This window comes from Gambusia affinis, linkage group LG11 (genome assembly GCF_019740435.1).
Source record: "Gambusia affinis linkage group LG11, SWU_Gaff_1.0, whole genome shotgun sequence".
Classification (NCBI taxonomy): domain Eukaryota; kingdom Metazoa; phylum Chordata; class Actinopteri; order Cyprinodontiformes; family Poeciliidae; genus Gambusia; species Gambusia affinis.
The window spans coordinates 17,067,592-17,355,949 of record NC_057878.1 but is presented as its reverse complement, the minus strand read 5'-3'; the positions used below and the strand labels follow the sequence as shown (position 1 = coordinate 17,355,949).

Sequence of the window (288,358 nt, the reverse complement as noted above, 5' to 3'; positions counted from 1 at the left end):
AATAGAAATATGTTAAAGGACTACTTGGATACAGTGTTTGGTAGATTAAATAAATTCAAATCAATGCATAAAAACTTTTCTTTACAGTATTGCCACTTGCATCTTCTTCATTGCCCATGACTGATATAGAGCTTAGTGAGCAAGATCAGGAAGGTCAGAGAGAGAGGTTGAGGCATTGGAATGACACATTCTTTGTATTTTTTCATAAACAGAAATATATATTTTTAAAATTAAATATCATAGTAGAAAATTCATGGTGTGATACATTACATTAATGAAAGGGGAAAAAAATCACGGAATTAACATAGAAACTCTCCCCCAAAGGTATTGTGTTTTAAAGAATGAGTATTAATAACTATTAACAGAAATATTTCATTTTATTCTTGTGAATGGAGAAAAAGGGAGGCTTTCAATCAACCTACTGACCAGCAGCAACAGGTGAGAGAGGGGTGGCAAGTGTGCTATTTTAATGCATGCAACTGTTCTATAACTACTTTATTTATTTGTTTAAATAAAAAATGGACTTGACAAACACATGTCCACCCAAATTCAAAATGGAATTGATTTGATTTAGTTTGCAATATAGGGCACTGTCTAATGCAGCACAAAATACACTATTGAGTCTCTACTTCATTCTGTAGCTTACATAAACCGTACATAAATCCTGGTGTGTAGGATGGTTTGTCTGAAGTTCTTGGGGTTTTCTGCTAAAGTAAAACAACCCTTAAAGCAATTCATTTATTTTCAGAATTGACATTCACTTATTTAATGACAACTTCCCACAAAAATATGGTACCATTTTTTTCAGCTAAGTGCAGTAACTTTGCATAGTCATTAGTGATGCTTAATTTGCATAAAAGCAATCAAAAGAGAAAACAAAAATGTCATTTTCTAATTGCCATAAATATTCCCACACAATTTTTTCCTTGTTTTGAGCTTCAGCTGGTTTTCCCTGTTTTTTGTTTTTTTTTGTGTGTTTTTCCTTTTTTAGTCAATCACATATTTTTACTTCAGAGCTTTAAACAACTGCTTTTCTATGGACATATATTTTTTAAATTTAAAAGACGGTATTACAGCTGTGGGCATCTCTTCTTTCTAAAGCCAAATTGGAAATGTAAGCTCATTAAAAGAGGCACTTTCTTGCTTGTTTTTTCTTCCAACAAATGGTGAAAGTCAGCCTAATAAATGAAGATTGAACAGTTTATTGAAACATCTGGAATAGCACTGCAGTCCCACTTCGAAGGCTTTAAATGGTTTGAAAACCATTATCATCTAATTGTTTGTGGGTAATGAAGGTTCCACATTTTGGTAATGATAATAGTCCTTGTCTTCTCCTGCCTCTGAAAAGGAGCATTCTTTCAGCTTTCATCATGCAGATGTGGACAGGTTATCTGCTTGCCATTGTGGAAGTGAGTTTTATTCTGGAACACTAGAAGTTCAGATGCTTCGCTGTCTCTTGCAGTCATCCTCCCTTTTTCTCACACCGTCAGACCTAAGCAAAGATACTCAGTGAAACCCTCCCCTCGTGATTCACATTACTGCACTGCTTATACACAGCCTCACAGCTGACAACCATCAGGGGTGGTTTTCTTTGGAATCGAGAGAGCAAGACGGAGCCAGACTTTTCCACTATCTTTTGTTGCTACTTTGCAGTTTTTAGCTTATACCTAAAGTACAAGACTTTGTTTGGCTCATTGGATGTTCATTTTTAATTTTCAGAGGACTTCTTGAACAGCTTAATCTAATTATTTCATCATGGTACCTCTTGTTCATTGTTCTTCTTTGAGAAAAGTGTGATTTGTTTAAAGAGCAATTCCCTCATGTATGCTAACACTATTATGTTTTGGGGGAAGGCATTCTTTATATAGAAGAAACAACCTCATCCTAGAGCAGACAAAACCGCAGCCATAGCAAAGGTCGCTGGTGTGATTATTTGACCCAGACTTCATGGTGAGTTCTTTTTAATGGAAACTGACAAGAGCTGAATAGCTTGGCAGTCTTTGGCAGGTCTGTTCTCCTTATGCTTTTTCACCCCCTAAATTCTGGCTAACATCAAGGCTTAATCCTTTACCCCCACATTGCGTGCCAGATTTTCTTTTTTTAAGCTACAGTCAAGAAGAAGCCCCCTCCCACACTATTCCCCACCAATTTTTTGGAAAGAGAAAGTATTTTTCCAGTCCCTTACTTCATAGGCTGTAAGCTTGGAAACAAAGTGGTGAGCTTTCTTTGTGTCTGTGCTAAAGAGCTCCCCCAAGCACCCTCTACAGCCTTCCAGCTCGTCAAGACAAATTCAGTGTCCATTGTGTGCAACTCAGTCAGTTATACTCCCTGAAAATTCAAGTTTTTACTGCATCTTTTGTTCAATTAGTGTTTCACCAAAAATATGGACACACCACACAGACATAATGTACAAGCGCACTTAAGTAAATAAAAATATAATCTTTTGGTTGAATAGAGAAAAATCTTAATACCCATCAAGTGATGTATTTAATTTATTTCATTTCATTTTGCTGATAGTGGCTCATAAAAACCCAAACTTCAATTTATCAGTTTAAAATAGTAAACTGATACTATTTTAAAATCTTTAAATTATATTTTAAAGTAAGAAAAGGAAATTAAAAATTATTTGGATGTAGAAATGTCAGCCTTCATGAATTATTGCATCATTGTTATAATTGGGCTGTGTGACTGCTGGAGCTCAAGGGAAACGCAGGTTGCTTTAATAGCAGCCATTAGCTTGTGTGCATTGTTGGGTTTGTTGACCCACATGTTCCCCTTGCAATACAGAATAAACTTGTGTTTAGGTCAGACAAGTTTTCTGACTAACCAAACACAGTAACATTATAGTCAAGTGGCTTTTGGTACCTTTGGCAGGGTGGACAGGTGGCAAGACCTACTGGAAATTAAAATCAGCATCTCCATCAAGCTCGTCAGTAGAAGGAGGCAGGAAGTGGTCTAAAATTTCCGTGTGGACTGCTGTGCTGCCTTTGGACCTAATAAAACACATTGGATTAACACCATCAAATGATGTTGTTCTTCAAATTATGAATAACTGTTGACACTTCATACTGGACCTAAAGCAACTTGGATTATGTGCTTTTTCACTATTCGTCTAAACTTCAAGACCTTGATTTCTAAATGAAATGCAAAATTTGCATTCATCTGAAAAGGGCTTTGGAGCACTAAGCAACAGTCCAGTCCTTTTTTCTGCTTGGCTTAACACAAGGAATGTGAAAATGTTCTGGATAGATCTGTGTGTGTGTGTGTGTGTGCGTGTGTGTGTGTGTGTTGTCGTTTGAAACACTGACTCCAGCTGTAGTCTTCATTAATCTCCTCCTGACTCTTGAATGGGTTTTTCTTCCCATCATGGCTGTGGTTATATTTTTACTTTTTAACCTTTTTCTATCACAGTTTTTCCTTCCACTCAACCTTCAGATAATAAGCCTGGATCCAACACAATGTGAACATCTAGCTCGTGTTGCAATGACTTTTTAACCTTACATTTCTGGTGGATGGTGTTAGTGGCCGTCTGCTGGATAACTGTCAAGTCAGCAGTCATCCTTATTATTGTATTGGCCATAACAACAACTAGGTTTTAGGTTTTCAATAGCTGTAACATTTACAGATATAGATCCTTAAAATAAATCTATGTATGAAATGAATCTGTATACTAAATTAATTAAAATTTTTAAATTTATGCAATTCTCTTATTGAGTTGCATCTGTATATTGATAAACAAAAAGTATGAAAAACTCTGCATAGCAGCAATGGCAAGAGGACATTTGCTTTATAGTTTGAAGAATAATGAAGATATGTCTGAGTGATGTTTGTGTGCATCTGTCTTGTCTAAGAAGTTGCCTGAGTAACTTTGGTATATAGCTTTTGTGGGATGAAGATGACTGATCACAAAACAGTAGCAGAAGCAATCAACCCAGTGAACACGTACGTTCATCATAAGTAATATAAATCACTTTGACATGAAAGCCAACAAACATAGGTTCTTTCTATTCCACATTATGGCTTGGTTTGAAAGCAACCATCTTGTCTCCACTGAGCAAAAACCACATGTAGTAAAGTGGGGAATTTCCATAGTTTCCCACTTTGTTCACATGATGCCAGATATAGATCATGTGAACAAATTCTTTCTTAAGTATTAAAAAACTGAACTTTAGATTTGGCAATGTGATATTAATTAAAACTGTTCCAAGCAATTATCATCTGTTTTTAGAACATTTTCTGATTGTATCTGGAAAAAAAACAAAAAAAAAACAGAATTTACTTGAATAAATTAAACAGCCATAAATCATCAATATGTCACTGTTAGACCTGCTTTGGCATGTGCATGTGAATAGGCCTTAACATGCGTGGCTGGTGGCTAAATGTTGATTTAACTGGTTTTGTAGATGGGAAGAGTCCCAGATTTCATGCTGTGGTTGGGTTCCTGATAGCTGAAGATAATACGGACCACAGAGCATGTCAGCATTTTTAGAGATTAGAGGCACAATAGAATTTTGTCCAGTAAAACAGCCACCCATTGATCTGACTTGCTGAGTCTGTAACATGGACATTCGTCTCTGTTGATGTGGACAGTAGAAGGACAGAGCTCCTTCCTTAGCAAAGAGCTAACTGTTTAAACAATTCAGTCAGTTACCTCAGCAGTCTACCTTGCTGAATGTAAAGTTCTCCTCACATTATCACCCCAGGGAAAAATGATCTTTTTACTAGTGGTGGGGTGAAACACTTTTCAAGGAGGAAAGACAGAGCTAAAAGAGATTTTTTTAATTTTGTTCTCCTTTAGACTCAGTTGGTGTCATGTACAGATACAGCAAAAAATCACATTACTTCAGTAGCTAGTGAATATTCGCTTACTTTAAGTGATAAAGTTTGAAAATGCCAAGTTGATTTTAGGGTTCTAAGGAACAGCTTCCTGAATTATCTGACTAAATAACCGTTTTAATCTTATTTACAATTCTGCACTAATAAAACTGGCAATATGAACGGGACCATCATTGTATTTGTCTTTTCGGTTTTGAAAATAATCAAAGGAAATGTAGTCATTTTTAGACATTTGACTTAAAGTACTTGACTTTTTCTTTTTAGCGCTACGCTTGGTTTTGTCTGTCTTTCTAGATTTCTTTGTGTAAGTTTGGTGGTGTTGGTGTTAGTGTTTGAGTCACAATACAAAAATATCACACTGCCTATTGAACCTAAGAAAATTACTCAGTACCAGATATCACCTTCAACAACCTTTTTCGTAGATAGAGTTGTTTCGAGCAGTAAATATTACCGGTTGCAATCAAAATTTTTATTTTTGTTATTTTTTGCTTTAGTTATCATACGTAGTAGGCAAGTAGCTCTCACTTAGAAACATCTCCAGTTTGAGGGTTGGTTATGGGGCCTGACCAGTTTCTGGTACAAATGTCATATTCAGCCCGGATTCAGTGTAATTCGTGTTTTCTCAACTTAAGAGCTACATTAGTGGCTAATTCCTTTACAGCTAACTAAATGAGTAAATGGAGGGGTGGTGGGGGCATGCTAGTCATTTTATCACTTCACTGTTTGGTCAAGGATTGAGCTGCATGCTGAGGGATATTCTTCTATGTTAATTTGTACCCACAGAAGAATAGAGTGACCCAATAGCATAGGCCGCTTTCTACTTTAGTATTATAAATACATGAAGAACGTCATTGATCTTTTTAAAGTGCTGTTAAACACTTTAACACTTGGTTATAACATTAGCTCTATAGCATCTGAAATCCTTTAGCTTTTTCTTCATCCTACTGTCTCATAAACAAAACACCTTCAAAACACACTTGTATCTTTACCTTTTTGACCAAAGGTGAATTGTAAAGACTTTTTTTTGGATGTTCTTTCCATTTTAGTTGCAAACTTCGAAGTTTTATGATTTACCTTCAAGATTGATTTTTTTCTGTTTTTTTTTTTGTTTTTGTTTTTTTCATGAAGGTTCAGGTGAATCGCTGCAGAAAAGCATAAGGCTGAGTCTCTGTTACTGCTATCTGAAGAAGGAAAATTGCATTGAGTTTGCATTGATTTTTTTTGCCACTGCGTATCATTTGAATAAATATTATCTAAATATTGATGATTATGACAATCCTAGTCAGAACATGATGACATCTCCCCATGTCATTCCAGTGACCACACTTCTTGTGCTAATTATTTAATCCATAGCTGAAAACTAAACAATGTGCAGGATTTACATGCCTCGCCTGTTTGCATAACATATTTCCTTTTTAAATGTCAAGGCATTTAGATGAGTGCAACAAAGTCAAATTACCTTAGAAAGTGGATTTCTTGACTTTGAAAATGAGCAAATGAATGCAGTTCAAACCCATGGCATTTAAAGTGACATTTTATAGACTTCTAAGCTTTATATTTTGCTGTAAAGTTAAAATGTGAATGTGGTCTGTATTATATCAAGACTTATACTGTATCTAAAGCTGTGAGAAATCATGGTTAGAGAACTAGTTTTCTGTCACCATGTAGTTTAGTCCATGTAGAAAATAAATCTGTTAATTTAACCTGCACAAGTACAATAGTACATCCTGCAAAGATCCAGTTGACCAAAAGACTTTTTATTTGTGCAATCAGATTCACTAAAATGTTTTTCACCACTTCATATTGTTCATTCACATCACTGCAAAAACCTCAATATTATACAGTAAAGCTCACATCCTCTATGTGCTTTTCTAGCCTTGAGTAATCGGTCTCATAATCAGTTTCACAATGTATCAAAGATCAGTCTGGAGATCTTTTAATGATCTTTTTCACAAATTTAAAGAAGAATCTGGAGATTGTTGAATTTCTTCACATTAACAGTTTAAGATTAATCAATAATCAAACTTTGCGTGAGAATTATAATCAAAATCAATGGGAACTAAGTCAACATAATCAAGAATTATATTTGTCATTAATACAGCTGTGTATTTAGTTGATGCTACTCTTTATTTTTATTTTTTTAACTAACTTGTATTTCTGCTCAGGTTCCGACACCTTGGTCCCTTTCTACTAATATTACATTTAACATTAGAATGTTAAATTCTACTAATGTAAAATTCATTTAACTCCCTTAACCCTTTAAGGGAGGGTTAATTAAATATATTTAATTATTGAATATGCATTTAACTTTACCAATGACTCATGTAATGGAGTTAATGTTTTTTTCTCTGTCTCTGTTCAGAATGGGTGTTATAAATCTTCAGAGCTATTTGTAGCTAACTGTCCTCTTGCACTTTTATTCAATTGTTTTGGCAACACATCGGTCTTTCAAAGGTTTATTCCTTATGCAACTGTTGAATATTTCTGATAAATAAACATTTTACAAAAAATGAAGTGCATTTATCTAGCTTGTGTAATAATAGATTAACATTTTCCTTTGCATAAAAAAAAGTTGTTCTTAAACTCTAATATTCAGTGATTTGAGGTCAGTCCTTTTACTTGGAAAGTTTCAAGGACTTGCATGATGAAAATGCAAAAGTCAAGGCAGAGAACAGGCAGCAGAATACCGAGGAAGATAGTCTTTTTTTTCTCTTAGGTTAAGTAGCTGTAATTTCAGACATCTTTAGAAAAGCACCACTAATTAGAAAGTATGTGAGATTTCTGCTTATTCTGTTGTCACTAAGCATCACATTTAGCTAATTTATAAAACAATTAAATTAAGTGTGATAAAGTATAGGCAAACCTGATCTTTTGTTGTAAAATTATAATTATAACTCTATGGCAATATTATAGTTACTCTTCCTATACATAAACGTCACCACACAGTTGGTGATTCAGAGGTGTCAGAAAGATAATTGCACACCACTGGTTGTCTTTAAAAAAAAAAAAAAAATGTTTTCATGGTGGATTTATGAGCTGCTGCCACAAATGAACAGCAGCACAGCTAGAGCCCCAGCTTGTCTACCCTGAAGATCTGGGCATTGAGGAGGCAGTGCCAAGGAAAATTAGTTTTCAGACAGAACATCTTGAGCCCTCCATTTTCTTGCTTCTCTTGTTTTCTGCATCAGATACATTGCACATCAATGCTGGACACCACCTAGAATGTGCAAGTTGTTTGTCAAATGTCAAATATCTGTCACTGTGCCAGATATAATTAAGCATTAAAATCATAAAGTCGCATTTAGGGCTTGCAGTAAATATCTGCAAATTTGTGCTTTTCAATTGCCAAGAGATGCCACAAGAACAAGGAGTTCTCTTTCTCTTGTTTTCCCAGTTCACAGAAGTTCAGAAGGACATGTCTCTTCACAAAAGAATTCAGTCTCGCAATCTTGGTCATTTTTCACTATTGTCTTAAATATCTATCTCAGTGCACCAAACAGGACTTAGTGTCAGAAGACTGGAATTGTGCAGCTATTCTGTCTAGTGATTGTCATGAATGAAAAGGCATCTCTATTTCAAGAATTATTGTTTTAGTGTCCTAATATAAAATAACTATCATGACTTCCCCAAAATGTCCCTGTCTCTTACATTCCCAGCCTTTATCCCACATATGCATAAATCAGTATTTTACACATGGGTGTGCCCCACTGGTGAAATAATAACAGACCTATTCAAAACTTTGTTTTGGATTGTTTTCATTACTTCTCAGTAAATCCAGCTCTTATATAGAGCTTTAGTTTTTGGATTGAGAGGAGTTTTTTGTTTACCTCCTAAACACTGTTGCCCCTGTTTAAAGACAGAAACATACATTTAAAAGTTTTAGACTTTCCTAGGCTTTTGTGGTTTTAATGCAAATTCAGTATTTTCAAAATAAACATACATTGAAACAAATAGTTTATATATTAAGCTCTTGTCTTTAACTATGGACAGATAGAGGAAGCCATTTTTTTTTTTACCAGTTTATTGACTTAAAGAACAAATAATAATGAATGTTAGTCACAAGGAGGAAATTAAGGCATTCATTTAGTTATTAAGTACAAGAACAAAATTATTATTTACCCTCCTCTTATAACTGTTACAATTATAATTAGTTTCTGTGGGAAACACTAATTATTTAGGGTGGCCATATCTTTGAATTTCTCTAACTGTAATGTTTAATTTTCATGGTCTCATAATCTAATAATTCTACATTTAGATGTTTCTTTGTTTATTTAACTCATGCAAGTAAAATAGGAAAGAGGGGTTACAGCTTTCATGTTTAGTGGACTGTGGTGCATCTGTTTGAAATATTGGAGTGAACAAGTGTCACCAGTAGGAGTGTGAAAACAGTAGAGGATGTTATATCTATTGAGAATATAGACTTAGACTGACTTACATGACAGACTGCTTTGAGACAGTCAAGGTAATGTAACTATGTGAAGCTATGCCACAGTTTCAAGGTATTAAAACAGACCTAATTAGTTTTACTTGAAAATGAAAAACAACCTTTTTTCATACTGTTGCAGAATAAATAATAATCATTTAATCAACATTTATCTCGACTAATATAAGGTTAATTTGAACACTTATTCATTGTTTTTAAGACTTAAACATAACTATTTAATGAACACACTATATTTAGTAGTGGTTTTTCAACTGCTAATTTAACAAGATATTGCATATTTATGCTATTTCTGCTGGGAGTACACCAAGTTGATAGTTGATAAATGATTTGGGCTTTACAGCTTTTCTAGCGTTCCAACTATAGTTTTAACAGTGTTGTACTTGGTGGTACTTGTTTGGTTCATAGACCATGTAAAGTAATTTCAAACAACCAAATTAGTTTTTCTTTAGGGCAAGGGAAATGCTGATGTGTCCTTCTTTTAGGCAGCAGGTTGTCAGTATTCAGCAGTGAGATGGGGAGGGGCTCCAGTCACACTTTGTATCTAAAACCGTGAGATATCTTTGCTAAAAAATTAAATGGCAAGCTTACTGTGTGAATGGATAGAGATGTATCCATTTATTTCATGTTATGCTCTTATTTTTATGATTTTGGTGTTTCTGTCCATTGGGACATAAAAATGTAACTTAACATTTGTCATCATCAGTAACTTATTATTATTATGGTATGTCAAATAATTTTGTCTGGAGAGAAAATGGTTGTCACAGCAAATGGAGTGCACAGGTTTAGTAAAATGCTCCACTGATTTACCCAGACACTTGCTGAACTTATAAAAGAGGTTAAATAATGAACAACTCAAACCATGATCAAATCATGTTCAGCAACAATCTTCTACTACAAGTGGTACAAAATGAATTAGTTTCTTTTAATGACTTCTGTGAAATCACACAACCCAATCTAATACTATAATTCCCTATTAGGCGGCCTTACTACAATTGTCGCTGTATTTGCATTGTAACGGTATGCAGAAATACATGAGGGTATTAAATGTATTTAACTAACAATGTGTGACAGGATAAAGCATGTCTGCCTAGCTCAATCTGTGATTCTATTTAAGGGATTTGCATCCAATCAGAATAATTCATGTCCTGCTCTGCCACAACATATTGCTGTGGGTGCCATGTTGGAAACAGCTGATGAGACTTAAGTTGAGCCTCTCTGCTCCCCATTAGGTGACCTAGTGTAGTGAAGAAATTATTTTAGAGGTGACTCATCTCTGTTGGGATTTGTTTGTTGAAAGATCTATTGCTTCCCACTGTAAGCATAGATTGCTTGGGAGCGCTGTCATCTTTTTAACACATCTTCCTTTGAGTAAACATTTCTTGTGAGATTTAGTTTAACAGAGGACACATTAATAATGTGTACATTAGTGCAGTGGTCCCCAACCTTTTTAGTACAGCAGACCGGTCAACCATTCGTAAATTTTCTGCGGACCAGGGGGGGCATTGTCAGGATCGAGACCGATGCCGTTGTTTCTTGGGGGTGGGGTGGGTGGGGTGCGCGTGGTGAGTATCAATGCAGTTGTTTCTTACTCATTCTGCTGCATGTTGACGCGCAACACGTAACCGACAGCATCCGGTTCAGGATTTTCAAAATAAAAGTCCTCCAGAATAAATACATAGAACGGACATATTTAATTATTTCTTGCGCGGCCCAGTACCAATTGGTCCGTGGGTGGTTGAGGACCACTGCATTAGTGCATTCTGATGTAGGTGCTGTGAAAAAGTATTTGCCTCTACAGATTTATTCAGTTTTATTTATTATTTATTAATTATTATTATTATTATTATTATTATTATTATTATTATTATTATTATTTATTTTTTTCTTTTTTGTCTCTTGTAGATGAACTTTAACATTAGACAAAGATAACTTGAGTAAAAAGAAAAAAAAATCCCATTTATTACAGGGAAAAGCTACATCAACTAACATGATGTAAAATGTAATATAATAATTCACAATTTAATATGCCACAACATTAAATAACAAATCAACCACTATTTATAATTTGAGAAGGCTTTGAAGAATATATGTATGGTAATCTTTAATTTAGAAAATGATGTTTATTTTTGATTTTTGTTTAGAGTTTTCTGTTTCTTTTTTGTGTTTCCTGGTTGAATTTGTTTTTTTTTTTAAATTTACTTTTGTTTATTTTGGGGACTCTATTGTTTAATGTGAATCCTATCCCGCTATTGCTTGTTTGCTTAGATATATTAAAATTCAGTAACTATTTTGCTAATAAAAATACTTCAAATAGTTGTACCAGTCATGAGTTACTAGATTTAGGGTTGCAATTACTTTTTTAAACAGGAGAAAGCCAGAATGCTTTGGATAGCTGTTTTCTGTAATAAAATCGAATCATTATTAAAAAAAACTGCATTTCATATTTACTCAGGTTATTTGACAATAATTAGACACAGAAACAGTAAAATCTTTAAGGATGTAAATACTCTTTTAGAGCACTCTAATAGCGTGTGAGTGACTGTATTTCCTGCTAGTCAGGGGCAGGCCCTGCCCTGTGGACACATGCTCAAATAGACCTCAGGTTATTGCAACACTCGTGGGCGTAAGGCTCAATGTGTAGGGTAGGCTTTGGTGCAGCATCTTGTAGAATCATTTTGCCTCCTCTGTTTATTGAGAAAGAGGTGAAGATGTTGTTGGAACGTTGTCGCTCGTCCACACAGGTTCGTGTGTCTCGCCATTGGTAGACCAACAGAATGACAGGTATGTTTCTGTTTAAAGGAGACTTTTATCATCCTCATTGGCTTATGGGGCTTTCACCGGGTAATCATTGATGGAGTGATTGTGTGTACAGTTGAAACTGTTTCAAGTCTCAGCATTCCTTTTGTTTTCGGGCGTGTCAAACAACCTGTCAGGCATAGGTTGTTTTTTGCTTGTTTGCTTGTATTTTTTGCTAGTAATTCCATCATGTGCTTTGAGAAATTATCATCGTCCTGAGAGGAATTTTGTGTAGGTTTGTTGCTCACAAAAAACTACAGTAATCTGTGGCTTGTTTCTTTTTTCAGGCCTTCCTTGCTTTCTATTTGGAAGTGCTCAGCATAGGATTGCCAAAGTTGTTTCTGTTTTTTTGTGTTTTGCCTGAAAACGATACTCCTTGGAATGTTCCTTTTGTGAATTTGTTTGGTTTTGCTGGTTAAAACAAGCTAAAGTTCAACCTGGTGAATTTGTTTGGGACTAAAGTTGTTAGTTTTATCAGGGAAATCAATACACTGTTTTGCAAGGAGTGATTATGTGCTGTAGGCTGTAGGTCTCTAGGGAGTCTGTTGTAGCTGTAAGTACTATTTTTCTCCCAACTATTCTTTTGATTGCATAAAGCTTAAAGGTCAGTCTTAAAAGCATAGTGTGTTACTTAAAGACAGTCAAATTCTTTTTTTTTCTCAATTTAACTACATTCCTTAATACACCCCTATAGTTTAGGGTGTTTAAGGTTTGAGGCTATAGATTTCATCTTCTCATTTAAGGTTAGAGTAAACTCAGTCAGCCAAAGAGACTGGTACAAGGAAATATACCACAACTAAATGCCCAAAATCTTTCTCAAAATTTCAAAAAATTTTCCAAAAATGGGATATATTACATCTTATATCATCATCAAGATATTTACCGTATTATCTCTATTGCAAGATTTTTTGATGTTGTTCAGCCTTAGTCCATTTGCCTTTTTAGAAAACTAATCAGAGTAGAAGTTTCTAACCAACCCGTTCAGAAGTGACAGAGCTAAAAATCATTCTGATCCACAGCCAATTTCTCAGAGTGCCTTTATATTTTGCAGTGATATTTTGGCTTTTATGTTTGAAATGCTGTGTATTTTTCTTTTGTAGTAATCAGTAACAAATTTAACCGGTTAGATAGACCTCACTTTAATTTGATTAATTGTGGAAAAAAACGCTTAAACTTTTGGAAATTTAATTTAAGACATTACATTTTTTTTTATTTCTGGGATTACTTGAAAGTGTCACATTTCCAACAATAATTTAAAAAAATCCACTTGACTCGCTGAATATTAACTGCCCAGATCTTTTGCCACCTCCACTTCAGATACATCACAATTGATTTGTTGTAGAATCTAAAATTTTGTTGTAGAGAAGCTACTTTTTAGCAGTACTGGTAGAAATATTAACTTTTTATATTTGAAAATGATATAATGTAAGAATCACTTTAACAACAAGTATATTTAGATAGAAAAATATATTTAGGCAGTTTTCCTCTTCAAGTTGCAATTTTAAAATTGATTCCTAGCATGGATTTCTCAATTAACTTTTCAGTTGTACTTGTGAAATTTGTTTTGAACAGGCATGTTTTTATCTGTGCTGAAAGTCGGTTTTTCAGTGTCAGTCACGTTCTTTAAGACAAATCTTCCATGTTGAAAGATAATAGGAGTAATTGATTTAATTTGGGGAACTGTACGTCTTCAGCTGACAGAGCCTTATTTCTTTGACAGAGACATACAGAAAACAAAAAGTGAGAGTTTATAAATTGACAGTTTAAAAATCCAGCTAGTTTTCTTTTTCGGACTTTTAAAAGTAACGTCTTCTAAGAATTGGGAGTATTTCTGCCATTAACATCATTGTCTAACCACTCTATGTTTGTAAACTGTACTTGCAACAGTCTTCAGTCTGCAAATCAGTATGAGCTACGTTGCTTTGCAGTAAAAACCCTGAACTAAATGTTTCTCCTCACAGAAGTGACCCATATTTCTGTGCTATCTAGAAACCCCTGTAATAGATACGACTTGGAGCCCTCTTGGTACCTTCCCACAGGCTTTGCACACCTGAGTGTGAGCAGTTTATCCCGTACTTTGCAGATTACTCAGTCTGAATTACAAGTGTCAGTGGGCCGCCATCTTCACTTCTCCCACATATACTCTTTGATGCAAAAGTGTGGATTTTGGTTAAACCAAAATGAAACTGGTATAGCCTAATCTCACTGTGGTTTTCGCTTCTTGCTGTCGGAAAGGTTATAATTGGTAGGACTATATTTGACAAAAACTGCATGCAAATTGTATTGTTGCTCTTAGTTTGCAGACCTACCAAAAAGAATTTCATATATATATATATGAAAAAATCCATAGGGATATAATTATGTATGTACAGTAGCTGCTTCTTACAGGTTCTTACTTTTTATTGTTTTGGGATAAGGAGTCTTATTGGAGTCTTCGTGTTCAACAAGTACACATAAGCAGAACGGATATAAATATTTATTTACAGGTGTACAAGACTAAATATAAATATAAATATGGGAACTATATGCACAGATTATAGAGATTATACAGAATATACAAGAATGTTAGGAAATGGATTATATATGAATTAGTGGGTTTATAATACAAGATAAATAATGTCAGATAAGATTTACAGATTGTATATGTGTGTGAGGAAAACAGTCCATGCAATATAACTCTTCCTGTAAAGCATGGTGCCTGCTGGACAGGATGCAGGCATGTGAATTAAATACATCATCAAGTTATTGCTTCTTGCATTGAGTCATTATTTTTTTTTTTACCTTTATGTAGAACCATAATGTCTTACAGTAATTGAGTCAACCTTGATCTCTTCTGTGTAAATGTTTTCCAGCAACAGTAATTGATTTTTGGTCATTTTCATACATTTTTTTAATACACAGATTTGGTGATGTAAATGACCAAAAATGGTCATTTACATCACCAAAAATGGTCATTTACATCACCAAAAATGGTCATTTACATCCATCATCATTTTTGGCATGAGAATGGTCATGGATGTAAGTTTGAAAATCTGAGCCAAAATCTAAACTAGAATGACTTAAAATATGCTGCAATGCAAATGATCTTTTCCCCAAACTGCACACCTCCACCTGATTAATATGGTGTGTACAGATTTTTAAAGCGTTCTGCTTATAAAAAAGACTCATGAACCTCAATGAAATTAAGCAACATTGAAAAACGAAGAGTCAGCTAGACTTCCTCAATACAGGCCTGATTAGGTCATTCAGAGGGTTTCTCATCTTATTGCTGGCAATGAGGGTTTTTCATGCTGTCACATGATAAGGTATTCAGATTTTTCACTGCTGCTTATGCAGTTAGGCTATGATTTTATAAATGACACTGTTATAATTGTTTAGATGCTTCTGATGATATAACTTCAACATTTTTAAACCCAAAATGTTTTGGGTTGTTACACAGTGTACTTTCAGTTAACCTTGTCCGTACTTTCACCTTGAAAGAGAGCAGTTTTTCACGCTTTGGAACAATAAATCTGTCATTCACCTAAGTGTTCGGTGCTGGCCGAGATTTGCCTGAGGTGAAATGTGCACACTGACCTGCTTCGTGTTGCAATAGCTCTGTTTTGGTATTGCATCTAAACTCGTTCCTTCCTTTTCTCCTTAAAGGTAATGTTTCATGTTTGCATATGTGCATGCAAACATGACTTGTAGTACAATTTATGTTTTATGTCAAAGTGCTCTGTGAAAACATTGATGCAAAACACAGTTGGGACATAATGATTGTCAGATTTGTTGTGAAATATCAGTCTTTGTGGGTGTCATGATTTGCGGTGGTGGAGGTGAGGCAAAAACGCTGATGGACCGGATTGAATGTAAAATAATGAATTTAATGACAAACCAGGATACAACAAGGGAACAGGACGACGAGGAGTGACATGTGACCAAACGTAGACGTGACGTGACGTGACGTGACGAGGATCCGACAAGACACAGAGACACAGGTGACACTAAATACACATAAGGTAATCAGGGAACGAGACACACCTGGGAACTAATCAAGGGGAGACAGGACAACACAGAGACTCAGACACACAGGAAACTAGAAATAAATACACCAAAAAACATAGAACCTGACAGTACCCCCCCCTTAAAGGGCGGCTCCAAGACGCCCAAAAACAGTCCAAAACACAACGAGGGTGGGCGGAGGGGCGCTGGACGGAGGGCCAGAGTTCATAACAAAAAACACACCCAACCAAGTGGGCGGAGGCCAAGAGTCCAAAACACACACACAAAAAAAAAAACTACCCACAGGGTGGGCGGAGGCTCAGGAGGCAGAAACCACTGAGGAGGTCCGGGGGGCATCCGCGGCGCCGGAGGCGGGAACCACGGAGGCGGTCCGGGGGGCGTCCGCGGCGCCGGAGGCGGGAACCACGGAGGCCGGAGGCGGGATCCACGGAGGCGGTCCGGGGGGCGTCCGCGGCGCCGGAGGCGGGAACCACGGAGGCGGTCCGGGGGGCGTCCGCGGCGCCGGAGGCGGGAACCACGGAGGCGGTCCGGGGGGCGTCCGCGGTGACGAGGAGCATAGGGGGGCTCGTGACTAGGAGGCTCATGATAGGCACTAACAGGGGGCTCTGGACTGGCACTAACAGGGGGCTCTGGACTGGCACTAACAGGGGGCTCTGGACTGGCACTAACAGGGGGCTCTGGACTGGCACTAACAGGGGGCTCTGGACTGGCACTAACAGGGGGCTCTGGACTGGCACTAACAGGGGGCTCTGGACTGGCACTAACAGGGGGCTCTGGACTGGCACTAACAGGGGGCTCTGGACTGGGAAACTCTGGACTGGGAAACTCTGGACTGGGAAACTCTGGACTGGGAAACTCTGGACTGGGAAACTCTGGACTGGGAAACTCTGGACTGGGAAACTCTGGACTGGGAAACTCTGGACTGGGAAACTCTGGACTGGGAAACTCTGGACTGGGAAACTCTGGACTGGGAAACTCTGGACTGGGAAACTCTGGACTGGGAAACTCCTCCCTTACTGGGGCCGGCAGCGGAGGAGTGCCGGCGAAGCGCCTCGGGGCCGGCAGCGGAGGAGTGCCGGCGAAGCGCCTCGGGGCCGGCAGCGGAGGAGTGCCGGCGAAGCGCCTCGGGGCCGGCAGCGGAGGAGTGCCGGCGAAGCGCCTCGGGGCCGGCAGCGGAGGAGTGCCGGCGAAGCGCCTCGGGGCCGGCAGCGGAGGAGTGCCGGCGAAGCGCCTCGGGGCCGGCAGCGGAGGAGTGCCGGCGAAGCGCCTCGGGCCGGCAGCGGAGGAGTGCCGGCGAAGCGCCTCGGGGCCGGCAGCGGAGGAGTGCCGGCGAAGCGCCTCGGGGCCGGCAGCGGAGGAGTGCCGGCGAAGCGCCTCGGGGCCGGCAGCGGAGGTGGCGTTCCCGGAGGGCGACGAGGGGCCAGATCCACCGGCGGCTCACGTCGTTGTCTCCGGGTGGACTGTGGAGGTGGTTGATCCGGGAAGCGACGAGGGGCCGAGTTCATCGGCGGCTCACGCCGCTTTCTCCGGAATGACTGCGGATGTGGTGGTTCCGGGAAGCAACGAGGGGCCGAGTTCATCGGCGGCTCACGCTGCTTTCTCCGGGCGAACTGTTGACCTGGTGTCCGCAGAGGGTAACGAGGGGCCGGATCCACCGGCGGCTCACGTCTCTTCCTCTGGGCTGGCTGCGGAGATTGTGCTCCCAGGCGGGAAAAACGGCCGGGAGCGAATCCGGGGGGTGCCAAGGCCAGTCTCGTCCCCCGGAAAGCCTCTCTCTGCAAGTCGTAGTCCGACTTCAGACCCATCTCCTCCAGCAACAGCGGAGAAGGCAGGATCTCTACATCCTTGTAGAGATCCCTCTGTGCCAACTCCAACTGCTGCTGGATCCAGTCCTCGCGGTTCTTCTGCCCCCAAAGGGGAGCGCCCTCACCTCGGTTGTGGTCGGATCCTACTGTCATGATTTGCGGTGGTGGAGGTGAGGCAAAAACGCTGATGGACCGGATTGAATGTAAAATAATGAATTTAATGACAAACCAGGATACAACAAGGGAACAGGACGACGAGGAGTGACATGTGACCAAACGTAGACGTGACGTGACGTGACGTGACGAGGATCCGACAAGACACAGAGACACAGGTGACACTAAATACACATAAGGTAATCAGGGAACGAGACACACCTGGGAACTAATCAAGGGGAGACAGGACAACACAGAGACTCAGACACACAGGAAACTAGAAATAAATACACCAAAAAACATAGAACCTGACAGTGGGAGTATTTAGACTTTCAGAGCTCCATCTTTTACACTGATTTTAGCAAGACTTGATATGTTCTAGAAATGGTTTTGTACTGCTATACTTCTTTTTCTCTTGCTAACATTTGCTACATTTCTTCTAGATTGAAAGACAGTTTTGTAGAAAAAGTGGTTGTATAAGGAGCTCCTGGGAGTGGCCAAGTCTGAGGTCAGCACATTAGATCATGTGATTCAGCTAGTTAGGGTGGGGTCAGACAGACTTTTCTTAGGAGACTTGAGAGACAGAGGATTATTTTACTATAAAAGGGGAGATTTAAATCTGACTACAAATAGTATCTGTGAAGTTGATGCTTATTATACCTCATTGACTGAAGATACAAATATGTCACTGAATAAAAATTAGCTCATCATTTTCAGTTGTCTTCGCCCTTAGTGTTAGTTTGTTACTTTGTTAGAAGAAGTAGCTGTGATGTTTTGACCAGAATGAGGTGATGTTTACTCTGAGAAATGCACACGGTGATCCCGAGACATTAATTTAATGACATCCTTGAAACCTGAACAGACTGGATTCACTTCCACAGTTCCTTACCTACTTCTGTCTCATGTTTACTGTGTGAACTGTGGAAGTGTTTTCAGTAAGGTTTTGTCCCCTCTGTGTTAGAGGTGAACTACGTAGAAAAATGTTGCAGAACAAGTGTGCTGGGTCTGTCAGACTCTGGTAATCTGGCAGTCGTATTTTTGTTTTCATTTCCATTTTGAAGAAACCAAGAGGCTGAAACTAAGGGGCCACCACTATTGAAATTCTGATAAAACTGGAAATATTAGAGGTAGGCTTAGTCACACTTTCTTTTTCTTTGCTTAATAGTGCCTTCTGGATATAGGCACTCCTCATTCTTTTTGTTTTTTTTCTATTTGTAGTTAGTCTTCTTGTATTTACAGAGTGTCCCCATTTTTAAGTCCAACTTCAGACTAAATATTTGGATAAGTGTATATCTTTTCCTTTTTTGTTGCAGCGTTTTGTTTGGTATTTATGTCATGTCACAGAAAGGTCATGGCTGGTAGTAGTTATTATTTCTGGTGATATAAATAGCATTAGCCATGACTGCTTATCCACCATTAACCATGGGCGCTAAGGATATGTTAACAGTATTATTATGAAGATTTAAAACAAGAACACACAACCTAATTCAAGTGATTCCATGTAAAGCTACACTTTCACTGTAAGCATCAACTACTCAGTCGCCCGCCGTGTTCAGTCTATGTGCTTACCTGTGTAAATACTCCCGCAGCACTCTTCCCACTGTTCGCTTTGAACCAGCAGGAGGAGAAAGGCTGCTGTACTCCAGGCATCACGCCAGTCATTTTAAGGATGCCTATTGGTCCCCCACAAATGATGAAAACCCGGGCATTATCATAAATCAATAAAATTCCCATGGGCCGAACTTGAAAATTGGACATTATGTTGCTAACACTTAGCTTTCATCAACAACTCAGAGGCGAAAGTGAGAGCTCCGCGCAACGCAAAAATGTTCCGGCTGGAATAATAAAACATGAATCAACGAAGCTTTGAGGTAGGTAAATTTTACTCAAGGAATTTTTATATTTGAGGTGCTCGAATCATTCGAGTAATCGTTTTAGCCCTATGAGATACAGACATATTCTCCATGGACTAAACCACTCAGCACAACATCAGTCTGTCACTCTAGAGACAGCTGGCACCTGACCCCGGACACCCCACACACCTTGAATAACCCAGGCTGTTTTAGGTGACAGGCTGCCAGAATACCTAAGGAGTCATTTCTTCTGAGTGTCTGGACATCTTTTATGTGCTAAATTGCTTGTCAATAAGAGTAATTGAACATGCTACAGTAGCTTCTGTGTTGTTAGTTTCATCTCATTTGATTTTTGTCTGTCTTGGTGCTTCTAATAAATCTGGATTTACCTGGAGCAGAGATTCCTGGACTGTCTCTTTCAGCAGTTGATGGTGGACTAATGAGACCATCACTATTCATTCTGCTTCCCTCAACTGGAAGATAGAGAGCCAAGAAAAGAACATCTGATCTCCTTGCTTTTGCTGTTTTTACTCTTGCTTATCTTCTGCAAACTCTCCACTGCATCAATGTGCAAACATGCACATCATTACCTCTACCATCCACATGCTAGAATAGCCTCAGCTAAGCTCATTTTCCATCATTTGTGTTGCATTTGTTGTGTGATTCTTTTTCCCTATCAATCCGTGTTTAAGTTGTAGGCTGTTTGATAGCCATATGGCACTGATTTGCAATGTCAGAGACATAAAACACTGACAGTCCTCTTCTCGTCAGGCCATATGGCATGCGTGGGTGTATGTTTGTGTATGCATTGGTATGGTGTGTGACCACTAATGGTCAACTCGCAGCATCACTTGCCAGTGTATAACAGGAATGGGTTGGTTTTAAGTCAAATTTATGAGGGAAGTGTGTTTGCACAGGCTTGCACACATTCTGTTCTGTGTAGAAGCTTTGGAGCGGAGTGTCTATGTTGACCACAGCGTTGTGTGTTTATGTATGTCTGTTCAGGAGGAATGCCAGCTCCTGAGCAGAGCGCAGTGACGGAGGAGGGGCTTCTGCTGACCATCCGTGACAGTTCAGCTGGCCGCAAAATGGAGACCAACAACACGGCCAATAACATCCTGGCCTCTGTCAAAGAACAGGTGGGTTTTTTCTCTTTAAGCTATCCTTAGTCTGTTTGAGTCATGTTTTATGCCTTATGATGAGAAAGTATCTCACACTATGAATCATTAGTGTACGGTGGCATTTATTGGCTGTTATTCTGTCTAGTGACTCACACATTTTATGATGTGCATTTTCTTCTGCTAATTTATAGGTAATGTTTCATTATGACTTACAGCAACTACATGATGTTTATAGGAAAACTTGCTTACACACCCATTTTAAGTTTTTATGGGAGTGAGATTGGGACTGTTTGATGGACATTCCAAACTCTGACTTGATTGTCCTTTAGCTTTCTAGCTAAATTTGTGATAATGTCCATTTGTGCCAAAACTTTAACAAGAATGATTTATTGAAGTGCTACTTTAATATTTCCTCATAATATAATGCCATTTATTTTCTGAACTGCTGTATTCCCCCTGCACATGATTCTGCCACCCTCCTAGTTTACACCACACAGATTATTTAAATTCCTACAATAGCACTCATCTAAGACTAATTTGTTTCTCCTAAAAATCTGAAGTGGACCCAGCTTGACTCAGGATATTGTTTGTTTACGCCCTGCAGCTGAGGTCTGGCTTGTATCAGTGGATGACCAGGAAGCTCAGCTGTAGCAGCATTTCAGGGCTTGAGGAGGGACGTGACCTCTGATTCGCTCCATTTCTGCCTCACTCTTTGTGATTCATGTACACTCCCCCTGGTCTTGCACACACATGCACACATGACACACACACTTTTCTTTCCTTTCTAGAATTAAGACAGTCTTCTATGTTCCTGAAACTTCCTCTCTGGAAATTGTCCATAAAAAAACTTCTATTCATTGTTTTACATTTTAATTCTATTGTTTCATGCTTATTTAAATTAACTTTTTGAAAGTCATCTAAATTATACTGTATAATAAGTTTTATGTAATCAATAATCTATTTTCAGATTTAAGATCCATGTAGACTTACTGATGGAAAGTTGGTATTGTTTCCACAAGCAAGGAAGGGGAAGGGGGGAGCGCCTGTCCGTGCTCACGTCCTTCCTTAGAGTATTTGAGTATTTCTCAGTTGCTCGTCCGGTTCGAGCAGATATCCATGCAGGCAAGCAGGAAGAGCAAGTACTCTGCCTGAACTTTTGCTTTTCTGAATGACTGTCTGACTTACTAGTTGAAGCTATGCTTTAAGAGAATTGCTATCGGAACAGTTGAGACAGTAAGATGATCGTTCTTGTGTGTTTGGACAGAGCGGAGTTGGACAGGAAAATAAAAGGGTGAGTAGAAAGAAAAACTTGTGAGAGGTCACGCTTGGCAAATGTGAGAATGTTTTTTCCTCTCTGCCTTAATGGTTTTCCTGTGAGACCTTCCAGGGATGGCTCTGTTGATGTAAACATGTAGGACGGCTCTGCCAAAGGCCATGTGTGTTTTAAGAGCACAAGCTTAAAATGACTAGCTTTTTAGTTCAGTTGTTTCTTTTTCTTTTCTTTCTTTTTGCCTGTAAAATTCCTTCCCTGCAGTTTCCTTACCAATCCCTTCTTTTGGTCTGCTTTTCTTTCTTTTTGTTTCCAAGTCCTGTTTCAATAACTGTTGTAGTAACAGTTGCTCAAGGCTTGCCAAGATGCCCATACAAGGATAGATTCACCTGCATTCTATGATTTCCTTCTCACAGAGTACTCCTTTGCTTGGACATGTCTTCCCTGTCTCATTTCCTCCTTATGGGAGACACATTCACAATGATTTCCAGCAAGCCTATTTTAAATGTTTAATATTCAGGGCATTTCTTGCTGAACACTGCACTTTTTTCCCTTGCAGTACCTCATATTTTTCCATCATAATCATTAATCATTATGTTTCAGAATTAGCTTTGAAAACTCATTCTTCAGTACTTAATGTCCTAATAAACCTCCTGTTTAGTCTTATGGATAGTCAAGGAGCTGGTAGTTTATATCTCTTTGATCTTAAGTGTAATTAGAGCTGTGTAGAGAAAGTTGTGGCTGTAAAGACTCTAATTTTGAATGACTATTTAATGTGGATTTAGTCTTTATGACTGAATCCATGGTAATATAGTGTGCATCTCAATAAACCAGTTATTTCAGTAGTTCAATTCAAATATATTGTATTTGTATTGTATTCTCATACCATGTGTACAAATGTACATTATTTTTCAAAGACGTTAGATCATATTAAAGTTGTGCTTTAGGTCAGTTTGGTTTACTAGAATTATTTGTGTTAGCTACATGCAAGAATCGTGAGAGTGAGATTCTTCTTTGGAAACATTTGCGATCTGTTAAAAATTCTCTAAATTTGAATAGTTTACAAAAAATCTTTTAATTTGGTCAAATTGTCTTTGTTTTTCTACATTGAATGACCTGGGTCAAATGTTTTTGGTCTTCTTTTACAATTTTGTGACAAATATTTGCTGGGAATTTGGCCCATTCCTTCTGACATAATTGATGTAATTAAGTCAGGTTTGTTGGCTTCTAGAGTTTTTTGGTTGCCAGTCCAAAACATTGACTTCATTGTCCTTAAGCCTTTTTGTAGCTTATTTGGTGATATGCTTAGGGCCGTTGTATATCTGTAAGATCCATATGTGTATCTTTTCAGAACACAAATGTTTCTACAAAGATATTCTTTATTTGTGTTTGATTTACACCATTATAGATGCCAAATGGTTCCTTAACACAGGTCCTCTGCAACTCCGTTGTAACATTATATGTAACACACTTTTGTTATCTAGTTATTAGAAAATGTTATCGTTACACTAATTTAAGGGAAAATGTCATTACACCTACAGAGCCACTTCTTCTTTTCAACTAGCGATAACACAATGTTATTACATTTTCTGAAAAGACTAATTTCTTGTAACAAAATAAACTTTGGACATTTATCTTCTCCAACCAAATGATGTTAGTTAAATTTCAGAGTAATGGTTCTACTAAATGTTTATTATGATTAGAGTCAGTGCGGGTTAAAGGTACACAATTTACTGAACTGCAGTCATCATTGCTGTTTGAAGCTCAAAGGACTGTTTTCATGCAGTATCTGAGAAAATAGACAGTTTGCAGGGAAATATTATTAGTACCTGGTTTGTAAATTTTCTTTATTGGCTGTTTGATTTAGGACGGCAACAATTAATTATTAAAATTCATTAAGGCAAATTATCTGCCTCGAAGCTTTGTCAAATTTAGTTTTACTAGTTAGCGCATCATGTTCCATCCGGCTGATTATTTGTTTTGCACAACACTCTCACTTCTGCCTATGAGTTGTTAATAAATGCTGAGGGCTAGCAACAGTCTGTTTTATACAGAGCGTGTTACACGGGCCGTGTTTTGTCATTCACTGTGGCTACTGCTACGCCATGCTTCAAATACACATTGTGCATGTATATCCATCTAGTAATCATTGACAATTATTTGTTGCCATTTGCATAACACACACTGCTGCCTGGTGACTGGCAGCAGTGTGTTGTATCTTGTTGCGTATGCTGAACTGACAGCTTCTCTAAATGTCGCAAATGTCTTTACGCGCATGTGCATGCATGCATACTTACTGGATGTAGGCTATTCTGACAGCATATGCTGATCCAGCAGAACAACGGCACACAGCTGGCTGCTGTTGTGACTGATCCATAGCCATATGGATGAACCGGAAAATAAATTTCATACTGTTGCGGTCTATGTACCGCCACCTGGTACATAGTTGGCATATATGTTTTTCTGTGTGTGCCAAATCTGGTCACTCAAAAATGGGAAACATGGACAAAAAAGCTATAAATGGCTGGGCAAAGTGAGCCTTCATTTATTAAATTGACTGAATATGAATACATAAACAAAAAACTGGAGTATAGACTTTAAAAAAAAATTTTTTTCTTTGATGATCTGCTGCTTCATTATTAAATAGAATGTAATTTTGGATTTTTGTATAATTATTGCCCAGGTTAACTTAAAAAGTGAGCTTTTGTGACGGGTTCTCTTTCTAAACTACAGAGAAGAATTGTTAGAGATGCACAAATCTGAAAATTTGGACTGATGTTGAAATCAAATGTTAATACACTAAAAGTATTATCTGAACATTATGAAACTATGTAGACATAGTTAGGAAAATTTGGTAATGGGGAATTAGGGAAAGTTGGTAGAGCTATCAACCCATGAAGTATCACCATTCCTGTCCAAGCGCATATCTACATAAAAGTAACATGGCGTAACTTCATACACAGCGCTGCAATGAGGGGCATGGTATACGGTGGCTCCGCTGCAGTTTGGTTTGGTTCATCTGTGGTGTTGCCAATATGCTTAATATTCATTTTTCAAACCCTGTACACGTCACGGTAATGCTCATGATATTGCGCAAATTAAAGTAAAAGCCTTTGCTATTTAACTTGCCTGGAATTTGATGGCCCTAATCTTTCTCAAAAAGCACCTTTCTCTGACAGCCAAAAGTCTGGAAACTGAGTGGACAGGTTGCCACTAAGTGATATCAAAATGTTTTTCCTTCTTCTTTGAAATAAAATTTTACCCAGTCAGAGTCAAAGAGTTGTCTTCATCATGTTTTGCTGTGGAAGTTATTTTCAGACTGCAGTCAGACCCTCTTGTGCCCTTATTCCTCTACTGTAAAGCCATACTACTATAATATATGCAGCCACTGTTTTCTTGACCTTCCTCAAAAAACGAAAAAAATATGTCATATGGATTTTTTGGGGTCTAAAACCCAGTGATGCACTGTAGCTTTCATGGTACCGTTCTGTAAGTTTCACATTCCATTGAGAGTCAAGTACCCCGCATAATCAGAGATGCAGGCTTTTGAATCGAAAGCTCACAGCCAGCTATATAGTCCATTTTCTTTTTCAGCTTACAGGACATGGTGTCCACAAAATCAAAATATTTCCAATCATTTGAACACCTTTTGTCTTAAATCAATATCATCCCAGAAAAGATGCTAATGATCAGCATGTTAGCAGGTGGATTCTTTCGTGTGTGATATGGTTTTAAAAAGTATCTTGCTGATGGAACAATAAACTGTATGCACTGAGAGTGATTGAGTGATATGAGAGCTTTATTGTTTATTACATTGTACGCAACAATTCAACTGTTTTGGGATTGAGACTGTTTATACTTGTTTTGTTCTTCAGTTCATGTAATTATATATTGGATCATGTATTTGCATACATTAATGCAGTTACTATTTCTATTTACCATTCATAAATGAGGCACCTTTAGTGCCACAGTCCATCAGCAGCTGCCAATTAACACTCACATTAGTGTAGGAAAAAATGGTTCAACGTTGGACCTCAAAGGGGCTTTTAATCTATTCAGTAGTTTTGGCTCTTGAGCCAATCCTTTTAAATCCACCATGCAGGCATCAGTGCCTAGGAGGTCATTTAATTTAAGAGCATTTCAGTGATAACTTTGACCTATTAACTGCTTTCAAATGCATTTTGCACAAGAAAATTAGCTTCAGGAATCAAAGGCCCTTCAGTTTTTCCAGCTTTTATATTGTCCACAAAAAGCCCTACTTAATGTGCACTTAGTCTCTATAGTAGTCCTCCAGGATTTCTTTTTTACATAGGTTAATATGCACATCCTTATTATGCTGGGAAAACTTAGAGAAACAGGAGCTGGTGAAGAAGCTTTTGTCCTTTTGAAAATCAACATACTAATTGAGCGTTAACTATGTCCTTCAAAATTTTCTTATTCTCATGTTACAATCAAAGGTTAATAAATTTTTATTGGGTTTATATGTGGTAGTTTTATGGCTTTCACATTTTTTACAAGCACATAAACTTGTATTCAAGCCTCTATACTTTCAAATTTCTAAATAAAATCCAATTTTAATAAATTACTGAGTATAAATACTAGGAATGCTCCGATCAGGTTTTTTTGCTGCCGATTCTGATACCGATCATTTTTTGGTTTAGGTATATGATTCTATGTTATCTGGCAAAATAGAAAAATTGTCTGCCAGTAGATTCACCTAATTTAGACATAATAGACATATTTTAATACATATCAAAAATCTTTTTATTTGTTTTTAAGTTACATGATGCAGCTTTAAGCAGATGTTCGGTGTGAGAGTTCACTGTCTGGTGGAGGTTGTGAAATATTACTGCCAGTAGAGCGTAGTGGCAGTCCAAGAGGGAGAGCAGAACCAGCATCTAACACTGCCAGACTTGAATTATTTTTCAGGTTATTTGTTTAACTTTCTGATCGTGTTGTTAATCTGGGTGAATGTTGGTAGTTGTGCGCTGCTTTACCTGCTATCTGGATGCTCCGGATGTCCTTTTTTTCCTGCAGTGAGTCTCGATGCATCCACATTCCGTCAGGTGCTTGTTTTTTAAATGCCACATTAGATTTGTGTGTTGTTGAATTTTGACGTGCTTGAAGGAAATTTTCCACGCAAACGTCCCCATTCACTCTCAGAGCATTATGGTTCTACATGACAGGAATTGTTGCGCAGTGTGAAGGAAAGAGGAGAAAAGCTACACCCGCAGGCTGCGAAGTGAGATAAATGTGACCAGTTTTGGTGATCAGCAACAAGAGACCATGCTTGGCTATCACCGATCATGCACTTTTTTTTACGGAAATTGGCCGATTAATTTTCAGTGGCAGATCAATAAATACTAATAAATACAACATTTCTGTGGAGGCCTCAGACATTTGTAGATTAGCCAACAAACAGCATAATGAAGACCAAAGAACAAGCTAGACAGACGAGAGCTAAAGCTGTGGAGAATTTTAAAGTAGTTCTAGGTTCTTAAATATATCTAATAGTATGAAGTTCTCAGAGGGATTTTAAGAACATGACAAGGAGTGAAAACCTACTAAGAAAATAACCGGCCTGGAAATAAGAGAGTTAATCAGAAAAGCAGCAAAGAGGCTCATAGTACGTAACTCTGGAGGAGCTGCAAATATCCAAAGCTCAGATGGGAGGATCTGTGAACAGGACGACTTTTAATTGCAACACAAATAGGCATAAGAAGGTGTTCTTGCCAGATGGGACTAAAAAATAAATCATTGAGCTTTCACCTAAAATTACATATATATTGAGGCTTGACAAAATATGAAAAAACTCAAGGGGCGTGAGCATCTTTGGGGGCCTCTGTAAGGCTGCTTGCTACACACACAAAAGCAGTTTGCAGTTTCTTTTTTGTTTGTGCCAGTGCCACATCATCTGTTATCTACAGTTTTTTGTCAATATTTTCTGAGCTCAGTTTTCCTATATGTTTATACCTGCAAAAATTGCTTTATTTTCAAAAATGGTATCACCTTACCTGCTAAGTTAAACAGTTGTTTGAAAAAGAATAACCCACGTAATATTTTATGCAGACCTTTTAGGCCATTGACTTCAGAAACATGTGTTTTGTCTGTTTCTATCTGCCGAGAGAGCTGTGGCTGTAGACACATCTACACATTTGGCCCAGCTGGCAAAAAGGCCTCTCACTAAGGACTCACTCTGGTGTCTCAGCGCACTGCCTCACAACAAAGCACACCACACTGGAAATTTCCTCTTTTGTTTGAGTCAATTGCACATGAACAGTTTGTGTACCTCTTGCCATTCCCTGACAAACTGGAGCTAGACTTTTTGACCCTGTTTTTTCCTAGGTTAGGCATAGACAAATACAGAATGTTCTGTATACACTCAAGAACTGCTGGAACTGTTGCTTTCATTGTTGCATCTTCAAGTTCTTTTTAAAGCTTGTTTGTGCTGGCTGAAATATGACACATTTGAGATAACCACACGAGCTTTCATCTTGTTTTAATGAAGCCAAGTTCACCTTTGTCTGAATGACCTAGGAGTTATTAGTTTGGGTCAAGTTAAAACTCGAGGCAGTTATGTTGCTACTTTGCATTTCCATGCTATAAGAGCTGCAGACGGGGTGAGTTCTCTCTACAGGCAATGGTGCCTGTTCCACTTCCATAGGTGAAATAAGAACTCTAATTACAATCGACTAGTGATTTTCTCCAGTCCTGAGGGTTTTATCTCCTTTCCTCTGCGTGCTGCTGCCGCTGTGACACAGGCAAGGAGAAATCTAGAGGCATACAAATTCTGGCCTCGATTATAGTCATAAAAATGGAAGCCTGGCTCTGAGCAATTACCCCATGGGGGAGCAGAGTATTAGAGGGAGGGGGTGAGGCATATTCATAGGTGAGAGATGCAGGTGAAGGCGAGTGCTCAGATACACAAAGAAAAGACAAAAATGCTCAGATATGTGAAAAGGACACACTTAGGCTGTAACTATGATGGAGAAAGTCACAGAGTGAATAGTTTGCGAGAAGAGGCTTTCAATGCAGCTGAAAACAGAAAATAGAAGAAGAGAGCAGAGGAGGATCTCCTTTCAATGTAACAAAGTCAAAGGAGCGGCGCTCTAGCCTGACATGATGTGCTGTCGATTTAAACACAGCCATGGGAGCACTCCCCTCAACTAGCCTGCTAATACTCATCAGCGTCACTGTCATTATCATCATCATTATAACTGTAATCATTGGCACTGTCAACACCAGGCACAGAGGATGCAGTCTTTGGGGAGCAAGAGTTGTCTTCTTCATACAGATGTGTGGAGTTTAGTTAAACCTCCTGTTTTGAATCACTACCAAGGGTTAGTGATTCAAAACCCACTACCAAGGATTCTGTCTCCACATCACCTTTTACCCACTATAAATGTCTTTCAAATGATTTTCTCTAAATGACTGATCTTTAGGTAATCACACAAGTTAGTGCAATCTCTGTTCACTACATTGGTCTCTTGATTGACAGTTCCTACATTGTTCACTCTTCTCATTATTGCCCACAGCAACGTTTGTTTTGTCTGACACAACACCATTGACCTTTCAGTGGATTTGTATGTTCACTGGTGTACAAGATTTGCTCTGGCTGTGTGGATTCACTTTATATTAAAGCTAACAATAAGCTACATACAAGAAAGTTCGTGTTCCTCATCTCCAGACGTCACGATCTATCAATAATGGTGCACCTTTAGGGGTCTAGTAGTACGGCCCACTGAGGCAGTTCACGCCTCCGTGGGCCAGGTCTGTTTTTGCAGCATATACATGAAGGACACATTATTTCCTGGTCATTACCTTATGCCTGATCTTCTGTAAATTTGTGAGGCCTTCACAGATGATCTAAATTCATCAACATCATAATTTGTAAACGACTCTCTGAGAAAGTGATTTGTTAATGAGGCTAAGTGCAAATAAAATTATGTTGAAATTTAGAAAGTGGCCTGAAATGTCCTATTGTTTTGCCATTTTGCCAACCCAGTCAGATCTAATTGAAATCACTATTTTGTAAATGAGTGAAGAATGTCATCCTGGAGGAGGGAATGGAAAAAAAATTACACAGCATCAATGTCTTTAGAAAAATTTGAAGTTTTTGTTGAATGTGTTCATAAAAACATGGTTTTTCTTCACCCTCCCGCTCAGGCAGTCTTTGTTATTGACAGTCTTTCACAGCGTTGTCATTCTCTTTTGTGCTATGAACTACGTTGGAGATGACAGCTCCTTTAATAGCATCCACCACATATGTCATTCCTGAATGACATTTTAATTGTTAATCTAAAATGAAATTGGAAACCTCCCTTTTACACCTCATTTTAGTGGGTCATTTTTTGAAGATCCATGTTGAGTTTTCTCAGTTCGAGTAATAACAGGTCTGAAATGTTTTTAACTATCCAACATCAATGGAGAATAAAACAAACACATTTTTGGGTAAAGTGGTTCTCTTTTAAAGCAACAAAAGACCTCTTAGAAATGTAGAGAAATTAGGTGATTTGAACTATTACTTTTTAATAAGGCTGTTTAGAGCCTATTGATCATAAATTTCATTACAAAAAGTTTAAATATTGATCTAATGAACAGATTTTTGTAAAAAAAAAAAAAAAAGATACTAAGTATGTATCACACTCAAATACCTTTCACAAATAGATTGATCATAAGTCATCCTCCTTTTAGTTACTGAGAGTCTACATTGGTTGACGTCCCATCATCATCAAAAAAAAAAAAAAAAAAAAAAAAGGTGAATAAAACTCTGGACTGAAAAGTAGGTGTGACTGTATGCAGCTTTCCTAAATAATTACAATGCCTGGTTCCTCCAACACCCTGCTTCAAGGCTTGTTGTCTGCTTTCACCCCTAAGGCCAGCTTTTCTGTGTCTCTGCTGCTGCAGACATCCTTTAACCTCTGCTGTTATTCTCCTACTGTGCAGCAGTTTCTGTCTCTGGCTGGAATTTTCTTTCATCACTGCAGTGAGGGTGCAGAGCTGTCAGGCCTCATTGCCACTTAATGAACAAACAAATTTCTGTTAGATTCTTCGGTTAAGTGGGAAAGCCATCTGCACCAGTTATGCTAAATGGATTCGTATATCACAAATGAGCTCCTATCTTGAGTTTGTTCCAGTTGATGATCAGGTCAGGTTTAGACATTGTTTATATTTTTATCATTTTGTCATGTTGTTGATCATGCTACTCTCACAATCCATTTCTGCACACCTTACAATATTATTGACAAACCTAACAGTAATAATTCCGTATTAAAGTAAGAACCTGCCACTTTCAGGAGAGGAAAGCTGAACAAACATAGAGAAATTAGGCAATCTATCTACCTATTGCTTTAAAGTGGGTGTCTAAGCAGTAGTTCTTATGCTGTAGTTCAGTTCCTATAGTGAGCAGCAAAGATCTCAGGGGACACAAGAGGCTTTTCCTGCATGCTAGAACTATAACTAAACTAAAACATAATTGAGAAAAGAGAATTAAAAAGAAAATAGGTGACACAATAATGTGGTTTTGTTTGCCTGAAGACGAGATCATTCTCTACAGTGAGACCAACAAGTAAATGAGACCACAAGTTAGTTTCTGCTTTAATATCTGCAACACAGAGCTATTTCCCAGTTTTTATGGAGGTTGCACTTCTTTTGATCACCCTCTAAAGCAAAATTTTAATTTTAATTTTACTTCTAATTGTGAAAACGTCAAAGTAAGCCTTTTAATACCTTTTTAGCATTAGAATCACATTTTGAAATAAGTTTTAAGAACAACAAGTCCACCTGATAAACCTGCACTTTTATATTCTAAATTATTCTTTTAGCCAAAAAATATTGTTAAATAATTATATACATAGTATTGAATATTGGCCACGAAAGAGTAATATTTAGTGGGCTGTGGGGGGAGGACTGAATGCATTTAGCTTACTTATAACACCTAAGTTGTTATATAGGCCAGAACCTTTTTTTAACTTCTGTTCATGGTTTCGAATAAAAATTTATGCCATCTTATTTAAAATGGCAGTAAGTGTTATGTCAAATATGTATTAAAATAACTACAACTGTAAATTGGAAAAGTCCACTCATGTGATGAAAAGAAACGGTCTACACAAATTCTTAATAAATTATGCTTTGAGGTTGTCTTTAGGTCTATGAGTAGTTTTCTACATATCAGTAATTCTCAATGTTTATTTTGAGTGTGCATTTCAACTGATTTATGTTCTGAAACAATATTTCCAATTTGAATCATTTTTTGGTGTTTGACAATCTTGTTGCATAATGGAAATATATTGCCTGTATATAGGATGACATTGGTCTTCCTGAATTAATGTAAAGTAGATGTACATCATTTTGGACGAGTGCATGTTGAGCTTCTCTTGTGAATGCTGAAGCAGCAGTGGGCAGAAACCACTTCAGGCGCTGCAGATGGGTCATGTGTTGTCAGCAGCGCCCATAGAAAAGACAGGGGGAGTGTACGTGTTTCTAGTTTGATCTACTGCCATGTGTCATCTTTCTTTAGGCCCTGTCAAAGGACACATGAGGACAGAATCTGATTCAGCTATGGAACTGCTGGCAAATAATGCCTAACAGTCTTATTGTAATGGCAAATAAAGGTATTTGGGGCCCAGTTCCTGCAGGAAAGCCTCTAACCTACTGCCACTGTTGTCTTTCTCTCTGCCGATGCTAAGACTGGACTTTACAACGGTTGGATCAGCATTTTGCTGATTACTCCTAAGCTTGCCCTGAACTAGTGGTGAGTTATGCTTAAAACTTTTAGTCTTTTGTGTGTTGAAGTTTGGAAAGTCCATGAGTTAATGAAAAAATTATGAAAATGTATATATTTGTCACGTTAGTCTTATTTATTTTTCAATATGCATATTAGTTTTGACGTTTGGGTCAGGGAGAAGCTAAGGGTGTGAGGCATGAATATAATCCTTTATGGCATAGATGTTACAAACACACATACTATACTCAGCATGAAAGAAAACATGTACTCTTGTTCGGTGTTGATTGAGTCTTGTTCCTTTTTCGTCCTAACGTCAGCAGTACTCCTAAATGCTGCAACTGTAGAGAAAATGCTTACATCGGTCAAGTACATCTACAGTTTAGAGCTGTAGCTCGAAGAACCATAGCCAATACATCAAGCAAGACAAAAGGTGTGGAAAATCCAGCTCAGTGCAGAAAATTCTGGAACATTCTCCTTTCCTCTTGTTACTACAGAAATAAGCAGCTTTGGGTTTTAGAAGTTTGCTTTAGGCTAGAAGGAAATCTAAATATAAAAAATTAAACTTCCAACACTTCCCTGCTAGTCTGAAAGCCAGTAAGTGTCCCATGGTGTACAGATATTTTTTGCTATAACGCCTGAGAAGATGCAACAGTTGCAATTTCTTTTACTTGCACACACCACAAGTCTGTGTTGAAGTCGCTGGATGTGAGCAGGTTTTGCCAAACCGCCAATTGGATTATAAGCTTAGAAGAAAGAAGGCATAGAGGTGGCAGGCCTAAGAATAGTGACATTTGCGGGAACAGCCAATCTCTGAGATCTCACTGTTTAGCTAGGCAGTGTGGCTTTCATTTTGGTGTCTTTTTCCACCGTACACTTGATCTGTTCTCTGTAGTATCTAGTACACATGATTGTTGTTACCTTGTGCACTTAATACCATGCTTCAAAACTAACTTGCTCTCATTGCTTGCCCTTTTGCATGATATATGCATTATTTGCGCTGGTCTGTCATATAAAATTCAACTAATAGAAGGTTGCAGTTGTAGTGGGATGAAATATGGGAATATCTAAGTGGCATGAACATTTTGGTAAGACGCTGAATCCAAGCAATAGTAGCAGTCCCTTTACATTAAGGAAACAGGGTGTAGCAGTTTTTCTTCCTGTAAGCTCCCTCTCACTGCAGTCAAGGTTCACATATCTTCAGCTGAAGCAGAGCAAAGGAGAGGTGAGCAGTGGAGAGTATGATGTGGTATTTTGGGGGAGGGGTGAGGAGTCTGCGATGTGGAGGGGAAGTTTTGGTGCACCCCCCGGGGAACACAGCAGAGGTGTGAAATGTAGGATAGTCTTAGTGATGTAGGGTGACTAAATGTCCTCAGACAGGTCACAAAAGCTGCAGATAGCTGCAGAGTGTGGATGTCTGTTTGTGTATGCTGTCGGCTGTGAATGTAATTGACCGCGGTAATGGTCATTACATGGGACAGCTAAGGATAGCAAGCAGAGGAGCCTTCCATCTGTGCAGTGAGATATGGTGAGTGAGGTCTTTTTCGCTAGAATATCGGGGAAAAAAATGTATTCTGCCAAATTAGATCCGAGGTGGAATAAAAATGTGCTTCAGAAATATGCAAATAAGAAAGTGTGTGTGTGTGGCATAATTTTTATGTGAACAGAGAACCTTGTGGGTCTTATGAGTGTCATGATGCAGTGCTTGAAGCTAGAGAGCTATGCAAGTAATGGCCTTGCTCATGGTAGGTAATTAGTCAATGCTGATTCCTCCCCAACTCCCGTAGGAGCAGCACCACGAAGGCTAAATATCACCCACTAAAGTGGTGCTTATCCCTCTGTGTGGGGTGTAAAAATGACATTATCATATAAGCCACATGAAGGTCTGCTTAAATTTCTAAACATTAGATTGTGTATGGATACACACATACTTTTTAAAGTTGTTGGTGAAGACACTGTTTTATTTGATGCTGGGTTACCTAAGTCTCTCACTTAAGGCTCATTGCATCATGTACCTATAAACTACTAGAACACTGTGGGAACAAGCTGTTACCTGCCAATTTGTTGCCTTTACTTTCATTCCCCATTTGTTGTATTTGTCGATGCAACTGCAGAAAGCCCTCTGTTCACATTAATTCAGCCTTGAGTCACATGTTTGTGTTTGTCGTGTTCATGTGCAGGAGCTTCAATTTGAGCGGCTAACCAGGGAGCTGGAAGTGGAGAGGCAGATTGTGGCCAATCAGCTGGAAAGATGCAGACTTGGGGCCGAGTCACCAGGCGCTGGTAGCAGCAGGTAATGAGAAGCTGTGCACACACGACACATGACTTTTCCTTCCTTCACAGCAGACACCACACTCTATAGTGTGTGAAACCTTCTGGTATTATAGAATCGTAATCAGATTCTATAATTCTATGATTTTTCTTTTAACTTTATACAGGTATATGAATTGGTATTCAGTTGAAGTAAATGTAAATTTGTTTATTTGCCTATTCCATCCTAACTGATAGTAAATGTCTATATTCCCACTTTATCAGGTACTGCATAATCATCGTACCTACTCTGCCTTGCAAAGACATTCATATTGCTTAAACCTTTTCACATTTTGTTACATCATAATAAACTTAAATGTATTTTATTAAAAATGTATGTGACATGTATTGCATCATTTTAATGTGGAAGAAAAAATGATGCATGATTTTGAGAGATGTAGACAATTAGTTGCACATCATTTAATTTAATTATGGAGGCTGAATAAGTATTTAGGCTAAACATCTTGAAAACCCTGTCTGTCTCTCCTGACTAATTATTACCACCCTATTGTTCTGTCAGAATTATAATGAAGTACATTGATGTTTGTGGTTGTAATGTGATGAAATTTACAAAAACCTCCTGTGGTGTGAATACCTTTGCAAGGCACTCTATGTGGCAGTCTGTTCTTTTAGCTCAAGTATGTGAGGTTCATTTGTTAAACTCAGTGTCATATGTGATATCGTATTAGGCAAAATCAATTTCTGCATTTTCAAAGATTTACTCTAAGTTTGCTTCTAATCAGAAATAAGCTACTGATTCGAAGTATAATTTCTAATCAGTGTAATCTTTACTGAATTTATTTTAACAAAGATTCACTCAATGAAAAAATCTTTTTTATTGCACTCTTAGACATCTTATCACTTTTAAATTCATACTTCTAATACATGTTTTAAATCAAATTATAGCTGAATAGTTTGGTTCTACCATATTGCCATTTAGTCTGTTTACACTTTACTGAAGTGAACATTTAGATTTGGCATTTTGTTTGCATGATATTCTCATATTTTGAAGAAACATGTTCTTTATAGAGTAACACAATTATAATAAGCTAATATTAGCTGATAATTAGTAAGGTTCTCTGTACCAGTAGCCAGTCTGCAGTCTGTTGCTTAAGATGTGTTCTGCTTGTAACTAGCAAAACTGTAGTTTAAAAACTGTTGCCTTTTATAAGTTTGATGGTTGATGCTTAGTTTACCCGTTTTGTGTTTGTCTCACTGCTAAATATTTCCAAACAATAAAATCTGTCTCTTTTGTTAGTGAGAAAAAACTTCCTTACCTGTCAGAATGGAATGGTGTGAAGAGATTTTATACTCTATATTTTACATTTTGAGAAAACTTAACCATACGTTTTTCTGGCTTCTCAATAAAAGGCATTTAAAATGTAGGAACAATATGACAGACAGTTTTTGTGCTTTTGAAAGTAAAACCTTTTAATTGTGTGAAGAGAAGCCAAGCCAGTTCAAGGCCTTTCGATGTCCTTACAGACCTGTGCATTCGATGAAGCGTCTGAGCTGAATTTATTGTATAATGGACTATGATACTGTAGGGCTAACGCTAGATACGTGGCGTAATGGCTTTGTGTGATATTTTCTATCTTTGTGATAATAACCCTAAAGCCCTGAGGCAGTCCATACTCTCCAGCCTGCATACCTGCAGTCTGCACCACTGAGTGTCCATTTCCCCCTTTTTCTTGTTTGAAGAGGGACTGCTTTAAAGGTGTGTACTTAAATTCTTTGAAAACAGCTTTCAGGCCTTTTATTTGGACTGTAAAAATTTTCCTTTTAGGGGTGAAGTCTAGAACATTGATCCACATCACTGTTGATAGTTCTTTTTAGTGTCAATTTTGGGCATCATTTTGGAGTTATATGAAGATTTGAAAGGGAAAGCTACAATATCCAATTTGGATTCATGCTGTCTTGTTTGTTTGCATGTGTTTTATTTTTTCTGCTCAACAGCTTTAATTAAAAATTGCATGCCTGTCAAAGAGACAGAACCACAAGGTGCATGTGATATTTGCCGGTCATCTGAAGTTAGACAGTTAATTAAGAGGCAAATGACTAAAGTCCATGTCGTCACAGTTTTCTCATATCATCATAAGCATGCTACCGTTGCTTTGACACATCCTAATTGTGGAGGTAAGCAGCTTAAAATGTCCTCATCAGCAGAACATTAACTTTTAATAAGTTGCTTTTTGCTTTTAAACAGTGTAAGCAAAACAATGCCTGAAATGTTTTTGTATATTTGCAAGATGTGTGTCTTTCTAAATAGGCACAAATGTTCCTTTTTTTTTCTTCAGATAAATAGCAAAGTAAATAGCTGTTTGATAATTATGTTTACCTAGGAAAAAATATTTTCTATTTGTATCTAATATTCTATCCATAGAGACAATGGATAGAATACTATCCATAGTTTTATACTAGAGTGCTCTAGTGGCAGCACTATGTTCTATAGTACACTTTAGAGCTAAGCTTTTGAAATCAGTTAGGCTACCCACATGTAAATGCTCTTACTTATTCATCTGGGCAAAAGGACCACCTGTAAATCTTATAAAAATACATTTCACACCAGTTACCCATCTTTTGTTGAAGCTAGAGAAGGACAAATTAAATGTTCTTCACAGGATATTTGTGTTTGAATAGAGGTCAGCTTTAAAGCTAGAAATCACATTGACTGGCTTTAAAAGCACAGCAGGACTGCAGCTGAGGTGAGAGGACACTTAAAGGTTCTGATGAGAGTCACTTCATAAAACCTGTAGTTCTGGTAACTAACTTCATTTCTGCAAGAATAAACCCCATGGTCATCAAATATGTCCTCTGTCAAAAAGCTTGAAAATGTTAGAATCCCACTTGGCTAGTTGCTCACTGGCAGAGATGCTTCATGGGAAATTAAGTGTTTATAAGACAGAGGCTTATTGTGAGTCTTGACACTTTTACTTTTAACAGCAGCACCTTTTCCAAGTCTGTGGTCAGCTTTCAGCATATAGACACATTGCAATCATGATGATGATGATTATCAGCGATTCTTTTTCTCCATCCGCTATGGTTCAGTGGTCCACAACTCTCCCAACTTCCTTTCTTTAATTGGCAACATCCTCATTAAAATTCTGAGAGCTTCTCTTACTAAAGCTCATGTAGTGTCACCTTGCAGAAAATATACCAGTACTAGCAACGGCTAATGCTTGATATTAATGGTCAGCAAACAGAGGCTATTATTGTTACACTGCTTCGAGGTCTTCTGCTTGTCATAATGACTGGCAGGTGACACTCGTCTTGGTTAGAAAGGGTTTCATTGATGTTTAGCGTCATTAGGTGTTTTTACACAGTAACGCAGCTAACTAGCATCGTGGCATTTACAAGTTTTATTTCCAGACCACAAAAGGAAAATGTGTGGTGTTACGTTGCACTCATACAGTGCTTTTCATTAGTATTACTAATCAATAACTTTAGCACATGTTGCTACATTGCAACATGTAGCACTGTAGCAAAGAAAAACAAATTCTGTCAAATTTTGTTGATGTTCAAAGCTGGTAGAGACAAAAAAGACTTGCAGCTGTAATTGCAGATGAAGGCAGTTCTACAAAGTACTGAATCGGAAGAGCAGACAAGTGTAAATGGTAAATGTATAAGAAAGTTTCCAGATGTTTTATTTCCTGTGTTTTGAAGTAATGAACTCAACCTTTCAGCACTTCTGGCTAAGTCATTATTCTCATGCATTACTTCATTGTGAATGGCTACCCTGATAAATGATCTCTGCATTGGAGTAAATTCGGATGCGCCTATCAGGTTTGTGTCAGTAGGTTTAAATTACAGACTAGATACCTGCATGTGCTGTACAGTATGATCTCTTCTAATTTGTTCGGAAATATGATGAAATAAAACTGTGATTACTTTCTGTTCCCTTGGTTTCAACGTGATTAGTGAAATAGGTGTCTCTCTTCTGTCTGTTTTATTTGGAGCAATGTATTGATTCACTTTTGCAATTTCTGTTTCCCCTTGCAGCTCATCTGAGAAATCCCTGCCATGGCGAACTGCAGGTATGTTGGCTAGACCTACAAAATGAACTGTTTAAATTGTGACTGTAGTTTTAACTCAAATGGTTGAAAAGTACAATTGCCACAGCACAATTTGGGAAATAGCAACAATAAGACTGAGGGAAAATAAGTTCTGTCTGTTAGTGTTTTTAATGTATTGATATTATTACACATCTGTGCTTTCAGAATAACTCTATTCTAAATATTAACTACACACCAGGCATTGTTTATATTGTCAATATTATATGTGGATTGCATTTCTGCCATGTTTTACATTTCCTCTGCAATCTTTACGTAAGCTAATTTTTTTTTCAACAAAGCAGTTGACAGCCCCAGATTTGTTTTTGCTTTTATTTTCAGTTATTGAAACTGCTTCTGCTCCCTACAAACAAAACAATCAGTGACATGTCATAAAAGGATTTTCCTCTGGACCCTGTGGTATCTTTTTGTTTAGCCCCCATCTTTATCAGATCTTTAGAGGAGAACTGATATTGAAAAAAACGTTTAATAATATCTCTAATCGCTTTTTAATTAGATAGAGCAAAGCAGAATCTTTGCTCTGGTCATTAATCTTTTATTGTCGATTCTGTCAGAGGAGCCTATGGGGGTTAGAATTGAACATATGCATTGGGAATATTAATAATACTCCCCTTTTTACTTGCTGTCTGCTCCTCAGTTCCTTGCTAAAAGCGTTTCATTAGTGGCATACCAGCATGTGGGATTAATGACAATTACTGAGTTTTTAGCAATGAGTTGATTGACAATCATAATAGAGATAATAAATCACAGTCATGTTTGATCGTGTACATTTAAGATTTTAGATCAGTTTAACTCTGGATTATGGGTTTAGAGGTTTTTTTCTCTGGACTTTTTTTGTGAATTCATGGGCCTTCTATTCTCCTCCTGTGACAGACGAGATACTGCAGAAAGTCTTCTTGCCTCTGGAAATGTCAATGCAGTCACACCTAATGTCCACCGAGAGCAGAGCACAACAAGTGCAGAGTCCAGCTTTGTCAGTCTCAGCACCGGTCATTGCACTGACATCTGAATAAATTATAAGGGACTCATTTCTGTCCCTTGTAAACAACAAAAAACAACATTACCCAATTGGGATATTCACAGTTTGATAAAGTACTAGATATTAAGAAACAAATGCATCAGTATAAAGTTTTAATAAACATAACCTTCTCACAATATTAGGGGTTTAATTAATATTTTTGAGGAATTTGTCTTTCAACAGCAAATGGTTTGAAGTCTGAATTTAAATGTAGGAATTCATACTTTCACTCCCACATTCCACTGCACTTGCTCAAAACTTTCTTTTCACAATCAAAATTTTTTTTTCCTTGCTTAAACATATTTTCTCAATCCTAAAAATCCAAATAGGTGAAAGAAACAAACAAGAGCAGAAGATGTTTGTGCAAGAGATGTTAAATCTAACATGAGTAACAGATTTAAGGAGACAGAGTATACTGTAAGCAAGCAAGGGTTTTTGAGGAAAGAACGAACATTTAAGAGTAAACAAAGTAATCTTATCCTCAAATTGAAAATGCATGCCCTTAGATTCTAGAAAGAAAAATTTACCCCTAAAAACATTGAGTTTATATAATTTATTCTACAATAAGTGTTTAAATAATGAAATAGTTGTGGTTGTTTTTTTTGTTTTGGTACATCTGTTTTTTTGTTAAATTATTATTATTTTCACTTTTTCATTTTATTTACATGTCTTGCAATTTTGAAATTGCATATTTTATTATTTCTTAAAAATGAAATTAAAAAAACATTTATAATCAGTGCTATTATTTTGAGCTTATGCAACACGTTTAGGGATGACGTCTATTCAGTAAATTCAATTTAATGACAATATATGCCACATATGCTTTTTTTTCAACCTGGAAAAAGTGTGCTTGCTGATGCCATTGGTACATGCAACTGGACCTTAGAATAATTATAATTAGAATAAAACTTCTACATTATTTTAAAATGCTGTTTGAATATGACTATTTTGCATTTCACTGGCAAACTCTTTCCTGCTTTCAGGAATGCAATCTGTAACCAGGAAGCTGCTACATTTGGCAGTCCTGAATTGGAAACCTAAATCTGCTGCCATACATTAACATGAGATCCTGACGATGCTTTAAAGCTCCCTCTGTGCATACCGTCTGTCTCTCTTCCTGTTTCTCTTCTGCTCTGTATGGCTTCTACTATAATGAATAATATCAAGACACGGTATGAACGCATTGTTGGCTATATATATTAGTACCTCTGGTAAGGACATATAAGAAGCCTTAAAATTATTTTTTTTTCTTCCTTTTAACTGTAGTAGCCTATTCTTTCATTTTCTTAACGCAACCTTTAATCAAGTATATTTATTTGGTGGGTGCACAATCTTGTGCCACTTACCACTAGGTTTGACAAAAATCCACATTTACCTTGCCAGCATGCACAGTGAGGAACATGGGAAGTGACAGATTTCTGCAGCTCACTGTTATTGCCAGGAGTGGGCTCTTGTGGACACAAAGTCTTCGTAGAGACCTAGAAACCACTATGTGGTATCTTGGCATGACAAAATAAAACTTTGTGTTCTGCCGTCACAAGCATAGACATATGGACTTGGGTTAGGGCTAGGTCAGTGTTGCACCTCTTTTAGAGCAGCTGGATAGCCATTTTTCTCTATTCTTATCTATGACTATATTCGTACATTAATTGTACAGTGGATGTGAGGAATGCAATGTTTCTAGAAAGGTCTTAAATTTGGTTATACAGCTTTCTCTCTCCCCTGCTTTGATTCCTTTCTACTTCCTTCCTTGTGTCTGGCCTCCCTTCCTTCTTTTCTTCCTTCTGTCATTTCTTTGTTTTAACTAGACAGTACTGCTATATTTTTTATTAACCTTTATTAATTTAGATTTGAAATTAATGGAAATTTAAGCTCGGGAAAGTCAAAATGTTCACTTTTAGGAACCCTGTTACAAAATCGGAACTATAACTTGTTCTGAATTGGGTTGAAAATGAATTGACCTTCTATCATAGGAACGTCCAATGTGTATTCTGACATTTTACCTGAAGAGTTTCCATAGCCTGATTTGAATTCCCTTCTGTCAATAGGCTGGCTCTCTTAGATGTCTGGGTGTGAAAGTGCAAAGTTTCAAGTTGTTAACCAGTCTTTGTCTGGTGTTAACAGCTTTATTCAACAGGTCATCTTTAGCAACAGTCACAACTTGTTCATGGGATTCAGATTTCATTTACACGCACTGCAAGATTTAACACAACCAGACACACAGTGTTTGTTTGACTGATTGTTCTCTTCTTTTTTCTTGATAACTTGATCCTTTCCCTGCTTACATGGGTTATGGGAAAACATTGTGCACATGGACACTGGTTTCCAGTTTTTGACTTAAAGTAGTTGATTTAATAAACATACGGAGATGGTGACAACTTTTAGAGGGGTCTGACTGTTTCTACCTAATCTAATATTTCAAAAAAAATAAGACTGTAAAGTTTAATGAGTGTAGCTGTACACAATGATGAAACTAATGTTGCAGAAATCACTGTTTGCATTGTTTCCTCTCAGCTGAAAAATATTAACTTTGATGACTGTAATAAATTAGCAAATTCATTCTGTGGGATGTATCTGTCTCTGTCTGACTGTCCGCTCTGCTGTGTTCTCTCAGATACCTCTGCGTCGGGGGATACCAAGTCTCGAATGACTGACAGCTCTCAGTCGCCCAGCTACCGAATCAGGGCAGAGTCAGAGCAGGTGTCTCTGTACTCCCCGGAGCAGTCCTCCCTTCATGAAAGTGAGGGTCTGTTATTATATTCTGTCTATACTTTTGCAGCTTTCTATTACATGGTTAGTTCTTTTTTTTGTGCTCAGCATTGGCCTAATGTCTAACTATCTGTAATAGTTATTTATTTCTCTTTTTACACTTTGCAAGTGTAAAAAGAGAAGTTTCAATATTTAAATCATATGTTTCAATATTTCAATCATATTGAAACATGGCGTCTTTGAAACATGACAGTTATCCCTTTGTTGTTTTTTTTGTACTTTTCTTTTGAACTCTGCAGATTCAGAAAGATGGCAAATTTTATTTGTTACACGGGTAGTTAGCATAGAGGCACACACCCCACCAGACGCAGAGTGTTCTCCACATAATCTTATTGTAGCACATAATCATCCATCCCACTTACAAGGGATGAGCAATATAGACTTAACAGTCTATCATGAAAAGACAATAAAAGTGATGATAAAAGGGTATTCATTGTAGTCGTTAGGCATAGGTTAATAGCTGGGATCAGTTCTGCTCCTGATAAAAAAACAAATACAACAATTAATATAAAACAACTTACCAGTTATTGAACAGGTTGATTTGAGATGTCAGTTACATAAGGTAGTGCAGTTTTATTGATATATGTGGACACCATGTACAGATTATTTTCATCATGATATATGATATAGTAAAATTTCTATGTCAAAAAAAGATTTAGAGATTATAATAAACTAGTAATTGCACATCACTAGCACTCACTTTATCCTCAAAGCAAGCTGCAAGATTTCATGGCTTCTCTTATGAATCATTGCACCTATAAATTGCTGTTTTCACACATGCTTTGCTTTTGGTAGAGAGGTGAAAATGCTCCCAAGAGGCAGAAATTTCAGTCCCATTTTTTGTATTTATTGGGATCCCATTTGATACTTTTGCAGAAAGTAGGCATTTTAAAGTGGAAAAAAGGTTTATAAGTGTTTTGGCATTAAAAATCTGAAAATAGTGAAATGCATTTGTGTCATGCCCCGTTTATTGTACGCAGTGAGAGTCCAACTGTTGCCCAGTAGTGTGGACCATACTACTTGTCGAACGTAGAAACATGTATCAACAGGAATATGGAAAATAGCAAGAATGATAAAACATACGTTTTTTGCAGTTTGTCATAAGCCAAAACTGAACTCTGTGCCCTACATGCAAAACCCTCTTTGTAGTTGGAAAATTACCATTGCACATCACCATGAATCTCTATGGTGAAACATGGTGATGGCAGTAAGTTGGCAGCTGTTCAAAGTCTATTAGAATCTGGATAGAGTCAAATACGGGACAATCCAGAAAGAAAACCTATGAAATTCTCCAACGTGTGATGGGAAGGAGTTATACATTCCAACAGGACAGCAATCGCAAATATTCAGCAAAGGATAAAATATAGTGGTTTAAATCTAAGCATATTTATGCATGAAATGGCCCAGTCAAAGCCATGATCTAAATTCAATCGAAAAGTTGGAGAAAGACTGAAAATAACTGTTCACATGTACTTCATTTGTTCTGAATGAGATATTATGTAAGAGACAATGAGCATAAACTTGTTTCTAGATGTGCAAATACAGCAGAGACAAACTCCCAAATAACCTGCGGCTATAATAGCAGCAGAATGTGGTTCTACCAGTATTGCCTGTAGGGAACTGAAAGCAACTGGATGCAACATGTTCAGATTCTAAATTTTATTGTGTCTTCCTCTTTCCACTTCTTTCTAATGCACTAGTTGGTCTTAAATTAAACCCTAATAAATTAGATCACTTTTTTTGGTTGTTGCTAGATAAAATCTAGAAAGCTTCAAGAGTTATGAAAACAGTAGATACACAAATATCCTCAACAATACTAGAGTTTTTTTCCCCCGGGATTGGAAAAAAAACCAACTTCAATTTCTACAGAATATCAAGCTGGACCATTAGTGTGATATTGGCTTTAATTAATGAAAGATTCACTCCATAAATTCAGTTAATATCTTGTAGAGCATCTACTGCACAAGGTTATTCTGGTGTTATTACTTCAAACTATCGGTACTTGTTCAATGGTATTGTACATGAGTCATAATGAATTTAGATTTTTGAATCAGTCACCAAGAAACTTGGTTTGCTATCAACCATAACGAGAAGTAAATGTTAGTTTCCTCTGCGTGTTTTGTTCCTAATGAACAGTGATGTTTGATTTCTACTGAAGTTACTTCCAGAGTCTGTTCTTTTTTTTTTCCCTCCAGGGGGTCTTTTTGGGCTCCAGTGTCCCTTATACAAAAGTAGGCAGACAGGAAGGGGGGAAGGGGAGGAGGAAAGACATGCAGCAAATGTCGCAAGGTCCGGGATTCAAACCCGCGCCAGCTGCGTCAAGGACCCAAGGCCTCCAAATATGGGTTGCGCTATCCCCTACGCCACGCCCCCAGAGTCTGTTCTAAACACATTTTAGATCATTAAATGACTTAAAATATCTCTACAGTAAATATTTGGTCCTCCCTGTTATATGTTGGTTTTCTTTGGAGATTTTAACCACACAAATCACAATATTTATCTCCCCAAACATAATATTCCTGTTTTAATTTATTAATGTTGCTTTAACAACTACCGTATCTGTTTAGGAGCGCTTCACAGTCCTGACCAGCTGCTCTCTGATCTTCTAAAGGAAAATACAGCTTTTCAAACAGGATTGGTTTAAAAGACCTGATAATATTAAAATACTGACACTATTTTTATGAATGAATTTGGAAGCAACAGTTGCCAGTTTAGCTGGATTTGTGGAATTAACCCACATAAACACCTGTGACACACCTGAAAGATGAGACTATGAAGTTATATTAGTTTTATTTATTGAAATTAGTGTATATAATTCTATATTACAAAAAATGTCAGCTCAGTCTACCTTTCAAAGCGGTCCAATTCAAGTGGAGTTCTATTGGAAAGGGCTTTCCATTGCCAAACAGCTGATCACGCCATGATCACCAGGGTGATCTGAATTTGATTCAGATATTTTCCCAGGTTGAAAAAAAATGGGAAGACTGCAGAAATATATTTATATTTCCAGAATTTCCAGTCAGTATTATTTTCCAGAAATTCAGAGTGAACCTTAGTACATATATTGATACTGAAAAATATGTGCGAACTGTATTGTCATTCTAGGGTATTTTATTTATATGGACTTTATAACAAGGGCTGTACCGAAGTGCTTTACAGCAAGCATACAAGATATAATAGTAGATAGTTTAAAATCTTAAAAACAGACTCAGATTAACATTTATATCAAGAGCCAGTGAGTTGAATTAAGATAATTAAAATAAATGTTTTTATTGTGAGTGCTTGTTGATCTTTAGTAAGCCTGCTACTGGTTCCTGAGGCATTTTTTCATCTAGCCAAGTAGTACTTAGTGTTGACATTGCACCAGTTTTTCTGTTGTAGAGTTTGTGCTTGCTCTATTTCAAAAAGAGATGCTAGCAATACTGTTTTAGTCCTGGAGATGGTTTGGTGAAAAAAACCTCCTCACAACCACATGTGAGCAGAGGGTACAGATTTTCCACATTCTCCTCCTAATCTAAAGTATTGATGTTTTTGTACTGTTTTCTTTAAAGTGAGAGATGATAACACTTGATCATTTATTAAACCTTATATGGGTTAAATGATGGCAAATTAACTCATGGGTTGCTAAAGGTGTTTTCTTCCTTCCGTTTCATTAGAAAGGCGATGCTGGTAAAGGTCATAGCTGTGATGAAACCTCTTATGATATCTATCTGTGAGTTTCTCACCCGTATGTAGCTCCTTCTTCTACATTTCATTTATGTCTGTTTCTGTCACCCTCTCTCTCAGGGTCTGCAGGGAATTCATGTGGCTCAGCTCAGATGAACTCCTACTCTGACAGCGGCTATCAGGATGCCAGCAGTGGCTACCTCAACAGGCAGAACCAGGGCAAGGCTGAACTCAAGATGCAGCACTCCTTCCCTGGAGCTGGCACCGGCACATTAATGAGGAACGCCAGGGCTGAGGGGCAAGCTTCAGCCCAGGTAATGACAGCCTGTGTATTTAAAGCATATCGCTGTGTGTTATCCTACTATACACACTGTTATTTACAGGAGATAGAAAATGATAATGCTATTGAATAGGCATGGACGAGGTACTAGTATTAAGTTTGTTGAGATGTCAGCAAAAGTGTCTAGATCTCTGTCTAACTAGAGGACCGAAAAACAGTGAACCATCCTCCCCACTTGTTGCTGTGCACTGCCAATCAGTTGACTGATGAAAATTTCAAGAAAAACTCACTTATATTAATCTATTGCAAACCAATCTCATACCAGCTTATGTCTGCTACCAAAACTGTTGTTTTTTTTCTGAGTGGCTATAGAAATGCAAAGGCTTTACGGCACAGAAGGTGCATATTGAACTGAGCAGCTCAATCTAATCACGATTCACACAATTTAGTACACAAAGGCTGCTGAGAAACCAAATGGTGCCGTCACACTCTGGAGGGGGGAGATAAAGTAAACATGGCCTTCAGTAAAGTCATGACCTGTGATGAAGCGGCTTATATAATCCCCTGTTACTTAAAATGTCATTTTCATTGTAGAAGTTAGTGTGTGTCAGGCAGTTCAACCCAGTGTGTTAATATTCTTTATACCATCTTTTAAGCTGAGGAGACATGTTGCCAATTATGTTTGTTTGTTATTATTGCAGGTTCCTGGAGTGACAGTAGCTCTGCCTGGCCGTGCAATGCGAAGGGTTAGCTCAGTGCCTTCTCGCTCTCACTCGCCAGCCTATGCCAGCAGTATCTCCCCTTCCCGTGGCTCCCTGCGTACCTCAGTTGGCAGTGCCTACGGCTCCCCTGTCGTAACAGAACCTAAGCCTCTCTCCAACATCCACTTCACAACCTTGCCCTCTGTGCAGCGCACTGGTAGCATTGGCAGTGGCTCGCCATACTCCCCCCAGAAAACCTCCCCCGCAGGTTTGAGGCGCATCAGCTCCACAAACTCACGGCCTGGCTCCACTAGCCGCACCACCTCGCCCTATCAGACCTCGGCTGGGTCAGCGTCGGGTCGCATGGGATCTCCCCTGACACTGGTGGACCCTCCGCTGATTAAGCAACCAACTCACTCTTCTTCTCCAGTCAGGGCTAGCATGACCGCCGTGCCCCAGCACTACAGCTCCACTCTGCCTCGCTCCATGCTCCACAACACTGACCCCTATGGACCTCATAGTTACGACATTTATGAGAGGATGACTCGACCTGACAGCCTCACAGGTGTGCTGCTAATAATACACACATTCACACACTGCTTTCTTATCTGCTTCTGTGGTTTTCTACATTTTAGGGAAATGTAATGAGTTTAGGAGTAAGTAGCATGTAGCTAACTGATTGGGGTAAGAGAGATGAGACTTTACGAATAACTCCGTGTGTCTAGTTATGGGTTTTTACCTTATTAGGACCTTATTAGGAGAAAACCACTTCCCTTGTTGGCACCAATGCAGTCAATTGGGTCTAGTAGCCTGATCCTAATGAGAGTAAAATAAATATTATTTTGTTTAGAGTTAGTTTTTGAGTTATTAGTTGATGTCCATTTAAGGCTAACACCATAAACTACAAATCAATTTTGTGTCGCAAACAGAATGAATGTTCTTGTTTTTTAGCATTTGCGTAATTTATTCCCAGAAGCAGATCAGGATATTTTTGGAAAAACATGCCTGCCCAAACTGGTTTGTACGTGTCATTCTTGTAGATTAGAGCAAAAATGAGAGCTGGCAGATGAACCTTGATTCATATCTGGTCTTTTTCTGGAGTAAAACCAACCGGAAAATACCTGCCTGTGTTCATGCTTTGCTTTCACACTCGAATTAATTTCATGCTCCCAAAGCAGGCTGTATTAAAAAAATGTGTTGCATAACATTTTCTGATAATCAAAACTTTGTTTTCATTACAATTACTAGTGTAGGTGCTTGCCTTGAAAAGAACAATAAACTATGTTTCTCATACAGATAATTGCCACACTCACATAATACTGATTCTGATTTAATTACAATTTTCTCTTAGGAGGATAAGTCAAGCTCCTTCTCAGAAAATATTCTGTTTAGCGAATAATTCATTGTTTTCCTTCTCAACCTCATGCTGCCTGGGATTTCCTAAGATGCCCTAATTGATGGTGATATTAAAGGTGAAACTTTGATTGTAACGTCTGTTTCTCATCTTCATGTGTCTTTTGTGTAGATGTTAGTGCCGCTCCACTGGTGTCTTTCATTCATGATCGGTCTATATGCCGTCTTTAACAGGTTTACAGGATATCAGTAAATGTGTGAGTGTCACACATATCATTATTAGGCTGAGATGCACTTCATATGCATTCAGTGTTTAATCTGTACTGCAAGGCTGTGCAAAACTAGCGTAGGTGATATTAAATAAATTCTACATGAGTGTTTATATTATTTTAGTTGACTATGTCTTGTTGACAACGCAGTAAATACTGGAGAGTGTGTTGCAATCAATTTTTAACAAACTGTCATTGATTTGAGGACAAACAGTGAAGGTCAGATTCATTTCTCACAGAGTGATATGTTTCAGGTGTTTATTTCTCTTAATTTCAGTTTTTCTTAGAAAGACTGCTATATCAATCAGCTAATCTTAATGTATGGCTCAGGAAACCAGCTTTGCCTCTGTATGAGTTTACATGGACTATTGTTTTCAAGTAGGACTTGGAGCCTGTGAATAAATATTTCTTTTATAGGGTTTTAATTTTATTAACTTGTTCTCTCCTTTCATTTTTATGTTAACATTAAAATAAGCTTTTTGGCCTTTTTGAGGTCTTGAAAAAGTATTCTAAGCTTTTGTTTCTCCTTCCACTTTTCCTTTTACTAGCTTGATCATTTCAAAAAGTTTAGCTTATTCTACAAAAATATTAGTTTAAATTTTTTTCTCCAAATCTAGTTGGTTTAAAAAAAAAATTTAAATGAAGTGGCCACAGTGATTGTGCTCAGCAGAGAAATTTTGTGAAGCTCCTTCCCAGCTTTTTTTGATCAGACATTTCTTCTGTGCTTTCCTTCTTCTCCTCCTTATCATCTTTCTTCATCTTACTCAACTCCTATCCTATTCCCATCGTCTCTTTTTTTTAAATTTAAATTTCTACAAAAGCACCCTCTGCACATTGCCTTTATTACAGTAATTTGTCAGCCGTGTCTGATGGGCCATATTAATCGGAAGTGGAATGATCACATCATCCAAATTGCAAGTATTTGCAAAAGGCCACCAAACGACCCAAAACTAGATATTTTTACTCTGAAATTAGTCCTTCAGTTTTTTTTATTTATTTTATCTCTCATTTCTTCATTTCCTAAATTCTATCTGTTAAAAGTTCTTTTTTCTTTTTTGCTTTATGTTTCTTTTTTAACTCTTTGTGTTGCTTCTCTCCTTTCATTTTTCTTTCTCCACCACCCACCTGGTCCCACCGCTTGCACAGTAACCTGTAGAATGTCATAGCTTCCCTTTCCTGCTGAAGAATGGAAAATGAAGACAAATTGTCCCTAATAATGTGCTCATTACATTCTGTCCATCGGAGAGAAGAGTGGGACAGGGGGGAAGAGGAAATAGCATATCTCCTCTCTCATTCTGACAAGAGAAGCTGCCTTTGAAGTTTTGACCATCCTGCAGCCTATTATTGCTACTTTTTACTTTCTTGTGTAGTGAGATTTTGGTAATCCTTCCCCTTTATATTTGCTGAGCATTTGCTGGTCTGACCGGATTTGTGAATAATATATTTGAGAAATGGATTCAGCTGTATCTGTTTCTCCAAAGCTAGCATGCGCCAAGCCACCAGCGCCTTTCATCCAGTCTCTGCCAAGTGTAATCTGTTAACGCCACGGTGAGAGGGCTGAGGGGGGAGAATTAAATGACTATAACACAGAAGGAATGTGGGCCATTCATCCTCAACAGACACCAGAAAGTTATTTCTCCCTGAGAATTTGCAGATGCTTTTAGAAGTGACTGCAGCCTTTCCATCAGGGGAATAGAGTAAATAAGGCACATAGACTAGTTTCATGATGGGCTATTTTAATATGGCTACTTTATAGACAGCAAAACAGATACGGAAAGAGATCAAGAAAATTGTAGTCCTGCAAATAATGGCTCTAACAAACTTCCTTGGTTCTTTTAAAATTTCTTTGTGTCCAAACATACCAACGTTGCCCATAGAGTAGGTCAAATTGTGCTTCCTGTTTTTTTTGTTGTGGCTTAATTCTCACTATGATATGGTAATAATTGACTAGTAAGTTGAATAATTTTGATAAGCTATTCAACTGTTGATGTTTGAATAAATTAATGTCACGTCACAATCATTTCAACAAGAGGGGTAAAAATGCAGACTTTTTTATTATATGGACATGAACAGATTTTATATTCATCTTAGTTGGATTTGTTTTGCCTACATTCTAGGAAGATGGGTTATGTAACAGGAGCAATATGAGGGAAGAAAAAAAGAAAATTTGTGTACATTAAGAGCTGCATGTTGCCAGAGCTTGAAAGACACACACTAAAGCATTTCTTTATTCTCATGTTGCATCAGTTCACCATTGGCTGTTTTCAATGCAACTTCCTTGTCTACACAAATATTTTGTCACACCAGTAAAGATCAAGACAACACAGTTGGTGCTGTGTTGAAGATACTAATTTGCAGTATAGCAGTACCAGTGTGTCCAGTTATTAGTTAGATAATATGTAAAAATTCTGATTATGGTTATTACCATAACTTAAAAAAGTCCTGTAAAGACATTGGTTTCATTTTAACCTGGCTCAAATGGTTTAAAATGTTGAGTTTATTGTACAGAAAGAGTGATGACATTTCAGTGCTGAGATGCCCTAATTGATGCCCTAATTGTCCTTGCTTCTTTTGTTAGGCCAGGAAGTGGTATTTTATTGACACCCGGAACAGATTTCCAGATCTTATCACAGCTGTCCTGAAATGTGTTAAATCACCTTAACGGCCTGAGGGGTTGTCCAGGTCTGCATTTGAACACATCTTCAGTCGATCCTATTCATTCTTCTTTAGATCACCCAGGTTGTATATTGCCACCAAGTCTTAAAAGCCATCTTTTTAAACAGGCTTTTACAATGAATGAGAACGTTTTGGTGGTCCAAAACAGCCTTATTAACACTCTTCTTTTTATTATTGTGTCTTCCTCACACCCCCGGCTTTCCACCACCTTTTATATTCTTCTCTGCTTTGCTTTTTGATTCATCTGCCTTTTCTTATGTCTTTCAATACCTCCACCCACTGCTCCCCTAAAAACCTTTGAACAACAGAGCTGCTGATTTCCTGCCAACCTGCAACTACTCTGCACTGTGAGCAGTGCCACACAGTGAAAGACTTCTCTATTTATTTTGTCACAGCACTTTGCAGAGGAAAAATATAAATTACTCCATAAAGCAGTTCCTAACTGTCCCAAACAGTAAAAGTGAAGAAAGTTTTGCCTTGGGAAGCTATAAAACCTTTAAAATTAAAATTTTGATTGCATTCAAACATTTTTAATTCAATTTAAGGCAGCATCTATTTAAACATGAAATGGACAGCAAAAAAGCAGTTCGGTAAGCTGCAATGTTTAGTCCATTATCATAATCACAGGAATCCAAATACTTATTGCAGTAAGTTTTATTCTTAGTGTAAGTTAAGAATTACAGTGTTGTCTAACATTTCTAAGATCTAATTGCAATGTTTGTGACCTTGATGCTGTTGTAGAAGATAGAAATGTAACAGTAGTTCAAGTAGCCACTCATTTCAAGCAAGGAATGTGGAAAGATATCTCTGAACCCAGAACCTGTCAAACGTTGCCTGGTCCATTGCGTATCGTTTTACGGAACATTAGGTTGGTAGGGTCAGAATCTGGTCATAGTGACATTTTTTCCATAATTTCCTACTTCAGAATTATTGCAGACCATGTACATCTCCTTTTGTCCGCACTGTACTCATCTTCCACGCGCTGCCTTTCAAGTCTTTTTTTGTCAAAGTTGAATTACTTGCATTAGACTGTTAAAATATAAGCACAAAACTTTCCACTCACAGCTGGTAGTTCACAGCCAGCTCAATATTTATCATTTTAATCATTATTAGTATATTTAAGTGATTCTTTGTTCTTTTGTTGCTGAGACAGGATTATCTTTGGAGTCAGTTTTCCTAAGCTCCCTGTAGAGCTATTGTTTTTTTAGAAGACCTCATAGGTCACCAACAAAACGGTCCACTACTTTCATCTAAAAGCTTTGTTCTCCTTCCCCCAAGAGTTCCCAGTCCACAAGGAGACAAACATCCATATTTATTAATTCTTTAGTTTCATGTTGTGACAGGACTCCCTCATTTAGCTGGTTCTGCATGGTAGCCTTGGTGTTTAGTTACAGTCTGCAGCTGAGTTTATGCTGCTGGAGAGGACCCAAGTGATGTCTGCGGCTCTCGATATGTGCAATGAGCAGTAAGTTGCCAACTGTATAGTGATCCAGGGGGTTTCACGGTTTTATGAGCTCCATTGATGTGAGGCTTAACACAAACAAACATAGGCGCCGAGATCACTTGCATTGGGTGGGCTTACTTGGATTTAAATGAAGAAAGAAGCAAAGAAACCATCTTTATAGCCACTTTTATATTTCACATCAGGCATGTGGTTTTCATTTTTCCTCTGCTCAAATTAGCAGCCCTAAAGCTTTACACATTTATTACATCATCATTAACAGTATGAATTTACTTTGTGTCTCTAAAGAAAAACAAAGTTTTGTGTAAACTGCATTTTAGTACATTTCAGTGTAATATAATCAACTGATTGCTCCACAGTAACACGGTACATCGGTACACACTAATGCATGTACCGATGCATTAGTGTTTTTATGTTGTGACAATAAGATCTGAAGAAGATTTTTCTTTTGAACTGGTTTATTGTAGTTTATTCAAAACTGAAATAAAAATGCCGTATTTTTGGTATGAAGAGCCAGACAAGTTGGCAGTAAAACCTATAAATAATCCATTGATTACCCATCTTGGACTTTCTCATTTAATTTCTCTGAAGATCACTGACACATTTGACAAGGATTTCAGAAACATTGCCAGTCAGTCCACACTAACGTCACAACAAGATCTTGTGAAATCTTTGGCTTGTTGGACTTTGATCTGTCTGATGTGGCTGTAGTGCTCTTCTCAGATACAGGTTAACATGTTTTTTACATCTGTTTCTTTTCTAGCCCTAATTTACATTACATTCATTTGGTTGTCCTATCATCACATCAAATTCTTATGAATCGTATTTTTCACAAAGTAAATGTTCACTTCACAGCGGTCAATAAAAAGTTGTCAAGTATATTAAAAGTTAAAAAGAAACATTTCTGGGTTTTGATACTCTTGATATTTTCCCCAAGGTTGCATTATTGCTGTGTGGTGATCAATGTCAACTTTGTCATTCAGTAAATAGCACAGCTTTTTAGCAATGACATTACCTGTAAATACAGGAAAAGGAGGCGGACTGTGTCCTGCAAATTATTCGGTGTTTATCTTGTAACACATGAAAGGGCAGGGCAACAAGTGGCAGGAATTAATTTATAGTATTTTTATGTCATTAAGTATCGTAGTTTTATTCTTTTTTGTTTCTTCACTTTTACCTGCTTTAAAAGCAGATGGATGAAATGAAAGAAATTTATAGTTAGTAACTGTTGCTCATTAACACACAGGAGGAAAATTTTGTCACTTCACACTGCCTCTTTAAGAACTGTGCTACTTGCAAACTGATCATGCCAGCTATCTACCTGCTAACGGTTCTCCTCCTTCTGCAGGAATACGGAGTTCCTATGCCAGTCAGCACAGCCACCATGGACAGGACATGAGGTCAACCATCTCCCCAGACCGCCACATTGCACCCATATATGAAGACAGGACTTTCCGGGGTCCGTTGTACCGCAGCCCCAGCCACACCCAGCAGGGGACCCTTTACAGGAGCGGCTCAGGTTGGTCAAACTGTCTTCTTCAGAGAATCTCTTAAGGATAGTAGCAGACAATCCATGAAGTGTAAATACCCTAAACCTACTAAATTGGTAAATAATCTTGTTAAATGAGAAGAATGGCTTGCTTACAGTTTGTCGAGTCCCTGCACAACACTCTGAATGAGACTGGAAAAGATGAGTTTGTGTTTTTAGAAAGCTAAGAAAATGATTTTGTTTTGTTTTTGTTTTTTCCCAAAGTCACAAATAGTGGTGAAGAATTAGAATCAGTGTTAAATAAATTAGTCAGGATTTTTTAATACTTTTCTCTGCAATGCCAAATGTGACATTAAAACTTTTTTTTTTTGTTTTTGCGATTTTACAAATTGAGAAAATGATTCATTATTCTCCAACTAATATATAAAATCCATTTTCCTTATAGAATGATCCTCTTGTGGTCTGATTAGTTAATCTATTTTACTTCTTGAACCGGAATTGACTAATCTCTATAAACAGTGACATGGATCTTTTTAATCTTTTTTAATCCACAATAGAAGGAATGAATCATAGGCTAACTTTGTTGTCATCATCTACAGCTGTATTCTTGTAATGTCCCTAGACTGTCCACAAAATAATAGTGTATAATAGGAATGCACAATATTTATGGTACACAGGAGAAATCACAGACCTTTGGCCTACAATAGAAATCTGTATACTTCCAGCTACCCGCAGTAATGCTTGTAGGTGATTACATCACCATTTCTTGTTTGCAGTATTGCACCCATTGGTGTTGTGGTTACAGCTGCAATTTTATATATCATGCTACTCTGCAATAAAACACCTAAACTCACAAATTAGGGTAAGTTAGCTCTTTCTGCTGCATTATAAATAAACCAGGGGAGGAATTTTAAACTTTTTCCAATCATGCTTATGTGGTAAAACCACATAAGCATAACCACATCGTGGTTATTTTCAGATCTACTGAAAGCTCTATTTGTTCTTTTGTGGGGTTTTTTTGTGCTCCTCTGTTTTCTCTCTCGTTTACTGTCTTGAGATTCATCATGCCGGTCATGGGAAATTTTGATTATCTTTTGACTTATAGCATTTTGTTTAAACCAAACACACCTTTTTCTTATCAGGTGTTGATGCTCTCTTTGGCTTCCAATATCTTGGCAGTATTAGCCATTTAATGAGAGTGGCCTTGACTCTACTGTTTTGTCTCCGTTTTTGGGAAAGCAGTCTGTCTGTGTAGCAGTTATTTAATGCAGTTAAAGGACTAGATGGCATATAATACCAGAAGGTTAGGTTCATCTACTGGAGCTGTTGTCAGTAATCAATAAAAACAATACAAAAGAATAACTGCTTTCAATATTATGTATTTTAAAGAAGGAAAAATAAGTGAACACCACAAGACACAAACATACATGAAAAACAAAAAAATAAAGACAATAAATATATACATACACAATACTGCAGTAAATCTTGTATATAAATGTGCACAAAGAGTCCTATCTTTCCCCAGTAGTCAGCACATTGTCTGACTGACACACAGTTAAAAGTCCATAATTTAATTGTCCAATTGTTTGAGATGAAAATGTCCAAGCGCAATTTGTTTCCACCAGAGAAGGGTTGAATAATGAATTGTGTGTCTTTATAATGAGATGGAGGGGGAAATGTTGTGGACCATCAGACTCCTACCAGACCAGTATAGAGTGAGTTTTAAGGTTCTCCTGGCTCCAGCCAGTTGTCAGAAGCTCGCCATCCTTTGACCCTACCAAGGGATCACCTGGCCTGTATTAAAATAAACAGGACCAATAAATTACCAGCCTGCTAGTTAACTAGACTTTTCCAGATAAATAAATGCATTTATATCCACAAGCTAATCGTTAAGACAAAATAAAGATATCAGCATTTACCTCATTATCTTAAACACATATTGAATTTAAGAAGTTAAAATTGATGATCAAACAATTAGCATTGGCTACCACCACCAACATGCCAACCAAACAACATTTGTGTTCATTACTCACCAATTCCATATATAGTTCAGTACATGACAACTTCACGACTCCAAGCTCACTGGATGTTCAGATCTACATGATTTTTATATTGTGAGTATTAAAAGTGCATAGTAAACAAAGAGATAACCTAATTGTTTGGGAGAACAAACCTGTAGCTCTTTGTCTCCAGCTCTCCCCCTCACACCTGACAGGGAAAGCTGGAGCAGGCCTGATTAACCACTCAAAATGCAGTGATTGGCTGAATGCACTGTGTGACTGACTGTCACTCTAACCAATGGAGCAGGAAAGGCGGGATTAGGGGCAGTCTTTTACCCTGGGTTACAGCCTCCCCCCCTTAAATCATGTACGTCCCGTGACATGTAAACATTAGACAATGTGAACAGTGCTGGAAGTGGTGGGTGTCGCAATTAAAGCATCAGACAAATTGTGCAATAATGCCTGAACGACTGAAATAAGCGGATTGCCTAAAGTGGTATATTGAAGCCGTTCAGGTGCCACTCTATGTCGTATTGAACGTTTTGGAGGATTGTCATTAATTTGATTTATACCATCAAAGTTTGGGGATCTGTTCAAAGTAATTCCAAAATCAGGAGCGGGAACGGTTTCACCAATTGGGCTTCCAGGATCAGGTAAGTCTTCAGTATAAGGTGGAACTTGTTCTGCAATCACATCAGGTTGCTCTCCAACACAGGATTCTGGTTCAATTGATTCCACTTCAACAGCTGACTTCACACTCTCAGAATCTGAAAGTATTTCAACAGATTGTTTCTTCACTGGAGAAACTGTTGGAACAACAGAGTTTTCTACATCATCAGGAGGTGATGACTTTCTGAGTGTTTTCTCCACTTTGAACTTTACTGGAGGTGGAGCTAGATGGAACGGAATCTCTTCTTGTTCACAGTCCTCACCTTCTGCAGAGTCATCAGGAAATTCTTGCCATTTCTTGGTTTGTTGACGTGTCTGGGGTTTTGTGACTGGAACTGTCTCAGTTGATCTTTCAGTATCTGTCACAGGAAGAAAACCACATGGAAGGAGAAGGTCTCTGTGTAGTGTGCGTATTGGGCCATCTTTGTACTCTGGTTTTACTGTATAAACTGGAAGATCGCCAGCACACTTCACCACTACAAAGACATCTTGTTCCCATTTATCACAGAGTTTGTGTTTACCTCTGAGTCTGACATTCCGCACAAGTACTCGATCTCCGACTTCCAACTTGGATGGTAGAACCCGCTGATCAAACCGAGTTTTGTTTCTTTCAGCACTGCTGGCAGAGTTCTTTGATGCCATTTGATAACTTTCTTTCAACCGTGACTTCAGGTTCTGTACATACTGAGAATGTGATGGACATTTCTTTTCACAAACAGGAAGACCAAAAGCAAGATCAATTGGGAGTCGAGGACAGCGTCCAAACATAAGCTCATAAGGAGTATATCCTGTCACTTCATTTCTGGTACAGTTGTACGCATGAACAAGAGGTTTAACATATTCTTTCCATTTTGACTTCTGTTTTGGGTCAAGAGTTCCTAACATTGCTAACAGCGTACGATTAAACCTTTCTACAGGGTTTCCTCTAGGGTGGTATGGTGTTGTATGACTCTTTTGGATTCCTGTCATAGCACACAACTCTTTTATCAATTTGGACTCAAAATCCGAGCCTTGATCTGTATGTAGTCTTTCTGGTATTCCAAAATAGATGATGAAATTGTCCAAAAGACATTTGGCGACCGTCTTTGCCTTTTGATTTGGCGTTGGAATGGCAATGGCAAACTTGGTGAAATGATCGGTCAGCACAAGAATGTCTTTGGTATTGCTAGCATCAGGTTCAAGACTCAGGAAATCCATACAAACGAGTTCCAATGGACGTGAGGTTTGAATGTTGACCAGTGGAGCAGCTCTCTCTGGCAGACTCTTCCGACGAACACAACGTCCACATGTTTTTATTTTCTGCTCCACATCCATAGCCATTTTAGGCCAATAGAATCGAGCTCTAACAAGGTATAGAGTTCTCTCTATTCCCAGGTGGCCCATATCATTATGAAGACTATGAAGAACAGATTCACGAAGGTCTGCTGGAAGGACCAGTTGGTATACATGTTGCTCATTCTCTTGTCGCTTTCTGTAAAGAATGCCATCAATCATCTCCAATTTAGTTAATTCTCTAAGGAGAAGAGGAAGTTCTGGAAGTTCACCCCTGACTGTTGGAGGAATCTTTTCACCAGTCTCCAACTGATGGATAACTTCCCTGATACTAGGATCAGTTCCTTGATGGTCTTTTAGATCAGCATGAGACATTGCAGGAACAACAGGAAGTCCATGTGAATCTTCAGAGTAGTCCACAGGAATTATATCTGCCCTGACTGAGAGTGATTCAACCAAAAGGCTTTCAACTCGAGTTCGAACCAGACGACTTTGGCAAATTGCATTAATCACTTCAGGTGATATCTCATTATTGCTACTATCTGAAAGATGTTGTTGAGCAAACTGAGAGATAAGTTCCTGATCTTTGTGGGCAACTTCATCTGTGACAGATTTTCCACAAGGCCGACGAGAGAGTGCATCAGCATCCAGATTGTGTTTCCCTGCTCGATACTGCAGCTTAAAGGAAAAAGTAGAAAGTGCGGCCAGCCAACGATGACTGGTAGCATCCAGCTTAGCTGATGTCAAGATATAAGTAAGTGGGTTACTGTCAGTGACAACTGTAAAATCCGCTCCATACAAATAATCTTGAAACTTTTCTGTTACACTCCACTTCAGGGCTAAGAATTCAAGTTTGTGAGCTGGATAACGACTTTCGCTAGCTGACAAACCCCGGCTAGCATAGGCTATTACCCTGAGCTTCCCTTCATGTTCCTGGTAGAGGGCAGCACCCAGTCCAGTGGTGCTGGCATCTGTATGGAGGATGTAAGGTAATACAGGATCAGCAAACCCCAGGACTGGTGCAGTAGTAAGTTTGTCAATCAGGGTATTAAAAGCCAACTGACACTCAGGACTCCATCTAGAACCAAAAGGTTGCTTTGGATCAAACGGTGGACACTTATTAGATTGTACCCTTGAGGTTTTATTAGTTGGCGGGTACCCACGGGTCAGATTGTTAAGAGGCTTGGCAATAGTGGCATATCCCTTTATGAAACGTCTATAATAGCCAGTAAATCCCAGAAAAGATCTCAAGGTCTTCAAATTGGTAGGAATTGGCCAGGATTTCACTATGGAAATCTTTTCTGGGTCTGTCTCAACACCTTTCTCTGAAACAATGTGGCCCAAATATCTAACAGATGTTTGGAAGAATTTACATTTTTCCAGAGAAAGTTTTAATCCAAACTCTTTCAACCGATTTAGAACTCTCAATAGACGGTTTTCATGTTCTTCAAGACTGTTGGAAAATATAATCAAGTCATCCAAAAACACCAAAACCTCTTTCAAGTGCAGATCACCCATACATTTCTCCATCAATCTTTGAAATGTTGATGGTGCATTAGTAACCCCTTGAGGCATCCGATTAAACTCCCAAAACCCAAGTGGAGTAACAAAAGCGGTCTTAGCTTTATCTGTTTCATTCATTTCAATCTGATAATAACCAGATTTCAGATCAAGCACAGAAAACCATTTTGATCCTCTAAGTGCTGTAAATGATTCTTCCAAATTGGGCAAAGCATATGCATCTTTGACAGTTTGTAAATTGAGTTTACGGTAGTCAATACACAGTCGAATATCTCCATTTTTTTTCTTAACAACAACAATTGGAGATGAGAAAGGCGATTCAGACTCCCTGATAACACCAGCGTCCAGAAGTTCACGTAAATGTTTGCGAACAGCCTCTATGTCTTTTGGGTGAATAGGTCTTGCACGATGCTTGAAAGGAGTATTGTCATGAAGATTAATGTGATGTTTCACTTGCTTGGTGCAACCAAAATCTAAATCATGATGGGAAAAAACTTCAGGTATAGCATTTAACTCTGTTATGATTCTTTCCTTCCATTGTGATGGTATTGGTGACTCACCAAAATTGATGTTCAAAGGTGTTGATGTTTCCTCAGCTATATGGTTGGTCACATGGTGCTCTGAGATGATTCCTGCATAGGCTTCTAGTTCAGCAATGATACTTAAAGCTGATATAGAAGTGTCTTGTTTCGTTTCATTAGAGACAACTACTGGAACCCTATTGTGTGAGCAAGCTTGAAGTGCAACCAGACAGCTACTGACAACCAGACCACCCGGCAGGCCTAAATCCGGGTGTCTAACGACAGCACACCGACTTGCCACACTAGAAAGTTTGGCACAACCCTCAACCACCACTGTGCAACCAGCTGGAATAAGAACAGGGGTTTTGCTGTGGAGTGTCACAACACCCAAATGGTTGCCACAGTTCTGCTGATGCATTAACTGATGCAGAACAGTTTTAAACCCATATGAGGTAGGTTTAAATGTTGGACAGTCACTGGAGCAAAATCTTTCATAGAGAATTTCAAGTGTATTCATGCCTATTAGCACTAAAGCTGGAAATCCAGGTCTCACATCAGGAACAACTAAAGCAAGGGTTTCAACTGTTAATTCACTCCCAATAAAGTCTTTTGGAAATGTTATTGGTACTTCAACATAACCCAAATATGGAACATGTTGACCTGCAGCCCCTTCAACATGAAGTAGGTCATTTAGCGAGTGAACTGGTTGACCTGAGAGATGTTTATTGAAGAAAGAAACTGGTATTGTAGTGACTTGAGAGCCGGTATCCAGAAGACATTGAGAGCTGTAGCCAGCAATGTTGACTTCTGCTGTACATCTGGAACCGATTAATCCCTTTGGCAAATCAATTTTGGGTTTTGTCTGCAATTTGGCACACTTAACAGACTCTCTCTTTGCGGGACAAGGTTGGTCCAGCTCAGCTCCTGTTCGCCCCTCAACAGGAACTGAAACTAGTTTAAATGTGCTGAAGTAGAGGGATTTTGTCTCTGTCTCTTCTGTTTATCATAAAATATTTTCCGCTTTGCAGTAACCAATGCTGGATTAGGCTCATTATCACATTGAGGCTTAACATGGCCATCCTCTCCACAACGGAAGCAAAACCCAGGTTTAGAGCTAGAATTGCTAATATGTACATCTTTAACAGTCTTTTTCACATTAGGCTTTGCAGTAGCTTTTGCAGCAAAAGGTAGCTTGGTGCCCATCTGACCTGCTGTTAAAGCAGTGAGCTGCTGCTGTATTGCTGACATCTGTTGTGAAAGCTGTTTAGTCATGTTGTTCAGAGCAACACACAGATTAGTTTCCTGGTTAGTATGTGCAAACTGGACCTGAGATGAAACCTTTTGTTTAGTGGTACCCAAATGGTGCTTCATCCGCAGGGTTTTTGCTGCTTCCCTGTCCTCTTCAGTTCTAAGTAACAACAAAAAGTCAGCAAATGAAGGTGGATTAATTTTTCTCTGTTTAAGTTGAAGTTCTGATATTAGGTTGTTGTCCCAACATCCTCTGCAAAATTGGGTCAACAGTCGTGCATCCATATCCTTCTCCAAAACACCTCCTCTCTTCACTGCATGCTGTAGCCCAACCTGCAACCGCTGCAAATAGGCAGATGGCTTTTCTCCACTATCCTGATAAGTGTCCATGAATTTAACATACAACTCCTCTCCATCTTGAACAGTTCCATAGGCTGAATCAAGTTGTTGCATGTATACTTTTGGTAATGTATCTGGACTCAAATGTTTCACTATATCACAGGCAGGTGGAAGTAGACTATCACGAATTAGTCTGGTACATTGCAACTGTGACATAGAGGGATCTTGAAGAACTAAATCAACACTTGTCCGCCATGTGTCGTAGTCTGTCTCATGACTTGGCCTGGGGACTTTTCCAGAGAATGATCTCAATCTATGTGATGAGTGCATATGCAGAGAGCTGTCCCCACTCCTGACAACATGCTCCACAACATAGCGTTGCACCTCAGGAGGACTGAGATCACCAGCAGAAATAGATGTGGACTGCTTCTCCTGACCTTGCACTTCAGTTCTGCTGGAGATAGAAGAACTGGATGGAAGAGGAGCGGAGTGTGGAAGGGATGACAGAGGAAAAGGGAGTTGAGTAGTAGCATGAACTGATGGCTGCTGTGCTTCATCTTTCTCTACAAGTTGTTCCTCTTTTGCCTTCACTGGCACCACAGGACAGAACTCTGCAACAGACTGCTGTATCTGGGACATCACTTCTGTGAGGACTTCAGCATATTTTTTCCCAGACAGCTTGGCAATTTCTTGTAAATCTGCCAAATACTTATCTGTCTTTAAGCCACCAACTTTTGAGGCATAAATCTCAGACAACCTTTCAATATGAAATTTATCACCCACATCTGATGTAAATGTATATGGTAATATTGGAAATAAACGTGCTAAAGATAATCCAGAATCATATTCAACAACCAACATTTGATCAAATTCTGAATCACGCAAATCTATAGTAGTTTTCTGCTTAATATCACCATACTGTTCAAGAAAATCAATAAGTTCATCTGTGGGGTTTTCTGAAACTCCATCAATCAATACTGTATTAGAGATTTTTAAACCAAGAGTTTCAAAAACTTCCATGATGGAAATTGAATTGGTGAGTATGAACTAAGACTTATTTGTGCAACTTTATTCAACCTGGTTTCTATTAATTACTGATCAAAACAGCTCCTGGCTAGCTCGCCAATAATGTAGCAGTTATTTAATGCAGTTAAAGGACTAGATGGCATATAATACCAGAAGGTTAGGTTCATCTACTGGAGCTGTTGTCAGTAATCAATAAAAACAATACAAAAGAATAACTGCTTTCAATATTATGTATTTTAAAGAAGGAAAAATAAGTGAACACCACAAGACACAAACATACATGAAAAACAAAAAAATAAAGACAATAAATATATACATACACAATACTGCAGTAAATCTTGTATATAAATGTGCACAAAGAGTCCTATCTTTCCCCAGTAGTCAGCACATTGTCTGACTGACACACAGTTAAAAGTCCATAATTTAATTGTCCAATTGTTTGAGATGAAAATGTCCAAGCGCAATTTGTTTCCACCAGAGAAGGGTTGAATAATGAATTGTGTGTCTTTATAATGAGATGGAGGGGGAAATGTTGTGGACCATCAGACTCCTACCAGACCAGTATAGAGTGAGTTTTAAGGTTCTCCTGGCTCCAGCCAGTTGTCAGAAGCTCGCCATCCTTTGACCCTACCAAGGGATCACCTGGCCTGTATTAAAATAAACAGGACCAATAAATTACCAGCCTGCTAGTTAACTAGACTTTTCCAGATAAATAAATGCATTTATATCCACAAGCTAATCGTTAAGACAAAATAAAGATATCAGCATTTACCTCATTATCTTAAACACATATTGAATTTAAGAAGTTAAAATTGATGATCAAACAATTAGCATTGGCTACCACCACCAACATGCCAACCAAACAACATTTGTGTTCATTACTCACCAATTCCATATATAGTTCAGTACATGACAACTTCACGACTCCAAGCTCACTGGATGTTCAGATCTACATGATTTTTTATATTGTGAGTATTAAAAGTGCATAGTAAACAAAGAGATAACCTAATTGTTTGGGAGAACAAACCTGTAGCTCCTTTGTCTCCAGCTCTCCCCCTCACACCTGACAGGGAAAGCTGGAGCAGGCCTGATTAACCACTCAAAATGCAGTGATTGGCTGAATGCACTGTGTGACTGACTGTCACTCTAACCAATGGAGCAGGAAAGGCGGGATTAGGGGCAGTCTTTTACCCTGGGTTACATCTGCTGTTTATTTCTGTTTGTTGAGTTGTTTCTTTGCTTTTCTGTTTTGGATTCCCTTCTTTATTTTTTCCCAACTACTCTTCCCCTGCCTCACGTTTCCTTTCTCCTTCCACTGTCTGACAGAAAAGGGTGAGGCAGAAGTTAATAGGCAGGTTCTGATGTGTCATCCTGCCTGAAAGGAATCCATTACCCACATGTCAGACTGAGCTCTTGAAAAGGGACAGAGTCTGGGGACTTCTAATTTACCCACAACTGCCACCTTTTCTCTCCCAGTTATTTTTTTCTTGGCTAAAATACAAATGTAAACACATTTCACACATTCAGACCCACCCGGGGCACTCTGAAGATCTGCTTTGAGAAACAGGTTCCCAAATAAATGCTATTGATGTTGTGTAGAACCAAAAAAAAAACAATCCACTACCTGCTTTTCCAAAGATGATGAGAAAAATTGAGTGAGGCTGAGCTGAAGGGGATGTTCGATACACAGTCTTTGCCTGAGCTGCTTCATTTGAAAAATCCAATTTGATCTGGGTTTTTCTTTGTTATATTTCAATGAATCATTTTCTCTGAATTTCTTTTTCCATCCCTGTTTGGAAGTTGCCAGACGCATTTGCTGTACTTTGTGTAAGTTGGAGCAAAACGGGACCGATTATGTGAAACTTAGAAAAATTACGAGCAGGGTCAAAATACAGCTGAGTCTCGATGAAATTAGAATATTGCCTAAAAGTTATTTGTTTTATTTAAATTCACTAAATATAGATGTGTCGGGCAACTGCGTTTAATAAGACACATCATGGATTAGTTTCTAATTTCGCTGTTTAGACGCCTGAACTGCAGACAAGTTTGGTTTGACCTAAATACAAATAAGAACTTTGTACAGAATGGTGCATGAAGTTTTTTGAGTGTTTGCTTTGCTGCAGCTGGACATGGACATATCAATATTACAGAATCCACAAAGAATACTATTGTATATCAGAGTGAAAATGCAATAACATCTGTACCAAAGCATCATAATAAAAAGCAAAACATACCTGTAGAAGCATCTTACTGAAGTCATTTTAACCAAGTTGGGTTTTTATGTTCTGAAGCAATTAGCAAAAAGTATTTCAGCATTATAGAACTTCCTTTTTAAACTGGATGACTTTGCTCAAACGTTTTGGGTATTCTTGACAAGGTTTTCAGAATGGATGACTTAACATGCAATAGGGAGTCCCATGGTCGCTATTGCATATGATTATTTGAACAGATAAACATGGCACCTTCAGGTGTCTGGAAATTGTACCCAATGAAAAACCAGGCTTATGGAGGTCCGCCAGTTCTCTTCATAACTTCTTTAGATTTTTTCAAGCTATCACACAAGTGTGTTTGAGGTGTTGCCTTAAAGTACATCAACATGTGTACTAGATTTTTCCCAAAACAACTTACATAGCCATTGTCATCTGATTTTTCTCAAATCGTTTAAAGACATGATAATCATTAAATATGGAAATGTCTGATTTTGAAGAAAGTAATTAAAGGTTATTTCATTATTCTGATATTTAGTAAATAGAAAGATTTAGGTAATTCCAAAACAGCAAACGTTTAATTTAATTTGACTTGCTTCTGCAAGCTTGTGCCTTGTCATACAAGTTATGTAAACATCAAATTCCAACTACTCAGTGTCTAATAAATCTGAATCATATGATGCATATAATATGCGTTTTAACTTAGTTTCTGAAATAATTCTCAGTCTACTTTATTGAGATACATTTGTTGTACTGACAAAAATCTAAAAAAGCTTCACTGTGTTGCGTTGAATTCCTCTCCCTGCATCCCTGTGGGGTTTTTAGTTTGGGAGGTGGACTCTTTGCAGGCTTGAGTCTCTGCCGAACATAGAAGTGCACCGATGCGAGAAATTGTGTTTTTGGAGTAAATCCACAAGTTGACGTCTTGGTTCCTGGTAGGGGGGAATTTGGGCGCTCGTGCCCAGTTCTTTCGGGTTTGCTGATACAGACCTGACCAGCGCAGCAGGCATGCTGTCACAGATCACGTGGCTTCAGTTAGAAGGAGGGCTAAGTCTTACCAGCCTGTTTATGCAGTTTAAAAAATGGGTCATAAAGCTATAATATCACATGCAGCAAATGAATAGAGGACTGATGACTAAAAGAAGATACAGCTTCTCTTCTTAGTCTTGATGGTTAGTTTTTTGTCATTTTAATCCAGATTTTTTTGTGGAGCTAGTCAGCTTTTACAGGTGTCGTTTTAGCTGAATTAGTACAAGAATGCAAGAACGGGACGGATCAAGAAGGCTGGGAAGAAAGAATTTGTGGATTATCAAGCAGGTTGGGTCCTTAAGTGCTCTCTGAACACAGGCAGGACCCCTCGAGCTAAGTACAATCTAGTAAACATGAAAAAAAGCCTTTGAAGGACAATGGATCTACTTTCTGCAACCACAGGAGCTGTATTTTATCCTCACCATTAATTGGGTCCACATTTGAGAATTTGCAGAGTCTGTAAGAGCAGCAGCATGTTTGTATTTTCAGCTTTGTGTAAAAACCTCTAAGATAACAGGAGTACAAAGCTCTCAGTTTAGCTGAAAAGGTCAGAACTCCTGTCTTGCATTGCTTTGTTATCTTGTGTTGTGTGTGTGTGTTTAATTTCCCGTTATGTTTTTGTGGTTCAGGTGTGGGAAGCCTGCAGAGGACACCCAGCCAGCGCAGTGCCATGACTTACCAAAGAAACAACTATGCTCTTAACACCGCAGCTAACTATGCCGATCCATACCGCTCTGCACAGTACAGGCCCTCTGATCCGAACTACGCCCGACAGACTATCGTCATGGACGACGGCGCCCCCCGCTCTCCCTCCATAGACAGCATTCAGAAAGATCCCAGGTAAGCATGGTCACATTCCCAGTGTCAAGACATGTTTTCATTTTCATTGGATTTACTTTGTGGTTAGTACTTTACCACATAAAAGTCATCCAAAGGGGCTAGTTGTGCTTACAAGGCATCCCTGTTCTGCTGGGTCGACACTGGTGTCCTCTTACTATTCAAACTCAGAGTTCTCCCCCTGGATAGCCACACATGGCTTTAGCCATTAAGCTGGCTCAACTGTGCCTGGTCGCTTCACAATAGATTCTCACAGGCGCCGAAGTGCTGCGTCTGCTCTTGTACAGATGTGTGGATGTGTAGAGCGTGGATTGACAACTTGTGGTAAAACCCTGACCCTGCACATTAGAGGCTTTGTTTACATTTACAGTGTGCTGTAACTATTTAAAGGTAGAGCAACCCCGGAGTGGCTGCTCAGGAAGCTCACCAGACTGGAATTTGGTCTAGAATTTCTGCCCTTGAATATATTTTTGAATTCAGCTTTAAAAAAGACAAGTTCATGTTTACTATCCAGAGATTTCCTGTGTACTCCATCACTTATCATTTATCGTGATAAATTTATTATCATGATAACAGTATTTTTTATTGTTGTCACGATGAATTCCATTTAGTGATGTTTAAAATCCCCCAAAACTGTTCTTACTGTTGAGATTGTTACTTTTACTGTTTTCTCCACTGTTCGTTCAATAGAACCATCAATAAATACCAATAAATTTTAAAATATAGTTAGAGTGTCCTGCTTCATGAAACACATCACACTTCTTATGTGACTGGTTCCCAATGAAGTGCCTTGCAAATGGAAATGTTTTTATTTGTGGGGCTCTGATTGTCGTGACACACGGTCAGTCATATACCGGTAGTTACCTGAAATAAACCTTTGATGATATCTTAGAATATTGAGCTTTTCTTACATTTTGATATGCTTTAAGTCTAATTGAAGGAAAACATAAAAAAATGTATATAAACCTTATGGAGTTTTTAAAACTTTGCTTAGTGTGATTATCCAAGCACAATAGTTTGTACAAAATTGGCTTCTCATAAACGTAAACAATCTGCTTTCCTTAGCACTCTTGAAAAAGAGAGAAGATAGTGTTGTGTTGATGTTTCTCTTTGTTTCCTTTGCACCTGTTGTCATGCTGATATGTTTCTACCCCACCTGCACTTTCAGAGAGTTTGCTTGGCGTGACCCAGAGCTGATGGAGGTAATTCACATGCTGCAGCACCACTTCCCCTCAGTGCAGGCCAATGCAGCCGCCTACCTGCAGCACCTGTGCTTTGGTGATAATAGAGTCAAAAGTGAGGTGGGTGGCGTTCAACTGATACTGTACGGTGTCTTATTCCAGTTTATTCATCCTAACCTGTCATAATTGTTAAAACTATTTACATTATGTTAATTTATTTTAATTTAGTCATTGCAAATTGTATATTTAAAGGCAATGCCCTATGTATGTCAACAAGGTACATTTTTTAAGCCTCAGGGTTTTGATTAGCTTCGACTTTGACATTATATCAGACTCTTTTATAGCAATAAGTTGCATGATGCATCAATGGAAAGTTCAACATTTGGTAATTCTTATACAAAGAGAAGACTAAGCCAAATTAGCTTTAAATATTTACGTTTTTATTTGTTCTTAATTGATAAATTAGATTGATAAAATAAAAAAAATATATTGAGTATAATTAGTATTTTGTTTCCTGAAATGTTAGTTTTTCTGTTCACATTTAAACCGTTAAAAGCGGCCATCTTCAAACTAAACTTTATACTGTAAAAACTGTGAAGATAACACCAATTTCATTCATAAACTTTTTAGACTTGTATTTTATTACTATTTAATTCATGGTCTGGGTTTATCAACTCATTTCCAAATAATTTGACAGGAATTGAGTTTTTCCAACAATTTTCTCTCTTTCCACAAAAACAGAACAAACTCACAAGTATTATTCATTTTTAGACTATTTTTATGGGCATTTAAAGCCCTTTCTGTTTTGTTTATTTGGTATGATGAATTTTATGAAAAACCTGCTATTTTATAGAATGCATGTAATGTATTCAGTATAAAAAGTATATTTTGTGCATTGAAATGTCAAATCTCAGAATATTACTGAATAATTCATGCAATTCAATTTAAAGCTGTAGCTTTGTTTTTGTACACTTTGTTTTATTCACGTCACTCTGTGCACAGAAGCAATGGCTGTTTTTTTCCACCTGTAATCTCCTGTGGTTAAAGCTTTAGTTCCAACCAGCATTACTTTTCCAGATAATTTGTGTTTGGTATGAATAAAATCCTTGCTGCTGAATCTCTTGTCACATGAATAAATTCATGGTTTTTGAATTCCACATAAACTCATGGTTTTTGTTCTCCCCTAAAAAAACAACTGAACAAGAAAAACAAAAACTGCTAAATCCCTTCCTGAGTGAAATTAACGCATGACCCTATTCACCCTACTGCCAGGTGTGTCGACTGGGAGGAATTAAACACCTGGTGGACCTGCTTGACCATAAAACCGTTGAGGTCCAAAGAAACTCGTGTGGGGCTTTGAGGAACCTTGTTTATGGGAAAGCTATGGATGAAAACAAGATTGCTGTCAGGAACGCAGGAGGGATCCCCGCTCTGCTCCGCCTGCTGAGGAAGACGGTCGATGCAGAAGTGCGGGAGCTCGTCACAGGTTGGTCAGCATGAGTGGAGAAGCTGCTTTTCACAGTTACGTTGACAGTAAATCTGCACATAAAAATAAAAATATATATATTTTTTTAAATTAATCCACCAATTGCTTTGCACATATACAGACATATTTAAAATGTCTGTTTATATACAGTGTATGAGATTTCTTTATATATTTTATTACTTCATTGTGCAGCAGGTTTTTGCTCCTACTTCGATCCCATAGTAATATTGGGTTGCCCTACATCTCTAAACTCATCATAGCTTAATAAGTTCAAACAGCACTGACCAAAGTCAGTTTCTTATTTACAAAATACTTATTTTCAAAACAAAAAGCAGGTATTAATGTCTAAGAGATTAAGTTTCTCACATTTAATAAGTTTTTGTTTCTTGTTGGTTTGATTGATGAGAGATTAGATGACTTTGCTAATAAAACTGCTTTTTAACTTTATCTAATCATTTTTTAGCATCATTACTGATATCAGATTACAAAAGTTTTTTTGTTTGTGTCGTTATTGAAAATGCGGTTGCACTGTGACGAGATAGGACATGTCCCGTAGCTCTTTCATCTACATCTCCTATTGTTTGGAGCGACAAATATGGACTACCTCAGTGTGCTGTTAGGGAGTCGCATGTAATTAAGATTCTTTGAACATACAGTCAAACAGACCTGGCAGTGTTGCCCTCTCTGGGAATATTAGTATAGTTTTCCCTGCCTCTCTTAGCTGATGGCCTTTACCATTCTGCTATGTAAAATAGTCTCCACATCTCCCTTTCTCCTCCCCTGGACTTCATACTACTCTGGTTGTTTGTATTGTTTAAGCCCTGTAAACATGTTATAAATCCATGTTGTTTTGGATAAGGGTGAAGCACTACTGGAATGAGCAAACCAAAGACATTTGGCTTCCAGGTGGCTGAGTCAGCTGTTTGTGCAGGGACTCCAGTCTTCTTTATTGCCCGGTTTCAGGTTACAGTCTAGTAGTCCCCAGGGGCAAAACAATTCAGCTGGAGTATGAGCACAATAATTTTGTATTAACTGGGAGGAGATTGTTTTCAGTTTCCTCTATCAATCAAGTGTGTATTTACTTTGCCTAACACAAATAGAGGGGGAAAATATTCAGCATTTTTAAAAGGGCACAAGAGGATAATTTGTCTTTGCTCTCACTTGTTTTTATTAAACGAGTATAAAAAGAAAATCTAAAACATATGTCTTTGTGCTGTTTATTTAGACCTGGAAAGAGTGTAGAGGGACTCTTTTTTTTTTTTCAAATCAGATTGAGCAGGTTTTATGTGAACTCTGTTCAGGTGTTCTGCTTTCATCCACTGTTCAGAAAGCCTGTGGTGGCTAATTGTTTGTACAGACCCCAGGGTGGGATGTGGGGGGTCTGTTTGAAAAGGTCAGCAGTACAACATCACCTTTGGTTAATTACAGCTAATGAGAACAATCCAGAACTGTTACCGGGTCGACAAGAGAATCCCACACTGTAGCTTAAAGAGGAGCAGTCAGAGATCAGTCACTTGTCTATAATTTATTTGTACTTACAAAGCAGCCTCTGAGTAGTAGGTATCATATGAATAATTAACATTCTTGAGCATTTTAGTTGAAAGCTAGTTTAAAAGCTAAACAGTGGTGCCTGAAAGGCTTTTTCTTGCCTTCTGCAAAATGTTCAGGCTCGCTGAGGGAGAACTCCCTCCTTGCTGCCAGTCTTTTGTCATCTTGTGGTCTGGTCTCATGTCTTGTGTCCTGCAAGCTGCTTTAGTTACTGTTCCTTGCACAAACAACTCTACGTCTGATCAAAAGGTCAAGCTCACCATTCTAATTCGACCTTTATTTCGCACATTCGGGCTCTGTTTATTATTCCAAATCAGCTTTTACCTTGGATTTTATTTCACTTTGAATCCTTAATCATTCTTTTGTGCAATCAAACGCCTTAACTCAGAGTTGGCAACTTACAGCAGACCAACCATTTTATTGAGATTTTTTTTTTTCTGTTCTTTTTTTTTGTGACAGACCAACACAAAGTAGTTGTGATGAAAAATGAAGTATCTTCAGGATTGATGTTCAGTATCAGTTTTTTGGGGTTTTACATGTGGAACAAAGATACATGAGGTTGCTCACTTTCAATGAGAGCCCCTTCTTCCACATTTGCCGTTTGCTCTCATGGCTTGTGGCAGTCTTCAAACACGACGTCTGATGGTTGTCTGTAAACTGTGGATTTCTTATTGATTTTCTCCCGCTCCTCCAGAGTTACCATCAGGCTGTAATTTGCTTCTCTGGTTAATTCTCTCCTTTTCCAGCTTGTCAGTTTAAATAGGCAGCCATGTGTTGATAGATTTGGCTTATAAAATAACCCTGCTTTAAGCTTCTCTACATTTGAATCATTTGAATCCCTAAGATAGGCTATGTGCTGCTTGGTCTGAGAACTTGAACAAAAAGCTAGATTCTGAACTTACTGACAAATTTACAAATATCGATTTACTTATAAAGTGACACCATTCATACATTTACGCATTGTTTTCATACACCACATATCATTTTGATTTCATTTGACAATTTTGCCTTTCTTAGTGTTGATCTGTACATTGCAATTCCAGTCTGTGAAAAGGTTCAAAAGGGTGTCAGTAATTTTGCACAGCACTAGATGCTGTGAGTTCAGCTAAAACGCACCCTCTACCCTTTAAAGTACATATCAAGACGATAGACGACGGTCAGTCAATAGAGCATTGACATTTTTCAAGCTCAGCTCCCTGAATTGAAAAGGTTAATAAACTGGGCAGTTTTTAGATTATCTGCCCCATTACAGGCTTGACCTAAATAGTGGCCCTGTTAAAGCTTCACCAAGCAATGTCTTTGACCCGCTGATATTTAATTCAGAGACAGAGATTGTCTTAAAGGAGCAGTTTCAAGTTTTCTGAATCGGTCAAGGTCAGTTTCTTTTTGTATGAAGGGAATTGTTGTAACCAAGATGTAATTTATCTTTCACAGAAGCTTGGACTCTTGGGAATTTATATAATCAAAAGTGAAATATGTAGCTGCTCTTTATTGCAAGCATGTGCATTTGCAATCCCGCCTGTTGCAGAACAGAAAAAAATGTGGAGACAAGTTCAAAAACTAGCAGCGATGCATTTCCTACATATCTGTAGCTCCTGATAAGTAAAGTAGATTCAGGTTGCATTCACACCACGCCTGTTAAGTCCGCTTTAATCAAATTCTGGTTCGTTTAACTACAAAATCTGGTTCATTTGGGGAGGAGTGACTGTGCACTCAAACTATAATTCAGTTTGAATCATAGTGGACCAGAGTTGCCCCCAAAAGCATTAAGCGGATGCCAGCACAGGGCATTCTGGGTAAATACAACTAAAACATACATACAAGTCTACCAGCAGTGGGAGAAATAGCTTCTGGTGTTTTACCAAAGACAGCAGAGAAATCAGACAACTGTAAAAATCTGACACTACTAATTTCATTGACATTTCTTGAAGAAGAAAATTGCGCTCTGTGTCTTCTTTGGGGAATTTAATGTTGTTTCCTTCAGTACTTTTTGGTGCAGCGCCACCAAAGGCAAGGGGGTGAAGAGGTTTTTCAGGGGGTTTGGTTAGTTTGACTCAATGCAGCGTGAAAGTGAACTACACCAGCTGAAGATGTAACACATGTTACAATTTTGGTTCCCAATCGAATTGAGTGTACTGGACTATCAGGTGTAAAAACACCCTCAAACACTTTCAGCCCAGTGGGCAATAGTTAGTTAGAAACTCATGATGACACCCATTCACTCAATCAATAACCACTTTCACACATTGGTTACGCCTCATTGGTATTAAAAAAAGTGTCCTTGTGAAGCTGTCACTGTTTCTCCTTGATAATTCAAAAAAAGCTCAGCTCAGCACTAAAACAGTGCTTTTCTTCTACAAGTAGTGACTGCAGAACCTGCTAGGTCATAGCAGTGGTTTTGTTCTGTCATTGTGTAGGTAGCAAGAGGCGGTAGCTTTGTACCAAAGATTGCATGACCGTTTTTGAACCCAAGAATTTTGTGAAGTCAGTTTTGAGTAAATTTTGATTCTGACCTAAAAGGGTAAATAAATTAAATTGATGATATTTAAAAGAGCATTCTTTATGTGACTCTACACATTATTTCAGTAGCCTTGGTGAGTAGGTTCAGATTGAGACGCCTAGAGAAGTTCAAGAAAGTGGTTGATTTTGACTGTCCAACCTGACTTGTTGGAAACTTAAAAATCTCAAATCTCGGTGGGTAATCTGATATAGAGAGTACATGAGCCCTACCAAGTTGTTCTAACAATGGTCTGACATTTTAAATGGTGGTCTCCACTATCCACTGTCTGGAAGTTGTTATTGAGGGAGAAGGACTCAAAAGTAGCCATTTTAGAATCAGTGTGGTATTTAAAAATTACAAAAGAGGAAGCACAAACACTGGAAGAAATTTTGAAGGGAACAACTCTCCACAAAGATATGGCTTAGTATTATTTGTTGTGCATTTGCCATTAGTCTCTTACTTCCGTTTTTCTTATTTCTGCTTTTGTTTTTATATTTTTTATTTTAGTTTAAATAGGCCTTTTTTTAATTAAGACCAGTTATTTAAATTTGATTAGATTTTTTTTTTTATCTGTCCATATCACAGACATAGACAGATTGTAACAGGTTGTGAGGTATAAAACCTCACAACCTGTTACACATTACACATTTAATCTTAAAAGAAATCTTCTTTCAATTTAACTCCCATCTTATTAGCAGCTTCCTAATATATTCCTTCATTTCCCCATGAAAGCACTCTGAGTTCCTTTCTGTGATCGTTTTATAAATTAATGACCCTGCTGCTATTACATTGTTTTTTGGATCACTGTTTAAAAAGTCTGCGACAGACTGGCGACCTGTCCAGTGTGTACCCCGCCTCTCGCCCGGAACGTTAGCTGTGCCCCACTAGGGACAAGGGTGTAAGAAAATGGATGGATGGATGTTTAAAAAGTCAAGTAAAGCCACAAGAAAGCAGCAACAAAACAGGACAACAAGTATCAAGCTGATATAAATGTGTGTGCACACAGAAACAAATAGACACAGTTTTGGTCCATCTGACTGTCAAATATGACTTATGAGTATTGCTCCTGGTGTTACTCCACTGACAGCACTGTCAGTCACACCTCAGTAATTCCTGCAGTTGATTTCTTCAGCATGTAGCCTCCACAGGAATAGTCTGATATCCTGCAGAGACCGTTCGTTTCTGCAAATTGCCGGTAGAGTGGGTGTGGACCTGAGGAAAGTGTTTGAGGGAAGCTGTGGATTGAGTGGAATGTGAAGATAGAGCAAAGACATTGGTCAGCAGGAATCTGACTATTTTTTTCCTGTATTAAGCTGGAAACTCTTTCAAGACGCTCCTTTTCTGAGTGTTTTGGAAATCAAAAATATAAAGTTGAATGTGCTTGAATAAGTGCATAAATGTAATAATACTGTGTCAAGCTTTCTCAAGCAGAGATTGCTTCCCACCTTTTGCTCTGCTTTTGATATGCAGAATCATTCACACCGCTGCCAGGCTCCTGTATGGTGCCCATGCCGCAAATTTAAAAGTCAAATAGACATTATCTTTGGTTTTATTATGATGATTTGTCAAAATACGGACACTTATGTGTGGACTTTATCATATTTTCAATTATTGAAAGACATTGATAATTAAAATAGCTGAGTCCATGACTTTCATTAGTAGGCCACAGAACACACCATACTTGGCTTCAAGTGTTTTCGCTGGCAATATCCAGGTGGGTTCTGTTCCACAAAAACATGTGGTAATTGTACATGTTCACAGTTAATGGTGTTAATTTTATTAACCTATCTAAATAATGCCAGATCACATTGTGAGTTTTTTCTGTCTCCATGTGGTCGCTCCTCTACAATCAGCTCCTTTTAATGAAACACCAAACTTGATAAAAACTGGATAAAAACACACACATCACGCTCTGTCACCAATGCAGTCACACACAGTTGATCACACGGTTTTGTCAGCAGACAAAGATCACACTGGCAAAAACATTGAGACCTTTCAATGATATCTGCATTTTCTAAACTTGCCAAATTTCATTTTGATTTCAATATGTAGTCTGTGAGTAGAAGCAGGAGTAACTCTTTCACTCCTGGTACATATGACAAAAGTAAAAGTGTACAAAAAAGCCCAAGTGCTTCCTGCCCTACTCCTGACATGCAGCAAAAATGAAGTCATCACCAAATAAAAGGTTTTGACCTGGCTTGACTGTCAGAGGAGAAATACTCCCCCTGGCTGTATAAAATTGAGCTTGGTAAGGAAACGCATACATAACAGAGGGAGAAAAAAAGATACAGCGGATAAAGATTGAAAGGTGGAGAGAGACGGAAAGAGATGAAAGATGAGATAAACAGAGAGACGGAAAAAATGGGGAGAAAGATAAAAACACTATCTATCTATCTATCTATCTATCTTTATATATATATATCTATATATATATATATAGATATATATATATATATATATATATATATATATATATATATATATATATAGGTCATATGTTTCCCAAAGCCTGCCTCTGATTGGTTGATTAGAACTTGCTGACGACTCCTTCCATGAAAATGGTTTTGGGAAAGCAAACAGCATGCTTCTCATGCGAGGAGCTCACAGATAAACATTGAATTTCTTTTCCTCCTTTTGTCACCATTGTTTAACATTAGACTGTAAACTGATTTTCTTTAAACTCCTGATAGAGCAATGACCATTCAACAGCATAGCTGTAGTAAATGTTTGCTACTGGTTTATCTTACTAGTGATAAACCGCTAGTTTATCACTAGTGGTAAACTAGTGATAAACTAGTTAAATGCTATTGCTAATGCTAGTACTAGTTAAATACTAAAATGCTATTGTACATTTTAGTGAATAAACTTTAGGTTCATTAATTTTAAATATGTTGTTTTCTGAATAAGTAATTGTAGTGTAAGCATGCTAGTGATACATAATCTGAAAAATAAAAACTTTTATGGCTACATTGAATTAGTGACAAAGATTGTTCAATGGAAGCTGAAAGAATTCACCCCTCAGAGAAAGTTATAGCTGAAACTGATTGATTTATGTATATTAATGCAGATAAATATCAACTCTACATATTACAATATTTTCACTGCATATCTTGTAAAGCTTTGCCAGCACTGTCAGAATTGGGTTCCAGGGATCTATTATATTCTTTGTCATTTCTATTTCTTCAAATAGAGTCATGGAACAACAGGCTGAGAGAAAATAAAAACTGAATTTGGAGGGAAGCTGCAGAAGTTAGTTTTTATTTAGATATACAAATAAGATTTCAACCTGTGTGACATGAAAACACACAAAAAATGCTGGATTTGTTTGTGGATTGGTTCTGATCAGCTCATTTATATTCTGCCAAAATCGGAACAAATGTCCTCTCATTCCACTTTATAAGATAAATACATTTAATTTATATAGAAAAATAGACTCTGATTAATCCAATTATATATACAAATTCACGGTCAGTTACATACCTTAAAAGTGGATTCTAGTCATCATATTTTGCAGACAAATCGAGTTCCTTATGCCAGTCAGTGAAAGGTTTTCTATCCACAAAGCACAGGTGATTCCATGGATTCATGCAGTTTTATGTGTTTGCAAACTGAGCAAATTGTTATTTACAGACAGCAGCAGATTTGACTTTATCTGGTTGCACACATGCATGTTTTACGTGTCCCTTTTAGTTTTGTCGTGGCAGCATTTGTGAGCTGTAGCTCTGTGTTTATTCTCGAGACTTTACAGTGCACTCGAGCTTGTGCTGCATTAGCCTCCTGCAAGGTTACAGATACCCTGCAGAAGGCGGCTGCTGTCTTAGTATAAGCCTTGCAGCAAGAGCCATCTAATTAGGAGAACATGCTACATGCTGGCTAATCCTTGACAGATGCAGCATCAAAGGCTGTCAGGACTTTGCAATATTATCAGCAGTTACCATAAGTATATTTGAATAGAGTGAAATGATAGAAGACTTTCCGTTATTTATATTTCATTTGAAATGCTGGAGACATAGAGATTCTTGCCTCATCCTTTCTTTTTTTTCAATCCAAGTAATAATCTCCACCTTGAGGATATCCTCTGTAGATGAAATCTGATGCATTGATGCTAAAGCTGTGCCTTCATTCTAAAGAAATGTTTAGAATGAAACATTTCTGTTTCAATGTCTGAATGCCTGCTTGTTTGTTTGCATTTGTTCTTCAATCCATATTGAGCCCATTGGAAGTTTTTTTAGTTATTATTATTTCTCTTATGAGTTCCTCTAAATGCAGATGACAACTGATTAAAGAGGAGCCCTGCATTCTTTTTTTTTCTTTACTTAACCCAGGGGTTCTGTGGAACCTTTCTTCATGTGATGCTGTGAAGATGACAATCATCCGGGACGCCTTATCCACTCTGACCAACACTGTGATCATCCCTCACTCTGGATGGAGCAGCTCTACATTCGACGATGACCACAAGCTGAAGTTCCACTCCTCCCTAGTGCTGAGGAACACTACAGGCTGCCTTAGGTAAACCACCTGATGATCACGCTGGACACTAGCCCCTCACTGTGGGCGTTCGCCGCTATTACATCTGAAATGTGTTGTCAATAAATGTGAAATTTTGTCCCATAACTTTTTTTTTTTAATAAAACATTTTAGGGTTTTTTTAGATCTCTATTTCACATAAATTTTATCAAGTCTTTAAAAAATAATTTTAATGTTGTCCAGATTTCAGTAATATGCAAAAAGTTAGTAATATATAGAAAAATATTTGCATTTCTAATCTTTATTTCTGGTATCCATCCATAGAAAAGAAAAGAATGAAGAAATTGTGTCCCTTCATTCCTTTTTATATGTACTTTTCTGTTCTTTGCTTCTTTCTTCATCCCTCAATCTATCCCTCCCTCTCCTATTCCTTCTTTCATTCTTGACTTTCTTCCTTGTGTCCTTCCTTCTTGCCTTGTTTTCTTCTGTCCTTGCAATCTCATCTTCTTCTTTTCATCTTTCTTAGTGCTCTTTTTATCATCCATTCTTATTTTTTGTGTTCTTTCTTTCTCCTTTCCATCCCCTCTGATACCTTCTTTTTTGTCTTGTCTTTACTTCCTGGCTTCTGTCCTTTCATCCTTGTATCCTGTGTTCCTGTCATTTTGTCACTTTTTACCTTCCTCATGGCTTTTCATTAAGTGTTTTTCTTCTTTTATACATCCATTGCATTCTCTTTTCCTCCCTTTTTTCCTTTATTCTTTGTGTCCTTCCTTGTGTCCATCCGTCGATTAATTATTATCTGTTGAGATTTTGACTTGTTCCACATTGAAAGGCTGCACGCAGAAGAAATATCTGTGTTTAATGTATATGTTTATGGTTAACTTTGTTCAGCAGAAGTCAGAATTTTTTACATTATAACTGTAGGAACCTAAAAGACTTGTACTATTAAGGTTCATAAAAAGTTTTTTCTCTATCCTGCGGTATGTTGCTTTGCAAGTTTAATTAGTGGCAGTCACTTCATGTTGTATGTGTTTGTGCATCATGTGAATATACATAGGTATGGCTGAAAGACCTTTATTTACTGAGCAAAGAACAATACTTACTTGAGTCAGGCCACACAAAGTCTCCTCATACATTAAAGATGGTGTCTGGGAACGACAAAGCCCACATTACCATTTCAAGTTGGAGACACACAGCTATCATTTTGGGCGTTTGTTTACTAAGCAAAGCCCCAACTTGAATAGCTAATGAATACGTGTGTGTGTGTGTGTGTGTGTGTTCTCATGTGTTCATGTTTTTTTTAAAAGGAACCTGAGTTCTGCTGGTGAGGAGGCCAGAAAGCAGATGCGTACTTGTGATGGCCTGGTTGACTCGCTGCTCTACGTCATCAAAGCCTGTGTAAACACATCCGACTTTGACAGCAAGGTACCTCACAAAGCCTGCTGCCCACCATTGCACACGCACATACACACACACCCATCTACACACACACGCTCTCAGGCCCGGGGGAGAATATGCAGCCAGTTGATAAGAAGCTCTGGAGAAAATACCCTACTTATCCTCTTTGAATCATTTTATTGCCTGCGTCTAAATGACCCTCAGAGCAGTTAACAGAAACTGTTTGATCTGCTTTGTCACCCAAAGCACAGGCAGAATGTGCATAACAGTGAACCTTAAGCATCAGATGTTAATCATACAGTAAATGAACATTTATTCAATGGCTGCGGCAAAGGAAGTACATCTTCTATTCATGAATCCTTGGATTATGAAAGTTAAGTGAATCATCTGAAATGTGGCGATTCTCCCTTTGGCAAATACCCTAGTCAAGCAGATAATGTTCTGTATAGCTAGGGAATACAAACCTCTGTAAAAATGGATTTATAATCAATGCATTCTGGATAATTCTTCAAACAACGACTCTAAGAAGCATATTCCAAGTGTAACATTATTTACAGAGGTCTAATTAGTAAACTTTTTAAATTGCAACTTGTAAAAATCATATTGACAAACTTAAAGCCAGATTTGTGATCTGGTGCCTAGTTTTGATGCCTAACAGCAGACTGTTGGTAGGCAACTAGATGTTTTATTCTTTTAATATCCTCAGGTTGAAATTGTAGCTTTATAACACATAGCAACAGTATTGCTGTTGCAATATCAGTGAGGGTAATATTAATATCTCAAAAATCTGTTTGGAATGCAATATTTGTTGGCTATTCATTTCAAGTGTCAGGAATTCATGTTTTGCATAAAAGTAATAACTCCAACCTATTGGATGTAGTCCCACCAGAGCAGATATTCACACCTAATAACAATAAAAGGGCAGAGGAAGAAGAAAAAGAAAAATGATCACAGGAGATTTAAAAGCAATGTAATGGCAGATGAGTGTCAGGAAGATGTGGGCTATTATTATTATCACAAAGATCTCTATGTTTGTAGTCTGGATCAGTATTATCTGAATTATCATCATCTTATGAAAAACGTATTTCGATCATCCAAATTAACTGAAAATAACAGAAAATTACCCTAAAATATATACAGATTTAACTTCACGTTTTGAATTGAATTACTGAAACAAACAAATTTGTCAATGATATTCTAATTTATTCAAAGGCAGTAGTAATAATACGACAATCTTTATTCTGCTAGAGAACTGAATAATGTATCTGGTCTCAATCTTAGCTACAATAACCTTAACTTGTAATATACAGTTAACAAAACAATAAAAATATTGATGAACATTTCAAATCAACAATAGCTTTCACAATTGTTAATTATGAAAGTGTTTATGATGTTTTTATGTTTTCATGATTTAAAGCACTTTGAACTGGTTTATTATATATATGCTTTACACATATATACTTAAATGATTGATAAGGAATTTGCAAAAATTATGATACAAAATGTTCATACTACTATATCCTAAGCAAAAGTGCATCTCACCTGTGTATTTTAGTCGTCATTTACTTTAACGGTACAACTATTTTGTTTTATTTATTTATCGCCTTACCTTTATTGTAACAATGAACAGAAGAATTGCTGCCTTTATATTGCTTAAACACTGTTAACCTGTTCTCATATACTTGTTTGGATTGATGCATGAAGTTCAAGCTTTTATTTTCTGTGCCTGGCAGATTGTGGAGAACTGTATTTGCACTCTAAGGAACCTGTCTTATCGTCTGGAGCTGGAAATGGTGCCATCATCATTTCCAGTAAACCAGGAAATGGATGGCTTACTGGGCCGAGAGTCACCAAGTAAAGAGGTAGACTCCAGCTGCTGGGGCAGGAAGAAAAAGAAGAAGAAAAACAGCTTGCAGGAGGACTCAGTGAGTTTTGTGTTTTAACTGGACTATTATGCTTGTTTATGCTTCATAAGTTGTAGATGCACAGAACTTTGGCTTTTCTTGGCCAATTGTTTTCCATTTGTTTAATGTCTGAATTTTTTTCACACAGGAAATATGTTTCTAGTGTACATAAGTGAAAAATGGGCTGCAGGTGCCATAATAGAGATGTTAGAAAATAAGAAATTTGAAGATGATCCTTATTTATGCATTAAAGTAAACATCAACAACTACCATAAGACTTTTTTTTATTTTAAAATATAGAAGAATGCCTACATTTTGGTGTGTTTAACAGTGAACCTTAAGCATCAGCCAAATTAACACATTCTGATCTCTAGAAGATTGTCTGATAAAATAAAATTATTGTTATTAAATGATTCCTAAAGCATCACCCTTTCACAGTCTGATTGCAAGTTGTTGTGTGTTCAGTGGGACGGTGTGGGGCCCATCCCTGGCTTCTCCAAGTCTCCAAAGGGGGCTGAGATGCTGTGGCACCCCTCTGTGGTCAAGCCTTACTTGACGCTGCTAGCTGAGAGCTCCAATCCTGCCACTCTTGAAGGTTCAGCAGGATCTCTTCAGAACCTGTCAGCTGGCAACTGGAAGGTACAGTGCAAATGTGCATTCATTCAAAACAAAATGCTGATTTTCTCATGCTTCTCTGCCGTTGCTGTGAAACAATGCATATAAATGGGCTTAGCTGTTCAGCTCTTCTGCATCAGTCAAACAAATGTCAGTTTAACGCTTGAAATCACAAATGCACATCTCAAGCTCATCAGTATTCCCTAGTGGCACAGATACCTTAATGAAATTTTCATCTGTTTCATGTATTCAGTTTGCAGCGTACATTCGTGCAGCAGTTCGTAAAGAGAAAGGGCTTCCCATCCTGGTGGAACTGCTGCGGATGGACAACGACAGGGTGGTGTGTTCAGTTGCCACGGCTCTGAGAAACATGGCCCTGGACATCAGGAACAAGGAGCTTATTGGTCAGGAGCCAGTTTGTTGTGTTTGAAACATCTTGGACTGAAAAAAATATACTATACTAAACTATTTATGAGAAATTTTTCAGCTTTTTTTATGTTATGTATTGTAGTTCATGCTGTACCAATAACCCAGATACCATGCTGCGAATTTGTTTGGCTTAATGCACAATCTCACATGATGTGTTGATCTCATAAGTACAGTCTGAAGTTTACACGTTTTCACTCTGGACATAATCCAGAAACGCTCTTGTAGTTTGCCAAGGCCCATTTATTTCTTGTAAAGTAATTGTGATTGACTACAGATGGCAGCTTCACTGAAAGAAACAAACAAACACATAATATGACTGGAAAATCAACGAAACTCTGTGCAGATTTTTACAAGGCAAGAATGTTGTCAACACCAGTTTTGAACCAGTAATGAACCAAAGATTGTCATTTACTGGCATTTAAAAACTGTTAGGAGTGAAAGTTAGTTTGCCAGAGTTCCTAACAAGATTTTATCTTGGGGATTAATGAAAAAAATAAAAGAACTTTTTTGGAAAGCAGATTTAAAGGAGAGATGGTTGAGTTGCTTTCGTCAACTCAACCATCTATTGCCAGAGGAATAATGAGGCGATGAAGCCAACACACACTGAACCTTCCGTCCTTTATGATGGTGCTATGAACCATTATTAATTATTTATATTAGGATAAGTGACAATATTTGTAAGAGATGGCTCAAATCTAGTGCGACCAGCAAAGCTAATGCAGAGATCTCTGTGTGTTTTCCATAATCGGGGTGAATTCTTGGTTCAATTAATTTCCAAATCCTGCATGTTTTATAACAGAGGTAGATGGCTCAAAAGGATAAAACAGAGCAACTTCCTGTTATCTAATGAGTCTCCCTCCCTGCCTTAATGAAGTGCAGAAATGTCTTTTGACATAAAAAATACTGCTGGCATTCAAATGGCTACATCTCTATGCATCCTCTGAATTCATATTTGAACACCTCACTGATATTGAAATGAGTTAAATTTCTATTGCCATAGAATATGTGACCTGGTGCCTCTAGGTATGGTGCATTCAGTAACAGAAAAAGGTTGGGACTTTTGAGCTGCTAGACAGCCTGTACCAGTCAGGGGTTTTAAATCTGTAACCTTCCGCTCAGCAGATGATTTCTCAATGCATCTCTTTTGGAAACTAAACGGTGTGTCTACGAGGACACTTCCAAACTCATCATAGAACCACCAGATAATTTGTTGATAAATCTGTCATTAAATCAGTCCTAAATTTAAATGAATATTGAGCGAGAAGCTTGCATGACTGGGACTTTTCTGTGATCATTCTGTCCCAGGGAATAAAAAGCTCACAGTCTAATATAAATATGACATTCATGTGCATGATGAGCATATGTCCCAGCTAAAGCTGTGTGGTAATCCTCCTATACGATCCTGTGCTTCATAAATTCAGTAGCAGGATTCCGTGTCTGACGGCGCGGGTTAATAAGGTTTTAGTGATGGTTAAATATGCTTTTTGAGGTCTTTGTTTGACTTGGTGCAGCAAGTATTCAGCATCTTTAGCCAGGCTGCTGCACTGAAGGACAGATAAGGAAGGCAATCCTCCTTCACACTGAAACACACATACAGTGTCATTTAAGAAAAGTGCCTACCATGTGGCAGACCCCAGCACATTGAATGTTACTCCTTTATTTAGATGACATTACATACTGTTGAGGTCAGCACAGAATTTATTTGCAAGCTCATTGCACAACATGTTAAAAAATGCATCAAAATCATGTACAAATGTGATGCATTGCCCCCTCATTCTGTCCTTGCCTGAGCTTCTGCAGCAAACCTGCAGTACATTGTGTCATTACGCATAAGCTGCAAGTCCGGCCTCGCTCCCCTGCAGGGAAGTACGCGATGAGGGACCTGGTAAACCGCCTCCCTGGGGGGAACACCACCCTGCTGTCGGATGAGACCGTGGCTGCCATCTGTTGCACGCTGCACGAGGTCACCAGCAAAAACATGGAAAACGCTAAGGCATTGGCCGACACAGGTGGCATCAAGAAGCTCGTCGACATCACCAAGGGCAGAGGAGACAGGTGGGGTTGCCGACGCACACGTTTGTTAAAATGCTTTTCTCAACACTGGACAGTGGTCCACACAGCAAGAGCAGCTGCAGCCATTGGGGAGGTGGCAGTGTGTTCCTTGAAGTTTAACATCTCGATGGAACAACGCTGCAGCAGCTATTTTTAGTTTGCTGTATATTCAGTACGATTCTAGGTTAAAACGAATTAAGGACAGCCTACTCCATCAATCATGCTGTCTTGTATTAATCACAATGAATTCTTGCTCAGAAATGCATAACAAAGTTTGACTGTTTTCCAGGTATTCAGTGAAGGTGGTGAAGGCAGCAGCTCAGGTGCTGAACACGCTGTGGCAGTATAGGGATCTACGGCCCATCTACAAAAAGGTTCATACAGTTTGTTTAATCCTAAAGGTTTCAATGATTTTATGATTACATTTTAAATAGAAATATTAGAAACTGTCTTACAATAACATGATGTGCTGGATTTATTTATTTGTTTCAAATAATGTTTTGGAGAAGTATTAATTTTATTAAACTTGGTCACCTTTTGTCACGTAACACCTACTTGTGTATTTCCGTTGGATTTCATGTGATAGCCCAACACGAACAAAGAAAAATTATGCATGTTTTTTTTTTTTATCTCAAAATTTTATTCATTAGTTTTCAGCCCACTTTGGTCTGATGACCCTAAATAAAATCCAGGCTAGTTAATTGCCACATAATTAGTAAATAGAGTCCAATTGTGTGATAATTATTTTCTGTATAAATCCAGATATGTTTTTGAAGACCTCAAAGGGATTTTAGAGAACATTGGTGTTAATTAATCATTTGTAAAAAGATAGAGTAGGCACTATGACACAACTGCAAACCTACCATAAGGTAATGACAGCATTTTAGATTTCATTTTAGCATTTAGGATATTCATGTATTTGAATGGCATGGTTACAATGCAAAAGTTGGAAAAGCATTGACCCTCCACAATTTAGCAATACTTTGTGTTGGTTTATTACATAAAATCCCAATAAAAAGGTTTTGATTTTGTGTTGGTTCCTCTGACTGCCACTTTCTCCCCTCACAGGATGGCTGGAACCAAAACCATTTCATCACCCCAGTGTCAACACTGGAACGGGACAGGTTCAAGTCCCAGCCCACCCTTGCCACCAACACCGTCCAGATGTCTCCAGTCAACCACCCTGGTACATTCTGGTAGCTTCGAACCCTGCAGCCAGGCGGCAGCAGTGAAACAGGAGCTGTGAAAATAAATATGCAATTTTTTTCTCTCTCCACAGCCGCCAGTGCCACGTCATCTCCGGCAATGCTGGGCATCAAGGAGCACAGAAGCTCAGTCAGAGATTATCAGAGAACTCAGTCAACTATGCAGTTTTATAATTACCAAGGAGATGGCAGTATTCACAGAAAACAGTATACAGGTACCTATCTAAAACATGGTGAACTTTTAAAAGAAATCTAATTTAAGTTATGAATTATCTGCTCTATTCTTGAGATCACTTTTTGTTCATTTCCACATGGTCATTTTGTTACCTCCTTTATTCTCCCTACTGCTCCCAGCAGATCCACTTTTATCTCCCCACTATCAGCCCTATGACAATTGGTCACTTTAACTTCAGAGCTGTTTGCGCTAAAGTCCATCTACTATCTAGAAGCGAGCGCTTCGCTATTGTGCTTTTAACACATTAGGTCCTAGTCGCAGTGAGTCGTATGTCTGGGCAATCCAGACATACAACATCCAGACGACAGCCCTCACCAGCCTCCACTGGTTGATGGGATCAGGAAGCGGGCAGAGTAAACGAGCAAAACTGCAGCTTTGTCAATTCATGTTCTGGGAAGGGAAGTGGAAATTGAGTTTCTGGATTCCACCAGTTTGATAAAGTGCCAATGAAAATGCCCATCCCCGATGGTTATGTAAACTACAGTGCAGCACAGGCCAACCCCATTATTTGGTGGTATTTCTCTCCAGTGAAGCACAGCCCATTTGATCCTACTCCATCTAAATACAGACATTTGCCATTTGGGGATGTGCAGACTCTTTATATGATATGAAATGAGGTGTTTTTGTATTAAATTCCTCCATTTTATTCACAGCAACAGTAACTTTATTGTTATTGTTTTTTCCAGGGTCTGGCAAACCATCTCCATATTACTACTCATCACCCACAAGAGAGGAGCCCAGAAGATCACAGGTGAATATAATATTTCTTCATAAAAGTCTGGTCAGACCTCACAACCTCTCCATTCTTAGCAACAATACAAGCGCATATGAAGGAATAAACTTGTTTTATGTTTTGTTTAGATCATTTATTTATTTATTTTTACTTTTTAACTTGGTTCAAAAACCAAGCATGACGTTTTAAATATATTTAATTTTACTTCACAGTCCTTTGTTGTAGCTAAAATAACTAACTCATAGCCGAGGCTTTTTCACTCTCAAACATTTTATTTTGTTCAATCAGACATCTCCACATTCAAAGTTTGACACATGCACAATCAGTATGGGAGAAAATGCTAAATGAGATCATCAACTTAACTGAAATATTTTCACCCAGTAACTAACTTTGACCATCGCCGTCTGCCACCTTGACTATACCAACATAACATTGATCAGTTGTTTCTCAAATTTTTCTGAGGATAAAAGTTTTTTTTTTTTTTTTTTTAAGTTAATCTATTATTCTACGTGGACAGTTTGAAGGCATACAAAGACAAATAGCTAAAGTAAACTAAAGGCAACCCTCACTCCATAAAGCTTCCCAGCTCATCTAAACCACTTTATAAATACAAAGACCCTGCTACACATTCTGCTGCCGTTGCTGGGAATAGCTCAGCACATCAGCCATTGTGTGAGCAAGAGTGAATGTGACTGCTGGGATTGGGATGTCCTCTCTGTGTCTCGGGGAGCTGTCCCTGCAGGACACGTCCATGTGTACCCATTCAGATAACAGACACAAGGAAAGAAAGGCACCAAGCGAGTGAGTGTGCTCCAGAAGTTATAGACGTTCCTTGTAGTAGAATTAAATGTAAATCACCAAGTTTTCTTTGGGATTAATAAAGTATTTTTGAATTGAATTGAATTGAATTTGAAAATAGTCAAACTAAAGTTACCAAATCTAAATGACAATACCTACATTGGTAGATCAAATCAAACTGAATATCAGAGTACCGTAGATGTACTAATCAGATTATGTGTGTACTAAGTTGGAATGTCCATTAAGATTCCTTTCTACTTTATGAGTAAATACAAAGCAAAACCTAAAGCAGCCAGTAACAGTTAAGTCTATACAGCAAATGGTCACACTTCCTTAAGGATTCTGGCTTCCATAATGCTTTACTCTATTTAAAAATTTAAAAATTATTATTTTTTTAATTAATGTAGAATGCTTAAGCTAGATAATATTTGCATTTTCAAAATCTGTAGGCTGCAGACTCCAGCACAATGTCACATTCACATTAGACCCAGCCCACAACATGATATTAACAAAGTAAACAGGGTTTCTGTGGGTTCTTCAGGAGATAGATCAGAAACACGGTGTGCTCATCATGATGTGTTTGTGTTCCTTAACTGTTCTGAGCATGCACAAAGCTTGTGTGATGGGATCGTTGTGGCTAGCTTATCAACGAAGTGTGTGTTGTGTGATGACAGGCTATTCTGGCCTCACGCCAAAGCAGCATCCAAACCAAGTTTATTTTGGGCTGGCAGCTCTGCAAGTATTTTATCTTAGCATTTTTACCAGTGTATCTATGTCGTATCTACATCAGTCTCCATAATATGAACAGCAACATCAACAATTTATGACTCTGAGACCTCACGAATGGACAGAAGAGTTGGATATCATCAGTTTAAAAATGATAACAGTCATTATGATGGACACCTTGGAGTCTATCCAAGCATATGTATATTAAGTAAAAAATAAACACTAGGACCAAGAATACAGCCTTGAGCAACTCCACTGGAAAGATTAGGCATTTATGACACGACCTGATTCACACAATACCGAAAGATCTCTAAGAATGGTAAAGATAAAAGTAAACGCAAGAGGTAAAGTCTCCTCTGTCTGCTGCCAGCAGAATCCCCTTGGAGATGTTTTCTTGGAGTTCTTGGAAACCATAAAGTGGTCTTGGATTTGGTGATGGGTTTCTAACTGTGAAAACTACATTAAAAAAAGGAATTTAGAGTAAATTCATTTTAGAAATACTTCAGTAACACATCGACTTAATACAAATCCTTAGAATGAATTAATGCAAGGCCTTCCTTCCTCTTTTCTTGCAGCCTGTGTATTACACAGAAGATCCAAGTCGAAGGAATTACGACACATACAGGATGTACCTGCAGCATCCTCAGGGCTACGACGATGCGTATTTGGAAGAAGTCATCACCTACCCTCCTACAGCAGACTACAGCTCCCAGCCTCATGGACTGAAATCCACCTCTAACTATGTGGACTACTATGCTAGCACACGGAGGCCTTCCTACAGGGCAGAACAGTACCCAGGTTCTCCTGACTCTTGGGTATAAGTCTGGAGATGGATCTACTGTACAATCCAAGAACATTTTTCCAGACTGATTTCTTCTTTCACCCTGCAGCAGAGGCAAGGAGCAACACAGGAAACTTCTTTCATGAACTTGGGTTTATGAGTGTGTTTGTTTTAAAGTGGATGTGCTTGTATGGGGAGAGGTGAGTTCAGCAGAGCGGCAGCAGATGGAAAGACGGGATGTGTGCCAAAGAGGGAAATCATGGAATGTTTTTAAAGATTATTTTTCATTTCAAGAATAAGATGGAATCATGGCGGGGGGGGACGTCGAGTGAGAGTCCAGGACACTATCGTGAGAAGAAGTGTGTCATGTCGTGTGTAGATATTAGCTTTAATTTCTTCAAGGAACTCATAAGTGTGAGAGCATGATTAAAGGTGTGAGTCATGTTAGTGAGGGTCCGCGGTATGAGTCAAGATGTGGGGGGAAAATGTATGTGCTGAAGCCAAAACGGATCATGAACTCATGTGTAAAGAAATAAAATTTAAAAAAAGACTAATTAACTAATGATGTTAGATTGTACAGAGGGATCAAAGTTTATCTGTACGTAATGTTGAAATTGTGTAATGCAATGGAGTCTTGTACATTTCTTTGATTTTATTGTAAATACAGACAAAAATCAGCATTACTTTGGTTTACACATTAGCACTGGTTAAAAGACTAAACAACTTGTGCCATGTTCTAAAGATATATAAATATACCGATATGTGGAAAAAGATGGCATTGCAACAACTATGTTAACAAAATAAAAGGTCATTTTTGTTTTTTAAACCAGTTGTTTGATTCTCTTTATTCTAACAAATAGCGTGGAAGTGTTCAGAGAGACCTGAGGGCCGTGCTCTCCTACAGTCTGAGTTTCATTTCATGTTTGCACAGAAGTGGGTGAATGAAGGAGGCTTTGAACCATTTGTAAAGCTCCTAATGCTTTATCTACTCTAAACCCAACCCAACACTGAGCCTACACCTGTGCAAAGACATTATTATAAAATGTATATACTTAAATCATTGCTTTGTAAACCGCAAGGCTGGATTATGCTCATGAGTGGTGGCCTATTGGTGAAAATGTCTGCAAGTTTTAAGTTTAAAATATACCTTCATGATGTCAATATTAACATCATAGACAGTGTAGGACATATTGTGCAGCCCTGCTAAAGATACTTTTAAAGCACTAATTTACATTTTTTCTCAGACAGATAATCTCAGCCGCAAAACGTGGCATCTTGAGGTCATCAAGTCTCCATAGCAACCAATCTAAGCCATTTGGTTGGGATGTTCCCATTCTACCATAACAAATGTAAACTGTTGAGACTTTTAACTGGAGCTGGGTTCTTTGTTCAGATGAGGCTAATATTGGGTTTTAAAAGCAACAAACCAACTTGATTTAGTGTGATTTGGTGGGAAAGCATTTTTCTTTCGTTATGGCAGTGGCTCTGTCATGCCCTGGGCCAGTTTCTCTTGCATGTTAAAAGTCTGGAAAGTAAAAAATAGAAAATGTTTAGAAAACCTGATTTTTGTATTTGTTCTTTGGCATCGGCTGTTTTATATTTTTGTTTGTTTGTTGTTGTTTTTTCAGATTGCTTCAAATGAAGAGGAACTTTCTTTAGCATTGTTTTTGATCAGCTGGCTGATTAATGAGGGCAGACAGATGCTCTGAAAAAGGTGTGGGTGTGGCTGAAAGAAATGTGAACTGAAAGGAATTATTACTTTGCAGGATAAAACATGTAAGGTTCTATTTGTACTCTACCAAAAAGAATTTTTTCCACTTGCAGGTCTCTTTCTAACAATTTGCTCATGTCCAACTGATGCTTTCAGTTTAGCTTCTTCAGACAAATGGAGTGACAGACCTTATCATGAGCGAGGAATTTTATGTATAACTATATCTAATAAAACCACTTAATACTGATGCAATGAAGTGAGATACATTACGACATCGTTGTTTATGATCTTTCATCAGATCAAGCCCCACATGAGCACTGAAGCATCCCTTTTAGAATAAAAAAAAAGAAGAAAACAATATAAGTTAGACAGACCAACCTGTGTTTCAAAGAAAATTCTAGGAAAAATCAGCACAGACTTGAGTGGTTCATAAACTTGGTGGATGTTTTTTTTCCAGGACTGCCTCCTTTTTTTCTTCTATGCATGTTTTTAGGCAGCCACTGTGAATGTGCATTACTGTCATCAAGTGGAATTGAAATTGTTACCAGAAGAAAACAGTCGGATTCCTATTGAGTTGAATTCCATAAAATTATTAGGTGACCAAAGAAAATGGTTTCACTAGACTTGAAGCTGAAATTTTTCAGGTGTTTACTTGTAAAATGAAAAAAAGTTTCAAAATTATGTAGAACTTTACAATTGAAAACAATACAACTCAAATAAAATACACTTCTTTCAATTGAGTCAAACCTTTTAGTTGGAATGTTCTTGATTTTGAAGCCGCTGCGGTCTAGATGCCAACAATGAACAAATTTAGTCCTTATGTTAGCTTCATGAATTCAATAAATATTTAATAACTCACACTTCTTATTTTATAGAATATTAGTCCAGCACATATAAATATCTTTGAACTGAACCTAGTTTTTGGGTAAAAGACCAAAGAAAAATTGTGAAATTGCCATTTCTTACTACTAAGTTGCCTCCCATTTCATAAGATTTCAGATCTTAATGAAATATATCAAATGGAAATTTTAATTATGTTTAGAAAAGTCAGAAGATAAACAGAGGGGACCTTTCCAAATAAGATTACTTTTCCATAAACTCATTAGAAAATGTCACACTTTGGTTGTCTATGAGCATAATGTCTAGAGAGCATATCACTGAGAGGAAAAACACTTACGATGAGAGGAAAGCGACTTTTGAAAAAAAAAAACCTACACGTTATTAACAACGAGGAAAACAAACTGGTTGAGTGTTTGAGAACAGCTTCTTCTGGTTTCATTTCCTCTTAGTTTCAACATCTGTTTGTTTTTAAAGAGAGGGAGACAGAAAAAGCTTGAAATTATGGGCGTGTCTGCGGCTTCCTGCAGTTTCTGCGGGTCGCTCCTCCGCGTTTGAGTATAAAAACAAGCGAGTGGGCGTTCACAGCAGTTTGCTGCGGATCTTCTCTGCGCTGCGGAAACTTTCCACAAAATGGTGCAACAACTCTCCAAATCTGGAGCAAAAGAGGCTCATCTGCTCAAAGCTGGGCACCCACCAGCAGGTAAAAAGATGTTCACATCAACTTTTGTAGGTGTTTGTTTTGTTGTTTTAGTTTTAATCAAAGCGTTTTTGTTCTTGTGCCGTTTGACCCAGATACAAAGTCATGCAGAAAAACAAACACTAGCTCGACTTTGCTGCTGCGGTTTGAAATATTTCTGGTTTTCTTGTTTGCTGGGTTGCATTATTATTAGTCTACCTCTCTGCAAGACGTTTTTCTGAAAAGCGTCCGGATGTTGGTGGATGTTTTTTTTTTTTTTTTTCACTTTTAAAGGCAGGCCTTGTGGCGTAAAAACATGACAACTCCGCTCTTGCAGGCGCAGTTTGCACACGAGGTGTTAATCAGTTTACTGAGCAGCTTAGCTTCTAATGCTCAGTCATGCATCGAGGGGAAAATCCAAAATCTAACTTAACTCATTTATTTATATAACATGCAACTACAATAAAACGTGTGCAAATATTTCAATACACAAAAATATTGAAATACACAATATTTCAGAAATCCATTAACTAAAAACTGTTTAGTTCATCTCGGATAAATCAAATTATTCAATACATCTTTTTTTATTTGCTACTGTCCTTCTCGAAATGATTTTGGGCTCGTCAAATACTCACCTTGCGAATGATTGGTAAACCTGTTATTGCAAACGAATTGGTTCCTCTGTACGCATCTTAGCCCCGCCCACTGACTTACAACTCATTCTGGAACTCATTCTCTTTCAAAGTTTCAAGTATTGCAGTAGAATACCTTAAGATTTTCAGATTTTTTTTTAATGTTACCTTTATTTATATATCTAATGCATGAAGTCAGAATTGAAATGAACACCCCTTTTATGTTTTATCGTCGTTAGTGAAGGCAGGAGGAAAACGAGTTGCCAAGAAAACCCTGGAGGACGGATCTGCCCATGGGACTCCTGAGAAAGAGACAAAGAGGTCTGATAAACTCAGATTCAACCGTCAATGCACTGAACACGCCACCACCCTGACTAAATTTAGGAGCCTTTGCTAATTAAGTGAATCTTGTTTGTTTCTCTTTTTTCAAACCTGTGCAGCCGGTCTCTTGCCACCTCCAACAGGATGCAACAAGTTGGGCTTCTTCTGACTGGGACTCTTGACAAGGTTTAAAACAAAGAAAAGAAAAATAATCTATTTCTTTGGCTTGCTTAATTTAATTTAATCTAGATTTCCATAGTTGCTAACTATAAAACCCCTGCTTGATATTTTACAGCTGAGTCATGACTTTCCAGAGACCCCTGTGAGCGTGAGGCACAGCAAGGTGCGCCCTGCTGTGGAAAGGTCTCACTGCCCCCGGACCTTCTGCATCCAGCAGCCCAGGAAGTGGTGAATTTGTCTAAGAATACCCCAGAGTCTGTTGTGTTCAGTCTGTTGTCAAACGATAAACTCTTGAGGGGAACTGGCAGGTTTTCTGTGAGGTGCTGATTTAAGCTGTTTACCGTTTAGAAGAAAAACAACTTTCCTTTTGTGCTAAGCTTTTGAGGAGGAATCCTGATGTGCAGCGGCTTTTTTTTTTCTATCTTTTTGAAAATGCCGTAGTTTTGCTTGCCAACTTATTGTGGGGGAATGCATGGGAAATGGGTTAAAGTAAGTTGATTAATGGATTAGAGGCATGTAGGTGAAGCTTAAAAAGCCTTTTCTTTTGTTTATAGGCTTTCTATGTATAACTCTGCATTGTGGATTTGTATAAAAAAAATAAATATGCTTTCACAGTTTGACCTTTTTTTTTTTCCTTTTGTGTGCAATTTGCATTGAGTCAAGATGACCACTAGATGGAACCAAAATACAATTGCTAAGCTTGGGCCGACTACAAAATGCATACAGTACGTCTAACCCTGCATGTTTGCTCCAACACATGGAATGGAAATGACTGGCTCTGCATAAGCCAGTAATCGGAGTGGAGAACACTATTTGATGTCAAATGGAAGTTGAATTCTTTGTTTATGTTCATAAACCTGGCCAATACATCTGACAAGTAAATCATGCAGGTTTCTTAAAAATAAATGTGTTGCAGAAAATGCTGTCGAAGATTTTTAACAGGCTAGCTTAGTCTTAGCAAGAGGGAATCTGAGAGGACAGTTGACTTTTACCATTTCTTGACCAGATCTAAGAAAAGAGGTTTTTCATGTCAATGGGACTTTCCTGGTTAAATGTAAAATTAGGGATTAACTATGGTTAAGCGGAAACAAAGAAAATATATAAAATATGTTCACATTTTACCTTCTATGTGAAATCTGCAAAAAATATTAGGATTAGAACTGTTTAAGTATTGTTGCAGAGGCTCATGGAATAACTCTCATTGACAAAAATGCAAGACTTGGAAATTTTGATCTTTTAAACCTATTGACATGTGACAGCTAGCCAGCTCATTCAATTTTATGATTTACAATAACAAAGAGTGTAAAGTTTAAGTAATTTTTAATGTTCTATACAAAAGGATGCTTTGAATTTGTGCTTAATCCATTTGCTTTGTTAAGGCTAAGTAAAATAAGTTGTTTCTAAAGTATTGGGGAGTGGGGGGGGCATAGATCCCAAAGGCATCTTATATAATAATGCCAGAAAAGATAGACACAATGACGTTTCAGAATTTTACCACAAGAAAAACTGATAGCAGCATGTTTAGTTATATTCAAGAAAATTTATTTGACTCAGTTTTGCATCAGAACCACTTTTTAGTGGCAAATCAAATAAAAATAATCACACCATAAAATTAATTCTACAACTCTAAGGATTATATTCTGTTTGACATTTTAGGTTTCATCTTCTCATTCAGTGTGTTTGTGGATGGTTGTGTGGCTCTGCTATGAACTGGCAACCTATCTGTAGTGTATCCCACCTCTTGTATAGTAAATGTAATAAAAAAATATAGCTCTTTGTTTTGACTCCAAGCTTTTATAAGAAACTTGTAGCACTCTTTTTGGCGACACCCGTTTTTGCTGCTCTATGTGACAGGATTAGTTAAAACCTTGTAAGTTTGAAAATACATTAGCTCATCAAATCACAACCCCAAAATGTGTTTGTGAAGTCTGTGCCCCATTTCTGTTTCTGTGAACAGATCCACAAACAATATCTTCTCATTTGTTTGCCGGGAACATACACAACCGTCGCCTTGTGAACACAATGTGCTGACATCAGATCCCTCTGTGACTTTCATGCTGTTCGTGCACGCCTTTGATGCCATCTGTGTGCAAAGTTGAGAGACCTCCTCAGGTCTGTTTGAGGAGTCAGAGCAGCCGGTGGTCCCCTGACCTGCAGGCATGGGGCATTTCACTGCCAGTGAGGGCCCACGAGGGGCCTTGGAACTCACATCGGCACAGCAGAGAAAACCCCCCTCCATGGTGGCTTTGTCACAAGGGATGATAGAGAAAAATATGATGCTGACGTAGTCCTATCATTCTTTCAAATTGCATACAATTATATTACCTCCAGAGGGCACTATATACCAGGACAGAACAGCATGGGTGAATTTACGGAGACACCTTGGTTGTTCACGCTTCAGCCAATAATTTTTTAAACACTCCCATATACATTCACGAAAGTAACAGCTAATTTTACAGCTTTCTTAGACTCAGTATGACAATCGACCAGTCAGTTTATCTTATGTAGTCAATGTATTGATCTATTATTCAAGCATTAACTGTCAGGAGAGAAAAGAATAGGTTGGTTGAAAAGATTCACATCCACCCTAAAATACTGGATCTATACTTGCTATATTCAAAAGTACCGTATAATATTCAATAAAAAAAAAAAAAACAATAGGTAAGATATTCAGTGACAAACTAACTACTGTTAGCAATACTTTGCAATAATTTGATCTAGGGCCATTTTTCTGGTAAATTTTTAAATTCATATAGGCCCCATATATAAATATTATGTGAGCATACATTGCATGAATAATTACTATACCATTATATATTTTATTTGTTGCGGCATGAATACACTGTTTTTCATTTATACTTTGAAAAAATATGTTTGAAGATATTGTTCATATCTTCAAACATGGGTATTTTTGTTTTTTTAACAGATTTTCTTTGCTGTGATCTTTGAAATATTTTTTTAAAGAAATAAAGACTTCACCACAACATTTAGCAAAATATGTTGTTTTTCTAAAACTACTCTGAAGTAATAAAAAAAAAAAAAAAAAAAAAAAAAAAAAAGCAAATTCTGCTTTTTGTTTATTTGGCTTGATCACAGATCGCACAAAAATCAAGCTACCTAAAGGGCCTGAGGAAAGAAAATGAGCCTATGCAAGTGAAGTTATATTTGAGTTTCAGGACTTCAGACTCAAATCTTTGAGCCAAAGCTTGACTCAGATGAGTCCCAAAGTCATATTATAAACTGCTGTGGATAGAGAAACTGACAAAAACAATAATTGCCTGCAGAACTTAAACTGTTCACTTTCCATAACTGTATATCCCAGCTGCAGTTTTTCTATCTGGTTGATTTCTGTGCATATTTGCCGCTGTTGTCATCATCAAAAGTCTTTTGGTGAAGAAATCTGCCCACAACCACATTGTATGTGTTTTATTATTGAGTTTGAAACACATAAAACTGTGAATTTGTTTTAAAAAATATTCCAGTTGTCCACTTACTTTATATTGTACTGTTTGAAAACTCTCATCATAAAGTGGTGGAAATACAACTGATTTTATTCTTATTAGTCAAAAGCAGATGAGTATAAAATAATATTTAGATGTTATTTTCATATTGAAGCTAATAACCACATATAAACTGATGAGGGAGGGAAAGAATAACAGAATTTTTCCACATTCCAAGATGAGCAACTGATTACGGCTATTGTGCAGTTTCACGTGAAAGGCACAATTTTTCCACTTCACATCAGGGTCAATCTTGTCAAATACTTTTTCTTATCATACAACAAATATGGATAAACAAAAGCATATAAAATAATGACATGAATAAAAATTCCTAAGAGCTTGAACAAGGGTATGTGTTGAAAAATGGATATCGAAAACACTCATTAAAGAAAATGAAGTGATCAAAACATACTCAGATGGTCTCTGATCAGCTGCTTTTTCCCTTTATGATGTCACCAATGTATCCTTTGTAATGTGATAATTTTATAATAAACCAGTAATGGAAAAGAAGGTATTATTTTAAAAGATAAGCTCTTGTTGTAAAATGTAAACAGTTACAGTGACTAAAAAGTTTTTCGAGGTAAAATATGGATGAGCAGAGATTTTAATTTGGTTGCCCTAATTCTTTCGAGCCATATAATTCTGCAGCTATTATATGCTGGAACTGCCTTACATGATATCACTAGACTTATGACTGCTTTTAACATTCACAAAATAATAAAATAAATAGAAAAACTGTCCTTTATAACTTGCTTTTTTGTAGAAGATTATCTAGCTATATCAAGAAAGTGACTGATTTTAGAGAAACAATGGTGAGTAGCTTTAAACAATATATAACAAATCTTCCACGTACAAACTTAGCCAAAATTGTGTTACAACTTGCATTTGTTTGGGTTCGGGAAAGTGAATAACAGTTAAATTTTATTTTTTTTCTTTTTAAAATTTTTTTGAGGAAATCTTGTGTGGACTATATTTTATATATTTCTGTCCCTGAGCCCCTGCAGCTTTTATCTCCTGCTTCCTTTCATGTCCATGAGGCTTTTCCAGTGAGAGGAGGGAGGACGGGGACTTTGTTCACTGAGCTCTGCCTCCAGATGACCTCATGCCGGGGAAAAGAGGAGGAGAAGAAGTAGGAAAAGGAGGAGTCCGGCGTGCTCGTAGTCTACCTTGCTGAATCAAACTGGGTCTGGGACTGAGTTCGTGTGGAAGTACGCTGTAAGAACCGGGAGAACGTTTTTCCTTTTCCAGCACTGTGATCTCCATGACATTTACCAGGTAAGACTTTAGAAGTGCTATTTTGCAGACTGTTGAGGGGAGGATGTATGAGGAGTTCAGGGGAGATGTGTCACGTTTTAGCTGGAAGTTTGTGAGGAGGAGGAATGCCGAGACATGTCCATTGAGGAGTCATGGAAGGCAGCAGGGCAGACAGCTGACTCACTGTAACTCCAACTAAATATTTCTGCCTCGTTTTTATATATTCTCGTTGCTTTTTGTTTCAGTTATAAAACTCGCTGAACTTTTAGGCTGAGTTTGCTTTGAACATCAGCGAACGCACCATTCAAACTCCAAAACTGACGCTAAATGAAAGCGTTTAACCGCTGTTTCATCACTCAGGACGCTAACATGAAGAAATGCGTTGCGCATATAAGTCTTCAAAGTAGCAGTGCTTTAATTGGATTATTTACTAACGAACGCAGTTTAAATTTGGTAATTCCTCTGGATCAGTTTGAGTGTGGTTTATACAGCAGTGTGAAAAATGTGAGGACATGCCTTTAAATATTTAGTTTTCTATTAAAAATATTTCCAAACTGAGGCTGAATTATATTTTTGTTTAGATGTAGAAAGTGGTTTAGTTGGACTTAAGCAACTAAAGTAAATCTCATATTTCAAAAGAGCTTGTCAAGTCAGAGTGAGGACACCAGTACCCTCCTAATTATTTCAACTTCCAGATGTTTTTAGTCGGTTTCAAGTCATGGCAACAAAACCTTAAGGATATCAAGATCTGGGCTTTGACTTGAATCATCACATTAATTAAATCTCACTTAGTTATCTATTGGACTAACTTGCATATTTGAGTATTTTCTATTGCACAGTTTCCATTCTGCTTTAGCTTCATTTAAATTTTTTATTTACTTGTTTATTTATTTTTCCTCATGCCCCCTCTGATACAGTCTACGGTGGATATTTAATGGTGAGCTGGATAGATTTTGCTGCAGCAAAGCTTCTCCTGACCATGACACTTTTACCTAATAATGTTTGTCATTTGGTTGTAAAAGCTGGCACTGATTGACCTTATAAATTTTCTGTGTCACTGTTACGTTTATGTTGCTGTTGCTCTGTAAATGAATTTTGAACCATCACATATTTAGTGGAACTGCAATTGAACTGCCCTCCAGCAGAACCCTGTTTGTGGTTGAATACTATTTTGAAATTCAGAAATTTCTTAAACTGCAACCTTCGATGGCAAATACAAGGCCGACAGTACAACCAGTTACAAGATCACAAATAGTTGGAGTAAAAACTGCAAATGTACTGACAGTAAGGTACTTTGTACATTTAAACAAAAATATATGTTTCACACATTGTTTATTGAATGTTCTTCTAAAAGAAGTCCAAAACCCAGACAGCAGAACATCTACAAAGACTTCAGCCTCCTACATGTTATGGTTCATGAATGCATCATAGGTTTTGCTTGTTTTGACTGAGGGTTAGTCTTAACAAGAAACACTATGCTTGGGTTCATACAAGGGAAAATTTATTAGATGTACCAAAGGATAAGAACATTTCTTACAAGAAACCGGGGATCCTCCAATCAACTGGCCAGTGATTGAAATCACCATTTTTTTTCCCCCTTTGCTGTTATGTGTTTGGGAAAATTCCAAATAAAAAATGCTACTATTTTGTTATTTCCTACTTTTAAATTCTATAAAAGCATCAACCAATAATGTGCTATGTAATAGAGACTATAGATATTATATGGTGATTGCTTCATTCAAATAAAAACTAGAGCTGCAATAATAACATTAATGCTGCAATTAACAGTTATTTTACTTGGTTGATAATCTATCCATTATTAGATCTGCCATTTTAGAGTTTGTATTTCCCACAAAGCTCAACAAAACTAATCTGATTCTGGCATTATTACTGGGCAAGCTTCAGCAAGTCAAAGTTTGCTTCCGACAGCTTTCAAACATTAACTTGGTGTCAGTTTAAATGAACTATTAATTATCAAAGTATATCATATTGAGACATTTTAGCTAGATTCACATTTTATAAAGAGGAAGATTAATTTTAATGCCTCACTGATCAGATGTTTGAAGACACTGGTTATACTTCCTCCAACTATGCTGACCTGTTTGATGCTCATCCCGGTCTGTATTTTGAGACTGGATGGGGCATTTTATAAAAGCAGAAGCCAGCCCAGATTTATATGAGGGTTAAAGTGCAGTAATTTTGTCCACCCACTTAAACTGAGTCATTGAAGTTTGACGACAGACAGGCTGGGTGTATATAACCTGAGCAGTTCTCTGGTTGTCGTCAGATAACGAGTGGTACTCTGTCCGGTGCTTTGAAAATCAAAGTTGTGTTTCAACGTTTTTAAAGGACGTATCAGAAGGGAGCTGACTTTGATATTAGCTCATAAATTCATTGATTCAATGTCCTCTCTGATCAGATTTCTGAGAGTTTTTGTCTGTACAACCACCTGGCTTTCTACCTTGACAGAGCTTGTTTTTCATTAGAAACGCAACAGGTGGGAAAGACGTTATGGAAAACCATTGTGGTCAGATCATGCGACTGTGCTGTGTTAACTTGCCAGTATAATTTCATCTAATTTTACACAGACGATGAAACCATCAGGATGGATTTGCATGCCTTTGTGCCAAAGCTTGATTTGTCCCAGTTGTCTGTTGGAAGATGCCTGCTTTACAGCGCAGTCATCTTGTTAAGAGAGGGGGAAGAATGGGGGGGGTGTCTTTCCCCTCTCAGTCTATGCAGAGCCTGGTTCCCATGGTCCACAGCCAACTGGCCAATAAAAGATGCTGGCATCAGAGTTGCATTGTGATGGCTGAGGAGGGAAACTTATGGGAACCAGTGACCTGACAGAAAGTACATACTGAGTCGTTGCTGTTATTTTGCTGAATGGTTTTGTCCTTCAAAGGCAGCTTCACAGCTTCACAGCTTCTCCCAAGCAGAAAGTCCAGATTTAAAAAGTTTGTTCACTGAGTGCAGTGATGCAGATTTCTGCTGGAGATGAGGCAAACGTCTTTGCTCCTGCCTAGCCATGTGACTGTATGGTATTTTATGGAGCAAAGAGTGTTACTCTGGAACGCATTAGGTTGCATCACCTCTAATCTGCTTTAAACAAATTATGTTACTTTTATCGCAGTTTGCTTTGGCGAGCTACGGTCTTAGGAAAACTCTTTGAAATTCTTTATAAGTCAGTGTTTCAGTGAGCACAATGGGCTTCAACTTAAATAGGAAAAATAACTTGTGTGATCACATTATTATTCATTGTACCTTTTAACATATTATCTGTCAGTTTGCCTCAAAGCCAAACTCAGAAATCATTCATTGATTTTTATTTGGAAAGCTTCAGCCACAATTGATGATTCCCTACTGATTGTTTTTGTTCTCTTGTCTGGATTTTCTGTTTACAAAATAAGTTGATCCTCAGGAAAGTATTCATGTGCTCACAGCTTTGGAATGGAGGATCATAAACAAGCCCCTTTTGAAAAAATGGCATTATGTAATAATAGTAATGTCTTACAGAAGCCTTTGTTGTGCTTTTGAATTGAACCGATTGCCCCCCTTTTATGGTATGATAACTAAAACATATGGCATTATGTCTAACCTGAAAATGCCAAATCCTGAATGTGTAAAGTTATGCTATTGTTTCAGAAAACTGAAAAAAAAAGAATGTTCCTCAAACTTATTTAAAAGTTCAATTATTAAGGCTAAAACATTTTTTTTACTTCAGCTTTTCCTTCAGGCAAAATTATTTTGTGAACACCAGCTAAATGTAATATTTTCAGTGTTTATTGTGCAAAACCTGCAAAAGGTTTTGCACAATAAACCTGACTTCATATACATAAAGTCAGATGCTTAAGGACATCCTGCTTAAAGCTTCAAAACAGAGCTACAGCTGGTGCTCCTTTACTGTCTACAAGTAGATACGTGTAAATTAGGATATGATTTGGAGTCCTTCTTTTAACCAGTTGTTTGGCAGTGCACAGCAGCAGGTGGAGGAACAGCATCTCTACACCACCATATGTATGTACAAGCAGGGAAAACCTTCTGTGACTTATTAAAAAGTTAAAGACGAGAATGGTAGAAAATGTTTGCTGTTATAAAATTGCTGGCTTGTCCCACATTGGTATATTTGTGATGGTTCATCCTAAAGATGGAGCCGTCTTCTATAGGGTTAAATGTCCTGATGACCATAAAGAAGGCTCAACATGGACACTTCCAAAGACCCCATATGTGGATGTTTATTCTCTAACTTGTGTTTGGAAGGACCTCTCAGTCGCACCTGTTACTGATTTACATTTCAGTTCAGACTTTCTAAAACTCACAGAAATGGCCAAGGGGAGATTAGGAGAGCACTGATTAGTGGTGTTAATTTAACAACTTGTGTTACATTAATATAGTCATTTGCTCAGTGAAAACCTGTTTGGGAAGCAGATGCATATTAGGGTCTGTAATCCGTAGAGTTTAAAGAGAATATGAGTAGCTACCTTTGCTGGTGTGCAACACACAAACTGCAGAACATATGTGTTATCTCTTAGGAAGACTATTGCCGATAAAGCTCTTAAAAACTGAACATGTCCTTCTTTTGTTAACAATTTTACCATCTCCACATGTCACTGTTGTGTAGAACATGTGTTATCCGGTTCCTTTAATGCTTCTCTGGTCTTCATCTCTGCATGTGGGAAGGAGGCAATTAAGATGAGTGACCAACCTACTAATAAATCAGTCATCAACAAAAAAGGCATGCAAAGAAGATGGTTGTCCTCAGCTGGATGTGCTCGTAATGTAACAATGAATCAATGAAAAAGGATCTCATTTGGCTTTATTAGATTGTCCCATCAATTGACTATGTTTCTGCAATAATGTCGCTATAAAACCATTGTATTTTTTGTGTTTTCACCAATAGCTTTACCTAATTTATGATATCTAAAAATAATATTTTGGTAGTTTTTGATTGTATTTTAACTGATAAAGGAAGAATTGATTAGTGACAGAGAAGGTTTTCTCTATATGAATGATGAGGTGAATAAATAATGTCCTCACTAAAATACCCCCTACAATATCATTAGTGGTTTGTTGCTGGAACCTCCTTTTAGACTTTAAAACATTCCTGTCAATGTTTTACTCTTGGTCAAATACCAGAGTTCCTAGGAGGCAAATGTCAAATTTACCTGAAGTTTCAGTGGTCCATTGTTTGTTTATTTATTTTCTTTTCTCTCCAGAGCTTCATTAACTGTGAACTGCAAATCAGTACTAGTGCGATCAAGTTTAATATGTTGAAATGGAAGAAGGTAGTGGCAGCAATTCTCTTGAGGAGATAGAATGAAGTTGTGCATTTTTGTTTGTTAAAGATGGGAAGAGAAGAGGAGGACAAATAAATAAATCCAGTTTAGTCATTTGTCTCTTTTTATTTTTTACATTGGGTGTAATAAAGTGATTTAGTCATGATTGCTTTGTTTCAAATTTTCTAGAGGTACACCTTGCAGATGAAAAGGTTTAGTCACTGCTACAGCTGAGGCAGCTTTTAATTACCGCCTTAAGCATGAGAAACAACCAAAAAATCCTCAACCTTCTCGATAGCTAACAGTTATATCTCATCAGAGACAATGTGCTGTTGGTTGTAGTAAATCCTATGAAGTTCAAATTTATGAAATTTGAGAAAACACAGTCCAAAAAAAAAGCATTAAAATATTTGGTCGTTTTAAAGATGTTCTTCAGTTTTCAATTAATTTAGAAAGGGAGCTTGTCAAATTCTACATCATTGAAGAATTATTTTCCTCTGATAGATTTCTGTCAGCACTTGGTTAGATGATGAGTTGTACTTATCAGAGGGTTTTTGATTAATATCAGTTGTCATCCTTTGCGTTAAGTGACGGCAACTCTAGAAAGTACTTTCCTTTGTGATTTTTTTATTTTGCTCTGTTGTCTAAGCGACTTAAAAAAAAAAAAAAGAAAATTTGCACTTTCTTCTTAGGCTGTTCCTATGATTTATTAAATGTGGATCCCTTTAAATTTTATGTTCGGTTTTGCTTTGCTATACCTGATTAGGTGTGAGTTTTGCCTCAGTTAGATTTTTATGAGAAGACAATAATTTAAATGAAAAGTAAATAAAGCTGCTGTTGAAATGTGGGTGAATAAAACAAATGTTTTAATTAGGGATCCACCAAAATGACATTTACAAAAACAAACACAGCAAATTTACGAAACAAATGGCAACAAGATAGAAATAAATATTAGCTGTTAATATCGGCCCAGTTTTATCTGACCGATATCAAAATGCTAAAAAAAATTATTAATATTAGTCGGCATCAGAGTTAGTAACAAAATATCAAGCATCCATAATTTTAATTCATAATTCACTTTTTAAGATTGTATAATCAAATGTTTTCTTACACAAGATTCTTCCTTGTTCCTCCTTATGCAGTGATGATCGTCATGGCCACACATTTCAGATTTAGTTTCATCAGCCCACAGGACATGTCTCCAAATATTAATCTCCTGTGTCCGTGTATTTTTTTAAAGGCAACTTTTTAGAAGTTGACTTCTTCTTCGCTGATTGGCTTTTAAGCCCATATTTGTTACAGCTTCAGTCAAACTCTCTAAAAGGACATTCCCTGTTCTTCTGGTGTTGATGTACACGTCTTACCAAAAACAGACTTATTTCAGGGTAAGAATCGTCCCTAAAGTAAATACCAATATTAAGAGAGTGTTTTTAACAATTATTTTTAAATTAGAATGGTTTTAAACAAAGATCAGAAAAATATAATCAGTAACCATAAAATGGTAAAAACACTTGAGAGGAAGTGAGGTTTTTCCGAGGTGATTCATTTCCCTTCTGTGCAAGGACTATGTCTCTGTTCGCTGGCATGAATACAGGAGAAGTTGAACCAGTAGAGTTGTTCAGTATAAATATCACTTAGTTTGTATTTTCCCTTCAGCTCTGGTGTGAATAATAACCTTTTGTTTACAGTGACTGACACTGCTGTCCTTCGTACCTACTCCCCACGCTTCCTGTTTAAAAGATTTTTTTTTTTCCGCCATTGTTTTGAAGCACTTGAACTCACAGACCAGGCCGGTTCTGTTTCCTGCCCTCCTCGAATGGACAACAAGAGAATAGATAATTACAGAGTTCACATGAGAATTTAAATGTTCCACTTCTCGACAGCATTTATCAAAGCATTTCGAAGGTCGGCACCAGTTTGAGAGTTTCCATGTTGCTATGCCAACTGTGTTAAAATCTGAGCACCATTATTCATGTGAAACTGGTCGATAAAGACAGCTGGCATAACATTTCAACTGGAAAGCGAACGCTGAAAGTGGGAAATAGCTGTTTACTTGGAGAGGAGTGGTTATGATTGGAGTATTTTCAGTATTGTGTGCCACCTAATAGAGGACAAAGTTCACTCTTACTCACCAGCATCCAGTTGAGGTAAAGTGCTTCCTTACCAGTGGCATTCTGAGCCAACAATCCAATTTTTTCTCTATAAAGCTGTTTTTCTTAGATAACTGGAGTAGCCACATGGCCCTATTAACCCCATGTCATGTCAACATTGTGCAGGTGAGGATCTTTTCTTCACAGCTTGTTTGGATTTGAACTGCATCACATGACGAATGACCTAGAAAACAGGCTCGTTGATAACCGGCGGCACCTTTTGAACCAGCAGAGACTTCAATTTCTCTTTCCTGAAAAGAACCCGTCTTAACACTGCACTTCATTGTTACTTTAGGCGATTTCAAAGTAACCATCTCCCGGCTGAAATATGTTTGGGTAAAAATGCCACAAGGTCCCTGAAGACGTTGGACAGCTACATTGTTGTTTCTTTTTAAATAACCAAAGAGGGCAAGGCGACCATGGTTTTCTGCTGTTTCTATTAGTAGGTGTGAATGTTTACAGTCTGTTATGTCTGTTCAACCAGCATGTGTCTGCAAACCTGTGAACCTCTGAGCAGCTTTCACTGCTGTGTGGTAATATTGAGAGGCCCCTTCTAAGGGGGCCTTGTATGTATTTGAACCCGTCTTAAATGCAGTTGGATGGTCCTGAGCTTGAGGAATCTTGATCCCATCATCCTGCATACCATACAGTCCACGGCTCCTCTCTAAGGAGCCTTTCTCTGAAAGGTCACAGCTATGTCCCCAATTAAACAGTTTTGTACAATGGTATGTGCTGATCTTTGTGTCATTGTTACATAGGTCTAATTAATGCCTGACAGTGGCTTAACTGTGAATAAAATGTGATGGTACAGTACATGACAGTTTTTATTCTGAGCTTTATAATGTGTGTGAGTCTGTTTCTGGTAGCTTTTGAAAGGGGGGAAAAAAAGGTACGGAAAAAATTAGTCATGTTGTTTCTTTTAGGGTTTTAAAAGGGTGTATCTCATTTCCTTTGGGTGTTATTCATTGTAACTGTGGAGATGAGCAGCATATTTCCATATGATAGCACTCAACTGTTTAATTTAGTAGCCAATGTAGTGCACTGTGCCATTCCTGCAAAATCTACACAAGTTTGTTAGAATACAGAATGGCACAGTTATTAAATTTGTGTAATATATCAGGCATTTTTCTACAGAAATGTGCTAAACCTGGTGGTAGTAGCTTGGCTATTGTTTCCCTGTGCAATCCTGCTTGAATAAAATCTCGCCTATAGCACAGTTTGGCCTTTCTCCCCTTCACTTGGATTCCCTCTGGTAGATGTTTTTACTGGGCCAATCAGCGAACAGAAGGAGAAGTTGTGAATGATAATGTTGATTTTCTGCTCTGTTTTAGCAATGGTAGGGGAGGATGTGAACGAAGCGGTTCAAAGCAGTGACTGGAAAAAAGGGATTTTACTATTTTAAAACAGACATAATTATCACAGAGTTGGGATTGTAATCTATTTCAGCATCTAATATCTCCAATTATAATGACTGATGATGTGTTATTATATTGTCAACCTGTTTAAGTCTTGATGTCTCTATAGGATAACAATGAATGAACCGCAGACTTGACATAGAAAATTGGTTCCTTTATGGCTTTTAAATTTAAGGAAATACTGAAATATAAATATATCCTTTGTGAATAACTGTAATTTTTAAGACATTTGCTTATTATTATGTCCCCACCACTCTCCACTAACTCTAGGAACTTAGTCATTGAATAAAATCCTCCTATTTGGGCATCTAGAGAAGTTTAGAGAAGAGTCTATTCAATTGTCCAAATATAATAAAACTAGGCAGAACTTTAATGCATTCAACTGAAAATGGTACATAACAAATACTGAATCCAAGCATTCCTTGCAATTGTGATACACATTGATATTTCAACAAAGGTTGTGATTAAATATGTATAATTATATATGACGTACTTTCTCTGACTTCATTTTTAAAATGATTGTTGAATCTACTTCTTTAGGTAGAAACTTGGAATCTTAGGCATTGTGCATTCACTGATCATTGAAAGACTGGAATTTTTAGTTTTATTTTTAAGTTTGTACCAGTCATTGACGAAGATTCTTTAATCTAATAACATGAGCCGAGTAGTCTCTGGTTCTCTAGTCATTTTTAAAGCCAAAGAGTTTTCTGATTTAACCTTTTTCTTGTAGAAACTGATTTCAAGTATTATGAAGGCCAATCTGCTTTTTTAAAAAACATTTCTTGGAGGTAGTAATCTCGAGACAAAAGGAACTACAGGATTAACCTCTATACATCAAAGCATGTATACATTTTGTTTATTTTTATTATCAATAAAAATAAGATATAAATTTAGGAATGTGTGTTTCCTTAATGTGTTCATTGACTGAAGATGGTATATTTCCTTTTTTGATGCATTTAATATGTAGGGAAAATGTTAAGATTTTTCAGCATTTCACCTGTAGAGCTGATCAGGTTAAAGTTGGCCAATTTTATCTCTATTTTCAGTTTTAGTCTGGATATTAGTAGATTTAGGTTTAGGCTAAATGTTGCATACTGTCCAGCTGTTCAAGCATTCTCCAACACATCTAACCAATCATATCATCTGTTAAATGATGAAAATAAATATAGAGTAGAGTACATTTCTCCAGCATTGATCAAAAGCTTGTCTAGGAAGTCTCCAAATCAATAAAAAGTTTATTTATTGACTGGCCACAGAGGAGTTGAAATGATTTAAAGTTTCGCAATGCACCCCATCAAACTCCAGTAACCAATCAGGTGGAAGGTTTGCTTCAGAGTTCCATCTAACACCATCATGGATGAAAAAGGGCAAATCGATAGCATCTCCCACAGCAACAGTAGGAACAGTGAGATAATGTGGAGACTGGCTTCTGGCTCAGAACTGCTTTTATTTGCAGATTATGTGTCCTTATTTGGCTAGAAATCAATGTTTTCAGTGGAAAAAAAATTCTCTGAAATTGCTAGTATAATATCATAAACTGCAGGAGGTCATGATGCATTTTTAAAGGGTTAGAAACAAAAAAGAAATCCCCTACAATTAACTGTCAGAACTGCTGCTGCTGCATTAGGAATGTTTTAACCATGGAGCAACAACATAAGACTAAGAATAGTTTCAGTGCAAACAAGCACAACCAGACGGGACCTTGACTTTATTTCGTAACATTTAACTCTGAGGATTCCTAAGACACAGCAGTCTTAGAAAGCCTAGGATATTAATTGAAAGCCCTGTAGCTCAGGCACATAACATCAATTACGTGTGGAATTCGGGGCATTCGACCAAGTGTTTTCCTGCAGAAGACGATAACAGAACTTGTCCTTTTCTGTTCAAATATTGAAGCATTCTTTCCATGCTTCCCTCTGCTGATGACCTGCAGGTTTGGGAGTGTGGTGGGAAAACTCAACATATGCAACATTTACCCACCGTGTTATCAGGTTTTAGGAACTTTAACTTGTAGAGGTTTCTTTTGATAAACATCCTGCATCAAACGAGTCTCCTTTCTGCAGGTGCATGGACAATAACATATATTTAACAATGAAACTGGTTGTTTTGCAGGACGGTTTCCTCAGTTCTCCTTAAGGAACAATGGATGCATTGCAGCTTTGGCTAAGCATGTAAGGGACTCACTGTATACACTTTTCCTTCAGGGGCCTTAAAGAGAGGATTCCAGGAACCTCACCATGTTCAAGGCTGTGCTGAAGAAGAATAGAGATGGAGGCAAAGGGAACAAGAAGGAATCAGGTATGTGTATATCTGTTTGTTTCATGTATTTATTTCTGATTAAATGCTGAGGTTTCTACCTGGACACCCAGTAAAAAACTATAAGACAACTAATGCATACACTGGAGAAACTAATGCAAAAACATAGAGTAGCTAAAGAAACTAAATCAAATAAATTTTCATTTTAGGATTTATATTCATAAATATATTAAGTCTTACATAAAAAGCACCCCATGGTGTTGTACAGAAAAATCATTGTGTGTTTCCTTTTGTCACTGTTGCATAATAATATTAGGCTTGGACTATAAATTCTGGACTTTTAATTTTTCTCTTTTGTTAAAATCTAAATTTAGTTAATAAAGAAGTTTGTAAATAATGGCTTTGAGCTATAATTTGGTATCATTGCCAATAATTCTGTCTGTAATGTAAACTTAAGTGTGCTGTTACTAAAATCCATACAGGAGTTGTTTCTATATTTGTGATGTTGTCCTAAACTTTAACATGGCTGTTATCAATAGTTTGGTATTCTTTCAGCTTTCAGTTCCTCATTACCAGGTTACTTTCACTTTGATTAATCGTAAGTTAGTTTACTTTTTTAACTAGATACACATAAAGAATTAACTTAGAGATTAGATGATTTTCAGGTTTATTGGCCTTGAATCTAGTTGGAAACTCCAAAATCTATTTCTTTTTCAGTCATTAAATGCACCATAGCACAACCAGTAGTTGTGCTATGGTGCATGCTGCTAACATGTTGAAGCTATGTTAGCTGTTTTCAGAAATGTTCTGTCTTATCCTTTTGAGATTTGGATCTCTGTCTGTCATGGAATAGGTCCGCATTCTCGTTTAGTGGTTGAGCTGCACTAATTGCTTACATAGCATGTTGTAGTTTTAAAATATCTGTTTGAAAAAAATAATAAAATATGTTCACTTCAAATATAGTGTAATAGTAAACCCTTTAAAAATAAATAGTTTTTTTCCCCATTACCCAAATCTATGTATATATGCGCACTTTAAAATTCATCTACCAAATTGTGTTGCGTCAGATTGAGTCGCTCCAAGCCTGAAAAAAAGTTGAAAACCTCCATACATGGTCATAATTTCATATGCATTGTTTGAGCCTGTACAAAACAATGCCATGCAAGGTGTCACAGTCTTTTGAAGTTATGCCTTCAGTTCCTAACTGGGGGCAACTGCTATTGATTGGACTTTTAAACTGCACTTATATTTAAAATAAAACTCAAAATAAAATGCCCTAGATATATTAGGAGTTTAGTCAGTCTAAAAGGAAATGCAGAAAAGAAAATGAACTGCTCACATACAACAAGTCATCAGCTGCACACTCCTGCAGCTACCGCTAAACGCTTCACACTCAAAGAGTACCGTAGTATACTTCCCATTGTTTAGCTATAATTTTGACTTGAGGTACACCCTTATTATGTCATAACAGATGTTTTTCTTTGAAATTCGTATGCTAGCCTTCTACTGTGACTAACTGTGCATCATCCTTAGCTGTACATTGAAGACTAGTCTGTTGTGCACATAATTTGCCTCTTCCAATGATCCTTCTTGGAAGGCCATGATGACACTGTGTGTTTATATTCCATCTACCAGCCCCGACCTGCTCCATCACCTCGGTGGTGGTTTCTGCAGTCTGATTCAGCAGTTCTGATATAGTTGCATGTCTCATAGCTCTGCTGTCTTTGTTGCTTTTGTTTGACTCAGTCAGTATTGAAATCACAGGGGAAAGAGTTGCTTCATGTACGCCGTCACACCACCTCCACTGCTTTTCTAGCGTATAACAGCAAAAGAAACGACTAAAAAAGTGTGCATGCATAGCTTTTCATGAGGCTGTTGAAACCTGTCTTGCATATACTGATTCAACACAGCTCCCTTGTTATCCAGAGCACATTAACACACATCTACACTTGAATACAAGGGAATTTGAGCATGTGAAATCTGGGAGGGTCGAATGTTGCATGGCGGGATACAATGCTTTTTATTCCCAGTGTCACTTTTCTCAGTTGGCCGCCATCTATCAAGCCCAAGCAGCTCCTTGTCTTTTTCACATGCCAAGACAATAAAAGTTGGTCACTCCTTTCTCTTGTTCAGGTCACTTCAGACAGATGAGAGGTCACAGAGTTTCAGCTCTGAGCAGTGGCCACTGTCCCCTGTTGTTGTTCCTCCATGGAGCAGACAGCTCTCTTTTCAACTTTTAAAGTTAAACTCCGTAATTTATTTAGTTTTTTTTTTACCTGTCATCCTCTAAAGCAGTGTTTCCCAACCCTGGTCCTCAAGGCACACTGTCCTACATGTTTTAGAGGTTTCCCTGCTTTAATGTGCCTGATTCAACTGATTGCAGTTCAACAAACGCCTGTTAATCAGTCATCAATTGAAATCAGCTGCACTGAAGCAAGGAAATACCTAAAACATGCAGGGCAGTGTGCCTTGAGGACCAGGGTTGGGAAACACTGCTCTAAAGGTTTCAGCATTTTCCCATTAAAAATATATATATGTATAAAGACAAAAGGTGTGAAAAGAAGTAGTAGCAGCCAATTTTTGATCACCATTATAATAATGGTTTGTTTATCGCAATTCTCTTTAAGAATTAGATAAGCAGCTCCACCAGGTGTTTGCTAATTGCTTCTGGCTAGTCTGAAGGAGTTGAGTGGGCGAGTCGCAGGCCAGGGCTGCTTTGTGAGGCCAAAGCTTTGAAACTGCAGTTCCAAGAAGGAGCTTTGTCCTCAAAGACAGCGCTCGGTCACACCAAGCATTTGTTCAGCTGAATGGTTGCCAAGGGAGATTAAAAGATTTCTCAAATATGCTTGAAAGATTCAAAGCAACACTTCAGTTATATTTTTAATGAGGGAATAACATAACAGCACATAAAGCTCAACAATGTGGAAATGATAAATTGCAAAGTCAAATTTTTTAAAAGTTGTTTCACATATACAAAACTTTTGTAACAACTGAAGATAACATGGTTACTTGATTGTGCTATAAAATGGCACTATGTGCATGAAAAATATGATACCCCCTCTAAAAGATTATTACATGATTGAACAAATATAATTTTCACCCCATCAGTAAAAATGGTTTTCATTAGTCAAGACTGGCTGTTTTAACTAGGGCAAAACGTTGGGCAAATCTAAGCAGTATATTTCACAGTGGAAATAAATGGGAGGAAAGACTTTGATAATGCTATAATTGCAAGATACCTCAGCAGATGTTGCTTATGACTTTGTGGCTATGGACCGAAAGCAACTTAAATATGGTTAAGGAAACTTGGTCCTCATGCCAGATACCACTACAGTCATTAGCTCTCCTTTGGGATCTCCCCATTGCCAAGACCACAAAAACACAAACTTTGCTAATTCAGTCTCTCCATCTTGTGCTCCTCCTAGATCTTTCTTCCCCTTTTGCTTCTGGAAATTTTCATCCTGCAAGGACTCTATGTTCAGATTCACTTCTTTTTTTAGTTTATTGTATCTGCTCTTTGGCAGTGGTGTTTTAGAATATAAAATCAGGTTTTTCTGCAACTCTGGCTGCAAGCAGAGTTATGGTTTGTTACATTACTGAATTTAAAGAATTATTTTTATGCAGAAATTTCAGAACTTCAAACATTAGCAGCCATGCTTTTTTTCTTCATACTTTTCAGTAGCGAAAGATCAAGGAGCAATATATAGAAATCTGCCATTTCCTCTGGTTTGGTTCTGACATCACACAGACCAGCATGGAACCATAGCATATAGACTCAAGCATCTTGATTATAATAGTTAAAATATTACCTGTAACTTCTGTTGTCTTTTTGATTTTTTGTTGACTTCTAACTACGGCTGGGCAATGTACTGCAAATATTTTTTCATCACGATGTCGATGTTTGCAATATTCATATAACAAAGGACAGTTTGAAGTGCATTAATTGCTGACTAATGCATTTTAAATTTTATGAACTTTCATTTTGATTCTAATTTAATATTTAGCCATTTGGACATAGTCTCAAGGCTTAAGAATCACGGAAAAGAAGAAAATAGTCATCACAGCCGATGTTTATATTTACAAATATTATTGCGGTTTCTTATTTTCTAATATAAAGCAGGCCTACTTTATATTTTTAGGTAGCTGTGCTACTTGCTCGGTTGAATCTGTTGTCAGCTCTTTTACATGCCAGCCGCTCATAACTTTTCAATTCTAGGAAGTCCATAGAAGTTAGCTTCTGCAGTAGAGCTAGCACAGTTTCCGTTATGCATATTAATGTATGTTAAGGTATATTTGGTCTTTAAACTCTTGAAATGGGCATTCATAATGTTTCTTGGAAGGGATTTCACCTATTCGCAGTTTTTAGCTATTCACAGGCGGCTGCGGTCTGTGATCCCATCAAACACCGGGGGTCCGCTGTAGCACATTTCTTCTTGTGGTCAGTGTTAGTTATATTCAATTGTTGAACTAAATACATCTTATTCAAATGAGTTTCTTTGTTTCCTTTGAAAGAAAATTGGGACCAGCTAGTTGCACTTCAGAAAGACCAGTTGATTTATTGGTCTCTAAAAGAACAAGAAAAACAAAACACAAAAGTAGAGGCTTTCAGAGATGCTTACTAGTTTATAGGCGGAATATGCTCTAAATAATGAACAACATAAAAGGCATTTTTATGTCTAAACACAGACCAAATCTTATAATGCATCCTTATGTTTCAGCCCTCGTCAATTATTTTTTGTTATGGATGTATTTTCCCACCAACGTTTAATAGTTCCTCCAACAAACAGACCCATGGGACCTGCTTCTTCCCTTTTTAAAGAAATCGTTCGCTCTTAAAAGCTTGGCTTTCTGGTGTTAAGTGTCTGGCATTAAACCATTGCTGTTGTGATGGGAGTATCTTTAATAGGCCCCTCAGGTGACCAAGAGTAATGCCATTTTTGACCCAGCTTTGATTGCTTAGTGTTACTTTGTGAGGTAGGTAATGCCTCTGGAGGTTAAACTCAACACTAGACTTTTCACTCAATTAGGGCGGCAGCCTGAAGCAGCTGTCAGACATTTGTTCTGTCAGACACAGTGTTAATCACAGCGACATGCTCTGTCGTTGTCTCACTGAGGCTGATAACAGTTCCGGCTGTTTGTTCCTCCGTATCCCAACATACAACACACACACACGCCCACACCCGCACACACACACACACACACACATATTTGCGCGGCTATCTTTGTGGGGACTTTCCATTCCATTCCACCTTAGTCCTAAATCTGACCCCTGACCCAAAAACAGCGTTTCGCACTGTGGGACCAGGCTTCAGTCCTCACAAAGAGCAGTGGGTCCCCACAACGTAGTATGTGTCAGGAAAATGGTCTCCACATAGAAACAAACACACAAACACACGCATAAATGTTGCGTTCTCAAACGTCACCCATACGGTGGGTGGTTGTCACAAGTTGTTCAACAGCATAGAAACAGGAGCTGCACACACATCTGCTACAACAGCGTAAACATTTCTCAAGTAGACCCGAAGGCAATCTTTTTAAGGGATTACCGTTTCATTATTGAGACTGAGTGGGGGCAGATGCTTGGATACAGAATCTATACGAGCAGTTTTCATTGCATTCATTGTGTTGATTTCTGATAACATCTGTGTGCTCCAAAGCTCACCTTATGGCTTAGCTGAGACGCAATCTTTCTAATGAGAAACAACAGATGATAAGGCAAATTGCAAAAAGAGAGAGTGAGTATATATATATATATATATATATATATATATATATATATATATATAATTGGTGATTTGCACAGTTTTCAAGACTCAAATGTCATTTTTCCCAACAAGTAAATCTTAATTAAAGCCAGCATCATTTCAGAGAGATTATGTGCAAAAATGAAGGGAATGTTCATGATTTAGAGGATCTGTGTACAAAGTAAAAGCATGAGGGAGAGACCCCTAAGCACTCTGTTGCCTCAGCTGTGGTGGGGAATGGTACATGCTGTCTCTGCAGTTTCCATGAGCTCTTTGGTTGTTTTGACACAAAACAGTGATTTGTTGCTAAAGGTCAGGCCAAAGCAAATTGGTTACAACGTTGTATTTGTGTTTTTTCCAGTGGTTCTTCACGTTTCTGATGCCAAAGGTGTTGCTAAAGCTGATAATTCTGAGGTTGTGGTTTGTGGCTCTGAATTTATTGAACCTCTTTGAAAGTAAAATATTTTCTGCTGATCCCTGTTTTGCATTATTTTGCTTGCTGTTAGGCTCAGTAGAACAGCTGACATTGCAGACATTCCTACACTGCCGTCTGCTTTCTTTCTACTTCATCTGCAACCAGGAGAGGAGTTTTCTTTCCCGTTTGTGGGAAAAATTTCCCACAAAAGGACAGGTATTTTTGCAGGTATTTTTTGTTTCGAGCAGTTACTTTTTAAAACAAAAAAACCCCAACATTTTAGCCAAATCTTGTCTGCTGTTACTATTATCATGGCCGAAGGGTTTCCTTTCCTCAACCAAAAACAGATTGGAAGCATTTTACCTGGGCTAACTGGACTGCTGCTCAGTTGTCCAAGTTTCTCTATTCAGATGCATTTTATTTTGAAATCATATTTGCAGACTCTTGAGGGGCACAGATTTCAGGACTGAACTTTTCACAGAACGCGATAATTCGGGAACTCTTGTCATTTGTTGGACTTGTTTTATCAAGTGCAGCGTCTTTACAAGGAAATTTTTGAGGCTCCATGCCACACTGCATTGATGCAGTAATTAATGCAAAAGAACCTTAAAGGTACTAAGTGCACATACAGTACAACACATTCAGCAGACTGACAATTTAAATACATTTTTTTTTTACATTTTCTTTATTGTATTTATGTGGTAATCCACATTTATGGGTTTTTATGACCTGTAAGCTATGATCCTGAAAAAACAAGTTTCAAGAAAGGAATTGATCACGTACTAACGTATTTAACACAGGTCATACAATGCTTGATTGCTTGTTGAACCCTTTTAATTTGTAAGATTTGCATTTGAACTAATTTTACTCATGATTCATTTCAGTCTAAAGTTCAATGAGCTGTGCTGCCACCTTTTGTTTGTTTAATCTGTATGTCATTAAGCAGCACTTAATAAGTTAACTTAGAAAAGGAAGTAGTCTGACTTTTCTCACGTGATGTCATATTGCCATAACAGCTGAGTTTTGCATGCCAATATACAAATAGAAATTTTTAGAGGATAAAAATATCGTCTGACATTTTTATCATAGAGGAAAGAGAGCGAATATCAACTTTGTTCTGCGTAAGGCATTTGACATTTATTTCATTCTCCTGATTTTTTGTTGCAGTTTTTTAATACACTAAATAATTTAATCGGTAGTTATGAATTAGGAAATCACCCCCACTCTTATTACTGTTTGTCAAATTAAAAGCTTTATGACACTAAGAACCCTGAAAACTCTTTAAAGCCACAACTATAGTGTTTTGTAACAGAGAAGCAAAGTTTGGACAGGCATTTCACTTTCTGATAAATGAAGAACACATCTATCATTCTCTGAACAGCAAACTAAAGGCCAAATTATCCCCTCAGTTTGTCTCTGTTACAGACAGCAGGAGTTCAGACTTGCATCACACTGAAAATGATATGTTCGTGTTACAAAGTTCTCTTGAGTCAGATGTCTGCTTGAAAAATGTTATGGAAAAGCACCAGGGGGCTTAGTTTGCACATTGTACACCTGGCTGTCCTTTTAGGAACTGATGCATGTGTGGAAGGGACACAAGTCTCACCACTAACCTTTTTATACAGGTTGCCACATTTTCTGGATCTTGTAGCTATAAATTGTCTTACATTCATTTATTCTCAAAATCATAAAATGGATGAAAAAGTTGCTCTTCTCACTAAAAACTATGTGTAGATGGCAAATTGCATATTCTTTGGAGCTTGAATAAAAATATGCTATTTTCTCACATCCACAGACAGAATAAGTGTTGAGAAATTTCGGAGCACATTATTTTAACAAACTATCCAATAATGCGCAATAAATTTTATTCAGGTGTGTTGGCGAAGCAATGCATCTAAATGTTACGGTATAGTAGCTCTCGAGGACTGGACTCAGGCACCCCTTAGGATATAATTCAAGCAGTTATGTGGTTTTAGTGTTCTTTTGTAAACTGTTTCTAAAACGTCAACAAATTACATTCTGATTACATTTCTCCCCGATTCTCCTTTTCTAAATTGAATAAACACAAAATTGTTTTGTAACAGTTGTTCAGTGGGGTTTTGTCCCTTGTTTGCTCTTCTATTTACCATTCATGTTTTCATAGATTTTCATGTCCAGACAGTTATGGTAGGACTTATAAAACTGGAGAGGAATGCACCTGATTTTACAAAGGAGACCATTCAGTATGCAGACCTACACGGCTATCAAAGCACTATGCAGCCAGCAGGCAGCGATTAGCAGGGCGTAGCTCAAAACCACATCTTTCACTTGCACACATTCGTGTACACCCCAACACACATACACACACACCCCCATGCACACGCACACACACACATACACACACACACAAAAGCACACCCACTCACCCGCAAACCTCAGGTGTATCCACATTAGACACGCCCAGTGTTTCCTACTGGAAAGCAAAATAAGGGCCCTTGGGGAAACCAGTGAACCTGGTTGGGCAGTCTCTTTCCTTTTTTAAGTCTAATGTGGCATATTTGGGGCCAGCCATTATATACTTTGCATGATTTGAGATGTCTGAGAATGAAGACTATGAAGCTAATAATTTTTATTTTCTCTTTCCACTCCTACAACATGCACGTACACACCTCTCTGTAAAGACAGGCACGATTCAGTTTAAGCAATAAATTGCGGTTAAACCTCACCTTGCTCTCTTTTTTTCTTTGAAATTGTGCAGTTATTAAAAACAAAACTACAGTGTTTAGCAAAAGCATTCACATCCCTTGAGAATGGGTTCAGTGTAGGAGTGGTTGCTGCGTTGCTTTTATTTTATTGAGATTTTATGTGATAAAGAAGATGACGCTGAAGGAAAATAAATTATTTTCTAAATTTATTTAGAGTGCATTGTGCATTAATATTCGCCCTCTCCCTGCAACATTATCTTGATCGGTGTATAGTTGTGCAACACTACTCCCATTTTCAGATGATGGATTGGACAGAGCTTTGTCTGGGATATTGTTTCATAATATTATCCTGCTTTTCCACAACTTTCTCCCTGACCTTCCTGCTCTGCTCCCTGCTCTTTACAATGCCTTTTGCTCACCAAATTGTCTCCAACAAACCTTTATGCATCAGCAAAATTTTTACTGAGATTTACTAGAAATAATCTGACTTTGTAATCTGACTTTTGAAGGCATATAGTGCACAATTTTTCAGGGGTATCAAAAAATAGGAGGCTGAAGTTAAATTGTAAAATATTTTGAAAATCACATGTAGTTTTCCTTCTACTGAACAATTGTACTTTTAGGAGATAGTAAAATACATTGAAGTTTGTGGTTATAAAATGAAAATATATAGGAATTTCTAGAAGAAATCCCCACATTCCCAAAGTATATTGTAACTGTCACTGTTTTTAATTACCCCGACTCCCTACCGGTGACATTGGAAGGTTGGCACAGCAATGAATAACAAGCCAAGCACACATGAGGACTTGATAAAAGCAGCGAGTGATCTCATTTGTTACATGACAACAATAAATGCCTGTCACCCCTCACAACCCGCCTCAGACTTCAAAGCAGAGGAAAAACATTTTATCACTTAACATGCCAGGGTGTTTCAGATGATCTTCTGAAAGTTGATGGTGGCTGTGACAGCAGTTTATTGGCTGGGGAAGTCAGTAGGCCACAGGTTTTTCTAATTACAGCATGACCTTCCTGGGCAGACACATTCCTTCTGTCTGTTTTTTTTCTTCCCTAATAAGCTTTCATACCTTCACCAGGCTCTGTCTGAAGAGATGGTCATCCACCTCATAGCTGTTCATGCTTTAGTTTCCGATATTTTTCCAATAACTTGAAAGAGTTTTGTCCTGGTCATCTGTTATCATTGCCATGCTGACACTGTTCGGTGCTGTCACACTGTCAGGCTCTTTGACGAGGAGGTGTGGTTGTCTGTTAAAAGCACTTGTTGTCTTTCTTTCTTTGTCCAGCTTAGCTTGCTCACAAGGTCTCAGAGAGCAGATTTTGACAATCACATTTGGTATCTTTGATGCAGTCTGACTTTCTACAGGTTGAACTAGTGACCCCAGCGCTTTTGTGCCCTCCTTCAAAAGAACCGGTACTGCTGCTGATTGCCAACAGCAGCAGTTTGGATGCAGGTTCCGTTTTTCTCATTTTTTAATTTTTGGTCCCCCATTTTGAGGCAGATATCTAGTTAACAGAAACATCATTTTAGAATATTATTAAATACACAAAATTACCTGTGATCAATCACTTTTTTTCTGAAAGTTCAGTTCCGCTAGCACACTCATAATTACTGCTGGACATGTATAATTAAGAAATCGGTTAATTGGAACCCATCAGAAAAGATGAAGTAGGCTAAATGATCTCAGAAAACAACACATTGTGCATCAATGTAGAATTATTCAAGAACAGCAGAAATTTTGAAAAGGTTAAACTACTCAAAATCTTTTAAACCCCAGTGGTGGTTGCCTGAAGATAAAATGTGTTTTACCTGAAGCAGTGGGGCCATAAAAAGAGAAAATGGAAGAAACCAGCAAGATTGAAAATGCTTTTTCAGTATTGTAGAACAGTTGTAGTGGGTGAAAAGAATTGTTCATGGTTCAGTGCTACCCATAATTTAAGGCACAATTGATGACTTAGTTTTGCAAAATTCCACCATTATCTGAGATTCTCATAATTACTCAAAAGCTACAAGATTTTTCCTGGTGTGTGTTTGTGTTTGGGATTACTCTTTAGAAGTGTCTGTGGATAACCTTTGTACCACTTTGTTGTCTGTTTAGTATTACTGAACAGGCTGGTTTCTAAAGGTTACTGGAGTTCTCATGACCTCACCTGGCCTCACAGGCAGCTCTGCCTAATGGTCTGTGCTAATGGCAATACAAATCTATCATTAAGCCAAATCTCCATGGTAACACATGACCAAAGACCACATTTCACTTTTGCTTTGCGTTCTGTCCCACGTGGCTTTGAGTTCTTTCATTCATAACTTTGCAGATCCTCAGTTTCTGACGTTTTTCAAAGAAACATTCAGATGGAGAGGAATTTCCTGTATGATCCAACATTGACCTAAAGCTGTTCACTGCATTAGTAGGATTGATCGGAGAGGGTCCATGGATCCCTTTGTCCTAAAGACTTAACAGCTGTGTCTTTGACTTTGACATTGTCAAATTAAAATTAAAAACACATGAGGAAGAATTTTTTTTTTACAGTTGTGCTATAAAGGAAATGTAAATATTCCTTTTTTCTCCTTTTTGTTGGTCAATGATTCAACAACAATCACTTATAAAATTAACTGTAGGAGAGATTAAAAAAAGGTGGACTGTTTTTCTCATTGCACCACTATCACTCTATTCTATAAATTGCTATTTGTAGAGATTTACTGTTGCATAATTTTGTGATTTGCATTTCTTTGAAGCTTCTGAATGGCAAAATGGTCATAATGACTCCCTGATTAAGCTATTTATCTGTGTTATAAAATGTAATTGACTGTTGGTCTGAATAGATATTAGTTTGACCTACCAAAGTAAACTTGGATTACTAAATGGGGTTTCCTACTATTCATGTGTGTTATTCCTCCTGGAAATTTCACAAGAAAAGTCTGAATGCAATTAGTAATCCTGATACCAGGCTGGGGTCCAAAGGAGCATGCATAAGTCAGCTTCATATAATGAGAACTTCGATAAACATTCAGGTTGTAACAACGCTATTCCATAAATGTGCACTGATGAAGTCATATTTTACAAGATATGGTGCATAGCTGCTACAACTGAGCCTCTGAATACATACACATGTGAATACTAGCAGTGCACTGATTGCAGTTTGTTGGCTGATTACCAATCTTTAAAAAGTCTGACCTGCTGATTTTGATTTTGGGTGATGGCAATTTATTTTTGTCTGAAATCTTTTTAAATATAGCAAGAAAGTCACAGAGTTGAAAACAGTGGGGTGACTATTGTTAACTGCAAATGTGCAGACATGATCTGGTCTGTCACACAAACCTCTGATGGAAGAGCAGAGGATAGTGGCTGATTTTAGATCTTTGATGAGATGGATAAGATCAAAGGAAAATATCAGCTTCACTTGGAAACTATTGGCCAATAACCGATCTCCCAATATTAAGAAAATTGGCGCAGATAAATCAGCTGGCAGATAAATCAATGCACCTTTACCAAATGGTAAATTGTCAAAGTAGAAATTGAATATTCTGAGCTGGAATTATACTCTGGTGCTTTGGAAACAATGGAAACAGTTTTGGCACTGCCGTAGAACATAACATCCACAGTGTTGCTTATCTTCTCTCTTTGAGGGCACAGCTAATCAGTGTTAAGGAAAATGAGTAATGCTTCTGGATTGGCTACTTGGCAACACCCAGCCAATAGTGTATCAAGTTGCATAGTGTATCAAGTTGCCTGTGTATTTGAACTTGCCAAGCTGTATTTTCATTTAAATCTTTTAGATATGCTTTAAGAAAAAAGCTGAGTAGACAAATTTTCTCAAATAATTTTGAGTTACCTTTCACAGCGAAATAAGCAAGTAAGTGAATTCATGAATGTGCAATGTAAATGTATTCAAACTTCCTGAGTCAATGCTTTGTGAAAGGAGCATCACAGTAAGGGGAGCAAAATGTAAATGCACCAAAGTTGAATTTGACCAAACTTTGCATTTTGGGCAAAAAGAGAAGTACCGAGTTCAATCTATCCTTGGGATAAAATATGGGCCTTTATATGAGTGGCAAATGTATCCAGCCACAATGTAGAAATATTTGTGTTGATAGTTATAGCACATTCAGTCCTCTCAATAGGCTGTTATGAGAAAGATCATGCAGGTCATGGTCATTTTTAATAATATCTTCATGGCCAGAATGTTGTAATTAAAATCTGTTTCACTTGACATTTTTTCCTATCAAGTGGCATACAGAAATTCTCATCTGTCAGTCTCTTTTATTAGCCTTCATATATCTCCGCTGTCAGAAGCCGTCAGATAAAACATGGCTAAGTCAGTCTCAGGCACGTAGTTTTTTCCCATATATGCCTAAATTGCCAATTTATGAAGAGGAATGGAAAATGTCATGCTGCCTGGCCAGTGCTGCCCCTCACTTCCTCTCCCTCTTTTACTTCTTATCCCCTAGAAACACACGTACCCGTCCCTGCCAGTCTTTTCCCTTGGGGCCATCGAGGAAAGCATTCCACAGCTCAGGCTACTGCAGAGGAGAAGAATTGAGCACAATCTAAGTCTTTTTAGATTCAAAATGCTGTGAAGTCTTTTCAATTTTGTGGGGACAAAATTCAGTACGGTGTGAGAACACATTTAAGCTGGTTGTTTCACGAAGATGGAGCAGCTCTTGGATTTTGAGGAGCTAAAATGACATTGTCCGGATGGTTTCCTTCCTTCATGGACCACCATCTTAGATGAGTAATCCGAATTAATTTTTTTACAGAAAAAACAAATACAAATTCTAATCCCCAAAATTGTCTTAAGAAGATTTCAAATTAAAACAAAAAAGGAGGAAAAGATTGAGTTCTTAAAAAATTTAATATGTACCAAAAATACAGCCTGATGGAGGATAAAGTGCTCACTTATTAATAATATTGATTTGTAGGCTTTTTTTTCTTGGCTCACTCGTACAGTATTTTAACAAGTTTTACAACTGCTGTTGGGTGATTAGAATAGTAAGCCACTACAAAACATGATTAAAAAAATGTTTTTCTCCAAAATAGTTTCTAACAATTTTTTATTTTCAAATTATTGCAAAATCTGAAGATTTTGCATCACAATAACCTTGTAGTCCTTGTCCTTGATCATTATGGATGGATCAGTGTGGGATCTACCCCACTCTTTTCTTTGTTTGGCTCTCTCTCCTCTCTGTGGGTGACTGTGGGTTAACTATGACAGCTTTTGTGAGACTGTCTCACTGGTCTCGGAAGTACACAGAGACTCCTCATTGGCACTCAGTCTAGCGAAAGAATTTTCCTCTTTGGTGAATTGTCCGTTAACCATCAGGCATTGTGCTTTGATTGAAAGAGTATGCATTAATTATAGTCTCCTTTGTCTCTTTAGGCCATAAGATGAACTAGCTGCAAGCCAATCACTTTCTCGTTGCTGTGTATGGTGAACTTTAACGGAGATAATAAGAAATGATATCACAGTTCATATACTTAGGACTTTACCTGTCTAGTCATTTGTTTCAAAACAAAAACGGTAGATGATTGTTCTGGAAGGCCAGTTGGAGTGAATTGATTCCATATTTTTGAGGCTGCATCTTTCAGGGTGCCTTTTGCATTCCCTCAGAAGGAGTGACGAGCCACATTCCACAGCACAGCTTTACAGGAGACGCTAAGGACATTGTCCAGACTTTATTCATGAAAGAAGACTCATTGAACTCTGCTTATCAACACAACCTGAAATTGTGGCATTTTTTCTTTTTCTTTTATTTTTCAGACTAGATTGTGATTTCGCACTTGGCTTTAGCACTGCAGTGTGGTTGGAACACTTAAGACAAAATATGTAAACAAACATGTCATTCTCTGTCTTTTATTGTATTGGTTACATGTGGTTTAATAACTTAAACTAGTACTTAATTTTTAAGAGGGACAAAACGCTTTTCAAATTCTTTTACAAATGACGATCTGAATAGTGTGGAGTGCATGTGTATGACGTGATAAAATCCATTACAGCCAATTACCTTTAAAAGCCTCCTCATTAGTACAGTTCACCTTTCTGAAATTAAGTCTCAGTACGAATCCATATGTTTTATGAAGGCTTCAGTGGATTGTTAGAGGACATTTGTGAACAAACTGCATCATGAAGACCAAGGAGAACTGCAGACAGGATAGAAATGAAGTTGTGGTGAAGTTATGGGCAGAGTGAGGTTGTAAAATAATATCCCAAGAGCACCATTCAATATGTCACACATAAATGAAAATGGTATGGCACACTGCAAACCCATTAGGACATGGCCACCTTCCTAAATTAACTGGCTGACTCATGGAAGGAGAGAATCAGTCGGATCGGGAAGCAGCCCATAGTAAGTATAGGGGAGCTTTACAGACCAACTGGTCAGGTGGGATGGTCTGTGCAAAGGGCAATGTTTGAACATATTTGGACAAAATATGCTGTTAATGGAGGAGTAGCTAAGAGAAAGAAGTCTAGTTCAGTGTTTGCTACAAGCCCTATAGGGAACACAACTATCAGATGAGAAATTCACTTAACTTGTTGCCTTGTTTAGCAAACGTTTTACACAGCAAATCATCCTGGACACACTATCTGCATGGTAAAACATCAAATGGCTCAATTATCTCCTCAGTACAGTCAAGTTCTCAAGAGTCTTGCTAATGTCTTGATTGTTTGACCCAGGTGGGTTGAAACCGAGACACATCTAAAACCTGCAGGACACCAAGCCTTGATTCCTGGATTTGACTATTCCGGGTCTAGACAAAGGTCCAATGATGAATCTGCACAAGAGCAGAAAATTGATGTTCAGATATCATCCATCCAATGCAACTGAGTTCAAGTTATTTTGCAACAAGGGAACTTTCCCATTTTTAGATTTGCTGCTAGTAATATAACACAAAAGATTTGAAGTTTTGATTGCAGCAAAATGTTTTTGTTCATTGAGGGTAAATACCAAACACACAACACTTTTCAGATGACTATTTGTAAAACGGTGTTTAAACTATTTAACATTTACCTTCCATTTTATAACTATGCCCAATGTTTTATTATCCTATAAAATATCAACAACCTATAAAGTTTTTAATGGTAACTTGACAAAATGTAAAAAGGTGGAAGGGTTTTCAATATATTTTTCAAGACACTGCAAGTGATCGATTTCTCCTTTAATGGCAAACTGTTGTAAATCAATGTCTTGAAATAATATTGAGCCGTTTTATAGGGTGGGTATGTCCTTGTGGGCTCTGGACCTTTCCTTTTGATGAGGAGGAATGAGCATGTAAGGGACTGTAATCATTTTTACATCATCCCAGGCCAGTGCCATATAATTAGAAAGAGCCGATTTCCTCGACCACAGAAGGGCCTGAAATTGCAGGCCTTGTTCCATCCAGGACTTTGGAAAGTAACAGAAATAGCCCTGGCGAGTTTCTGCCCTTGTGTCCATCTGTGTATTATAGCGTCGGTCAGATGGCAGTTCAGTCGCCGGAGCACTCTGCTGCATATCTACCAGCACTTCGATGAAGAGCTTTTATGTGGCGCCTCTTGTTTTCAGAACCAACTACCAAAATTGCATCTCAATCCCTTTAGCATGCAGCATGACGGAAACCTTTATTGCCACAATCTGATGTGGCCTCGGCAAGTTAAGAACCCTCTGGAAGATGCTGATGTATAAATGTGTTGGTTTTTAGTTAAAATATACCCTCTCTAACTAAGCCTTTTATCACAATCCTCAGAGTAATGGTTCCATTTTGTTATTGATGGCTAAAATTGCCCAAAGTATTGATGTAAACAGCTTAAAATGACAGACATACAGTGGTTTAGGATTTATTTTTGTTTATTACTACAATCTCTGGAGACCTTTAAAACAAATAAATAAATCAAAAGCTCAAAATGGTGATGAGGCAAAATGGCCAGGGTGCCTTACTATAAGAAGATTTGAAATAAATATTTTGAATAGTGTTAGTTTTAAAAGAGAAAGCAATCTTAAGCTTTCAAAATTCTTTGATCGGTCTATCTAAAATGAGTCCAAAAGCTAAATTGTGAAATGAAACGTTAGTAAACGGGACTAAAAGCTGAAGCAACGTATTCAGGGGAGGTTTGTCATAAGTCATAATTTGTTTTTATCTATAAATTTGTAGTTTTTGTCTATCCAGAAATGCTTTTATCAATATTTAACCCAACCAAGATGTTATAGACTATATAGAGTACTATAAACTAAATAGAGTGAGTGTCTATACAAAAGTCTTGCTCTTCGTCTGAGCTGAATGTTCTAGTTAGATCGAGGTGACTGCAGGTCGTGCCCTTTTGTAGGCTCAGACTCATTTACAGTTTTTTTTTTGTGCGCCATGTCCGGAGGCATGCAGAGGCGTCATTGGACCTCTCTGTTTCCTGCTGCTGGCGTTCTTCTTTGTTTCAAAGCTTCTAACACACAGGACAACTTTGTGTCCATTCTGGCTTGGCAGAGGAGTGCAGAAAACAAATCTCTGTTTCTGATTAGGCCGGCAGCCTCATGGTACCCGATCGTTTTCTCCTGAGCAGATCCAGAGGGTGATAATAGGAGCATGCCCCCTTCCCATTAGAGCCTTTAGTGATTAGGCTGCATAAAAAAGCCAAAGCTCAAAGAATGGAACCAAAGTGTCGTTAATGTGGCTCACCACATCTCCATTTATGATTTAGCCAGGTCTGCTGATGCATGGTCTGTTTTATTAGTGAGGTAATAGATGTAGTTTTGAGGTTTATAATTTATCCATTTTATTTGTGGCAGTGATGAGTGAGCAGCCCTGATTCTGGAGAATAGATTAATATGCTGTGACCAAGCGTCAAGACTCTCACAATGTTATTGGTGAAGCTCAATCATTTTCCATACTGTGAGCAGGTAAAGTCATTTATGCCTCTTTTGGCACTCGTACATAGTTTCAGAGAATGTTTTTGTGATTTGTAACAAAATACAGTATTCTAGCAGATGTTGCAAAGTGTTCAACATCTGTAAACCTGGGCTTGATAGCTGGAGAGAGAAGTCAAATCATACTAGTTTACGGTGCCTTGCCAAAGAATTTCTTCTCCTTTGATTTTTTTAAATTTTTTATATATGATCATGTTACAACCACACACTTCAGTGTTATTCATCTGAAGTAGTTTTAGACCAATACAAATTGGTGTATAATTTGCAAGTGGATGAAAAATGCTTGTTTCTAAATGTTTTTACAAAGACAAAACTGAAAAATAATCATTTTTTGATGTGTTTGAAGCTGCATGTCATTTAGGATATGTCCCTATCAGTTTTGTACATTGCAAAGATGAAAACTGTGACTCATTCATCATTTCAATGTAACTCTAGCTTAGTCTGATGCACAGGTCTAGACACAAATTGGATTATGGTCTGTATTTTGATTGGTTATTCTATTTGTCCAGCTGGACGGTGAACCTCCACTCCATTCTCAAATCTTTTGGAGCTACTTAAATAATTTTTTCTGGTATTGTTCTTTAGTTAGCTCCATCCATACTCCATTAAATTTGAGTAGCTTTCTTGTTCCTAAAGAAGGAAAGAATCCCATGGTGTTGTCAGCTTGATGTGCCCTATTCACTTTCTGCAGCATATAGTTCTTTGCATATTGACTAAAATGTTCAGTTTTGGTTTTATCTGAGCAGCACACAACCTTCTACCCTCAAAAGTTTTGGGAAGCTGCACATTGTATTTCTCATTGTTTTCTTTTTGTTGCTCTTCTACAAAGAGCAAATTTGTGGATTGTACCAAGCCTGAACAATATTGGTAAAATTGCAAATGTGTGAATGTCCCTCTGCTTTGGAGTCACAGAATTGGATATTTCCATCCCAACATCAAGGTTTTATTAAAACAAGTTACTTCTGTATGGTGCCCACTGTATATTGTCAGGATGGAGGGATTGAATGCATGGCACCTAAATAATTACTTATCATGGGATCTGTATATTGTGTACAGTATTATAGCCAGATTGTGACATATTGTGCAGGCCTTGAATAAGCAATTAATCTGCCAAAAGGTTCTCCTGAGGAATGAAGCTCTGGAGCTCTTCCAGGTTTCCTGTCTGATTCATTAGATATAAATGCTCCTTTTTCTTGGAGGAAGAAACACATTTGCACTACATAGTTATTCTTAAGTTTGAAATATTTGTTTTGACTTGGACATTTTTTAGTTTGTGTGCAAGATTTGGTTGTCTCTCCTCTGGTACCAGCTCTGTCAGGGGAAGAGCATATCAGAATGGCACAAGAAGAGATCTGACAAAAATGAAACAAACTTACATTTATTTTTCCCACAAAATACTTTAAATGCCAGTGTGTCATCAGTGAATCGTTGCTGTTTGTGAATGGCAGACTTAGTGTTCCACTAACTTGATGTCCTTCTCGTGTTTCATAGAAGCATGGGAAATGCTCAAAGGCCCATGACCTCTGGGTTTAAACACACATTAAACCGTCCTGTTTTTCCCATGTTCAGGTCTGTTTTACTTTTTCCACCTCTAGCAGACATCCTTGTTTGTGTCCCCAGGAACTTATTAATAGGCTTATCTGTCCGGTGTGTTCACTGGAATTTTACTTCAACAATTTTGTCCTTCATTCAGTTTGGTTATAAAAAGCATTAACTCTGGTAACTTTAACCTTATTATTGGCATTTTCAAATGCAGATTACACTCTTTTAAAGTATTTGCCAAATCATCGGCCTCAGTTAACCTTGGTGTCTTGTTGCACATTCCAATATTGGTTCACAACTCTGTTGCTGGAACGGCTGGAAGGCATGGTATTTAGTTATCTTTCAGGCAGAGGTGCAGCTAGTTTCAAAAATGCGAGACTTTACTTTTAAAAATGTATCGTTTTTTTTTTTGGCTGACCTCATTGATGATTTCTGAACAGAATAAAAAGACCCTTTATTTCCCCCTGAAAAGGGAAAATTGAGGTGTAATAGTAGCAACAATTAAGGTTCAAGGTACAGGTGGGCTAAGTGTAAATTGTTTGTAAATAATTTGATGGTCCATCACATTTTTTAAGACTTCTGTGTGTCCATCTGTTGAGCTGGTAAACAAACAGTATTTTCTCAGAAATAAAGGGCTTTTAAATGTCTAACAATTAGTTTAAAGCTTCTTCTTTTGGAAAACCAGGACTGATGAAAAAAGTGTGCTCAATGATATATTGTACCAGATGGTGCCAAGAGAAAAACGGGGGCAGATGTTTCATCAGTAGCTGTCCTCACGTCATCAAGAAGAATCCTTTTCTTTATGTGTAACATGCAGGAAAGAAGTCATCCACTTGAGTTCTTGCATCTGGAAAAATTAGCATGTTTGTACTCCCTATGCACTACAGAGGACATCATTCTCAAATAAAATGAAGGAAAATATCTCTTCTTTTCTTGTTATTATGGAACATGCCAAGCACATATAATACAAAAAAGTCAGAGGTGTTGTGAATTATTCTAATATGAGAATATATGTCAATTTTATTGTTTTTGGCAAACTGTTCAAGAAGCTTGATGATCTTTATTTATACATCACCTTTTATACACAGAGAGACACTCAAATGTGACTAAAATGCTTATAGATATGTTTATTGTTTAATGAATGGGGAAAATCTCAGTGCATTAATTTAGGTGATGAAACACTAGAGAGTATTTTTACATTTTTAAGTATTAGATTTATTAAAGATGAATAACATAAATTATACGAAATCTTGAGAAGACAAGCTTGATTCCCAAAGTTTGCTTTTGAAAATTCAATTAGTTTTTCTTGGTCTCAGGTCCACTGTAAGGTTGTTCCACAGGTGAGAGCAGTAATTAGAAAAAACATGTTTCCCTGTGGCCTTTCATTCTAAGTCTAACCTGTATACATACAGGGGATTCTTGATCTGGAGAATGATTTAGGAGTGGGCCTTGAAGATGTAAGAACCACAAGTAGACTGTCCAAACCAAACCAATGAGAACTTTGAAGATTGAAAACGTGAAAGTTCACTTGCATAATGGAAAGAAAAGTCATCGGATTTCTTTTTTACTATAAGGCATTAAAATCTAATTATAATCCTGAAGACGTTGTATATTTTGAAGATCTTTTGTTTGACTTAGCATATTATTATTCATATGCAGTGGTGTGGGATGATTATATTTATAAACCCTGATTGTTTTTACATTTTTCTAAAGGGTTGTGGGAGGTTCAGGTTGATTATCAGTCAGTTCAATTCCCTCCTTCTTATTAAGTTGGCATGGATGTTGAAATCATTTATTAAATATGAGTCCAAAAAAGGAACATTGTTGATGTTCTTCATAGTTGTGGACTGCCACTTCATGGATCAAAAGATCCTGGGTGCTTATACAGTCTACATGAATCTTACCGGGGCTACATAAAAAAAAAAAATAATAATTGGGAAATGGTTTTGAGAATGCAGATATTATCCACTCATTCATCAGATGTAAACTAATTAAAGAGAGACTTGTCTTTACTGTCAGAATTTGTAGATTTGTGGAGTAATTTAGGCTTTCTGCTTTCTTGGTATTTGCAGATTATTATCATAATCTGTGTACAGGTGTGTTCCTTTTCTCCTTAAATGTTTCTGTTTTGTTGTGTTTAATGGGGTTTAAAGCACAACCACAGTAAGCTGAAACAGATTTGTTTCTTTGTGGATGTGTTAAGACCAGTACATAAATCAAAATGTAGTTTATCCCAACTCTTCTTTTGATCTCATTGCTTTTTCTTTTGGCATTAGGTAATTATTGTTCTCCTCAACAGGTGATATCAACAGCCACGGTGCTCAAAGAAGATTCCCACCTGAAGGAAACCCCCTGCCTCAGGGGCCTGGCAGTAGTCACCTTTATGCACAAGATGATGCACTGAAGTTAGGCTTTGCCAAGGGAGTATCAATGTCTCTTCCTTCCTCCCCTCTTCTTCCACGACAGTCCTACATGATGCCCTTACGCCAAAACAAGAGATCTCCAGGTATTTTTTATTTTTTATGAGCTGGTTCTTACTTCACCTGCTGCTTCTGAAACATTTTTCATTTTTGAAGCTCTCCATTTTACTATTTGTAGTACTTACTTATTTTGTGGGTCCTTTAAGATACAAGTTTCATATTTTATGTTGCATGATAATCATTTTGATAGTATGGCAATGTTTGTGGCATCAACGGCTGTTAATAAGAGATATTAACTTATAAAAATACCTTCCATCTTGTACATCAAGACACACAATCCCATTGTGTGTTGAAGGAAAAGAATAATTGTAAATATCTGGGTTGATTGTGGGGAGGCTTTAATAATTATATCCTGGATTTGCAAATATTCCTGAACTATGTAATCATGAACTATGTTGCCTGTAATCTCCTCTGGAGTTTCTAAAGCAACATTATGTTGATTAGGTGCAGAATATATATAGATTATCCTTAAATATTCTCTATTTTTTTACCCTTATGCAATCTTCAATGTTGGAGATGATGTTTTTATATTAAGACTCTTTTACAAGGTTCATTAACTTTGAATGTGTTAAATATTTTATCAGAAGTACATTAATCACTCATATCTTGACAACCAAAATATTCTTCATAGATTAATGTGTGGTTAATCTGCTTGCAGAAAACTGTTGCGTCACTTCCTCTTTTTATTTGATTACCGTGATTCAAATAAAAGGTGCCTTGAACCTCACAGTGTACACTCAGTGGATGGTAATAGGCATCTATTTACTCTGGATTGAACTCCTCTGGGACTTTTTCTGACATGTTGAGAACATTGTCACCAGCTGTAGAAGGCTTCAAAGCCATGAATACCTTTTTTTGTAGCTGAACTTGTTCCAACCTGAATCTTTGTCTTCTGGAGAGTTGGCAAAGAGGAGAGAAATCCTTTAAGTGGTCAATGTGGCCCCCACTCACATGTGGCACTCATCTGTGGGCTATGTATCTATTGTTTAGAGAGGCTGCAGCTTTGATCTGCTTAGTGTAAAGACCAGCAGATGGGAAGCTGGTTTTATGCTTGTGGTATTTTATGGCATAAATCTCTTTTAAAATTTTAGATATATTGCTTGCATGTTTGAATTTTGTAAAAATTTAAATTGCATTTGAAGAATGTAAGCAAAACACAATTTACTATAGCTTACATTTTTAAGGTAATTCTGCCGAGTTAGCTTTAAATTAGCAGTTACTGTTGAATCCACAAATGATGGATAGAAGGAAATAAGAAGGGAGAAATTTAGAGAAGAGGTATGATTTGTGAAGGTGAACGGGACCCTGTGGACACAGAAGTGAAGACTCATTAAAAGCATATTGCTCTTGGAGTGCTAGAAGACATGGATGAGAGAAAAAGTGTGCAGACAGGATAGGTTTGAAGGTCTCTAGTTGAAGGATGTTGGGGGCAGGGTCTGGCTCTCATGGACTGTCCTCACGGGTGCCTGTGAAACCCTTTAGAGGGAAGAGCTCACACCTGTAGTTAATAAACACATGCTGGAGGAAATGTCTCAAGTTGGTGACAAAATCGACATGTGTGCTGATGCTGTTTTCCTGTGGAGCCGGAGAAGCAACTTGAAATACTACATTTAGGCTACGTTTAGACGAGACTGCTGTCTGGAAACTGCTGGTATTTTCGGATGCTGGTTGGGGAAAAGTTACACATTTAGACGAGACCGCCAAGACACCTTGAATTCGCTGCAGCTGTCATGCCGGAACAATGTCAACCCAATAGTAACCCATCTACATCTCAGATGAACAAAGTGCTGGAAAAAATTAAGAAACCACTGCACTGAACCTCATGGTGATTCCACCAAATATTGATTTCTGAACTCTTCCTGAGTTAAAACATTAGCATTGTTGTTCTAAATGAATGTATACAAAATAAAAACAAAATTCTTGCTTGAAATTTTGGAGAAATGTTGTCAGTAGTTCGTGGAATAAAAGAACAATGTTAATTTTACTCAAACATATACCTACGGAAAGTAGAATCAGAGAAACTGATCATTTTAAGTGGTCTCTTATTGTTTTCCAGAGCTGTTTATATGTTCCAACTTATAAGTTGTATTAAATTAAATAGGTAAAATAGCATACATAGCAGAATGGTATTTGCTGTTGTTTTTGTTGCTGTCTGCCCATTCCTGCATAGAACAAACCTTCTGTGCATGTGCACTTTCACATCGGTGGAGTACTTCACCCCTCCATGGGACTGTTCTCGAAAAGTTTCACTCTGAGACCTAGTTTCAAAAAGTGCTGGTTTTGGGGACTCAGATCACTGGAGATTTGTAGATGAGCAGCAGAATTGCAACAAAAATGATTTTTGTAAATTGCAATGATTTTGAAAAAACAATTATGAGTTGATATATTTTGGAGCTATAATTTGAGCATTACCTCACTTTCATTTCTGGCTTCCTCCTAGAGCTATGCAAGGACAAACTTTACACACAATATAATCTCATTCACAAGTAGACTAATGTCTTGGCATTATGAATGGAAATTTTAATGCTAGAGATTTGCTTATAGGATCTGTTTCAGACTTCATGCTGAAGCATTTCTTGGATCAGATATTGGGTTGTGGCGACTGCTCCCTTTACAGATCCATATGCCACTGATCTTTACTCAACCAATAAATATTGCACCCATGAATAATAAAATATTTGCTGCCTTTCATGGAAACCTTGAATGAACATGTTGCTAATCACCATCACTTTTTTCTGAGATATTTTTGGTGTTTTGTTAAGGAGGGTAGCACAACTTTGTTGTTTGCAAAGTGTTTCATACTTACAGTGGAAGATAAGCCAGGTGATTGCTGGGAACGGACAAACTAGCGGCAACAGAAGGGTTAACGGGGTTAAGTTTTAGGGCATTGCTTTGTTTTATATATTTTTCTAAACTTGAACTCTTCTCTAGAAATGTCATGAGCTGGTTGGAAAGTTGGTAGGAATATTTCAAATCTACAAAATGATAAAAATAGAGACTGCGGTTGTGAATTTTGCCATTCGGTTGTTGAAAATGTAAAAAGAAAAGTTCCCATCATGTTTTTGAGTTTGCTCGACTAAAATTAGCAAAAAACTGTTTTATTGTAATCATTGCTGCCCATTACATTACATCAATCTTGCAAATAAAAGTATGAAGACAAGGGCCTCATGTGGCTCAGTGGTAGAAGTCTTGGATACTATTCCTGACCCAACTCATCCATAGCATGTCTTCTCCTCTTCTCTTTGCCTTACTTTCTGTCCATCTGCTGTGTAATAAACCCCACTAGTATGAACATAAATTGTGACAGTGTGGGTCACAGCACCTTGGTTGTTTATTCATATCTGTTTAAACGGCACCAAGACATAACATCACTAAATGTCTAAGCAAAATTAATCTGCACTAACATTGAAGTGCAGTTAGCTGAATTTATATTTAACAACCATCCCAGGATAATTTGTGCTGATCACGCAAAACTTCTGCCACCATTCAGTTGAAACCTTCAGAGTATTCTGCTATGCATTCCCCACTCTTTGATCTCATTCTCATCCAATGGGGATGTTTCTGGAAGGAAGTGGTTCCACAGACTCAGAAAGCAGTTTTTGCGGCTGGGTTTTGTTTCCCAACACATTGGATAATCTATTGCAGTTTAAATGGCTCTAACTTGGTGGTTGTTCGTTTCATGGAAACTTCACAGGGGGACAACAGGAAAGCATTGAGTTAATTAGGAGTGTGACGGATGCCTGAGCCACAGAGTCTGGTGGCGTTGAGTGGTGCAGCTTTGATCAGTTAGGCTCAGAGCTTCAGCATGGAACACAGCGCTCCGACATGTGTTGAACAGCGCCTACACATTACTGTCTTCTTACAAACACACCTTCATCCCCCAAAGGACCCCTTTGGCTTAACATAACCCCTCAGAGGTACCTGTCTTGCTCCCCCCCTTGCTTGCTATGACTACAAAAAGGGTCAAAGATGCTTTAAAAAAACTAAAACTTTAATTGAATGTACACAGTTAATAACAGACTAGGGAGTTTTTAAGCCTTCTTCAACAACAGAAACTTTCTATGCTCTCTACTTTGTCTCCAGGGTATGTCCACAGTGACCTCCACTGGTTAGAATAAGTTATATGTCATCTGCATGTTTAACAGAATGAGTCTCTTCAATACAGCATTTTGCAAACTGAAAGGAAGAGTTTATACTGGAGATTTTTATTCATGCAGTCTACCAGCACGGTTGGTTAATGTCTGATGATTAGATGCCAGCTGCAGTTGTTTTTAGGTCTAAGGAGCAAAAGCCTTAGACCTAAAAGGCTTTTATGATTTTTCTTAAAGATTTTTTGATTTCTTGAATGTTTCCTTGCTCAAATTAATTGGCTATTTGGTGATCTAAACATATTCCAAAAAACTCAATCAAATCTTGCAGACACATCAGTCGTGCATGTACTTCAAGTATTTGAAAGGTTTTGCAAAAGACGCAAAACAAGTAGCAGCCAACATCTAGTCAGCCATTTTGGATTGAACTTGTTTAATCCAAAAGATGACCCAATTTTGCTCGTCTGTAGTCTCCACGTTTGATTGAACTACTCTATCAGGTTTTAATAAATTCGCCATTTGCAAATATTGAATTGTCCTAACCAAAGCTTCAATGAGCCCCTTCCTGAAGGCTTACTCATTGTACCGCCTAATGGGGACATGCAGAAGTGATTGATGGGCTCTATGAAGGCATTGAGTTGGCGGTGTGAAACCCTTGGGGTCATGAAACACACCGGAGCGACGCTGTGCTGCAAGGTTCGTTTGAGGCTGCTTGCACCTTTTATTTTAAATCCCATTTGAAGGTATGTAGAAGCAGAGGTGACCCTGATTATGCTGTTATGCACTTCTGTTTAGCTGTTTGGCAGAATAATAAAAAAGGCATTTCATAACAATTTATTGCTGTCAAGGGCAGTGTATCAAATTAACGAGTCTTTTCATATGCAGAGTGGCTACATGGGGACCTATCTCATGTCGGTCAAAGTGTATATCAAAAAAGCCTAATTAGTTTGAGCTTCGATGGGAGTTTTGTCTTGAGTTGGCTCAAGGAATGAGTCATCCATTGATCAGCCAAGAAGGTTAAAAAATATTCAACAGAGACCCAGCGTTTCCATTTTTACATGATTAAAAAAAACAAAACACATTTATTCTGATATGTGGCTCTAAAGGATAATTGATTCAATGAAAACAAATAATTTAAATTTTTTTGGACAATTTGACATGTTGTTGGTGGGTGTTAGTTCACCTTATTTTATCCAAGAGTACATTTTGTTTTTGCACATTGAGAGTTATCGAATTGTGCAAAAACTCTGTCCAAAGCTGTTTTGATGCTCCTTTGAGGTGATATTTCCCTGAAATCAATTCATATGTGTCGACACCAACCACACAACCTTGAGGGCATATCAAACGCCATCTGGGAGCAGTGCTGTACAAGATCTTGTGAGCCTACAAGAAAACTGTGATGAGCATACTTTGGAAACTGCACTTCTGTTCTCTACTTCACTGCACTTGACTTGACTCCAGGTTTGTGTTTCTTATCACACAGAACCTCCCTACTCTGAAATATGAAATCTTGAGCTGCCTCAGAGATCTTCGCTGAATAAATTCCCATTGCTTCCTCTGCCAGTCAGTAGAGTTAGAACTGTTCTGTCCTGTCAAACAACGTAAACTGCTATTTCATTTAAAATGCCTATGTACTGACAGGAGCAGAATGAGTAACCTTGGTTCTTGTTTGTCATGCAGAACTCAGAGGAATATTAGAGGAGCTCTCAGAACTTTTTGAGCATAAAGACGACTTTGTGAGGCTGTTTTTCTTCTCCTTGGCTACACAAAGACTACACACTGTCTCATTGATGAGTTGAAATGTGAAGAAGTCAGAGTCCATGTTGAAGAATTTTTGGGGAAAGCTCCTTGATCACTTCCTAACCATAACAATCCTCCCTTTCAGTGGCTTTGACTGAACTGTGCAAGTTTCTGGCGATAGGTATGCGACTGCTTGCTATGTGCATGCATATGTGTGTGCCTGTGCCTGCTGACTGATGGCTCATGGTCATGGATGCCTGACTCTGAGAGTGAACATCAGCAGGTTCTCTACAGCTGCATCACGCCATGTTGATTTACCATAAAGAGAATCTCTTTTTTTCATTTTTGATTCTTTTATCAATATTTTCTGCTTTTTTGTTTTGCTCGCTTTTAATGCTTTTACTGAATTTTTTTGAATATTAATAATATGCAGCTGACCTATTATACACATCCTCATAATGTTTTTATTTTTAAATAACCTCATCCGTATGACTTCTTCTTGATACAAAAAAATAAGTTTTCCAAAGTTTGGTGCTGGAGATATGAAGACTTATTTCACCTTTAAACTATATTACTCCAATAAAAATAATGGAACTTTCTGATAGTTTTTACATATCATTACTCAGGAAGCAATAAATGGGTGGGGTTGTAATCTCTTTAAATGAGAATTGTAACTTTGTTTTAAAACTGTTGTTTTATAGTCTGAAAATGAATAATTAAGGACAATTAACCTATATATGATACATAATAGATGAGATTATTCTGCAAAAAATGTTTTGTATGCATGGAGAGGTTATTGTTCTGGATTTTGCTCCTTAGGTAAGATAAATGTAAGTGTGCGTCTCATTTTGCCCATCTCTACCCGTCCTTCAGAGGTCATATATCTGGCGATTCCATTTAGGTGACCTTTTCATGCCTGTTATGAACCGCAATCGCTTATCCGTCACCGCCTCCTTTTAAAAGGGCAGAGTGGTAATGGCACCCTGTTAAATTTCGAAATGAGATTTTCAAGGAAGAAGCAAGTCTTCTGAGTCCCGTCTGACAGTTGGACATCAAGAGTCCTGCCAGAAGGCCTTTTATGTCTTTGCTAACCCCTCCATCCTTAGAAGTGGCTCAAAATTACTTCTAATAGCAGGCCACATGTTTGTTATTAAATGTGTTTATCTTCTGTTCCTCTGTGGAGTTTATGTAAACGGAATATGAACTTGCACGTATGGTTTCGATTATTCAAGCTATGCCTCCTGCTGTTTCCAATGAAGTACCATCGTGAAACACATCAGGCAGCTTTTTTGCTAGACAAGATATTTACCTGATCTAAGCATGTAGCATACAGTCCCTCTGTCTCTCTAGTCTGACTTTAAGCAGTGGCATGCGACTCTTGGCTAATGGGTTGTGGCTGACCCTCCAGAGATAAATTGTTGTTTTCACAACATTCTTTCACGCAAACCCTCTTTAAATTTTTCACACTTTGTGACTTCACAACCATAAACTGCAATATATTTTACAGGGTTTTTATAATAGACCAACACAAACTAGTGCATTGCTACAAAGTGGAAGGAAAATGTTACATGGTTTCCATGTCACATAATTACTAAATGGAGCCCAATTGTGAGTAATTTAATCTTAATATAAACACAGCTGTTCTTTGAAGGCCCGAGTTGTTTGTTAGAGAATATTAGTAAACAAATAGCATCATGAAGACCAAGGAATACACCAGAAATTACCATAACTCTGAAAAGCTGCAGAGATCCGCAGCATATGACTAATAGTTTACCAGAAAACCATTAGTCATGCATTCTACAAATTTACCCATAATTGGCCATGAGCCTTGCAGAGAACACAAGATGGAGGTGCTCAAACCAGAAGAGAATATAATTTGAGCATGTTTGGCCTATATGCCAAATGTGTGTGGTGGAAAACTGACACTTCATTTCCGTGGTGAAACATAGTGGTGGCAGCACCATGCAGTGGGGAGAGAGGCACAGAGAAACTGATCAGATGTGATTGGAATATGAGTGGAGATAAAACAAAGTGTACAGTCAGAAGTGCATAGGAATGCTTCAGGTCAAATCATATTCGTGTTAGAATGGCCCAATCAAAGTCCACATGTAAAGTGAACTGAAAAATATGTGAAGCTTTAAAAATTGCTGCTCAGGGGCATGCTCCGGTGGCGTAGAGGTTAGCGCGCCCCACGTTTGGAGGCCTTCAGTCCTCGACGCGGCCGTCGCGGGTTCGATTCCCGGACCCGACGACATTTGCCGCATGTCTTTCCCCCTCTCTTTCCCCCTTTCCTGTCAGCCTACTATGAAAAAAGGGACACTTGAGCCCACAAAAAGGACCCCCTGGTGGGGAAAAAAATAATAATAATTGCTGCTCATAGATGCTCAGTTTCCATTCTGACTGATATTTAGCCACTTTGCAATGATGGATAGGAAAAATGTTTAAGTTTCTGGATGTGTAAACATACTCTAAAATACTTTTTAGCGTAAAAAATCTTTTCAAAGCAGTGTTTCATTTGCCTTTCACTTTACAAATATGCATAGTTTGTAAAGAACACTGAATTGTGTGGCTGCAATATGTAGAAAAAAAAAAGGTTTTCCGAGACCACCAAGTCTCTAACATCTGACCTTTGTGGTAACCATAATAATATTCACTGCAATCCCTTTTGAGTTGATTTTTTTCAGCTGAAGCTATCAGTGTTTCAATTTTGTTTAAGTTTTCTATTTTAAACAATAAGAAACAGCAAAGTTTGTAGCTAAATAAGTTCTCAGATATCAAAACTCTATTATTCTGCATGCATTTCAGCTTGGATATCCATAGATGGCACTGTGCATCAAGCTGCACACGTTTAAGATTACATCTCGAGTCCCAGGAATTCTTTGAGATCAGAGTGACAGGTTATCAAAATAGATAATGGGGAATGTCTGTTTTAGCACATCCATCTCTGCTGAAACTTTTGATTGGGGTAACACATAGTCATCTGATAATAGGAGTTTAGAGGAGGGAGTTTGGATTGGGTTACATGGCTGAGGTTTGGTTATTTCCTTATGGCTTTATGGATACAATGTTGTTGTCTTGTTTCTAGGTTATTTTTTGCCTCTTTATTTTTGCTGTATTTTTACTTTTTGCACAGGAAATGGTCGTCTCTAAGTAGAGAACTTAAAAGGGCATGAAAAGCAGCTCGTTACCAGGGGGATGGTTTGTTTTACGGTTTAATATTTAGACTCGTGTTCTTCTTGGACCTCACTATACAAACAATTATGTGGCCTTTAAAGAAATACTAGCTGCCCTTCGACTGAGAATCCTACTTGTAGTCTGTTGCTACAGTGCCGTTTCCACCCCTTATACATTTCTTCTGTTTTTGCTTTTTGGTCTCACCTCAATGTTTCAGACAGTTCATGAAATTTTTATGACAGACAAAAATAACCTGAATAACACAGACAGTTTTCTAATTATAATTGGCTATCCAAAACAACCTTAGAAACAGTAATAAATGAGTAGCCTTCCAAATACTGTATCAAGCATTTTCAATAACTTGTAATGTCTTTTTTACGTCACAGTGGGGGAATTTTGACCCACTTTTTGCAGACAGAGTTGTTCATAGTCAGTCAATCATACTGGAGGATCTTAGATCGTGAGTTGCCTGATTGTGTATATGCTGCAGCATCTCAATTGAATTTAAGTTCAGACTTTAATTAGGCCACTCTAGAACCTTTATTTATTTAACCTCTAGCGGTGCGCTTGCTGGTATGCTTTGGATTGTTTTTCTGCAGCATTACCCAAATTCGTTTGAGCTTAAAGATTTCCTCCCATATATTTGTCTTTTGGCACAAATATAAATCTACCAATAAAGATAAAAATGTCAAAATGCATTCTATAAACAAATTTTTAATAAGATAGTGAAAATACCTAAAGACAATCACACTACTTACACCATGTTTGATTGTCAGTGTGATCTTCTGAAATGCTGTGCTTTTACATCGGATGTAACTCGATTGCAGCCTTTCAAAAATGTTCCCCTTTTGGCTTTTAATAGCACAGAATATCTCCATAAAATTTGAGGATCAAAAGAAATGTGAGACGGGTCTTTCTGTTTGTTTTTGGTCAGCAGTGGTTTTCACCTTGGAACCCATTGATCGCTTTTTGCCCCACCTCTTTTCTTTTGTAGGATCACACACTTGGCCTGCAGTGTTGTAGATGTTGTTTAGGCCTCCTTTATGAACATTTACACACAGATGCATGTCAAACTGTTTCCCATCACTTGGATTTCATAAAGTCAATGCGCTGTGTGTTGCTTCTTAAAATCTTTTAGCTTATTTCATGTTGTCAGAAAGCTTTTATTTTTTCTTATTTCTCCAAATCTGGCAATTATCAGGCCTACGTGCAAAACTAAACACATTTTTTTTCTACAGATATGTCATTTATACATTTAGTTTGGTTTGGATAGCTTTTTTCTGTTAACATATAAAATCAAAATTTGAAATCTGCATTTTGATTTACTCAAATTCTGTCTTAAATTAAAATTTATTTGATAAAAAATATTTATTTGTGACAAGAAAAGCTAACCCAAAAGAAATCTGAGGGTACATGTGCATTTTCATAATGCTCTTTGTCAAAGACAACAGGAACCAATCTTCTACTTATAGACTGTACATATTTTGCAAGAGTAACTACCTTACAAATACTCTCTAAACACAAAGGTTATCCTCAGAGGACATTACGGATGTCCCAGATACATCTTTCTCACATCAGCACACCTGGACCTTAATCCATCTATGTCAGGGGTTTTCAAAGTATGAAAGGGTGAGCCCCCCTCCAAGGAGCCCAATGCCTGCTGCGCCTCCCCCCCCCCGCGGAGGGGGGTGGAGTTGTAAAAACTCCACCTTCAGCCCCGCTCTGGCCAAAACCAGTGTTGGCATAGTTACTTTGAAAAAGTAACTTTAATCGGACTACTGATTACTCCTTGAAAAAGTAACTTAGTTATATTACTGACTACTTGACTTGGAAAGTAACTAAGTTACACTAAAAGTAACTTTTTAGTTACTTTCAGCAGCTGCTAACAACAACGCTCTGCCTCTTGTGAAAATCACATTGAGCTTTGCTAATACTTAATTGGAAGTTATTTTATAATGATAACATCAACAATGTGTCTCCACTGATAAGGTTGAACTGAAGAGGAGATTGTACAAAAAACAGTACAAAAATAAAAAACATGAGTAATTTGTGTGGTCCACTGTTGTCTGGAAAACTCAAAGAAGGATTTTAAAGCCCCCCTCCCCCCAGATTCTGCGTTACACCCCTGAGTTTGATGTCGCAGCGCACAGAGCTCCTCCTGCAGCTCCACAGCTCAGATGGCTGCGACACTTACCGTAATATTAATAATTATAACGGTGCTAACTTGCCATTATAACTATTGCCAACTACGGACACGTTTATTCGTGGCTGTTTTCACGTTTATTGCGCTGTTCAAATTGGTCTCGATGTTTGCAGTTTTCTGGAGCGCAACGCGAAGCTCGACGTCATTCAGAGGTAATATATTAACTTGACATTAACAAAGACACAGCGGGACGGATCATCCGGGAAATGATGAACAGAGAGAGACTGAATAAAACTACCTTAATGACGGACAAATTCTGGGATTTATTGAGTCTCTGCTTATTTCCAAGCCCAAATGAGCAACTTCACGTTCAAAAACGAGCCCAAAAAGGCGCAACCCGCCGCTCATTAAACTTGCAAGCGACTTTTAAAAGATGAAGCCCAAAGCCGCTTATAATAATCGGACTTGTCGACAGAAACTGAAAATAGTTCCAGTTTTTCCACCAACAAAACGCTCATCTCCCTCCATTGTTTACATTTCTGTTGCATAGAGACGTCGGTCACTCGACAAGACAAGTAGAGGAAATACGATTAAATAACAAAAGAAGATAGTAACGCAGCAACGCAAAAATGATTTTGATAAGTAACTGTAGTCTGACTACTGGATTTGAAATAGCAACGCGTTAGATTACTCGTTACTGAAAAAAGTGGTCCGACGTCAGTAACGTTACTGACATCACTGGCCAAAACATCCTCTAAGGTGGGAAACATTTCCACTGATCCCCGCTCCACACGCGCACCCCACAGTACCAACTTTTTCCTAAATCCACAGAGTTGATCGTGTCCGTAAAAGACGTTTCTCTCACATCAGTAGACAGCAAGCAGATAGCTTTTCCGGTTTACTTTTTCCCTCGCACCGCGCCTCCCCTAAAGTGCTCTGGCGCCCCCCAGGGGAGGCGCGCCTCACACTTTGAAAACCGCCGATCTATGTGATGTAACAATTTTTGCAGAAATGGGACGTTCTTTGAATTAATACCTGCTCTGATAGATGAACACACAAAAGCTTTTACTGTCTTATTACTTTTGAACGTGCTAGTGTGTCTGAGCTCATTTTTAGTCCACTAAGAGGCTAATTGTTGTGGTTTCCTGCTGTAGTTTACATTCCCACAGCCAGCTTGCAGTGTTTAACTGGAAGCCTCCTGCCATGCGGAGTCTTGAGGGTTGTCAGCCAAACCAGAGCTGCTATCTGTGTGTGTGTGTGTGTGTGTGAGAGAGAGAGTTTGGCGTGAACTGCGGAGCGGAGTGCTGCAGAGGCTGTCCACCTAAGACACTGCTGTGTCCCATCTCTAGTCCCGTCTGGACCGTATTAATCCTGTGGGAAGTCTCTCTGTCTCTTTCACTTCTGCAAGTGTCTCTGCTGGACCCTCTCCCTCATTCTCGCTCTTCTCTTCTGTTGGTGCCGGCAGGTCCGATCAGGAAGCCCAAATATGTAGAGAGCCCTCGCGTTCCTTCTGATGCCATCATGTCAGCACTCAGAAAGGTGGCTGATAACAAGGATTCTTCCCACAACGGTGAGTTTTGTTTCAGTTATTTTAGTTTTTATACATAAAGTATGCACATCTAAGAAATAGAATCTAGAATAGCCCCTTCAGTTTGATGCCTGCAGCTTCACAACTGCTTGAAGTGTCTTCCTGCAAACGTTGATGCAAAAAATTTTGCATTTGAGCCTTCCTCTACTTCATGAAGTCCCTTTTGCAAACACAATAGTACTGTGTTTACCCTCAACAGAGTGTTTATATTACAAAGGAGTCAGTTTTCCACTGTGTATGAAAGCACTGTTTGACTGAAGTGCTCAGTTTTTATCACGAGAATCCAATGAGATCTTTTTTAATCTCTCTGAAGCTCCACATACTTGTGTTCTCGTGTTTCCACATTTCTGTGAGGTGTGCCTTCAGTGGTACTGCAGCCTATTTTTTTTTTCTCCTTTCTCCTGTTGGGAGTTGTGTTTGTGTGTGCATGGGTAATATTCTTCCAAGTAGTCTTGTTTTGATTTCCAACAGAGCAGGGCTGGTTCAAATTCCTCCCACAAGGCTTAAGTGGAAGATGTAGAAGACGTTATCGTTAGCAAAAGGCATTGCAGGAAGAGTGCCCTTTGACTGTACATGGCTTGTAGAGGCAGACCACAGCCATCCGCTGCACCCCGATCGCTGTTGACTGGGACATACCGAGACATAAGGGTGTCAGACATTTGGCTCAAACACATCTCAAAGAAAGCCACCGATAGATAGCGGGCACCTGATAAAAGTCATCTCATGACAGCTGGTGGAGTGATGCTACTGGTCAGCTAATTTTAATAAGATGCAAACTTAGAGCAAAATTTTAGGATATTTATTTTCTGTGAGTGGAACTTTGAAAGGCTAGCTGGAGACTATATCCAGTTAAAAAGAGCATTCTTAAATGTAAATATGTCATGCTGCAGTCAACACCTCCAAAAGCTCACCTCGTTTAACTTCAACTTCTTTTCTCAATTTTTAGCTCTATTTCCACCCAAAAGCACAAATTGTTTTTTGAAGCATATAATCTACATGTTTTTATTCCATTAAATGCAGTTTGTGTTTCTTTATATGCAATGCCTTCCAAAAATATTGCATAGTTTTTATAACATTTTTTGTTTGTTGAAACTAAAAAAAAAACTTTTTGGAGATTCCTTTATGCTGATGCCATAAAATAAAGTCCTATCAAATCAACAGCCTTCAGAAGTCACCTAATAGAGTTCAGACGTGTATAATTGGATCTCAGTTTGAATACAGTTGTTGCTGTGAAGGTCTCAGAGGTTTGTTAGAGAACATCAGTGAACAAACATCATCATGAAGACCAACTAACACAGCAGACAGGTCAGCAAGAAAGTTGTAAACAAAGACAGAACAGAGTCATGGAAAAACCAAGATGTTATTACAAATAATACACATTATTTATTATAGTATTATGACTTTAGTTTGAGGTTCTGATGTGATCATGTCTGTTAGTGCTGAAAGTAGCGTCTAACTTTTCTTCACAGCTAAATTTATCTAAGAAAAATGCTAGAACAGGTATATTTAATGGGATGTTTGAAATTGTTGGATAGCTTCACAAGGACTGTAAAGAAATATATAAAAGCTGCCAGAAGGGTGACGGTCTTGGCTGGGTCAGTTCAGGAAATAAAAGGGGGAAAAAACCGAACAGTAAAAATTTGTTTAATGTTCTTTGCTATTTCTACTAACTGAATGCATTTATATTTCACAAATTTAAGAACAAATATTCTTAAAAACCTTGATTATTCTCTATGAAGGGTAAATAATACAAATTATCAAAAAGAAAATTACAAAAAAAAACAACCTAAAATGCTAATAAACTATTTTTATCTTTGCACAAGTCTGCAGATTAAAATATCTATGGCATAAAATCTTTATAAAAATATATAAATATCTGTATATTGGTATGAAACATTCTATGCAAATTAAAATTGTTATCTTCCATATACAAATAATATGCAAATTCAATTTTTATGTTGTTACAGTGTAGACTTCCAAGACTAATTTAGCTCATTCTTTTCAGAAGTAAATAATGGTAAAATCTCTCTGGTTGTGCAGCCAGAGGGGTTTAAGCTTGGTTCTGTTCTCCAGGAGTGACTAGTAAATGTTCTGAAATACTGACTCAGCCTTCAAAGAGTAAGAAGAAAGAGCCAGCCTGTTTTTAAGGTCAGACAGCTTCCCATTTGTGCCTTTTTATACCGCTGTGTACAGTTATTCAATAAATGCAGGAGAAAAGTCAATGTATCAGTCAGGACAACTGTTCTTTGTCTTAACTCACAACCATAATATCAAGTAAAAAGACTTCAGTGAGGGAAAATATGTGCTGAGAAAACCAATTGACTCAACTAATTATGTGTAATTTTAACCAATGATTGGTAATCATGGGAGCCCAGCTGTTCACAGCTGATGGATCTCTGATATCAACTAGGCCTGTCACGATAAACGATAAATCAATTAATGTAAGATAAATTAAAACTATCGACGTCATTTTAATTATCGTCATTATCGTCTCTTCCGGCCTTTTTCTCTTTCTGTTGATGACACTGAATAAAAAAAAGTGTTGTGTTCTTTTGAAAATAAAGTGTATCTATCTTTGGCAGGAAATCGCATGCATTATTACATCATTTCCATTAAATCAGTGTAAAAAGGTCTTCAAACAATATTATTGTTTATCACAATAATTTTTGAAACAATTAATCGCTTAGCAAAATTTGTTATCGTGACAGGCCTAATATCAACATATTTTTTGGGGGGATAAATTCACACACTGAAGATATAGATTTAAAACACATTCTCTTGGAGTTGAATTTATTTTCACAAGATGTTTGGTTTCTGTCTCTCAGGCCAATACTTGTCCAAAAGATAAACTAATGGGTATTACATAACTCATTCAGCGAAACAGGATAGCAGCTACATTTTCCTTTTCCATTTCATGTTTTAGACGTTCCTTCAAACTTCAGCCTGAAGTCATCAACTGAAATGTTTCTTTTGAAAATTTTAAAGGAGTTCCCTGGTCTGCTTGGCACTGTTTGACTGCCTTACTTTTACTCTGCAGTCCTAATTTGGCAACGTCTTTTTAATCTGCATCTTGCATATTCTGGGTGAGCTCTACTGGGTCATTGTTAAAAATAATGTTCCCACCTCCTCCATGGTTGGAACCACACGTTGAGATGCCATCCGTTTCCTTTTCCTGCTCCTTAAAAAGACATGGAGACTTTAGGATGCACTGAACCATAGTTTACAGAAGGGTACCACAGTTTATAGGTGGGGTCAGACAGTCTGTCCAGTGCTATTGTTCCTAAAGTTTCCCTTTACTGTCTGTGCCCTAAGGTTTTCTTTCCCTTTGAGGTCAAGGTAAACTTTTAAGCACACAGAGGAGGTTAAATTGTTCATATTTATCACCATATATGTGGTATTCAATGTACTTTGATGGCATGCAGCTGTACAATCTACCTTGGTATGGTTGTCATTTTTTTAAATTTAACTAGGTGTTTCCATAGTTGTAGTAATGCAATTTATATGCTTTTTCAGTATTGATCTACAATTTAAAAGCTATGTAAACCTTATTTATGAATACTAGAATAATAGCAACCCCACAGTTGCCAACTCAGTGACTTTCTTACTATATTTAACAACATTACTGACAAAAACAAATCTGTATCGGTCAAAATTGGTATTGGGAGGTCAGGCTTTTTAAAGATTGGTAATCAGCAATTGGCCAGAAAACTGCATTCGGTTCACCCCCAGTACAGTGGGACCTTCAGTGTTTGTGTGCATTAGGCATTGCAGCTGCCTGTGAGTATCTAAAGTCTGTGAATACTTCAGATTTTTTTATAACTTCCTATTTTAATAGTTCAAAACCAAATATACCTTCATATGCATTAATGAGCACAACAGAAGCTGTCTGGGCTCTACCACAGAACCTAATGCCTACAGTCTCCCTTATTCCCACTCTTGGTACAGCCAGTCAACGCCAAAGAAAATAAATGGAGCTCTTTGATTGGCTGTTTTGCAGTAGTATCTCAGGTAGCATTTTGCCTACATATTTTATTTTCCCAAGTTGCAGGAGAAAAGTTGTAGGAGACAGTGTCCTGTTAGCCATATTAGTTGTTTTATTTTTTACAGTAAAGCATAAATTACCAATTGTGTTTATGCTGTCTTCTTGAAATGCAGAATTATGCTAGATTTGTCATTTAATGTTGCAACACTTGAACTGATTGCTGCTTTGACGTCATCAGAGGGTGTTGACAGAGAGCCAACCAAATTTGAGTTGGAAAGTCTTCCAGCATGGAAAATGTGACATTTAGGGAGCAGATTTATGGAGGGTTTGCTGGTGGGGGTGCGGAGTGATGCCTCTCTTGAATGTCAAATAACGCATGGTCCACATCTGTCGTGTTTGAATGCAACTAGTGTGTTGCTTACATGCTTTGTTAAATCAAGGACTGAAAAGATTTTTACACTTCAATAAACTTCAGTCTTTCAGTACAACTTGATTTGTTTCCCTTTGTTTCATTTGGCTATAAAACAATTCAGATGTTGGTAGATTTTTACAGATGGATCTAATTTGTTCCTCTTGGTTTAGACTTTCAGCTTAGTCATGCTCTGTATTGTGGACAAGCAGGATGGGCTGTTGGTTAAGAAAGGAAACATAATTTTGACCCGAGTTGAGTCTTTCTACATGGCACTGTCAGTGTGGATAGAATAAGCTTCCTCTGTCAGAGTATGAATGCAGAATATATTTTTATGTTGACAAACCTTTTTATCTTTGTTTCTGTATGAGTGTATTTGGCTGCCAGAGGCGCCCCGCATTCTGGCACACAAAATTGTTTCAGCTGCCTTATAGCCCTGTCTCTGTCAGTCATCCATGAGCCACAGGTTCTGTCCTGTTACACAATTGTATTCTTTCCAAATTTAACCTGGAGCCAAACATTTGACACCTGTCTTCATAAACAGGTTTGTCTAGTAGCTACTACTGCTGCTGTTTTTGTCTTTTAAGGTGGTAATAATCTCCTGCAGGATGCGTGTTGCTTGATAATTAGTAGCTTTTGGAGCATTGCAGATATCATATTCAAAAGCATCCTATTTCACTAATTAATAGAGAGAATGTTCAAAGCTCAAAAACGTGTATTGATAAATCAGATTACTCATTTAGGCTGGACTTATTTTCATGTACAATGTTTTACAAAAAATATTTATGCAGCTGGATCTTATTCACATTAGGACCCTAAAGTTAAATGGATTTTAATTGGGATTTGGGATTACAAATGAAAATTTTTTAATTATGCAGAGGTGTACTTTTAGAAATTAGCTTACTTCTTAAAGCAATTGGTTGAATTTTTTAGAGGTACCAGATTAAAAAAGACTGAATGCAAATTTTCATTACACCTATAATTTTTGTTTAATAAGAATTGGTGAAGATATGTGTCATTTTCCTTCTTCTTCAACACATTGCACCAATTCATGTTTCTCCATTACATCAATCCAAGTAAAATATATCAACTTTGTCATTTCAGCTTGATTTTTATTAAATGTTGCATTTAATCCTAAAGCTTCATTACTATGGTTGGTTATGTCCTTAAAATACAGCCACTCTGTCCTGGTCTAAATTTGTGCAGAAAAATGTGTAACTGTTGCCCTAATAATTAACCAAATACCATGTGGCTCCAATTACAATATTTACTGCAGCCAGGCTATACTGTCAAGCTGAGACATAAAGGCAGAGATGATTACTTGCATCCTATCCCTTGCCCCAAGCATTATTTTATTTGCAGACTCTGTATTGTCAGTAATATCATCCTAATTTCCACCAAATTCTCATTTGACTCTCCCATCTGTCTGTGCATTAAAGGACATTTATGGTTTTACCACTGGAATGTTCACCCCGACAGCTCGGTTTGCTTAAGGGGCATGTCACCTTGTAGGCTTGAACTGCAAGGGGGGAAGCAGGATGCGTTCTCTCGTTGAGGGTTCATTAAACAGCCTCTGCAGTCGGGGTAATGAAACTCCGGTTTCTAATGAGGACCGTCTGGATTGTTTTCCTGGCAGGAGTGAGTTAAGACAGCTCTGTGGAGCCAGTCTGTTCAAGGTGTCCCTCCTCCTCTTTGCCTTCTTCCTCCTCTCTGTCCATTCTCCTCTCCTGCCTCATCCCTTCCTTTTCCTCCTTCATTCTTGTATCACGGAAGTACATGGCTGCTATTTCACACCTGCTCATAAACTTCCTCCGGCAGCAGATAACGATGTTGTTTTGTTATCCCTTCTCTGTGCAGTGCTGTTACTGGAATACCAAATTGGTTCCAGCTACATCCCTGGTTTTCCATAGCTCCAGGGCATTGTTCCTTTGAGAGAACAATTCAGATACTTTTTTTTCCCTCCAACAGGCTACCATTTCTCTTTAGGCTACTATCTTACATAATATCTACCTCACATTTGGAAAAGAGGTGTTACGTTTGTCCTTTGACAAAGCCACAGTTGGCCTTGTGCCCCAGTTTTATTGTCCGCTGGAGAATCGTTAATCGTGTAATTTCTGTTATAAACTCTTAAAATGAATCATAAAATGTCTAGTGGCTTGTGAATGTTCCTCTTCATTCACATATTTAGTCATTGTATCGGGTGAAGTCCATTCAGAGGGTACCAATTAAAAAAGTAGGCCAATCACGATGAGTGAAGTTAATGAGAGCCTTGCTTGTAATTCTTCAAATCATTTTTAATTCTATCCAATTAGGTTTGGATCTTATTTTATTTGCGTGGAACTAGAAACAGTCTGTCAAAATTAGACACTTGCCAAATCTATTGTCACCCTTTTCCTTGTATATTTTACTACCATATGTTGGTGGAGTAATCTAAAGCTCATTTGTGCATTTTCCAAATTTGCACAGTCTGCCTTTACTAATAGCTTCCTTGTTCTCTTGGTTAAACAGTTTCTGAGTCTGGCCTTTTTAAGACTACTCACCACTTTGTAGGGACCCAAAGTACTTATTTTATCTACTCACTGTAGAATTAGACATTGCAAATTTTGATGATTTGCTGAAAGACAAATTATATGCTTAACTACGTCACACTTTTTTAGTCAATAGCTTAGTGTATTTATGATGTTATTTGGCTGGAAAGCTTCCTTCAATGATGTTGTGTAGATTTGCTCTCTGCCTGTGTTCCAGTGTAAACTCTTCTTGTTTTTGGGATTCCCTCCCACTTTTAAGAGTTTTTAGTGAATTTAGGATTCTTGTGTGGAGAGACTAGTGAACTTTTCTCTCTGAAACATGACTTCAAAATGATGCTCACATGTGGAAAGACGAGCTTCATGACATGAGATCAAGGTCCTCCTAAGTTAGACTGAGATATGCAAATACAAGGACTTCACAAGTTGTTCAACATTGTTGTACATCACTTTCAACAAATGTAGAAGTGCCTCAGGATGAGGGTGAAGCACTTCTTTTATTTGTTGAGACATCTCCCCTTAATAAAGGTACTGATTAGGATGTATTGAAACTGTAGTTTATCCAGCAAAAAACATCACGTTATTCTCTTGAAATATTGACTATGATGATGCCTTAAAGACAGTGCGGTATCCATCTAAATACTTCCCAAGGATTTATATCTGTATCATTAAATATATTTAGCTACAAACCCATCCTTCACCGTCAGCTTGTAGTCTTCTCCCAGGATGATCATTACGATCAATAAATCATGTGTCCAAAGTGTTGGCTGGCTTCTCTTGCACATTATTGACAATTTGTAAATCAATTAACTGAAAATGTTTTTTTTAATTTTTCTTTTAATAATATATACATCACGTTATGACGCTTTTATGGGGCAACGATGGTAGGAGTTTGTTGTGCAATCTTCTGTTTTAAATTATGTGATATCAGTATGAACAAATAATTGTAATTACACCTCACATAATTGCTAAAAACTGCTAAAATATGTGAAGTTAGAAAAGCAAAAATATTGTGAGTGCTTCCCTGAAGAAAATGTATGTTATATTGTCATTAAGGAATGTACCCATAAAAACCCCAAAACATTGCTACACACTGGGGTTGTTTTCTTTAAATCTTCCTTGATGTATTTGCAACTTTCAAGTAAGTGCAAGATAATGGGTTTTCTATGGACTGTATGCTTCTCAGTGTCTTATTTTCTCTCAGCATGGTGCATTTAATAACTCTAATACAAACAGCGGCTACCGTTTTTGCTCCTCAACAATGTTTCTAATTGGGTTGTGATAATTTGGACCCCCAACTTTCTTGTTGTGGTTTGTTTTGTTTCTGGCAGATGAGAACTCTGCAAGATTTTTCAAACCACAAAGAGCTCTAGTTTGTCTGTATTTTTCTAGGTGATTTGTTTTTCATTTGTTCATTTGATATATCAAAATGGCTGTCTTGACAAAGACATGAAAGGTAAATAAATATAAGGGAAGGAAATGCAGACCTGTATATGTCTTATCTATTTGGTGCATCATTCAGAAATGTTGCATTTTGTTCTAAAGCAGATGTGGACTGTATGACATTGACATACCTATAACAAGACTCCTGTTTATAACTAGGAGACTTCTTTGTTTCAACATCTGGTTTAGCCTGCAATAAATGTGCTTATCTTAACCATGCAACACCAAAATTATAAAAATCATTTATTAGAAAATCTTTATTAATAATGGCACTACAATCACACTATAATGAACAAGTTTTAGTTCTGAGACTGTGGTGGTGCATAAACTGACATGTATTGGTAAATGTTATGCTGCAGTGAAATTGGTCAGTAAGACTTCACATGCTATCATCCTACGGGCAAGGGAGAAGAAGTTAAATGATAATCAATTTGGTTCATAAACATGCTGAAAGAAAATGGGGAAAAAAGTTCTTAAAAATGACCCCAACTGAGGTTTGTTTGAGCTGGACATTTATAAATGTCCTGGTTTGAAAGCAAAGGTGAGACAATATGAATACTTTAATTTGTTCTTATTTGAGCCAGATGTTAAACTTAACTGACACTTATATTGTTGATGACTTTAATGCATTTGGCTTTTACAGTAACGGAGAAACAAATTATGTCACATAAACATTTATAAAATAAATGTTCCCTAGATATAGCCACTTAACTTTCCCACAGAATGTCCATCTTGATATATATATATAAACAGACTGAAGGGTGAATCACACACTCTGTACTTTACATCTATGTTCAAAATAAGTTCCCAAGCACAAAGCCTAAGTAGTGTTATATATTATCCTACACCAAACTAAGCTAAATACATTTTCCCCACAATAACTTTGCCAGTTTATATAAAATTGTTCTTGGTTTGCAATTCTAAACCAAGAACAATAGCTTATGGCATAATGCTACAAATGGGAATAACTTCCATTGTCAAATGTGTATTCTCACAGTTTGGGTCTTCTCCAGTACTTGGTTTGGTTCTGATTCACTCAGTATGGCTGTTCCCTGCAAGTGTCTTTGGCTGCGCTCATGCTTTTTGGTTAATAATGAAATTTGTATCTTAGCATTTTCAACAAATGGTTCCAGCTTACTTCGGTGTTATTAAAATAACAAACAGCTGGTCACATGATTACTTTAGACAGGAAGCACTAATCTTGCTTCTACATTGCAGTCATTACAAAATCCACCAGTCAGTTTTTCTTTTTAGTTTAACAACAGTTATTATTTATGTTCTTAAAAAGAGAGGATGTTATTATTACTGCCACTTGCATACCAAAAATGTAATGTCCTGCCTTTATTGTGATTATGTTTGGACCTGGCAAAAACACTCTGCCATTGAACTTGTTCGTATTTAATCAGATTTACTGTCAACATTATTAATAACCATGGAAGACTGAGGGCAAAGGAGAAAATGCAAAAGATGAAACAAAGGTACTGACAGAGAGAGCTGCATAATAAGCGGTTGTGCTTCACTCTCTCAAAATCTTTCACCCATGCAACGGTCCGCCTGCTCTGAGCTAACACTTGGACTTCATTTGCATGCTATATGTATGATGTATGAAAACTATTTTTCCTACCATTTTATTCACAGCTTCTACATAGTCTTGAAAAAAATTTGAAGTATGAAATCTGCTTGTAATATTTTCCAAGTGTGTGGTTTCTATGGACAAAACATTTGTGTTCAGACTGTGCTTCAGAAAATATGTGATTTTAAAATATGCTCCAAAGAATTGCTGTAATTTCAACCTCAGTGATGCATAAAAGTTCTTTGGAAGAACAGCTGTACTTGCAGTTAGATCAACCAGTTACAAACAGTTTCATTGCACAAGATCTCTCCTACAAGATTTAAAATCCTGTTTGATACATTGCAAGTATTTGTTTTGTTTAATTTTAATGGTTGTGATGTCCAACTAATGAAAACATCAAATCCAATTTTTCATAAAATGGAGATTTCATTATGCCAATTAAAAAAAGTTTTAATACAGAAATATTATGTCATGACCATGTTATGATCCACACAGTCATGGGGCATTCATTGATTTGACAGTTGTCTAGTGCACAGTCTTTGAAACCCTCAACTATGAGGGCAAGACCCATAAGGTTATTTCTAAAGAAGTTTATTCCAGGCATTTTAATGAAAACTTGAGTGGAGGGAAAAATGGGGTACAAAGTAATGGAACTTAGTCACAAAAAGAGTTTAAAATCTTAATTTATTTCAAGTGTCTCTTTTTCTTTTTGGTGAATATCTTTCAAATCCAGTTTCTATGACAACTTGAATATTCCACAAGGTCAATAAAAAAAGGACATTTAACACAATATCATTGTCCATATGAGCATTTTGTTTATGTAATATTTACGCTCAGTTTTTGTTTGGACTTCTTTTCACATGAATTATGCCATCAGTGGAGTTTGTCATTGAGTTGAGTTTCGGTCATCCTTGTTGCTTGTGCTGTGTAGCTACCTTTTTCTACCACAATTTTCCTTCCACCCAACTTCCTGTTAATATGCTTGAAACCAGCATTCCAGCAAACCAGCAGAGAAAAGTTAACTTAATAAATATCTGGATATTATTTATATTTGACATTTAGGTTTTTGAGTTACTGTTTGAAAACATGGCACATTGGTGTTCATACAACGTTTTTGTGTATCATGGTTGTTTTTAATGAATATTTAAATATCTTTAAATCTGAATTTGAAGATTTATATATGTACTATTTGCTAAAAACTACTTAGGAATAGCCTATATAATTTGCAATATTTGTCTGTGCTGTGTTGCTGTTATTCCAGTCTTTAATAATTGTCCAAAGGTTTATATAAAAAAAAAACACATGCTTGAACAAAGTTAGTTAAAGCTTTGCCTCAGAAAGCCTTGGTCCATCTCATTTATATTCCGCAGCTTTATGAGTGAGAGCTGTAAACAAGCAGAAAGCCCTGGAATTGGCACTCAAAGCATGTTGCTAGACATGCATAGAGCCTCTGCTTTCTTAACAATGCCAGACATTCACATGCATTCACACACACTCAAGCCACAGCTCCCTCCTCACTCTCTCCCTTACTCGTCTTCTCCTCTCGCCCTCTACGGGTCTGCAGCACATCAGCAGCTGCTGGAGGAGTGCAGCAACGCATTTCAAAGCAGAGCTGAGGAGGGCAGGGCAGGCAGCGTGGCCCTGTGTGGCCCAACCAGAAGAAAGAGTGTGTGTGAGAGAGAGAGAGAGAGAGAGAGTATCTTCCCGGCTAACTGCACTTCTCTCCCTCTGTTTTTTACCCCTTCTCTCATCTCCAGAGCTGCAAGCGGAGCAACAGCCAAGCTCCTCCTCTCCTGCCACTCAGGAACTGATGACAAGGCTGGGCTTTTTACTGGGAGAAGGGATCCCGGGCACAGCACGCATACCTATGGACGACAAGAATGAAAAGAAGGTATTTAATTTTTTTTCTTCCCTCCCTCCCTTCCACCTCTCTCCCTCCTTTCCCTCACCCAGCAGCAGCTGCTGCCACTGCTGCAGCACTAAGATTCACAGATAGAGAAGCTAATCAGAGGAGACGATAGTTGTCACACTCCAATAGTAAAATGGATTACTATTTTGCTACTTGACTTATTTTTCCTCAGTGAATTATGAACAAGTTTGGAAGCTGTACGTGTTGGATAATTTTTTTCCCCCACAACAAACAATGGTAACTATGAGACTACTTAACTTGAAGTGTTAAATTTGTACAAGGGAAAGTAAGTGGAGATGTTAAATTGGTTGCATGTGCCTTTATTTCTTTGCGAGCTCTTTAGTGTCGTGCCGTAACTTAAGTGCTATTTCAGGGGCGGCTCTGGAGAATGTAACAAGAGCATCTGAGCCCGGGTCCAGAAATAGTTATGTTAGGTCTGAGCCTCAGTTTGTTTGGCTCCGTTAATTAAGCTGGGACTTTGTGTGGAGCAAAGCCCAGCATGCTGCGCTTTCCTCATCCATCTCATGTCTGGGACATGTTTTGACGCTGAGCTGGCGATTCTAGGAACGTGATAGAGGCTTAGAAAGTGTTTCATAAATCACAGTCATTACAGGAGGTGTCATAGGAGGGGATGGCCAGTATGAGAGGGTTAATGGTTTAGACTTTGAGGTGCTTGTTGTGCATGGGTCTCCCAGACCATGTTGCTGTCATCTGCAAGCAGTTCTCTTTTCCTCCATGACGCTGTTTTACAGCACGTCTTTAACTCAGCGTGTTTTAGTATTGCCTCAGAGCTAATTATAAAATCTCAGTTTGGTCTCCGACTGGGTTGTTTGTTTACAGACAGGAGGGATATAAAAAGAAAGAATGCCATGTAGTTAACGTTACGGCTCTACAAGTTGTTAATCATGCTGTCACAGCTATTTATTAGTCTGACTATTCTATATCTACTGTTTCAACCATAGATTTTGAAACACAAAGAAAATTCTCTTAGTCCATTCTTTCTTCTTTCTCCTTTTAAGAGTAAATGATTTTAAAGTCATGCACTGATGTATCAAGCAGAATAAATGGGAGCTCACAATTTTAATGATTAAACATGGTTTAAGGTTTAAAGTGACCATTTTAAAAGTTTACAACTTTACAATTAAAGTCATTTTAAGAGAAAAAAAATCAATGAAAGTCCTTCAGGCAGCAAAATATCTTGAAATGCATTATGAAGACCAAGGAACATAACAAACCAGTCAACGATGAAGTTATGGTGAGATTTAACACTTAGGCTTAGGTTATAACATGACATTCTGAGCTTTAAAAATCTCACAGAGCATTGTTGAGTCCATCATTTAAAAAACAAACAAACCCTAAAGGAGACTATTGACCAGGGAAGCAACCAAGAGACTCATTGTAACTTTCGAGAAGTTGAAGTGATCCACAGCTCAGGTGGAAGAATCTGTCAACGGCACAACAATTAGTTGTGGACGCCACAAATCTGGCTTTGATCGAGAAAAACGGGAAGAAGAAAGCCATAAGAAGTCTGGTGAGCAGTTCGTCACCAGTCATTTAGGAGATGCAGTAAACATGCCGAAGAAGATGCTCTGATTAGATCAGAGCAATAGTAAACTTTTTGGCCTACATGCAAATCACTATATATTATCCTAAACACACTAACCTCACTATGAAATAGTAGTGGTGGCAGCGTCATAATGTGGGGGATACTTTTCTCTAACAGGGACATGGAAACTGGAAAGAATTGATGGGAGGATGGATGGAGTTAAAGGCAGGAAAAACCTAGAAGTAAACAGCTAGAGGCTTTCAAAGACTTGAGACTCCAAGCAGAACAGAAACTCATAATTGCAATGTGCCACACTTTTCAGATTTTTATTTGCAGAAATGTATGAAAACCGCAAATCAGTTAGCTTGCATGTCCCAATTTTGTACTGCTTTATATTGTGCTATCACATTAAATCCTAGGTAAATGCATTGTTTGGGATTGTTATATGGTATGTGCAAAGGTTTATTTACAGATACCTTTGCATAAGGCATTGTTGTCCATATGGAAACAATGCCACCCATTATACCTCGCGATGTGTACTGTTGTCTGTAAAGTTCTCCACAAACGAAGAAGAAAAAAAAATTCTTGAAGTTCATGTTAGCAATAGTGGATAGAAAAGTTGCAAAGTGATAATTAGTCATTCTTTCTGTTATCTGCAGTGATTTGGCTTTTCTTACAAACAATCAATGATGATCTTCATTTACTTTTCATTGATTTGAAGGAAAATGACAAAATGCAGCAAACAAGGATTAATTTGAATGTGTACTCTTTTCTTTTTTGTTACAAACAGAGATTCAGCCTGTTGTATGGTTGTCAGGCAACCTTGATGACTTTAGAAAGCTGCCTATTGTGTCACGACAGAGTCTTTTATTCTGTGCATTTTTCTTTGGGTTTATTTGGACTTTTCTAGCACATGGATATTAGTGTATTTTGACTGAGCTTGTACCATTTACAGAGCTTACACCCTTCGGCTTGTGTGTCATGCTCACATGTGAAACCCATGCCTATTTGCTAAGGAATGTCATCTATTGGTTTCACATGATTCAGGTCAAACAGATTGTGAAGTTAGATCAAATCTGCCCTTTTCTCTTTGCTTTCTTTATTAAATGCCGCAAATGCAAACTCAAAAATATTGCTTGTTTTACAAAATATGTGATCTCTTGTCCTGGTGATAAGCTTACCTGAACTTTCATTGATTTGTTTAATCTCAGAACACCTTCTTGTTTATCCAAGCCCTTTCTTCTGTTCTCCCTCTCTCCTCAGTGCTCTCTGACCAGCCAGGGAATTAGCCCCTGCTCCACCCTGACCAGCAGCACGGCATCTCCCAGCACCGACAGCCCATGCTCCACTCTCAACAGCACGACAAGTCGTCCCCCACTCAGTCGTTCCAGCCCCTGTGGGACCATCACCAGCCCCAGCTCCACTCTTGAGAGCAAGGACAGTGGGATCATAGGTACGATAAAGCACCTCTCTATCCTTTGACAGCAAGCTTTTAGAGTTCAAGGGAAAATAGTGAGAATAGAAAAAGCTCTCTTAGCAGGGATGTTTTGGTTGGGATTTTTAAAATTACTGAGTGCAACTAAATCTTTTCACTTCGGATTACCAATGTTAGTCGTCTTTGTTAAACACCAGAATAATGAGCAGAAGACTTTTTAAGAGATTAAAAGTATCCTTTAAATTCAGCAGCTTTCATTCATTTGTTCAGCATTTGGTGGAATTAGATTTTTATCTTGGATCTAATCTTTCAGGTATCTTTTCACAATCTTCCCAGAATAGTCTAGTTTAATTTTGTTCCATTCCTCCTGACAGAGCTGGTATAACTAAATCAAGTTTGTAGACCTTCTTCTTGGCACACACCTTGTCAACGTTGTCTACAGATTTTTTAAAGAACCAAGATAAGATTTTTGTGATGGTAATGCTTAAACATTGAATCTATTGTCTTCAAGCCTCATGGCAACCCATTGGCAGCATGTTTGGTCATTGTCCATTTGGAAATTCCAAGAAACAATTCCCCTGCTGATGTGTTGAGATCTTGCTTCAATTTCCACATGATATTCTCATGTGGTGCAATCCATTTTGTCAATGGAAATGGTCCATCCTACAGCAAAATGATCCCACATCTTGATACTACCTCCCAATTGTTCATGATTTAGATGGCGTATTTAGACTTTTAACCTTCCCTCTTTCTCCTCCAGAAGTAGCAGTGATAATTATGGGAAATCTTTGTCGTTTTATTCCAACAGACAACAGAACTTGTGAATTTCATTTTTCCTTAAGTTCATAGGTAATCTGGCTTTTTTATTTTAATTTTGGAATAATAGCTTCATCCTGTCCTGTCTGAGTGGTCTTCCAATCCAAGTCAATTGTAGACTGTCTTCACTGTGAATACTGACACTTTTTCACAAGCTTCATCTTTTTTTTTTTCTGGGGCTGACCAGAAACCTTGAAAAAGCCAAAGCATGTAATGGCTTGTAAACACTCTTTAACTTTTTGTCACCTCTCTCTAAAGTCTCAGAAAGTAAAGAGTTTCACATAAAGATCCTTTATGTTAAAATTGTTACCTTGTGTGTCGTTTTTGCTTCAGAACAAAGAAAACGTACCTGTGCTTTGTCAGTCATTTGTCGCTCTGCCAAGCTTGTTAAGACTGAGCAGCATTTGTGTGACATGTTATTCATCCTGAGTGTCAGTCAGTTGGTTTGTAGGAAACTGCTTCAGCAGGAGGGAGTGTCATCCTGACAGGTGTAGCAGTTTGACGTTGTGGTGGATCTCTTGTAATAGTCCTATAAGACATCGAGGGATTCATGCAAGCTGGCAGGAAGATGGCATAGTCTGTTGATGCATTAATATGTCTACCGTTTCCTCCTACAATGTCTCACATGGCCACGCAGATGTTAGGGTCTTATTCTGAAAATGGGGGTCACATTTATTTAAGGATGATTGAGTAACAAATTGTAATTGGACCTTTGGCTATGTACCATAAAGTTTTCTTAAATTGCAGTCTGTCTTTTTTTAAGTATTCTACAGTTCACACAGGTGAAGCAAAATGTATTCTAATGCTAACAATTGCACCATGGCACTTTGAGACTGACTGACTTGATATGTTTGGAGCAGAAACCAATATGTGCCAAAGCCATTCATAACACAACATTTGGATTTCCAGTTCTGCAGGGTTTCTATAACTGATTGCCATGAGTCCGTCATTCTGCCTCCCCTAAAGTAATATTATTGCTCAGCACTGAATAATTTATGAAGGCCATGATATAGTATCTTCCTGCCAGGGGTGCCGATGCAAATCATGATTAAACATTTGCTGCAATTTTCAAAATGATGATGGTTTAAAACTGTGAAACTTAACCAGAGGATCCTCAATTTTCAGAAAGCATTTAATTGGAAGTCCTCACATAATGTAATCTGTAAAACGTATTAATTACAGAAATGTAAAACTGAGGGAATAACCTGATGTTTTAGTAGTTTGAATGAATCTGAGTTAATTTTGTATAATTCTTGAATGGTTCGTCTTCAGTGAATTAAGTATTAATTCAGATAAATCAAACTATTCATCAAGTAAAAAAGCAGAACTAAACAAGCCCAAGTGTGATGCCTTTACACTAAATTATTTCAAATCTTGGTGAAGTGATGCTTCAATGTCTATGAACACACCTTGATTGGCCTTACATCTTATCTGATCGTTTGTCTTTGAGCTTTTAACAACAACACTTTCTTTATGTCCCATGTGAGGTTTGTGTTTGGCTTTATTTTGTGGAGTCTATTCATTTGTTCTCCACTTGTTTAAATGTGTCATTTTTGAAACCCAGACAGCATAGACTGTCATCGTTGGTGGCAGGGACAAATTGAGTTATGGTTGTAATTTGGGGGCAAAATGAATAAATAGATGTTTTTAATTCTGCCCTTATTAAATCTTCAGCAGTTAAAATACAAATGCCATCCCTGGCTTCAGCCCACATTTTTTGTTTCTAACAATGTCTATGACCCACACTTTTCTGTGCAGACAGAGGAAAAGACTGCAGCTTTTAGGTGAACAGCTGCCCCTAGTTTCATGACAATGTACCGAAATACAGAAATATTAGAGATAATTTATACTTTAAGGAGCTGTGAAATACATGCACATTAAGGACGAGATTAAACAGTTCTTTCTCATCTTAGCTGCAATAGCAACACCTAATGTGTTAGAAGAGCAACAAGTAATGACTGTTCCTTCATAGGCATCAAGCTGAATTAAAATTCTGTGTTTTACTAATTTGTGTGCAAATAGAGGGGGTTGGGAAATGATCAGAACCACTGGGCTGAGACATCTCTCTCCCCTACCTTGATAAAGTGGTTCTAACGAAAAGAAGAACAAAGCTGTGCTGCACGTCAGATTCCTGTCGGTGATTAATGTTCCCTGTTCTTTGAAGTTTCACTCTGACTGGTTTGAAAAGCACAATAATTTGACTTTGTACTGAATTGAGTTCCTTTTTTAGCAGCATAGACTGGCTAAGAAGGGACATGGGAACCTGAAGTTATTACTGAAAAAATATTTTTAAATGACATAAAAGAAAAGTCTGTTTAGATGTGAATAACTAACCATTTTTTAGTTTAAGATGCCAAGTAATCCAGAGCAGGGTGAGATGTTATTGTACATATGAATGACTTTGATTGGCAAATGTGCTTCCTTTACCAATAATGACACAGAGCTATAGCATTATGAAATTTTGACAGGCAGTCGGTCTCATCCATGTAGCTGGGCGATCCCATTCCACAGACTGTGGAAATGGCACTATGTGCCTGGAAAATGCTTAACTCTGCTCCTTTAACACGTGTAATGTAAGAACACGTTGTAGAAAAAATGTGGTTAACATTAATTAAACATTTAGTAACTGTAAGGCTTCCAAAAGATGGTCAATGTTTCTGAAGCTAGCGGTTCCACAACAGAGGTTTAAAAGCTTAAAGGGATAAAACAAATATTTCTCTGTAAGATGTTCAGCCTTTCTACAAGACTTTGCAGATAATAAAAGCAAGACTTGTATTAGTTTTATCAACTGGTAAAAGTCTTGCTTTATTGTGGAGAAATCACAGTTTCCCTTTCAATAACTGTTTACAGATGTGCCAGCCATCATTGGGTGAGAAGTAGTGCAGTAGTGCCAGTCAGTCACAACAACACGGACATGCAAGACAAACCACCATGCACATGCATACTCATACTTGGGGCAAATTTAGAGAAACACACGCATGCACAGAGCAGTCATGCAAACTATGTAAATGGACAACAGAATTCAACCCAAGACCTTCTTTCAGCAAGACAAGACTGTTCCCAACTGTGCCACACTACAGCCCTTCTTTTAATTTGTGAAAAACTCAGAAAAAAACCACAATGAGAATTCTTTCCTCAGTAGCACCACTTAAACCAAAGATTGCTGTCACTGTGAACTAACAGTGTTAATGTATTATACATTCTCTAAACAAAGCAGATCTGATTTTTTTTTCACCTTCTGAATGGCCAATCACCCATCATGATCAATCAAAAAATCATGCAGTTCTAGCCGCCAACTGATTTGTCAGTCCATGTCTGTGTTTTTTTTTTTTTTTTTTTACCTTCTGTGTGTCTCTCTCCTCTCAGAGAACAAGTTTGTGTTTGATGGTTTTCTTATAGGATTGGAGGATTTGTTCTCACCTAAACAGAACTCCAGTCTAAACTTGAATGTTTTTAGACCTGTGTCTTCTTTCTCGCTCAATGTTTGGGTGTGGATTTTTTTTGTTTGTGCTACATCTAATTACTGTTTTCACCGTATAAAACTGAATGAATAGTCTCATTTAAAACAAGACCTCTGAGCTGAATCCTTAAACTAATTTAACAAATCCAAGCTGTCATGCCTCCTACTTTTTATTAGTGCACAGAAACTGTCGCTGTCGATTGAAAATGAGTTTCTGAGCAGCGTTGATAAGAGCAATGAGCAGCAACAACGACTTTTTCAAAGTTCCATTACAGCTCAGTGTCTCTGTGAAGATTAAGACTGATAGATGTTCATATCACACAAAGAGCACTGCTCTAATTTATCTCGCTTCTTTTACTCCTAGTATCCCTCCTCATTGGCTCAATTTCTGTTTTCTATCTCCATTTAGCCACCATCACTAGTTCCTCTGAGAATGACGACCGCAGTGGCTCCAGCCTCGAGTGGAGTAAAGATGGCAGCTTAAGGAGCACCGGGTGCCATGGCTTGGCGCAGAGTGTGCGGGCTGACACGTGCTCTCCTGTGGTGGAAGAAGAGTCCAGTAGTGCCACGGCAACACCAGCTGACACCCCGTCGAGGACAGACCAGCAGCAGCAGCCGCCCCACACACCAGCAGGAGCACAGGGGCCACCACTACCACTAGGTCACACATGCGACGGGCCTAATCCATATCCGCCGCAGACATCCTCATCCCTCATAATGCCGAGGCCAAACTCTGTTGCTGGTAAGGACGTTCTCTGTTCTTGGAAAATGTTGCAAATTAACAATCTGTGTGACTGTGCTACTGTAGCTCTCTTGGTGAAAAGCTTTGTCAGTCAGGTTCTTTTGACTCTGATAAAGAGAGCTCTGCCTGGGGGCTGGCAAGTGAAATGTCATTTTAGTCCAAGCAGGTGAGCGATACAAATGGCCAGGAGCAGGAAGTGCTATAAAAGAAATCAGTACAGGTTTTGCTTTTCACAGCTGGGCGTCAGGGCAGAAGTTTAGGATTAGGCAGCTGCTGTGTGTTGCGCTTCGGCACTGGCTGCTATGTTAGCTCCAAGCTCAACCTGCTGTCTGGTTGATCTGTTCTGCATTCCTTTCCCTTAAAGCTCCCTGTTGTGGTTTGGCTCACGATATTCACACAGCTGTCACAGTTGTTGATATTCCCTGGTACCCCCTTTCTCCACTCATGTCTCCCCCTTCTTTTCTACTCCCTGGTCTCACCCTTCCACCTCGCTTCTGTTTAGGTTGTTACTGCTTTTGACCTTGACCCTGTTGTTAAACTGGTCTTCATGAGCTAGTTCTTTCTACTCTATTTTGGACCAAGATTTTATTAGATCACAGTCAGTGTTTGGTTTCTCCTATATAATAGATGTAGTTCATAGCTCTGTGTACAAGTTCAGCGGTTTTGAAAGGTGCTTGTATCGCTTGTAACCACCATGAAAATGATGAACGGGTTTTAAAACATTTTACAGATAAATGTTTGAAAATAAACGTGCCATTTGTTTTGTAATAACTTACTCTTAAACCCCTAAAAATAAGATAGGTGTGAACAAATGTTTGAAGTTCACCTATTTGTACTTTAATCTTAGCATAAATGCAGAAGTTCCTCAGTTTCCGCAAAGTTTTTTAGAGAACATTAGCGAAGAAGCAGCACGCTAAAGACCAAGGAGCACAACAGACAGCTCAGGGATTAAGTTGTTGAGAAGCGGGGTTAGGCTATAATCCTAATCTTTGAAAATATCATTTTAAGGATGAAAGACTATAGCACAACTGTATACCTATCAAGGCAAGGCTTTTCGCCTAATTCTTACAAGCCAGACATGGAAAGCATCAGGGATGCAGCCAAGAGGCTGCCCAGATTAGATGGGAGAATATGTTGATGTAACAGCTGTTAGTTGTGAACACCACAATTCTACATTTTATGGGGCAAAAAGAAAGCCATTGTTTAAAGAAGTCCCCTTTTGCAGTTTGCCACAAATAATGAAGAGGAAAAACGTTGAAAAACGTGCTTTGGTGTGATGAACAAAACACCATGTATTGCAGAAACATGAAGGTGACAGCATTATGCTACAGGGAGGCTTGAGCACAGAGTGGATGAAGTTGAATGCAGGGCAATCCTGGAAGAAAACCTTTTAGCAGATGCTGAAGTCTTAAGACTTATGGTAAGATTCACCTTCCAGCCAGAGTTTTAATGGCAAGGTTTGCATATATTAGATTTCTGTGTAGCATGTCCAGTCAAAGTCCAGACCAAAACCTAATTGAGACTGGCAAAACATGAAAATTACTACCTGATCTGAACAAGTGTAAGCTAACATTTCACATAACATTTCAGTGTGTAGATGTCCAAACCTGGGGGAGTCATAACGGAAAAGAATTGCATCACTATCCGCAGTGAAAATATCGACGGAAGAGGCTCAGAATTACAAAATGTCACATTTCTCATATTTTTATTAATAAAACAACGATGCAGTACTTTATTTTGGTCTGTTACATACATTTGCAATAGAATACATTAAAGTTTGTAGCTGAAACATGACAGATTGTGAAAAAGTAAGGGACTATATGCACAGTTGGATTTTGTTTTTCCAGACCTAAAATGTCTGCAAGCTCAGGGTCAAGTTTATAGATGCTTGAAATGACAACATAAACACTAAGGTCATGACGTCAGCATTTGTTTGACAGATGGGAGTATGTGTTGTGTACAGAGGGTGAAACATTTCTTCGGCAAGAGGTATATTGCATACAAAGTGAGGTTAAACGGGGACAAAGAACAAAATCATCTGGTGTACTGAATTGCCACTGAAATATGCCACCTTCTACTCTAGAAGCAGGCAACTGAACTGAAATTGCTGGAGCGGATATGTTTTCAGCTGGAAAAATAAAAATAGGTTGCATGCCTATAAAGCTGGAACAACAAAAAGCACTTTGTGTCCACTGACTAATTGTTTTCCTTAACCTTTTTAACTGGGTTGCATCTTTCTTATCCATTATGTTTTGTACCATAAAGCTTAATAGGCCAGATGCACTGTGGCTCATAAAGTTAGCAGACCAGGAATTATTTGGCAGTATACGTGTGCTTGTTTTATGGGTTGATGTCATAGTTATGCAGCATTGCCCTTTGGGGCCCTTGACAATTCACACCTTAGATTTTACGCTGTGTGACAAAACCATGGGAGAGGACATCAAGGACGCAGTAAGACGACTTCATTTATGGCTGCGACTGGGCTGTGTAGGTGCCCCAGTGAGGCATGGCTGCCTCTCCTGAAGAAAATCATATTTAGAGAAGAAATAGTGATGAGCTCATTTTAATGAAAGCTGCTCCTGTTTTTGATGCATTGACTCAGAATTTCAGTGATTAACGTTTTTATTTGTCTTTGTACTCTGTCTAAACTTTGACTGAATACCATTAAGGAAAATATGATACAGGGGTAAAAACAATGTAGTATTAAGCCTAAGAAACCTGACGTAAATCTGACCATCCTCTTTAATGACACAATTTGTTATTGTGTTTGATCTTAGACAAGTGGAAATAGTGCTTTTACCTCAACCTTTGCTGGTTTAATTGGGAGAGGTAGTGCTATGTTCACAGAAATAGAGAAATTTTTAATTATAGCATCCTTTTACATGGCATCGCAGTAAAAATACTTTTGATCTTAGGAACAGTAAGACTGAAGATTTTAGCTAACATGGCTGCAATGCATTCCCATACCATCAATCCTCCACCTCCATGTTTAATAATTTCTTTGACTTTGTGCTGACAGCTTGTTAATGTAAAATGTGCTGCTTGACTTGCCTGTGATTTTGTTTCTTTGCATTGACATGTATCAGTTTTTAATGACTCTATATAGCATGTGGTTTGCTTAAGAAGATCTAAATTTTACAATTTGAGATGCTTCATTTTGCTGAAGCATCTCGGTTAAATATTTTAGAAAGCAGATTTGTTTACCAAAACCAACAATCCATATTAGTTTTAGCCAAAGGAGTTCCACAGTTTTTAAGTCATGTGTTCAGCTGCTTGTGATTGTGTTGCTCAGATCTGAAGCATGAAATAACCCTGTTATGTGGGAAATGAATGACATTTCAGTGCATTTATTTAATTTAGCAGTGATTCGTTACCTTACAGGTTCTTAAGTTGTGCATTGGGCTTTTGCATGCACTCACTGTTTGTATTCTGAAGTTGCCTCTTCCTTTGGCAACAGTCTTGCTCTGAGCTTACCTCATTAAAAAATGATGGGGCCAAGGTTCATTTGTGTTCTTTAAAATAACTATGTGGAGAATGAAAAGCCAGATTTTCTGACAAGTTTATCTCTCTGCTAAGAGTCTGAATAGGTAAAATTCAGATGCCTTCTGTTTTTCAGACATAATTAAGTCCCTTTGGCTCATTTTTTTGAGAATCTAATTTGTGATTCTGAAGTGTTTGCAGAGGTCAGATTGTAATTACAAATGTGTCTTGAATTTCTGCAACACTGAGGCGTAAACAAAAAATAATAGCTTTCTGAATCAAATATACGCTGGAACCAGTGTCTTCCAGTGCAGCAGGTTGACATAGTGTCACTTCATGTTGAATGCTGGGAGCTCTTATGATTTTTGCTGTTTTTATTTGCTCTGTTTTTTTGTTTAAAGATGGTATATTATGACTGTTTGTGATGTCTCCAGGGAGCCATGGAATTCACATCCGGCCATAGCTTTATGTAGTCACTAATCTGTTTAGTTCGCAAGTCAAACCAAAACAGATAAGCCATTCATATCCTCTGGCACATTTTGGAAAGGTCACAGAGGCATCTTCAAAAATGTTCATTTTCAGAGCTGTTTTGATGCCTCTGTGTCACAGCAGGAGGAAAAGAAAAACTCTTTGAGGGATCAATCTTTTTTGAGTTTGCAAACCCCTCTCAGCGGCACCTGACTGAAAGATCAGGACTTGTTAAATGCCCAGTCTTAAAATAGTAGAGTGTGGGATAAAGTCTCTCCTTCAGAGTTTGACAGACAACATCCCACTGTTCAATTCTATATAAAAAAAATAAAAAAATATCTTTTCATAAGCCTCTACTCTTGTATGAAGTTTGATTTTCTTGAATATTTTTAATAATTACATCGTTTATTTTGTTGTTTTTTTTTGTTTTGTTTTACAGTATTTGTTTACTCCAATCAAGATTATTCAAAATGTATTTTGAGTACCCTCAATTCCAGCTGATTGCTAAAGACCAACAATAACGGATAAAATTAGGCCGGTTAGTTTAACCAGTCTACATGCACCTTAAAAAGTTATGAAACCTGGAAAAAGGACATTTATTTATATATTATATTTATCTCTATCAGTACACAAACTGTATTCCTTTTTGTTTGTACACCGAGTATAGATACAATATACATTTGATAATTCATCTTTCAATCTTTATCAACACATATTCATGAAATACTAATAATCGTCTTGCACCATCCTTGGATTACTTTGTTTGGGACCCTGTTCCGACACTTGGGATCAAATCTGTACATCATTTTTTTAATACACATGCTATTTAGGCAAGAACATCTGGTTGGAAATATAATATTTTCATCACTATAGAAAGTTTCTTGCTCATAAGGCCTCGACACAGATGCTGGGACTTTCATAAAAATTCATTTAAAATATGTGGATTAGTTCAAACTTTTGTTTTGTACTGTGGTGAGCTGTAGAAAATTTATATTTAGAGGATTAGGCTGAGATAATTATGGCAGTAATAATTAGCTGCTATTGCCTTCAGCTTTATCACAGCGGGTGTTCAGATCTCCATCTGTGTTAAAGTGAACAAATATTTTGAATTGGCCCTTGGAGAGAATGCGCAGAATTAGAGAGTAAAGCTAAGTTTTTTTTTTTTTTTTTTTTCCAGAATTTAATGAGATCGTCTTGGTCACATTTTTGGAGTGGTGTCAAGGAAAGTGAATGGGTTGAGAAACTGAGAGGTGCAGTATCTGAGAGCAAAGGTGTTTCTGTCTCCTTCTCTGTTCGGGCATGAGGAACATGAAACTGAAGATTTCAAAGTGCAAACCAGCTTGAGGGGGAAACGAGTCACATTTTCATCACCCTGACACAATTTTTCGACTTCAAAGTCATTGCAAACTCAAACTTCAAGACATCAAATGGGATTTTTTTTTTTTAAATGAGCACACGTGTATGAATGGGAAGAAAGGCAGGCAGTATGGAAAAGAACGGTGTTCACAGCTGAATGTGATCTTCACTTAAAGGAATGGCTTGGCTTTAAAGACATTGTAGACAAAACTGAAAGGGACTTGATAAAAAGGAGAAATGGGGAATGTACGTGCAGCACAGATGATATCAGACAGGGATAATGGTGTGCCAATGTTAAAACATTCTCATATCAGTTACTTCGACTATAATTTGTTGTTGTTCTGTTTAGAAATGTACTGATCAGAATTATCTGGACGATTTCAGGTATCCAGTTTTTGTAAAGTTTGCCTGGTTTTAGCAGGTTCCAATTACTATTTAAGAACTCTATAATAACTTGATATATGAATGGCATGCATGAGAGAGAAGCAAAAATAAAATAGTTTCACAAATACTTTAAAACAAAATATTACTTGATTTTTATTTTACGTTAGCATTGTATAACATCAGCTCTATATTCAAAATGTAGACCTTTCTATGGGACTCCAAAAAGGTGACGCACATTTCCAACATTTTTTCTGTTCTCCATTTAGCCTTCCTGTTATCTGCCTAAATTCTTGTTCTCTGCTGACAGACTGAGCCTCTGACACATTGTAGAAAATAGCTTCTTTTAAATCGCCTTTGACTTCCTTTTAAACACCTTATTGATCCTGACAAATAATTTTGTCTTTCCTTAGTAACAACTTCCAGACTCAGGAGTGTTATTGTCAAGGTCTGTTTAAGAATAGTATATTTAAAACCAATTATAAAGTATTCAGAGCCCATAGACTAAATCTCTTAGCTGACCTTTTTGTTTCATTTAATTCTCCAATTTTTCACCCTCTGCTGCTTCCTTATCAAAGGTAGTATGTAAATTCAAATTCATAAGGCACATGGACAGAAATTATGTCTTAAACCCGTGAGTTAAAAGTACAAAGAGACGGGGAGGGTGACACTCTTTGCATTCGTTTAGCAAGTGCCTACTGTTGTGGGTGTTGTGAGTGACTGAGCACCAGAAAGAAGACAGCCATTGTCTGCTGCCACTGGCTCAGCATGTGAGGAATAAGTGAGGAATTGCTGTTGAACCCCTGGAGAGCTCATCCTATGTGGGTGTCTTATAAACCGTTAGCCAAGGGTGTGGAGGGTTAGGGTAAGTTTCTAACCTAAAGAAAGAAACTAACCCAAGTTTCCCGTCAGCGCCGCTGTCCAGGTATTTCCATGCTTTGGACGAGTCTTCCAGAATTTCTGCTGTGCTTCCTGCCGGTGCTGCTGGGTGTGAGTAGTCGTAGCATCGTAAACGAATTTGTGCATGTTTTCATCATGTAGTGATTTACACCGACTATTTTTCTCTTTGTATCGGTTTTGTGCTGTTGTTGTTTTATTTAATTTGCTGAAAATTGGTTTATGTCCAGAGTGGTTGTCCAGGAACAGTCTGCTGTAATAAAAGTAACTCTGGGGCCTTCTTTCATTTCGGCCGCAGTTGCAGCAGACGTGTTTTAATTAGTGAGACATTCCGGAGAGTGAGTTTGCAACTCGGTGTGGGAGAGAGTAAGTGAAGAGGGGAAGATGAGTGTTTGTGTCTGTCTCTCCCATCTGAAGCAGATAAAGAAGATAACTGAGGCTTTGATTCTGCTCTTCTGCAAGGCCAAACCAGAATACAGCTTGATGATGTTGAGATTGAAAAATGAGTTGCAATTGGAGTAGAGACCTTGTTGCACTGTTACACATCTTTATTATATTAGCAGGGCATAGCTCATACTTTAAACCTTCTGCTAAATTGCTGTGCAATCACACTGACTCATCTGGAGACTGGAGACTTTTTGGGAACAAAATCATCTCCTGCTGTGAGACCTCAACTCCTCCCTGCACAAAGTCAGATTGAAATTAAATAAAATCTGGAGAGTTTAACATCCAAGTTACAAAGTGCATTTTTTGAAGATGGTAAAAAATAAAAATAAAAATCTAATATTTATTGACTTGCTAATAATTTACGTTTCTTCAGTTGATATCATATGGATAATAAATATATGCTCAGCAGATTGTTGCTAATGAGTGAATTTTGAACGTCTGAATAAACCTGTAGTAACAAAAGCTTCTTTAAGCGGTCGCAACTGGCATAGGATTGATTTATTCTTTTTTCTGAGGAGAAACAAAGGTAGTCTGTCCTCTCCCTACACCACAAAAGTGCTGTTTGGGGGACAGACATCTTATTGCTATAGCTGTCAGAAGAAATCAGACAACCAGAGCACATCTGTCTTAACTATGAGATACTGCTATCCTTGAAGCTGCAGTTTACTTGTACTGCCTCTAGGAATCATCAAATGTCAAAGCGCACTGGCTTGCATCACCATCACTCATCCGCTGGGAGATAGAGCCTGTGTGCAACAAAATCTTCAACCACTGATTCTTCCCATCTCACATTTAGCAGTTTTTGAAATAAAAGCAGTCCTCCTGATTTAGTGTTGTTCACTGTCTGTTTTTGGACCTGTGTGTCTCTTCGCAGCAACCAGCTCCACAAAGCTGGAGGATCTGAGCTATCTTGATGAACAGCGCAACACGCCCCTGAGGACTTCCATTCGCCTGCCTTGGCACAACACAGGAGGGAGGCCACCGCATGACCCTAAAGGTGACTGACAGTATGCGTTAATACTGCAAATAAGCTGGATGTTGAACATTGTTGCGCTTACTTGATATCCAGATTTGGGATAATTAAGGTTTTATTTTTAGGTTGCCATTATCACACCAAATTTCTTAGGTAGAGTTCTTAGGTAGAGTTTAAGAACATACAACATTTCACATTTTGTCAAGTCACAACCACACATTTTAACGTGTTGCATTAGAATCTTCTGAGATAGATCAACATGAAGTAGTGCATATTTGCAAAGTGGAAGGGAAAGTGTACATTAACAATATTTCAAATATGAAAATGGTGTCATTCGTTCCATTCGTTCTATTCGTTCTATTTAGCTCAAACTTAGACGGTTTGAATCAAGAGTATCCTCAAAGAAAAATTTTCAAATCTATTCATATATCCTGTATTGAATTTGACTCTGGAATTTTACTTTTCGGTTGAAATTAAATGTAGTTTTACGTAAAGTTTTTCCTGGAAGTTAAGCCTCTGCCTCAGCCTGAAGTCTTTTGCAGCTTTTTCTCCATGATTTCTCTGTATTTAGCTCCACGTATCTTAACTAGTTTCTCCCGAACTGCTGAAGAAAAGCATCCACATCTGTCCACTGCTGACTGCAGTGATCAGCTTTTTCCTATCTAAACAGATTTTATGGCTCTTTTTCTTCCTACTTTACTTGATTTATCACATTAAACCTTAATTTTTCCAAAGGTTTCATTAGATACTTTGTACTGAACCACACTTTAGAAGGCAGCTTTTTCCTGTACATCAGCAAAAATCCTCAATTGAATGCGGCCTTGATTTAAGTTGCATACAAACAGCACCTTTACACCTAAGACCAAAGTTTAGAAAGAGTCTAACCACAGAAAGAAAACAATTCTGTGTACATCCAGGACTTGTGGAGTCCAGATTGGCAGGTTTTTAGTTTATGTTCGACATTAAAAACAGTGTTTTTATTTGTCCAGCTATCTTTATCTTGTTTGTTCTGTGTAAAAGAGAAAGAGAACAGTTCGTGTTACACACCTCTGCAGAGTTCATCAGAAAAACTTCAATAGGAATATTTGATGAAAACTAGAGTAACTCAAAGTTTTTGACATGTAGATTTTCACCTCTGAGTGACACTGAAAATAGGACAGGAGCAGTGATTCAATTCAGCTCAACCCATTTTTTTTATCCACTTTTGATTCACAATAAATTGACAAAATTCAATTGTATTTGAGGTCCTTTGTCTAATATAGAAAGATAGACACGTTAATACTAAATAAGATTCTGAAATGAACTTAAAATGCTCAATCTTAGGGACAGGCGTGTATGTCTCGTCTAATAGTTTTAAAAGAGAGCACAAGGAATGGAGGAGAGGTACTCAGTGTGTATCAACAGAGGCCCTGCAGGACCTTAGACAATACCAGAATAACTAATAAATATTTCAGGGTCACCCAAGCAATTATAACTACAGGATTCTGTAAAAAGCAACTTTTCATGGTTATTCAGGGAAGGTTAAGAGGGTTTCTTTTTTTTGAACCCAAACTGGAAACTGATTTAACTGAACAGATTCTAAGTTAATACTTTGAGTTTTGTAGAAATCCAGTTAAAAGTAGAAGGAGATATGTCCTGTCAAAATGCAGAATCTCCATTTGGCACAAATAATGAGAAATTGCTACAAAATGTTTTACTTTAAATTTAGATGTCTTTTAAATTATAGCTTAATTTTTTGCTCTAGAAAATGTATTCAATACCAAACATGCTCCCGTCACGGATTTTGTGGCTGATTTCCAAACACCAATTTTGCAAAGCTTTGACCTTCCAGCCCCCGTTTCTAATTAAGAACTATAAAAAGCAAAAACACATTTGTTTTATTGTCTTGTAAAACAAATTCTCACAAACAGCCAAAAATCCTGATGCCAGCTCAAAAGAATTACAGCCCCTCCCCCCCTTTACAAAAACAGGATATAGGTCTCTAACTTCTTTCTTTTCCTCTTTTTGTACACCTCAAAATCTTTAGGCGTGCTGTATTGCAAGATATAAATTTTTTTCTACCATATGTTTTTTTTTTAAATAAATAAACAATGTTTCCAAAAATGATATTTTAGAAAAAACTCTGACTGTTGACTTATTGAAGCCTTAAAGAGCCTTTATGTGAAAGATAAATAATTGTTTATATTACGACCAGAGGGAATATATTACTTTGTGTGTGAGACAGAGAAACTGAGCAGTTGGTGTTACACAACTCTGCAGTTAATTAGGATTTCAGTAAATTCACAGATCAGGGCCAATAAAGTATATCAGCCAATTCCGATATTACAAGTCCAAAATCCTTGGGCCATTTATGTTTTGTACTGGCCAAATATTTGAACACCCAAAGGAAAAAATAAATATATTAGGACTCATTTTGTATGTAGCTAGTTAATCATTCCACACTAATGCTGCAAAGTTTAATAATTAACACCACAACTAATTATGATGTGGTTTCCTCCCCCGCCCCCATTTACTTTAGGACGCTTTGCTCCCTACAAACCTTCAGACATCATGCTCAAGCCCCTGCTGTTTGAGGTACCCAGCATCACTACAGACTCTGTGTTTGTCGGCCGAGACTGGCTGTTTCAGCAGCTTGAGGACATGCTGAAGGCCAGCGAGTCCAGTGAAAACCATGGAGTTGTGATGGTGGGCAGCGTTGGGTATGGGAAGACGGCCATTATCTCCCGGCTGGTAGCGCTGAGCTGTCACGGAGGACGCATGCGCCAGATCGCCTCCAACAGTCCGAGTGCCTCGCCTAAAAGTAAGCAGTTTCTCTGGTTTCCTTTGGGTAAGAGCTCGCAGAGTGTGAATGTAAAACTATAAAACTACCTAAAATTGTGTCATGCTATGCGTTATAAAAATGTCTCTAAAAGTATTTATTTATTTTTTAATATATTTATTTAAAAAATGACATTGCGTAATATAATTCTTTTTTTACCTTAACTGACCTAAAACAATAAAGTTTTTACTGACTTAATATTGGAAAGTGATGGGGGGGGGGAAAGGGTTTTCTCTTTTTGTATACCATATGCAAATATCTGTTTTCACCCAAAAGTATATGGTTGATTTATTTATTTTAGGCAGTGCAGGACAAGGCACAGAACTCCCCCTCAGCCAGCCCCCACAGCCCACTCCACCATCCAGTGCCACCAACACACTTAGCAGCAACAGCTGTCCAGGAACTCCTGAGATGCAACGACGCAGAGAGGAGGCTGTCAAACGGCTGGCTTCAAAGGTAGCGATAAACTTAAGCCGAAGAGGAAATAGTAGAAATAGTAGGAAATGCAAGTATTTTTTTTCCCCATAAAAACACTGCAAGGCCACTTTAGAAAGACTAATTATTCCAAAAAGTGTTTGTGGCACAAGTAATATGTTTTCCAGCTACACTGTTTCTCGTATTAAAACAGAAAACCCATACAGGTAAAAACAATGCTTCTAAATCATTCCTGTTTTTGTTTTTGCATTCATGCAGTGGTGTGGTGTTTAAAAAACTTTTACTGACTTAAAAGCTAAGGTTTTACTACATCTTGAGAATATATAGATAAAATGACATTATTCTGCTGTGTTAAGAAACTTATTTCTGTAGTTATTGGAGGTACAAGTGGTATTTTAGGAGCTTTTGTCTTTTAAATGTTCATTTGTTGCTGGCTGAATCCTAATGTTTGACAAGGAATGCCATAGATCCCCTCTTTTACTAAACTTTATATTAATAGTTGAAGATTAAAATTTTATAAATTTATAAATTTTATAAATTTATTAATTTTTCAATGCTTTCTTTCTATACCTCTTTTACATGATTTATGCTGAGTTGAACCGTGACCAGTTTCAGAAACCCGGTTTTCATAAAGCTTTGACCAGCCGACACAGATTTCAGACCAATTCTGATAGCTTTCTAAAAACTATGATACAAGAATATATGGGAACAGGACTTGAACTCCCCCCACCCCCCAAGATTTCCTGCCATGACCAGTTACCAGCATACCTTTACTTGATTAGATGAGGTCTGTTGATGGACGACTGTAAGGTCATATTTTATGGGATTTGTTTTCTGAACTTAAACTCTTGCCATTGATTTTGCTCTGCAATTATTCTAATTATTAAATGCTGCTAGTCTTGTTTGGAACTTTACACGCCCTGTTGTGGGTGGCTTTTGAACCCTTACACATTGATATTATACAGCTTTCTCTTGCTATTGGGACAGTTCATGAACTCCATTTCTAACTATTTATGCACTGAGATTCTAAACGTCTGCGAAACCCAAAAACATCTCTTGAGCCAATTAATGTGTAAAGTGTTTCCAATCGGCGCTCTCTCCGGGGTTCTGTTCCTGTGATGTGTGAACACTGATGCAACGCTGAGCAGCTTCTGTCAAATTCAGCCATTTCTTTTTAATCACTGATTTAAAAGCGGTCTCATATCTGCGCTCTGAGGCTATTACATGTTATGATGCATCACAAGCTTTATATATATTTTTTTCTTTTGCTGGGACTGAATACTCTTTCAGATGGTGTTTCTTCAACACAAATTTATAGTTGTTCTTGCAGATTAACGGCTGCAGGTTTACTGCAGTGTTGCATCAGCTTGTCTTATATTGTTTATTGGTGCAGCAGTCTGCGTACTTTAGTGAACTGTTTGCTGATACACAGGTTGCTTTATTGTATACATTCATCCTTTTTCATCTTTACTTGGATGCGCTGCTGTAATATTTTTACTGAAAAGGGCTCTCCACAGTCTGCTTTCAGGCCAGTTGTATCCTTCATGTGGGATAAACAACCACATCTCAGATCAGTTTTTTTTAATAGCTCTATTATATGATGCACCTTCTCCCTTGGACCATTGCCTACTTACTTTTTCTGCTTATTTATGTTCCAAATCCCTGTTGTAGATCTGTAAAACAACAAAATTCTTTGCTTATTCATCTTAATAACTTCCAATTTCAACCATTGCTTTATGTATTGATTTATAATTCTTTCTGCTTATTTAGGTACTTGAATCGTTTTGTATTATTTCACATTATAACCACATATTTCCCATATACTTGATTGGGATTTTCTGTGGCAGACCAAAGTAATCTATAAATGTGAAGTGTAAGAAATAAATTGAACACCACTAATCAGAAAAGCAGCCACGATTTCCATGGTGACTCTGGAAGAGCTGCAGACTCCACCATATTGACACATGGTGGTGGCAGCATCATGCTATGAGAAAAACCTTTCCTCAGCAGGAATAGAGAAGTTTGTCTAACTATAGTGCAGTTCTGGCTAAAAATATACTGTTTGCTTAAGAAATTCTGAATTTGCCTTCTCTTACTTTTCCAGGTGGTTGCGTATCATTATTGCCAGGCTGACAACACGTACACCTGCCTGGTGCCAGAGTTTGTGCACAGTATCGCAGCTTTGCTGTGCAGAGCTCATCAGCTCACTGCCTACCGAGAGCTACTGCTGAAAGAGCCCCACCTCCAGAGCATGCTCAGTCTGCGCTCCTGTGTCCAAGACCCCATGGCTGCTTTCCGAAGGGGGGTCCTGGAGCCGCTGGCCAACCTTCGTAATGGTAAAAACGCTACATTCCAAGGTTTTCTTTTCTTCTTCTGGCCTGTTCATGTGAGACTTTATTTTAGTTTTTTTTCTGTCCAACCACCCTTTTGTCCTTTTTTGTTTCCTTCCTTTCTCTCTTCTTTCCTTCATTTCCTTCTCTTCTCATTCCTCGCCATCTATCTCTTTTTCTTTATCTTTCTGTTTTTTTTTTTAAGCCTCAACACTGTCCAGTTATATTCCATAATGTGTCATTTTTGTACGTATTGTTTTAAGGTGTTCTAAAAGGACAGAGGACTCTAGACATTTAGGTTTGGAAAAGTACGGCTCTTTGACATTTTAAGAATGGGGACATTTCTTTTCCTACACAGCTCAAACCAGTTAGTAGAAGTGCTGATAAATGTTTAGCTGCTAAATGCCACTGCAGTATCATAAAACTCTCACAGCCGGGTAGTTTAGTTTAAATAACACTGGTCTCAGTTGCTGTTCCCTACTTATTGTCTTATTGTTTTTTTTTTTTTATGTGTACGTTTTCAGAGAAGAGAATTTCAGAGGAAGACCATATAATTTTGATAGATGGACTTAATGAAGCGGAGTTTCATAAGCCTGACTATGGAGACACCATAGCTTCTTTCATCACTAAGATCATTCCCAAGTTTCCTTCCTGGCTGAAGCTGCTGGTCACTGTCCGGGTTAACTTAATGGTAAGAAAAAAATCACTGATATGAAAGAGACCTTTTAATATTTTAACCTTCTTAATGTTTTTTTTTTTTTTTTTTTTTTTTTTTACGCCATGGAGAAGTTTAAAGCACGGTTAGTTTATTAAAACAACATCCCTCGGAGGGAGCTGCATGAAATCACAACTCGGATGCGAGAATCTGTTGACAGAAGAAGTGTTAGTCTTCTGACCTTTATAGAAATGTGTTAAGCAGAACCAGTTTGTTGAATGGCAGCCACGGGAAGTCCTGTTTGGAGTTTTACATAGATTTTTGTAATGGACTCTGTAAACATGTACAAGATGATGCTCCAGTTGATATTGACCTAAATACGCGGCGTCTCTTGGTTCTTTATGTTCACTTAAAGCTATGGATGGAGGTGAATACAGGGAAACATTGGAGGCAAACATATTGGAAGCTTGAAAAAGTTTCTGACTTACACAGAAGCTGTCCCTTTCAGGAAGATATAACCTTAAGCAGCTAGAGCAAGAAAGAGAATAGTTTAAATGAAAATGTATTTATGTGATGTTCTCATCAGTGTTATGACCCAAATTCAATAGAGAATCCGTGAAAAGGTTTTAAAATGTATGTTTAAGCTATTAAGATGCATCTTTAGTTATTTTACAAAGATCTTTAGATATGCAAACTTGAAGTTTGATGTGCTGTCACTTCTCGAGATGCTCAATAGAGTTCAACAAATGTGAGACACCCTGTCAAGAGAGGCAGCGTTTCCTGGAAGAATTGGCAGATGGTGACCCAGAACTTAAGTCTGTATGACAGGAAAGAGAAGTCTGAAACTTTGGGCTTCCTGTCTTGATGACCCTCAGATAAACAGCTGTAAAGATCTTCTCTGGCTGTGTTGAGGTCGCCGTTGTGGCAGCTGAAGCTTTGACAAGCCTGATGAGCCAAACGACAGCTGATTGAGTCTTGAATAATAATGTGGTGGCTGACTGACATCCAGTATAGGGGTTATTAATGCTCAGGAAGGAGCCAGATATTGACTGCTGTCCATCAGTCTGTGCTGCCAATTCAGTTTGTTTATTTATTACCCTGCCAAGCATTTAAAATTCTGGTATCGTCACAGCTCACTCAATGTGCTAAATCACTACGTGGAAACATTGATCATTTGTGTTTTCAGGATTGAATGCTTTTTCTGGTTTATTTGACAGCACTATGTTGAACAATGTGAATAAAGGTTTAGATTGCTGTACTGTAGTTTGTCAGGTTGTTTTTTGGGGGGTTTCCATTAAGTTGGATACCAACACTAAGTTTATCTGCAAGGCATTGCCTGCACTTCACCTGATCGAGTGTGTACCTGTGCATAGTGTGTGTGTTTCTCTGTTTGTGTTGTTATGATGAGGAAGAAATAAGCGTTATCTCACTCAGGCAATGTTTCTCAGGCCTCAGACAGGCAAAGGATTGGAGGATTATGACGCATTGACCCTCCGGGATAGGAATTGAAATGTGAGCTCTGGCTAAGACTTGTACTTACTTGCTAGTAGCCACCATCCCTTCCATCCCCTGCCTCTTAATACTCACTTCACCTGCTCCTGTCATCCTTATAGCTGCATTTCCAACAGTAGCAGGTGTCTCTGCTCTGGCCTGATAGCTTACTGAGCGTACTTCCCTGCTGTTCGAAAAGCCTCTTTTCATATAATAGTGCCTTCAAAGGTATTCATAACCTTGGAAACTTTTTACACTTTTTTACATCATGTTAATACTGAAACAAAACAAAAATCCCTGTGTTTTATTGGAATTTCATGTGTTAATTGAACAGGTGTAGTCTTTTTACTAAATCATATCTGGAAAGTTTTGTATCAAACCTTCTACAAAATAGTTTTCTGCCGGAATTCAATTTAAAGGTCACAAGGGTATTATACAAGGGAATAAGAAAATGGAAGGATGGATGAATGGATAGAATCAGAAAAAAAATTAGGCAAAATCCAAGCAGCAATATTGCACAAGCTTTACCAACTTTACCTTGTCTGTTGCAGGAGATCACCAGCCTTCTCTCGTTCTCTAAAATCTCCCTGGATGATTTTACGGACAACAAAGAGATCACTAATGACCTCAATTCCTATATCCAGTACCGGATCAACAGCAGCAAGGACATTATGAACAACATCAACCTGAACGGCAAGGCCGATCCTGGCACTGTGACCAAGCTCAGCAGTCACCTGACCTCTCGCAGCCAGGGCTCCTACCTGTATCTGAAGCTCACACTGGATCTCTTTGAGAGAGGCCACCTGGTGATCAAAAGTGCCAGCTACAAAGTAGTGCCTGTTTCGCTAGCTGAACTGTACCAGCTCCAGTGCAACATGAAGTTCATGACCAACTCGGCCTTTGAGCGGTCTCTGCCTATCCTCAACGTGGCTCTGGCGTCGCTGCACCCAATGACGGACGATCAGCTGTTTCAGGCCATCAACGCCGGCCACGTCCGAGGGGAGCTGCAGTGGGAGGACTTCCAGCAGCGCATGGAGCTGCTCTCGTGCTTTCTCATCAAACGGCGAGATAAAACGCGCATGTTTTGCCACCCTTCCTTCAGAGAGTGGCTGGTGTGGAGAGCTGATGGAGAGAGCACAGATTTCCTCTGTGACCCCAGGTCAGTCCTCTGTTCCGTAAGCAAATGTTTTGCTCTCAGCAGCTCTTCCTTCGGAATGCGGGCCTCTGTTACATGCATGATAAGCTTGTAAAGCATTTAGACAGTCCTCTTTCTGTGGATTACATACTTCAAACGGTCCGCAGCAGAGTCCAACGCTCGCTGATAACATGAAGGCAATAAAAGAAGCATCAGGAAAGAAAGAAGTTTCCTTTAAACAAAATGTTCTGCATTTGTAAGCCTTTCTTTGAAAACTGCATTTCTACGACGGCGCACACTTCTTTGCAAACTTTTATTTCACAGTATGATTCCCATTTAATTGTTCGAGGCGTTCATGAATCTTTGTTGGTTATTTAGTATGCGAAGAGGGATGGAGTGTGAAAAGGAAGCAACTTTTAATCAATACACACACCACGACTCATGTCTGACTCAGCGAAGTAATTGTGTTTGAAATGCTTCAGGTACTCTGATTATCTTTACAACTTTCTATTTTGTATTAAGTAAAAAAACACTGTTTACAGCTCCACTTAAAGTAGCCTCAATACTTTTGCGTCCAGAAGCTTAAATGATCATGTACTGAATCAAAGCTGATATTTTATATTGTTTTTAAGTTAGTCTTTACTCATAAACACTCCGAAGGTTTGATACAAACACACTCCTATGAAATTGTAAACTGAGCTACATTGATTGGACATACTATCATGCTTTCACTTGCTGAAAGAGGAGTTGAGGTGTGTTAGGCTGGATTTCTGCTTAAAATCAGAATCCACGTTTTTCAAGACAGAAAAAAATTAGCAGTTTCACTTGAAAGACTGTTGGTGCTCCAGCTGACCAGCAGTGCACAGCAACAGGTGAGGGAGCGGCTGCTCTTACTCTATGTTTCAAACAGCTGGAGAAGACTGCAGCAATTCAAGCACTTTCCCAGACAACTCAATAAAAGAACTTCAAACCATAAAACCAATACGAAATGTTTATGAAATAAACTTTTTAAAACCTCAGCAAACGTGGATGCTGGTAATTGGCCTACACATTTTAGATATGTGCTGTGCTGCAGCTTTAGAGTCTTAATAAGCCAGACAAGACTCTCCTATGGATGATTTTAGTAGTTGAGAAATCACATTTTTACCAGTTTGTTAAATACACTCGCGCTGTATAAAATGGATAAGATAGAGGATGCAGATAATAGAAATAAAGACATAAAATATGGATTGTTTGTGTGCTCCTAAGTGTTTACATTTTTTACAAAACACATGCTGCCCCGTATAATGCAGATATTCCACCTATCTGTACGTTTTGCTGGGCTCTTTTTGCTCTGCCTGACAGATATGATATAGTTGCCTAATTTGAAATTCTTCGGCTCAGCCATGCACACCTAATAAGCTGAAAGATATCGCTCTGGCCGGCTTCCCCCCCTCCCCTGTTGTGCACCTCTACTCACATACTGATGACTCTGTAGTGGACCAGATCTGAACTTCACATTCTGGTCATTCACAGCCTTCCAGTTCCATTAAAAAAACAAACGCTTGTAGTCTGGCATGGGCAGACAAAAGCTTGCTGCACAGTACTTTTCAGTGTCCGTGTTCAAATAGAGGGAATTGTAACTAGATCAAAGTGATTCCCAATCATGCATGTCCGTTTAATGACTTTCTGCATTAATTGGTGCCAGAGTGTCTGGGTGGGAAAAAAAAAAAGATCTGGCAAACTTGTTTTATTTATTTTTTTATTTTTTTATTTTACCCCAGCCCTGTGTGGGTCCCTGACCAGCTTTTGCATCAAATTCACACCAACCTTGAATAGAAGAGGTTTCTGTGTAGATGTCATCGTTATAAAACAATAAGTGCTTTTATGTTTACAATTCAGATGAGCAGGCTTTCCTCACTTGGACAGCAGAGTAATCTTTCTGTTGATTTGTAACTCAGGACTGGCCATGCTCTAATGGCCTTTATGCTGTCCCGCCAAGAGGGGAAACTGAACCGTCAGCAGACAATGGAGCTGGGACACCACATCCTGAAGGCACACATCTTTAAGGTAAAACCACGGAGTCATCTTTGGACATTTGAGATCCATTTTTGGCAGAAAATATTTGTATTCAAGCTGGTTTTGTGCAGTGAAATTGTGTTCATACCCCTTCAGATTTTTCACATTTATTCAGGTTACAACCACAAATTGCAATGGTTTTATTTTAAAAGTAGCTTCTATTTTTTAAAGTGGAAGAAAATGGTATTATTTTTTTTTTTTTACATGAAGAAAGTCAAGAGTGCGACAGGCAAATTTTTTATTTATACTTTGACTGGGATGTGTGTTTGCGCATAAATATGCTTAAATCCCAATCAATGTATTGCAGCTCTGGCTGTAAAAAAAATCCCAATAAAATGTGGTAACGTTTATGGTTGGAATATGAAAAGGAGTATAAAGCCATTTGTAATTCTCCCTACCTGTGTTTATATTTCTGCATGATGTTTTGGCTTGCCTGCAGGGTCTGAGTAAGAAAACAGGCGTTCCATCTAGTGTGCTTCAAGCTTTATGGATCAGCTGCAGTGCTGATGGTCTTTCTGCAGCCTTGGCTTCCCTGAGGAACCTCTACACACCAAATGTCAAGGTAAGGAGGCTCTTCATCTCCTCTCTGTGTGTGAGCCAGACCTTCTAGAGCCAGACATGCTCTCTGTTTATGCCCCTGTGATGCGAGTTGTTTGAGAATGATTTTCTCTGGCAAAACAAGCAAATTTCATATTCAATTCACTGGTTGGTTCTTGTGCATAATATCACATCAAGTGACTGAGTCCTACCAGTCACATTCCCGGCACACAGAGTGATATTTCAATTATGCTCCTAAAATCGACCAGCAATTCCCAGTTTCACACACACACACACACAAAAAAAAAACACCATTGAAAATTAAAAGCACTGGAAGGTTAGAACTGAGGAAATGTGTTCCTGGGTAGGAGAAATAGGAAATGCAGGGAACAAAAGAATATGGACTGGAGAGTCATAAAAAGGTCAGTGTTTTCGCTCAGTTAGAAGTCTGTGTTATGTATACAGATTTTCTCCCTTCACAACTGATAATAATGCACCAACCGGTGCAGAACATAATCATTGTTTCCTCTCCTTAATTAGACTGATGTTGGTAGCAGGGCTCATTAAACTGATAACGTGACAACTATCTGTGTGAGTTGTTTTCTGTGGAAATAATGATTGGCCATCATTGGAAAGGCTATTACATGCATATCATTGTGTTTTCTACCATACCGGAGAGTTATTCTTATTTTTTTCTTTGCTTCTAAGATGCTGTCAGTGAGGCTCTATTACTTGTCTGCTGTGAGTCAGTACACTTGTGAGACGATTGCAGAATGACCTTGATTTGTCCTTTGGGAAAAATAGTCTGTTAATTGATTCAGCCGAGAATTCAAACACAATTTTCTCTCAGGTTGCAGAATCCTTATTGGTGCAAACTTGTTTGACAAGATGATTTTATTGATTTACTCCTTAGGGAAGAGAATAACAAACACTTATAATTGAATTCAGCTACTTTAATTGGTTTCTGACCTTTATTTTGAGATTTTCATCAGTTTTCCAATAATATCAACAAATCACTGAGTCACTAATGGCTTTGAGAGGAGTTCTCAGAACACTGGCTCACATTGTTGAAATGTTTTTCTTGAAATTTGATTATGCACTCAGACTTTCATTTAATCATTTTTTCTGATTCAGTTAAATATAAATTGTCATGAAAATGACATTTTTAAAGTAGTAGAAAGACAGACATGAGTTTTGAATAATGTTCCAACTGCAGCTATCTGTACATTTTAAAACAAATTTTAAAATTTGGTTTAAAATTTTTAATTAATTTTAAACTAGGAAAATTGACATAACAACAAAAAACATCTATATCTTTTGGTACACAGTTTTTGATATAGGGATCAAAATTTGTTATGCTATAAAATATTAAAATAAGAGTCTGGAGGAAAACAATTATGGTAATGATGAATTGAAATCTAGTTTGTAATAGGAGAAGGTTCTGATTTGAGGTATGAAAGACGAAGTCTGGGTAACGTGGGCTCTCACCATCCTCTTTGACTTTTCTCCACATTTTCCATCTTTGTAATCAGGTGAGCCGCCTCCTGATGCTGGGAGGGGCAAACGTGAACTACCGAACAGAAGTCCTGAACAATGCCCCAGTGCTTTGCGTTCAGTGTCACCTCGGTCACCATGAGATCGCCTCACTTCTGTTGGAGTTTGGAGCCAGCGTTGATGTTGTGTCTGAAAATGGGATGAGCCCATTGAGCTTCTCAGCCGCTGGAGGACACCTGGGTTTAGTCATGTTGCTCTGTAAGCGGGGGGCCAAGGTAATGACTCAATGTTTTTTGCATGAAAATGTTCTTAAAATGAAGATAAAATGTGTTAAACCTGCAGCCATAACTACCTTCTCTGATACATAATGCGTTCAGATCATGAGTATCTCTTCACACTTTGTCAAAATACAGTTGCAAAGTTAATTCACTGTTTTGTTTTTTATTGAGATTCTGTTATAGACTCATACAAAGTAGCACGCTATTGTAAAGTTAATATTAACAATCATAATATAGAGTAGAAATAGAAATCCATCCACAAGTTTCATATTATGCACCGAGCTGTAAAACTAGAGGGTGACTGAGTGGTAAGCTGTTTCACAGTGAGGTTCATGTTGCCTGTCACAATCAATAATGAATCAATTAAATCTCAAGAAATTCCATTTGCATGATTTGTTGTTTTCTCTTTTCTCTTTCTACTAAAAATTAGATGTCAAAAGTCTAGTTCATTGGACTCAACTAGCCCTTTTGTAAAGAACAATTCTGTTGACAGAAACTTCATACTTCATTTTATTTGTTGTTTTTGTTTATTTTATTTAAAATGTCTCCCAGTTTCAGTGTTAAATGTTGATTATAAATTACAGTATATTGATGTTTGAGAATATGTTCTTGAGTTACTGGGCTGTTTACCATCATATCACTTAAAATTGGTCTCAAGACAACAATATCATGGTTTATAGGGATAACTTCTGGGACAATTTATCATCCAGCAAAATTTGCTATTGTGACCGGACTAGTAATTTAGTGGTAATAGTGTGATCATTTTTGACCGGGATGTGGGTTCACAGTGTGGTCCAGTTAAAGTCCAGTTCAAATATCTGATTGAGAATCTGCGGTAAAACCTGAACATTGCTGTTCATATGGTCACTACTAAATCTGACTGAGCTTGAGCTCCTTTGCAAAAACAGAATGGCCAACAGTTTCTCTAGATGACTGCTAAACACATACCAGAAAATGCATTATGCTGAAATGGCAACAAAAACTTGCTTGAAGATAAACACAACCATAATTTCCTCTGAATTCACAGTGCTACTTTGTGTTTGTCTATCATGTAAAATCCTCATAATTTACATAAAAATCTGTGGTTGCACCAAGACAACATCTAAAAAAAAAAAAAGAGGACAAAAATCCTCAGGTATCAATCCTTGTATTTTGCACAACTTCAATCTTGGCTACTGCACCAAATTTATCTCACATGTAAAGCATATTTTCTGTTTCCCAGCAATAAATCCAAGAATCTTGCATTTATGCCAGGTGGATCATGTAGATAAGAGCGGCCAGTGTGCTCTGGTCCACGCCGCGTTACGTGGACACACCGAGATCATCCAGTACCTGCTGGAGCTTGAATGGAGCGGTGAGGGGCAGCAGCAGGACTCCTCTCTGAAGAACAAAGCTCTGCAGCAGGCTTTGATCGCAGCCTCCAGCATGGGACACACGCAGGTCTGACCAACATGCATGCATATTAATTTAGCAAACCAACTGCACGCTCTCATGAATTTGAAGATGGAGGAAGTTGGGCCACGTTTTTTCAGTGGTGATGAATTAATTATTTGACACAACAGGTAGCCGGCTAACTGGGCTGCTTTTAGGCTTTGGGTTTGTTTTGGATTTCTCATCAGCTGAAATGCTTAGCTTAAAGTAAACAGAGCTAAAACTCCCTTTATGCGGTTATTTGAGGACCTAAACTCCTCAGTTCTGCTTTGATCCATTTATAATAATTTGCTGATTTATTATTATTTTTTTCCTTCTGCTTCAAAGTTTTGCATGCTGTGTCATATAGAAGGTTTATTTGATATTTTATACTGCAGTGGTACACCATTAATCTATGTTTCTTTTTTGGCAGGTTGTGAGAGCCCTGCTGGCGCTGAAAAATGAGCATGCTGTGCAAATTGATAGTCATGACACTCTGTGGGGCGAGACAGGTATGTCCTCATCAATCTTTTTGCATTAAGTGGCTCGTTTGTATGATGACCTGCTGTTTTACTATTATCAACCTGGCTACTGTAATTGAATGCTACAACAAGTGAGTTTGCAGTTTTGCTTTTCACAGAGGTCATTTCAGATAGATGCCTATGCAGTTAGAATTATAAAGTCTCATCGCAAGTTAGGTTTACTGGTAAAATGTATGAACTAGCAGTGGTTTATGTTTTTAAAAATGGTAGTTTAGGCACTAAGCGTTTCATATGAGCTTCACTATAGAAATGTAGCCCACAAAAATCTTGCTGTGGGTCTTTTATAGTCACTCTTGGAAAAAAATATCGGTGAACAATGACAACCACTGTGATTTTTGAAAACACTGCCTTCATTTTTTTTTTTTCTGTACGTCTGCATTCTGAGGTGAAAATGTTCGACAGCCATTTCGTACTTTTGAAACCAGTGTTTGAAGTTATTTATGGGCGATCAGAAAAAAACATTGAGCCTGAAAGAGAGAAAGGTAATAATAGCTTCTTTGTGTCTTATTTGGTTCTAAGCTATCAGGATTTAGCTGTCACTGCTTTGTGCTTTGGTTATTTAGGGCAGGCAACAAAAAGCAGTTTCTGAATCATACACTCTAACTATATACCACTCAAGGGTCCTCTTGAATTTATTTTTTCATATTTCCAGATCTTGTGTTTCATCCAGTAATTTCTAGCTGGACCATAAACAGTTTTGTTGATGTTTTTACTGAGGGGTTTTCCCTCTTGTTTTTGAGACCCTGTAAAAAGGATTGATATAAATATTGACATTTTTTTAAATGCAACCATAAAATATATTTGCTCAATTCAAAAACGGTTTCAAATCTGTTTAGTTAAACGGCCATTTTTATTTTGCAGCTCTACTCCAGTGATTGATGGTATAGCTGGGTCTCATTTAAGAGCAAATGTTTGTTTGACTTTGTGTAAAACCGTTATGTGTGCTGTATGATCTTGAACCAAAAATATGTGCGATTGTAGTTAAAGGAAGTTAAGTTACCAAAGTAGACCTGATAAGCTGTCAGCTTTGATTAAATGAAAAGGAGGAGGCTTACAAAGTGCCAGATGCTACATTTAGTCCTGGCTTTCAGCTTGAGAAAAGGTTTGTAAACTGTGAGGAAATCACTACAATAACTGACTGTAAAGATACTTTCTAGGAAATAAATCTTTTTTAACTCCTAATTTAAACCCCACCCCATAGATGTTTGCTTTCTTTGAAACATAATCTCTCTCGGAAGATTTTTATGGCGCAATAGCTCCTCTCCATGAATTTGTCAGGACATGAGATTCAGTAACATGACACCAGCATTTACAAAAACAGCTACCTACGACCCTTTTATAGTTTAAAGCTTATATTTTACAAGTCCACTCCAGAAATATTAACGTATCACTTTCTTTGTACTTCACCAGAATCAAACCCTGCAGTAACATTAACTTGATCTAATGATCTAATCTGAGCAGAATCCAATTGACTTGAAACAGAGTAGCTCTTGCTGGCCACATAGTTTTTTTTTTTGCATTCCCAGATGATGAACGTTATATCATCTAGGTCTCATATTGAAACTGATTTAATAACTGTGAATTTAATTTGCCAGAGCTCTCAATACTTCCTAACTCTGGTGATGCACAAACCTTTACTTGAAATAGTGATCATGCTGTCCATTTTTCATTCATCTACAGTACAGACAGAAATGCAAAAGTTATTACTCAGCTTTCAAAGTGATCCATCTGGTTGTTCCTCATAAAATAATGTAATTACTTTACTATGTAAAGCTATTACCATGCAGCTTAACCATGTGCTTGTATGTTTGCTTTTACCCGTCAGACATCTCAGCTCATCTGCATTCAGAATTACTTAATCAGTGAAAACAAATTGGATGAAGATAGACCGGATGGATCTGGTGATGTGTTTTGAACACCCACATTTTTAGCACTTGTCAACAAGTTAAATTTCAGTTTAGCCTCTTGTCTTTCTAATGCCTCTCAGCTGCAGGTTTATTAATCCAGTCCTGCTCTGATGTTTGAAGTCTCAAAAGCAGGTGTAGTTTCTCATATATCATGATCAAAATCACTCATTCATTTTGTCTCTGAAAACACTCCCTGATAACCTGAGACCTCCTGTCACACTTACTTCGGTGTTCATATTGCATACTTATGCAAATGATCCCACTATGTTTAAATAGAGGTAGATCAGATTGTTCCTCGGTCCAAGCGCCGTCTTTTAAAATCCCTTTTTTCGGATGCAGTGCGGTTCCTCCTTATGCAAAGAAGAGGTGATTTAAATGCAGACGATCATTCTCGTTTCAACAACCGGGATTTAGAGCAAAGACCAACAAGCTGGTTTGTTGGAAGGAAAAGAGAAAGATGTTGTAAAAGTTATACAACACATTTAGAATTTTTATAATTTTTTTTTTGCCATGACTACCTTGATTGTTTAAACACAAACATTTTACCACATTGTAATAAGAGGGTATTTGTGTGCAAAATTTTGGACAAAGTTTATTAAATTCAGTTTGGAAAAAGCCTGCAACAAAACAAAAGGTGGAAAAACCGAAGCGTTGTGAATTCTTTTCGGATGCTCTGTACAGGAAGCCGTTTCCTGCTGCTTTGTTTATAGGTGAAAACATGGCCATGAACTGTTTAGATGAAGAAATTTGACTCAGTGGTGATCTACAGCTGCAGACTGTCACTCAGTAGAGACTCGGAAAGTATTAATGGCCTCAGAAATGCTTGTATAACTTAAAATCTCAACTTTTAGATGAGTGTGTTGTTAAATAAGTACAGTATGTGTAGCATGGTATTTTGTTTTCTGCTTTCTATCATCTGCTACATTTTCAGACAGAATGTGCTCTTATTTAGTATACATAAATGTTTGTGATGGTCCTTGAGCCTTTTCTGGTCGTCATTTTCAAAAATATTCAATTATCAAAAGCAAAAACTACTTTTTCACTTGACATTTTTTTAGTTAGTGAAAAAGTTCTACTTTTTTATTTTATTATTCATCAAGATCACCTACATTTTGCCAACATTGCTAGAATGTCAAATCATAAACATTCAGAGACCAAATCATGGAAATGAGCTCCCTCTCTGTGCATTAGGAATTCTAAAAAGTTCAGGTATTGCGCCATGGAAGTGCTGTTGAGATTACTCTTACTACTTGCATAAATATTAGCATTTTTGGCCTGAATATTTGAAAATAGCTGAATGAGATGTGCATAAACAGCCATCAGTCAACAGCTGCTCTTGTGTCTGCTCTTTGTAAACTAGTGTGCACCTTCCAGAATCCTGCTAACGTTGCTCCCTGGAGCCCAGGCTAAGTTTAGCTGTTTTAGAGTCATTGTTCCCATCCATGAACTGTGTGAGGATATCCACGTTTTTAACAGATGGCGGGTGGGGTTGTTTTTGGCTGGGGAGACCGTTCATCCAGATGGATGATGTCAGTTAGACATGGAGGCTCTGCGGCACCTTTCGTCTCCGAGGTGAATGTGAGAACAGACCTGCTCCCGTTCCTCTGGTGGAGCTCGCTCTGTTTGGAGAACCAGCACTCATTTAGGACCGATCCATCTGTTCTCTGTAAGCATCCAACATTATAACTGTGTCTCGTCTTTATAGTAATCCACTGCCTGAGCTGTTGTTTTTTTTTTCATCGGAATGGTGGTTTGAAGAGGACCTAAAATGCAAACAAGAGTATGTGTTTAACAGAGCTGGTTGACTTTGTCGGCTTGTGTTTGTCTGCTGGTGCATGAAATGACTGAGTCCTCGTCTATGTCTGTGAGGTCTGGGGAATACGAGGCAAGAATTTAATGAGTTTTAATAAGCACAAACAGTATCTGATTTAAACTCAATTAGCCGCTTGTCTTTAGTTTGTGAAGAATGGGAGTTACTTTTTATAGCCAAATCTTCCTTTTTTCCATACCCTGTGTGGCAACTGAAGGCATTGGTTCTCAACAGTATAACTTGCAAAACTATTCTTACTCTTTGTACTTTTTCACAATTAGTCATACTACAAATGCAAATGCCAATGTATTTCATTTGGATTTGATGTGACCACCATGGTGTTTTCCTAAGATGTCTTAGGTTATTTATCCTTCACATTTAGGCCAGAAACTTTGGTCTCATGTAACTAGAGTACATTCCTACACATGGTTGTTGTTTCTCCTACATGGCGGATGCCAAACTACAAACGAGACTTTTCAGGGGTTTCTTATTGTCACGCTTCCACACAGGTTAAATTTGTGGAATTTACCACTAATAGTTTCTTGCCACATGAGTTATGAATCTCTAGAGCTGAATGTGGCCACTTGACTGCTGTCCTTGTTCAGTCCTTCAGTTTAGATGCATGACCATATCTCAGCATGTATACGGTCTGGTCATACTGTTTCCGTTTTCAATCATGGCTTGAACAGTGATCTGTGAATGTTTGGATTACGTCACCTTTATTCTTCAGGAAAAAAGTAAAAACCAGTTAATTTGGACACTGGCAGATTATAGTCACTAATGCAGAAATAAATCTGGTTTCACTGTGTTTTATTTAGGGACACCAATGTAGCCGAGGGGTGAATAAAATGGCGTACTTTTTAGATTTTTATGTTTTATATAAAGCACACCACCTTACATGCTCTGCTTTGTGAAAATTGTCACATAAACGTCTAGGAAAATACATTGTGGTTTGTGGTTGTAACATAAAACATAAAGAAATGTCAAAATTCTCAGTTGGTGTGAATACTTCTGTAGGGTTCGGTATCCTTCCTGTGGATTTCTAACTTCTGACAAACCTGTTTGTTTTCTTCCTCTTTGTAACTCAGCACTGACAGCTGCTGCAGGCCGGGGGAAGATGGAGGTGTGCAGCTTCCTGTTGGAGCAGGGGGCGGTGGTGCAGCAGGTGAACCGGCGGGGGGTGTCTCCACTGTTCTGCGCTGTCAGACAGGGACACTGGCAGGTAAGATGTGCTGAGCAGCTTGTTTGTTCCTGATAAACTGTTTCCACTCGCAGTAACCTGCCGCAGTAACTCTGCTGCATCACAGCAGTTGCTTTCCAGCCTGATAGATTTTTGGACGCAGTCAGTATCCATGCTAAATCAAAGTATTTGTAATAGCTGCTTTAATTCTAGCTTCTCTTTTTTTTTTTTTTTTTTTGGTCATTTTTCAGATTGCAGAGCTGCTGCTGCAACATGGTGCTGACATTAACATCAGCGACAAGCAGGGTAGAACGCTGCTCATGGTGGCTGCCTGCGAGGGTCACCTGAGTACTGTTGAGTTTCTGCTGTCTAAAGGTAAACACCAATCACTCTACAACATAAAGATAAATGTCTGTTACCCAAATGCAAAAGAAATAACCTGTGTGGTAATGTTTGCCTGAAAGGTGCTTCTTTAACTTCGATGGACAAAGAGGGACTGATGCCTCTTAGTTGGGCGTGTTTGAAAGGACATAAGAATGTGGTGCAGTTTTTGGTGGAGAAAGGTGCGGTCATCGACCACACGGACAGAAACGGACGGACGCCGCTGGACCTCGCCGCCTTCTATGGAGATGCTGAGATTGTAAGTGAAAGTATGATGGCCCCAACAGTTTGAAAGTCTGGAAAAGGACTAAATTGAAATTTCTTCCAGGTGTGGAAAAAATTGAGAATGTAGGAATATTTATTTTTCCAGACTTTGTTGCCATCAGCCTGATGACAAATATCTACATTTTTAAACCTAGAATGCTTCTGTCTGTGTACATTTATGGTGGATTTTGCTTTAAACGGTCACCATGGTTCTGTTTGCATCAAATTCATTTGCTTCATCTTCCGCAACAGTCTTGTCTGTCATTTTAGGTAAAACTTGCTTTCATCACTTTTTAATGCTGTTTTAAAAATTCTGATGTTTAATGAAACACACGTTAAGGCTTCTTGGGTGGATATTACTATGATAATCGTAGAACAGGTGATAATTTATTTATTTATTTACAAAGTAAACAGATATAAAAAAAAAACTTTGTATCCATTTGTGCACCAATCAATTTGTCATCCGTCATACTATGTCATCTATTCATTTTTGCAAGTTCCACATTTGAAGCTTAACTACGACGAAATTCACAATGAATGTTTCACTTAATCCCTTTCTAGACCTAAATTTGACTGCAAATATTTGTCTGGAAAATCATGAAACATTGAAAAAATAAATTAATACAAAATTGTGAATAAACCTTGTGTTATGGAAGATTGTGGTATAAGTTTGTGTGTGGTCCTGTAGGTCCAGTACTTGGTGGAAAGAGGAGCAGTGATAGAGCATGTGGACCACAGTGGGATGAGACCCCTGGACCGGGCCATCGGATGCAGGAACACGTCAGTGGTGGTGACTCTGCTGAAGAAAGGGGCCAAGCTGGGTAGGAGCGCCTCTCTAACAAACACACCCCCATGTTGAGGTCGACAGAAATTTAGCTTTTGACATTTGGTACATGTAGTTTTCTTTGGCCTTCTGGGTTGTTTCACATCTTTTGGTAAACACAGAAAAGCCCTCTTGTCTCCAGCTTGTTTGTATCTCATGATTCTTAGAATAATCCCAGACAAATGTAGAGGAATGTTGTGGGAAAAACTGCTCCTCACTGCATGTCTCATTAAATCTTCAGTTTGCGTGTGTGTGTGTGTGTGTCAGGTCCATTTCTTTCTCGTGTGCTGCTGCCCTAACTTTAAGAATGACTTGTCACCCCAATGACTTTCATGAAGCTATCTAGAGCCCGTCGCTTATCTGTGGTGCTCTCTGCTGTCTCAGAACAAAACTGATAATGGGCCGAACATTTAAATTTGCTCCCTGTGCATTTGCAACTGCAAACACAAAACCCATTTCAGGCTGAGTGACACATAATTGCATATTGTCACGCTGCAGTTAGCAACACATTTTCCCCTCGCTGCAAATGACGACTCTCGCTTGTCTTACCTCTCCCTCTCCCAATTCTTTCCTAACTGCCTTCAATAAACTAAGGCTACAGAACGTCTCCTTACGATCGATCAGGTACAATCTTTAGGTAACTCTAATTTGTACCAATTTCAAGAGAATACGCTGATGCTTGGTTTGCCACAAAAGAAAAAAAGCTTCACAGGATGCTTTGCGTTTCCACAGGGAATGCTGCCTGGGCCATGGCTACTTCCAAGCCTGATATCCTCATCATTCTTCTGCAGAAGCTGATGGAGGAGGGAAACCTGCTGTACAAGGTAAAAGGCTGCGTATAGAGTGATATTTTAATGAATTCTTCCTTCCTTAAGAGACGTTTCATTAATGGGGCTAGCTGATAATGTCAAGATTGTTTCTCTGAAGAGAAACATGAATCAAAGCTCGATTTATTCATGATGATCTCTGTGGCATAGAAAGTGAGTTGTGAAGGACTCATGATCGATGGTTGACATTTAACAGAGTGAGGTTTGTAGCAAAAGCTGCTTGTCAGATGGAACTTATTTGCGTTGTGTTAGAGCTCGCCTTTGTATTAAACCTGTGATTGATTAGAGAAAAGGGAGTAAGAAAACAGATGCTGAAGGGAATACCTGCTAAATTCCTCACTGCATCCCTCTCTCCCACATTTTCTCACTTTTCCTCCTGGTCCTGTGCTCTTTTTCTTTTCCTTTTTTTTTTTTTTTTGCCGTTGCACGTCTGACCTTGTTGTGTCCTCCAGAAAGGGAAGATGAAAGAGGCGGCCCAGAGGTACCAGTACGCCCTCAGGAAGTTTCCTCGGGAAGGCTTTGGTGATGACCTGAAGGCTTTTAAAGACCTGCGGGTCTCTTTGTATCTCAATCTCTCCCGGTGTCGCAGAAAAACTAACGTAAGTCTGTCTTTACCCTCAGATCAGTGATTTGTTAGTTTTATCAAGAGCCCTCAATAAATTAAGAGGCATCTCACTTGCCAGATTTTTGTTAGGAGTATAATGAATTTAGGAGTATAACGAAATTATTAATCATTTCGTTATACTCCTAAATTCCTAAACTTATTTTACAAAGATGTATGAACTCAGGTTGGAATGGAGGGGAGACGGAGGACTAAAATGCTAAGTCTTCTGATGAAACGCTTGAAAACTGCCAGACTCGAAATAAAATCTTGAGCGATTGAGACTTTTCCTTTATTTTTAGATGACCGAAAAGACAACATTGGGGAGAAGTTAAATGGTCTTTGCATTGTTTTATTCCTCCTAATTATTTTTGCAGAATGACTTTGTTTTTACAGACATAGTCCAGTAGGAAAGCTGCTTTCCAACAGCTGCTTATGTAATCACATTCTGCGAGGCAGCAGGAGATTTGAGCCAAGCAGCTCAGATGCTTGTCTCCTGTGAGTTTCTACTGTACACTTTACCAGGTGTTTGTGATGTAGACTTGTTACATGGATTCTCTACTTCAGTATATGCAGAATAACTTAAGAACACAACATGTTATCAGCAATACATCTTTTACATCAATATAGTGACTGGATCCCTCATTATTAACTCAGCAGGACAGCGGTACCTGTGGTCAGAATGCTTCCCCAACATTAACTCTTTCATGTCGAGCTCTTGGCTTTCATGCTAACATTAGCATGTTTATTGTGTTTTTATATAAAATGTTGATAATCTGGCTTGTAAATGGCACAAAAACTCAAAAGAATAAGACAAAGCAACTTATTCGGCCTTCTCGTTATCTGCTGGAAGTCTTTCTTTCGCTCACCAGTTCAAAGCTTAAAGAAATGTTGGTCATGTAACGACTTTTTTTTAAACATCTCAATGATTTTATTTAATAAAGCCCCTACTGATTCTATAAATAATTATTTTTAAATTTTTACTCAGCAACAGCGTTCACACTGAAGAGTGTGTTATAAGCGTAACCTTTTAGCACGTTTCCAAGGTGCATTCACTGATCAGAAAAAGTGAGAATTTTTGAGTTTATGACCGGCTAGTTAACAACTCAAGTTTTGTTTGTTGACAAGACTTCAAGATAATCATGTCTTTATAAAACTTGGTGGTTTGTTTTTATCTTGAATCTTTCAGGGGATATCTAAACACAGTGGGCACACCCAGTTTAAATGGCCAACAAAGTAAGAGCTGCAGCAGTCTGTGCAATCTCTCATTTGCTGCGAAAGCTATGGTGAAGGGTGAAACAACATCTGGATCGTTTTATAGAAAACTCAGTTGTTAGATCAGCAGACACAACTTATAAAGTTCTGAATAAACAGCCACACAGCTCGCTTATAGGGTGTGGCTGACAGTCACTAGAAGTACACAGATCATTTAAAACTGCTTTGATCGAACAGATGGAGCTTTGGACTCTGAAAAAAAAATGTGTTGAGTGTGCTTATTTATAATTTTATATTTTTTTTTGTAAAACCCTATTTTGTTTTTGTAGGATTTTGGGATGGCTGAGGAATTTGCAACAAAAGCACTGGAGCTGAAACCCAAATCCTACGAGGCCTACTATGCTAGAGCCAGGGCTAAAAGAAGCAGCAGGTAAAACTATTCAACGCCTAAACCAGCCGTAACTAATCGTTCCTGATGTGTATCCGGTAACACCGCCTCTTCTGTTCACAGACAGTTCACTGCAGCCCTGGCCGACCTGCACGAAGCAGCCAAACTGTGTCCGAATAATCGAGAGATTCGTCGTCTCCTGGCTCGAGTTGAGGAGGAGTGCAAACAGATGCAGAGAGCGCAGACTAAAGGCAGCTTCGCTGGAGCTGCGGCTGCTTGCAGTCAGGCATCAGGAGGCCATGAATATGATCCAGAGCAGAATGAGAACCAGATTGACCCATCGGAGCACAGGCCAGCGAGGAGCGTGGAGGCTCAAAGAGACATTCTAGAGGAGGAGGAAGAGGAGGACAACGATGAGGAGGATCCAGTGGCCTTGAAGCGTGACAGGACAGGTGAAGCCTGCTGGTCCCAGAACAGTTTCTCCTTCAACAGAGAATCCGCAGCTGTTAACAACTGTGCGACCCCCACCTCCCCTCCGGGCCCCAGCAGACTCCCCTCACACCGATACCCTCGAGAGCATCGGGAGGCGCTGGCCCAGCAGGCGCTGGTCTTGCAGCCCACCAAGCAGGCTCAGATAATAAAGACCAATCAGCACATGACTTCCATGCAGGCCATGGGGGGCCGCTCTGCTGGGGGCAAATCTCAGTACGCACCCTCCAGCCCATTGCCCAGCCGACACATGTCCAGCAAGCTGAAGCCAGGTCCTGGTATTGACATAAGCCCCCTGCCTGCTGCGGCTGATGAGCCAGTGTACGAGAACCGCATGTTGCTGGGGGCAGCTTCCTCCTTCATGGGTCAGAGTTGTGACGGCGACAGCCTGCTGTCTTCCCAGGCTTCGTACTTATCCTGCAGCTCCTCCAAAGCTCTGGGGCCGGAGAGGCTGTCTGCCCACTCTGCTTCTTCTCTGGAGGGCTTGGCCTGCTCTGGCCCGGGACACTTGGGGAACCACGACGCTGCTGCCGTGGGACCTCAGGGAGGAAGCATCAGCAGCATGCGTGTGTCCAGCTCCACCAGCAGCCTGGCGTCCAGCAGCAGCTTGTCGGACAGCGGCAAACTGGGACCCGATGTCCGCAGCAAAATCTCAGAGAAAAGGCACAATCAGCAGGGCAGCGCTGCAGGGGAGTATAAACCCAGACCATTCATGGGCATAACTGACAAAACAGCTCGATTTCAGCAGCAACAGCAGCCGTGTCATCCTAGCCTCCAGTCCGTCAGTCGCAGCTGGTTTAACCACTCCTCTGACGGCTTGATGTGCCACAATGTGTCGACGATGGTTCTGCAGCCGATTGACTGTGAGCCGTCTTACAGCAAATCGGTGAGCACTTACCAGGATCAGCACAAAGCGCCGCTACCACAGGGTGGCGCCGTGATGAGTGGCTTACACAATGGCATGCATGCCAAGGAATTGGAGAAGTTCTGTCAAGTGGCCAACTGCTACAAAGAGTCCAAACCAGCGCTGGCCATGCCGCATACTTTCATAGACGGTAATGCCAAGCAGCCTGGCCTGGGCCGAGATAATCCCGCCATTCATGTAGCCTCAATGAAACCAAAGCGATCCTTTATAGAGTCGAATGTGTAGAAATGGTTCATCTCTCTACACTGTCCACAATGCACACAAGCAAAAATCCAAAATGAGGGGCAGATTTTTTTGTTTTTTTTGTTTGTTTTTTTAAACCAGCGCCAGATTCCAGTTTTCTGAGATTTTAAGGAGTACAGTTTGCTGGCTGCTTGTGCATACAAACAAGCAGCTTAGAGTTTTATTCCTCTTAGTCTGCAGCTTCTGTTACACGACAGCATGTCCGGCGTCATTCAGCCAAGCTGGAAACATTGCACTGAAGGTCTGCGTACATGACGTACAATCCTGATCAACGCAGTGAAACATGGAGCACGTTACACACACTTAGGCCAAGCAAGTTCTCCAACGGCTCACACAGTTACAATATGTTATTACTGAACACTTTTTGATTAGAAATTAGGCTTAAAATGTGTTCATCACATCTATGGTGCTGAGGGGCTAGTTTCAAAAAGTTTCTGACCTATTCACTTTTTACACACTTACACATAAAATATAAATAAATAAATTTCATTACTAAAAAGAGAAAAACTGTTTCTAGATTTCCTGTCAGGTCTTTCTTGGTCACTTTAAGTATCATTTGGTTCCAGCTTTTAACACTTTAAACGTGTCATAATAAAGGAAGACATTAACATTTGGTAAATTACAGCTCATCCTGATGGAGGAATAATAATCTTGTGATTATGCAACACAAAAACATTTTCTCTTCACATTTGAGGTCTGCTGGACTGTTTCATGTAATTTATGTCTCATGCAGGAATATTGCTGTTTGTTGCATTAGTGATCTCAGAAGACAGATTTCCGCCTTTCACATCTGCAGGGTTCAATTAATGAAACTAGTAGTTTTATTATGGTCATGATTCAAAAGCAAAGTAAAGTCACTCCAAGCTTTGTGTAAATGTGTAATTAGTGAACTTTGACCATCGTGACTCAAGTTTTGGAGGGAAGAATAAAGGACCAGCTGGTAACGTACAGCGTTTTCTGACAGCAAAACTACAACCAATGATTTTGTTGCTTCAGTCCTGTCTATGGGATTACATTCTTAGGGTTCCCAGAGTCATTGGAGAGTAAATTTCCTCAATCTGAACAGGCCAATGAGTGGGATTAAAGAAAAACACAAAAACATTTCAATTACGTTTTCCTTTTGCCCCACCAAATTCCTTAGAGCTAACAAAAACATAAACATTTATTTTAGTTTGGTGATTTTTTGGTGTTGCAATCATTTAAAAAAATGTTAAAGTTCCTTTTGCTTGAATGTTGAGATTGTTACCGTTTAAGAATCTTTTAATGTTATAGTAGCACAAACAAAACATGCAGCACAATCAGCACTACTTTGGTTTTATTTGGTTAATATGAAGGTGACAAGGTGGGGTGAATCATTCTGTCTAAATAATTTTTTATTTATTTGTTGCAATGTTGTATATTGTTTAAGCAACTGTTTAAGAATGTCTGAAGAGTTTGAAGGTAATTTGTTATTATAACCACTCTTGAAGGAAAAAAAAGCTGTGGTGTAATTCTGATCACTTCCTGTTCAGCTCTACTCTAACACAGATACAGTGATGTATGCTTGTTTCCTCACTGAATAGTTTGGAGTGACTTTACATAAGTTATAGTTTTGCCAAATACTTTGGCGAAATGTATTAGTTGTGGTTCTGCTGCTAAAAAGATGAGCAAGGTGAGCTACCAAATAATATGGTGAAATTGAGGGTTTGATGTAAGTCTGTTTTGGGAGATAAGAGGAACATAATAGAAAACCATTTTAGTCTGAATGTTAAAATAACAATAAGACTTTGACCAATTACTGTAATTTCTGAATGTCTGTTCAGTTGAGTAGAAGCCAGTTGGTGGACAAAAAAACCCCAAACTGTAGTAGCAGTTAAAAATCAGCAATATTAACATCACACTGTGTGTTTAAAGTGATGCGGTCTGAGTACTTTGAGAAAGGTCTGAAAGAACAACTAAGGGATGGGCATTCCTGTGACTTATGAAGGATGTTATAGATCCTCATGTGTATATTATATAAATATGTACTGTTTCTTCTTTTTAGTGAAGGTCTATGTTAAGTGTATTGACAAGTTCAGACTTGTGTATTTTGAGTTTTAGGCACAATGTTGTTAAAATGGTGTTGAATATAAATTTGTACATTGCATAAGCCATCATTAACACTGAATCATTTCTGTATCTGCTTGTTGTTGCTGTCTAGTTAATTTATTCACAGTGCCAATGGCTTGGTTAATTGTAAAAGCAATATATTTTATATAGTTATTTTTGCACAGCTACAAAGGCATTTGACTCTCAGTAATGAGAATTCAACGCATGCTACAGTTGCAGTTTATATAACAGAAAAACAGGAATATCTTAAAAAAAAGAGGTGGTTTGGGGGCTTGGTGCCATTAGCTTTATTTTATGATGTACGTTAAATGCAGTTGTTACCATGTTTTCAGTATTGTGAGCTTTATTAGCCGTGATCACATACTGTAATGAACATTACTGCCACCATGCGAGAGCGAAATAAAGACCCACTGAGAGGGAAAAAAACAACAACAAAAAAAACACAACACATCTGTCTCCTGGGTTTTTGTATTAAATACATACAGATTATTACTGCAGTATTTAAAATGTCTAAATATACAACAATTAAGTGTGCTGAAGGTAATTAAACAGATTATAAAAAAAGGACAACCTTACAATGCAGAGCACCATCTTTGGCAACACAACGTAACTGCAGGTTGACTATGAGCCATCTTGTGAGTTGTAGTTTTCATACGCACAATACATTGTGCTTAAGAAACATATTCAGGTTTCAACTGCATGTAAATTTAAATTGAAACCAGAATTTTGCACTGTTGAGACATTTTTGTTCTCACTGTAATTAAACTTATGAATTCAGTTGCAACTTCTCTTAAGAAAAAAAATGTTCCTACCTTTTCTCGCGATTCAAGCCTAAAATCAAGAGAAGCTTGATCCGATTTAACTTCAGATAGCAAGAAACAAAAGATGCATGCTTCTTTAAACTTCTATTTCACTGTTTAAGAGCACTACTGTCATTGTAAATGTATTTCCATAATTTAGCACAAAAGTCAAACTTCAATTATATAGCTTCCCTATAAAATAACACTGTTTGCTGCTGTTAGTTGATGACTAAGAATTGGTTGAGAAAAACACTAAATCCAGTTTCTCAAAAAATTTTAATATGACAAGAATTTTGAATGCACAAATGTCCTTTTGTGGCCAACAGAATTGTGGAAATAATTCCTGATGTGATGTTTGTCTAGCAGACATTCATATAAAAGGCTATCAAAGATGGCTTTTCATAGAGTGCTGTATCTAAACATGTACATGGAAAATTAAGTGCACAGAAAAAGACATGCAAGAGAAGAACATTAAGCAGAAAAGCTCCTTTGAAGCACCCAGAGCCATAGAAGTGCAGAGAGGGACCACAAGTGTCATATTCCTTGCAATAAGCCACTGTTAAACCTGGAACAACTTTAAGAGTGAGAAAAAGGGAGAGCACTGCTGCTCAGTGGTCCAAAGTTCTATTTTCACATGTCAGTATTTATTGTCCCTCATTTAGAAATTACGGTCACTGTTAAAACAACTTGGTTTCTTTAACACTCTAGCATCTAGACAAGATGATTGACTTCATGCCGCACAACATTGATGCAGTAATTCATGCAACAGAAGCCCCAGCCAAGTATTGTATGAATTTTTAGTAGGCTAACAAATCTGCAGTAAAAAATTATTTTGTTATTGGTGTTCTGAAGTATTCTGATATTCTTTGTTTTGGAGTTTTTATTTGCTATAAACCATTGTAGACAAAATTAACACATTCACTCTTGGAATTAAATTTCAGTGATAAACTGTTTTCTGATTTTGATCAAAGTTCTAATAAACACTCAATGTGCTGAATTCAATAAATTATCATTAGAATCATATTGTAACATTGAAAGCTCTACGGTATAACACGAAAAACAAGCTGACTGATTAATATATTAGAAATAAATCTGGTAATTTTCTATATCAGTTTCTGAAGTGAAAATCAACAAAGCAGCAAACTGACTCAGTAATGAGAACACTTATTACCTTTCTGGCAATTACAGTAGTTTAAGTACCAGTGGCATTTTAGAAAATGTAAAATGAGCTGCTGGTTTACTGACTGGACTTCCAGCGGGCTATTGCCATCTTCAGGGATCTGTTGGGGGTCAGCAGAGTCGTCTGTAGGGGCAGGTTGGTCATTGGGCTTGTTTTGTTCTTCCCTCCAATCCAGCTCTCGATAGATTCTCGCTCGTAAGAGTACCCATCTGAGGAACAGACACTTAGTTTATGTTTGAGAACTACAGCAGTGGCAGAGAACTGAGTTGCCGTGTCTGATGATGCACATGCTAGAGGACAACGGTTTTCTGCTTTTAATGTGAACAAACCTGCAGCTATGACTGGATCCTTCATCAGCTCTCTGGTGATTGGACACAGAAACTCATCCGGAGCTTCTGAGTCGCTCTGCTCTGCCTTCAGGGCCTCAATTTTCCTCAGAAGACGTCCACGAAGACCTACAGACTCTGCAAAACCACATCCAGATAGTTTCAGTTGGCATGAATTTGAAAATGAACATTTTTGAATTTTTTTTTTTTTTAACATGAGCTCTGTTTAATCTCTTGTTACTTTCTGTTGAGCTAACTAAAATCACAGCACACTGACTAAAACATACTTAAAAAAAAATAAATAAATCTGAAATAAATCTGTGCTGAGTCACTAAGAGCCAGACGTTTTGCTCCTCAGCTCCGGCAACTTAACATCTCCTCTTATTCTGCCTGAGAGTAAACATCCAGCAGGTCCAAAAGAGGAAAAATCTCTCTACACGCAGCTGCATGTCTCCGCCTACTGACGGCAGCCTCTGAATTTGTCATCTGCAGCAAATTTCTTGAACAGCTAAAAGGGAGGGCCGACCTTTATGGCTGCCCATGATTAGTTGCGTGTCTGTGGGTAATGGCTGTGCCACAGAGAAGCATGTCTCATTCAGGCAGTAACAGCAGCTGCAGTGACATTTTCTAGCATGACTTTTAAAGTCTTGACAATTTTATTACAATAAGGGCTCTGAATGATTCAACATATTTAAACCCATTTTCCCTGCATGATACTAATGCAACACCATGCACGTTTCTAGCTTCATTTTAAAGGCTAGGCAAAGAGATGAAATTTTATTTCATATTTTACAAAGACGAAAATAAAATTGGAGTGATCTTCCAAACTGATCAAAATAACATTTGAAGAAAAATGGAGAAAGCCTAAGAACACCATCCCCCCAAAAAATACAAGGGTGGCAGCATCAGGAGTGGAGTTTTGATGCACGGAGGATGGGTGTACTTTACAAAATAGTTGTCAATTTGAGGAAGGAACATAATTTGTAAATATTAAAGCAACATCTCAAGACATCAGCTAAGAAGTTAAATCAAGAGAACACAATGGTCTTCCAAATGGAGAATAATCTGAAGCACACTGACAAATTAGTTAAGGTTTGGAGCGACAATCAAAAAACCCTGGTTCTCAGTCTCAGTCTCATAGAAATTTTGTGGGATGAACTGAAAAACTGTGTGAAAAAGACGATCCACAAACCTGAACCACTTACACCAGTTCTGTCTGCAGCATTGGGCTAAAATTCCAGCCAATTATGAAAAGTTTCTGAAAGGAAACTCAAAATGTTTGACCCAACTCATATTGGTATATTCTTCTTTAAAGAAATACTAAAACTACTAAAATACAAATTATACCCAATACTGCTGACGATTGTTTTAGAGGTTTTTAAAAATGCAAGTCTCTTAAGCAGGTCCTCCTGCTGCTTTTATATGAAGAGATGTGAAAGATGCCACTTCCTTCCCATGTGCCATTTGATCCCCTCCATCAGAACCACATCTATTATTTTTAGTGCAAATGAACTGCCATCGTGTGTGTTACTTGTTACTCTGTATAATTTGTAGCCCCCAATCCCAATGTCTAAATCTGTCAGAGACCTATTCTTACTTTCGTTTTACATTGATTTATGCTATGGATCTTAAGAAACATAATTAAGACTGATAGAGAGATGTTTAGCTTGCTAGGTGGACAGATACTAAGGCACTTTATTTTATTTCTTGTGCTTACAATTTTATACAATTTTAAGCACATTGATTTCAGACATTCAGATGTCTACTCTCCATTTCTTTGAGGTAGAAAGTGAACTTTGTGAAACATGGAGAAAGAAAAACTACAGGCATCCTACTGGAGACACAAGTACATGTTTAGATTCACTAAGTTGTTGCAGGAGCTGTATCATCCATCCTCTTTATCATAGCTTATGATCTGCTCCCGTTTAATAAAAACATTTTCTCTCAATTTGTGAAATGTAGATTATGCCAATGGCAACAGCAAAAGCTATGGCCTGAACTTAACTTCTGAAACCTTTTCAGAAATGCTGACTATAATGTATTTTCACCACCAGTGCTCAGGACTTGCTCATGCAATCTGTTAGGCATAGTTTGACGATCACTGTAAAAGGGTTTGGAGCTGAATTCTACACAAAGATAAAGAAAACATGTGTTCATGTCTTACTTGCAGAAGTATTCACACCGGTACATCATTTAATACTTTAGCTCATTATAACTGACTAACTGTTTTATGTTATTTAATCTCAGTATAAATCCAGCTGTTTTGCAAATGCCTCATTGGTTGGTTGGAGAGCAAAGAGAGAATCATAAAGACCAGCTGTACGCCTTATTCTGTAAGCATTCTTCTTCAAGGTCCTAGAATTTCATTTATCTTTGAAGTACAAGAAAAGTTACTAGTTCCCATTTCTCAAAAACTGTCTATAAAGAAAGCATTTGAAATACCATTTTTTGGGTACATTTTGGTCTGTTGGAAAATTTATTCTTTACAAATACTATTCAATCTAACCTGATGCTCCTGAGTGTGTACTGCTCTCCAACATGTAGTGAAAGCAATGATGTACCAAGGCTACACTCATAAGCATTCTACCTCTGTTCAAGGAGAAATTACTCAGCCTCTCCTCTGAAAACATTGTTCCAATCAACTTCTATAAGAACGAAAAGCTAGTCCTGCACTGAATAGCACTTTTTCTCTTCATAAAGCAAGGAATCAATACGGATGAGGAGAAAAGACTGAAGTACTACAGAAAAAAAAAAAAAAAATGTGTGTTGCTGTGAACCAGTTAACCCATCAATGCTGATCCAGCTTATAATTACGTCAACAAGACAGCTCGGATGCTAATGTGTTGAGAAAAAAACAAGCAACAGACGACAGCAGTACAGCCAGCCTGGATCATGCTAGAAAAATGACAGCATTCAATCAGGTTGAACTCCTTGAACCCCTCAAGTTGTTACTGAGCTAATAAACGATGTTAGAAAAGTTGCACTTCAAAGTAATACTTCGTTTAGGATTTCTATATTTCTATACACTCCAGCATCTTTCATCACAAGTACTATACCGTCCACTTTACATTTAGATTGATAATTTGATGGTGTGGGGGTGGGGAAGGGGGGTGAAATGAATATTTCATAAAGTTTACTGAAATCTCACTAGATGTGTGTGTCTGCACAAGAAAGAGAGAGGGTGAGTGTATGCCTATGCAAATGCACACACTATTTGCATGCACAGAAAATTATGTGTTGTACTGTGGGGATGTAGGTCGCACAGCATGGCAAAAAATGTGCCAATCTGTCCATTTCTTCTGCGGTAATGATGAGAGCTGTCCTCCATACTAAACATGTAGCGATGGTATGGGGCATGCTTTGAATCACTGAGCAGGATGCGAATCTGGTTTGCTGTCTGATGCTTTACAATTAAACCAAACAAAATGGGTTTTAGTCTGAGTACAGTCAGGATTGTAATGCAGTGAGTTTTGTAATTAGAATCAGATGTTTTTTGTGTTTAGACTGGAGACAGAAGTTCTATGTTTTAACACTAATGTGTGACAAAGTTTAAGATTTGAAAGTTGAAATGAGAGTTTGGTTCTGCTTTTACCTTTAACACCAAGCCCACAAAATTAAACTGATGAAGTGACTAATGCTGAATGGCTCATTTTAAGAAATACCTTATAGGGCTTTAGATGCATGAAGCAGGAATGCAAATTGTTTGATATAAATTTTCAATTTTCAAGCTACAAGAATTGTTGGCCATTTTGCAGTGGCAGATGCACAGCTAGTAACCTTACATGGACCAATTAGGAAACTTAAGTCCTTGATCGTTTGACTTTAATTCAATAACAGCACAATGAGAGCAGGTCAAATGTTATTGATCTGGAGAGTGTTTGCTCTCAGCAAACTTCCTGACTACTGTTTAGAAGAACATGCAGAACCGAGTGATAGCAGGTAGTGTCGCTGGAGCAACACCACTAAATCCTTTTTGAATACAACATCAAGTTTCTGAGCTGTTTCAAGATCTGACAATAAGAAACAATATGAAAGAAATGCATATTTTATCCAAACTCTATGCAAGAATAAGTTTTTAAATCTCGACAATGACACAACAGTGCATAATTTCATGTCTAGCTGTGCAGACGCTCTGTCTGTTTTATTATAATACATTGTGTAATGTATAAAATGCTGTAATTCCTTCAGCTGATCTTGATAGCAGAATAGAAACATAGCTTAATAATGTCAACTTGGACATTTTAGCTCAACTCATCAAGCTCTGCAGAAGAAAGCATCCAATTCTGGGAATTTTGTCACTACAGATCGAATAAGTTTTGGGAATAATGTTTAAGGTGGCATGAAAGCCAATAGAAATGATAATTGATATGAGAAACAATAAGGTGCTTTTTAACCCTATCAATTATTCTTTGTCCTCACCTATTCCCAGCTCAGCCACAGTCTCCTTGGTCATGTGGTTCACCTCTGACCCGTCAATATTGTTGGCTTTAAAAATCATGACGAGCTCATCCAGTCCTTCTTCGCACAGCCAGCTTTGCACATCCTCCTCTGTCCAATCAGCAAGCAACAACCTGGAGTGACCTGGCAATTTCTTTCCTGCAAAAAAAACAAAACAAAACAAAGAAAAAAAACAGAACAGGCTAGGAGGAAGTGCTGAGCTATTACAGCCCAATGTCCTGCAAACAAACAGTTTCCTCCCAATCTCGACAGAAAGGACACACTCCCTATAATCCGATATGGGAGCGATAATTACTTTCTTCTGCACCCACCCATAAAAATCCACAAACACAGTTGTAAAATTACTTTCATCTGCATTCACCCATAAAAATCCACAAACACAGTTGTAAAATAGTCTTAAATCAAGTCCTTCTACTGTAATTTTAACATTTTATCTCATGTAAGTTTTTTTATTGAGTGAAGGCACAGAAACTCAAGAGATCTGTATTCTTCAAACTTTTGTTGTATGAGGCATCTTTATAGAATAGTGTAGTAAAGGACAGCTAGAATCCTTAACAGCGTAGTTTCATTTTTTCGTCAAGAAGCTTTTACAGTGATGTAGTTTACGCAAAAGCACAGATTTCCCAAGACTTGATACTTAAAGTGTATGGAGAAATGCTAACTTTGTAGGTTTGCGAAGCCATGAGGAAAGCAAGAGGCCTTTTTTGGTGTAATCTTGGCTGATACAGTGTATTATTTGGAGTCTCCCAGTCTAGGGGGCTGACTCATTGGAACACCAAGCCAAAATCAGGGAAGATTCATTGGAGTCAGAGCAGTTCCAGACTGCATCCTTTGGATCTTAGTCTTTTAGTTTCACTTTTAAAAGAAAACAAACAAAAAAAATAATCTATGAATGCACCTACTTAAACCTATAGTTATATAAAAAATAGGACATCTCAATAAATATACGTGTATTTTTTTAATTTAAAAATGTTTACATGCAAAATAGAGTGCATTTTGACTGGTCATTCACCCGAGCATACAGCCTTGGTAAGGACAGCATTATTGAAAGTGAAGGAACCAAGAGCCCCTTGCTAACTGGAGGGTATTCAGACCTCAACAGCTTAGGTGGGAGAATCTGTAAACACAACCACTAGTCATACACTGCACTAATAGGGCCTTCATGGAAGAGTAGCAAGGTAAAAGTTATCTGAAAAAGAAAGGTATGGAAAACCTTCTTTAGAGTTTGCAAACCGTATAGAGAACACAGCAACACATGGAAGACACTCTGATTAGGCAAAACTAAAACACATTTTTCAGGCCTGCGCAGTGTGTGTAGTGGAAAACCAACTCTGAATATCAGCAGCAGAATGCTGTAGGATAATTATCTTCAGATCGCACAGGGAAACTGATCAGAGTTGATGACGAGCAGAGAGCTCACGTCCCAGGAAAAATTAAAGTTACAGATCTATATCTAATTGAGAATCTGTGGAAAGGCTTAAGAAATCTTAACGTTTTAGAGACTCTCTCCAAAACAATTCAGAATAGATCTGAAAATTTTTTTGATACACAGGTATGCCACACTTTTCAGATTGTAGTTATCAGTCATATTTTTTCACTGCGGGAGGAAACCAGAATAACAGTATAGAAGCCATGCATGAACAGAGAGAACATGTAGAGACCCTAAACCAGGATTCAAACCCAGAACCTTCTTGCTGCAAGTCAACAACACCACTGTGCAGTGCAGGATAAGAGTTTATACAGCGCTGGTGATTTATGGAGCAAGCATCTCTTCAGCATTTCAACGTGTTGCACATTGTTTGCTGTGTTTACCTCAGAAATCTTGGCTGTGGCTAAAATAAATAAGTCAGACTATATGAGCTGTAGCAAGATTTGAACAACAAATAGAATTTGTGTTCAAAAAGAATACTAGCCACAGATTTATTTTCTAGTCAGACACACTAAAAGAAGATATTTTTCAAGGGGTCAACAAATGACGTTCTAATGCTCAAAGCGGGCTACGTGAGTAAGTTACACAAAATGCAGCTTTACCATAAAACATTCAAATAAATCCACATATCGCCTGAATACTTGATGGACTCAGACAGAAAAACAGAGTGACGGTTATTTACCTTGACATGGCACCTGCTGTGATTCAACCGCTGCAGAAAAACATGAAAGGAAATAAGTTCATTGTGTGAAAAGACAAGAGAAAAACAAGATTAAAGCGAAGACGTGGAGCGGCAGCGGTGGAGGAGTATTAAAAGACAGGTTCAACGTTTTAGAGGAAAGGGAATTTGTTTTATCAACATCATGCTGACGAAAGGCAGATGGAGGAGCTGTTCAGATGTTTATCGAATGCATGTATTCTTTCACTATAAGCAGAAACTTCTTGTTCCTGCTTATAGCAGCATTCATCCCTCCATTACAACAGCTCTATGAGGATCAGTGATAGTCTATCCAGCTGCAACATCATAATATAAACGTTATTCCTCTTATAGGCAAATAGGAAATTTGGAGTTTAACTATGCAGTGATTTCTGAGGTTTTGTTTTTCCATCAAATTTTTAAATACAGGTTTATTCAAGACATTAAAAAGTGACAAACTCAACTGCAACAGTATTTACCAGTTTCTTCATATCCAACTCCCCCAATCTTCCACACATTTACTGATCTGTCCATTGAGCCAGTTGCCATCAGGCCAAAGGCAGGAGACAGAGCGACCGCTGTCACATATCTGCAGGAAGGCGAGATAACAGGAAAGTGAAGGGTGTTTGTGACAACCTGAAAGTGGCACAGAAAGAGATCAGCCCCAAAAATCTGTTTCCCTCAGCCATTAAAAAAAAGATCCCTAAATCCTTTCAAACACTTCAAAGCGCTCTGATGGTTCTTACCTGCAGTGCCACATCAATGACTGTGCAGAAAGCAGAAATATACTGTTGCATCACTGCACCCAGCGCTTCTGGGAGAAACTAATCAAGCAAAAATCACACATTTTGATCTGAAACGCCAGGGCTCCATATTTTGCTGCTCGGCTGAGACCTGCGGAGATTGTATCGCAGCAGGAGGCTGGGTAATTTACCTGTCATGTTGCTTCAAAATGTGGAGCAGGGTTCCCAGGTTCTGTGAACAAAGTGCAACTGGAATGTTTTGAGTTCTTATTTACAGGGACGAGACATGTTTGATTCAGAAGTCATCTTTATATCACTGTGAACTGAGGAGGAATAAAACAAAAGACACTTTGTGAACATTACTTACGGCATCGTATATCGTTACACTTTTATCCACCGATCTGTAATAATTACAGTAAATAAGGTCACCTCATGTTCAAAATCCATATGTATGCATTTACACCACAGATTAATCATGTAGTCATGTATGAGTTTATAAAAACTGAGGAAGACAAGAATAAGAAACAGATCAATCTTCAGTGTGTTTGACTTTGAGCCAAGAGCAACAGAAGGGGCCAACAGCAGCTTTATAATAAAGTACATTCCTCCTGTGGCTGACTGAGAGAACAAGAAGGTCTACACTCAGCAGTAGCATCTGCTGCTTACTCACAAAAAAAAACACAACAAAAAAAACATAAAAATCCTTCACAGAATCAAAGGCAGCCAACAGTGTATTCAAAAGCTGATAAAGAGTAATGTAATTACGTATGGAGCAACAAATTCACCCTTTAATGAACAGCAATGGCTATCAGAGATTGACACATCCTGCAGCTCCGATGTTAGCTTCTACATTAAAGACTTATGTAAAAACGTATCCAATTTTTTTCCAGAAGTGCCATCAATTTAGCCTAGGCCTGTTTCATTAGTTACTTTTTAAAAAACTGTTCTGCTTAACCATATTTCAGAAGTAATGTCTGATTGTCATTGATTAATTTTCAGTACATTTTTGCTCATTATTACTTTACTTTGGTCATCTATAGAGGGGTACTAATAATTTTGTCCATGTCTACATACTCTTTATAGTTAGCATGTTAGCACAACAGGCTTTCTGTTGCTATGATGAGGTTCTCACCCAGAGACCACCAGCTCTCCATCAGCAGAGAAAGCGCAGGACAGAACTGGAGCCGTTTGACCAGTGAGAATGTGAAGAAGCATCATGGTCCACACTGCAGGTCAACATGAACACACACACACAGAGAAAAGGTTGAGAGGGATTTAGAATTGTCATACATCCTAAACTGTTGACTTGACATCTTTTTTTGTCCCCCTGTACATACATAAAAAAGTTTTAATTTCTCTGCTGACTCTCTGTGCTGCAGCTCTGCCACCTGCTGTCAGCTGTCCAGAGATAAAAGAGTTTTACTATTTGGGGAATAAACTGAACACATTTCAACTCACGTTTTAAAATGGCTTATAACTAATTGAAAAACAATCTTCAGGGGATTTTTGGCATCCCTGAATTAATCTATTTTTCCTGCAGAGTTGTTCAGGCTTGCCTTTTTCAGCTTCCTTGAACAGTCAAAAGACATGTTTTATTCACCAATATCAGATTCGCTGTAGGCATTAGTATGAGTATGCATGGTAGTCTGTATCTCTGAATGAACCAGAGAGGCGTTTCTTCTACGGTCAGAGGGAGCAGAGGTTCGGCCCAGTCCTCCTTAACCATGAACAGAGTAACATTCCCTGGGTATAAAACAAATAATGAGTGGATGAAAAAAGATAAAACTACATTTCTTCTCTCTGGTGTTTTACTTTAAAAAGACTATCAATGGGATGCTGCATGGTTTCTGTGATACAATTCAAACAGTGCAACTCACTTATTGTACATATAAATTGATATAATTTATTTTTCTTAATTGTGTTGATTATAATAATGGAAACCAGAAATGAAATAATTAAAAATTTTAATACATAAATTATGTATACATTGTACAGTACATGCATTTAATGTTTGTTTGACACTTTTTTAGCATAAATAATGGCAATAATGTAGCTTAGCATTACGACCTTATATCTACTGAGGCAGTAAACAAGCCCAGTTCATCATGACATTTGGCCTGTTGGTATCTCATCTCAGTTTTATATTCTCTATGGGGTTTAGGAGAATTTTCTGGAAAATGAACCTAAATTATTCCTGGTTTAATGTTTATGGACCCAGATAATGATATATTTGGCAGGGTGGACACACATCATATCTAAACCCTACTGTGCCACACTTTTTTCTTCCACTCAACTTTCCACAAATATGCTTTGAGAGAGCCCTCTAAACAGTCAGCTACTTCTAAAAGGACCTCTTTTGGCTTACTCTCATTTGGGAGAGTGGGATTGTCTGCTGGACAACTGTCATTTGTGTAGGCTGCAATAAACATTATAGTAATCCCTTTTAAAATGTTTCAGTGTGCTAGCTTTCAAAGGTTTATGTTGGGATTTCATTAGCTGCTAGTCAAAATGTTTCAAAAGTAATGTGCCACACAAGCATAAATCCAAGTTTTAAAATTGACCAGTTGCTTCTTTTAATCACCTTATTCTGTAATTCCTGCAAAAATCAGACATGCAAAAAAAGAAATCCACTTTTCTTAAATGCAAGACAGTTGCAGTCTCATGTCTATGTCTGAGCAACAGCATTACAAAGACAAAAACAAGGACAATTTTTAGCATCTTTCAACATCTTCCTTGGAAAACCAAAAATGTTTTTTGCTCATATATAAATATTATAAATATATATATATATATATTTGTGTATATATATGTATATATATACACGCACACGTATATCACCAAGGACTTTGGTTGCCATGAAGGGCCAACAAATCCTACAGGACATGACCGTTACTACGGCAACACATTAAAGGACCTAGCACCGTTGTATGCCCAAGCACATAACGAAAATGCACCTTGTAACCTGGTTATATAACCCGTGAAGGACGTGTGAACTCTGCTTCCTCTGCTGGAGCTTGAACAACAAAATGTGTCAGTTTGCACCTGGTGGCCTTCCAGATCATTTGCATATTGACACACACGGATAACAGAGAATCCCCCAGCGCTGCTGTGTTTCAAGAGGAAGTCTTAATACATTATTAATGAGTCCATCTCTGATTTAAGCCCCATAAAATGATTGTATTCAGCAGAGAGAGATATCAAGGTTGTCCCAGTCAGCAGTGTGTTTCTCTCTCTTTCTCTCTCTCTCTCTGTCCTGGACAATAGATTAAAGGAGTGTTTGGCTGAGGATGCATGTGGGGTTTGGGGGTCAGCCTACCTGCTCCCTCACGCTGAGAAACAATCCATATTTTCAGAAGACTGTCCTGTCCACAGGAGGCCAGTCGAAGCTCCACACAGGAGTCTTCTGCACAGTAAGTGGAAAAAAACTCAGCATTCATGCTTGATCAAACTAGCAGCAGAAGAAGACAAATAAACCACTAACCAGCAGTATCCTTTAAAAAAGTAGTGTTTTGAAACGAGACATTTGATTAGTGGACTAAAAACAACCTTGGATTTTTAAAAGAAACTGAGAACACCAAGCTTCCTATCAATTTGTCAGAGGAGTAGGTAAATAATGACTTGAACTGTAAAACAAATTAGGTTTATTTGTGATGTAAAAGTGTAGACACCCATAAAAGGTGTGTTTTGTTGAAGGATCTTTTTTATTCAGTTTGGCAGTACTCTTTTGTAAGACTATTAAACCCCACATATTGACTCAACAAAATAGGCCCGGTCTACCTTACCCATGTTTCTCCAATTGTTTAGATTACGAATACATCTCTCACCCACAACTTTCAGGTGACCTCAGATTTTTACAGTAATAACTTCAACACGAAAAAGATTTTTTTCCAACCCATGTTGTTAAAACTGTGGCTACAATTAAGATGAAAATAATTTCTATATCTGTATCTTTACCTTCCATGATATATAGGTAAATAATTTTTTTTGCAACATGTTTTTAAAACTATTTCAAGTTTACTTAACTCACCAATTTTGAAGTGAGGTGCGAAGCTGCAGCAGGTGACGCCCAAATCATGGGCGTCTTTCTGAGCAAGCAGAGGGCTGATGTGATCATCCCAGAGTTTGAGGTCTCCGTGGGTACAGCCGGTCACAAAAACCTGAGAGCAGGGAGAGAAACTGCAGGCCACAATGCTGGCTTCACTTGCTGCAGCACATCTGCGGGAGAAAATTATTAGAGCAGTTTGTTTAAAAGATAAAGAAGACTTTTTGTGAAAATGTTGACCTTGTACGGTTCTGTTGAGATGGGATGCTTAATCATAGAGACAGAGCTCAATAAGAATTCTGACAAGAAGGAAACATTCATATTTCTAGAAATTAAGTATACGCTGTCTGCATTCAAGTTGACCTGAAATGAATACATCTGTTTTTATGCTAAACTTTATTAGCTCAAAAAAAAAAACAAGACCACTTTTCTGATATGCATTCTGACATTGTCCTCAGTGTCCTAAAATGATTAGATTAATGAGTGCATTGTTTTCTAATACATTTTTAATATTATTTTCTGCTTTAAAGTTTGTCACTGATGGGAGGCGGGGAAAAAAAGCTGCGACAGCTGTACGATGACTCCATCTGCTGCAGAAGGCTGAGAGATGTTGCCAAAAGCGACAAGTGTGAGAGCTTTTTGATTCAGTTCGTCTGTCAAATTGTGGTTTTCAGAGCTGAGAGCTAACCTTGAGTCTCACTTTGAATCTGTTAAAGGTGTCAGTTGGATTTTTTTAAATTACTACTCCAACACAGAACAGGCACTCTACCATCAGGGGTGATTCCAGAAGGTTTTCAGATGAGGGTCACTTACAGTGTTGGAGGGAGCCACACTTAAACTGAAAGCAATGAGTTTTTTATCTGCAGCCATTCCATTTAGTCAGGAATATATTAGAATCTTAATTTCATGGTGTAAATGTAAACATGCTGATGTCTTTTCAATACATATTATACAATAACAAGCATGATCAATAGGCTGCATAGGAGGGTTGTTACTAGTTACAGTAATATTCAACACAAACACAAAACAACATAATTTAACACAGATCATGTGTTGATTGGCAATATCCAAATAATGGAAATTAAGTGATTTGTTTTGCTATTTCAGGTCAACTTTTGACAATTTTAAAATGCAGCTTTAAAAATTACCCCAAAACTACATCTATGAAAAGATTAGATGTGTTTAACTCAACACATGTAATCTTGGTATGATTTAAAAGTTCTGTTTAATGAACTTTACAATCAACCCACTTTCTAACTGTGTTCATTAACAAAATGACTTCTTTAGTTAGACATTTTGTAAGACAAATAAAAATACTAAGATGTAACATTTAATTCTATATTTCTCAACCAAAGGTATTTGATTAGCATCCATAATTAAACTAAATTAAAACTGGATGACCTCCAGAACATATATATATATATATATATATATATATATATATATATATATATATATATATATATATATATATATATATATATATATATATAATGTTACTGTTACTGTTGTGATAGCATAACACATTTCCAGCAGTGGACAAGTCCATATCATTTAAGAGGACTTTCAGACAAATACGGTCTGGTATCAGAAACGATTAAGATCCAAGTATACCTGCGCAGTGTCTTGGAAGGGAAGTCCCACAGGGCCACGGTGCCATCACAGGCACCCGCCAGCAGGAGGCAGGAGTCCGGCGCCAACGCGCAGACTCGGAGCGGGCTGCGGCCCGGGTGCTCCACCGCCGAGAGTAGCTCACCTGTTTCCGAGCTCCAAACAATGATGGAGCCGTCCGTGGAGCAGCTTAGCAGGTAGCTGCCGCAGGAGCTGAAGCAGCAGCGGTGAACCCCGTAGCCGTGACCAGTCAGAGGAGAGAAGTGAAACTCCTTAAAGTCCGCCGTGCTATACACCCGGAGAGTTTTATCAGCTGATCCGGTCACCAGAGCAGACGGAGAAAAGGCACAGCAGCTGATCTCGTCTGTATGATCTCGAATTGTATGTATTAAAGAAACCATGTTGGCACCTGTTGATTCTGGCCGTAAATCAGTCTCAGGGTGACGTAAATGGTCCAACGTACAAGCAGGAAGAAGCTATTCTACTTTCCGCCTGCTGTTCTGTCGTTGTTTGAAAACTGACAACTTTCCATAAAGTGATACGAGACCCTTGTTCGTTATGAATTATTTCCTTGCTTCCGCCTACAGCACACCAATAAAATTTATTCTGCCTGTTATCAGTCTTGTGACGCTTAGTTATTGCATTACACAATGTTTATAGTTGACTCAACGTAAGCAGAAACCGGGAGTTATACAAAGATTTTTTCCCTTTAATTTCCCAAGTTGCTGTTTAAACAGATGAGTAAAAAATAGACCGTTTAGAGTACAGTTCACAGTTAAAAAACTACTTAAAGGTACAATCCAGTGGTGTTTTTCCACCAAATCCAAAAAACACAACTAATCCGCTGCATAATTTGGGTCACTGAAATCGGCTGATTGGTTCGCAAAACTAAGCAGGCAGAAGAGCAGTTTTAGCTTTACATATTTTGGCACAGATTCTAAAACTGGATAATGGATATAAGTATGATCAGCATCTGTGAAATATTGACTAATGTATACATTTTCTGTGAATTTGCTACTTATGTGATCCCTAGAAATTATCAATGAATTGGGTTATTCCAGTCTGTTTTGCTGCTCATCTTAAACTAATTACATGCGTTTTGTTGTGGCCAATTATTTAGGGGAATCTATTCACTTTCACATGCAGCTACCTGTCAGTAATCCTGCGGTTTACATGCAGTTCTGTCGGCCAGAATCAAATAGTTCATGTACTTTGTTTATCACATTTTCTAAAAAAAAAAATAAAAAATTAAAATAAAATAAATATTATTTGTGAAATCCAATACCCAATGAGAAGCACTTGAATATAATCTTTAAAAAACACATATATCCACTTGATTAATTAGATTTCTGAAAACACTGGGTTCAGGATAAAGTGTATTTTATTAAAGAAAGCAGTATTCAACACAACCAGACATTCCACAAGTCTTTTCTGTTACCTTTATTGACTCTGCACATCAGCGTTTACAAAAGGTGTGCAATCTGGTCAAAAGTGAAAGACAGAGCTTTAATTACAAAGAATAATATTGCTGCGTCAACGGTGGTGTTTTGTTTTTTTGTTTGTTTGTTTGTTTGTTTTTTTCAATGCAGTAACTCGGTCCATCGTTTGTCAAAAAATCTCTTCATCCTGTGGCCGGCTTGTCCAATTTCAGAGTCGTCTTCATTAAATTTTTGACAGTTATCAAAAACCAGGTTCACATCAGTAATGAAGTTCTCCTGATTTAAATACCTGTAATCATAAAGGAACAGTTGAATTTACACCCCAAACTTTTATATATAGTTATTTACAGCGCCTTACAAAAAATATTCCTACCCTTTGAAGTTTATTTAAATTTTGAAAAGTTAAATGTATTTTAATGATTTTTTAATGATTTTTTTGAGATAGAGCAACTTCACATGGGGCATAATTTTGAAGTGGTTTAAAAAATGTTTTCAACTGGCTTTACACTCGTAAAATTCAATTCAGTTTAGAGTCAGAACATAAATATTGTTTTTAGGCCTCATAGGTTTGTTTGAGAACATTACTGAAAATCATCAAGATAGAAGGAACATACCAATCCCAAACATACAGCAATGTAAGAATTTGGATCAGAGCATAAGTATACATTAGAATTGTTTAGTCAAAGTATACTTTTAAGACTATATATATATACTTTAAACTTCATATCACAAAAACTAGGGTTTTATATGATGGACCAACTCCATGAAAATTGGTATTTTAATGTGACATAATGTGGAAAAGTATGAGGGACATATACACTTTTGAAAGGGAGTGTATATACACATGCATACCCATAATAAGTAAAATAAACCAACATCATATGACCAATTTGGCACAATGATATTATGATACTGATACTTACATGTTGTTGATTAGTTTTTCCTTAATAGTAAAGAAGTCCATTGGTTTCTTGATGACTTTTCTGTATCCAGGGACAGACTTGAGCTTAACTGGGCTCAGAAAGGGCCACGCATCCTGATGGGCCTCCAGCTCGGCCAACAGCACTCTGAAGGGAAGAAACAAAGTGTCACTTTCTTGAACAAAATATTATGGTTGTTTTATACAAAAAAGACAAACGCTGTATGTTCTGAATGTGCATGTACATACCGACACACAGCCAGCTCACTGTTGGGTGTTTTGGCCCTTTTTGCACAGGAGACAAGGCTGTCAAACCTGGGCTCAGAGCTGTCTTCTCCTTTCCTCTTTTTGAACTCCTTGGAACCTCTTTTTGGCATGTTGTTGCTGCTGGCAACCTCCTCACTGACAAGCTCTCCCTTCACAGATGGCTTACAGTTTTGTTTTACCTCACTGCTTTTATGCTTTCCTCCAGCTGTTTGGCTTTGTTGCTTCCCACTGGGAGGGATTTGACCACTTTCCTGAATGACGGAACACAGAAGATTTTAGAGGATCTAAAAATCCACCATCTGTCCGTTGAAAATTAAGAACAAATTGTCAAAAGAAATCATTCACTCACACAAGAAGAACAAAACCATGCTCCAGCAGGTACCACGGTTATCTTTGGATTATGGCAGTAAGTGTGGCAGCCTTTGTCACAGCCATCACATAGTAAAAGAAGTTCATCATTGTCTCCTTTCTGACAGAGCTGGCACTGCTGGTAAAACAAAAATATAAAGACAAATATCCATAATCACTTTGAAAAGTTTCAAATGTTAATTAAAATGTTTTTATCATGATTGTTAACATTTCAGATGGTAATATATTAATCTATTAAACAGCCCATTTTCAGATAGCTCAGAACAAATGACTTTATTAGGGATGTTTACAAAACACATGCTCCTCAGTCGAAGTGTTACAATAAGATTTTTTAATATATAACCAAAGAGAGATATTAGGAAAGACCAACCACTTTCATGACGTCTTGTTTCCAAACAACAGATTTCTGCAGATGCTGAATGCAAAGAGACAGCTGAGCTGAATTGCGGATTTTACCGAGAGCTTTATGCCACTGTCTCATCCCAGGAGCAACCTCCACTTTGTTGCTGTAAAGAGACGATATATGACTCTTTGGAGAGTTTATTTTAAAAAAAGAATAAGCAGCAGCCCATATAGTTTTTAGTTACAAAGCACCATCCATAGTCTCACTTTACCTCAAATACAAACATGATTATCACATTGTGCTGTCAGATCAGAGGTGTGTAGTTTGAGGTCTACCTTCGCTCAATGTTCCTCTCCAGCTCTGCAAGCCTGATGACTGCTACGTCAAGAAGCTTGTTGGAGCGTCGCATCCAAAAGCCTGGAAGTCTCTCCTGTCGAGTTTCTCCCTGTTTTTTGTTTTCCAAAGAAACAGAAGAGAAGGGCTTGTGTTCAAAATAGCCCAGATCATCACTGTTGTACTTGGGTTCACTGGGCATCCAACCCTAAAGTAGATACATTTGAGCATTATAACCATTATGGTGCTGTAGGAATCTTATTTTATTTTGGAGTTTATGAATCAGACACAGATACATACCTGAATGGGTAAATTGGCAGATATTACATTTTTCTCCAGAGCTTCTACTTGCAGCAGCAGATTGCTGTCCACCTCTTCGGCCCGCTGTTCAACACACCAGCCTTCAAAAATCTCCCTGCTTATCTTCTGCTTTCCTGGGTCGTTTGTATCAAATTCTGCTGACAGACATAGAAAAAGGTTTGAGGATGTAAAGTCAACTTGCGAAGCCTTGTAAACATATACACATTACACATTTGTGTGTGTAATGTCTTTACATTACACACACAAATATTTGAATGGGATTTTATCCAACAAATTAACATGGTATAGTATGCAACTGTGAGGCAAAAACAAAATGATTGTAGTTAACCAATAACATAAAACCAAAGGATGAGCCAGAATATGAGGTCTATTTGTATTTAACTCGTCTGAAGCATTTCTTTGGAGAAGTACATCAGCAAGTTTTTTGGGTTATGCAGCTAGCAGGTTAGGATGGCTAGAAAATGAAAACTGTACTTGTGTTATGTTTTTGTTTTTTCTGTAAAAAATGTTTCAAGTGGAGTCAGATTAGATGAAAGGAATATGTTAACATAAATGTTCGAGTCTTGCCAGAGAATCACCTGGATTTATGCTTGGACTTTGAATGGGCCATTCCAACACAAGAGTAAGTTTGATAAATCTTTACATTGCAGCTCTGGGTGTATGTTTGGTGCCATTGTTCAATGAACATCTGCCCACGTTTCAAGTCTTTCGCAACTACTGACAGGTTTTCTTCATCTGGCTTCTAAAGCTGAGCCATTTGTCCCATTGTGGTAATTTGGCGCCAATATTCCAAGTAGAGATGACAACCCTGATTCATCTTGTGTTTCATGTGCACATGCACCCCTAAGCACACATACACTTTCCTTCTACAAAGAAGTTGTGATTGTTCAGGCGTATGGGTGCAGTGTCCACTGTGAAGTAGAACTGAATTCACTCCTTCATAAACTTATACAGTGAATGTATTTGGCTAAATATTCCTGATAACCAGGTGGTGCCCTGACTATTTTGATAATAAGTGATACGAATACTTTTTTAAGCCAATGTAATTTGTGCATTTCAAAATACAACATTTCAGCTTGTTCATGTATTATTAGTTGAAGTTTAAATTACCATTTTTTTGGTTGGCATAGATCTGGCTCATGTGCTCCATATTTTTTTGGATCTGTTTCTGCAGCACCCTCTCTCTGATACCCCGATGGTGAAGAGAATTGACCAGACTCTGCAGGTTCTCCGCATCTGAAATTCTCCACCAGCCTCTCAGCATCTCTGCCAAAACATGCATGCAGGTTTAACGATTCTTCGAGTTTTTTGTGCTGACAAATATCACATTATCACAGTGTGTATCCTGATGGCTTTTTAGTCCACGATATTTAACTTCCCACATACCAGAGAGGTTTCCCTCTTACCTTCAGGAACTGGCTGAGGACAAATGTAGTCCTGAGCCTTGGCTACTTCCAGAGGAGAAAAGGACGCACAAGCAGGCTTGTTATTCAGAGGCTCTGTGGTTTCACTCTTGTCGACAGAGTTGCAATCTGCCAGACAGAGGTCCTCTTCTCGATTACCCTCTGCTTCCTGGGAGGTTAGATCCAGCAAAGAGGTTATAGAGGAGGGAGGGGGACAGGCTGGAACTTGTTGCTGATCTGAACATGTCATACAGTGTCAGACTGCTCAGATGAATGCCAGACTTTACTTTATGAGATGACAAAATGCACTGTACAAAAGTTTGTTTCACTTCTCATTACATACAGCAGAAGTAAAAATTTTATTTCAAGTATTAAAATAAAATAATTTAATATTATTATTATTTTTGTTTTTAAATCACCTTTTGCAAGTTTTTGCACATCAATTTGGATCTCTACTGCTACTAGAAATCCCTCTAGCACTTAAAAATAACACCCAGCCATTTTTGGACAATAAGTTCATGGTTTTTGATGTCTGGAGAATGAGCAAAATCTTTCTAAAGTAACGTCCCAAATCCGCAGGCACTGCACCTCATCTAGAAACCCCAGTGAAGCCGAGCCCATTATCTGGCAACCCAAGCGGAGCTCTAGCTTGATTGGTCAGCTGGTTTTGCCTTTGTATTTTCCGTATAATGACTGCTGGGGGAAAAAAAAAAAAAGTGTTTTGCTGTTGATTCACCATCCAGAAACCGTTTGCTTTCCTGTTGGTTGAACAGGAGACTCTAATTCTGCTTTCCAAATATGTACAGTTGTGTAATTACACATCTGTTTGTAGCCATTTTCATGTACCAGAGTAAATGTGTTAGAGGGGCTGATGGGGTGGTGCAGCCAGCATCAGGTTATTTGGATTTAAAGTGACAAGAAGCCCTAAACACACTCATTCTTAAAAGAGTTCTAAATAAGCAGAACTGAACTGTCTACAATCTCATTATCAAAGAATGATTTTGTGCAAGAAATATAATAAATCTGTTGTGAATAGCCCATAACTCTATCCTAACCTGTTCAAGGAAGCACAATAGACCATCTTTAAACATTCATTTGGACACTGAACAAACAACAAAGCAAGCCTAATTGTTTGATACTATAATAAAATAATGACTGACCTGAGAGTCAGCTGAATGTAGTCTATTAATCCCAGCTTTGTTTTTTTTCCTTGGGGTATTTGGGAGGAGAGATGAGGAGGATTCGGTCCTGACAAGTCGTGAGGAGGAGACGAAAGCTGGACAACTGATGTTCGAGACTAAAGAAGAGCCATCACAAGGAGCGCGGGGCAGGAGGCTAAACCACTCACTGCTTTTTTCAGTCAATACCGCAGACAGCTGATTGTCAGGCAGGATGGATTGAGGGCTGCGGGTCATGCAGTTATTGTTGAGTTGGACAGCACTGAGCGTAGATGAAGCTGACGTTTTATCTGTCTCCAGGGTACAATCGGAATGATAAGGCTCCGTGATAGAAACTTCACTAGGATGGGTGTTCTCAGCATCAATGTTTGAGTTTTGATCCATTTTGACTGCTTCAAACAGTTTGCCGAGCTTAGAAAAAGACTTTTGGAGAAGATCGTCATCATTGTTCTGCTGGCACTCTGCCTGGATTTTAACACTTTCTGTCCTCGGTTGTGAGATCTTTTCCTGTTGCTCCTCCTTTACTCTGACAGAAGCCTTCTGTCTTCCCCCGTCTTTCTCCACCTCCTCCAACTCTGTGAAAGACAAACATTTGGCCAACTAAGAAATATGGAACACAATAACTAAGAATTCAATCATCAATTCTGAATTTACGTTTACCATTCTCTACTCCTTCAACAAATAAGCCCCCACAATGTGGGAGGAGCCAGTAACGCCTCCTGTATCGGTCTTCACCAACAACCATCGAGCGCAGTGAGTGAGATGCTTCAAACAGCTTCTGACTAATTTCACTTTGCAACTTAAAAGAGAAAACAAAATCTAAATTTAGACAAATGCATCTCAGTGAATTACAATACCAGTGAATATTAGTCGTAGTAATTCAACACAAAAAGACAAACTCGAGTAATATATAAACACATACACTCAGAGTGATGTATTTTATGTGCTCAGTTGTGATTATGATGACTATGGTTTAATTTTATGCCTTTAGACTAATGTCAACAAGATGCTGGGAGACAAAAGCCAAGATTCCAAACAAGCTGAAGGTTACCAGTTATAATACTTTTTTTACAGGTATATATTTCAGGGAAATATGTGTAATGTAATCTTGATCATACACAAGTCTCCCTTTGTGAATTGAATAATTGAAACATAATAACTAATTAATGATTATTTTTCTGTAAAGGCATTCATCATGAAGACATGAACCATCTTCTTTTACCTTGCATGTTTTCTGGATTTTTGTCTCTAGTTCGGTAATGTCTGTTGAATGTCTATCGGCTTCCTAGGAGAAATATATATATTTGTGAAGCTAGAGAATGGGCTGATAGTTAATATTTGAAACGATGATTTTCCACTTGGAGGATACAATTTCTGACCTCCTCTCCATATGTCTCCGATTTCTTCATTTTCCTTCTCATTTCTTCCTCCTGTCCATCATAATCCTCTCCTTGGTCTTCGCTGTCTTCATCCTCTTCTTCGCTGCTCCTGCTTTTCCTCTTACCTTTGTTCTGGACAGTGACACTGCTGAAGGTATGGTTCTCTTCTCCTTCACCAATGTGTCTTTCATCTGTTTTCTTTGCGTGAATGTTCCTCAGTCTACAGAAACAAAAAAGTTAGCAAAATTTGATTTCAATACAAATGTAACAATATTCAACTAATATCCATAAGACATCTCAAACGGCTTATTTACTCACTTGCGCAGCTTTCCCTCTACTGCCCACTTGTCCTTCCTCAGGTTGGTCATATAATCTATATTTTTGTCGATCTGGCTGAAAAACATCAAGCAAAACCATCAACCTTTTTTTTTTGCATGTTAGGTGCAGATTTACCGTAGTTGACTAAATGTGGGTATCTATAGCAGTCTGATCGCCCAGCAGTTTTATTAATAATGAAAAGGGAAAAAAGCCTCCAGCAGTGAATCCCTGGTCTGATTCCCAATTATCTACACTGGATTTAAAAGATCTGTTCCCTTATACCACATCTTCTCTACCTCTTTTATCTAGCTCATAATAAAACAATAAAACAAAAGGATCTGAGGCATTTTAACACATCAAAGAGTGGAAAGTATACTTTAAAGTAAGACACATTGTCTGATGCAACCTGGTGAAAGTCCCCGTCAGCCAGAATTTGACATTTTCATACACATATTGGTACAACAAAGAAGTTTTGCAAATAAATTAAGCTTTCTTTCTGTCAAGGACATGAGATAGCTTAACATCTTAAGTGAACTTGTTATTGTAAATATTTCCATAGTTTTGTTAGCATACAGAGCCCCTGCTTTTACTGTCCTGATAGAGAACAAATTCCTACATTCATTTCACTTTTTTAGTTATTGTTTTTTTGCTTTCAAATGTTGTGAGGATCATTTTTGGAGTGATTAATTTACTTGTGAGTGTGAATAGATTTCAAAAGAGGATGTTTAGTTTCCAGAGACTTTTGAAAAATACTAAAGTCATTGCAAATTAACAATTTTCTGGAGTTCTTGATCAAATGCATAGATAGCAGAATATTCTTTGACTGAAGGAAAGCACAGGACAGAGAATGAGCCTGAGTCTCTATCAGTACCACACTGGAAAATGATTACAGAGTTATTTTGTCACCATGTTGAGCATTGTCAATTAGGGTTCTTCACTCAGTGACATAAATATTGGTGGTATCCACATCAATAGAAGGAAAAAAAAACATACAAATCAGAAAAACTCAATGTGAAGCAGCAATTCTGCCAAACATTTCCTAACTTTAATTGTAAAAATAAATCTGAAGGTAATCTTACCTAATCACAGCCTTACTGCAGCAGAGTTCGTTAACCAAGAATGCCAGGATAGCAGCCTTATCTGACGGACTGTGAGCCTGGAACGCCTTGGTTTCAAGGCTGTGGGCCAGAGCAGCCACCTCTGTCTGTTCAGAATGGGCTTCCATGTAGATTTGCAGGATCTCAGACACATTGTCTTGGTTGATCTCCACATTAGTCAAATGGTCTCCCAACAGGGTTTTGCACTGAAACAGTCCAACTTTTTTTTTAATTTCTGGGTGGTTACAACTTACGAAGAATTCAAAACCGGTTGACTTCTTTGGACTAAGATAGTGGTGCTAAGTTACAAAGGATAAAAACTGATATAAAATACTTCTTTCCTGGAAGACTGTAAGAACACAGTATGAATTAAATCCTCGTCCAAAAGAAAAGAAAAATATATAGCAGCACATATCAAGTTTTGGGATTCCATTTTGTAAAGTTCCTGACCAAATCTATTACCCAAGTCTTCCAGCAAAACAAGAACAGTATGTTGTATTTTGCCATTTTTGTGCATCTGTCCCCATTTAATATATGCATATTTGACATTCATTTTCAGCCTCTTGCAGTTAAGTACTTGCAGAAATGATACAGATGAAAAGACATGCCCTCACCTTACAGCCTGCTGGTATGCCCGGATCACACACAGCTGCAGACAGCATGCTCACCAACAGGTCCTGCACCTTCTGCAAACTGTTCCCAATGTTGAGCAACCCATCTTGCATGTCACTTATAGTGATCTGGTTTGAGTTTAATCCGAGATTTAGAACTGCCCCAAAGTTACGAATAAACTGCAACACCATCAGGCAGTCCGAGAATGTTTTTCCCGGTAAAATTAGTCCAGGTATACAAGGTAATTCTGGAAGAGGCTGAGGAAAGGAACACAATTATTCTTAGCTTTTTAAATTGTGGATTAAAATTATTGATGTACACGTTGCTATAAGTCTCAAAGTATTTTCAAATAAATGATGTAAGCAGTGATATCTGGTTTATGGTTATACCAAGAATACCCACTTGATGGCACTGTCGTGATCTACATCCGTTTCAATTCAAATCAGTTAAATGTAGTTTGGTTGTCAAGTACACAAAGAGCTGTTCAGATCTTCAAGCATGCAGCTTCAACAACATCACAATGATTATGGCATTTATAAACAGATTACATTATGCATACCTTATGATCTGGTAAACACATGTCTTCTTTTGGCTTCATTAGCTCCTTAGCTTTTTTCTGCTTCAGTCTTCTGAGCTCCAGTTTCTTCTTCTTGTTTAATTGTTTCTCTGCTTTCTTTTCTTTTCGCAGACGTTCTTTCTCCTGCAACAAAGAAATTAGATTTACCATCCCAAAAAAAGCACTGCAGGGTTGTTTAAAATTTTTTGATAGGGCTTTAAATCAATAAATACAACTACATCCTTTAATACACAAATATACAATTACCTTCTAAGTATGTAAATCTCTTGTGCATTTTAAAACATTTGTTATTTTACAACTATAAAGCTTGGTATATTCTATTGAAATTTTATTTCATGAAAATTGACAATTTAGTGCAGAAGTGTGAAGCTGACATTAAATTAAGATTTTAAAATTTTGAAAGTGTATACTTTAACAATTTATTACTTTTAAAAACAAGTATGGCTAAAACTAACTCTCCATTATGGAATGTAAACTTAGCGGAGTGTGTGAAAGGTTAAGATGTAAGCAGTAGTTCATCACCTCTGCTTTCCTCCGGGCCTCCACAGCTTTCATGAGAGTCCTGTGCTGCCTGCGCCTCTCCCTCTCCTACCAGTCAACAGAAAAGTGTTTTTCATCTTAATTCGCAACTGTTCAATCTATTGGGACAAATCCTAGAATTATCAATGACAATTATGAAAAACAGCTTTAAATAAGAAGCATGGGAAGCAGAACTCAAATTTAAAAGAGAAAACAGTTTACTTCAGTGCTACATTTAAGAGCTCATGCAAGGATGAACCATTCTGAAGAACATGATGGTAAACATACACACAACATACATATGTTCTCAGTGTTTTCCAGTGGCAGTCTGATGTTAATCCTGAGTGCATTTTAATCATATTAGAAAAGTAAAGGATGCATTTCTACAGAGTGATCAACAGCAGAGAGGTTTGCAGTGGATTGTTCTGGAAAAGCCATGCAGAGGAATGCAACAATATGATATTAGCTATTCATATGCATTTGTTCTAAATGTACAAAACAATAACATGCCCATACCATATCTAGCCTATACCTTTCCTGCTCCTGGGAGAAAGATTTGGCATAGAATTAGAAATCAGAAAAGCACAAGTAAAACCAAAGCCAGAAAATTTACATATGGAACAGGAAAAAAAGATGAAATAATGAACAGCTAAAACAAGTTCAATTCTTTTGGAACATTATGTAGATCAAGAACAATATTGCTGTCAGTTTTGGACAAAATTCATACCTGGTGCTTCTGTAAGAAAGATTGAAGTTTACGGATCTCTCTCTCCTTCAAACAAAGGATTTAATTAGAAACCCAAACATGAGCACATAAATGACCATAATTAAATAGCATGCAGAAAAGGCAAGCTTGGTTCATTGTACTGAGCAATCTTATTGTCAAACTTCCAACCCCATAAAGATCACTGACTAACGAAATGTGCAAATGAAGACATCGTCAATCATAAGTGCATGTACATGAAAATGAGGTTAGTTTGCCTCTTTGTAATTACACTGATGTTAAAAGGCAACCAACAACTTTGACACTGACAAGTCAGAAAATAGCAATGCTAGAGCGATGATGCCTCCAGTATGCAATGGGCTAATGGGTAAAAAGAATTGGTAAACCAAGATGGCACCAATCAAAGTTTACCTCACCTGGTTTCTTTTCTCTGCTTCCAACATTTTTACATTGGCTGCAGCTTCTTTTTTCTTTCTCTTTGCCTGTAAGCAAAAACATACACAGCCGAGGTCAAAATATAGGAGTATGGTCACTTTATCATATAAAAGTTAAAACTTATGCATTTAGCACGTTTAGAAACATCTGTTAAGGTGCTGTACACAAAGTACTAAAGAAATAGTAAAGATTGTCAGGATTTTAGAGACCTTCCCCCTCCATATGACAAAACCTGAAGCATAGGGATCTCCTCGATAGTGTCAAATATATTTTAAAATTAGGCTGCAGCCTTAAGATTTCATAGTTTCCCATGGTCTTAGCCATCCAGCTTACTTGGACAATTTGGAGGTGTGAGAGTTTCTTACCTGGAAGAGCTGTTTCATGTAGTGTGCAGCACCAGATTCTACATTTAGATCCAGCTTTGGACCAAGCAAGATTACATTTTATCCTACTTCAAATTGCTGTATAATTAATTTAGGTGGACCTAGACAACATGTTACAGATAACCTGGTGCTGGACTGAGGCATGCCATCAGTGACACCATTTATGTGTCTGACTTTGTCACAAAGCAGAGTTCATCCAGACCAACTGAAACACTTGGGTCAGACCACTAGCACCAAAGTAATTATTTTATTTTGGAGAGATTAAAACAATTTTAAAATGTATCACCATCATCATTAAAATGAAATGACAGAACAGAGGAAGATTTCTCTACTGTACATTGCTCAGTAAGCATGATTCTACACAAAAGTTTCCAGATAACATTGTATTGAAATTACAGGCATTGGGATTCTTATTTTTCATCTGTTATAAAATACAAAATTGTCGTAATAGTAATGAAAAAAAAAAAAACAGCGCTCAGTGAGTGCAAATTAAGCAATGTTTTTATCAGTGATTGCAGCTCTAATGAAATCCTATTAAGAGCCTCTTACTAAGCGTGTCAGCTGAAATTTGATTTAGAAAGGCTTAAATACTTCACAGCTTTTATTAATGTGGGAATGTAAAATAGGTGTATTACACATTGCCGTGTAAATTCTTCTCCTCTCTTGATTAATGAATACTCTATTTTTCATTAAACTTCAGCACGTATGTGGGGCTTTTCATATCTAATTGTACTTTTGCAAAGAAAGTGTTAGCATTAGTAGTTTTTTTTTTATTTAGTTATATTTTTTATCCAAAGCAGATAGGAGGTGTTTCAAATTTCAGGACCAACCTCAAGAACCTGCTGTGCACGGAGTTCTTTCTCCATACGAATATGCTGAATGCGCTTGATCTTCTCCTGGAGGAAAGATGAGGGCAAGATCAAATTGATTAACTGTTAAGTCATGCATGGTAGAAAGCAGTGAGGAGAAGCAGAATGGGAAATGAAGGTCTACAAAGTGGTAACACAAATATAGAAGTTGCAGTGTTATAAAGTACCGTAGGAGGAATTCATAGGAACATAAATTAGAGAAAAAAAAAAAAAACATACTTGTTGTTTATGAATCTTCATCTCCTCTCTTTTCTTCCGCCTCTCTTCAGCAGCCCTTAATGCTGGAATATACAAAGGGATAAATTCTGTCCACAACTTTTAATCTGAATTAGAAGACAGTCCGATTGAACAGCAACTGTTTATACCTTGTTGCTTTTTCGCCTCCTTGGTGGCTTGTGCTATGGCCTGTTTTTCTAGTTTTCGCATCATTTTTATCTGAGCTGCCTGTCGAGCTATTTCTGCAACATGGCAAAATATCAAATAAAATGCAATATATAAGAAAACAGAAATAAAAATGAAAAAAAAAAAATAAATAAACAGAGCAATCCAAACTTCTTTAATTAGTAAATTATTTTAACAGAGGGAAAAAAAACCCGTCAGGTTTAGAAAAGCTAAGACTTAAGGAAATATTGACAGTAGATTGATCACAAAACTTTTTACAATATTTACAAGATTTTTGTGCTCAGACTCAGATTAAGATTATTCTTCCATTCAGTCTTCAGCTGTAACAATAAGAGCAAGCATGTAAGCAGATGTCACAAACATCTGGTCTGGTTTTCTACCATTGTAAAGTCCCAGTACAAACTGGTCTGGTGGGAATTAGACATTGCATTTGCACTACTATCAAATGCACTAAAGCAAAATTAAATTTACACAGTAAAAAGCATGAAATTAGAGATAATCAGTCATGTGGAACATAGTTTTCAGTAAGACAAAGAATAACCAAGATATTTGGATTTTAAGATGGTCTAAAGCAACACCAGCAAAAAATTGAACAGCTTCTGCATGCTGAGTATTTCAGTGATGCAAACTAACCTTGAGCTTCCAGTTTCCGTAATAACTTTGAATCACTAATATCTTGAAGAGAAGGTTCACTATAATATGCAGGATGACGATGCTGGGCTGCAGAAACATTGTTTGCAGTCTGGTATTTGGATTTTGTTTGTCGGCTGTGCTGTCCATTCATCGCTATGATACAAGAAGAAATGTCCTCCTCATTCATCAGGAACCACTGTAAACCCTGACAAAGATCAGAAAAGTCAGAAGTGGAAAACAAACAAGGGGTAAAATAAACTGCACGTTTATTATAGTGTAGATCTATTTTTTCCAGTTAGCATGTTTAATACAAGAACTTATGGAGACTCATTTGAGGTCATCAGCTTTCATGAAAGCTATGTATAATTTTTTTCAATACAGCAGTAATTACTAATACAATGTAGCGCTTCATTTTTTTTCTGTATTGTTCATTTTCTCTAATCCACAGACAAAGAGAAAGATCTACACTATACATTTTAAGTGACAAAAAAACTTTTTTATGTCTACAAAAATCCTGTGGTCAAGGTGCAGCTAAATATTAATGGGGTGAGTTCAAACTTGTGCAAGAAAGTCTTATATTAAAACATAAATCTAATTTGGCTGCATAATAATTTTTCAACAGAAAAAAGAGCAGTTAAAATAAAAACATCAAATTAATATGACATCAGTATAAATGATGAATATATGTAAAGCGTCAACATGTCATCAAATAATGTTATTTAGATGACTAGATGTACTCTAGTCCAAAATTATTCTTTCAAACTATTTCTTTCCAATATGTTTTACTAACTGTAGATATTATGAATGATTTAGTGTGGTCTGAACAGAGTTAAAACTACTGAGATAGAAAATCTCAGTAGAGATTAACTTTAGGATGGTGGCAAGGAGGACTTTTGACCTTAAAGTCTTTTGAGTTCATCACCAAAGATAAAATATTCAAAACACAAGCAAAATGTTGATCTGTAGTAATTAAAAATGGTAGTAACTGTTGTAATCCCATTAAATATTTTTATTTTAATCTGCCACTGGTGTAAATAATCTTGGGCTTAACTGTATTAATAATAAATTCAATAAATAGAGCTTGGACGCAAAACTTTTACCTCTGGTCCTTCTCTACCTTCATAGAAGTTACCAACTTTAATTTTTGTGCTAAAGCTGAAGTTGTCCCGGGAAATTTCTGTTATTCCATGCCGGACCAAGTACTGTGGAGAACAGAGTAACAACTGTCAACAGAAGCTTCAAACTCAAACATTCAAAGCTCTAACTCAGTCTTTTAGAAAAGCTCAGCTACACATCATTTATTTACCTTCACTACATCAGGATATTGACGCAGCTTTTTCCCACACGGAGCAAAGTAAGCCACCTCCCCTTGCAGACGACCTGTAACAGTTCTCATCCGGGTCTCTCTCTCCCATCTGGAGAGGAATATCAAGAACAAAAATTTAATAAAATAAATATATGAATATCCTGTCATAAATATATTGGAATAAATGCAGTTTAAAATTATTTTTATCAATTTAATATTTGAGCCAGAGATAAGATCCGATTTTTAATTATTGGACATAAATCAAAGAATGCTCTTTATAAAATAACTGCAGACCTAAGTGAGAAACCCCAATTCTACTCAAAAATTGACTTCGTTATCCATAATTCAGCAAATAACCATGTAAACAAAGTCTTAGCTGCAAAACCTCACCCAAACTTAAGGGGTAATTGCAGAGCTCGCTCATCTGTGACTCTCCTTTTCTTCTTTAAACCTAAAAAACAGAATGGAAAATGAGTGCTTTTCTCACTTACTAAATATAAATTATGTTTTTAAAATATAGGAGGATAATAATGGAAAAAGGGACGGTGGTCATGTTGTTGCACAGAAGAATGATGTACCTTAATAATTTTAATAGATGCAAATGAAAACTGTATTCACAGTATTCTGAAACATATAGTCACTGAATCCATTTTCTCATTTATTCAAGTGCATCATAAACGTGAATCTGATCTAAACAATTCTAGACAACAAAAAAATCTGATGGGTTTTAGTCAATTACTTAAATGTATTATTAAATATTGTTAAACACAAAATATATATCTACACATATTTATAAATGTACTACTACCATTAAAAACATTATATAATAAAGCATTCTATTTATATATTTCTACTGTGAACATAGATTTTTTTTTATATATATATCTTGTGTCAAAGCGGAGTAATTTTGTTAGACTGCTCATAGGGGAAAACACACACATTTAGAACAAAACAAAATAGATCAAAGGACAGACAGCTGCATTCTTAATAAATCTGCTATTAGGGATGCAGCCCTGTGTCTCCAACGCCGAACTCTGGATTTGTTCACGCAGAGCTTACTTACAGCGGCTATCGATCTGTACTGCCAGATCGATAGCCTTCAACTTAAAAGCAGTGTCATGTGAACTTCTTCGTGTTGTTTCCATGATGAGGGAGTATGAGTTTGAAAACATTTCTCCGACGTGCCTGCTGCTAGCATGTGCTTGTTCTAAATGAAAATCAGCACTTTCTTCTTTGATTTCCAAATTTCACTTCCAATGATTCATTTCCTGCTAAAGAGCCTGTGGCGGTTGAAGAAAAATCCACAAAAAAAGCTGCACCGGGTTATAAGCCGCATTGTTCAAAGCGAAAGAAAATCGTAGCGGTTTATAGTCCGAAAAATGTGGTAATAATAATAATAATAAAATGACAGACTTTGGGAGTATCTTATAGTGGTTAAACTTTCCAATTGAAATTTTACTAGACAACCTTTAGAAATGTATTGTATGTAAAAGAATAGATTTGTTACCTGCTGTTGCAAATGTTAAAGGATCAGGGAGGTTGCCATGGTGGTGGAGTAAATTGGTGGCTGATACACCTAAATTCTTCAGAATCTGCAGGTTAAGCAGGGCACCACTTCCGTTGGCATCAGTATGTGATTCTGCCTTAAAGGACTCCTTCCCATGATCCTCAGCACTGTCACTCTCAGGATTGCTCCCAGAGTCTGAGGGGAATTGAAGACAGAGAAGGCTCAGTCTATTCCCGTCATACATTCAAACTTGATTTCACTTTGTTTTTCCTTTTCTGATTTCTCTAAACTCCTTTCAGAAACATATTTATTGCATTGTAACCTAACCTGAAAGGCTACTGCCAGAATTCAGACTACTCTCTTCATCATCCTCAATGTCTCCTGAAGAGTCCTCTGAGCCTCTGCTGCTGTGGAAATCAAACCCACCGTTTCTGGTTAAGTCTACAGGTTTTAGGCAGGAACTGGTTTTTGCTGGCCTCCACCCTCCATGCAGAACTGAAGCAGCCTTAACTGATCCTGGAACAAGTCCTGATGGGGCAGATTTAGATGGCAAAGCAGATGTGTCTGACAACTTCTTGCTGCTAATGCTCAGGTTGACAGGTGTGTGGTAGGGAGGGCTGGTTGCTGCCAAGAACGGCCTTTTGCTTGGAGAGTTGGTCTGGATACGAGGTTTCGTTATGAGAGCCAAAGGTGCATCTTGATCTGCAGTGCTGACCACTCCGTTAAAGTGGGGGTTCAGGAACAGCTCTGGGTTCCTGCCAGATGAAAAGAACAAAAGTGAATGGATATAAACAATGACATATTAAAATCTTAACAGTACTTTGACTGTTTGAGGAGCATACATATTTTTGCAAATTCCAACCAGAGACCTACAAATATATTTTTTCTAAAGTTTCTTTATGGCACTAGAGACCTTTATTCAATAGTAGCCTGACAGGAAGAAGGGCAAGGAACAAAAGGGGAAGACATGCACCAGATGGTGCAGGCCAGGAATTAATCCAGGGATAACTGCATTGAGGACTGTAACCTCTGTGTGGTGTGCCTGCTCAATCACTTAGCCATGTGGTGCCCCTTTTATAAGAATTATTAATTAACAACAACACAGCAAAGTGCATAATTATAAAACTACAAAAAGCAGTTTAAATGAACAAGTTTTCTTTTGTTTTTTTAAATAAAATATGTTATAAAAAGAACAGTTTTAGCTAGTGGCCTTTAAACATGAACAGAGAGGTAAAATATTTCTTTCTTACCAAATTTGGTCCTTGGGTCGTACAAAGGAAGACTTCTTCACAGAATCCATCTGAGTTTCAACCTTTATAAATAAATACCAAAACAATAAATAAATCACTATCACTCACATTGCATTGCTGTGGGTTGCAAATGAAGGTGTAATAAAGGTGTAACAAAGAAAAGCAGACTAGAGTCTGTCAAATATTAAAGACAGACTGCTATAAAAATATTTTGAAATTTGTTTAGCTTCCTCCCCTCCCAAAGTGAGACATTACCAAGTTGTAAGTGTTGCTATTATCAAACTTTGACAATCAAAAGGCTGTACTTTCTTGGGAACCGTTACATGGATCCAAACTCCCCTAATACACAGTCCTTCATTATACCTTATTTTTACAATGGTGACAATCACTATAAACTGTAAAAGAGATTTACTTTCCATAATAACAACCAACCCCAAGCATAAGAAAGCTAATTGGTGATCCGTTTTGTGATGTTAATCTTGTAGAAACAAAACTTGTTTTGTACAAACAAGTTTTGTAGAAACAAAATTTTGAAGAAAACAAAAATTACAAACACTGCAATTTTCAGTCCCACAGCGGTTAGACACTCCAGAAGAATAATAAAATCCTTGATAACACCAGTGGCGTTTATCCAGTTGCAACAACAAAGAAACAACAAAAAATAGTGAGGTGAGTAAAAGTTGAATGGGTTAAGTTTTTTTTTCAAGTATATATATATAAATAAATAATCTAGGTTTGTTCAGGGATCATCATCTCATACCTTTTTACAAATTAGCCTAATAAGGGAGAGGCAAACTCCAGTCCTCAAGAGCTGGAGTCCTGCACAACTTCTAACTTCCTGCAACACTTGATGCATCAACTGCATCAGGTGTTGAAGGAACCTTCTAATAAACTAGTTTCTTGATCTAGGTGCAACTTTCATCACTCTATATCTAGAGTTGTATCGCAATATATGCACCTGAATGTGTGAAAGGTTTACATTCATGCAAGGAATGTTTTGAGGGAAAAAAACCAACAAAAACATAGGTGGTTTGGTTCTAAGAGGTTTTAGAAAACCAATACACTGATATTTAAAGGTGGAACTCTGGTTTGGAGATGATGAAGGAATTTGGTACTTTGGAGGTGTTGGGGTGGACTTGTACTCTGATAGAATGGGGTTTGGAACAGAGTTAGAGTGTGAAGGGCAAGCCTTGTTGTGGGACTGTATTAAAGAAATGTTGTCAATAGCCAATCCAGTGGGATGTATGACACTCTTATGCAGAGGAGGCTTTTCTCCTCTTCAGTCACTGGACTGTGGAAAAAACAGTACAGTGCAAGTAAGGAGACCAACAGGACAAGAAAGGAACTGAAGCTGATGAGAGGAAGTCACAGGAACTCTGTGACAAAAGACTCGTTTGACAAGCTTTTCTATCACCAGAAAAAGGTCTCCTCTCTTGACTCTCAGAAGTGTTGTGTGTCAGATGCTGAGTAGGAGGAAAACAACAAAAAGACAGAACATCATGTCAGCTCCTGCTGTGAGATTCTTACACTAGCAGCTCTGTCATCTAACACATGCTTCCAGCCTTCCACCCACCAACAGAGCATGATTGTTGACAAATCTATCGCAGATATGAAGTTATCAAATACACTTTATCAAAGTTGGTTCCGTCACTCCAACTATATTTCTTTACGCATAATTCAGAATGTTAAAATATTTCTATCCTCAAACATTTTCCATATTGTCATACACCACAAACATCGATGGATACTAATGATATTTTATGCGATAGATCAAAACAAAGTTAGTACTCCAAGAAGGAGAACATGATGGTGGTAGTATCATGCTGCAGGGAAAGGGAAATAATTTAATTTAATGAAAGATGGATAGAGCTATCTTGGAGAAAAAACTGTTGAGGTGCTGCAGAAGAGTTGAGACTCAGCCGAAGATTCAGGACAACAGGACAACAACCTTAAATATACAACCAGCGCTCCAATGGATTTAAATTAAGGCGGCTAACTCCAGCCCTCGAGAGCCAGTATCCTGCAGGTTTTTGTAGCTGCTTCTACACAGAAGTCTCTTCATTATCGGAGTTCATTATTCATGATCAAAGCATATTAACGTGTTAAAATGGCCAAGTCAAACTCCAAATTTCAATTCAACTGAAGATATTTTGTAGGACTTGAATCTTAATCCTTATAGACATAAGCTGTCCAATCTAACTGAGCTTGAGCTATATTTCAATGACAAATATGCAAAATTTTGGTACCTAGGTTTGAAAGGCTTTAAAATTACATTCTAAAAGACTTATCTTACTCTACAGAGCATTGACCCAAATGACCACACTTTTCAGATTTATGTTTGGAAAATTTTCATGTATTGTATTTCAGGATAACAGAAAGCATCATAATGGGATATTTTCTGTTATCCCATTAAAATAGAATTAAATTTGTGTGTGCAATGTGCCAAAACGTAAAAAAAAAAAAAATCAAGTTTTATGAGTTATTTTGCAGCAAACTGTACATATGCAAATCTTTGGACAAAAGGATTCTGAAAGCACATCCACAGTTCCACTGACTTCGTGTCCAACTGGGATCTCTTTTTCAGAGTCATCGCTGTCGCTGCTTAGATCCTCATCATCTTTCTCCATATTGTCAGAATCACTGCTGGTTTCTTCGCTGGAGCTTTCTGACAAGGATCCTGATAGGCGAATATTACACCTGGGTGTCTCTAGAGGTCGATTTATGACACCCTAAATGACAACAAAATAAGATTGGAAAAAGATTACATTCACCACATACTGAAGTGATAAAAAAGAAGAAATAATTTGCCTAATACAAACCTTTTCCTTTGTTGAGAGAATGGTCTTGGTCGCACGCTCAGAAAGGCTATTTTGACTCCAACTTGAGTTGATTTTAGTTTTCTCTTTTTCTTTAAGTGGTAATAGACTGGTGTTCAAGTTCCTGTTTGAGGAGGACGTGTTCCATCTGTCCACACCTACACAAAGTAGCATTTTAATTGTCTTATGAGAGTATAGGGTGTGCAATGTGAACCACATTGATACCCGGAGAGGTCAATTTTGAGTATTGATAATAAATATTACTAGTTAATACTGCCATGTTTCTTTGTGATTTAGGTGTCATTTATATTCAGTACTGCATAATACCCAATGATGGAACAACAGTTTTATTTTCTGCTTCATTACCTGAGGTGCAAAGTTGTGGATGAGCAGGATCATGGGTTTTGAAGACTGGTACAGAGAAAGGATACAGACCCAGCAGAGGGTGAAAGATGGCTCCTGCTCTGCAATTATCCATCTCAGTAGGCCGCCACAGCTCTGAGTGAACAAGACAGTTTGTCACGTATAAAGAATAAACATGTAAATATTCTCTCAACAAACAGAAGAACTTAACTTAAATTTATGAAAAATATCAATGATATTTGGTATTACTCAAACTGGATTTGTTGTACAACACTGTAGCTTTTGAAGAATGTAAAATATTTTTGAAAGTTTTAGGTTGTTGGCATCTGCATCTTTAAACGTCGCCATTAATTTTTCTGTTTCATATGGAACAATCTGGAAAGAGTCTTATTTTGTCCCCATAACTCATTTTGACATAGACAGTTTTCTGTTTAAAAAGCTCCAACTACAAAACACAGAAGACTTTGTCATACTGTTCCTATAATGTGATGCCAAAGAAACTCTGGGACTGATGATGGTTTTCTCTTGATGTATATAGAATGATGGAACACAATGCTGCCCCCAATGTACTGCTACGGCTGAAAGAAGGCACTCGGGTCTTTCTATCACTTATTAGAAAAACATTAATAGTTTGGAAAGTTTCTGGTCTCAAGAAGTAAAGACAGTCATTGAGTAAATATCCGAATTAACCCAGTTTCTACATTTTACTTTAAATTATTGTTCAAACATGACAGTGTTTTTATTTATTTGGTATAGCATGACAATCTGATGCTAACCCATAAAATAATTCTACATGATATTTATATTTAATGACTTGCAATAAAAATTGTTTTATTCTGGTACTCAAAACTTCTGAAACTTTAAGCATTCCTTACTTGGAAATACTTTGAATTGTGTGTTTGTAGGTGTCGTCATCAAGCCCGTTTTTCCTCGGTGAACAAACTCAGAGCAATTTGAACTTGAGGTTAAAAGACCAAAAGCAGGACAGCTCTGCATATTTGAAAGTTCATCTCCTGTCTGGTGAGTTTGACCTAAAAAAAACAAAAACAAATGAAGAGCACAGGGTAAAAATACAAAAGCAAACAAAACAACTGAAAACCTTAACAGATTAACTGATTGACAGAGGGTGGACATAAAAATAACCCAAACAATTATGAACTTAAAAGTAGATTATATGGGCCGATTTGACTTTAACTGCAGGGTGTGAGGACAGCTACAAATTTACCTTGACCAGCCATAATTGGTGATTACCCGGTAGGAAACTTGAAATGACATTGTTTTTCCAATCAGGGAAATATACATATTTGAGCAACTGACAGCTTAGTGTACCGCAAGTATTACATGCAGTAGTATTTTAAATACATCTCACAAAACTAAAGATGTAATTAGTCCATATTTCCAACTGTTTTTCATACAAGAGATTTACAATTTAATATGGAGGTCTGTGCCCACAGTGCCACCTTCAAAAACAATTATTTTAACCTCTAAGGAACTGAACACAATCATGTGTCTTTGAGGTCGCTATTTGATGGACATCTAGGCTTGCAACAGATCTCAGTTTACTGAATTGCTACATCAATATGACTGCATCCTTCCATCTAACATGGGCATAAAAATTTGTCAAATTTTCAGTTGATATATAAACATGAATAATTTATAATGGTGACTGTGTTTTTCCACTACAATAGCAAAGGGAAAGACAAGGCTTTTAGGGCATCTTATCATTAAAGAAAAAAAAAAAAGACCACCCATTGTATGTAAATCAGCACATTATTCTGTGGTCACGGGTAATCTGACAGTGTGTCAGTGTGTGCAGCACTGTTGCTCAGTACATAATGGCTTTGGCCACAGTTAGTATTCAGAGAAAACAAGAGATGCCACTGGCTGCATAAACAGAGTGGGGCTGACAGGCATATTAAATCACAAAAGATAAACTGGAGCTTAAAGAAATCCACAAGGGCATGTACTGGTTTTTAAATAGTTGTTATTCATTAAGTTGGTGTGCTGAATTCTCCAAATAGCCCTCTGACTTTAAAAAATTCAGATAAAGTATGCTATATAAACTCAAATTAATATTACATTACATACCGTTAAGAAAAGCTACTGAGAAGATCTCTGTGGGTGAGTCAACCAGATTTGCAGTACAGCACGTTTGATTTTTAACCTGTTGTTAAATATGCACATACCAAATATTGTAAAAGGGATGCTGCCTTCAGGACTGTGTGCTGGACTGTACTTGACTGAGGTTGGTTGAGGTGGAGCAGAAGAGAAAGTGGCTACAGGAGAACCCTTCTGAAAGGAAGGTGGGGCAGGAGATGATGAGGCCAGCCCCAGTTTGGAGTCCATATCTGTCAAATGAAATTCAGTCAACACTTATAAATGAAAGTGATGAAAATAGTTAAAAAGACGCATTTTTCAAACTTACTTCCTCATATTTTAGAGTGTTTTTCCTTTTGTTTTATTCCACATGTCATTGTGCAAAATATATGTTGACGTATTTGATAATTTTACTATGTTCGGATATTTTTCTCAAATTCTATTTACAACAATTCACAAATGTGGCTAACACAGATTTGATTTAATTAATTTTGGTGTTGACTAAACATGAACATTAAAGGGCACAAAAAGCAAAACAAACAGACTGATGTCATCCAGTAAAACACAAATACTTTTATGCAACCTGTAAGGATGTTTTGGGTTATCTTTCTGCAAGGTGAGATTTTTACTTTGAGTGGAATTAGAATATTTTTTTGAAAAAAATATTTTGTGTTCAAAAATAGATTTTCTTCTTTAAACTGTTTCTTCTTGTACCTGACATAGTCCTTTTGCATTACAATAAGTGGTTGATGTACATCCAAATAATCTAGCTATTCAGTCATCAGCAAAGATCAGCAGTGTTTTTACTGCAAACACAGTCTCTTCTTAGCTAATGTAATAACTGAGTCATATATCAAGACACCTCAACAAGGTTTGGTCACATGCAGAGTGCTGAACAGCTTGAAAGGGCACCAGTTGTACATCTTACAAGCAAAACAGAAATAGACTTTTTTCCTGCAAAATGGAAATTCAGGTAAAACAGGTTCACACAAAAGTTCTTAAAGTGTTAAAAGAAAAGAAAACAACAACAACAACAACAACAAAAAACAAGATTAACAATGACATACTGTACAAGACTATAACAGAAAATATCTTGCATTTATTAGAAATAGGCATATAGGACTCATGATCCAAGGGATGTGCAACTGATTCAGTTCACTTTTTCAAAAATGTACATTATGTGTACTGAACATTGGAACGGTAAAAAAACCCTATCTATAATATAGCATATATGGTAGATAGAAAATGATATGTTTACAACAGTGTAAATGCCATTTAAAAAAATGAGTAACAACAGAGTTGATGACTGTACAAATACCAGCATGTAGGTAAAGTTTGTTGCACTGCACAACTTAGAAAGAGTTTCTTGATACTTATTCAAAGCTATAAAAAGAAAGGGTGGCAAACTAGTTTTGCCAAGATTTAGTCAACCTGAGGAAGTTCTATGCAAGAAGCCCATTATGACCAAGCCCACAAAGCCTGAGCAAAAGCCATATGCGGTCCACATACACATGTGGACTAAGGTCAGTGAAAAATCTGTTATTTCTGAATAAATCTAGCCTTTGTAATTTAGGCACTAAAGGTTTGGCACAAGAAGCTCCAACTTTAATAGATGCAGGAGAATCCCTTGAGATCCTCAGACTACTCTTTCCAAAACGCTCTGTTAAAACAGAAATCTTATTTTAAATAAAAGATTTAAATTTATATTCAGTTTAACTCTTCAGTTTTTAAAAACCCTCAAAAATGAAATGTTTAATGTTTAAAGATCAATGTGTCGTAACAAACAATCTGTATCTCCAGCAGGGAAGATACTTCTTCCCACACATGTCATTCATGTACAAATATTTCCTGCTGATTATTCAGTCTGCAGGGATGCAATATTCATTTTACTGCAGGAAGGCAGTCAGTGCATAACAATGAGATTGGCTAATGAAATTGACCATTAAGCTGAAACACATACATATTAAACTGGTGTCTCAATGTCATTTGGCTTTTGCATTGTTTGCTCTTTTTTGCCTCATTTTTTCCTTCCATATTTTACATTAATTTATTTACACTGAAGAACAATGAGAGCCTATTGCTGCTTGCATCTGTATTTGAATTAACTGTGTTGGTGAGAGAAGCCACTGCTAAATTATTACCATTTGCATAAACAATTAGAATTTTTATGAACATTTTCATCCAAACAAATTATTCATCGGATATATTATAATTGATATAAATAAACCATTTGCCATAATAATGCCAAGCGATACATACATTCTCGTGAGACATTTCTTCTGTAAATTAGATTGTTTTCCCCTCGGTCTGAGGTATTTTTTTTCTCCACTGAAGCTTTGAGTGATACTAAGTCGTTTGGTTGCTGCACACTAAAGATGCATTTGCAAAAGATGCTGTTCCTTAAAATGAAAGAACACAACATAACTAAAAGACAAAAATGGGATAATTAAAGCAATTTCATAGTCTTGTGAATTTTCAAAGAGCTTAAAGGTTGTCAATTCTCATAGCATTTGTTGCAGATTCCTACCACGGAACAAAACAAAAAAGACTTAAATAACTATTATTAGCATTAAATTGTATTTCAAAAAGGAACAAAATTATATATATATATATATATATATGAATTTATTAATATTTATATATATATATATATATATAAAACAATTAGGAAAAGATTTGTAATTCTTCTTGTTCTAATTTCCTAGAAAAAACAACATAAAATTGTTCCTAGTTTCATGGAAATACAGTTATTTTAGTTTTTCTCACCTCATTTATCTACTTTGATCATATTTATAGTTTAAATACAGAAAAAAAAAAAAAGAAATGTCACAACCTGGAGAACTCTATAAATATTGTTATATGACTGAACAACAAATATTTAACACCTATAGAGATCCTCTTATTATAAAAATGTATTTCAGTGGCTGCTAAAATTTGCATGTAAAGTTTGTTATTAGGTGTTTCATTTCAGAAGCTCATAGCTGCTGTGGTAGAGCAGAGGTGGCTGGATATTGTCGATGCTCTCAAGTTGCCATTTCTCGTCCCTGACAAAGACGCCATCTGCCGAACCAGAATCTCAATGATTTCCTACGATTTTACAACTCAGCATTCACCTTGACACAACCTCCAAGTCTGAACGAGTGCTGACAAAACAGATCCTCTGTGCAGGTTGGCAGAAACACTCTTTCAGCTAAGCTGCATTTAACATTTTTAAAAAAATTATTATTCAACAGCAAGCTCAAAGAAGAGTTTCACTTTTATACAATTTTTTTACAAAACATAGAGAACGAGTCAACTATGTAGCAGGGCAAAGGGAAGGCCATTACAGAAGCTTAATGTTAGTCTCCTTTTTCCATTCTAAATCCAGTTTTGGTATGCATTTGGGATTTTGGTACAGTTGAAACACCCAGTTTTGTCTAAACTCTACCCGTCTGACTCACGATATCATCTTCAGCTGAGAGTAAATTGGTTATAATATTCAGAAACAACACAGGAAACCGCCAAGGCCGGGTCAATCACAAACAGAAAGCTGTTCGGACAGCAGTCTCCCTGTTCTCAGAGAAGTCAGTATAGCATCAATATAGACTTAAAGGGGACCAACTTTAAAAGAAAAATGCATTCTTAATTCATTCCTAATGTAGAAAAGCAGAAGGTAATATAAAGCTTCTGTCTTAAACCCTTGCACAGCTTCTACTACATTCAAATGAAAGGGAAAATGTTGGCTTTAGAGAATGATGGAATACCTGTGGAGGCAACCATTTTGCTTTGACATTTTCATTAATCCCATCAGCAGCACTGCAGATCACCTGCATCTTAGCAAGAGCCAAGTTATTTCCTCTATCTTAGGCTAGTCACAGTGAACAGATCATCAATATCGTGACAGTTCAAGATGTCTTAATGTGTTGCACATATTTTGTGGTTCAGGAATCTTGGTGTTCTGGAGGAAAGGTAGCAACATTGCATGCTTCAGATAGATGATTTTCAATTGTCTTCTTATTCATTCCTATGGAATATTTGGTCATAAAACTCATAGTGAACAGCCATGGATGATTAACTGCTTTTAAAAAGGCAGAAAATATCTTGTAATTTATTTCCAAGTGCTGTAATAAAAATTTAAAAAATCTGATGGAGTAGGTATGCTGCTACTTATACACCGTGGATCTGTTACACCCACTCACTGTGTCTTGAGGCAGCAATTACATTTTTAATAGCATCTAAGATACATTTGTATAAAAATGAAGGGAAGTCACCCAAATTAAATCTTAAAACAAAGCCAAACAATGGTTCCAACCTCATAAATTACTCCTGTTGGCTCACAGTAATTTATCTTCAAATACCCTGTGGTCAGAAAAGTTTTCCTTCCCATCCTCAAGAGACTTAATATGCTCTGAAGGTTTAACGCTAATTCAAAGAAAGATGTGAATTAATTAGATGCACAAAAAATGAGAGCAAAGTGTAAAGCAGCACAAACTAATTTCATAAAGGAGGACTTTTTGAGTCTTAACCTAATTGGAAATTTTAATCCTACACAGAAATTAGAGTTTAAAATTAGATGTTCAGCACAGTGAAGCATTTCTATTCAGCTATTACATTCTCCAATTTAACAAAGCAGATAAGTTTTTTCCTGACACTAAATGATAAGAAGCACTTGAGAGAGCAAAATGGTAGAAAGGGATCGTGAGCTCTCAATGTATTCAAATACTTAACGTATAAGACAACACTTGAGTTTTATGGCATCGCCGCTGACAACCTGAAAACATAAGCACACAAACACACATACTAAAAGAGTACTGTAGTTATCTGGGACAGCTTCATGAAACTTTTGTCACACAGAAATGTAATGTGGACTATTAGTGAAGACTGTATTATCACAATTAAATCTATTAATGTCATTAGTGTTAATAGAAAAACATGAGAAATTTACATACACTAAGATTACCAGGGCAGGGAAATGAATTGATAATATATATGGCAATAGAAAAGTGAAAAGTGAATTGGTGCTATATAAATAAAACTGCATTGAAATAATTCCTGACAGCATCAATGTGTTGTAAATATTTTTCAGGAATTTAAAAGTCAGTGGCAAGGTAATCAGTGCCTAGAAACACAATTTATTAACAACAAACTGATTCTTCTGCTTTAATTATGTTAATGTGATTTCTTTGTTGTTGATGTTTTCTGTTTTTTTTTTAATTGCCAAAATTGCAAACATTTTTTTCCTCATTGCCATCATGTTAAACTTGGAATAAGGCTGTATCATAACAAAATGGTAAAAAAAAAAATGAAGCACTGTGAATACTTGCAAAATATGAGAGAGTATAACAGCTTACACAAACCAAAGGTAAAAGTCAACACTGGAGTAGCCATCTGACCAAGAACTATATGGTCAGATATAGTATAGTCATCCTCAATTGATCTAAAATCTTAAAAGAAAAAAAAAGGCTTGGGTTAATGCAATCAAAAAGCCACCCACATTTTAAACGTTAGCCCCATTAGCACAGCAGGTAGAGCTCCATCGCAAATGCATCAGTGGTTTAAATAATGCCTTCAAAATGCATCTCCAGGCGGAGATAAATTAAAACAGTGAAAAAGTGTAATCTCCCTGACATATTCCTAATAATCCACTTCCTGTGTGAAGCTCCCCTCCAGCTCACCCAATCATAAAGTGTCAACACTGACCTACAAAGCACAACTCCAGTCAAGCCTAACAGGTTTAAAAACATCAATCACAGCAGACAAAGAGGAGTACATCAAATTATGCAGCACTAACCTTCAGGGCTTGCATATAAAGACTATAGATTTATTTATGCCTGTGTGTTGAGAGCTTTTTGTCCTGTTCCTTACAGAAAGCAGGCTGCCAGATTGATGAACCTGCAGCTCAGCAGGAGAGCAGCATCTTTGATTAATGAGTGCAAACTTGCAGAGAGGATAAGAACAGAAGTGACAGGGTGAAAATGAGTGAAACACAATTATTAGCAGACCCACTTTATTCCTCGAGCCTTCTATAAAGACCAACAAATTCTTGGATATGAAAATATTATGTTCTCCTGTTCAGCATGAGAATGCAATAGCTGAAAAAAAAATGTGTAACTTGATTTTAACTCGAGAAACTAAGAAAAACAAGGACAAATGCTCAATAATGTACATACACTTTTGTTTCTATATGCATATATTCAATTTAAACAGACTAATTTTAATCTAAGCCCAGTTCATATCCACATAAAGCATGTTTTATTTAATCTATATGCAGTACTGCCACAGAGAATCAAGCAATCTTTAAGAGTTGCTAGAAGAAATGAATGACCTACAGAGCTTAAAGCAAAACTTTAAAATCAATTTCCTTTTGTTTCCCAAGCCTCATATAAAGGAGGGAATGACAACACTGCATCTGCAGTGGACAAGGACGTGTGTGCTGAATAAATATGAGGCAAATGCAGTGACCTTCTACCTGTGTGTTGATTTACTGGCAGCTACTAGATGCATGCATAGCACATCAAGGATGTGATCTGATTTACACAGCAGGCCTGGCTACTGAAGTCATTTAAAAGATGAACTTTAAAGCAACTAATGCCGGCTGCCATTTCACTGAGGCTGCAAATGTGCTGATGCCATAGATACACACACATGCGCTCATTACTACCCCTCAACTAGATCTCCAGACACATATCAGCTCTGATGTGCAGCAAATAAAAGATGGAGCCTAAGTGATGTATCTGAGATCCTGATGAATAAGCTATACAGATTCTATTTACAGGATCATTTTCAAGAAGATTTGTACATTATTGTTCTTTGACCCTTAAAAAAAAGTAAGCATGTACTTATATCATTATGGTTCAACCTTACAAGTGAATTTATGAACACAGATTGGATCTACAACAAGTTACAAAGATTTTCAAGGCATTAATTTGCACACACAGTTAAATAACCTAAACAAAATAATGAAAAATAAGACAGTAGTTGCATGAGGTATTGCAAACTTTCTGTGAACTCAGAGGTAAAGTGAAGATATAATCGAGGTGATTCCAACTAAACACCAAGTTTTACACTATTGATAAATCATTTTCATAAAAAAAAAAACTAAACATGAAACTACAATCTTAAGGCAGTTGCACATGTGGTTGTTACATAATTAAATTTACATAATCCCATTCATAACTTTGACCAAAAGTGACATAAAAAAAATCTATTGTCAAATAGGATAAAAATTACACAAATGCAAAGTGTGCTAGAGGCCTCATATCAATGAAGCAAATATATCACTTACATAAAACAAGTAAGCAGTATATGACTGAATATGCACTGCATGTGTGTATGTGTTTGTTGGCAATTTTTACTGTAAAAATATGTTTATGGTATGACAGGAACATTTGCTAAGCAGCAAAGCATTGGGAAAGTATTTTAGAGAGAACTTTCTACTAAAGGAATTAGACCAGATGATACTTATTATGTTACAGTCTTTGTTGTCCTTAAATGATTTTATAAATAATTTGATGGTATGTCCAGGATAAAGGTCAATTTGAAAAACCATTTGCATCAAACTTCTAAAGTTCCGCCTGATATCTGTAGATATTTCATTGATATTTTGTGATGATCTACTTTTTGTCCCAGCCCCTCCCTCCCTCCATAACATGAAGCTGCTGCCACTGTGTATTAAAGCACATTTCACACCAAAACAACAAACTTTTTCTCCTTCTGACTGGAACCATGGCTGGTGTTTCCTGTGGTGCTTAAACTTGCATGTAATTGAAAATTATGTGGTGTCCCTTTTATGTCTGAAATACACACAGACTCAGAATCAGACCGGTGAAGGTCCACAATTTTCTTGCAAATATTTTTTGCTCTTTTGAAATTTTCCCATGACATCACTCAAGGTGTGACTGATGTGTTGCCTTAATAGATTCACAGACTTGCTAATTAACTCCAAAGTTGTGAATTTATCAAAAGCTTCTGTCTTCTGGCATTCCACAATTGATTTAGCGACAGGATAATCTTTAACTTCTGTATTTGTAAAAGTCAATAATATCTAAAAAAAAAAATAAAAAAAAAAAAATTAAAAATATGCCATTAAGCAAAATAAATAAATAAATGAATAATTAGTAAACCTAACAAACACTATTTATTCATTCAGTCCTTTAAAGTCCATGTAAGAACCTCAAAATAATGTGACTACATAATAACCATATGGGTCTATCCAGATATAATGATACAAATAATTCATAAAAGCTCTATCTGCACAGATGCTCTCAGTAACTCTTAAAATACAAACGTGGACATTTTCAGTTAGTCTTTTCTAGGACGTCCGTGTTACCAATATTTAATTCCATAAGAAAATAATTCTTCAAGTCAAACTAAAGTCAATTTAAAAATGTCTTCCGTCAGTTGAAAGTAACTGCTGTTTGGATCAGCTCACACCGGTGTCGTGTTTAAATAATGACTAAAGCCAGCAGTTACATGAGGTAAGAATTTTGTATCCAAGTACCTATTTCCACATGACAACAGCTGTATTCTAAACAAAGTTTATCGCAACACGACGCCTTATATTAGTAATTACAACTTTTTAATTTTAAAATTGTCATGTTAAACTTTAGCTGCGCTACAAAAATGAGGTAACTGCAGAGAAGGATGCTTTTGATCGAATGAGTTCAGAGAGCGTTAGCTGCTCGCCTTGGCGACAGACTATACGTTTGTCACAATACAGCGATAATAAGAATACTGGAGCCCAAATTACAGGACAACACACCAAAAACACACATCCCCGCATTTCTTAGAAAGGCTAAAACGCACACTTACTTCCCAGTTTTGAAGCTTTTTATAGGATTCGCTGATAAAACGGGTGCTAGTTATTAACTGAGTCCGATTGAAGAGTGTTGTTCTGTTACCACAGATTGAAAAGACTCCGATGTGAGCGAGTGAAGCGAAGTGACGTCAGAAAAGGTTGTTTTATTTTTTTTACAGTGCGAACTTCTGATCCCAGATCTGTAGCTACACGAACAATCTGTCACCTTTTTATGGCATGCAGTTGTAGCTTTTAATTGAGTCGCAGTGTACAGAGCTCTTCAACATGCGGTTACTTTAAGTGTAACACTTAACTTTAAGCGTTAAGTGTGATGACACGTTATGTCATCACAGCTGACATAAACTTTCTTAAACTTTATGCCAGCTGTCATCACCTATGATCCTTGATCTTCATAGATATTTTTTGCTATGATCTGTGATGATCAGAGCAAAAATAGCTCTTTGCTTTTCAAGTGTTGTTGAGCCCTGCTTTAAGTTTAAGACCAAAAGGCAGATTTTTGTCTGTGTTTAGATATAGATTCACTTTATGTTGTGTGTTATAAATACAAGACATCTCTGTCTGAGTGGTATTTGAATTTCTTACTATTTTCTGATGTTGTTGAGTATTAATAGAATAATCTGTTTTCAAATATTAGGGCTCAGCAGTGAGTTGTCCAGTTTTGTGAGGCAGTTTTGTATTGTCTTGAGTGGAAAGTGACCTGGAAACTTGGAAAAAGCTATTTATTTGTATAATTTGTATAATGTATGTTGCCCCATCAAAACAATGATCTTTGAAATATCTGAAATATTGGTTGTGGGTGAGAAGAAATCCTTCAGGTGACCGGACATACATTTGTAACTATTGAAAGAACCTTAAAATTGAAATTGCTTTGAAAATATTCTCTGGGTGCCCTGTGACAGACTGGCGACCTGTCCATAGTGACTTTGCCTCTCGCCCGGAACGTTAGCTGGAGATAGGCACCAGCAACCCTCCCGACCCCTCTAAGGGACCAGGGTGAACAGAAAATGGATGGATGGATGAACGTTCTTTCAGTATTATATCATAATCTGCTTGCCATACCATGGAAAACGAAAGGTTCCGCTGCGGCTGTTATCAGCGGTGGAATAATTGCCGATAGGTTTTTTAATCGATGGGATGTTATAGATTGATACAATTTAATTAACATTTTCATGTTTTAATATTATATTAAGCCCTACATCTGAAAAGGGTAACTATATTAAACATAGAGTGGTTCTGAAGCCACTCCTTTGCTATCTTAGCCATGTGCTTTGGGTTGTTCTTGTCTTCATTCCAGTCTGACAAGAACACCCTGGATCAGGTTTTCCTATATTTTTTTATTCATTGCTGCATTCATCTCTTTCCTGACTGGTCTGCCAGTTCCTGCTGCTGATAAAACATCCACAGATCTTGATGCTGCCACCACCATGCTTCACTATAGGGATGGCATTGCCCTGGTGATGAGTTGTTCCTGGTTTCCTCCAAACACAACTTGTAGAATTCACACCAAAGAAATCAGTCATTGTTTCTCGTATAGTCCTCCCGGTTATCTTTTGGTAAACCTCCAGACAGGCTGCCATGAGCCTTTTATTGAGTGGCTTTCTTCTGACTCCTGGAAGGTTCTCCTCTCTTCACAGAGAAATGACAGAGCTCTGACAAAGTGAGCTCTGTCTTGTTCACCTCCCTGATTTAAGGCCCTTCACTGTAAGGGTGTAGGGTCAGCTAGCTTTAGTTTGAGTTCTGGTGATTCCAAACTTCTTCGATTAACCATTGAAGGAGTCCACTAATAAGTTCATTGGAACCTTAAAAGCAGCAGAAATGTTTTTTGTATTCTTTCCCAGATCTGTCCCTCAAGACAATTCTGTCTCAGAGCTTTACAGACAATTCCTTTTATTCCATGCTTGGTGTTTTCACTCTGACCTGCACTGTCAGATTGTGACCGTATAGAGACAGGAGTGTGCCATGCCAAATCAAGTCCAATCAACTGAATTTACTACAGGTACACTCCATTTAAAATGGGAGTTATGTAAAATCAACCTTTTTGAGCTTCAGATTATGTTATTGCATCACTCTCTGATCATTAACATATCAAAATATTATTTTGATTCATTCCTCCATCTTAACACTCACCTCCCCAGAAAGTACAACGGAAAAGCAGAATGCGGACATAAGGGATTTTAAAAAATCCTTGAATCACCCATGGCAAACATTCGGGGATCCCTAAACATTTGCTCACATAAAGCATTTAAGAAATAACAGAGTAATTTTGTGATGTATTTCATTAACAGCAAGTGAAAATTTTAGTTTAGGAAGTAAGAGTCTTCTGGAATTTATTGCTTACTGTTTTTTCTTGTAGAATTTGTGGCAAAATGATACAAAATACAGTTTCTTCAATGGTATTGTACCTTTCTTTATTGTAGCCATTGCTGAAAAAACAAGTAAATTTGATCATCTTTTGTAGATTTATGGATTTATTTGCTTTTGAAATATCCTGTGTTTCATTTATTTTCCTCTCTTATGTGTTGTTGCAGTGTCTGCATTCACAGAAACCACAACCTGCACTGAGTTCATCATGTGTTGCTGAAAACATGCACACATAGAGGAAACAGCAATGATTTCACTCAGGCTTAAACATTCCTCCACCATTAATTGTGAGGAATCAATAGTTTAAAAAGCTCAAAGCTGTTTCAGATCAAATTCTATGTAGCATCTTTGTGTGTAGTGGTACTAATAGTAAGTATGCTAAATTATGATGCATATTAATGCAACACAATGTGCAAGTTCCCTCAAATGTACAATTAAATTCTAGTTGTCTTTGACATGCATGCCCATGTCCATATTAATTAGTGTCAGTCACAGTGTTCCCACATTCTAGTCCAAGCAGATGTGCAAAAGGAAATTCATTTGCTGATATCTGAGGGAAAATAGGCCATCCTGGCTTTTGTGATGAGACAACAGTCCCCTATGTGGCAATAAAACATGGTTGTCCCAGTTATAGTGAGAAAAGGCAGCAGTGATGAAAGAGTATGTGTGTGTATATATATATGTATATATATATAGATGACAAAAGTAAATTAGAAAAACAGATTCAGGTTTTTTCTTTCTTTTTTGTTGATGAACAACAACAAAAACATTTAATTCAAAAAATATTATGTTATGGTCAACACGATCATGACAAAAACTTCTGACTTCAAAGTAGTATAGACTTTGAAGTCTATACAACAGGGGGGTATGCAACAAAAGATCATTTCTGAGAGTTTTGAGAAACAGGAGATTTCCATGGTATGTTGAACTTTGGAGCAGTATTATCTGCATATTTATCAGATATGTTTTTCAAGTCCAGATTCAGCAAACTCAGCCATCAGAAAATCTATTTGTATAATTAATGGATGGATATAAGATAATAAATGCACCTTTGTATGAATATCAAACTTACTGAGATGCACATGGAATGTTTATAGAAATTTGATTCATTTCTTATTTGCTTAAAATATTTGGCAACTCTGGACTCCAAACAGTTCTTCACCACACATTAAGATCAAATTATATCCAAGATAAGACACACTTTCTTAAACTTTATGTCAGCTGTAATGATCATTTATCTACATCACGTATATTTCACCTTTAGACATAAGTAAGTTTGTTTTAGAATCACAATTAGAGTGATGCAATTCCCTTCTCCAAGAGGCAGATTCAACATAAATGTGTTTGTGTTCCATCTGGTGGTCAAACATTGAGATTACCTGGCACACACAATGAATAAACAATAACAGAATTATTGATTCACTTCAGTCATTCACCACATGTTGAGAAAAACACAGAAAGAGGCTGTGGCCTAGATTTAGGGAGACATTTTTTCAGATGAACAGATGAGAGACCTCATGGAAGGCTAAAATTAGATATTTCTAAAAAGCAATGGTAAAAACACTTCAAACACACTTTCGTTAGTTCTGTTTCATCTCAATTCAGGCAGAGATGTAAACAAATGCACTGGCCTAGAGAGAGTGTATTGTTCCAGTTAACCTATATCTAGATCAGACAGGTTGTGTTTAAAGTTCAGTGTCCTAATTTATCCATTTCACCTTATTTATCCATCTACCCAGTTATGACTGTTTAGAAGTCAGTTAACAGTGGAAAAATAAACAAAAAACAATGTCATTATTATTATAAAGGTGAGAGTAATTGATTTTACAAGTTGCACATACAGTGCCAGTGATGTTTATTGATAGCAGCCAACTGGGTGAGTGAGCAGAATGGGGAACAAATCAGTAAGTCCACTCCTGTGGAACTGAAACTTAGTGACATATTTGAGTCACAAAGTCTCCATAATAATTTCACAATCTATATTCCAATCAGGTGTTTGGGAATAAATATTTTCTGTCATACCATCGTTAATGTGTGGAGTTTTTTCAAAGCGTCCTGAGCGCATGTCATCAGGAAATGGCTCCCCACGCACAAAACAATCTAATTTTCCTCCATGGTTATTTAGTACTTTAATTGGGCATTCCCAGAAGTCATAATGGTTTGCACTTTGATTCCTACATTTTCTCCAGCATGTAGGAGGATTTCCATCATAGTGGCATTTCTGAGCAGGTGTGATAAAGAATCTTACCAGATTTTTCCATCCAAATTTCTGCCATTGTAGAAATTTATTATATGTCCATTGGTATCTCCACATTACTGCCCATTCCTCCTCTGTCATTGTTAAATTGCCCTCTATTTCCCATCTTGCTTTGATATGTAGGGTTGAATTGTTTTTGAGATCCAGATCTTAATTTTTAAAGATGAAAGACAATTTTGCTGATTGATAAATGTGTGTTGGAGCAGGGATGCATCTGAAAGTTGCAAGATTGTATCTCTCGAGGACAGGTCTGGAGCCCTGCTTTAGAGACTGTGCAAAGTAGAACTCAATCTTATGAAATGTAAAAAAGAAAAATCCTGAATAATGAATGACAAACTTAACAGAATTTGAAATCCAGACATTGTACAGGCAAATAGTGATTGTCTTTATTCATTCACAGGTCATATATTTACAATTTACAATTATAAGATTGCATTTCATGTCAGAAAAAACATGACTCACTTAAAAAACAACAAAAAACACACACACACACACAAGCATGCCATAACAACTAACAAAAATTGGCACACAAATTGAAAGGTTCCCTCGCTTTATGAAGGAAATGAGAAATGCCGTAACACCAGCCATGATCAAAAAGCAAGCATAGAAATAAAAGGCTCTCATCCACCATTATATCTCCCGATATTGTAAATAAAAAAAATACAGAACATGCTTGAATTAATTAGATTCATAACCACTGAACATGTCAGATGTTTTTTTTTTTTGTTTTTTTTTTTAACTCAGAATGGCTTAGCTTTTAAATCAGACAAAGAAAAACAGGCAACTGAAAAAAAGTAATTTAAAGATCAAATGTATTTGTATATAATTAACACAATGCATGGAAGCAGCTCTGACGATTCTGATACAAGACTATTTTAAAAAATTAGCTTTTTGGTTGCAGCAACATTCACCTCACATGCATGCATAAAAGAACCAGACATCCGCTCATGGTTCAGCTGGGTTCTTGCTGTGATTTTGGTAGTTGTATCCATCATTTGGAGCTTGTGACAAAGTTGAGTGCCTTATAATACTGGCTGAAAGAAAACCACTGATTTATTTTAAACTTAATATGTTCAAAACATGTTAACAGATTTTGAACTATTTAAACCAGCATGTCTGTAAGTTTTCAAAAGAATTGGATAAGATTTGACTCATTCTAAAAAAAAAAAAAAAAAGAAAGAACAATATTCAAATGTGCAACAGGTAGCCTGGATGCTTTGACACAGCAGAGCCAGTGACTAAGGGAGGAAATAAAGGCAGTTTACCTACAGCAACTGCACTTTTAGTTTATATTAATGTATCGATATATCTTTTTGGTGGCAAAAATTACCCTCGTTGACTTCCTTTAGTTTTGTGTTGTAGAGATATGGAATGTACTAATGTACAAAGCCCTCTAAAAATAGATCAACAGGAAAAGATAGACATGAAAAGTTCAAAAATATTGTTCCTTTTGTAGAAATGCTAATTCTGGGGAGATATGAAAGTAAGATTATAACTGACAGAGAAATTGTAATCCAAAAAATACCTAAGCATTTTGTTGTTTAGAGACATCTGAAATTAGTGCTGATCATTATAAAAGCAGATAATTCTGTACGCCTGCATGAGGAGGTTAGTAGCTTGGCACCAATATTCTTCCAATGAGGACACATTGTTCTGGGTCCAAGTCAGTGACATGTTAATCCAAATTACTTAACCTGATTTTAGAGTGGACATGTCATTGCATAAAGCACACAGCCAGTAATTCTGGATAAAAGGAAGAATGTTCTCTCAAGGAACAGTGTCAGTTTCCTCAGCCTCCACCAGGCAAGACTGGTCCGAATCCAGGACTCGGAACGGGGGGTGGTACTCGAATGCTGTGATCATAGTTGAACCGAAGCTGTGCCTCTGGTGCAGAAACCAAATCACAGCAGAGACTCCCACGACACCCACCACGCTGAGAATAACCAGAGCTGAGACTGTCGCACTGGATTCTGAGTGGGAGAAGAAACAATGCAGGGAAGGTCTCAGCTTAGAAGGCAAAGATCACAGAGGAATACACAGAGAAACAACAACAGAAAGCTCAGAGGTTTACTTACGGGGTCTGGGCAGCTCCGCTTCTGAAACAGCACAAGAAAATTAAAAAAAAGTGAGGTGAGACAATGAAACAATACATACAATAGCTTCAAAGCTCACACACTGAGTGCATATAATATTAAAGTAGTTTGCAAAAGTATGTACAGATATCTCTGGAGGAAATGGAGGCTTCTAGTAAACCTCCATTTCCCAGCCTGTCAACTACCGTGGTCTACCATTAGACTGGATAATAACTGCTTGCCCTAAAACAAATGTTGGTGAGCTATGCAAGTTCCAAGCAATCAAGATTCTCTGTCAGTCGAACATTTGGTGATGCTTGTTTAATGTAGCAGAAAATAGCTTATGATTGATGTTCAGGGAAGATAAGCAATTGCAACAAAATTTTATTGCTATATCTAATTTTACAGTAGATATAGAAAGATGTGACATTTTCAATGAAACAGCATTAGAAGAAAAATAACATTTTTCTTTTTTCCCAGAATCTGCATATATACACTATTCCCTGTGTGGAGTCTAAGGCTCAGGTGTTGATGCTCAATTCAATGTTTTGCAGGCATCGGATTGTTTTTTTCTTTTTTTTACATGGTTGTTTATGCTACTAATTAATGCGCCTGCAATTAGACTGTAGAGTGAAAAGTTTACGACCCCAAAGCGAGCCTCATACTCGGAGGAAGTTGGATAAGATGCAGCATGACCTTTCTGACTGCACATGCTTTGAAAAGAATTAGATATGTCTGATTTAGTGCCCCAAATGGCACAAATTAAATTTTTTAGGGGGAGAAAAGATCTGAACTGTGCTCAGACTGTGTGCGATGAAAAAGTAAGATATAGGTGGCATTTGCCTGCTGTGTAAATGTGGCCTACGTTTGAAAAAAAAAACAAAAAAAAAAAAAACAGGTGACATGGTCATTGTAACATTTACCAACACAACCATTAACAAGTTTTCCTGATATAATAGAAACTGTGAAAATCTTTTATAATTCACAATAATAGAAAAATCCACTTTGTGGTTCTAATGTAACAAAATGGGGAACAAATTCTCTTCATCAACTTTAAAAACATCTTCATGACAAAGGTAGAAATATTCACAGATGTAAAATATTTTTAACGTTTAGTTTCACAGAAAATCGACTCACTCTGAGCTGTTTCACAGACCACTCCGTTCTCCACGTCATCCTGGCAGCTCACGTTTTCCCACCTTCCTGAGATGCTGTGCAGAGTCACACAGATATCCCCCTGTGGGATGTCAGCAGGATAAGGGCTGTACTCCCAGTTGGTGAAGGTAACAGACCTGTTGTTTGACCACTTCAAGGTATCATCTGAAAAGATACAACAGTCAGCACTTGTTTTTTTCTGTCATTTCTGGGAGTTTTTTTATTTTCTAAAAGTTTCATTTGGAAATGGGAGAAAATGCATTTCAGTAAGCCTGGTTGCAATGCGTCACCTGCTGTGTGTCTCGGGAATATCTTAAAAGCAAAAACAGCAAGGATTTCCTGCTATTTTTTTTAAACTAAGCAGCTCTGTTGGATCAAATATTTTCCAACACCAAAGATAAACTAAACAAGTCTTGACTTTGATACTTTTGAATAACATAAAAACCCCAACACACCAACCAGCGTGTTTTTACAAGACCCGTACCATCTATGTCATACTTCATTCCCAGCCAAATGTTGACATTGCCACCTTTCCACACTTTAGGACTATATCCCATGACAAAATCATTTTCTTCGGCACTGTGGATTGTCAAAAGGCCTACAAAAAAAAAAGCACAATGATGGCATCATAATCACAGACATTAATAGAATGTATTCCATTTTTTGGTGATAAGCAGTGAAATAATTGATATTATCAGAAGTACCAAATCCTATGCAATGAGAAAGCGCTGCTTCAAATGTGTAGCTTTTAATTTTGTCTTCTTCTCCATGGACAAAATGGTAACATCCGTCTCCAAAAGGAACCCAAGTGCGTCCATCAGCTGGGCATTCTGAAAAACAAAACAAAAAAGAAAGAAAAAAAAACAACCTACTGCTTTAGTTGATTAAATTTGAAATGAGTTTTCCACTTGAATACAAAGTCTTAAGAGTTCAAACAAATTGGGGAAGCAAGAACAAGGTCATCCTCATGGTGAAACATGGTAATGGCAGCATCATGCTTTTTTTTTTTCCAACAAGGACAGAAAAGTGTTTATGAGCAGATTTAGGGAGCTACAGTAAAGCCATAGATGTTTCACCTCACTCACAGATTTAGGTTTAAAGTGACTTTTTAATTTTACCAAAACATTTCATCTGAATGGAAAGTAACATGAAATCTTTGGATTGACTTAAAAGAGGCTGACTGCTGGAATGCCAATAAAATTTTTTATTGACTATACAAAAGCTATAAATTATATTGTATTTCCATGTTTGTTTGTCAAATGAGAGTACAGTACAAATAGATTAAAAAAGCTCTTGTGTAATTTAGGGTTACACAATAAATACAGGAGAATGAGGGAAGTGGCTGCAAAAAACAAGAACAAAACACATTTGACACAGGAGTGAAGATTCAGAACAAAGACCAAAAACGCATTTCAAAGAAAAAGTTAGATCAAAGTATAATTATTTTTAGAATGGCCTAGTCAAATTCAGAATCTACAACCAACTGCACATATGTGGCCACACTCACAGATTGATGCTCTAGTACATTCTATGCACTACTCTCAGCTCACCAATCATACAACTGCCAAATATTTCAAATTGCAATAGTCACTGCAATATTAATGTTTGAATGCAATATTTAGCAGGATATTATAATTCAAGTGCTATGTCCCTCATATTTTTGCCTTAAAAAGAGGCAGGTAGTGATTACACTAATCAATCAGTGTAATCACTGCAACATTCAGCAGCTATGTGTTCTTATATCATGTAGCTTAAGTCTATCACAGGAAGTTTGAATAAATTATATCAAAGTTTGAAGCTCCAATGTGACAAAATGTGAAAAGGTTTGAGGGGAATAACTACTTTTGAAAGACACAGAAGTTAATTCAGTGAGCTGCCAATGCACTTGATGAAATAGTTCTCACCAGGGGGCGGGCACCTCTACAGAGGCGGAAATTTTGGTGGTTCACTGGTCTAAAGCATGTAGGTGGATGCTAACGCAATGATCAAGAGAAAAGACATCTGCAGTCAACTTAAAAAAGCAACTGTGGCTGCCCATCAGTCTGCAAAAGGTTGTAGGTGGAAGTGTAAAACCTTCTAGACAGCTGCCAATCTTCTCATGGGTGGACATTACTGCAAGTTCACCATAAAGTCAGACTGGCAATGAACAGAAAACTGGAAAAATCCCAGGATTTGCTTCTCAGGCGCAACAGAGCTCAACTTGTTAATTACTAAAATATGTGACAGCAAAACTATGTCAAAAAACCCCAACAAACTTTTTGCATAACTTTTCTAAAAGGTCACCAGCAAATAAAATACTCTCTGCCATGTTCTGTACGGTCATGTACAGAACATGGCATTGCAGTTTAATATTGCAAAGCTGGACTCTGAAACAAACGTTAACAGACATGTACATTTATTTATTTTGGACAACAAAAGAAGAAAGGTTTTCCACATCATGCAGCTCCATTCTTACAGGAAATAGCATGTAGGTGTGTTTAAGTATAAACATGTCATACAAACTGTAAGCCCTAGAGGTCATTGAATAAATACTGTGTTTTTCACTGGTATGTTAACTGACGTCCTGTAAGTCATGTTCAATGACAAATAATAAACTGGCAATCAGAAATGGTTAGACATGTTTCTGTGCTACTGTGTGCACTGTGGACTTTGGGGACAAAGGGAGAGAAAAGGACTTTAGTTGTTCAGTTATTTATTTACGGCAATTTTCACGAACCAGAGGCAAGAGATCAGGAGAATTATCAAGATTAAGTTGATGTTCGGTGCCTTAAACAATACAATGGAGCAATCCACAGGATTCGGCACTGAAAGTTTGGATGTGTGCTAGTTATGCATGCAACTATATGAAACCAACACTGCTTTTTACTCAACAAATCTTAGAGAAGGGCATTAAATAATCCATGTCAGAAATATGTGCTAAAGTTTTATTGAAATACATGGAAGGAAATGTTGGGCACACAAGCAGCCACGTGCTAAATAAATAGATAAATAAATAAATAAATAAATAAATAAATAAATAGCACAAGTGTTTGGAAATATATCTACACATCACTCCAGCACTGTTAAAGCTTCAAACAGTCTGCAGACATTTGAAATTTTAGTGCTTGAATAACCTTGAAACTGCTGCAAGAGTTGCTGTGATGACTGAGAAAAATATACAAATATAATACCAGGAATGCAGAAATGCAGGACATCAGGAGATTTCACAACTGCTTTGCAACTTTTCAGCCCTTGGCCTGGTTGATGTGTGTAAAAAGGAAGACGCAGAGGAAAGGACACCCTATACAACACTAGTTCCCTTAAAAATGCCCTGATTGTAGCTTTAGGCTAAAAATTCATTTTTTGTGAAAGACATCTAGTACGGATGAGCCACTTTCATGCCTTTTCCTTTATTTATCCAAGAAGTCCTTTTGAGATCAGAATCTATAAAATTTTAGACCTGGTCAAGAAAACAGCCACAAAAATGAGAATTAAATAAAATCCAAAAGCTGCAACATTCCTTCATCACTGCATTTTTGTAAATGATACTATTTTGCCAAAATATATCAAAAGCCCTTAGAAAGAACACTGAAAAGAAAATTGGAGGTTGCTTGGAGGTCCATGAACATTTGCAATATGAGCTCTACAAATCAGGTCTGTAACAGTTCTTTCATAGCTTACATAACCTTTTAAGTTAAATTCTACACCTGCTTGTGTCAATTATTCAATATCAACCAGAAGAATGAATACAAAACTCACAGTAGTTATGGGTTGTGTCTTTCCTTTTCAATTACTTGAATTAAAGAGATAGAAGTACACCCTAACATTTTTCCACAAGCATATTTATAGGAAGTTGAAAACTTTTGAGTCGTCAGTTTCAATTTGTGACTATTGTTCCCCTTTCCAGACCTTGTGTGCAGAAAACAGTGCCATAACTATAAAAAAAACCGTTATCGTCGCAGGTTTTGATATATGTTTTATATTGACTTCGTCTTTGAAGATATACTTTTAAACAAATGGTTTAGATTAGTTTAGTGTAGCTCCAACGAGTTTCGCAACACGACATAGAAAACATTTTGCGTCCTGAATACGTGCGGGGTCACATTTAGGAAAAACAACAATGTCAACATTCAGGAAAGTTGGAGAGCGAACAGTATATTTACATACCTCCCTCCGATAATGTGTTCTAACGCGTCCTATCGACTGAAACCCCCACAGAACGCAACAAAGTTGAACACCCTTTTAAATAAACAGGCCTACTCGATTTGAACATTCGGAAGGAAGCCGCGACTTTCAACAACAGTGGCGTTTACTGCGATTTTACCCTCTCACCTCCAGCTGAAACCGTCCTTAAGTGAACACATAGGGCGAAAGCCAAGCAGCTGAGAAACAGCGACTGGGGATGACGGTCACTTTTCTTCCGTGGCTCCATGACAGCTCCACAAACCCTGCACCAGCAGCACCTCCCGAGTTTTCCCCGACTGTTGCTCTCGCGTCGACAATAACGTGAGCTGAAATCCCACCCACGACCCACCTCCACACGGCACAGGCGGTCCGCGAACACGGCCTTAGCGCTTCCCAATACACCACACACGTTACTACGGCACATATCCAAAATGTTTAATCTGTGCTGATGTGCAACATTTAGAGTCGAACGTGTGAACAAAACCAGAAGAAGCATTTTCTGATTTCTAACATTTAGGCTAAGTAATTAAGTAAAATATATGTGCAAATTTGTGAAAAAAAGCCATTTATTGTTATAAAAAAAATCAACAATGTTCCAGAATAAGATTTTGCGGAAACGAAGAGATTTTGCACATTTCAATCTGTAGATGGCGCTGCAGGCACAGCAATCAGCTTAAAATAACTACTTTAAAGTGTAATTTCTAAATTCAGGCTGAAAAGGATTTGAATTACGGAGTTTAATAGGCTGCATTTCGAAAGTTGCTTACAATCTACCACAGCATAATTAGGTTAGAATATATGCTCAAATAAACACAAGGGGCCTTGTTCAAACAGTCAAGAACTTTATTGCATTTTGTCACTTCATAGCCATGCATAATCTCCAATATGGCTACTTGCTGTTGTCTATCTCCTCATAAAAAATATTCATACCCTATGCAGAGACCTGAATTACAGAATTAATCATTGTCCAAAATAAAGTCAGATTATTCATGTGGCGTTATTGTGCCCATTTATATAATTTATCACATGGTGCTGTCACAGTGCTGGCTAAATGAAGGACATCAGAGGTAAATTAGGCTTTAAAAAGTATGTCTGCTGCATTCATATTGAGTACATAATGGAGGCACGGAAGCTTGCTATTAAGTTGGGAAAAAAAGAGGTTTCAACTTCACTGCTTGTAGGCGCATGTGGCACAAACACAGACAGCTGGAGCGTGAGTTTTGCTCCTCGTCTAGAGCTTGTGGCTTCCCGTAGGGTGGCACAACACTTTGCGGGCTACTGTGGGGGGACCCATCTGCCATGGAGAGGCCTGCTCACAGTCGGGTACGTCCAAGCAATTAGTGCCTCCATGCACCCTCCAAAGCCGTACCCTTCTGATACCCAATTCCATCCCGTCCAGGCCATGCATGTTGTCACCAATCAAATGTGACAGTGTTGATAAAGTACTTACCAGGTCTTCACCTTCTGGGTTGAAAGCAAAGGGGATCATAAACATTTTTATTCAATTTCAACATGCAAGCTGGCTTAGATTTTGCTCAAAGAATGGGTTTGTTGAATTTATTTAATTTATCAAGACAAAGCTGAATTCAGTTTCAGACTAAATTTAAATGGCACATTCTATCCTATTCCTTTTATACCAAAAGGTCCTCGCCATTGTTTTTTAGCCACCTGATAAACATCTTCTAAGTAATTCTCTGTGGGATAAAGTCTGAATAACTTAATGTGCCAGGTAGATTAAAGACTTTTTTTTTTCTTGCAGAGATGGCATTAGACAGCTGCCACACTAACAGAAATGGTAACAGGTTCTCTGTTTCTTCCAGTTTTATTTTTAACTTAGCATATTTGAAATATTAATTTTGAAAAAAAAAAAAAAAAAAAAAACTTAAATTATTATATATTTTGAACTATTATTTAAGACTAGAGCTTTGCATTTTAAGTTTGGCTCAAAAAGATTACAAACTTAATATCTTAGGCAAAATAAATAAATAAAAAGAAATATACTATATTTTGAATTTCTTCTCAAATTATTGTTTGGTATAATGTACCAACTGATTTGTGCACATTTGCAAAACTTAATGCAGCTTATCACAGCTATAAGAGACTAAAATCAGACAAAATTAAAAACAAATTAGGTTTTTTTTTAATTCAAAAAAAGGTCAAAAACATTAACAGAAGAGACAATGGGCAACAATCTAAAGGAAGAGAAAAGAACTTATTGCCATGAATAAACTTAGTAAAACAAAAACAAAGAAATTCATTAAGCTGTACATACATGTTACCTTTGGTAATAGTGGCACAAATAAAAAAAGCAACCTTGAAACAGCTCTGAAAATCTCATATTTCCTCAATCTGTCTGTACAAAACTCTTCATAAGTTAGAACAATTTCATATAACTTAATGAATGTTCAATATGGTGGTTACTAATATGAGCTTTTTTTCTCTTAAGCACCTCTTTAGCTCTTAACCCAGACTATGGCACTTGATTCAGACACCACTAGCAGCATAAACCTCACTAAGACAGTATTACTCCTCAGTCTTAGGCATTACATAGAAATCTCAAGTATAACCATAGTTGGCCCTTGACATTTATTTTCAATCCCAGCAAATTACAGGGGAAAATACTCCTTTATATTAAAAAAAAGCCTAAAGTTTTTCTTTTTTTTACTACCACAATGCTTTGTTGTTTCTGTCTCAAAGAATTTCTAATGTCCTTCAGAGTTACACACAGCCAAAATAAAGACGCCTACAAAAACCTTATAAAAAATTGTCGCATTGAACTCTTGACGATCCCAAGAAGTTACTCTGCTGCAGTTCCCAAACAGTAAGGGTTAGGAACGTCTCCACCCTTGCTTTATTTTTTCCCCCTAATTCCAGATTTAAAAATTCATTATTCCTCGGGCTGCAAATGTCAGAATGTAGACATATTTTATTAATACTTTCCAATTATTTATAAACAATAAGAGAAATTCACCATACTTTAACTGGTTTGTCTTTCCCGTTGTGATGAATGGCTGAAAGAAGTTGCAAAAAAAATTGTCTGCCTGAGAGAAACACTCATCACAAACTTATTAAGAGTTCTCAGTCACACTGAGGGAAGTCAATAATTCTGGCAGAGGCGATGTTTAAAATGTTTTTTTTAATAATCAGTGTCAGAATATATCATTGATTATATTCTGACACTTTTACCAGGAGCAGCAAGAATGGTGGACTGTCCCAAATCAACCCTTTGACTCTATCTGTTGTTGCAGTTCTCCCCTTTTTTGACTATAACTCTGCATTATACAAAAATAACAGAGGAAAAAGGAAAAAGCTGCGGCCAGCTCCTGAGGGTGGCATTTGGTCTGGAAGGACGGGCTGGACCTGCTAACCCGACCGAATACAGAGGAGAAAACAAACTCTGAGGTAGATAACTGGTCCGGCAGGTGACCAGCTCAAATCACAGACTTAGAGGAGGAAACTTTAAGCAGAGCACTTGCTTAAATCCACTGTTTAGTTTTTGTCTTTAAATCCAACCATTTCGTTTTAAAGCACAATGTTGTTTTCATTTTAGTTGTAGCTGGGTTTTTTTCCTATAATGAAACATTTTCTAGGTATATCTGTAATGAAACCTCTGTGTGGCACTTACTGGCACATTAATTCATGTTCATAAAGGTTTATATCTAGCACAAAATCTAACACGACAATTAAATGTGGAAAAAAGGCACAGAGCACACTCTATTTTGTTGAAGCCCTAAAACCTTGGTTAAAGAGACAAATGTTACAGTCTTTGATGAAAGAAAACTAAACTTAAAAGTGCCAAGTTTGTTTCCTGACAGAGTGAGGCCTTTTTAATCTAATTTAATACCCAGATAAAACTGATATTTAGTGGTTTTTCATAAGGCTTTGATTGTTTTTTGTTTTTTTCACAATCCTATGTCTGTGTTTTCCTTAGTTGTTTTCAATCAAATGAAAAAAAAAAAATACATACTACCAAATTAACAATTAATATCACCTAAAAAAACTAAACAAAACAAACAAAAAAATAAAAAATAAGCAAAGTAGATTTGTTCTGTTCAAATTTTTACCCTGACAAGTTTAATTTAAATTACCCTAAAATACAATGATTTTAAAAAAAGTGGGAAAATGTGATGGTTCATTCATACAAATGTAAGGCCTTAAGCTAAAAAAATAAATACTCATTTCAATAATATAATTACATTTAGTCAGTTGATTCAAGCCATTTGTTTGGAGATTTTTTTCTACTTCCCCATTTGGGCTTAAGTGGGAAGGGCACTTTATTATTTTGTCATAATTAAAATGTTTTGTGCTGTTCATCTCTCCACATCTGCAGCTCCGTTTTACTCTTGGTAGCTGTATCAAAGCGATGTAGGAAAATTTAATGAGAAGTTATTTCAAAGAGAAGAAAACACTGAACACTTCAGTTTAACAATACTCACACAGCAAGCACAAAACATTTTCAAAATGTCTGCCGGAAAAATAGAGAAAAATCGAAAAAGAAAAAAATCCCAACAACAAAATACATATTTACAACCTTTGACTTTGCACAAGTGGTCACAAGATTCTTGTGCATATTGTGAGAAACTGCTGTAAAAAAACCCCCCAAAAAAACCCAAACAAAAAAAAACCTTTTTTGTATGAAAATAAAACTCTTTTTTTTTTTTTTTTATAGAATATGAATCATTTGTTGATCTCAGAGAAACTCTGAAATCATATCAAGAAAAAAAAACAAAAAAAACCCCTCTTATTTAATGAAACATGTGAAAAACAGTTAAAGTTCCTTAGCGTCCACTGGATTTATAGATAATTTTTGTTGTTGTCCAAACACCAGCAGAGACACTACTTGGTCTGCTGGTAGGAATAAGGGGAGTGACTGCCAGATGAGTCCACTTGAGCCTGGACACCATTTTCCTGGAAGAGAGCATGATATCAATCTAAGTCTTGACTTTTTGTCTTAAATAAGAAAATTGCATTAACTCACCTCAGCAGGGGCAGCTGCAGTCTGCATGTGCGCGTACTGCGGGATATATGCTCCTTGCATAGCTGTGTTGGTGGCCATGAACTGCAAGAAAAAAGAAGCAGATAAACATGCAGAATATATTCTTGGTTTAAATGGACAAACAGCAATTAGCGAGCCCAAAAACTATTTTGCAGGGCCTGAAGATTTCTGTGATCTGGGAAACATGACCAGATTTGTGAAACTGGACATTTCTTTACAATGTAATTCCATGCAAAATATAATATTACCACAGGATGTGTCCCCCCACCCAGCGCCCCAAGAAAAGTAATTCTGTAAAAAACAGGAACTTTGTGTCATACTTCAGAACCACTAAAAATATCAATCTATTCAACATTAGGTTTTATGCATCATAAAATTAATACAGTTCAAGTTTACCCCCTAATCTATTCTTACCAGGCATGGTGTGCTGCCGTATTTTACAGTGCCTACACTTTGCACAAAATAAGTAAGTGCCATACATAACAATTTTTTTTCCTTGTGGTTTTGCAGCAACAATGTCATCCTGGGCAGGGAATAATACAGCACATATATGGAACAGCCTCTAAACACAGGCAGAATGTTATTGAAGACAAAGTAATGCTGATGAGAATATACATTCATATTTGAAGACAACTAATTGTTTTGGGCCCTATTTCTAGGCACCTCAAATGTCTGCAGGTTTTACCTAAGTTTATTTTCAGTTTCTTTCAGTTCGCTTTATTTAGTGGGTTTACTAAATGCACTTTATTTAAAGGACAGGAATATTATGAAACCATGTTTAAGCTAAAATATCTCATAAAGTTAGAGTTTTAAATACAGTGAGGGTTCACAAAACAAACATTTGTTGCGAGGATGTTTAGTAGAACGGGGTTCCCTTCTCACCGTTCCTGAACCGCCCATAGACAGGTGACCCATCTGCTGAGTGAGTGGGGCCATCATTGAAGTAGGCTGCAGTGACACAGATGGGTCTATAGATGGCGATATCACTGCACCCTGCAATAACAGAAGATGGGAGATAAAGGTGTACAAATTCACAAAATGCCACAAAAGGACAAGTTTAGTCTGTATCTAAAAGACAAGGCTCGACTACAATGACTAACCTGTCATGAAAAATCCTCTCATCTATTGTTTTAAATGCACCGCACATCTGAGTTTTGTAGGAGTGAATACATGGAAACGGAATCTGGGTACTCCCATGCCTGCAGCTGACAGAGCTATCTGTGAGCATCTTGGCTGGCCTGATGCCTTAGACAGTGTTTTCTCATCTGCTGGCTAATTACCAAACCTGAAAAAAAGGCTCTTCTCTCAATTTAGAGCCATCTGTTGTAAAATATTGAGCATCTGTCATTAAATGCACTTATTTATCAAGACTCTCCAAAGGAAGTTGTTTTCACATTCCTGCACAGACGGTTTAGTCTTTTAGCTTCACCTTGTGCATAATCTTCCATGTCTGTTTACAGAGAAATGTTTCGGTTCTGCTACATCCACAGAGGGAAATGCTTCAGGAGAGTGATCAGGAGAATGGTAAAGAACAGAGAAAACTGACATATAGAATGCATTGAGACATGTTGCTCTTACAGGGTGCTGCATGATGTAGGGTTGATGGGACATCCAGGAGGGATTTTGCACCTGGAAAATTACACACCCAGTAAACACATCGCAACAGTAAATAAACAAACATGTGATGTGATTCCATGTCACTGTAAACAATATGGAAAGATACAAGGTCACATTGTTCAATGTCTCACACCTGATCCACTCACACTGACGTTGCCAAAATGGCTTCTGTAATACAAATGTTGATCAAGAACTGCAAGTATTATTAACAAAAGGGAAAGACCCGAACCTGATATGTTGAAACTGGAGACATGAACGGAGACATGGATGTCTGAGCTATCATTCTGCTAGAAATACTGTATGGAGCTGGAAAAAATCTGTGAGCAGAGAATTGAGAAAGTGTTTTCTGAAATGGTAAGGCGGACATCAGTCAGTTGTGATAATTGCAACGGTACTGCTGTGTGTTTTAAAGTAGCTTTACCCATTTTGCATAGCAGCTGCGCTGGGGTCATATGTCAGCGTCATTCCAGTCTGAGACAAAAGACATTCCAAGATTAGCACACTCACACTAGCTTGTAGCAACGAAAATGGTTCCTACAGAAATTCGCCTTTCAGAATTCCAGGCTTTTACTAAATAAAAAATATTCATACTTAAATGTTCTTTTCCATATTTATCCCAACCTGAAAATTACTTAAATCAAAGTTCAACACCAAGTTCCTCTGAAGAAAGGGTCAACATTTGTAAATTTACAGCATTCAAACTTGAGAAGTGGTGGCTTTTAGTGCAGATGGCTGAACCAGTCAGGAGCCTGTTGGTTTCGTTATTAGCCTTCAATAATAGAAGGCCAAAATAACACTTAGATCAAAAGATGTTAAAGAAATGTCCTAAGTCAGGTAGTCTAGCAGGAATGGGAACAGTAAAAGCAAACGCCTGCTGACTGGGCGGAAAGCACATTACAGGAAATGTGACTTGTTTGACTACATGCCTTTGGTAAATTGGACTTACCAGATATGTAAAGGTTAGATACTGAGGCCAGGAACAAGGTTTGGTTGTCAGAGCCTCATAAATTCTTTGTATTGGCATGGAGGTAAGTAAATAGCTACTGTGGCAAACACAAAACTTAAGCTACACAGTTACACTCTTAATTTTGTCCTTTTTAAGAGGTCTTCAAGCTGTACTAATAAACACTTATTCTTAAAGCTGGCTCATGCAATATGTATTTTTTCTATTATTCATAACACAACATCTCACCATTTTAGCTTTGCCTATTATGTTTTGTGGGCCCCACTCACCAATCTGGAATCCATGTCCCTCCCCCAGGCTCGACCATTCTGGCCAAATTTATGATGACTTTGTCTCTTTTTCTGTCCTCCATCAGCAAACTTGCACAGCAGAGGTTCAGATGCCGCTAAAGAAAGAGAAATGTAGAGGACATATTGTGAGAGAACGGTTTTTAACACAACATGTTGCTGTCAGTCCCTTCTATTCAGCCTTTTAACCCATGAAGCAAGGGATTGCAGGTTTATTAAGCAGCCTGGGAACTTAGACATATAATTTAGCAGCTGTGGAGCTGTAATCCCCTCCCCTTCCTGAAGGAGGCTAGGCCGGCAAAGACTATTTCAGTCTAATAATCTAATTAAAAAGCTTAGAGAGGGAGTGGTAGCTGCTTTCACTCTTGTCTTTGGTCTGCCACTCCAAGCTGAGTGCTTATGAGCTCTTCACCACCAGACTCTCTGACTCCTTTTGAATGCATTAATCATGTGACTTAACCACGTTGTTCCCCTGATATTCATTCCACCCATTTAGACGGCACAGACTATAGCTATGGCAGATGAAACCTTCTTTACTTTTCGATACATTTTTAACAGCATGACATCTAAACTAAAACATTTACTACCAGTACAAGTGTCAAATGATCCTTTATTAACGTCTTACCACCTGTTGGTGTTTTGATGAACTTTCCATTAAAGTGAGAAATGACAGCTTCACATTTTTCAGTGGACTCCATCCTGCACATAAAGAAGACAAACAGACCATAAGCATATCAGCAAATAACTCCAGCAACAAGAGCAACTCAGGTGCTTTCCTGAACCAGCTTCCTGTGCAGCTTGGTGGAAGTGCCGCTGCACCATAAAAGATTTTATCGGTCTTGTCCCTACAGTGCAAACCGTAACTTGTGGAGGGCAGAAATGCAAAGTCTTACATATTCCACCCAAACACACCTATAGGAACACACCCAGGTACACCCCTTCCACTCAACTACACCCAATGAGTTTTGCTTTTGCAGTTGTAATATAGGCTTTGTCTGCAAAGGCATTCAGACGTCAGGTTGTACAAGTACGACTGGTGGAAACCAAAAATTACAGACGGTGATTAAATCTTACAGTCATTCTGAAACAATTCTTAGAGGGAGTTTCTATTTGTACATGCATGTAAGGCACCTTTGTCAAAATTTTACTTTCTTTTTTTCCAGTATTTTTTTCTTGATAATTACTACATTATTTTAAAGTTTAAAACTAAAGTTTTAATAACTGCCGTAATAGCTGACTTTATATCAGTGAGTGGTATAGTTTGAGGTAAGTTATGATTAATACAAAATTCTCCTTGCCTTGTTTTCTGCTTATACGTTTTGTGAAGGTGAGACTCCTACTTGTCTCTTTTCCTGGTTCAAGATCTGCATCTGCTGCACTGATCTCTTCCTGTTTACTGATAAAAGAACAACTTATGACCTTAAAAAATGTCAAATATATTAGGTGGAAATTCTGAGATGCAAATCAAGTGATGGAAAAAGAATCTGTAATGAAGATAGATACAGTGCCTTTCTGAAGCATTTACAACCTTTAAGTCATTTTTTCAAGATACAAAAACACATTTCAATGTATTGTGTTGCTAATGTTTGCTATAAATCAACACAAGGTAAGGACAAATTGTGAAGTGAAGAAAAATCAATTGTTTTCAAAATATTACACATATAAAAAACTGAAAAGTGTGGCCTGCAACTGCATTTAGCACATCTAGCCTGGCCTATCTTGTGTGCTCCTTGGTCAACATGATGCTGTTTATTCTCTACTTTTCTCTAAAAACCTTCTCAGGTTTTCAGAGAACAGCTGGATTTTACTGGGATCAAATAAACTAATTCTGACTTCTTCTGACTACAATCCTCTGGATTTTAATTTGGGGTATAAGATAAAACGGGGATGGATGGATGGATGGATGCATATATATATATAGACACCAAACCTTTCTGACAAGTTTGCATAAGTTATGTTTACATTTAACATATTAGACAGACAACAAGAATCCAACCTGGCAAAGCCCACTCCTCTGCTGACTCCGCTGGGGTCCCTCAAAATGCGTGTGGATATAACTTGGCCAAAATGTTTCAACATATTCTCCAGCTCCTGCTCGTCCATAGACAAAGGCAAGTTGGAGATGTATAGGTTTGTTGGGTCCTGTTCCTGTTGCTGCATGATGACAAAAGAGGGAAAAGTAAAGTGACTAAAATAAAGTGTGTAAAACTGGTATTAATGATGTGCCAGACATAAGGGGAAAAAATGAGAATTGAATCAAATTTGAAAGATTTTATATTTAATTTACTTCTCCGTTTGGGGTATTTCATGTGTTGATCATCTTAAGCTGTTCCTAGTTTTAATTGGGATGGGGGGGAAGGTTATGTAAGAAATGTCACTGGGCAAGGAGATCTGTACATGCAGCCCACTGTGGCACGAGGTTTAGTTCAGCTGACTTCCTGCTGTGTTTTAACACAGTCAGCAGAAACTTGAGACACAGCCATGAGTCCTTGTGTAGAAGTCATGTCACTAATATTCATCAGTGACACTTGGATCTGGACAGGATTATTTTTTTTGTTGTTGTTTTTTTAATCACAAAATAAACGTAATAGAAAATTACATTATTGACAAGAAGAATTAGTCACTAAAAGCATGACATTTGTGATTCTCTATATGTTTGCAGACACTCATACAAATGGTTAATAAAGAAAATATAACACCAATTCCCTAAAGCTATTAATTCGAGCTGTCACCTGACTAAACCATTTAATCATTAATTGTAGATTTTTTTTCAAATGTTCTTTGTATACCGCAACAATACGGTTTTTATGTTTAAAATATTCTTAGAAGCATTAGGGGTGGACAAATATACTTCTTTTATGCAAATATACGTTTATTATAATTGCATCAATTTGCCAGAAGTACTCTTATGCAGAATATCCTCAAGTAAGATAAATTAATTTTACCTATCATGGAGGAAAACTAATAGATTTTACGAAGGATTACAAAAAAGAAACAGAGTCCAATGACTGACATGCGACATTGAGGAGTATGACAGAATTTGGACTTATCCTATAAAGTGCTGCTAGAACAATACATGTTATCATGCTGTTTTCCCATGTTGCGTTTGTTTGATGCAGCACCCTAATAAAAACAGGAAGGTCTGAAGGTCTTTTCAGAAAAAAACTGACTTGTATAATTATGACACGTTTTGCTTTCCTGAGGAAGATTCATTAGGAAGAGCTTATTAAAAGCAAAAATTCTTAATTAACTTCTGCACTGGTGTGCTGTGGTTGCGTTGAACCCAAATGAAAAAAGGCGGAGGCAGCAAGTAGATGAAGAATGTTTAATAAAAAAAAATTGATAAACAAAAATCACAGGGAGCCAGAGCAAAATCCACGTAAAAACAATAGCCAGGAATTAACAGTGATATGACAGGAGCCAGCAGTGAGGAGTGAAAGCAGAAGTGTTTAAATCCTGAAAGAGTGAATGCTGGAACAATGGACCTGGGCTGATTAGCTAACTGATTGCAGGTATGAGGGGAGAGAGCAGAAGGCAGACTGAGGTGAGAGAGAGAAAGGAAGAGGGTGGCACAGGGGGCGAGGGAGAGTACAAAGAGGAATAGGAAACTAATCTAACATTAAAGAATGAGTAGACATAAGGAACATAAAACTAGAATAACTTGGAATAACTATACACAAGAACTAAATAGAATAGTGATTCTCTTAGTAATTCTAGACCTTTCAAGAATCACTAAGAAACTTCTAATTAAAGTAAAACTGATGAAGACTGAGCTAATGGAAGAAAGAGACTAAGGTACAGAACAACAATGAAACTGGAATCAATAGAATTCATTTTGAAGCAGGACAGATGTTACAGACTGACATTTTATCATGTCTATGTTTCCCTTGTATTTATTATTTTTCATTTGTTCACACAAGTTGAGTGTTGATTTGGTAGTGAACAATTGCATGATAAATGATTTTTGTCTCTAACAGTAAAATAATTCCTGTGTTCTTCCTGTTTCTCTCCCTTTCAGCCATAACTGAGCAGCGCCCACAGCTGCTCTGAGGGCTCTCAAACAGCACAAAACGGTGCCAAGTAGGAGGAGAGATATTTTTTTTTAAGAAAAGGTGGATTAGCCCCATAGTAAAACAGCTGAACCAGAAAAGGGATTAATAATCCATTGCAGTAGGCGAGGTCCAAAAAGTACAGAAGCCTGTGCGTTTATTGCAAGTAAAAAATTGACAACATTGAATCAAATTGGCCTTAATTAAGAAATTAACTTTGACAGCCGTACTATTAATACAGCCTAAATTTACCTGCATAAAACCTCTATGGGGAAACTGGTGAATCTTCAAAAAACAGAAAGGTAATTTTTTCCCCTTTGCTCCAGGAAACCAACTTTCAGAAAGACACAAGACTGAAACGCAATCTTTTTCTAAATGCTACCAGCTAACAGCAGCACTCTTCAACATAGAAGTTGTTACTGTGGGAAGAAAAGCTTATCTGTACTCAGTGTTACTGACATGTTTAGAAATGAGGTCAGAGAGTGCAAAAAAAACAATGGAAATTATTGAGAAGATAACTATTTTCTATAGAGATATCCAGGATGATATTTTAGGCTGCAACAACAGAGAGCTAAACTACAGTAGATATTTGGCTCTCTTATCTATTGCATGTTGGAAGCTTTGGTTAATTGACATGTTAAAAATCAGGAGCAAAAAAGGAGATGCAATTTAGCCCCATTCAGATGCTTTGTGGCATTTGTGAAGGTGTGAGCTGAGCAATAGATAAAAATGTTAAACATTTACCACTATAGTCAGTCTGTTTTATTCTGTCAAACTTTCAACCTGTCTATGGAGGAACAGGGTGCATCTGGATACGTTGGTAATCTTTTCAAAATCTTTAGAGTTGATCTTGAAACTCTAAGAAAGTTTGAAATGTGGACTTCATGATCAACTCGTTTTTATTTTAAAAATATCAAACCCTGTTTACAACAACAACTTTCTCTCCAACACAGTGTGATGTCGCTTCTGCTCCTAATAGAATCAATGACGAGTCACTGCAGCAATGGCCGAAAAAAAATATGTTGAATGCTATTTGTTAAACGCGGCAGATCTTATCCTAGGTGTAGACACTACATGGATGGATTCAGAGACACTAATCACCTACATCTGAAATACTAACACTACTGAAGGATGACTTGGTAGATCAAAATATCATCCAGGAAAAGCTCAAACGTTATATATTTAATATAGATTATTTTTCATATTAAAGTTTAAACTTCCCATGTAGCTTAAGAGATCTCAGAGGGGGAAATGAGGTTGTTTCTTGGTTAGTGCTATGAAGGGAACTCATTTCCCCCTACTAGTTCCTGTTGCTATAACAACACAAATATATTTACTTCCTATTCTGCTTTCAGTAACAAAGGTTCTGTTAGAGCTCTTTGCATGTTCTGATTTTATAGCCTTCTAATCCCATTTTGTCAATATAATTTGAAATCTTTGAAAAACACACAAAAACTACAATTTGTGTCATATTTTTACTTTTTGTCTGCAATCCTCCTCACATTCAGGCTAGAACAACTCCACAGCAAGAACATTTTTAGATACACAGAGAAGAGTGACAACACAGTTCAAGAGTTTTCGACTGTCTTAATTCCTTTGCTTCCAGTGTATCAGACTAACTCTCAAAATCTATGTTGAAACATGTCAGCTGCAATAAATGTGGAACTTATTTGGGTTTTCAAAAGGATAACTGTCCATGTCTCAATTAAGATAGCCCTCAACAAATTAAATGCAGCTGCTAAGTCATGCAACACATTCACAAATAACACAGCACATCATTTCCTTTCATGGTTCAGCTCTGACACCATGATGACAAGTTTAAAGACAAACTGTTTGAGCAGAGGACATACACAGCATACAGGTAAGAAATCATGTGCTGCTGTTTTTTCCCACAGAGTCCCTCATCGTGTGGAGGACAGCAGCGTTACTGTGTCTATGTCAGATACCCAGATTAGTCTGCCAAAAGCTCTTACCTTGGCCATCTGAGCCTGGACACCAGAAGTCTTTAGGGCAGCCACGGCCTTCTGGGCTGCAGCAGGACTATCGAAGTCCACAAAACCGTATCCTGAGGGGATCAGCAGTTAGGGTGGTGTTAAATTTCCTTTTTTTATTGCAAATGTCCGGCAAAATGTTCCCAAATATTCAAAATTTTGTCATGACACAAATCTCAATGTATTTTATTGAAATTCTATGTAAAACATTAAAACAAAGTAGGATGTGAATGTGAATTGGAAGGATACACAATTTTCCTACTATTTTATTTAAAAAAGATATAAAAGGTGTATTCTGCAGGATATTTAGCTCTTTTCCCTCACATATATTCATATACAATCCAGTGTAACCGACTGCTTTCAGAAGTATTAGTATCACTGGTAAATAGATAGTCTTTAACAAGGAACACATTTTATGCAATGTGCTATGCATGGTGGAAAATTAACACTTTGAACACACCGATCTCACAGTGATACAAAGTAGTGACAGCGTCATGCAGAGGGGATGCCTTTTATAGAGAAAGAAGATGTTCAAAGTTGATGTGATATTTGATGGAGCTAAAAACTGGATGAATAGTGGCTGCAAAAGATTTGAGAGTGGGGGTGGAAGTTCACCGTCCAGCAGGACAATGGGCTTATATACATTCAGGTGGAGCCCCAATGGAAAGGCATATTTGTGACTTAGAATTCCCCAGTGAAACACAGATCACAACTCAACCGAGATCCTGATGCAAGATCTGAAAATTTCCATTCCCAGACACCTTTCATCCAGTTTGACTGTGGTTGAGCTATTACGGATAGAAAAATGACCAAATACTTCTGTCTCTCTCTATATATACATACGTATATTTATAAACACACACATGCGCGCACACGCACACAAGCCAGCTGTGTGTGAGTGTGTGACCCTGTTGTGTTCAGTTGGTTGAAAGAAAAAAAAAAAACAGCTGAGGATGCAGATACTGCTGGCTCAGGTCAGCTCTTTGTCCTGTGGGGTACAAACAGGGTGCACCTACACGCTTTGTCTTCCTCTGCATTTGTTATATTTAACCTTAATAAAAATCAATTGTTATTGAGCTAGCTTAGACAGAGGTCAGACTATTTCAAACGCTTTACTCAAATATCTTGTTTTGGTTAATACAAACTCTTGAAAGCTATTACCATAGTTGGGAATTTAGGTAAATTAAGAGCCACACTAATTTACTAAGATATTTCTAATGTGTATAAAAAAGTGTAATAATGAGGATTTCTGCTAAAAGCCATTGGGTGCCAATTGCCTATATAATCCCGAGGAAGACTGACAAAGCAATCACTATGTAACTTTTAGTTTGCATAGCAATCTACCAGAACTGGACAAAGACCAACCATGCCACTCAGCAGCAAGAAGGAAATGTGGTCAATTCTTCCCAGGAAGCAGGCGACAACCGTAATCCACACACACCAGAGCCGTGTTCGAAAATAACTTGAGCTGGTAGGCAGCATTAACAGCTTGGTAGTCTGTTTCCTGAACCGGCCACACCACCTAAAACCACAGCCATGATGCTCTGGTAAATTCTGCATAATGTTGGGGGACTTCAAGGAAAGTCAATTTATATTTTCTTTGAAAAGAACAAAGGAACAATTAAAACTTCACACACCTTTGCACTTGTTTGTAGTTTTGTCCAGGATGGCTTTGGTTGATACTATTTTGCCGTACCTAAAAAATGGAGGAATAGAAATGAGGCCTTTAGTTAGCAGGCCCACACACCAGAAGCAGACAGTTATATAAAATTCACACAGAGGGAGGATTGAGCAACGATCCATGACATCACTGCAAAAATATGAGAAACAGGAAGTGGTTTCCATGTGGTGCTGAAAACCCCAACATGTGTGCAAAACACTAATCTCAACTTGTCCCTTTTTTTCTCAAGCCAAACTACACCGATCTTATCTAGCTTCTTCAAACAAAACCTCTTTCAGTTGGAGCCGGCTTGCTTTGGTACCATCCTGGTAAAGCCCCTGCACTTTGGGGTGATCAAAGACTATTTTATGCCACAGTTTCAAAACTGTTATTGGCTGCATGCAGAACAAAGAAGGGTATTGGTGATACCATCTAAAGGAGCACCAATGTCATTTTAAGGATATTTTATGCATGATCCAGCTACTGATTAGCATTTCTTCTAGCAAACTTTATAATATAAGTGATACTCAGAACATGCTTTGTACAACTGTTTTTCAGAGCTCACAAGGTACGTCAAAGACTGTAATCTCAAAAGATAACATATTTTAGGCTGTAGATTAAAATGTCAAAAAAAAAAGATTAGGATAATCTAAAGAGAAAGTCTGTCTTTTGTTTTAAAACAGCTGCAGTTGCTGCTGATAGGAGACACAATGCACTCTGCAATCAGTCAGAAGGACACTTTAGCTAATAATCATGGTGGATCCAAACCAGGTGAAAGAGCATGAACTCCTGACCTTTCTGTCTTCTGAATTCCAATCTCCTAACTTATAAAGGCAGTGTGTTTGCCATTCCAGTGCCCTAAACAGAATATTGTAGTACATTTATGAGTAGGGTACATGGAATTGTTTTGACATCGCTTCAGATTTACTATCTACAATAAGATATACTAAAAAGAATCTAAATAGAAACACTCTTAAATTGTAATATTTTTTTGCTCGCATGCAATAATACCCCTAAACTGAAATTGATGTACACTTTGAAACTTCTCTCCTACATTGAGTAGATTTGTAGAGCGGCTCAGCACTGACGCATCTCCTTCTCTTTCCTGTCGAATTCAGATTTCAGTTAAATCTAATGTTATCTATTCCCCTTTTTTAAATGTAAACAGGGACTTATTAGCCCTAAAAAACACACTTTCTAATATTCCCTTTTCCTCTACATTAGTTTCCCAAGTACAAATCAGACAAGATCACCTTAAACCTGTTTTGCAGAGAATCGCAACACTGACTTATCTGCAGTTATCGCTCATTGTTTAATTTCTATCCAACCTCAACTTTTGTCATCTCTTCCAAAATTGATTGAAATTTTGCTATTTAAAAGACCGCCTCTTTAGGTACCACTTTTCGTCTTTGGTAATTGCCAAACACCAAACAGACGTGATTGAGTGGTGCATCAGTGTGCACTGAAGTCTCAATGTCCTTTTATTTCAAAAATTTGCAGGCCAGCACAGTCATCTCTGATTTTACTCATTCAAGAATTACTGATTCTAATTTCTGTCAGTTTTTGTTCACTTCCACCCAACTTTATCTGTTTTTCTTTCTAACAGCATCAGCTGTAGCACGTTTTGACAATGGCAGACTTTAAAACAGTTTCTGTGAAAACGATTATAGTGCGGTCTAAGTTTATTTTGAAATACCATTATGAACTTAGTAAGACTGATACAACATTGCAGAATTAACTTAGATATAATCGTATCATTTGGTAAGAGAAGGTGGACTGAACACACCAACTCCAATCGAAATTACTGTTGTTTTGAGCATATAGAGACCCATCAGCTTCAACACATCTCAACAGTAGAACATGGGACATATTTAAAAAGCTTTCTGTGGAAAAGGCTACAATTTATTATAAATGTTAGTTGGTGTTCTTACTTTAGTGCTCTACAACAGTGGTCCCCAACCTTTTTATTACCGTGGACCGGTCAAGACTTGCCAATTTTGCTGCGGCCCGGAGGGAGGAGGGGCGACCATCAGATAATGCTTCTGCATGTTGGCGTTCCAGCTAAAGCCTTTTTTTTTTATTGCCCCGATTTTTCCTTTACGACAATCTTACAACGTCCTGCAGTGTGTGGTGTGTTATGTGGTGGTGTGTTGAATATGCCCAAACTAAAATCGGGCATATTCAACATTGTCTTGGCCCTTTTATCGCAGTCTGTGGGGTTTTCCCTGACTGGGAGCGAGAATGCAGCCTATTGAATGTGAGAGGTAGCCAATCAGAAAGCGCGGTAAGAACGGAGGGGAATCCCAAACAGTTGACATGGCGCAACCGAGAGTCCGATGGACATCGGAGGTGTTATGTGGAAATGTTTATTACTATGTATAAAGATCATTTTTATATATGTTTATTATATGTGGTTATGTTTATTCACTTGAAAATGTTAACTACAAACAAACATAACTCGTCTCCAAATCATAGTGCAGCAAATAGAGCGACTGCTCCCGCCGTCTTTTATCAAAGGCCTTTTCTTTTTGTTGCGTCTTTTATCGCTTAAAATTAGTCCACAAACTATCACTGCTGCTTCTGCATAGTCATCCGTGTTTGATTATTCTAAATTCACGTATGGTATGTTGAGGGTTTTACTGGATTTTCTTCTGGAATTGGGATTTTCGTGAGTGGAATCAGTTCCTGTGTTGAGTTCCTGCCCTGTGGCTGGACACACAAACCGATTGAACCTCTTGTACTTTTATCAGTTCTGTGTGATCAGAGGTTTGGATAATCGGCCGACAGTTCTTAAATTGTGCCGTGTGAACCAGACCTAAAACTCACAAGCTCTACTCCTCTCATCTCATCTCGACCACTGCCCGTTCTCTGACTCTGGTCGCTATGGTAACGTTTACATATCCCTTCAAAATAAGATAGAGATGCGCCACAAAAATGAACATTTTACTTTTGTGAAAATTTTAACGACTAATGGGAGCCATGAGCTTGCTTCTCTGCAACAAGACAGTCCCATCTGTGAGTGATGAGAGACAATGACACCCGGAGTGTTGCTTATGCACAGAGTGCTTGGTCTCTACATGGAGAAGCAGTTTTGAAGGCTTCATTGCCTCATTAGCGAGCCGGTCACCATGTCATGCAGAGTGGGCTTAGAATGTGGGAATCACCTACCAGTCTGGGATAAATTCATTCTCCTGTCTCTGGGCCTTTTTCCCTTTGCAAAGAAATTTTTCAAAGACATCTGATCTATTTCTTACTCATTTTGCTGCTTGTGGGCTCAATGTTGGTGCACAAGACCACCAACATTGGTCTTGTTGAGAGAATCTGGTTAATTCTCAAAATAAAAGATCCTCCAGACTCAAATAATGCATAAAACGGAAATATTTAATTATTTCTTGCGCGGCCCAGTACCAGTCCGCAGACTAGGGGGTGGGGACCACTGCTCTACAATACATTTTAACATCTGTGCACGTCACAATCCTCACACAAAAGCCAATACATCCACCATTTAACCTTTTCTCTTTCTTCTATTTCTACCAGTTTATATCAATAAGTGACAACCACTGCAAACTGAAGCTGGCTTAGGAAGAAAAAAAAATAAATCAATAACTAATCAATAAGAACTAACAGAGGAAGTGTAATACTCACGGCTGACAGAGCTTGACCAGGTCATGGTCTGTGGTTGAAGGGGACAAGCCTCGGATGTAGAGGTTTGTTTTGCTGAGATGTTCCCAGCCTCCTGAACTGCTGCTGCTGTTGTTGGTGCTGCTGTTGGTGCTTGGGCTGGGTGGAGCCATGGGGTGGGACAATGAGGCAACGAGTGGCTGAAGAGTGAAAACGTACAATAACAGCTTGACATTTAATCTGCATAAAAATGCAACTGTGCTGTACATTTAGGTGATAAATACAGTGAGAGAGTTAGCAAGGTTAAAATGAGAATATGACGTTACTTAGTTGCTGTTCTACTGTAGCAGATATGGAAAAGATAAAAATCACTGTGGCTCCGGAGCCACAAGTATTTGAACAACCGAAGAACACTTAAAGTACTAGCAGTGTATAATTTTTTAAAATCTGGAAACAATTGGCTTTTTATATATATAAAAAATTCTCCAGGATTATCAACATGCCTTAGAAGAAAACATATCCAGCCTTTTTTATTTTTGCAAAAGTTTTATGTTTTTCTCTATTTAAAAACCTATAAATTAAATGGCGAGGGTTTTTATTACAACAAATTTCCTTCACTAGATATGTATCAAAATTATAAGTTGTAATTTTTCTGATGGTAATGTAACCTATAAATTGCTAAATTAATTTTATTTAGGTAAACTGAGGAAAAAAAAAATGGTTCTTTGGATTGTAAAGTTTGCAGAGCCCTGGTTTAGAGTAAGGCTAAGTAATGTTTCAGTGAACAGAAATGCTCATGGGAGCGGATCCGATCTCTCCTCCGTAGTCACAGAACAGGTCCACTGGATCCTCCAGCACATAGAAAAGTGTTGCACTAACTTCTCAATGCAGGTTCAAATATTTGCTTGTTGAGAATGGCTGACTTTTCTCCATTATTTTAGAGAGAGCCCGCCTTATAGTTTTTAATCTCAGAATATTTATTTGAGTTAAAAAAGCAACTGTTGAAAGCAGTCTTTAATATACAGTGCATAATAAATATACATAACCACTTTTCTCACTGCCCGACAACAAATCACACTAAATTTTTTCTATTCTGCGTCGGATAGGATGATATAAAAAAAAAAATTATCATCTGACAAAATGGTAGAAAATTGTGAGAATGAATTTTATACTTCAGTTAAATGGAGGGACACATGTGAATGTGTTTTAAGGTGTGTGTGTGACATTATCAAAGAAAATCAAATAGGTACATGTAGATAAACTAAATTTCTTTTGTTCAGCTATGCACAAGTATAAACAGCATGAGAATCTCCAACCATCATACTGTTCAAAAAGAAAGATGGCTTCTGTGTCCCAGAGAACAAAAAAACTTGTGAAGATGTTGGTAGAAACTGGCAAGACTGTTATTCACATTTTAGTTCAGACATGTCCTGTGGTTTGATTAAACTAAAATTTAAGTGTTTAACCATGGTGACTAGTATATTTATTAGTATATTTTGCTGCTGGAGCCACTGGGGCAATTCATAAAATGGAATCATGAGGAAAGAACCTAATATGGAAATACTGATGCAACCTCTCAAGATGTCAACCTAAAGGTTAGAGGGAAGAAACTGTTTTGAAACGGTAACTATAAAGCGGTGATCTCAGTCTCATAGAAAATATGTGTACAGAGCTAAAAAGGAGTAGTGAAAACAAGCTGGCCTTCAAACCTGTCCCCATTCTTTGCCGGTTGTGTCGGGAAGAAGAATGGGGCAAATTCCAGACAAGGTTTGTGCCAAACTTGTAATGAGATATGCAACATAAAAGTCAATTCTAACAAATATTGAGAAAATGTAAGTAAAATGCCCATATGAAGAAAACAACAAAGAAATTCTGCCCATTATTCTGGCACTTACCACGTCAAAATAATTTGCGTCATCCTAAAACAGGAAATGTTTAGTCTGATTTAATGCCAGACAATGACGAACCAAAGACAAGAGTGTCTTTTTATACAGTGTATCTAAATATCTGGTTTCAGCTGTATACACTCTGGAATGTATTTTGGGCATTTCTTCCATGCAGATCAGAGGGCTATAATTGCACAACTTTGTCCTTTCTGTTTACAAAACCCAGATGTCCTAGTCTGGCGGAACTTTTCGCCTTTAGGGATCTGTCCTCCTCCTTACTATCTGATACTGATTATCTTCAACCCCGCAACCCCCACCATTCTCTGAGGAATCCCAAACCGAGAGGAAGCTCATGGAATCCCATGCATGAGGTGGTGACAGGTTTGAGCAACCCAAGTCGGGACCACAGCCCAGAGGACCTTTTCTTGTGACTGAATGGTCAATTGCCTCGCATGCCTTTGAGCATAAAACAAGCCTGACAAACTAATGTCTTATGAATGTTCCTAGTTCGACTGTGAAAATCTTCATTGGTTGTTATGAGTACCGTAACAATGATGCTGCATGCCTTAAATCTTCCACATCTATAAATCTTCATCGGAAGTTGTTAAATATAGACATAAAGCTAATTATCATAAAAATTACAACATATTTTCTTAGTCTATTCAATAAAATTCAGCACATAAAAAAGCTGAAATAAAGCTGAACATCATGGGATTGTTGAGTATATTGTGTCCTGACAATGCAATTAACTACACATTATAAAACAAAATCTTGAACGTTTCTTATGTATCTTTTTGTACATGGCCTTTTGTAAAAGCAGCCTTAGCGAGCTATAGATGTATCAACAGACACCAAATAACCAAAATAAATGTGTGGAATTAAAACAGTTTAACTGACAGTTTATAGCAAATGTACAAATACCCAAGTCAAAGCAGTCTTAAAAGGGAGGAACCGAAGAAACCTGAGCCTTATTTTTCCTTCCTTGTGATTCGGGAATTACAACATCCCCTTTTCCTGTGAAACTGCAAGGGAATTTTTGTTTTCATACAGCTGCCAGACAGCTCAGAAGCAGCAGTGCTTGGATGGCGGTGGCGGTGGTGGGAGGGAGAGCATGGCATCTTATCAGCCAGCTCCAGACCAGCAGGGCAGTCATAGGCTCGCCGGAAATATACGCAGGGTTTCCAGTAACAGGCCTCGCCCATGAAGCTCCAGCCACCGGATAAAACACCCTGAGCAAGACAGAGTATATGCGTCCAATAAAAACATCTTAAAGAACCAGAAGGAAACTGGAGAAAATTAGTTTATTAGTCGTGCAGTGTGAGATAATAACCAATGGAGATAATATGAATGTATGATTTGTAATGTATGATTTGTACACTGTGAACATCTGGAAACAATAGATTTTAAAGAAATGTATGCCTTAGTTATACCAACTAGCCCAAAGTATGATTATTTATGTATTTTAAAGAGTTAATTTGCTCTAAAGAAATACCAAACAAATTAAGTGATGAGAGACTTTTAGAGACTGGTGTTTTACGTAACTATGTGTCCCGACTGTTTGTGTCCCGTATCCTGGTCTACCGCCAGAGAAGAAGGGATTTTCATTATTCGTAGTTCATGTCAAATGATTAGCAAGAACACAACGCAGCAATTACAATTAACCACCGTACACCAACACGACTTTAAAGCTCCTAATTAGAGCTCTCAAATTGCGAGACTAATTTTGCGACTTTAACTTAGAGGCAGTTTAGAGGAGTCGGGAGTTTCTTATTAAAAAGGCAGACTGAGTGTGCTTACCTGTTTGCGATACGGAGTCCTTAGTAGGTTTCCAGTATTAGCAAAAATCATTCTCAATCTGAACAAGGAGTTACTTTTAGTTACGTTTAGTTAGCAAAAATGCACCAAACTCCACTTTTGAGTTCAATATTAGTTGAAAAAAGAAAATGCGTCCTCTCTAGTCCGCTAAAGGAGACGAAAATACGTTTTTGTCCATACTTGATGTATACATGTCCCTGTTATCAAGTGTCCGGATTTTAACGAATCCCCTCGGTAAATGATCCAAACTTCGGTCCGTGTACCAGTAATCTCAGGCGGATTCATTGATTTGCAGTCACCGCTGTGCTGGACCTAGACGAGGCTTCCACGGTGGAAGAAACCATTTCTGTTTTTGCTGTAGGGGTGGACCTTTTGGAAAGGTAGTCTAAATATATGAGAAAATATTATAGATTTTGTGTAATCAGTGTGAGATTTAATGTTATGTTATACCAAAAATAAGAAATAAAATGTTAATACTTAATTTACTATTATTATTTGCTCAACCTATTTCTTCAAAACAGAGCTTCTACCTCTGGTGTTGTTTATTTATGGAAGGATGCATACCAATCGTTCCATTATGTCTAAGGTGGTCCTGGATTTATTTTCGTGTATTTGTAATACTTTAGAAGAGTAATGTAGTGTTTGGCACCAAAAATTTAAGTTGTATGTTTGAAAATGCCCAGTTTAATTCGATGACATTTTGTTTAGTTATATTTATTGCCAGTTTACATAAAAAGTAACCGCTTAGAAACTAAATTTTAACCCAGATTAATTCAGTACGATCCAGTTAATTTTTATACAGTTCAATCTTATTCAGTAAAACACAGTAACAAATACTCATACTCTACTGACACAGTCAGACTCAGTAAATCATACAATGCCAAGCTCTGTTTTTTTTTCTTTTTCTTTTGTTTAAAAACAATAGTGAACAACATAAAACCTAAAGTTTCAGCTGGTTCCCCCTAGTTCAAACCAACTTATTTCAAATTGAAAATATTAAATATTTCTATATCAGTTTATCTCTATGTATTGTTTTATTACAATTAATTCAAAAATAAAATTCAGTTGCCAAATTTAGTTTGACCTATTTATAAATTCACTCATTTAAATTTAGTTAATCATGCAACCCCCTAGAGGTTGAAAGTTAATGCTTAAGAAAATGTTCAGAACAAAAATCTGGAAACAAAATCAAGTGCAATACATTTTTACTTCACGTTACATCCAACGTTGCTCTTCATATTAGCTCAATGTTATATTCAGCAGCTTACTATATATATAGACACAGAAACTAGATAGTGAGAGCTTTTGCCTCATCTATCCACTACTAAAAGTAAAGAAGCAATTATTGCATCTATTGTTTACTTACAAATTATTTTACAATTATTAGTGACTATGCTGTTGTTTTCTATAATTTGCTGTGCTTTTAGCTTGCAAGACTAAAACTTCCACTTCCTTATTGTTTGGGTGGACACAAAACTATACTGTACACAGTGCAACCTCTGGAAATAGACTCTTTTCAGGGTTGAAACCACCAGAGGAAGTTGGGGAAAAATGTTAAGTCGTACTTGTTTGTGAACTTGTCCTTTTTACAGCACAGTAGAAATTTTCTAAAAGGGGTTTGCTTCTGCTGCAGATTTGCTCCCTCATGACATGACTGGGATTGATGGTTGACTCTGAGGGTAAAATAAGTGCAAGTGTTGCTTCAATGGACACGGACCATCACATGCAATTTAATATCTCCTGATTAGAAACCCAATTTTCTTTTAGCTCCACACAAGGCCCAAGTCACATTCCTTAATCTTCTTAATTTAAGACCAGGTCAGTTGTTCTTGTGTGCATGTTATTCCGTCTCACTAAGCAATCAAACCACTAAAGTGTCATAAAATAGAACAGAGAAAAGAGCTGGCTGTAAAATAAGTCATAGAAACAATCACTGGGAGTCCAGTGTGACATCAGTATCCATGTAATGAGCAGCCCAGGTCATTCTGATGTGTGGGAAGTCACTCTAAATGAAACAAAAGATCTTGTAGAGAAGTTCATTAGGCCAACCAGAGCCATTAGGTCGGGCGTTAGAGGAAAGGGAGTGAGTTCTGATTCAGCATTCTGCCCAGGATGCAGAGGGTGTGGGGGGCTTAGTGCAGACAGAGAGGCGATTGAACCACCTTTTATGAAAGCATGAAAGAAAAGGTTATCTCAAACAAGCATTTGTACCTCTATCGTAGACCCTACCCATAAAAAAAATATTGCCAGCTAGTGACCACTTTAACAGATGTGCTTATAATAACAGACTCAGAAACAGTGGGGAAAATATTCGAATATGCATTTGATCCAGAGGAGATCTTTACATATGTTTATGCAAGTTCAGATTGTGCTGGGATAATTAAACAGGCACACACCTGCATAATTTCAGAGATTACAAGATCCAGTACACACACAAAGATATACACACTCATACTGACATGTACACAGTGGGTATTTCCAAGGGAAATAATTGTGAGGTTATTTTAAGACACCGTGCTGCTTTGCTTCATGTTCTCACTTTTCCTTGATCTCATAAAACAGCAAACAAGTATATGAAAAAAGAGCCTTTCTTACAGTGTGTGTCAGCATTTAGGGTTCGACCCAAAATAATCATGTTCCTAGTTGATTTAACTTTTACCAACATGTTTCTCCTTAATATGTTGGAATGGCTTAACCACATTCCTGACTTAAATTTGATAGAGAATCTGGGGGGGAGGAGAAAGGGAGATGATGGTGACAGAAAAAGGGGCTTGTAACTTCAAAGACATGCAAAAGATAAATGGCCAAAGATACCTGCTGTGACATTTCAGCAATTATGAGAAGTGTGTGATATCTGTAATGCCAGCAGAGGCTTTTCTCTTGATTATTGAGAAGAGTATAACTAATTTTTGTCATGCCATTTATTGTTCAAATATACTTAAACAATGAAAATTATATCCTGACTTGCATTTTGTCTCAATATCCTTCAGGACATGTGAGGACTATTTCTTATCAGGAAAAAAACTTCTTTGATAAATGAAAGTGGCTCTAAATCTAAATCTAGCAGGGATCTTGAGAATTTTGGGGCTTGATTCTGTAGTTCAGTCAGATCAGCACCAAAGATTTTTCCTCAGCCTTTGTCTGTTGATGAATCAAGGCAACTAGCACTAGTTGCTACAGGAAGTTGTAACTAAAAGCCTTCATGCCTGAATGCAAGAGTTCAGGAGGTTTGACCTTTGCAAGTAAATTAGTGACAACCTCCTTTTTAATGCAGGAAAGGCTACCTTGAATATGTCATAAGAATGCCTTAAGAATAACATTTAACTCTCCACAGCTTTGTGTATTTATATAAAAATTGCCAAACATCTGGTGCAGAGAATAAAGGGCAAATATTCCCATAATTCCCAAGTAGTCAGATGGATCTCTTTATCTCACCTGTTGTTGTTGATCTATTTGTTTATAGTTATTGTGAGGTCTGAATTGAAAAATGGCCAAAAATGTTCTTATTTATTTGCCCAATTCCCTTTTTCTTTGCCAAGAGATGAGTAAAAGGGTTGTAATTTTGGCAGTTGTCCCACACTATGTTGGTTTTAACCAATTGGAGGTCATGTTCACTTTTTAAGTATATTGTTTTATGATTTCCCTGGATAAAAGTAAGAGTCTGTTTTGGATAGACAGTAATGCTCATTATAAGTTCATAAGAAAAATTACACAATAAGTTGCAAAAAATAAAATAAGACCAAAAGGAAAGAAGTAAAATTAGGTAAAATTTACCTGTTCCCTTCATAACAAAGGCATTCTCAGCAATGTTGCTTTTCATTGAGGATGTTCTCTGTGGTCTTCTGTTAATGTGTTGGTTGTGGGTAAGGCAGTTAACACTGGCAAGGTGTACTAAAGTTCAAAGACGACTACACTTTCAAAATGTAGTTTGTGGTTGTGGTTTAAAGTCCTATTGAACAGATGTCAGAGAAAAGGCCAGGCTGACCGAGCATATAGTGATATTTCAGCCCCTCCTCCGCCTGCTTCTGAAAAATTTCTGGGTATAACACATGTGGCATTTGACAATTACTAATAAAATAATTGAAAATTTTTGTTCATGTTAACTGAACTAATGAGTAAAATACATGGGCATTTGAATTTAATTGCTGTTTTTTCTGGTTTAAATAGAAGCAGACGTGTAGTTCTTCAGGTTTTAGGTAAATTTCAACAAAAACAACAACTGGGATATTTTTACTGAGAGTTATATTGTGATAATATCATGCTGACTCAACTGTAGCAGATCAAAGTTTGGCTGAAATAATTATTGTCTTGTTGGAGGATACAATTAAATCGGTAAGGTTTTATTAAATTATGCAGTATTTCATGTGAACTTTATATCAACATTGCTGCAAGTATTAGGGCTCAAATAGCAATGAAAAATAGACACTTGAGACCCTTGTTCTACTTCTGTCATTATTAGCCTATGCGTATTTTGACATGAAGATAATCTTGTAAAACAAGGCAAAGCAAACAAATCTTTTGGAAAGTAGTTATTTTGCTTAGAATCCCATTAAAGTGACAACATAGCACTTTAAGGCTGTCAGCTAAATATATAAAATTAACTTTTAAATTTATTTTGGAAATCTAAATTTGAAGGTAGACGTTTGTTTTTTTAATTTGCATTTGTGATTGGGATTTCTAGGCAAATATCTGCTGATTAATTAAATCTATTTAAATTGATTCAACTTTATTAGAGAAAATCATGGCATGTTATATCTAAATGTCATTTTGCAAATGTCAAATGTCCCACAAGATTAATACAGACACAAAGGTAGTTCTCTCGGGACTGAAACGGCCACATTAAGC

General features: G+C 37.6%; 7 protein-coding genes across 20 annotated transcripts in view; 3 read left to right on the top strand and 4 right to left on the bottom strand.

Moving 5' to 3' along the window:
- LOC122840024 (plakophilin-4-like) overlaps nucleotides 1–90,622 on the top strand; it is a 91,913-nt gene extending 1,291 nt beyond the window's left edge. Inside the window, exons 1-23 of one of the 7 annotated variants that reach the window (XM_044132130.1) lie at nucleotides 11,916–12,061; nucleotides 20,898–21,031; nucleotides 35,187–35,299; nucleotides 39,316–39,350; nucleotides 43,019–43,144; nucleotides 46,960–47,153; nucleotides 47,821–48,385; nucleotides 49,266–49,292; nucleotides 54,929–55,099; nucleotides 67,531–67,741; nucleotides 68,907–69,039; nucleotides 70,192–70,405; nucleotides 78,779–78,962; nucleotides 80,228–80,345; nucleotides 82,052–82,243; nucleotides 82,688–82,861; nucleotides 83,091–83,241; nucleotides 85,129–85,321; nucleotides 85,608–85,692; nucleotides 86,387–86,504; nucleotides 86,598–86,738; nucleotides 87,445–87,509; nucleotides 89,591–90,622. In XM_044132130.1, coding sequence (XP_043988065.1) covers nucleotides 12,055–12,061; nucleotides 20,898–21,031; nucleotides 35,187–35,299; nucleotides 39,316–39,350; nucleotides 43,019–43,144; nucleotides 46,960–47,153; nucleotides 47,821–48,385; nucleotides 49,266–49,292; nucleotides 54,929–55,099; nucleotides 67,531–67,741; nucleotides 68,907–69,039; nucleotides 70,192–70,405; nucleotides 78,779–78,962; nucleotides 80,228–80,345; nucleotides 82,052–82,243; nucleotides 82,688–82,861; nucleotides 83,091–83,241; nucleotides 85,129–85,321; nucleotides 85,608–85,692; nucleotides 86,387–86,504; nucleotides 86,598–86,738; nucleotides 87,445–87,509; nucleotides 89,591–89,836 — 3,597 coding nt within the window. In that variant the 5' untranslated portion in view covers nucleotides 11,916–12,054 and the 3' untranslated portion in view covers nucleotides 89,837–90,622. Of the gene's footprint in view, nucleotides 1–11,915; nucleotides 12,062–19,891; nucleotides 19,911–20,897; nucleotides 21,032–34,398; nucleotides 34,535–35,186; nucleotides 35,300–39,315; nucleotides 39,351–43,018; nucleotides 43,151–46,959; nucleotides 47,154–47,820; nucleotides 48,386–49,265; nucleotides 49,293–54,928; nucleotides 55,100–67,530; nucleotides 67,742–68,906; nucleotides 69,040–70,191; nucleotides 70,406–78,778; nucleotides 78,963–80,227; nucleotides 80,346–82,051; nucleotides 82,244–82,687; nucleotides 82,862–83,090; nucleotides 83,242–85,128; nucleotides 85,322–85,607; nucleotides 85,693–86,386; nucleotides 86,505–86,597; nucleotides 86,739–87,444; nucleotides 87,510–89,590 lie in introns of those variants that run through there. The other 6 variants (XM_044132128.1, XM_044132132.1, XM_044132131.1 and 3 more) reach the window with 6 other exon arrangements.
- A 2,267-nt stretch (nucleotides 90,623–92,889) lies between these two features.
- Nucleotides 92,890–94,776, top strand: dap1b (death associated protein 1b). The gene is made up of 4 exons (XM_044132127.1): nucleotides 92,890–93,047; nucleotides 93,895–93,976; nucleotides 94,096–94,162; nucleotides 94,272–94,776. Exons 1-4 carry the CDS (start codon nucleotides 92,978–92,980, stop codon nucleotides 94,386–94,388), a joined length of 336 nt encoding a protein of 111 aa, XP_043988062.1. The 5' UTR covers nucleotides 92,890–92,977; the 3' UTR covers nucleotides 94,389–94,776.
- A 3,948-nt stretch (nucleotides 94,777–98,724) lies between these two features.
- Nucleotides 98,725–200,149, top strand: tanc1b (tetratricopeptide repeat, ankyrin repeat and coiled-coil containing 1b). Its single transcript, XM_044132117.1, has 26 exons — nucleotides 98,725–98,931; nucleotides 109,956–110,049; nucleotides 131,597–131,803; nucleotides 144,388–144,492; nucleotides 156,200–156,333; nucleotides 159,161–159,350; nucleotides 164,018–164,350; nucleotides 172,254–172,376; nucleotides 174,871–175,152; nucleotides 175,472–175,626; nucleotides 177,710–177,941; nucleotides 178,460–178,626; nucleotides 180,633–181,240; nucleotides 183,157–183,265; nucleotides 183,714–183,836; nucleotides 185,344–185,580; nucleotides 186,838–187,023; nucleotides 187,427–187,505; nucleotides 192,341–192,474; nucleotides 192,684–192,807; nucleotides 192,897–193,072; nucleotides 193,766–193,898; nucleotides 194,633–194,724; nucleotides 195,180–195,326; nucleotides 196,873–196,973; nucleotides 197,055–200,149. Exons 2-26 carry the CDS (start codon nucleotides 109,989–109,991, stop codon nucleotides 198,568–198,570), a joined length of 5,754 nt encoding a protein of 1,917 aa, XP_043988052.1. The 5' UTR covers nucleotides 98,725–98,931; nucleotides 109,956–109,988; the 3' UTR covers nucleotides 198,571–200,149.
- A 989-nt stretch (nucleotides 200,150–201,138) lies between these two features.
- LOC122840020 (WD repeat, SAM and U-box domain-containing protein 1-like) lies at nucleotides 201,139–216,899 on the bottom strand. Of its 2 annotated transcripts, none has more exons than XM_044132126.1 (11): nucleotides 215,966–216,896; nucleotides 214,337–214,524; nucleotides 213,626–213,712; nucleotides 211,442–211,535; nucleotides 210,677–210,710; nucleotides 210,501–210,541; nucleotides 210,046–210,155; nucleotides 209,552–209,581; nucleotides 207,402–207,578; nucleotides 202,986–203,120; nucleotides 201,139–202,865 (listed from the first exon to the last, which is right to left on the bottom strand). In XM_044132126.1, the coding sequence occupies exons 1-11, from the start codon at nucleotides 216,361–216,363 to the stop codon at nucleotides 202,714–202,716; spliced, it is 1,446 nt and encodes a 481-aa protein (XP_043988061.1). In that variant the 5' UTR covers nucleotides 216,364–216,896; the 3' UTR covers nucleotides 201,139–202,713. The 2 variants fall into 2 exon arrangements, with proteins under 2 accessions (XP_043988061.1, XP_043988060.1); XM_044132125.1 differs by having other exon boundaries at nucleotides 201,268–202,865; nucleotides 210,031–210,155; nucleotides 215,966–216,899.
- Nucleotides 216,900–217,387: 488 nt separating this feature from the next.
- On the bottom strand, nucleotides 217,388–248,760 carry LOC122840019 (bromodomain adjacent to zinc finger domain protein 2B). Of its 6 annotated transcripts, none has more exons than XM_044132118.1 (36): nucleotides 248,612–248,760; nucleotides 239,911–240,072; nucleotides 238,600–238,755; nucleotides 237,728–237,859; nucleotides 237,365–237,519; nucleotides 237,101–237,274; nucleotides 234,546–234,607; nucleotides 233,623–234,050; nucleotides 233,296–233,490; nucleotides 232,179–232,239; nucleotides 231,789–231,897; nucleotides 231,583–231,684; nucleotides 230,483–230,687; nucleotides 229,813–229,905; nucleotides 229,667–229,728; nucleotides 229,409–229,474; nucleotides 228,177–228,242; nucleotides 227,764–227,808; nucleotides 227,040–227,105; nucleotides 226,500–226,640; nucleotides 225,943–226,197; nucleotides 225,311–225,534; nucleotides 224,232–224,306; nucleotides 223,914–224,133; nucleotides 223,757–223,819; nucleotides 223,195–223,333; nucleotides 222,517–223,109; nucleotides 221,360–221,525; nucleotides 221,064–221,219; nucleotides 219,933–220,090; nucleotides 219,635–219,840; nucleotides 219,327–219,462; nucleotides 218,937–219,074; nucleotides 218,570–218,838; nucleotides 218,325–218,468; nucleotides 217,388–217,690 (listed from the first exon to the last, which is right to left on the bottom strand). In XM_044132118.1, the coding sequence occupies exons 2-36, from the start codon at nucleotides 240,068–240,070 to the stop codon at nucleotides 217,543–217,545; spliced, it is 5,568 nt and encodes a 1,855-aa protein (XP_043988053.1). In that variant the 5' UTR covers nucleotides 240,071–240,072; nucleotides 248,612–248,760; the 3' UTR covers nucleotides 217,388–217,542. The 6 variants fall into 6 exon arrangements, with proteins under 6 accessions (XP_043988053.1, XP_043988055.1, XP_043988057.1 ...); XM_044132120.1 differs by having other exon boundaries at nucleotides 218,937–219,071; XM_044132122.1 differs by having other exon boundaries at nucleotides 219,635–219,744.
- A 4,840-nt stretch (nucleotides 248,761–253,600) lies between these two features.
- On the bottom strand, nucleotides 253,601–261,045 carry cd302 (CD302 molecule). The gene is made up of 6 exons (XM_044132116.1): nucleotides 260,775–261,045; nucleotides 257,168–257,293; nucleotides 256,948–257,061; nucleotides 256,446–256,628; nucleotides 255,312–255,332; nucleotides 253,601–255,206 (listed from the first exon to the last, which is right to left on the bottom strand). The coding sequence occupies exons 1-6, from the start codon at nucleotides 260,872–260,874 to the stop codon at nucleotides 255,004–255,006; spliced, it is 747 nt and encodes a 248-aa protein (XP_043988051.1). The 5' UTR covers nucleotides 260,875–261,045; the 3' UTR covers nucleotides 253,601–255,003.
- Nucleotides 261,046–262,744: 1,699 nt separating this feature from the next.
- LOC122839704 (RNA-binding motif, single-stranded-interacting protein 1) lies at nucleotides 262,745–283,829 on the bottom strand. 2 transcript variants are annotated; one of them, XM_044131539.1, is made up of 13 exons: nucleotides 283,496–283,829; nucleotides 279,837–280,012; nucleotides 276,169–276,227; nucleotides 274,514–274,605; nucleotides 270,488–270,645; nucleotides 269,120–269,190; nucleotides 268,474–268,589; nucleotides 267,662–267,711; nucleotides 267,470–267,557; nucleotides 267,202–267,252; nucleotides 266,506–266,616; nucleotides 265,606–265,686; nucleotides 262,745–265,535 (listed from the first exon to the last, which is right to left on the bottom strand). In XM_044131539.1, the coding sequence occupies exons 1-13, from the start codon at nucleotides 283,544–283,546 to the stop codon at nucleotides 265,464–265,466; spliced, it is 1,176 nt and encodes a 391-aa protein (XP_043987474.1). In that variant the 5' UTR covers nucleotides 283,547–283,829; the 3' UTR covers nucleotides 262,745–265,463. The 2 variants fall into 2 exon arrangements, with proteins under 2 accessions (XP_043987474.1, XP_043987473.1); XM_044131538.1 differs by having other exon boundaries at nucleotides 269,117–269,190; nucleotides 283,496–283,827.
- Nucleotides 283,830–288,358: the final 4,529 nt, after the last annotated feature.

Coding starts and splice junctions, on each gene's coding strand:
- dap1b (XM_044132127.1), top strand. CDS start 92,978: ATGGTGCAACAACTCTCCAAATCTGGAGCAAAAGAGGCTCATCTGCTC. Junction 93,048..93,894: donor AGCTGGGCACCCACCAGCAG/GTAAAAAGATGT, acceptor TATCGTCGTTAG/TGAAGGCAGGAGGAAAACGA. Junction 94,163..94,271: donor TGACTGGGACTCTTGACAAG/GTTTAAAACAAA, acceptor GATATTTTACAG/CTGAGTCATGACTTTCCAGA.
- LOC122840020 (XM_044132125.1), bottom strand. CDS start 216,363: ATGGTTTCTTTAATACATACAATTCGAGATCATACAGACGAGATCAGC. Junction 211,536..213,625: donor TTCTCAGCGTGAGGGAGCAG/GTAGGCTGACCC, acceptor GTTGACCTGCAG/TGTGGACCATGATGCTTCTT. Junction 210,542..210,676: donor GTGTAACGATATACGATGCC/GTAAGTAATGTT, acceptor CTTTGTTCACAG/AACCTGGGAACCCTGCTCCA.
- LOC122840019 (XM_044132118.1), bottom strand. CDS start 240,070: ATGGACTCCAAACTGGGGCTGGCCTCATCATCTCCTGCCCCACCTTCC. Junction 231,898..232,178: donor CAATTACCCCTTAAGTTTGG/GTGAGGTTTTGC, acceptor ATTCCTCTCCAG/ATGGGAGAGAGAGACCCGGA. Junction 219,841..219,932: donor CTGCCAATTTACCCATTCAG/GTATGTATCTGT, acceptor TATCTACTTTAG/GGTTGGATGCCCAGTGAACC.
- LOC122839704 (XM_044131538.1), bottom strand. CDS start 283,546: ATGATTTTTGCTAATACTGGAAACCTACTAAGGACTCCGTATCGCAAA. Junction 276,228..279,836: donor CTGGTCAAGCTCTGTCAGCC/GTGAGTATTACA, acceptor TCCATTTTTTAG/GTACGGCAAAATAGTATCAA. Junction 266,617..267,201: donor CCTACATCATGCAGCACCCT/GTAAGAGCAACA, acceptor CTGTTATTGCAG/GGTGCAGTGATATCGCCATC.
- tanc1b (XM_044132117.1), top strand. CDS start 109,989: ATGTTCAAGGCTGTGCTGAAGAAGAATAGAGATGGAGGCAAAGGGAAC. Junction 172,377..174,870: donor GCCACCGCATGACCCTAAAG/GTGACTGACAGT, acceptor CATTTACTTTAG/GACGCTTTGCTCCCTACAAA. Junction 193,073..193,765: donor TCTATGGAGATGCTGAGATT/GTAAGTGAAAGT, acceptor GTGGTCCTGTAG/GTCCAGTACTTGGTGGAAAG.
- cd302 (XM_044132116.1), bottom strand. CDS start 260,874: ATGGAGCCACGGAAGAAAAGTGACCGTCATCCCCAGTCGCTGTTTCTC. Junction 257,062..257,167: donor TTCTCATTGCATAGGATTTG/GTACTTCTGATA, acceptor TTTTTTTTGTAG/GCCTTTTGACAATCCACAGT. Junction 256,629..256,947: donor AATGAAGTATGACATAGATG/GTACGGGTCTTG, acceptor GTATCTTTTCAG/ATGATACCTTGAAGTGGTCA.